The sequence below is a fragment of the Erythrolamprus reginae genome, chromosome 6, assembly GCF_031021105.1.
Source record: "Erythrolamprus reginae isolate rEryReg1 chromosome 6, rEryReg1.hap1, whole genome shotgun sequence".
In the NCBI taxonomy this organism is placed as follows: Eukaryota; Metazoa; Chordata; class Lepidosauria; order Squamata; family Dipsadidae; genus Erythrolamprus; species Erythrolamprus reginae.
The window spans coordinates 57,752,435-57,999,007 of NC_091955.1; the positions used below are offsets into that span (position 1 = coordinate 57,752,435).

General features: G+C 38.4%; 5 protein-coding genes across 11 annotated transcripts; 2 read left to right on the plus strand and 3 right to left on the minus strand.

Moving 5' to 3' along the window:
- Positions 1-1,720: 1,720 nt before the first annotated feature.
- Positions 1,721-71,593, minus strand: FGD6 (FYVE, RhoGEF and PH domain containing 6). The gene is made up of 21 exons (XM_070755851.1): positions 71,184-71,593; positions 52,797-55,158; positions 40,534-40,708; positions 38,843-38,910; positions 38,719-38,749; positions 30,537-30,688; positions 29,225-29,381; positions 27,580-27,667; positions 23,450-23,500; positions 21,170-21,228; positions 19,544-19,615; positions 18,558-18,626; positions 16,439-16,522; positions 13,699-13,778; positions 13,505-13,607; positions 12,467-12,610; positions 12,258-12,360; positions 11,253-11,380; positions 5,848-5,976; positions 4,034-4,182; positions 1,721-1,965 (listed from the first exon to the last, which is right to left on the minus strand). Exons 1-21 carry the CDS (start codon positions 71,194-71,196, stop codon positions 1,929-1,931), a joined length of 4,254 nt encoding a protein of 1,417 aa, XP_070611952.1. The 5' UTR covers positions 71,197-71,593; the 3' UTR covers positions 1,721-1,928.
- VEZT (vezatin, adherens junctions transmembrane protein) lies at positions 71,517-113,080 on the plus strand. Of its 4 annotated transcripts, none has more exons than XM_070755855.1 (12): positions 71,517-71,724; positions 83,338-83,454; positions 92,211-92,300; positions 93,205-93,380; positions 96,328-96,603; positions 98,372-98,521; positions 99,148-99,295; positions 100,824-101,155; positions 103,486-103,679; positions 104,770-104,870; positions 110,728-110,932; positions 111,917-113,080. In XM_070755855.1, exons 1-12 carry the CDS (start codon positions 71,689-71,691, stop codon positions 112,435-112,437), a joined length of 2,346 nt encoding a protein of 781 aa, XP_070611956.1. In that variant the 5' UTR covers positions 71,517-71,688; the 3' UTR covers positions 112,438-113,080. The 4 variants fall into 4 exon arrangements, with proteins under 4 accessions (XP_070611956.1, XP_070611954.1, XP_070611957.1 ...); XM_070755853.1 differs by having other exon boundaries at positions 71,550-71,724; positions 83,338-83,472; XM_070755856.1 differs by having other exon boundaries at positions 71,550-71,724; positions 98,384-98,521.
- Positions 113,081-137,451: 24,371 nt separating this feature from the next.
- On the plus strand, positions 137,452-150,502 carry METAP2 (methionyl aminopeptidase 2). The gene is made up of 11 exons (XM_070755882.1): positions 137,452-137,707; positions 138,839-138,943; positions 141,345-141,410; positions 142,619-142,721; positions 143,810-143,971; positions 144,405-144,586; positions 144,669-144,763; positions 144,915-145,011; positions 145,909-146,012; positions 147,338-147,453; positions 149,197-150,502. The coding sequence occupies exons 1-11, from the start codon at positions 137,545-137,547 to the stop codon at positions 149,447-149,449; spliced, it is 1,446 nt and encodes a 481-aa protein (XP_070611983.1). The 5' UTR covers positions 137,452-137,544; the 3' UTR covers positions 149,450-150,502.
- Positions 150,503-153,779: 3,277 nt separating this feature from the next.
- USP44 (ubiquitin specific peptidase 44) lies at positions 153,780-167,436 on the minus strand. 2 transcript variants are annotated; one of them, XM_070755880.1, is made up of 6 exons: positions 167,141-167,436; positions 164,451-165,941; positions 159,766-159,964; positions 159,224-159,332; positions 155,069-155,274; positions 153,780-154,353 (listed from the first exon to the last, which is right to left on the minus strand). In XM_070755880.1, exons 2-6 carry the CDS (start codon positions 165,864-165,866, stop codon positions 154,154-154,156), a joined length of 2,130 nt encoding a protein of 709 aa, XP_070611981.1. In that variant the 5' UTR covers positions 165,867-165,941; positions 167,141-167,436; the 3' UTR covers positions 153,780-154,153. The 2 variants fall into 2 exon arrangements, with proteins under 2 accessions (XP_070611981.1, XP_070611982.1); XM_070755881.1 differs by having other exon boundaries at positions 159,224-159,290; positions 167,141-167,282.
- Positions 167,437-180,522: 13,086 nt separating this feature from the next.
- On the minus strand, positions 180,523-221,133 carry NTN4 (netrin 4). Of its 3 annotated transcripts, none has more exons than XM_070754784.1 (10): positions 220,769-221,133; positions 214,024-214,553; positions 204,489-204,767; positions 196,147-196,273; positions 195,112-195,300; positions 193,517-193,730; positions 191,812-191,927; positions 189,614-189,682; positions 183,691-183,861; positions 180,523-182,402 (listed from the first exon to the last, which is right to left on the minus strand). In XM_070754784.1, the coding sequence occupies exons 1-10, from the start codon at positions 220,812-220,814 to the stop codon at positions 182,269-182,271; spliced, it is 1,875 nt and encodes a 624-aa protein (XP_070610885.1). In that variant the 5' UTR covers positions 220,815-221,133; the 3' UTR covers positions 180,523-182,268. The 3 variants fall into 3 exon arrangements, with proteins under 3 accessions (XP_070610885.1, XP_070610886.1, XP_070610887.1); XM_070754785.1 differs by lacking the exon at positions 220,769-221,133 and adding an exon at positions 215,283-215,310; XM_070754786.1 differs by lacking the exon at positions 180,523-182,402 and having other exon boundaries at positions 183,851-183,912; positions 220,769-220,905.
- Between the last annotated feature and the right edge of the window lie 25,440 nt (positions 221,134-246,573).

The following is a 246,573-nucleotide window of genomic DNA, read 5'->3' on the forward strand; positions in this document are numbered from 1 at the left end:
TGAAATATTATTAAATTTTTGTACAGTCTGGCTTCAACAAGATATATATAGCACAGAAAATCCATACCACTGTGCTCATATTCCTGTCTCTCTAGGAAATTTTTAACACTAACGAACTGATCTTGAGATATTGCTGGAATGGGTTGAGTATTTGCTAGAAAGTTGCTCCAGAAAGTTTTGTTCTTCCGGAACACAAAGTGGTGGCCTGTTGAAAATAATGATCCAGAAATGTAAAATTAAATGTCATAAGGAAAACAGATGTTTCAGTTTTGATGAAGATGTCTGACAGATATTTCAAGGTTATGATGAAGTGGATAACAACTAAAAATCTGAAGTTAGTGGTTAGACTATTGCCAAACTTGGTTTGTATTGGTAGCCAGTATTATACTACATAGCACTCCCATAATGCATAGCTTCAGGTACTCTTATTTTCTGTCCCTGGAAATTACAGTGTTCTTAGTGGTCAGGAAGGCCAGTGGTTACTTGTCTGCTAACTTCAGCCTTACTAACCTATTTTCTATGTATTATGTTCTAATAGTTTTTGAATTATTGAAATGTAGACTCTGAAGACAAAACAAAAATACAAAGAAAAGAATTGAACCCACATGAACTCCTGGAAAGGTCATGTGACAGTGAAGAAACTTCTGCCAACTTAAAAGGACCATCTTAAAAATAGTGCTTAGGAACAAAAAAAATTAATTTTTTTCTATTGATTCTAATCATACAAATTTCTATCTGATTTCTGGATAAAAATATTTATGCCTGATATAGATAAAAATACCTGGATAAAGAAATACACATAGATAAAAATACACATAGATAAAAATACCTGGATAAAGAAAAAAAATCATCCTCTTGTGGCTTATGTGAACACAAGAACAAGAGGACACAATCTGAGGTTAGTTGGGGGAAAGATCAGAAGTAACATGAGAAAATATTATTTTACTGAAAGAGTAGTAGATGCTTGGAACAAACTTCCGGTAAATCCACAGTAACTGAATTTAAACATGCTTGGGATAAACATATATCCATCCTAAGATATAATACAGGAAATAGTATAAGGGCAGACTAGATGTACCATGAGGTCTTTTTCTGCCATCAATCTTCTATGTTTCTAATTATCCAACTGAACAATTAATGTTGCTTGACTATCCAGAGAGAGTGTTCTAGATAGATTGGTATATTCCTACCCTTCCATTACAAATATTTGGTCTTTTTCTGCTAAGATGTTTCATTAATTTTCTGGGAAATAGTCTAGCTCAGGCATTAGTGGGAAAAAGTCCCACACAAAATCTTTCATATGTAGCACCAGAGAGTGATCAGCGAGTGATTAATATTATGGAATATTAAAAAGATAAATAACATTGTAAGACATTAATGTACAATTAATCATTATAAAATGACTTCTACATTGCCTCATGTAGGCCAGTTGATAAACTTAAACACAGTTGTTTCAAATATAAAATAGTTTCTATATGTTTGGTAGAATGCACAGTAGAGTTCAGTTGATTTACCAAAGATTTAAAAAGGAAATCTTAAAAACTTATTGAAACGTCTTGCATTTTGCGGATATGAAATTAAATAACAAATGGAAAATTGACCAGAGAAGTACAGTATTTTGTTGCACTTTTCCATTGAATGATACTATGGTTTATAATGTCTGTAAAAGAAACTTTCAAATTCAGTTTGAATTTTATAAATGATTCTGACCATTACCAAATGTAAAACAGTGGCAGAGTTTAATAAATAACATATTTTGTATGACAACAAGTATTCACATTTCTTTAAAAAACATTATGCTGAACCAGACACTAGGTTCAGACCACTCTTTTTAAAAAAAGGCTTTGCCCAGGCCAATTCATTGACTCTAACATACAGAACTGTAATATCATTTAGTTATCTGACATTGTCTTTAAACCCAGAATGTGCTACAATATTGTGGCTTCTTGAAAAGCTTCTATCCACCTATAGAAAAAGAGAAAACATTATTTTAATAACAAAACCACAACCGCATCACCATATACAGTCTCATTAATCTGCCCACCAGCCTCTTCATTGAGATGGCAAGCTGCTAGTTGAGGCATTTCTTTCTGTTGTAAAGAGAAGTAAATAGTTTTTTCAAAAATGAAACAAGCAGGTTTTTTTCAAATTTTTCCCTCCTGCTCATTAGAAATCTTTTTTTAAAAAAAATCACTCAGATTTTGCTAGGCAAAAGGCTGGAAACAAGTGGGATTTAAAATAACCCTTTAGATTTAAACTATAATTTGCAGGAAAAAAGCATTTGCTAAGAATAAGTACTGTATGAAAAAAGGGAGTAATCTGTTCTGAGGGTTAGCTATTCTATAGGGAAATAGGAATTTGTGTTTAATTTCTTTGCTGTATTTACTAGTTAATGCTTTCTTGTTTCTGATAATTACAGTAGGTTCTTTATTTCATGTTCTATACATTTCTCTATGGAAAAATGTTATCTGTAATGTTAGTTGCTCTATACAGTATTTTTATCTTCTCTGCTACTGAATATTTTATGTGTCTATTTAAAAATATAAGAAATTATTTTCATTTTTTTAAATAAAAGTTTTGATTCCATTTATATTCTACTGTTCTCTCTCTCCAAGGGAAGATTGTTTTTTTTTCTATTCAGCTAGCTCAATACAGAAGGCCAGCAGATATTACAACTTAATGTTACAACATTTATTTCCATTTGTCATTTTATTTGTCAGTAAGGCACATATAGGCAATGGGTACCATATTTTCTCATGTGCAAGGGTTGGAGAAAGATGCTAGATAGAGGGATTTCTTTTAAAGAGAGGTGAGAGCAGTAATTACTACTACTAATAATACTAAGTCAGGAAAGGGAGCTAAGATATGTACACCCAGACAACTTCTGGGAATATAAGATTTCTAAACTTAAAGCTGTTTTACTACATCAAGTATAATTTTTAGAATATATATATAATTAGAACTTTCACCAAATTGGAATATTTAAGTAATTGACTTTATCCTTATTTACCGTATTTTTCAGAGTATAAAACACACCTTTTTCTTCCTGAAAAGAGGCTGAAAATTTGGGTGCATCTTATACTCTGAATGTAGCTTTTTTTCAAAGGTTTTCTTTCCAGCCCTAATGAGGTCCTAACAATGTTCTCAGCCTTTACCAGCTTGGAAGATCTTTCATTGTTGCTGTCTGCGAAGAATGTTTTCCAAGCCCTAAGTCTTTACAGGCTTTTTTTCAATTGCTCTACTTGCTCCAAATATATTTCTTTCCAGCCCTAACCAGGTGCTAACAATGTTCTCAGGTCCTGCTGACTTGCAAGCTCTTTCATTGTTACTCTCTCCGAATAAGGTTTTTTTAAAGGGTATAAAATAATGTGCTGAAGCTTACCAGACTAAGGACACTAGCCAGATGAATAACTGGTAGGCAGAAATTTCCCCCTATTTTCCTCCCCCAAAACTAAAGTGTGTCTTATACTCTGAAAAATATGGTAATTACAATCAAAGCCACACTAGCAGATGTTAGTTAGTTACTGTGAGATAAGATGAGAGGCCTATAAATTTTATAAACTAATAAATAAGAAAACTTGCATAAATGAAAAATCGTTAAGACAACAGGTTTGAATCCAATTACTGTGTTTCCCTGTAAATAATACATGTCCCCATTATTTTCAGGGAAACTGTGTTAAACAGAACCTTACTCTTTGGAATTGGTTTTTGAAAAAAGAATGTTTTTCCCCCTGTATTTTTGCATTTAGTAGCAAATGCCTGCTTTTTCCCCTGCTAAAATCTAATGAAACAAGCTGCATTTACTCTAGTTTTTAGGTACTTCACTGAGAATATTAAAAACATATCTATATGTTGGCAAAATAATTTCTATACAATTGGAATAATCAATAGGATCACAGACATAGATACATATCCTGTACATGCATACATACATACATACATACATACATACATACATATAAACATACATACATACATACATACATACATACATACATACATACAAACAAAAACAAAATAACTGGCCACTTACCTCTGTGCTGACTGAGAATCATCTGATCTGAATATATAAAATAAAGTATTTTTGTGCAATAAATGGAAAACTTTAGATTCTAAGTGTTCATCTTTAACTTCAGCAACTGTAAAACCCAGTAAAGGTTGGCTCTCTAAAGCAGCAACATCCTAATATTAAAAAGAAACCCAGAATTAGACATGACTTTTCATTTTTGAAACTGTAAAAATGTCATACATGAATGTTTCTTGCAATTCTAGGCCAATACCAAATACTGAGTTTGATTCTAAATCTCCGAGTTGTGAGCAAACATGAATTATTTTGGTTCCGATCCTTCAATTATTTAGCTAATGGCTCAATACATAGCCTACACTTCCTCCCAAACTTATAAGCATAAATAGAAGGGTGATAACTCTTTTCCACTATTGTAGTTAGTCTGATATATATGCTACACTATCATTAACTTAGAATGTAATCACTCATCAAGACTAGTTGTCTATTTAGGCTTCATGAAGTCACCCAGTTCCCTTGAAATCTGTCAGAACTGCTGGCTGTTGCTATGTGTGAGAATAGTGAATTCCAACTGTATACTGTTCATTATTTTGTGCAAATTGTTTTACATATTAGATTATTTTTTCCAGTGATTTGTTTAAAGATAATACATTTGGTTCAGGTGCCTTTTATTTAATGGCAAATCAAAATTATGTCAGTGCTGATTGAAAGGACTTATGAGCCATGTCTAAAGGTATGGCACTGCAGTCAATTATGATCTGCAATATGTTTGCATTTACAGGTATCACAGGTTACCTAGTGTTCTCCATTCATATGTTCACCATTTGCCATCTTGCCTACTAGCTTTCCCAGAAAACCAACAGGGAATGACCCAAGCTACTGTCACTGCTGAGAGGACTCTCTGGTTTCTGAATGAAAAAGGTTCACCCAGAAATGATAGCTTGACAACATGATCACTTAAAATCACAACCAGGAGTGCTGATTGTGGTCATTGAGAGAAACAGTCATGTGACCTCGTTTAATGACCTCTTCGCTCAACGACTGAGGATTCTGGTGTCAATTGTGATCATAAGTCAAGAACTCTCTGTAAACGGAATGCATAGAAGTGCAATTCCAATATTGTGCCTATACAGTGTTGTGGTTAGCTCTGGCCCAGCTCCTGCCCCAAGGACTGTGGATTTGGGGGAGACATCCACATGCTGCAGGCCTGTTTTGCCCCAGGTGGAATCTGCTGATGAAGGCTCCTCTGACCAAGAAGAGATGAGTGACAGGGAGGAGGAGAGTGGGGCAGACAGCTCAGAAGGAGATCAATTATCTAGCTCCTCCTTGGATTCAGAACAAGAGTTAATGATACAGCCACACATGCGGAGAGCAATGCATAGGCAACAACAACTGAGAGATTATTATCAAAGAAAATGAGGCCACCTGTGGTTGGGTGGGGCTGTGGTAATTAGTGAGGCTGCTATAAATAGCAGCCTGTGGGTTTGGCCATTGTGGAGGATTATCTGATCTTTGTGTTTCGTGACTGCTTTATTGACTTGGACCTTTTGTGTGCTGAGTTTTCCCCGCTTTGAAACTAAACCAGGGCAAAGTGTGTTTCACTTTGTGAAAAAAGAAGGACTGTGAATTGCCTCACAGCTGCAAGCTAAGTATCACAGAACTGATAAGGGACTTGTACAAATTACCAGTTTGTTTGGAGACAAGTGCTCTTTGCAAACGTGTGTGTGTCTGAAATTGTATCTGTGCATTTTTGGGAGGATTCTACCAGAGGGCTCGACAGAACAATACAGTATGAAGTGTTTTCTCAGTTTTTCATTTCTTACCTCACTAGCAGCATATGTGTATAGCACTTTATTTTTTATCACAAACCACAAATGTTTCCATGGTTTCTTAGTGCCCTTTGATCTGTACAAGTAGCCACTTATTGAAGAATCTTCTGTATTAGCGGATACCTGTAATGAACACAAGTATGTAGTTTAATTACAAGAGAGTGTAATATAACTGCTTCTCTCCCTGGTGTACTGATCATTATCTTCATTATAATCCTGCTTAAAACAAACAGTTCCACTTAAGCATTAACTGCTTGCTACATTTATGTGCTACATTTATGTTATTTTACTGTACATATGCTCAAGTTCTGTCAGTAAACTGACTTTTCAGCAACTTTTATGCTCTATGACACTTTCAGCATTTCCAAAAAACCTAAGGACCAGTCTTTCTCCCTTGCTAATTAGTCCTCCTTCAGTCAAGTAGAGAAGGGGTCTCCAACCCCCAGGCCACTAGTGGGCTGCGACCCCTTCACACATAAAGCTGCATTTGTATGAGTGGCAGGGCTAATGCGCAAAGCTTCATATGCATGAGTGGAGAGCTCACGCCTGCAGCTCACATGGAACCATGCCCTTCCCCCCTCCGACTGCTGGTCCGCCAAGCTGAAAATGTTGAACTAGAAAACTTTTTAAAACAAACAAAATATTTTATAAATGCAACATGGAAAATAATGTTTGATTCAAATATACTATGATAAAGCTATGAAAAGTCTTAAAGAGTTTCTTGGACTCTTATTTCATATTATATTCCCAAGGGCTTTAGAATGAATGAACGAATAAAAACAATTTACCAGTAGGTCTCATATTAAAATCTGATTAAATAGATCAGGAGGGTCAAGCTCAAGGCCTGTGGGATAGATCCAGACCATGGGGTGCTTAGATCTGGCCTGTGAGGCCGCCCTGAAAACAGCAAAGGACTGACTTGCAGTGCCTCTGCCAGCGAAAACGGACTTTGGGAGGGCGCCATGTCTCTGGCAGAGGGTTGCAGGAGGCTATCACAGCCAAAAACAGAGCTCAAAAGGGCCATGGGTGATACTCTCAACCTCTGTTTTTGCTGGCAAAGGGTTGCAGGAAGCCGTCATAGCCAAAACGGAGCTCAGGAGCCCATTTTTGCTGGTAAAAGTGCTTGGGCCACTACAGGCACCTCTGATACAAGTGACCCCGAGCTCGTCACACCCACCCTGCCACACTGACCACAAGGTAAAACACAACTCTGACGCAGCCATCAATGAAATTGAGTTTAACATCCCTGAAATAGATCAATCAGATACACATTTTAGCTTCTACTCTGTCTATTCTCTTCTCTCTGAATCAGAAACTCAGTAAGAAACCCAGAGGAATTAAACTGAACAACAGTTGTCTGAGAACTTCAGAAAGCTAGCCTCTCTAAACATACCAGGTATTGTGTTACTTAATTTACTATACTCCACTTTCTGGTTAGTCTTCCTCTCATTACTATTTTTCCTCACAAGTAGGACAATATTTTTCTTCTTTATAGTTTAATCTGATGCTGTGCTTCTATATTCATCTAGGATCAAACCTATTTACACAATGGGACTTATCCTGGGTAAAAAGGAATGTGCATTTTGCTATCATTCCTAAAAATATATTCATTAAAATATATAATAAAAAGGAAGGACATTCCTTTTGCATCTGAGAATGCCCTGTGAGCAATTTGTTGTTTTTAAGATCCTTTTTTGAACAACATGTTTATTTTTAATTCTACATATATAGGCTGCATATAATGGTTATTGATGCTTTCTGGAAGTGTTGAGCTATAATCTTTCATCTCCATAGCCAGTATGAACATTTTAAGTATCTACAAATGAATCACATTATAATTAATTATTTTGATGCTATTGTTAAACGCAATTCAGCTTGAGCACAGAATACATACAATTCCTATTAAAACTAAAAAGAATACTAGCATTTATTTTTCTATAGAGGTATGTTTTAATGAAAACTCATATTAAGAATCCCAAAGAAAAGTTGAACACAGGCAAAACTCAAATCTCAACATTCTCTAAGTGGTATTTTATATTACACATAACATAACATTCTTCCCAAGATAAAAGCAAAAGCAACAGCAGATGTTAAAAGGTTTCTGACAACAGGGCTAGAATATAAATATACTTAAACTATATAAATAATTTGTGTTCAGTAAATACTCAGAGAGAGCCAGACTGGTGGAGCGATTAATGGCATCAGGCTAGAAACTGAGACACCATGAGGCACAAAGCACCTTGGGCCAGCTCCTCACTCTCAGCTCCCAGCCCAAAAGTGATCATCAACCAATCATCATCCATCTGTAAGGCAGATCTGATACTAGCTTATTCAAGCCCAATGATAACAGGTTCTTAGTTCATCTTGAAGTGAAGCAGAACAGAAAGCTTAATTGGATCAAGGTTGACATCAAGGCATTATCTAGCTCTCTGAACTCAGAGCAGGCCCAGCCTTGGAGAAACTTCATTTTATCTTCTACCCAAGATTCAGATAAAATCCTGACCCAACTTGCAGATCTGTGTCATTCATTGAGAAAAAATTTAATAGTCACATTTTCTATTAGAAACTGTCAGCAAATAAGTTCAAACTGGTTTGATTCTGTTTATGTAGCAAAAAGCTATTGAAGGCAGCAATGTGCCAGGCCTTGGACATCCTACCAAAAGAACCCCATGTTAAAATGCTAAAGCTTAGCATGACCACAAGAAATAGTTAAAAAAAAATTTTAAAGTTTCCTGCAGAGTTAAAATATGGTGAGATCTGGAAATGTCAACAAAAGGGAGAATTTTCTTCTGGAATGCTATATATATTTATTGAAGTTTATTGAATGCTATATCAGGTCAATTGCAATTTGATATTCCAACCTCAATTTGGGAAGATTTTGGGGGGTTTGCAAATCTTCTTTCTAATTCTAACCATGGTCTCCCAAACAAATCACTGATACTGTAGCCTTTGAAAACCTTCTTCCCTGACCTCCAGTGTATCAGAAATAAAATTTATGATTTGATTGCTAAAATCTAACAAGGCACCTGTAGAAGATTTTCTACTCCCAGAACCTCAACAAGGCCCTCAGTGGGTTTGGGCAGAAAGCCCTTCACGCTGGAATATTGTGAGCGACTCGACCAGCCAAGACGGAGCCATCGGCAATCAATTTTTAAATTCTCTTTTGGTTAGAAAGGAATTGAGTAACTTAAAACACATCTTGTCCAAGCTAAGACTGAGTCTAAAAGCTGGGGAAGCAAGCAGAGGAGGCATGTCATCACAACTTGCAGATTTAGTCCAATTAGTTGATAGACGAGGTTTAACCCACTCCATTCCTGGATGCTACCTGCACCACTATGGAGAATATATGGGTAGCCTATTGAACAAATGCAATTCTTTTATCTATGCAGGGATGGTTTTTACCAGAACTGGGTCATGGTTAAGTCATTTTAAAAGAAACTCAGCAAGGGCAGAGTTAAATATTAAAATATTATACAAATTTTAACTACAACTACTTGGGTATCTTGATCTTTATGCTGAAAGTATTCAAGGTAAAAGTAATCCAATGCTGACTTATGCCCAGAATTGTGGGGCTTAATAAAGCTACCCCACTTGAACAAATTCAGACCTGTGGGAACTGATAAGAACACATCTTCTCCTGTGGTTTGGTACGCATTCCTTGCACAGTCACTTAATAAATACAATATTCATATATTGGCAGAAGATCCATTCAATGAACCCTGACAGAAATTTCAAAATATGCCTAACAGAACAGGTAAGTATAGCCCAGCCCAATTCCTGGGTCAACCAACTTCCCAAAGTTATTTCACAACATGGCTTTTCTACCTAGCATCTATTCTTAATGACCTTCTAGACAGTGGAAATGTTTAAAGAGATAGTCCAGGATTTTAGCACTCAAATCAACATGGAATTTAAAAAATTGATCCCAGAATTGGATAACAATAACATGTTGGCTAACAGGGGGGGGAAATAACCTGAGAAATATCTGTCATTGAATCTGACACAATCTTTAAGAAGGACCTATTCTAGAGCAAGATTTGAGTTATTGGTCTCCATGGTTAAATATGGGCATTTCCTCAACTTGCCTTTAGAGAGCATGCCATTGAAAATATATCTCATATTTTGTTTAACTCTCAATTATATGCCCCAGTTAAATATGTATCATCTCTTTTTAAAAGAACAGCCCATTTGGATCCTAATCACAAATTGTCATATTTCCTTCTTGGCTCAAATGTACATAGAACTGCTACATTTATAACTAAGGGAATGGTTTTATGAACCACTGTATTCTGTAAGGGAGATTTATTTATTTGATTACTATCTCTTTATTAACACACATATACTTTATAACTTTATTTTTTCCTAGCTTATTGCAAAATTGGACTATGCACTATATTTTATTTTATTTGTAAGGTCATAAGACTAGTAAATCAAAAATCTAATAAATCAATAAACTACCACTATTACCACTCCCTCTCAACTCTAGGAAAGAGACAAAGACAGAAGAATTATGAAAAATTGACAAATTGGTTTCATTCTTTTGGTAGAGCTCTGAATTAGAGGGGAACAAAAGTGCTCTAAAGCTTACATACATTTGGAGCACATTTCAACTGAGTCTAATGTTTCCCAACTATGGTTCTCTGTTTTGTAACAAACACCAGGTACAAAATGTTTAGTGCAGTGTATAAAACTTTTAGCGCATTGTATAAAATCTTTAAGGCTGCCACTTCAAAGCTGTCTGTCTACCATTGTGGCTTCAAATTAAGACAAATAATGGTTTTTCAAGGTATAGATCTAGTCATTATTCCACTTTCACTAGCTGAGAATAAGGCAGGTAATATTGCCTGCAGTCCCCAAAAGAATATTGGGGGGGGGGTATCAGAAAGCAGAAAGAACAGAATAAAAATAAGCACTGTTATTCTACAGCTACTGTCTTTGAAAAGAGCAACAGTTAGGGGGAGTAGTACCTACTACTCCCCCTCTCTCCTTATTTCTTTTCTTTCTTTCTCTTTCTTTCTTTTTCTCTTTCTTTTCTTTTCCACCCCACTTCCAAACTACCTTCCCTTTCCACGTCATCCCTGGACTACTAAACACTACCGTCATAAGATTATCCAAATAAGAATATTGAATATAAAATAATTACCTATAGACAAATATTTGGAATGTATATACAACTATATAAGCTACTGTATAAAAATATTGTTTACCCCATCCCCCTCCTACTTCTCTTTTTGTACTCCCATCCCCCCTTCCCATTCTTTTTAATAAACTAATAAAATATATATATTTTTTAAAAGAAAAGAGCAACAGTTAGATATTAGTACATTTGGTCTCTAATTAAGCAACCGGTCTTTATAAGTAAATACAAAAAAAAACAGTGTTAAGAAGATCTGACATACTTCCTTCAGTGCAGCTGGAATTTTTTTCTGTTTCCTGCCAGATGGAATACTGTGCAATACAGTAGACAAAGCATTAGTTGGCGATCGGTGATTTAGTGGAGATCCATTTTTAGAAATGTGCATATTATCTGAAATCGAGGTAACAGTTACAATTAATTCTGATTCAGAGTACTAAGGGGTAAGTTTTTAGTTTATAATTTATTAACTTTATAAGCTATACATCCATCTCGGATTATATTTGTATACAATAATTCAAAAACAGCTTGTAGCTTTTAAAAATGTCTTAGTGTTCAAACAGTTGTACAGCTATTCTGAATGTTTTGCTTTCTCATTACTTTCTGATCATAGGTAGAATATTGGTGATCAAAGACTTGCAGGTAACAATTTTATCTCAGACAGTAGCAGGTATTATAAATCAAAATGGCTGACTGCAAATAATTTAAAAGAGTAAACAAGATAGGTTTAATCAAGAGATATATTTTAATGCTTGAAGAACTACAATACCATAAACTCAGCGGTGGGCTATGAGCCGGAACGCTAAATTGCGCTCGCCGCCGCGGCTTGTGGGTGCTTGCGGGACCAGCGCGATTTTGCTTCTGCACCTGTGGAGGTAGCAAAATTGCACATGGAGCCACAGGTGCACCCATGGTTCAGCATGTGTGGAAGCAAAAAAACCTTGCTGAAACACGGGCGCACCTGTGACTCCAAGTGCGATTTTGCTACCTCCACAGGTGCAGAAGCAAAATCGCGCTGGCCCCGCAAGCACTTACGAGCTGCAGTGGCGAGTACAATTTAGCGTTCCGGCTCGTAGCCCACCACTGCATAAACTAAAAATGTTGCTGAATAATGCATAGATTTTATATTTAAGATTTTTTTTGTATTCAATTCATGAAGTACCATTTTAAATAAAAGATTACTATTGGAATCCTAAAAATTCTAATCACTGAAAAATATCTAGAGTAAATATATGAGCAAAAGTGAAAAACAGCAAACATTAAATTTTACCCTGTTTCTGCAGTTCTTTAAAGCAATGATCACACACTCTTGCAGGGTGATTTTTCATGTAGTCTAATCCATGTTTATTTGATGAACAAGCTTGGCAGATAATCTGAAAAAAGAAACAGGTAAGATATGCACATAGATCTTTTTTCAAATGCATTTGTCTCCATTTATTTATTCCTTTTTAAAAGCTAGCAATATTAATTTTTTACAACCTTCCCACAAGCTCTGCAGTGGTGCCTTCTCCATGTCAGAGTGAATTCACTGGTACAAATCATACACATAGTAGCCCTGGTATCAGGAATCCAGATTGGAGCTTTGGATCCTACAGGTCTTTCTTCTTCTTTTTCTTGGTCTACCTAAGGAAGAGTGAAAAACATTGTATGCAGAAAAATATATTTACAGGATTTCCCCCCTATTTCTTACATAGGAAAATACATATTACAGGCTCATTATCAATATCGGCACAACTTCTTAGATTTCAATGTATTTTAGAAGGTGAAATTAAATTTATATTTGAAGGATAAACAGCTATAGCAAGGTAAAGAAGGTCTCATATCTCAGAGAGTTGGGCAAAGCCGGGGTGGCGCAGCAGGTAGAATGCTGTACTGCAGGCCACTGAAGCTGACTGTAGATCTGAAGGTCAGCGGTTCAAATCTCATCACCGGCTCAAGATTGACTCAGCCTTCCATCCTTCTGAGGTGGGTAAAATGAGGACCCAGATTGTGGGGGCAATAGGCTGGCTCTGTTAAAAAGCCAGCCTGCTATTGCTAACATGTTGTAAGCCGCCCTGAGTCTAAGAAGAAGGGCGGCATAAAAATCGAATGAATGAATGAATGAAGGAAGGAAGGAAGGAAGGAAGAAAGGAAGGAAGGAAGAAAGGAAGGAAGGAAGAAAGGAAGAAAGGAAGGAAGAAAGGAAGAAAGGAAGAAAGGAAGGAAGAAAGAAAGAAAGAAAGAAAGAAAGAAAGAAAGAAAGATAGATTTTATTTATTTATTATTTGGATTTGTATGCCGCCCCTCTCCGAAAACTCGATAGATAGATAGATAGATGTTTAGGCTATATAGACCATTTCCCTGTCCAGTACAGGAAATGCAAGTTAAAATATACCCATCCAACAATAGATTACTCAGCCTTCTCTTGGCTCCCAACTTACAGAAAGAATTATAAGGTCTCTTGAGTGTTGGGCATGACATGGTTTGACCATTTATAATTTCACATAAAAATGTATACCTTCTAGAAAGAAAGCCTACCTCTTCCAGGCTTTTAGTATGGTTAAAAGTGATTCTTTTTTTGGTGTAGTCTTCAATTGAGTGAGAGATGGTTTCTAACCATTCATCTCTCTCTGTAGCAGAACTGTTGGGATTAAATACACACACTAGTTAACATAAAGCAACTTCTTTCCTTTGACTTCATGAGGCTTTTTGTGGAGGAGGGGAACACTTACTTTGCTGAGAGGATAAAGGATCGTTCTACACTTTCTATGTTCAATTCATTTTGATAAGCTTCATGGGTTGGCTTCTTAACCTGTCAAGGTAGTATAATATAAAAAGAGAAATGTTCTATGACTTGTCATTTTGAAAGATCAAACAAATAAGAGAATGACATACTACCCCAGCCACAAAATTGGTTTGCATAGCAGGACTAGTCATGCTATGGTTCACTAATTAATTTGTGCCACTGTTCTGATTGTGTCTGCTGGCAAGATTTGCCAGCAAATTTGGAAAACTCAACAAGATTTGCCAGCAAATTTGGAAAACTCAACAGTGGCCATAGGATTGGAAAAGATCAGTTTACATTCCAATTCCAAAAAAAAGGCAATGCCAAAGAATGTTCAAACTATTGCACCATTATACTCATTTCACATGCTACTAAAGCTATGCTTAAAATTGTACAAGCTAGGCAAGCAGTATGTGGATTGAGAAGTACCACAAATACAGGCTGGATTTCAAAGAGGCAGAGGAAATAGAGATCAAATTGCCAACATATGCTGGATCATGGAGAAAGCTAGGGAGCTAGGGAGATCCAGAAAAATATCTACTTCTACTTTGTTAACTATGCTAAAGCCTTTGATTGTGTGAATTACAACAAATTCTTAAAGAGATGGGAGTACCAGAGCATTTTATTTGTCTCTTGAGAAAGCTATATGCAGGTTAAGAAGCCACAGTGAGAACTGGACATTGAACCACTATTTGGTTCAAAATTGGGAAAGGAGTCCAGCAAGGATGTATACTGTTGCCCTGCCTATTTAAGTTATATGCAGAGCACATCATGAGAAAGGCAGGGGTAGTTGAATCAAAAATTGGAATTAAGATTACCAGGAGAAATATCAACAACCTCGGATATGCAGATGATACCACTCTAATGGCAGAAAGTGAAGAGGTACTAAAAAACCTCTTGATGAAGGAGGAAAGTGCAAAGGTTGGCTTGAAACTCAACATTAAGAACATGGCATCTGGCCCTCTCAATTCCTGGCAAATAGATGGGGAAGAAATGGAGGTAGTGACAGATTTTATTTTTCTGGGCTCCAGGTTCAGCACAGATGGAGACTAAACTCAAGAAATTAAAAGACCCTTGCTCCTGGGGAGGAAAGCTGACAAATCTGGACAGCATACTAAGAAGCAGAGACATCACTCTGCCAACAAAAGTGCATATAGTCAAGGCTGTGGTTTTCCAAGTTGCAATGTATGGCTGTGAAAGTTGGATCATAAAAAGGGCTGACCGCCAAAGAATTGAGGCCTTTGAACTATGATGCTAGAGAAGACTCCTATGAGTCCCTTGGACTGCAAGGCGATCAAACTGGTCTGTCCTAGAGTGTTGTACATACTCCTGGTCAGTTGGAGGATGATGAAGAAATTGAGGACTCTGATACAGATAGTGTTTATGAATTAGTGGTGGGCCTGGGGTTACAGGTAGTAGAACTGGTGGGAGGCCAGCCACACGATGTGGCTATGAGTCCCAAATCTAGCGAGGAAGAATCAGATGTTTGATGGGTCAATCCTAAATTCAGAAGGGTCCAAAAACGCAAAGAACAGGTGTTGGGAAAAAGATATAAAGGGGAGGAATGGGTTAAATACTGTAGTGATGTATTTGGTACGTCAGTGAGGAAGAAGGGTGGAGTTTCAACGTTGCAAAAGAGAAATATGGAGGGTTTCCGTTCCGCTCCCAAGTAAGCAAAAGTATTCTGTGTTGATTAACAGTCAGTTCTGCTGTTTTAGAATCATACTGGGAGGACATAAATCTTGTTAACTGGAGAAGGCTAGAAGAAATGCAAGGAATACAATTAAGAAAGATAGCGGGCTGAGAGAAATGTGCTAGCATGAAATGTACAGTATATGGATATGCAAGAGAAGAGAATAAAATGGAGTTTCTTTGTTTATGAAATGCTGCATTTAGTAAGAGTTATTTGTAATTGCTAAAGTTCTATCAGAAATCAGAACACTAGAGGAGATCAATCTTGACTGCTCTTTAGAAGGCCAGATCCTAAAGATGAAAGCCACCTAATGCGAAGGAAGGACTCACTAGAGAAGAGCCTACTGCTGGGAAAGAATGAGGGCAAATGAAGAATGGGACGACAGGGAATGAGGGGGCTGGATGGAGTCACTGAAGCAGTCAGCATGAGCTTAAATGGACTCCAGAGGATGGTAGAGAAGGCCTGATGGAATGTTGTCCATGGGGTCATGATGGGTCGGACACAACTTCGCAACTAACAACAAGAACAAAGATGCTATGGAAATAAACCAGTGAACTAGAACTGACTTTAAAAAGAAAAAGGAAAGCCAATAAGTCATAGATAAGGTCAGTCATGGGACATGTCTATCTGTAGAACAGCTAGCAGATAAATTCTCCTGAAAAAAGCTGAAGACTGGTGCTTATTTGTTAGTGAGGTCCGATAAGGCTATATGATGTGAATTGGCTCAAATGATGGAACTGGGAACAGTCTAACATACAACCAGAAAATCTGACAAGCTTTGTAAAAACTTGCCTTTTTGGTGTTTCCCTGGACTTTTTTTTTATTACTACCAAGCTTTTCTGAAAATGAGATAGCTAATAGTTACCTACGTTTGGCAGAATGTTCAGAGCAACTGATTTCTCAAATAGCAATTTCAGACTATTAATATCGGTACACAAGTTCAAACTATGTTTTATAAGACAAGCTACTATACAAAAAAAAAATAATCACTCACTTTCATTCCAGCCAATGATAGCATGTTGTTGAGTTTATACATTCCAGACTGCAGAGGAGTTGTATACAACAGGGTGTCATTAAACTGCAAAGTAAATTATTTTTTTAATGTAGCTGATACGCTTACATATCAACGTATAACTGTACATGTCTGGTGTAGGAAATCTTCCTCATCCCCATCTTACTGGGCATATAGTCAAATATTTTGAATAGACATGAGATTTTTCTTCTTTTCCTATCCACTTTTTCAAAAGTAAAATTCAGATTTCAGTAATTTTTATATTTATGAATACAAAAATTGATAAAATCGCACTGATAAACATTAAAACATTCATATTAATTAACTGTCAATCCTTAAGAATAAACCCCAACAGTAAATACATACTCCACTAGAATTATATACTTTACTGAAATTGGTTATAACAATAGAATCTTGGAAATCCAAAATATGTGTTACCTCCCATCCTTCTTATACCTCACTGAACTAGGGAAGGCATTTGTCTATGTGGCTCCAAATATATTTGTACCTTAAAGACATACAGTATTCTGGATTTTTTTACAACAATATATTGGAGAAAGCAGTGAAAATAGCTAATCCTTAAAAATAGCTGTGCAAAATACACTTTCATTATTTGCTTTGTATGAAACAATGCAAATCTTACAACATATTCTTATTAATAAACATCACCTCCACTGGTATTTTCCCCCGCAACTGGGGAGGTATTTTGCCCCAAACTACTATGATCACAGTGAGCCTCAAAACTAATAGATTTACATCTACAAATGTATTTAATTGCTCTTTTAAAGCTATCCAAGCTAGACAGTCATCCCTACCTCTTATGGAAATGAATTGCCCAAGTTAATTATATGCTGTGCAAAGACATTATTTCTTCTGCCTGTCTTAAATCTTCTAATTAGCATCACTGGATGTCCTAGTGTTTTGAGAGAAAGAAAATTTTCCCTCTGTTTACTTTCTCCCTGTCATGCTGCCTTCCATACACCTCAATTATATTCCTCCTATTGATCATTTCCAGTTTAGTCTGCAACCAACAAACAGTCAATTCCTATTTCCAGATCCCAGCAAGCAGACAGAATACACAAAAGAGCTGGTAAATTCCAGTTGATGTTTATTTATTAAAAATTAGCAAAGATCAAAAACTTTTAGCTGGCAAAAAAGAGGATGAAAGGTAGACATAGCCAGGGAAAGAGACTCTTGAAGTCAGGCAAACATTTACATTACCTACATATGTGTATATTAAAAGGACATTTTTTAAAGAGTCATTGCAAACAGCATTGTTGGAAATTATCATGGGCAGTCCAAAGCGAATGGACTTCGGTTATTTTAGTCTTAAGCCTTTTTTTGTACATAACAGCAGCAGAACAGAGATAGAAAGCAGGTGACTTAAATGATCCTTCTATTCTGTGCCATATAAAAATTATATGAAATCCTACATTACTTGCTGGTCTTTAAGCTGGAATTGTTATATTGTATGGAATTTGTTGTATTGTAACTAGAATCTTACTTTTTTTGCAGATCAATATGATTCAGTAATTGGTTCATAAATCATAGCAAGCTATGATTTCATTTTGTTTGGTTTCGGCTAAGTCAGCTATGCACATTCAGTCAGTATTGTTTGTAAACAATGATTTATGGCTTAGTGAAATGTATGAACCTAATCAGGTCATTGTTGAAGCATATTTGAGCTTTCTGCATTCATTACATATGGCAATTTTTTTGCATCTTAAGTTGGAGACTGCATCTCAAAGTCAGATATTTAACATATTGTTTATTAAATACATATTTGAATTGTATTTAGCCATATGCCAAGTACAATTCAAATATATTATAAATTAAATGTAATTTTTACATTACAAGAAGTGAGTTGCTTGTTTGAACTTTGAAGAGAATCTTTCTCTAGAACAAAAGGACCATTTAGACCACCAACTATGGAGGAATGGTTACCGCAATTCACTTATGGAATATTAATGAAGCCACAATAAAAGAAAAACAGTAGTACAAACTGCAATGTAAATTATTCAAAACCATTAGCTGTAATTGCTAGCTGTTGGTATTTAGTTCTCCATTAAAAAATACTTTAGTATTAGGGTGTGCATCTTACCAAAAAAAACATTCTTGGCTGCATTACTTTCCGGGACAGTTTCATCAATGTTCCTTCTTTCAAAAATACCTGGTCAACAAATATACGCAGAAAGTCAGCCATTATCATATAAATGTCCTATCCAATACTGTATATAGTATACATATGCTATCTTTTCATAAACAAACAGTATTCTCTGATTCTCTGATTCTCTGCCTGAGTGTCAGAAGAACAGAGCACTAGTAGCTGCTGCAGGGGACAGGGGAGGAAGCACGTGGTATCTGTGTACCATTCCTGTACTGCTTAGTTAGGGGATTTTTTGGGCGCTGACCACTCTAAAGATCCAGACCCTGGCCTGACCTAAACACCCAGACCCACTCTACAGACCCCTAATTGTTTGCTTTGTGGCAACTCGGTGCACCACAGTCACTGAGCTGGAGGGTTTGCGTGGTTTCTGTGTTCGGCCCTCTTGGTAGGAGGTCGGGGTCCGCTCCAGTGCGAGGCTGAAAGAGCTCACCACATCTGCCAGGACTCCTCCGGTTCCTGCTTTCCTCATGATTCATCAGGAAAGCAGGAACCAGAGAAGTCCCGGCAGACACAGTGAGCTCTTTCAGCCTCGCACTGGAGCGGACCCCAACCTCCGCGGACTGGTCAAAGATAGCGGGCAGGCTGGTGACAGACAGTGGGTGGGCCGCCTCCAGCCCGCGGGCCGCCTCTTGCCCAGGTCTGTGCTAGAAAGAATAAGACAATGCTGGATAAGTCTATGTAGACCTCCATAGAGCACCAACAAGCACCATGGAAAAATGGACTGTGCTTTTGACATCATACTTTGCTTTGTTCTGTCTCTTGTAATGGCAGTATCTCTTGCATTTCAAAAGAAAAAAAAGTTAACATTCCAGCTAGAGATGAATGATTATTATTGTTCCTTTCAGAGCTGTTAATCTGCAAAGGGAATGAATGGAAAGACTTCAGTCTATAGTTTTCCTGTGCTATCTAAATGAACTTACCCTCCCAGGCTGCACAATCTCATGATGACCAGTTAAGCTGTATTGTATTTGCATAAGCTTCTGAAAATTATCCTGGAAGGTGAAAATAAAAATGTTACTGTCCAGTTTTTAACATATTTTATTGTTTTATTTTTGTTCACTATTATATTCTTTTGTTTATGAACTGCCCAAAGTTGTTTAGAATTGACCATTTAATACTAATCCAAAATAACCCATGATATCATAAAGAGATTACACATTATCATAAAGAGATTACACATTTGTAAATAAATGATACATACCTACACACATATTTGCCTTATATATATTTTATAATTACAAAATAAATCTTTTTTTAAACCTTTGTTGTGGCCATATGTATTAAAAATACAACACAACACAACATAGCATATTTTAAGAAAAAATAATTTAAACGTTCATAATTTATTTCAATTGTAATATGATATATATCTACACACACACACACACACACACACACACATACACACACATATATATATGTTTTTGTAGATATATATCTACATATATAGACATATATACACACACACCTGCACATATGTATCTATATATACTGCTCAAAAAAATAAAGGGAACACTTAAACAACACAATATAACTCCAAGTAAATCAAACTTCTGTGAAATCAAACTGTCCACTTTGGAAGCAACGCTGATTGACAATCAATTTCTTTTTGTTGTCAGCACATTCAACTTTGTTCAGAACAAAGTATTCAATGAGAATACAGTGGTACCTCTACTTAAGAACGCCTCTACTTATGAACTTTTCTAGATAGGAACAGGTGTTCAAGATTTTTTTGCCTCTTCTTAAGAACCATTTTCTACTTAAGAACCCGAGCCCGGAAAAATTTCCCAGGAAATTTGAGAGTGGCACGAAGGCCCGGCCAGTTTCCTGCCATTCCCCCTTTAATCCCAGCCATCTCGGGCTTTTCTGGGCTGCCGGAGGAGCCTTTCGGTAGCACTTACAGAGGCTTTGGCAGTCCAGAGCGAACAAAGCATTTTCCTTTCTCTGGGCACTTGGAGAGGGAATAAACCTTTGCCAGTGCCCAGAGAAAAGAAACACTCACTTTGTTCTGGGCAGCGACTGTACTCCTCCTCCTCCTCCTCTTCCTCCTCCTCCTCCCACCCAAATTCTGAGTTTTTATTTCTTTCCTAATGGGTTTGCACACATTATTTGCTTTTACATTGATTGATTCCTATGGGAAAATTGCTTCTACTTACTAACGTTTCTACTTAAGAACCTGGTCAGGGAATGAATTAAGTTCATAAGTAGAGGTACCACTGTATTTCATTCATTCAAATCTAGGATATGTTATTTGAGTGTTCCTTTTACTTTTTTGAGCAGTATATATTTTATGGTTTTATTTTAAGGTTGTAAGCTGCTTAGAGTTGCCTTGCAGTGAGTTAGTAGCAAACACATTTGATAAATAGCAAGCTTAAATATATTTAAACATATTTCAGTGGAAACAACAGCATGTAAAAATATGACATTCTATTTGTATACCTTTGAGCTTTGTGACAAATCAGTAATTCATATTTATTATATAGCAAAAAATGATGTCTTCTATTTTAAAACTTTGTCTAAGTTTTTACAATCGGAACACCACTTACCCCCTGTTTCATAATGTCATTTGCATGATTGGCCACTTCTATGACAACAGCAAGAGCATCTTAAAAAGAACATAGAGTTATTCTTATATATTTTATATTGCTTTATTCTGTATTCAATACTTACATTCAAATTCTCCTATATGGACACTGCTTGAAATATATTAGATATAGATTGTTCTAACTGGAAGAAATCAACTTGCAGAAAATTGGTATTCTTATCAATAAGATACTTTAAAAACAATCAAACTATAATAAACTTATTAAAGACTTATTACTTTGTATCTTTTGTATTTGTATTTTATTTGTAAGCTGCCCTGAGTCCTTCAGGATTGGGCATCATAGAAGTCAAATGAATGAATGAATGAATGAATGAATGAATGAATGAATGAATGAATGAATGAATGAATGAATGAACGACTAACTAACTAACTAACTAACTAACTAACTAACTAACTAACTAACTAACCAACTAAATAACTACCGGTAACTAACTTGATTACTGCAGCATGGTCTATCTGTGTCTGTCTATGAAGATGATTCAGAAGTTACAAATGGTACCAAATCAGTGACCAAACTGCTAGCAAGGGAAACCAGATAAGGCAGAATATCACCCATTTAGCATTGCTGCACCCATTACCAATAAACTTCTAGGCCCAATTAAAATACTGGGTTTTAAATCTGAATGCATATGGCAGTGCCTGATGCAGCTAGAGCCTGTCCATCGTGTAGGACCTCCAGAATGTACCTGCTCAAAATTTCATCCAGCCATGTTGTAAAAAGGAAACAGATCAGAAAAGGGGCTTTCTCTGCACCCACGGGTGCACTTTGCTGTCCTTTTAAAATAGGCTTTCTTTGCTCAAGCAGTGCTAGAAGGCAGTTTGTTCTTTTACTGTAATCTGGAGTTTAATTGTATTAAGTGTATTAAGTGAATCTCCTGGATTGCCTCATACTATTTATATAGTATTCTATATTTATCAAAAATCTTAGCACTGGACAGTATAATTTCACAGGGAATAAAATGAAATATTTAATAAATATATTTCGGCAAATGTTTTCAGCCTGGAGAACTATGAATTTCTCTAAGTAGCTGCAGTTGCAATTAGTATAAAGCTGTCTATATATTTAAGTTCAAACACTATGCGGAAACACTTAGGTGTTATCTTCCAGAAGGTATTTAAATTATTTAAACTCCTACATACATTGGATTTAAATATCTATTATTATGGATGGCTACTTGGAATTACGGGATTTAAAACTTAACACATCTGGCAGCATAGCATTTTAAAAAACTTAACACATTGAGCATAGCATTTCTCTGGTATTCATTATGAGAGCCCTTTCAAACATGAACATCTAGAAGGTCATGCTCCATGAAAAAATAGTGGAACCTGCTCCTAAGTGAAGTCTAAGACATTTCCTCAGAATACTTTTTGAACTGTGCAGTGATCTCTTCTCTCCTCGATGTCATATCACAATCTATAATAGCAACATGTTAGAAGGGGAAGTGAGAACTCTCACCACAGTTGCCCAAGGAGATACATAAATCTTCTCAATAGCTTGACTACAATTATTAAACCATCCAGAATGGTAACCTTTAGGATTCATTTAAGATTGATTTTTAGGCAATTACCAGAACACCTTTTTCAACTAAAAGCAAAGCTTGTTTATTTTTGGAAACTCTGCAGTGAGCTATACCCATTCCTGATCTCACATGATTTTAGATTCCTTGGTTCTGCAAATGTTTTTATTTCAATAACTAATATTCAATAAAATAATTGTTGGTTATAATAAGTGTTGGTTATGACCTTTAAAGCCCTTCATGGCACTGGACCAGAATATCTCCGAGACCGCCTTCTGTCGCACGAATCCCAGCGACCGATTAGGTCCCACAGAGTGGGCCTCCTCCGGGTCCCGTCAACTAAACAATGTCGGTTGGCGGGCCCCAGGGGGAGAGCCTTCTCTGTGGCGGCACCGACTCTCTGGAACCAACTCCCCCCGGAGATCAGAACTGCCCCTACTCTTCCTGCCTTCTGTAAACTCCTCAAAACCCACCTTTGCCGTCAGGCATGGGGAAACTAAACATCTTCCCCTGGGCACGTTGAATTTATATATGGTATGCTTGTGTGTGTGTATGTTAGTATAGGGGTTTTTCTTAAATTTATAATATTTTAATTAAATTGGATTATGTATTGGATTGTCTTTTCACTTGTTGTGAGCCGCCCCGAGTTTTCGGAGAGGGGCGGCATACAAATCCAAATAATAAATAAATAAATAAATTACCCTGAGTATCTTTGAAGTCAGCTGAATCTTCTAAAAGGTTCTTTAGATAATCTGCAAGCGGAACAGAGTGATGTGATTATCAAAAACAGCCATGAGTTCAGTAAAAATTAGTGACCTGAAGTTCAAAAATATGAAGTGAAAGTTTTATACAAGCTAAACCAGACAATATTAAGGATTTTTAAGTATTGAAGGGTTCTGACAAATTGAGATGCAAAATACTGGCATGTTATATACAAGGAACATTTATCTCTTTGCTATGAGGGAATCAGAAACTTTTAATTTCAAGGGAGAAAGAAATTATTGAAAATTCTAACTGCACTTTTACCACCATGTTTACTAATAAATTGAACTATGATCTTACTAACATTTTTGTTCTCCGCCACTAGGTGGCCAAGCTGACTACATAATAATTTTAGCAAATCAGATTCCTCAAATCTGTGAAAACCCAAAGCCCCTTAGAGAGAGACAGAGAGGCAGAGAACACGCCTGTTTCAGATTCTTGCGAAAACAAAATCAAAACAATTGATAATTGAGCTAAATGCTTAAAATGGCAACGTCTTATCTAAATGGTAAAACGCTCAAGGAGAGAAACAAGTGGAGCTGATACATTTTTCATTTATTAATAGATTTATGTCCAAACTTCCTTTACTCTTTTCTGCCTTAATGATGCAGTCCATCTTCTGAATCTACTTTAACATGATTCTTTTTTCCACATATTTTTTCTACATTCAAGTTTAGCATGACAAAGATGTTGGGGAGGGGGGAGAATCCACCTTTTTATTTTTACAGAAACACAGCATTTTTGGAATATTTACTTGAAATATTTGAACTAATTAATGCAAAGGTTAAGGAATGCACAGGAGTGCTACTCTGGCAAAGTAGCAGCATCAAAAAGAGGATGTTGTAAGTAATAATAGTCCACAGAAAGAAGAGGAAGACCAGAAGGATATGAGTAAACGGAAGGAAGGGAAATAAATGATCCTTTTGAGTCAGAAAAAACCCGGAGGAACATTTTACTCCTCTATCGAAGTAGTTCTACTGGAACTTTTCTATAGAACAAGGAGCCCTAGAATATATAAAGTTGGACAATTGCTTCCAAAATATATACTAGGAGAAACTTGCAATATAACCTAATCTGTTCATGGGAGATTAGAAGGGAAATTTGCTAATTTTAATGCTTAATTAGCCCATATGCCATGAACCTAAAACCATCTTAATTATTATGGCTCCAATAATACAACCCAAAGCTGTACTACATCTTGATTGATTTGAAATTCTACCAATTCTACCACTGCGCATGCAAAGGAGAACAAGTCATTAAGTTTTTCTTCAGCTGGAGGACACATAAAGGTAGAGGGGTTAATATAAGCTGATGCAGTCAAACAATTATACAATATGTAAATGGTAGATTGTGCAACTATTTTTTTCAGCTTGACTTTCTCTAGCATGTAGATACAATATCCCGATCTAAATAGAGGCTTCCTAATCCTTTCCTCCAGCCTCAGTTTACAAACAATTTGCTATACAACGAAGGTGCAGAAGATGGTGTCTGATGAAGTGAAAAATCACCTAATGATGGTTTTTAATGATGGCTAATAAAAATAATATATTTTATTATTAAATAAGAGCACTAAAGAGACAAATAAGGATGCTTTCCCACAGTACACAGAGTGATCCCTATCTGGGTCTTTTTAAAAACAGAGCCCCCGCTTTTTAAAATCATGTTACTAAGAATCTTGTTAAAGATTCAATACAATGACATCATATACTTAAATGATTAACATTTATATAGGTAGTCCTTGGCTTACAACAAAATTGGGTCTGGAATTTTGATCCTAAATTGTGGTCATTAAATGAAATGCCCATGAGATCATTTTGCTAACAACTGCAATCCCAGCTCTCCCAGTTATAGTTGTTAAGCAATCATGCACTTTGTTGAGCAGACAGAGTAAAAAAGCTGGGCAGACAGTTCCCCTCCATATGGGAAGGGAACTCCTTCCTGCATTGGATCAGAGAAAGGAAGCTCAGATCCCAAACAGTTTCCTATGGCCTATCCCAAATCTTCCCTTCCCCTGCACTTGCAAAATAGGCCTGCTGTGCTAGGCAGGAGAAAGGAAGCTTGAATCTTCAAGATCCAAGCTTCCTTTCCCTAGGCCAGCATGGCAGTTCCCATCCTGCCATGTGAAGAATGGAACTACACTATTGCACTGGGACAGAGAAGGAAAATTCTGGGTTCAAGCTTTTTTTCTCTGGTCCGTCTCTCCCCCTGTGCGCATAACTGTGCTGGAATGGAGAAAGGGGACTGGGATCTTCAAGATTCAAGCTCCCTTTCTTAGGTCTACCGCAGGTGTTCATTACTACTTCATTAACTACCTGCAATTAATTCTAAAAAAAATGTAATAAAAAGGAAAACACAATAGTCTCTATATTACAGATATAGAGCTATATCGGTCTATGGTGGCACAAAACCTGGCAGCACCTTTTCCAAATATCATGGTCATTTCCTTAAAAGAAAAAAAGACGTATCAATTTCATGACCCAAATCAAATGGATTGTTTTGTCTTACTCAGAGGCTACTCTACTACACTACCATTCTTTTTTAAATACCAAGACTCATTTTCTCTTGTTTTATAGTTTCAGCTAGGGGAAAGATATCTCTTTCTAATATCTTTCATTGAATTAGTAACCGGCCATAACAATGGTTGTGGGATTACTGAGCTTTTGAATGTAGGCCACAATAATTCATCCAGTTGAATCTATTAAGTTTCACTAACTTCACTCTCAAGGGAACTAAAATAACTGGAAGCAGTTCATGGTTCTGTTTTAAAGCGCCAGGCAAACAAAGGCTTTCCTTTTTATCTAGGAACTAGTCATATGGATTATGCATTGTCCACAACATGATACGACACTCATATCAAAGAATGGAAACAAAAACATGCGTATGTCTGCACATGTAGCTTGTATGTTTTCAGAGATTTATAGAAACAGCATTATTTCCTTAGAACAAGAATATTTCATATTTAGTAATTCAGGCACACAAATCCAAATATGTGGGCAAATCACTTATTTGTTCATATGTAAATGATTAAGTAGAGACCAATTAACAGAATTTTCATTTACACTGCACAGTCAGCTTGATAAACAGATTGGAAGAACTTTTGTCAATCAAGAAAGATCACTTGCTCAGTTACTTTCTTTCATATTTCACCCAGCAGTTTCAAACTTTTCCAAAAACCACAGTATGAACGAGACAAACTTGTCAACCACTTGCACTAACATACTATCAGAAAAAAAGTGAGGAAACCTGAATAGCATGAAATTCATTAACTCAGCAAAAAAACCATTTCCTGCACCTTTGGCAACAAAAGCAACATTTCTATAATCTGTAAAAATAAAACATATTTCATTTCATTAAGTGCAAATTTTGTTGCCCCTCATTGATCACAAAAGAGTTCAACTCATTCCTGTAATTCATTATGAATGCAGTCAAAATATTGATAACAAAATACCCCTCCCCCCAAAAAAAAATCTGTTTTCTGTGCCAGTAGAATATAAAAATAATATTCTGTTTACTGTTGAAGTTCTGCTTCATTTTTTTATTGAAAGCATCAACTCTGAACTTTTGGGTTAACCCTAAATACTTTTAAAACACAGTTATTAATTATAGTCACAGCTATTAGCCAGTGAAAGATTTACTGCATGTATAAAAATGGTTAGCCATTATATAGAAGTGGATGTCAAAGTAATCTATTAGGTGGACAGGAGGATTTTGAGCATCTTCAAAACTTGGGACATGAATGGTTCGGCCACTATAATCCTATAATTTCGTTCTGAAGGATCTGAAATAGCAGTAACTGTTATACAGAATAAAAACAAATCAAAATGACTTATGCAAAACAATGACCATACACTGGAAATTCCTAATTTTGTTACATAATTTTCTATTATTGCTTACCCAATTGTTAGACATGCAAAATTTACTCATTAAAATACAGAACAAAGTGATATTTTAAAACATTTAATTGGGGGGGAGGGGCATCAAATGCCCTATATAAAATATTGCTATTCCTTTATTATACACATGCACAAACACCCACACAAATATTTTAGCTTGTAAAGTTTAGCCTTACCGGTTAAAAGAAGTCTGTATTGAGGGATCCTTTGAACTGGCTTCAGCAAATAGTGTTTCAGTGCCAGATTAGCACAGCGGGAACTCATCTGAAAAATAAAATTATAGAATTTCCACACCAACTAACTTCATTTAAAGCAACCTACTTTAACATCTGTAGAATGAGTTGATTTGAACCAGATGAAGCAGTTATCAACCTCGTAATTGTACAGTGATATCTCATCTTACAAACCCCTCGTCATGCAAACTTTTCAAGATACAAACCCGGGGTTTAAGATTTTTTTGCCTCTTCTTCCAAACTATTTTCACCTTACAAACCCAAGCCGCCACCACTGGGATGCTCCGCCTCCGGACTTCTGTTGCCAGCGAAGCGCCCGTTTTTGCACTGCTGGGATTCAACTGAGGCTCCCCTCCATAGGAAACACCATCTCCGGACTTCCGTGTTTTTGCGATGCTGCAGGGGAATCCCAGCAGTGCAAACACGGGCGCTTCACTGGCAACGGAAGTCCGGAGGTGGGGTTTCCCAGTGAGGGGAGCCTCAGCGAAATAGCAGCATCACAAAAACACGGAAGTCCGGAGGTGGGGTTTCGAGGACTTCCGTGTTTTTGCGATGTTGCAATTTCGCTGAGGCCCTCCTCGCTGGGAAACCCCACCTCCGTACTTCCGTTGCCAGCGAAGCACCCATTTTTGCACTGCTGGGATTCCCCTGCAGCATCGCAAAAACACGGAAGTCCAGAGGTGGGGTTTCCCATGGAGGGGAGCCTCAGGGGAATCCCAGCAGCACAAAAACGGGCACTTCGGCTGGCAAAAGGGATGAGTTTTGGGCTTGCATGCATTAATCGCTTTTCCATTGATTCCTATGGGGAACATTGTTTCGTCTTACAAACTTTTCACATTACAAACCTCGTCCTGGAAGCAATTAAGTACTTAAGACGAGGTATCACTGTATTTTAATTTTTATACCACCAGAGGACTAATATGGACTGGCTACATTTTTTACAAATGACCTCTAACAATAAATACAATGTTATGTTGCTATGATTGTAAAAGCTTTACTGTTTTGTCTTTGCCCGTTCCTCAATGAGCTGAATATAATTCATCCATACTAGGCAGGTACTCAATAGTAAAACATTGAAGAAAATGGATATTTGTGTTCTTAGTGAAGCTGAGGCATCATTCCTTCATATAGATTCATGTTCAAATATAGAATGATTCATAGATTTACGTTCAAATATACAAAGAAACTAAACATGGCGGCATGGTACTTTAAATGTGAATTTTACCAAAAGATTTCATCTGAAGTGAAAAATGATTTTACCAAAAGCCTTGGCTAATGTTAACATTTAATATCAAAGTGGTGGTGTTTTCTGATCATATTATAAGAACCAAAAGCTATCATAATATTTTTAGGTCAATATTTTGAGAGCTATATAAAAATATTGATATAGTTATATTAAAATATAGTTAACCCTTTAACGTATGTGCAATCTAATCCTCACAAAGCCCTCATTCATATATGTACACTATATCTGAAAAAAAGATACAGTATATGCATTTTATATCCTGAACTTACAGTACATAAAACTATCCTTAAACTGAGGCTGTGGATGAGGTGGAAACCAATATATTTGAAAAGATTAAATTACCTCAAATTCTCGAACCACAGCTGCAAACCCAGGATTCTTTTTACAATGTTCATCAAGAAGGGTCACATTCCTATCAAATTCTTTTATGTAAGTTGAATACATCTTTAAATAAGGCCCCTTTTTCACAAATATATCAGCAATTCTCTGATGGTCAATCCTAGAATTCAACACAGTAAACAATTACACTTTGCCTGTCAGAAATTGGCTGGGAAGGTCGTAAATAACGATCAAATCATTACAGGATACTGCAGCCATTGTAAACACATGCCAACTGACAGGCGCCCACCTTTTGCTCACATGACTGTGAAGATGCTATGATGGTTGTAAGTGTGAGTACTGGTGTTGATGAGTAATTTTTTCAATATAGTTGTAACTTTGCATGGTTGTTAAACAAATGGTTGTAAGTTGAGGACTAAGTCTCTGTGGTGGGGAGGGTGTGTTTTTTCTTTCCACCCCTTTCTGTCCTTATATATTCTGCATCCAGAGGTCAAGGAATCTCAAGAGAGTTTACACTCAGATCTAGGTTATTCACAGTAAGATTTCTTTGAAAATTTAGTCCAGTCGCTGTAATAAGGTCAAAACCAAAGGGGCTTTACTTTCAACATATATTCCAAGTAGCTACCTTTACTCAAAGGGTTTCCAGTAGCTTGTGAACTAAATGTAGGCTTTGGACAATTATCTTATTCTCAATGAAGGACCGCAAAGTTTTTTACTACCACACTGTGGGCGTGGCTTATTTTGTGGGTGTGGCTTGCTGGCCATGTGACCAGGTGGGAGTGGCTTGATGATAATGTGACTGAGGGTGGCTTGAAGGTCATGTGACTGGCTTAAGGGTGGCCAACTTGACGTCACTCACATCAAGGGTTTGAGTTCCCGGCCTCTCCATGCCTCGAAGAGATACAATTTCCCTTACTATTACTGAACATCCAAAATATACTATTTAATTCTATGTATATATGCCATATGCGCATATACATATTACACAAAGGCACACAAAAATATACATTACAGTGTATATATTATATAAACTGTATGTGTCTGTACACACACACGCACACACAGCTCTTATATTATACACATTCAATTTCATTTATTGCGATAGGAAAAATATACCCAGAGCCCAGAAGGGAAAAAAAGAAAAACATTCAAATTTTTTTCTGCCTGTTCTGCGTACCTGACCGTACCTGTAGGAGCCCATCCCTGCTTATTCTCTACCGTAAACGTTATTGAAAGTCTGATACTCATCTAGATATTCTATCAATCTCCATGAAAAGCAAAAGGTACAGAAAGAATGAGAGAGAGAAAATGTTACCAATGAGAAAGGCGCTCTTCCAGTTCTCTCAGGAGATCCCGATTAAGCTCATATAGTTGAGGTAGATAGTACAAGATCTGATTCAGAATCTTATCTTCAATTATTGGCTTTCCAAATTGCCTAGAAGCATGTGCCACTGAATCCCGAAAATCCTATTACAGGACAAGTGAGAAACATATACACATACTCTGAGAAACTGACCACCAAACAACAATGCAGGTTACATTTCTTTCTTCTGTACGAACATTGATTATCCATTTCCCCAACTTTCGAGGAGCAGATAAGCAATCCAAGGTAAAATAAACTTTGGAAAGGAAGACAAATTCAAACAAGCCTGAACAAAATATAGATTCAATCTCTTGGAAAGTTTGCTTTGAAAAGACATGACTAAATATATAAACTATGTCTCCGACTTAGTTGACTTCTATCTTAATTTATATTGAAAATATACAAAATAATCTTATACCACTTTAACTCTCATTGTTTCCTGCAAAGAAAGTAAGAAATTGTAGCTTGGAAGGAAGGATTATTTATAAAAAATTATCCTATAGAACACTTTTTCCAAAAAGTTGTTAGTAAGAGGTTTTAATATACACTATGGATATACCCTTGAATTATTTAATTCGTTTATAAAATTAGAACACGACATTATATGTCTGATGTGATAAGTCATATATCCGTGATGGTGAACCTATGGCACGCGTGCCACCCATGGCACAGGTGGCATGTGGAGCCATATCGGAAGGCACGCAAGGTGTTGCCCTGTGTCAGCTCCAGCACGAATGCGCGCACTGGCCAGCTGATTTTCAGCCTTGAGAAAGGCTGTTTCACCTTCTGGACGCTTCAGGGAAGCTTCTCTGAAGCCCCGGAGGCAAAAAAACCCCTACCCAACGGACAAACCAGAAGTTTGGAAAAATGCACTTCTGGTTTGTGCATTGGGTGATTTTTTGCACCTCTGGGCAGTGGTGGGTTCCTACCGGTATGGTCCAGAGTGCCGCACCGGTAGGAACCCACTGATGATGCAATTTTCTGCATTTCCCCCCTCCCGGTGTTTTTGTGTTTGAAGAAGTCCTCCTGCCCGCCCTCGTCTTGCTGACCTTTATTCTTCATCCGAAGCACAACTGAGAAGCTCCGTCTCAGTAGATGCCAGAAAAAAGTAGCAGAATATTGCATCATCGGTGGGTTCCTACCGTTTTGGCTCTCTGAACCGCATCAGTAGTAACCCATCACTGCCTCTGGAGCTTCAGAGAGGCCTGGGTGCATGCATGGGGGCAGCGGTGTGTGTGTGTGTGCACATGTGGGGGAGAGGAAAGGGAGTTGGGCATGTGAACGCACACTAACATGCCCACATACACCCTTTTGGCACACAAACAAAAAAAAGTTTGCCATCACTGGCATATACTGTATGAATTATAGTACTGATTGTTGTGTCCCACTGGTGGATTACCTCTTCCAGGAATTTCTCAGGAAAGTATAGCTAAAGTGGGTTGAAATTTTGAAATATCTTCAGCTGTCCAAGATCGTAGCTTTCAGCAGATTTATAGAACAAGTAGTATCTGTAACATACATAACTCTTGGTGTTCCACATTAGGCTTGCGGAAAGACCATTCAGTTTAAGAACCAGGCTACTGGGTTTTTTTTTTTTTTAAATTAATCCTGTGTTTTGACAGTAACCAGTAATTTATGATCCTAGAGTATGTATCAGAAAATCTGACCTTCCATTCTACAACACCAGAACCATGACCAAAGAATTATGTCACTCATGCCCTGATCTTCTCCTAAGTGGATCACAGTAACATTGCTCTACATCAGTGATGGGCAACCTTTTGAGCTTGGTGTGTCAAAATTCGCCAAAAAACCAAGCATAACTCGGGTGGTGTGTCACCTTGAGAAAAAAACACACTCTCTCTCACTCACTCTCTTCCTTCCTCTCTCATCTCTCACTCTTTCTTTCTTGCTCTCTCTCTTCCTTTCTTTCCTTCTCTCTTCCTTCCACTTTTTTCTTTCTCTTTTCCTTCCTTCCCCTCTTCCCCTCCCTCTCCCTCTCTCCTACTCTTCTCCTACTTTTCCTCTCCTGCTTTTCTTTCTCCTCCTTCTCTTCCTCCTCCTCTCCTTTTTCTCCTCCTCTTCCTCTCCTCTTCCTCCTCTTCCTCCTCCTCTCATTTTTCCTCTTCCTCTTCTCCTTTTCTTTCTCCTCCTCCTCTTCCTCCTCCTCTTCCTCCTCCTCTCCTTTTTCTCCTCCTCTTCCTCTCCTGCTTTTCTTTCTCCTCCTCCTCCTCCTCCTCCTCTCCTTTTTCTCCTCCTCCTCCTCCTCCTCCTCCTCCTCTCCTTTTCCTCCTCCTCCTCCTCCTCCTCCTCTCCTTTTCCTCCTCCTCCTCCTCTCCTTTTTCTCCTCCTCTTCATCTCCTCCATTTCCTTCTGGTTCTTCTTCTCCTGCTCTTCCTTCTCCTTCTCCTCTTCCGCTTTCTCCTCCTCTCCTTTTCCTCCTCCTCTTCCTCTCCTTTTCCTCCTCTTCCTCCTCCTCTCATTTTTCCTCTTTCTCTTCCTCTTCTCCTTTATCTCTTCCTTCCTTCCTCTCTTCCTCCCTTTCTCTCTCCCTCTCGTTCACTTTTCTCTCCCTTCCCTCCCTCCCTCCTTCTTTCCTCTCCTCTTTCCCTCCCTCTTTTTCCCTTCTTTCTCTCCACGTCTCCGTCGGGCAAACGGCTTTGCTAACCGGCACAAGGCTCAAGCCAGCTGCCCGGGAAAGCCCTGTGCCAGCCAGGAAAGCCGGCTTTACAGGAAAGCAGCGCGCTTTTCAAATGTGCTGCTTTCCTGCTGCAACTCTTTCCTGGGCAGGGGGGGGGAGCCCGAACAGAGGCGGCGGCGGCGGTGGATTCAAGGGACCAACAGCCGGTCCTTTTCGGGGCTGCATTGTTGCAGCGTCTGAGGCCGCCGCTGCCTCCGCCTCCAGGCGAAGGGATCTCCTCGGTGGGCGGCCTCGGAGGCTGCAACAACGCAGCCCCGAAAAGGACCGGCTGTTGGTCCCTTGAACCCGCCCCCGCTGCCTCTGTTCGGGCGAAGGGATCTCCGCACTGGGCGTCAGCAGCTTGAAGAGACCAACAGCCGATCCTCATTGAGCTGAGTTTCCTTTGGCTTCCTTCGAGGCAGCAGGTGAGCTTTGCAGTTTTGCCTCGAAGGAAGCCAAAGGAAGCTCAGCTCGGGGGCGGGCCTAAAGCAGCCGCCGCCTACTCCACCCCACGCTTCGGCCACACCGGGGCCAAGTAAGCTGAGGCTAGGCCCGTCGCCCCGGCTCCAAGTGCGGGGCCTGGGCGGGCAAGCATTGGGAGGGCCTCGCTGTCGCTTGGCGGGAGAAGAGCTCCCCTCCCCGCGATCCGGGACGGCATGGCCGTCAACAAATTAGTGCGCGGGGGTCCTGATGGCTTGCTTACAGCCCCCTCCAGCCGCTCTTGCAGGGCTTCCAGGCTTCCCGCGGGGCGGCGAAGAAGCAAAAAAGCGGCACTGGAGGGACCAAGACGGTCTGCAGCTGAGCGTCTGGAGGAGGAGGAGGAGGAAAGCCAGGGGGCGGGGAGGAAAGCGGTCTTTCTCGCCTTCAGGGAGAGGAACTGCTGCCGCTCTGCCATAGGGTGCTTTCCTCCCCACCCCCTGGCTTTCTTCCTTGCCGCCACCAGACGCTAAGCAGCAGAGTGGAGGGGAGATTCGGGAGCTTATGGTAAAATCTCTACTGTAGTTTGGGGACCGCTGCCCTAAAGCTCCCCGTTTCTCCAGCCGCGTGTCACCGAAAATGGCTACGCGTGTCAGTGTTGACACGCGTGTCATGGGTTCGCCATCACTGCTCTACATGGAGCTACCCTTAAAAAGTATTTGGAAGCTACAGTGTAACTTACACTACAAATACTGTATATTGTAAAATGATGACATGTTGTGTGTTGAATATAAATGTGTCTAGTTATTTGAAACTTGGTGGTTATTCCTGTACCTGTGCTTCTGATATAATTATCAGACCAGGGTCAATTCGTTCTGCTACAAACTAGAACAGCCATATCATAGTTGAGAATCTTTTGTCACCTGGCTTGGAGTTGACTCCCACTTGAATAACATTTGGAATTTATTTATTCTATTCAATTTATTTTATTTATTCAATTTTTATGCCGCCCTTCACCTTAGACTCAGGGCGGCTTACAACATGTTAGCAATATCACTTTTTAACAGAGCCAGCATATTGCCCCCACATTAGGAATTAGATCATTTAAATTATTAAAAGACAGCTATTAATTTGAATACTGTATAAAGATGCTTTATTAGTACTATATATGTCATGGATTTATTTTATATCATGCTTATAATCTACTGTAATGTGATACAATATTGTTGTTTTATTATGTTGATATTTTTCCTATGAATGAAATTACCACTGTTGCTAGTTTATGGAGAAAAAAATCGATTTACATATATGATTATTTGGAGCTGAAAATGACTTCAAGGTACATAATCAATCAATCAATCCTACTATTATTATTTTTATGCAGATCTCCTTGCAAAATAGGTACATTACCATAGAGAGTAGATGTGACAAGAGTTAAGTTTTATAAAATGTTTAGTTCTGCTTTGTTTAAAATGCCTGATATGCTCTCCTGCAAAAGGTACAGTATATCTAACTAAATTACACACTCATCGATATTATTAAAATGTACATACAATATTCTATGACAATTAGTAAAATATATCACCTACAAACCAGCTGATTCTTGTGAAAATCTAAATGGACACTAAATAGAGAATTATTTTCCCCTACATCTGCTAACTTGAAATGGAATTTCAGTGCTTGTCTTTTTGCTTCCTTCTCTCATCAAGGCTTCCATATCCCCAAAACAATTCCAACATCCGTATGGATGTTGGAGACATTAGAATAATCAAATTAGAATTGATTTCTTCCATGTGTTCATTACTGCATGCTTTTCAATGCAAATAAGGTACAGCAATTATATACATAGATGCACAGCTGTTTGAAACATTGGCTTTTGCACAATTTTAAAAACAGTGCATCGGAGGAATGAATATTAGCAGGCTTTTCATTTTCTTTTTTTTTTTAGTTTACTGTAACCTCCTTTTAACATTGCATGACCTAAAATTGGAATGGGAAGAGATAGGGATGCCTTTTGGTATTAAAGCCTAAAGTATATTAAATTCCAAGGTAAATCAGATGGCTTTCTCCATATGGAAATAAAGTGTTTTCATGCAATGGGAGGCCAACTGGCAACATTTATCTAACTTCTTGCATCCTTGGGGTTTATGATTTTCACATACAAAGAAATAAGTAATTGCTATTGCTTAATAGAACCCACATAGAATTCAATAGCATAAGCAACATTTAATTTTCTTAATATTAATAGAAAACTTAAAGTTGCAAGAAGAACAATGCTGGGAATGTATGAACTTTCCATTTATTATGTCCCATTCTTGAATACACTTATGCTTCAGTCTTGAACACACTTATTCATGAACATGGATGAATTAAAAACAACACTGAGATGTAGCTATTTTTGGCTCAAATAACACAATAATTATTTCTCTTCTCAACTTAGCCCCCCAAAGAAAATAACTGATATATACTTCCATTAATGCTTCAGCAAAAGGGGGGGGGGGAACACCCTGAATGCCCAAAATTAAACCTGAGCATCTGTTGATTCACTGATACAAATATTAATGGATATATAATCTTGTTCTGTGCAAGATTAGAAAAAAATAGCTTTTCAAAAAGGAAGATAAAAAGCAATCATAAATTCTTCTGAGTATATGCAATCCACATTCATTGTCATACAAACAAAATGACACATGAAAAAATGCAAAAAGCTTATTTTACTATATTATGCTGAGCAGAATTATAATGCCTCTCAACTTTAAAATGCAGCTGTTACTGTAAATATATAATAACTCATTCATTAGAATATCCATCCTGTTGTGTTAAACAAATTATCCCTTTTTGAGTGTCATTTTTTTGCTAACATTATAATATTTATTGCTACCCTCAAATAAATTTATTCATATATTGAAGCTATATTTCTGCTATCCATCAGCATACACCCTTCTGCTCAATGTTCTAGACTGAGTTTGCAACAATTTCAAAAGTGACTTGTAATGCTCCTGATAAGTCCTCCTAAATTTAGTGCATATAGCATTCAGTAAACTCTATTTCTGTAACATTGAAACAACACTGAAAAATAATTACAATATTAAAATAGAAGATGTTTGTATTAGAGTACTTATGTGAAAGGAAATCTTAAATGTACTTGTTTGAAAGTACAAAGCATTCATGTTCACTGCCTAATCACACTAATTTCTAATATACAGATTATCACTTTAACATTATATGCAGATATCATTGGATTAAAGCATTCATGCCCATTTCCTAGATTTGTTGTATATAGCAGTGTTCCCAACCTTGGCATTCGCTGGCTGGGGAATTCTGGGACTTGAAGTCCAAATATCTTCAAGTTGCCAAGGTTGGGAAACACTGGTATATAGTATGCCATCCAGGATTTGAGCAGCTTTCTAAATTTGGTTCGAAAACTAATCTCTGAATTTATCTGACATTTATCATGTTCCGCACCCATATACTTGCCTCACCCATACACTTGCCTGCCCTAATGGCTAGATAATAGCCATTAGGACAGGCCTGTCAAAATGATGGCCTGCAGGCCAGATACATCACAGGCAGGCAATGCCCACCCTGGCTCCGCAAAGACCAGAAATATCATGATATGTCACAATCTGGCCCATGATACAATCAAATTTCACATCTGTGCATTAGGCGAATTAACAAGCACAAAGTGGTTCCCAAAGGAATCCTTTTTAAACTAGTGTCTATTTGCCCAAATTCTTAATTTTCATTTGTTAAATCGAACATGTGAAATCAAACATTTTGCCAGGTCTCCCAATGCAACTAAAATTATATATCTAAAAATGAATAGCAAGCAATTTATAGAATGACACAGTAAGAAAGATAAAGAATGAAAAAATCTGAAAATTGGAAAGCTTTTTTTATAAAAGACCTGTATAAAACTATCGATTTGGAATACTGTATAAACTTTTAATAGACTATTCTGTAAAGCTATACATTCCTATTCCATCACTTTTAATAGTGATCGTATAATGAAGCCAGATTTTCTGTACAAAGTTGGTTGAGCTCTTTAAATATGCATCCAACTTTATGCTTTTAGTCTTACATCTAAAAATATAAAGGAATATAGGAGGTAGAATCTTTGCTTTAAATTTTGTGGAGGTATTTTTGATGATAAGCTACAAAATTAAGAAATTCTGAACTGTCAAAGGAGCCTTGACCTTTGAACTTTGATTGCAAAAGGAAAAGAAAAATCCCAACAGTCAACTTTAAATGTAGATATCCAGTAAGTCAAGCTCACATACTTTTGGTAATACTCGAATACACTCAGGGAGGGGGCAGTTACTTAAAAGCTTAGTTAAACTAATACTACCAGATTGTTCAAATCCTATTGTATATTTCTCCATTTACATGTTTTTAACACATGTAAATAAAGCCTAAACATTCTAAGAGTGAAATAAATAACATCATTTTACTATTTTCCATAGTCGAATAACAATGTGCAACATTTTCTCCTAAAGCACCTTATAAGAGATGGTATTCCGCTCTCATTTAATTGCACAAATTATCATAAACTGAGTTCCACATTTTATAGGCTTATGGATCACAACTATGATTAGATTAAATGCATATAAATAACATTATACAATACAGTTTATATTTTCCTAATGTATGAAGGTTCACCTATGTACACGCAAATGAAGAATGTTGAGATGTCAAACACAAATCTCTGGTTCTACTACCTTTTGACCTTTCTGGGAATGTATATGAATTCCTTTCTGTCTATCATGTGCTTATTTTCAGCATTGTTAGTTCTGAATCTGAAGACTTAAGAACATCCTCATCTACAGTTCAAAACTTTTGCAGAATTTGGATCAAACATCATGATTACATTCCTTCTATTTTAACTTGTTAACAGAGTCCCATGAAATTTAGTTTTTTTACAAAGAGGAGCAATATATCAATCCTAGTTTTAAGACAATTTTTAAAATTAATTTCAGAAATGATTAAGCTGAGATGTTTATAAACAAACATATATTTATAAAAGTTAAATTAAATACTTACAATGTGCAGGAGCTTTAGAACATCTACAAACCTGTTGTCAAGAGAAGAACAAAAGCACCTCAGTGGAAAGGAAAAGGAAGGGAATGGGAAAGTAGATTTAATTAAATATCACACATATACTTACACTTTCTCTGAGCTCATGATTTCCTTAGCAATATGATAAACCTTTGTTTTCTTCCCAGATGCCCTAAACTAAAAATAAAAGCAAATGTTTAAAAAATCTACACAGGAAAGGTAAAAAAACAATATTACTGATTACAGTATGTGTATTTTAGACATTATTTTTTTACACCTAAAATTTCTCCTATAATTTATTGCATGCAAGCCTATTGTCTATATTCAATAGTATAATGTTCCATATACAGATGAATACGTCAGCTATGATTGATAATACTGTATATTGTAATCAGAATATAATAATGACAGATGGTTCCATTTCTCTCTCACACACACTCTCTCTCCCCAACAATAAGAATGGCAGAAAACTAATTTATAATAGAAAAAGGAAAATAGAAAGAATGAACAAAAAAATTAAAAGTGCTTAAGAAAATACAGGTAGTCCTCAACTCGTATACCATATTTTTCGGAGTATAAAACACACCTCAGTTTTGGGGGAGGAAAACAGGGGGAAAAATCTGCCTACCAGGTATTCATCTGGCTATCATCCTTAGTCTGGTCAGCTTCAGCACATTATTTTATCCACTGGTTAGAGCTTTAAAAAAAACCTTATTCAGAGAGAATAGCAATGAAAGAGCTTGCAAGCCGGTAAGAGCTGGGAAGATCATTAGCAGCTGGTTATGGTTGGAAATAAATTTATAGAGCAATAAAAGTAGAACAATTAAAAAAGATTGCAAAGACTTAGGACTGGGGAAACATTCTTCGCAGAGAGTAACAATGAAAGAGCCTGCAAGGTAAGAGCTGGGAAGATCATTAGCACCTAGTTAGGGCTGAAAAAAAGCTTCAAAAGAAGTTACATTCAGAGTATAAATTGCACCCAAATTTTCAGCCTCTTTTAGGCTGGGGAAAAAGGTGTGTCTTATATTCTAAAAATACGGTATTTGTTTAGTGACTGTTCAATGTTATAGTGACAGTATAAAAACAATTTATCATTGTTTTTCACACTTACATGTAGCAACATCCCCATGGTCAAATGATAAAAATTTAGATGCTTGGCAACTATCATGTATTTATGATGGTTACAATATCCTGAGGTCATATATCACCTATTGTGGTCTTTGACAAGTGAAGTCCATGGGGAGGCAAGAGTCACTTAACAACTGTTATTAACTTAACAACTGCAGTGATTCACTTAACAACTGCGGCAAGAAAGGTCATAAAATGGGGCAAAACTCACTTAACAACTGTCTTGCTTAGCAAATGGAAATTTTGGGCTCAATTGTGGTCATAAGTCAAGGACTACCTGTAGAAGATAAAGAAATATAAAGATAAAGAAAGATAAAGAAAGAGATAAAGGAAAAGTCATAAAGTGACCTCTGATGTTCTTTATAACAGTTAGGAATATACTTTGGCCTCACTCTTTAAAATTACTTCATGACTTCTTTCTAGTCTGTCTAATCATCAAAACCATAAATAACACATTCATTTTTTAATTAAAAATTTGATTAAAAAAAGTCATAAAAATTTGGGAAAAGAGGTTTCCAGTCATCCATAAATATAAATATTGTCTTTTTTTCGAATAAAGGAAGTCATGGCGTATCTTTTTTTCCTATTGCTTTTATTTTTTTCCAACTGTTAACAATATTCTCTAAAGATTCATGACAAAGTATATTATGTAAGTAAACATTACAGTCTTACTTGCTTGTTTTCTTGTGCATCAGATTCCCCTTTGCTGGAGTCTGAATTCGTATCATCATCATCATCATCATCATCATCATCATCATCAGAGCTGTTCACATCTCTTTGCATTATTTCATCATCTGAATGTATATCTTCTAACATTAATTCTGATCCATTACGTTCTGCTGATGACCTACAACATTGTGTAACATAAGCAGAGTCTAATTGTTGGCTGAAGCACGGAATGCTAGTCACTGCAGAATTCTGTTAACTATTAATACAATTTAAAATTGTGTAATGCAATCCTCAAAGAAAGAAATAACAGTTTCATAAAGAAACACAAATCTTATTCATTAAAATGGTTAATGTGATCATTCATGTCTTTGTAAATCCAAGTTTACAAATCACCTTATTTGGTAGATGTGTTTAAAAAATTACTGTACTAGTAAAAATGTAAACATTTGTCATGCTATGATTCATTTTTCTGTTCCACAGTGAAAGAGGTGGTTTTTTATTATTTTCTGATGTCTACAAAATCATTTTACAATATGCACTTTCAAACAAAAACATATTGATATTCAAAGGTTTCTGAAGGAACAGTTAAAATATACCATATGTTATACAAATATTAATGTTATCTGCTCTATTATATAAGTATTAGTCAGCTCAGAACTTGTCCACTAGGACTCCAAGATCCCTCTCAGTTACTACTGTTAACTTAAAATATACTTCCTTAATAAATAAAAATACCTCAAAATATCTTCGTTCATTAGCTGTACTTACCTTAATCATATTATTTTATATACTCATCTTCTATAATAATATCAAATAATAAAATGTTTTAAATGTTGCCTAATAAGAACCTTACCAAATATTGTGGAGTAGCACATCAATAGCACATTAAGATAGCATCAAAAATATGGCATGGCATTATATTCTGAGTTAAGAATAAGATTGTATGAACTAGTTTAAGCACATCAGCACCCCTAGGTGAAAGTGTTTACTTTTGCCTTGTGCAAAGAACAGCTATGCTGCTGAAAATAAAATTGCCTGAAGTTGTTTTAAAATTAAACAAGACTCTAATATTTCAAGTTCTAGAATATTCAGGTACAGAATATTACGTGGCATTATGATTCTTAAAACACTGTGGACCATAAGAGATTCTTGTTTAATTAAAATGTGGTTTCATTCTAATTTAGGATGTTGTGTGAATGGAAATAATTGTGAGTTATTTGCCTGAGAAGTGGCCTTCAGCCACAGCTCAAATGGCACAAATCACAGATTCTCAAACTGCGAGACATAACTATCACAATGTTTTTAAAAAGTGCCTTAGGTACTATAATTGAGCTTAGTCTTCTGAGAATTACTAAATTATGAATTAATTTTATACCTGGTTCCTGCATAAAGAAATTTAAATGATCAAAAATTTATACTTTTTTAGATTATTATTCATATTATAAAACAGTGGTTCTCAACCTTTCTAATGCTGCGATCCCTTAATACAGTTCCTCATTTTGGGGTGACCCCCAACCATAAGCCGAACACCAATTCTCCCAACAGAGCTTTAAGCTGATTGGCAGGAAGGTCAGAGAGAAACCCCCATTGTAAACGCCTGATTGGTTTGATTGTAAAAATATGTTCCAAGGAGCCAGAATAAAAGTTTTAGTTCTTAACACCAGGGGAAATTTGTCTTTTCCCCCATGGTCTTAGGTGACCCTTGTGAAACGGTCGTTCGACCCCCAAAGCGGTCCCAACCCCAAGGTTGAGACCCACTGCTATAAAAGATTATGCAATCCTTTGCATATCTTTTGGCATATGCGAATGCATAAATATAATCAAAGTAATATATTTCTCTAATAAAGCCATTAGTTTTATTCATAAAGGGTTGCAAAATTCATTTTAGAGATTTGTGATATCCCAAAGTCTGAGGACCCCGTCACAAAAGGTAAAGATATTGGACACATGCAGGTATATTGAAAAGCAAAGCAGAAGTTGCAAAGGTCAACCACCCACAAAGGTCAGATTCTATGGTTACTCAATTTCTCATGAACTGACTTCCAGAGGAGGACAAGAAGAAGAAGAATTCTGAATATCTATGTATTTCAATATGTAAGCTAAGCTAAAAATATAGCATACTAGGCTAATTAAAATAATCGCCCACACTGTTATGTTAACGATTACCACAAAGTAAGGGTTTGGGGTTGGTTGGGGGGTTTTTTTGGAAAGAGAAACTTCTGCATAAGCAGTCATGTGAAATAAATCACCACTGAGTCATTATACTGTTCTTTGATGAAAAATGGCTTGTCACAGCCTGTAAGCCAACACGTCTTCTCATATACCTAGAGGAAGCATTCTGTTTTGCTGAATGTAATTACTTGATTTTACTTTTAAAGCAAATTAACTCAATTAAATGAAAGAATACTGCATTAGATTTTTGCCAGGTTAACTTTATCAGACAGTTTCATTCCAGTGACTGTAGAGACAGATGCTCTTTGTCTTGAGCTGCTTCTACTAATAATGTATAGTTTTTCCGCAGACAACCCAATAATCTTTTTGATCCCATCTATCCAATTTATCTGTTGTATTCCCTTTCTTCTAATTAGTCAATCTGGCTCACATAATTTATTATCCAGCCAAGTGCTCCAAATATACAAGTTTTATCTTGCATATTCGGTTGTTAGTTCTTGCAGGGCATGATACAATTGATTCTATTTCAAAATCAATAATTCAAAGCAGATATTAAAGTATGTAGACCTGGCTTGAGTAGGAAGAAGGGAGTTATGAACCAATAAGGGAGGAGAAAGAGTCAGTCAATCCTGGGAAAAAGAAAAAAGCCTTGGAGAGAAACTCATAATAGCCCTGCCTTGATTTTGTTCCTCATAAAAAGTGGTAGAGTGAAACTGGTATCTTTGAAGGCTTTGTTATGCTACCTTCTTACAACAAAGAAGAGATTCTTGAAATTCTTGCTGTTCTATGTGTCCTTGCCTTCTTCAAAGGACTGACAATACAGGTACTGTAGTCCTCAACTTAGAACAATTAACTTAGTGACTGTTCAAAGTTACAATGGCACTGAAAAAAGTTCAACGTGACCATTTTTCACATTTACAACAGCATCCCCATGGTCCAGTGATCAAAATTCAAGTGCTTTGCAACTGACTCATATTTATGATAGTTGTAGTGTCCTGAGTTGCATATGATCACCTTTTGGGACTTTCTGACAAGCAAACTCAATGGGAAAGCCAGATTCACTTAACAACTGTGTTACTAATTTAACAACTGCAGTGAGTCACTTAATAACTGTGGCAAGAATGGTCATAAAATGGGGCAATATTCATTTAACAACTGCCTGATTTTAGCACTTTTTCTTAAATATGGCTAAAAAGAAGTAACAGCTTTATTCTAGCTGTATCTCACAAATGAACAGATTTCTGATTATATTTTGCACCATCTTGCACCATCTTTCGGCTGTGGCGAGGGGGGCGATTGCCCAGGTTCACCTGGTGCATCAGTTGCGGTCCTATTTGGACAGGGAGTCATTGCTCACAGTCGTTCATGCCCTTATCACCTCGAGGTTCGATTACTGTAACGCTCTCTACATGGAGCTACCTTTGGAAAGTGTTCGGAAACTTCAGATCGTGCAGAATGCGGCCGCGAGAGCTATCGTGGGGCTTCCTAGATTCGCCCATGTTTCTACAACACTCCGTGGCCTGCACTGGCTGCCGATCAGTTTCCGGTCACAATTTAAAGTGTTGGTAATGACCTTTAAAGCCCTTCATGGCATTGGACCAGAATACCTCCAGAACCGCCTTCTACCGCACGAATCCCAGCGGCTGATAAGGTCCCACAGAGTAGGCCTTCTCCAGGTCCCGTCGACCAAACAATGTCGTTTAGCGGGCCCCAGGGGAAGAGCCTTTTCTGTGGCGGCCCCGGCCCTCTGGAATCAACTCCCCCCGGAGATTAGAACAGCCCCCACCCTCCTTGTCTTTCGCAAGTTACTCAAGACCCACCTATATCGCCAGGCATGGGGGAACTAAGACATCTCCCCCAGGCTTTCTTATATTTTATGTTTGGTATGTATGTGTTGTATGGTTTTTTTAACAGTTGGGGTTTTTTATATAATTCTTATTATTAGATTTGTTCCATTGTTTATACTGTTTTTTATTGTTGTTGTGAGCCACCCCGAGTCTTCGGAGAGGGGCGGCATACAAATCTAATAAAATAAATAAATAAATAAAATAAAATAAATAAAAAGATTGAATAAATAAGTCCCATCCTATACAATAAAATTACAGGTGTGCTACATTTGTAAACCATAAATCAAATGTAAACTTCCAGAAATTAAACATTAAAACATATTTTATATCAATTCAGATACATATTTTGTAGTCTGCAAAACAAATTGCAATTTTAGAGATGAAAAACATAAATTACATTATTTTTGGCTTTCTTAAACAGTAATCTTATCAAGTTTAAACCATTAGCTCTTTATGTCCAAAAGAAGAACTATAATTTAATGTCAATTTATAAACATAAAAAACAAGCTACAGTTTGGACCATTCCATATTTTTGCATGCTGTCCTATCCTAATTTTAGTGCAATTTCTTAACATTTGTTCAAGTCTTATATGACATCATTTCTCAATTCAAATGCTGAAATGTCTTTATTTTATATGAGTTTGCTTCCTTTTTGGTCTATTGAGACAACCAGTGCTAAAAATGCATAAAATAGAAAATCCAAAGTTTCACCATCACAAAGTAAAAGTAATTTTTGTAATGCAGATAATACCCAATAAAAGTTCTGTATACTTTTTGTAGTGCATAATACCCAATGAAAGTTATGCATATTTATATTTACGTAGACCATAGAAGCAATTCTGAAGCAAACATGACAAAATTTCCACATTATCGTATTGTTCAAAACATGATAATTTTTTTTAAAAAATGGCACAATATCAAAACATAAGGAATGTATATGACTTCACGACAGGGCTTCTTGTCTTTTCAAATCCTGCCAATGTTTGGGTTTATACTATAGATACTATGCTATTCTTGCCAGAAGCCCATCTCTGACATTCACTCATGTTAATTAGCAATATACTGGCAACTTATGCTTTTCCTAGGAATCTATTCATCAGTACTACCCTGTTTCCCCCAAAATAAGACATCCCCTGATAATAAGCCCAATCCTGCATTTGAGTGCATGGCAATAAGGCCAAGTGCTTATTTCAGAGTTCAAAAAATATAAGAGAGGGTCTTATTTTCAGGGAAACACAGTAATGAGCTTCAAAGTATGAAGGAAAAAAATCTTTCTTTGCTCAAATATAGATAAGAATAACCCTGATTGATGCCATAAGGATCTTTAGAGAAATAACTTACTATAACACAGAATTGCTTTTAGGTTTTGTAACTTGAAGCTGCAAGAATAGAGTTGTATGAATACATAAGCTTGTCATGGAGAAAGCTGGCTATTTGAATTATTCTCTATATGTGCAGGGAATGTAGAGTGTTTTTCCTTTAGAGAAAGATTTAGATGTTGCAGTCTCTGACATTTAGTTTAACATACAGTATATAATTTTGAAACAGGTTTGTCTGCTCATCTAATAATGCTGCAATATAGACAAGTTCAACATTGACCAAATGAATACAGCAATTTCTGTTCTGAAACATATAAAAAACTAGATGATTTTATAATTCTAACAATAGGTTTCTATGTTGTGGATTTTTAATGTTGTAATTTACTGTTCATTGGTGCAGGGCATATAAATTTATAAATCAATCAGTCAGTCAATCAATTATATGTATGTCTATCATCTTCAAAATCTGATGAAGTCATCAATAAAATTTGTATACAAGTTTGTAATAATTTCATCAGATTTAGTTCAGTTTTGTAGTTATTCATATGGATGTCCAATTATCATATTTTCAGATTCAGCTGCTTAAGGACATCTGCTCGTAGATTAGGATAAAAGTTAACTATTGTTCAAAATGTCAAATTGCTTAAGCCATAAATTGCCTTCAGAAAAAATCAACCCAGTGATCCATCAAAAATGCCCAAAGAAAATAGGCGTTGATTGCTTACCTGAACGCCTCTTCTCGTACGGTGAGCGGGTACAGCAGTCACATGGGTTGCTCATGTCCAATCCGGTGGAACTGAGCCTAGTATTAAAAAAGCTTGCCGGATCCGCCCCTTCCCCAGAATTCGCGAATCCATAGACTAGGCTCAGTTGTGAAGCTCTGTAGTGTTCAACTCTTATTGTTAGAAGAAAAAAGAATTATAGGAAGGTGAAGAAGACACATACAAGGGCGGGAAGTGACTGCTGTACCCGCTCACCGTACGAGAAGAGGCGTTCAGGTAAGCAATCAACGCCTATTCTCCGTACTGAAGGAGCAGGTCCAGCAGTCACATGGGACATACCCAATAGATGGTCCCTAGGGTGGGATTAGCTTGCTATCGTGTGAGATAACGGATTGGAGTACCCTTCTGCCGAAGGCAGCGTCCGCTGAAGCGTAAGAATCAATCTTGTAGTGCCTGATGAAGGAATTTGGCGAGGCCCAAGTGGCTGCTTTGCAGACCTCCTCCAACGGGGCTTGAGTCGCCCAAGCGGCCGAGGTGGCTGCGCTCCTGGTGGAATGCGCTGTGATGTTCCTTGGAACTGAGAGGGAGGCCGACTCATAGGCCTTAGATATAGTCCCTCTGATCCAACGGCCTATTACTGTTGAAGACACTTTGGCCCCCATGACTCTGGGATGATAGGCTATGAAAAGTGCTTCTGACCTCCGAAAGGGTCCTGTGCGTTGGATATAGATTCTCAGCGCTCTGATGAGATCCAGGGTGTGCCATCTAATTGCCAAGGGATGGTCTCGTTGGAGGCAGAAGGAAGGTAGGACAATATCCTGAGATCTGTGGAACATGGAACTGACCTTGGGTAAGAAGGTGGGGTCCAGTCGCAAGACTACCTTGTCCTGATGGAATTGACAAAGGTCCTGCCTGATTGAGAGGGCAGCCAGCTCCGAAATGCGTCGGGCAGAGGTAATAGCCACCAGGAATGCTACCTTAAAGGATAGGTACCTGAGGGACGCCGATTTTAGGGGTTCGTATGGTGCCTGTGTGAGGGAATGGAGAACCCGTGGCAAATCCCAGGATGGATACCTGTGGACCTTGGAAGGTCTGAGGTTGGCTATGCCCTTGAGGAATTCCTGAACTTCAGGGAAGGATCGGAGAGGTTGTCTGCGGGGACCCCCTAGGACAGATGAAATGGCTGCCAGATGACGCCGGAGGGTGCTGGTGGAAAGTCCTTTATGGAAGCCTTGCATAAGGAAGGAAATAATTCTGTGTATGGGAATGCACAGAGGGGAGAGACCTTCCTGTAGACACCACTGGTGAAACTTGGACCACGTGTGGTCGTAGATTCGATTGGTCGAACCCCTTCTGGCCTTTAAAATGACCTCCACTGAATCGGGGTCATGACCACGCAGTTCTAAGTCTCTCCTGATAACAGCCAGGCGGTGAGGTGGAACAACTCCGGGTCTGGATGGAATGAGGCCCCCTGCCGCAGCATATCCCCCGAAACGGGGAGTCGCCAAGGGTCCTGGACGGACAGCTGTTGGAGATCCGCGAACCAGGGCCGGCGGGGCCAATGAGGGGCGATTAAGATTACTCGGGCCCTCTCGGTGAGAACCTTGTGAATCACGTCCGGGAGAATTGGAATTGGAGGAAATGCGTAGAGTAGGCCTGGAGGCCATGGACTCCGGAGGGCATTGATTGCTTCCGCTCCCGGGGATGGAAATCTGGAAAAGAAGCGAGGGAGTTGGGCGTTCGCATTGGTCGCGAAGAGATCCAGGACTGGTAGGCCGAATCTGAGGCTGATTTGATGGAACAGGTCCTGATGGAGGTTCCACTCTCCTGGGTCTATCGTTGCTCGAGATAGCCAGTCCGCCTGGACGTTGAGGCTCCCCGAGATGTGATCGGCTAGGAGCGACCGAAGATGTTTTTCCGCCCAAAGGCCTAGCTTGAGGGCCTCCCTCATGAGAGCTTTGGATCTCGTGCCCCCCTGTCTGCAGATATGGCTTTTTGTGGCAATGTTGTCGGTGAGAATGAGAACGTGCCGGTTGGGAATGCGAGGAGAGAAATGCTTCAGAGCCAGGGAAACGGCTCTTAACTCTAGCCAATTGATTGGCCTGGAAGCTTCCTCCGGGGACCACGTGCCCTGGGCTATCATCCCCTGGGCGTGGGCGCCCCATCCCGATAGACTGGCATCTGTGGTGATGACAAATTGATCCGGGCATCTGAACGGGGATCCTTTGTCCATGGCCGGAGACTTCCACCACTTGAAGGATCTGCGAACACTTGGTGGGATGACAATGCGCCGATTTGAGTTGCTGTGCCCCGATCTCTGAAAGGGTAATAGGAGCCACTGGAGTTCCCTAGCATGAAGGCGAGCCCAGGGAATGATGCCTATGCATGACACCATCTTCCCCAAAAGGGAAGACAGAGTTACTATGGATACTGAAGAATTAGATAAAATGTTAGAAATTAACTCCCCTATACTGAGTTTTCTCTCGGGAGAGAGAAAAACCTGGGAAGATTCTGAATTGATAATGGAACCCAGGTGAGAAATGGATGTGGAAGGTTGGAGGTGACTTTTTTCAAAGTTGATGGAAAAACCATGGTCCTGAAGGACTGACATGGTGACAGAAAGGTCTGTTTTCACTTTCTCTAGGGAGTTCCCATGAATCAAAATATCATCAAGATAACATAAAATGTGAATGGGAGACGCCCGGATATAGGCCGCCAGGGACCCCAAGAGCTTTGTAAAGACCCGAGGGGCTGAGGAAAGGCCAAATGGCATCGCCCTATACTGGAAATGCCTGCCTTGAAAGGAAAAACGTAAAAACTTCCTGTGGCATTTGGCTATAGGAATGTGAAGGTAGGCCTCAGTGAGGTCTAAGGAGACCATGAAATCTCCGGAGTGAATGGCGGCCAAAATAGAAGATAAGGAGTGCATTTTAAACTTCCTATATTTGATGAATAGGTTTAGTTTCTTTAAATCCAAAATAGCTCTCCAACCTCCGGAGGATTTTGGAACCATAAATAAAATGGAGTAAAAACCTAGGCCCTTCTGACCGGAAGGAACCGGTTGAATGGCTCTGATGGACAATAGATGAGAAATGGCCTCCTCCATACGGTTACAATCTGAGGAGGACCTGGGAGAAGGGCAGGAAATAAAACGTTTGGGGGGAGGAGAAATAAATTCTAAAAGAAGGCCAGTTTGAACAGTGTCAATGACCCAGGGGTCCTTGGAGGTGAGACGCCAATTTGAGGCGAAATGAGCTAGGCGACCCCCTATGGGAATAGAGGAAAAATTACCATCTAGGTTTTTTTGAGGCCCTGTTAGAAGAAGCTCCCCTTTGGAAGCGAAAACCTCTACCCCTGGAGTTCCTACTTTGGGAACGAAAGCGGGGGGAATACTGACCTGGAGATCTCTGATAGGAAGCCGCTTGATCTTGCTGGCGCCCCGGGCGACGAAAGGACTGCGTTTTGGTAGCCTTTTTTGTGGTTGGACCCAAAACTTTCTTCTTATCCGTGGTTTCCGTGAGGAGTGGATCCAGAAGATCACCGAAAAGAAGGTCGCGCTTTAAGGGTCCCTGGGATAACTGCCACTTCTGGCGTACTCCCGCTTGCCAAGGGCGAATCCATAGGAGTCTCCTTGCCGTTGTAGAAGCTGCAATAGACTTAGCAGAAAATCTGGTAGATTGCAAAGTGGCATCAGCCACGTACTGGGCAGCTGCAAAGACCTTGTTGAAGTCTTGTTGACCTCTCAAGTCATCGGGAGGAATATGCTGTTGAAGTTGGCGAAGCCACAGCAGCATGGCTCTGGAGAAAAAGGAGGCTGCTGCAGAACTTTTAATGGCCCAGGAATCTGCCGTGAATCCTCTTTTGAGCATTTGTTCAATGCGCTTGTCCTCTGGGCGGAGGACTTCCTCCGCCTCTCCCGGCACAGCCGCTGCCGAATGAAGGATCTTGACAGGTTCATCCGGTTTGGGAAAGGATAGAAGCTCTTCATAGGAAGAGGAAAGTTTGTACAACTTCCTGTCTTTAGTGGAAGGATTAAGACTAGAGGCTGGGAAATCCCACTGTTTGAGTAAGGCATCTTTAAACAATTTAGGCATAGGAATTACCTCGTTATCCTCCTGTTCCTCAGTGAAATAAGGTAAATTCTCCTCCGGGGGATCAGTGGAAGTGGAGGCTTGTTTCTCCTGGGCCGCTAATCCCGTAGAAATCCTAGCTTTGAGGAGGAGAGATTTGAATAATTGAGAAGGGAAAATGGTAATTGGAGAAGGAACCTTTATTTGGGATTCCTCATCATCTGATAGCCCTTGGAAAGGGTCCTCATCATCCTCCATATCCTCATATTCGTCCTGAGAGGAATCTGAATCATCCTGAATAGGAGCCCTAACCGCTGGGGAAGAACCCAAGGGGCGGGAGGGACGAGAAGGAGGAGGAGGTAAGGGAGGCTCATTGATGGAAGAGAGTTTGGCATCAATGGCCTTAGACAACACAGCAAAAATAGATTGGAACTCAGGAGGTAAATTAGAAATATCAGCAGGAATGGCAGAAGAATCCCTAAAGGCCTGGGAGGATCCTGGCTGGGAGGAATCTTCAATAATATCTGGTTCCTCTGGCCCTATGCCCCATAGGTTAGGTTGGGGTCTGTCTAGGTTAGGCTCATCCAGAGATAACACAGGGACCCCAGAAGGAGGTAGACTAGAAGCCTCTGGGGGGTCTTGACTACTGAGTACTTGGGCCTGCACTTTTAAACGTTTTGCTGATTTGTCATGGATTCTTTGTAGGGCTAGGTCCCTTCTCTTCTCGGCCCTGGTGACCTTAGTCGAGGGGCGGGCCCCAGGAGAAGAGGAGGAAGAGGCCTGGGGGATACTAGTAATCTCATCGCCTGTAGGCCTGGCCTCTCTGGGACCTTTAGTTGTGCCTCTCTTGGGAAAGGAAGCCATAGTCTGAAAATTAACAGAAGACAAGGCTGAGCCAATAACTGAATAGAAAAGGAGAAGAATTTTAAGGACTTCCCAAGAGGAATGGATCCTGCTTCGAGGCCTCGAAGCTGCTGAGACGTGAGGACAATCTGGGCAAACCCAGAGTTCGTGCCCCCAAATCCAGCGGGGCCAGCCTCCCTAAACTTATCAATTAAGTAAACCAAGGCACTCTGGTTGGAGGCTTAGCCGGTGGAGAATTTAGCCTGGGACCCCCAAGGCCCGCTCCGGGATCCACGCGGTGGACTGAGGCCTACGCGGCTGGCAGGAGGCCAACACGAGAGGCCTAGATTTAAAAAGGGCGCGAAGGCCTTCGCGCCGAAAACTCGCTCCGAATATGCCTTAAAGGGGAAGCGATCGACTAAGTCCAGGAGACTAGAAAGCCGTCTCACTCCGCCGGAGGTATTTTTTAAGCCCTTTAATATATATGCAATAAAGAATCAATAAGGCAATCAATTAGTACTTGCACTAGAACCTCCAGGCCAAAGGATTAAAAGAATCCACAAGCGGCCGCGGGGATCGTACACGGCAAAACCGCCGGGGGAAAACGAACCCGCAACTTCTCCAAGGGAAAAAAGCCGAGCCGCAAACGGCTGGCGCTATTAGTGCAAGTAAAACAAATAAGGATAAACAGTCTTACTATTTTTGAAGGAAAAGATCGAAGGGAAGGTGTTAGAATGTTGAACGAATGTTGAACGAGCTATCACAATACAACCGCAGGATATGCGAACTGAGCGAATTCTGGGGAAGGGGCGGATCCGGCAAGCTTTTTTAATACTAGGCTCAGTTCCACCGGATTGGACATGAGCAACCCATGTGACTGCTGGACCCGCTCCTTCAGTACGGAGAAATGTGTATTTAAACAAAATATAAAAATGGGAAAGTAGCCTGTTCTAAAACAGCAACCAATAAAAGTTATCTTGCTAATCATGCATCAGTAAAATAGCAAAAGTGATTATGATATATACACAGACCAAATGCATTATGCTTCTGGATAGGTTAAACACTATTTGGAGCATAGAGATGTCAGCAATAATAAAATGTTTCACACATCATGCTAATTGTAGTTTTGAAAAGTAGGCTTTCATGCATAATGCTATGCCATAAACAGTTTACAAACCATAATAAGTGAATATACATAGCCCATTAAAAGTAAAAACAACCCTACAGATTGATGCAATGGGAAAACCACACCCATACACACACCTATATAGAGTTTCTATTTTAGCACCTTACCTGCCAAGCTCTAAACAACTCCCTGTAGGTTCATACAGATCTTCCACCTCATACATATTAGCATCCTGGTTTTCAACACTGCTAGAATTTTGCCTATCAAAACATACGTTTTCGTCAGTAGCTGCAAAAGGCAAATTCTCATATTCCGGGATCTCTTCGTAATGGCTCACATTTTCATATTCAGGTGTATTGTCTTGAGTAACAGAACTCAAGTGTCTTTGTAATGAGAAAGTCTGTTCATCTAAAGACTTTGATCTTTGATTGATTTTAATTTCATTCTGAGTTCTGATTTTTTGTTTTCCCTTTTGTGAGAAAAAGCTGCCTATTTCTGCTGAATGTGCCTTTGCTGGTTTAACTTTCCTTCCAATTGCCGTAGCAGCTGCATTCCCATTTTTGCTGGGCCCTTCTCCGCTAGGAATATCCCCACTGGCATTATCTGTAGACTGCGTGCCCTTTGCTAGAAATTTCTGGAAGTCACTTTTCAACAGCCAAACAGACCATTTCATGTTTAGGAATTTTTTTAGTGAGCTTTTCTTTTGAGGTTCTTTTGGAGGCTTGTGTATTCTGTCCATATCTACGGAAGACAAGGATTTGGCTCGAGGTTTTGTTACAGTAGTGAGGTTTTCTGCTTTTTTTGCAATTTTTGTGTTTTTAAAGGTTTCTGGGTTTCCTGAAAATGGAAGAATAGGATGAGGTAATTTCCAAACTGGTTTTTCCAAAGATGATGTTGGAGTATCACACAATAGAGCTGCATTTTGTTCTCTGGCTGAGAAATGCCTTATTCGAGGTTTCCCCAATGGAGCCTCTAAAGTTTTATTTTCACCAGAAAAGTAAGCAGTTGTGTCTAATATTTCCTCTGATGCAGATTTTTTCAAAAGCCCAGCTATACCAATGCCATGTCTTTGTGGTTTCTTCGGAATGATTCGAGATGAACTTTCACCTTTTAAGTAAAGTTCTTTAGTTTCCTTCTTTTGTGCAGAGTCATCAAGGGTCACCAAGGCAGGTAAAGGTTGGTTGCATGATAATTTTATTTGTTTAGGCAAACTCATCGATAGGTTACTACACCTTACAAAGCCAGTTTCTTTAGCATCAGTTGCCAACATGCTGTTATCTTCCATTATGTTAGTGGAAGGTTTTATTGAATTAAGATCTGAAGAATGCCCAATATTTTCTAAGAACTGACAGTGTTCATGTACAATTTCAGACGAGTGACTTTCTGGAATCAGTTCTTTGGCATCAGTAGATTCTGATGTCGCATGTACTTTTTTTACAGAATTGGAAGCAGCTGCAGATTTATCCATTGCACTTAGATCTTGATTTTTATAGGAAACACTTTGAACTAGAACATTAATCTTTGCTGTATTCTTAATGGGAAATTCATGAATCCCAGAACTATCACATTCATTCTCTCCTGAAGCATCTATGCCATCTTGACGAACTAGACAGGGAGTGCGTAGCTTTCTTGGTTTTGGAACTGGAAAAAGTTTAGTTGATGCTATCGAGTTGGTTTCAAATGAAAGTCTGTCACTGTCTTTTGTGCAAGGTATCATAGGTGTATTATCCACATCCATTTTTTCCATATGTGTTGGGTTACTCAAAGAGAAACAATTGTTGTTGTTTTCAGTCGAAAGAGGAACTTCTAACATTTCAGATTCAACAGCATCATTACTTGAACTTTTAAGTTCTTCTATATTGGATATAGGTGGGGAAAATCCTATTTTAACATTTTTGTTAGAATTAACTGTATTAATTGCTTGAAGTTTACTTAAATGTTTTTGCCTCCAATGGCCATTATTAGGGGAAACATTTTGTATCATAACATCTTCAAGGTTTTCCTCTAGATTGTTAGCCTTTAAGACAACCTTGCAGTTATTTAAATTGTTTTCATTATTGCTTTCAAATATTGTCCCATGCTTTAGAGATGATGATGGCTGTTCATCTATATTAATGTTCTCTAAGTTTTCTAACTGTTCAAAAATGGTTGCATTTTTGTGGATATCCTCCTGATTTCCACATTTATGAATGCATTCAAAATTGCAAGAACAGAGAGATATAATATAAGCCGCATTATCTGCTGGAATTCCATTTTTATAATTCAAATGAACCAAGTACTCAGAAGAGTCTTTTTTGTGATCTTCTAAAGTCTTTAAATTTCTCCTTATGGAAGCGGGGACAGTTTTAACGTCAGGAACTGTCAAGCACTTAAGCACCTTTGGTTTTGGTGCTATCACTGGCTTTGTTTTTCTTGAGGACTGCAAAACATCCACCACCACAACTTCTGGCTTTGGTGCTACAGGAGGAGGCACTATTTTGTGTCCTATCATCAGTCTTGGTTTGGGGGCCACTGGTGGCTTCTTAGTTTCTAGGAGGGAAAAAGAGAAATATTAGGTTGGTCAGAATAATATTGTGGAAGTTATAAAATTCAAGCCTTTGTAGTTTATGGAAATATAATCTCTTTAATGAAAAGCTTCAACAACTGATGAGAAGGAAGATTAGTGCTAATGAGTCAAAATTTAACTATGTGTATATCTATTGAATAAATTGATACATCATCCATTTCACTATGCCGAGTGATGGTAAATGTTTGCCTGCCAAGAATGGCAATTCTGAACAACAGGAGACTGGAAACAGCCTGGATCTACCTCACTCCAGAGAGTGGGCACTGTTACAAAAAGGACATTTCATTGTCCTGATAGATGACATTGTTTAATTAAAAGAACTCAGAACGCGCCAACCCTTTAAAATCAAAGTGGATGGATAGAAGCTACGTCAAATAATTTGGCCCCATGCCATGTAGTGTTTTATAGGTAACAAAAAGCACCTTTAATTGCACACAAAAGCAAACTGGCAGCCAATCCAATTCATGAAGAAGAGCTATAACATGCACATATCAAGGCATCTTCATTACTGCTCATGCCATTGCATTCTGGACCACTGGAGTTTTTACGTTGTCTTCAAGGGCAGACTCTTATAAGGTGTGTTACAGTAGTCAAGCTGGGTAGTGACTACAGCATGGGTGACTGTTTGAAGGGTCAACAATTAAAAAAAACCAAACTTGGAACTTCAGATGAGGTTGTCCAAAGGCCTTCCTGGCCACAGCTGTCACCTGTTCTTCAAGTAGGAGCTGCCTGTCCAGGAAGACCCTTAGATTGTGTACCAGTCTTGAAGGGGAAGTGCTACCTCATCCAAGATCAAAGATAGAATATCAGTATGCCCAGATCTGGATGATCCAATCACCCACAACCACTTGGCCTTGGTAGGATTGAGTCAGAGATGGTTCCTCCCCATTGAAACCTACACAGCTTCCAGGCCCTGGGATAGAATCTTGCCATCTTCACTTAGCCAGTCCAGATTTGAAAGATATAATTGGGTATCATCAGCATACTGATGACACCAAAGCCAAATTGGTAGATGGCCTCCCCTAGTGATTTCATATAGAAGTTGTCGAGGGAGGAAAAACAAAGCATGACTTTATGGCACTCCACACAGGAGGGTGCTGGGCAGCAATCCTTTGGTGCATGCTCCCCTTCCAATCAAGCATTGACTGGAATTGATTGAGCATTGTACCCTGACTATATTTATTTCTTCCACTAAAACACTTGCCTAACTGTTCCTATCAAGGCAACAAAATCATGATTCCTAGCCCACAAACACTTGAAATTATCTACCCCACTTTGACCTGAAGAAAACCCCCTATCAGTTGAACAGCTGAATTAAAGCAAATCTAACTTTAGATTTTCTGATTTTAACCTCTTTGCCCTGAAAAGTAAGGAGCTGGTCAGGAGCATGCACCAACAAGAAAATGATTCTGATGCTCTGAGGAGTGAGACAAGATAAAGAAAACAAAACAGGAATGTAATAACTTCAAAGAGAACTCTGTGGGGTTTGTTTTATTTCTGAGGGAAACAGGAAGTGAAATGAATCTATTTTAGAATAATATTAAATTCTTTAGAAATCTATAAATAGTTTCAGTTTTGCCCCTCATTTGTTCGTAAATTCTCATCCATCATAGATGATCTGGCTATTTGGAAGCCTACTCTAAAAGATCCTATGCAAACTCAAAATCTATCATCTATCTATCTATCTATCTATCTATCTATCTATCTATCTATCTATCTATCTATCTATCTATCTCTTTATCTATCTCTTTATCTATCTATCTATCTATCTATCTATCTATCTATCTATCTATCTATCTATCTATCTATCTATCTATCTATCTATCTATTGGATTTGTATTATATGCTGGCCACCTACCGAAGGACTCTGGCCAGCTTCCAATGAATAAAAAACAATACATAAAAATAGTATAAAAGACATTAATAAAAAAAACCATCAACATTCATGCTCTCAATCATATTCCTAGGAATTTAGGATTCCATTCACCCCACAGTTCCAGGCCTGCTGGAAGAGCCAGGTCTTCACGGCTTTACAGAAAGCTGGTAAGGTGGGAAGAGTGTGAATCTCAGGAGCCAATTGGTTCCATAGAGTAGGGGCCCCCACAGAGAAGGCCCTTCCACGCAGGCCCGCCAGCCAACACTGTTTGGCTGATGGGACTCTGAGAAGGCCGACTCTATGGGCTCTTATCGGCCACTGGGAGGTACGCAGCAGAAGGCAGTCGTGAAGATAGTCTGGTCCTTAGCCAATAATAAATTCAGAACAGAAAACAACCTGTTTTCTATGCAACTTTGCCAATAGTTCTTGGCCACTTACACATTAGACAATTTAAGATAACTCCCTCTCCCCCATCCTTTAAAGAAAACCTGTCCCCCGACATTGATAGAGATTTTCAATGTAAGAAGACCTATGAAGATTTGTTATCAACCTATAATCCATTCACATACAATGACTGTGAAATCAGAGAATAGCATAACTAATGAGTGTATTAGAACTATTTGGAATGAGCTCATTTAAAACACAATGACCATCCTATATCCCAAATTTGATATTAAGAAAATCCCTGGACACCATTCTGAATACTGTATTTATATATTTTTGCAAAGAACATGTAAGCCTTCTCACCCGAAAGTGTTGACAATTTTCTTTTTTCACTAAAAGGGATACAAAATAGGTTGGAATAAGTTTTTAAAATACATTTTTTGACTTCAAAAGAATCCCCTTCCCTGTTCACAGCAGTTGCTTGTCCTGAACAACTGGAGACAAGTATAATTTTAAAAAATAAAGTGAGATTCTCTCCACACTGAGATGAAGTTGTCTACCCTCACTTTAACACTCAGGATACAAAAAAGTATAAAGACTAATGTATCTACAGGTGAAACTCAAAAAATTAGAATATCGTGCAAACATTTATTTCAGTAATGTAACTTAAAAGGTGAAACTTAATATATGAGATACTCATATCATGCAAGGCCACACCACATTAAGGCAGTGAAACTGCTTTAACTGCATTAAGGCATTAAATTGCTGCAAAAGGGTCAAACAAAGTACTGAGAACATATGCTTGCTTATACTTTTCAGAATTCCGATATTGTTCTATGTACAATTCTTTTTTTATTTCTTATTTATATTTTACCCTATCTAGGATGACAGGAGGAGGAATTCTGGGAATCCTTAAACCGGTCAAGTTTAAAGACCCCCGGGTTAGGCTCTTCAAACTTCGTAAGTTTAAGACTTGTGGACTTCAACTCCCATTTCTAAGCTAGCATGACTAGAGGAGGAATTCTGGGAGTTGATGTCCACAAGTCTTAAAGCTGTCATTTTCAAAGTTTATAACAAGTGTACATAGTTGTAAAAAGTATTCTGCTAAACTGATATTTTATTAAATAATATATTACTACGCCATTTGGTTCAGAATACTGTACTTTTTTCCTTGTTTTCCTCCTCTAAAATCTAGGTGTGTCTTATAATGTATATGGTAATACGGTAAGCCTTCTGCTGCACGAATCCCAGCGACCAGTTAGGTCCCACAGAGTGGGCCTTCTCCGGGTCCCGTCAACTAAACAATGTTGTTTGGCGGGACCCAGGGGAAGAGCCTTCTCTGTGGCGGCCCCGGCCCTTTGGAACCAACTCCCCCCTGAGATTAGAATTGCCCCCACCCTCCTCGCCTTTCGTAAACTTCTTAAAACCCACCTCTGCCATCAGGCATGGGGAACTGAGATATTCTTTCCCCCTAGGCCTTTACAATTTACGCATGGTATGTCTATATGTATGTTTGGTTTTTATAATAAGGGTTTTTTAGTTATTTTAGTATTGGATTGGATTGTTACATGCTGTTTTTATCATTGTTGTTAGCCGCCCCGAGTCTACGGAGAGGGGCGGCATACAAATCAAATCAAATCAAATCAAATAAATAAATAAATAAATAAAATCAGTTGGTGAGCAGATCAAAATATGTCAGAAATATACTCTACAATGTCTTATTATTCTCCAGAATTGGTCTCCTCTCTAATTATAAATTATACTTCTATTGAAGTTCCTCCACAATGGCCAAAGTTTATATTGTAGAAACTAGTTGTCAGAAGTTGTTAAGTCTCAACGCAATTTATGTTTGGCTGTGAATGGAGTTTTCAGGGTTTATATCTCTGATTAGTTTTCAAAAAATGCTTTGGAAGTCAAGGTTGAAACTCTTTCATGCTAGATTTTCATAATCCATAAATACCCACCAAATATTCAACATATCAAAACCTTCAAGGATATGGAAGATTTTCATATCTCCATGTGCCAGTATATTTTTCTTACACACTTGCAACAGATTTACTGGTATCATTTTTTTTCTAAAATAGACAGCCAAATCTGAGAAAATATGTCAATTTCAGAACATTTCAAACAATAAAATATTATCACATCCATTCCCACTTCTATTTTATGACTCCCTGATTTACATCATACTTACACATTACTTGTTTAATCATTATCTATTACTAAGCATATGTATCACAAGTGGCTAGTTCATACAATATGCCAAGTTCTCAAGAATACTGAAGAAACCAAATTGCTAAAAAATACATGAAACAGGCCATAGCATAAGTAATTGAGCTTGTTGAGCAGAAGGTCTGCAGTTCAGTGGTTCGAATCCCTAGTGCTGCATAACAGAGTGGGCTCCTGCTACTTGTCCCAGATTCTGCCAACCTAGCAGTTTGAAAGCATGTAAAATGCAAGAAGAAAAATAGGGACCACTTTGGTGGGAAGATAACAGTGCTCCATGTGCCTTTGGCATTTAGTCATGTTGACCACATGCCCACAGAGACATCTTCGGATAGTACTGGCTCTTCGGCTTAGAAACGTAGATGGGCACAACCCCTAAAGCCAGAAACAATTAGCATGCATTGTGTGGGGGAACCTTTATCTAATTTTATTTGACACTATTTACTCTCATATTTGATTTGTAATGCACTATGTCTAACAAGTGATTACAATTTGGCCATAATAAAAAAAGTTTCAAAAATGGTTGTTGGGCTTTCAATTTGTTAGAAATCAAAATTCCACCTTTCTATGGAAATCTGTATGCATAAACTGATATTATATCCTCCAGCTGGCAACTGAAGATTCCTTCTTTCTTCTGAAGACTAAAATATCTAGGTTACTGAGCAAACCTGAAGACAATGCGTCATCTCCAATTTTAAATATCAGTCTCATTATCCTTAATATTCAGGACAAACAAGTTCTGACATAATAATCACACACTATCTTTTAAACTTCCAAGCTTATTCTTTCCTAATCATAAAACACTGATATAAATAATGTAAACTTATAACAACTTAAGAAACAATCAACACTAATGGACCACAGACCTATTTGTACGCAGTTCTTTTAGAGAACTTTCTAATTTAGTCAATATGACAGTGTTGGGAAGAGTTGGATTCATTAATATTTGATAATGGAATGTTCATAAAATTACTTTTGAGTAATTACTACCTCTCAGTTCAAATTATCCCAGAAAATTGTAGTGAGGATCAGGACAGACCTTCATATATACCATCTCAAATTTTCAGAAGAAAGCTGGAATGTAACTGTAACAAGAAAATTATCTTACAGTGTTTATCCTTTTAGCCTCTGGTTTTACAGAAGGAATACATACCGGTACATTTAAAGTCTAAACAAACTCAAACCTCTTAGTAGATGAGAGCAAGACAGTATATTTAATTCAGAAGCTTTTATACTCTTCTTAGTATAAGTAACAACCACATATAACGTAACCCAGTACAGTGATGGCGAACCTATGGCACAGTTGCCACAGGTGGCATGCGGAGCCATATCTGCCGGCACATGAGCTGTTGTCCTAGTTTAGTTCCAGCATGCATGTGTGCACCAATCAGCTGGTTTTTGGCTCACGTGGAGGCTCTGGGAGGATGTTTTCGGCCTCTGGAGGGCAGCTGAGGGGGAAGAAGTCCTTTTCGCCCTCCCCATGCCCTAGGGAAGACTCTGAAGCCCAGGGAGGGTAACAAATGGACCTACCAGGCTCACATAAAGTTGGGAAATGGGGAAGCCGGGGGGATCGTGTGGACATGCATGGGAATGGGGCAGCATTGAATTATGGCTGTGGGCACTTGGGTGTGTGCAACAGTATGTGTGCATGTGCTTTCAACACCCAAGGAAAAAAAGGTTTGCCATCACTGCCCTAGTATACATAACGCCCATATACACTGCTCAAAAAAATAAAGGGAAAGCACTTAAACAACACAATATAACTCCAAGTAAATCAAACTTCCCTGAAATCAAACTGTCCACTTAGGAAGCAGCACTGATTGACAATCAATTTCACATGTTGTCAGCACATTCAACTTTGTACAGAACAAACTATTCAATAAGAATATTTTATTCATTTAGATCTAGGATGTATTGAGTGTTCCCTTTATTTTTTTGAGCAGTATATAACAAACCAACAAGACAGTGATGGTGAACCTTTTTTGGCTCGGGTGCCAAAAGGATGCGAGCATGCGAGCAATAACATGAACATGTGTCCCTACTCATAATGCAATGCCCTCCCCCCTTGCATACACACAACCCCCACACTGGTCCCCTGCACATTTATTCAGGCCTCACTGAAGCTTCCAGACTTCCAGTAGGCCTGTTGAGCTGTTTTTTGCTGTCCCCAGGGTTCAGGAAAGCTTCCTGAAACCTGGGGAAGGCGAAAAACGGCCCAACTAGAAGATAAATGAGCTTCTGGTTGGTCTGTTGGGCCACTTTTTGCCATCCTCAGGCTTCAGGAGGCTTTACTGAAGCCTGGGAGAGCAAAAACAGCCAAAAGTCAACTGGCCAGCATACGCATGCATGCTTGCACTGACATAGACCCACGCCTATGGCTTCATCTGTGGCACGCCTGCCATAGGTTTGCCATCACTGCTATAGGCTCTTTCATTCATGAGTTAAACATCACTTTATATTCAAAGGCAAATAAGTATTCTGGGATATATGGTACTTTTATTATAGCATCTGTCTACAATTCCTTACACCAGACACATATTTTTCTGCTATAACACGGTAACTGCAGAAAGTAGATTCTTGGGAAAAAAATAAGTTATTTATGAATAAACCTGTCATATACAAATAGTATCTTTGATTTTATATCTACTTTCAAGGATAAATAAACTCTCCTTTCTCTAGATTTGTCACATATTATATTATCTGGATTGTATACACTCTGATGCAAGATAAATTCTGTCCATTATCAGTGACCACCAGATATTATGTTCAATTGGTTTATCAATCCATATGTTAATTTAAAATTAAATTTAGATTATTTTTCTACACTATCTGAAACAGAAAGTCTGATAGCTTTTCTGTAAATAATCATAACTATTCTGAAGCTGATAACTAAACATTTCTTTCCCTCAAGCAATCCACCTTATTTAAAGCAACAATAGCCTTTTAACACTAATCCTAAATATACCTACTTTATTCTAACCATTTTTAATATGCATTCAAAAAGAAAATTTGCTTAGAAGTTATAGCTTAATGTTTCCATTGTCTCAAGTTGTATTTTCAATAAACATTTATTATCTCAATCTTACCCTACGTCATGACTCCCTGACACCAATTTGGGTTTTATAAATTAAGGTGAAGAGTTATCAGTGATCTCATAAAAGAATATTTTTCACAGGAAAGTCCCCAAATTGTTTAGCAGCCGCATAAATGTCTACATTAATGCAGGACTCCTTTATTGTTCAATTTATATCAGGTTGAAACTTGCCTTTTGATTTTCATAATAAAATATACATCCTACAAAAAGTTTTACCAAGTATGAATCACAGTCAGTGGCATTTAGCAATTCAATTGTCCTTCAAAATGCTTTAGACTTCTTTGTTCTATCATGATAGTAAATAATCTGTCAGTGGTATCTTTCAAATATAAAACTATCTGTAAAATCTCAAAATAAAGGCAGTTTCTTCTTAAGGGAATTTCAACAAATACTTTCTTAGAATTTTGCCAATGAAGCTTCAAGCTTCGTTATAAAATATTTCCTTTTATTCAGTTATACATTTATTTTCTTTATTAATTTCTTATTTAAATGTTTCCTTACCACTGCTCTCACATAGTAGCTATTAGCACCATGCACAACAAAAATACACAATTCCTTTTCCAGTTTGATGCAGACTTTAAAAAAATATACATATTGATACTCTTTGTTGGATGGCTGTGATATCATTCAGGTGGTTGAAGATGTAAACATAAAAGAAAATTATTCACAAAATCATGGAAAATGTTCTTTAGAACTTTAAGGGGGGGGGAGAAAGGGATAAAGGGTAAATAGTTACCATGTAATTTTTTAGAAAATGACCCAAATATTTATTGATTTGATTTGATTTGATTTGTATGCCGCCCCTCTGTGAGGACTCGGGCGGCTTACAACATAAACAGTGTACAAATCTAATTTTAAAATACAATTTAAAACCCTTATAATAAAATAAAATAATCACACAACCAATCAAACCATACACCAGCCTTGACAATTGGGGTGTGTGTTAGTTTCCCCCATGCCTGGCGGCAAAGATGAGTTTTTAATAACTTACGAAAGGCGAGGAGGGTGGGAGCAGTCCTAATCTCTGGGGGGAGTTGGTTCCAGAGGGCTGGGGCCGCCACAGAGAAGGCTCTCCCCCTGGGTCCAGCCAGATGACATTGTTTAGTCGATGGGACCCAGAGAAGGCCAACTCTGTGGGACCTAATTGGCCGCTGGGATTCGTATATTCAAAACCCAAAGGAATCGAAATTAAACAAATAATTTAAAAAGGACAAACAATCTTGAATGACTTTCTGAAAAGGAATTTAAATTAAACAAATGTTGAAACCAATCTCAATACTAGAATACTTCAGCACTATTTATTCTAAACCAGCGGTTCCCAGCATGGGTTGGGATGCCCATGTCCCACAGGAGGGACAATTTGATTTTAATGGGTGCAATTGGAACCTTGTTTAAACCAAGTTAATGAATGTTTTAGACTTCCTCCAAGTGAATAGGAGTTCACTTTTTAAATAATAAGAATTATGTGTCGGGGGGGGGCAGCATCAGGATTTGAGAGATGCTTAGGTGGGGCACGGCCAAAAGAAGGTTGGGAAACAATTTAAACAAAATATTTATTGAGTTTCAGATAGGAGAAAAATTTCCACCGGTTCATTCAAATTTGACCATTGCTAATACTACTAATTGCCATTTTCAAAAAATAAACAAATCCTTTCAGCTGATTCCGCAAATCCTAGAAATGTATAGTTAATCTAAAGCCAAAACTAACAGGAACTAACACTAACTTAACACAATCTGAAAAGAATTAGAAATAGAAAACTAAGTTTTCTTCCAATTTATTGTACCTGTAAACAGTCATATAAGTTATAGTACTTAACTAATAGTAGCTTCTTTAAAAAGGAAATTTGTATAGACTTTTAATGTTCTCTCTTCATAATCATGTCTTTTGCCTCTCAATAATCTAGAACAGTGATGGCTAACTTTTTTTAGTTCACATGCCAAAAGTGTGTCTGTGTGTGTGTGTGTGTTTGTGTGCTGGCATGTGTGCTGGCATGTGTGCACATGCCCACACTCCTTCCCCCCCCCCTTGCATGAGCACCCCCGCGCATGCACACAGGCCTTATTGAAACCTGGTAGGTGAAAAAAAATGTCCAAGCTGGCAAAACGGAAGTTCGGGAAAACACACTTCCGGTTTGCCCATTGTGCTGTTTTTTGCTGTTTCCATTGTCTCAAGTTGTATTTTCAATAAACATTTATTATCTCAATCTTACCGTATGTCATGACTCCCTGATACCAATTTGGGTTTTATAAATTAAGGTGAAGAGTTATCAGTGATCTCATAAAAGAATATTTTTCACAGGAAAGTCCCCAAATTGTTTAGCAGTCGCATAAATTTCTACATTAATGCAGGATTCCTTTATTGTTCAATTTATATCAGGTTGAAACTTGCCTTTTGATTTTCATAATAAAATATGAAGCCCCGGAGTGCTGTTTTTTGCACTCCGGGGCTTCAGAAAGCTTCCCTGAACCCTCCAGAGTGCAAAAAACAACACAATGGCAAACCGAAAGTGTATTTTTCTGAACTTCCGGCTTGTCTATGGGCAATTGTTTTGCCTCCAGTGCTTCAGGGAAGTTGAACATGTATAGCTGACACAGGGCAAAGTCTTGCATAACCTCCAATATGGCTCTGCGTGACACCTGTGGCATGCATGCCATAGGTTTGCCATCACGGGTCTAGACGTTGTCAACAATCTTCAAAAAGAATATTGAAAACAACTTTTCTTCAATTAATAAGAATTAAAAGTAGGAATAGAGGTTAACTCCTATGTTACCTATGCTCCTATGCTTCAATGTTACCTCTGCCTAGCTTTCAAACAACTTTAAAATCAAGACCTGAAGCTGATTTGCAAGCCCAGAAAAATGCTAGTTTTAACTTGATCAATTTCTCTACCTCTTCTACATGGTAGCACAGTGGTTAGAATGCATTCTGCAAGTATTTGATCCTGACCAGCTTCCATCTTTCCAAGATTTGTATCTGATTTTCCACATTGATTTTGCTTTTGGAAGATGGTTGGGAAAGTCGTAAATGGTGATCATATGATCTGGGATGCTGCAATTATCATAAATAAATTCCAAATATCAACCACATGAATTTTGATCATATGACCACAGGGATGCTGTGATGGTTATTAAGTGCAAGTATTGATTGTCAGTTTTCCAGTGCTATTGTAACTTCAAAAGGACAGTAAAACAGTTCTTGCAAATTTATGACTACCTGCATTTAGGTAGTTCTCAGAGAAGGAAGGCATATAAGTATAAACAAACAAACAAACAAACAAACAAACTTCTGTCTATCACCCAATATTGTTTTAGAAAATATATAACATTGCTGAAAGTAAAAATAACTTTCTATAATTTCTATGGCAGCTATGAATGTAAAAAATAATGGAAATGAAAAACCTTAACAATATTCTAAAACAGCAGTCACCAACTGGTAATTCGTGGACCAATGGTGGTCCGCAAAAAAATTTTGGTTGTCCGCAGAAAAATTATTTGCCTTTTTTATATAGCACTAAATCAGGGGTCCTCAAACTACAGCCCCTGGGCCGGGTAAGTGCAATGAACCTTTGTGTTACTGCAGAGAATTTCCCCTTTTGGGGTCTTTTTGTGCATGTTGGAGGGAGACAGATATTCCAACTTTGGGTCTGTGTCAGCCTCCTGGTGCAGGGCTTTGGGCGAAGGCTGGAGGGAAGCGCTACTGGTGGCGAAGAGCTAGAGGGCCTTGTTCTAGTGGGACTGCATCATATCCTGGAACTGTCTGACCATTTCAGTTCACTGAGCCTCCGGGCGTCAGTACTTGGCCTTGCACTGCCTCAGGTCTTTCCTCTGTTTGGAAAGCCTATGCTCGTAGTGAGGTGCTTCTACTGAGCCACCTTCTTGGTCAGAGCCAATTTGAATTGAGACAGCTCTTTTGCTAACTTTCTCATGGTAGCTGGGCAGGGAGGCAAGGAGTGGCTGGACAGGGAGGGATGAGGAAAGGCTGGCGAGTCACCCCTTGATGTGAGTGACATTGAGTTGGCCATGCCCATGCAGTCACATGACCACCTATCCATGCCCAAAGACCAGGTCATTAGGTAGATCATATTAGTGGTCTACGGAATTTAAAATTATGAATTTAATGGTCCCTGAGGTCCGAAAAGTTGGTGAACCTGTTCTACCTGCAACTATGAAACAACTATAAAGCAAGGAATAAAAGTAAGAGATATGGGCTTTATAATTATTCATTAGTCTTTTATAGTCATCCTTAACTATTTTAAAAGTCAGTTCCGTATTGTTTCTTCAAAGTCACATCAAGGAACTAAGCTATATATTTTATTACCATTACAACACTGACTTTCCTTTAGTTTCTAAATTGACAATTATCAAGGAAGCTAAATCACGAGTGTTGATCAGTTCAAAGTTTTATTCATGAATGTTTCGAGTCTGATTTTAACTTGATGGGGTATGTATTTGTAATTCATTTCCTGAAAATTCAAAGTCTAATAATTAAAGTCAATGGGCAGACATTACTAAGGAACTGAATGCTTTCAAATACAAGACTGAATCAAAATTTTATCAGAAACTGGATTGACCTATCAAGCTGCAGCAAACAAAAAGCCACTTCTGAAAATATCCAAATCAGTTTCATTAGTGCAGCCTATTTTAGCAGGAAGGGTAGTGATGTTTTTACCACACTTTTGAGATATCAAATGATTTGTAGTAAATTTATCAATTTATTGCAAATCATTATATAGCTTGAAAGAAATTGAGATCTAATGCCTGGGCCATTCTGATCTTGATTATGGTAGGTTACAAACTTAAAAAGTAAGAAATATCATAATGAAAGTTGCGTTAAATATTAAGGTACCTAAAGCAAAAAGTGTAGTACTCAAAAAAAAAAAAAGCAGCAACCAGACCTAATGAGAGTTTACAAAGTCCAGAGCTCACCCAGAATATAAACAAAGTGTCAGTGCCACCAAATGGTTAACAGATAAGAATTTGAGCTTTAGCGCTATACAGACTTAATCCTATAGACAACAATCATTATCAAAAATCTAGTGCTTTCAGTATGCATTTAAATTCCAAAGACCCATGAATTTCTAGACTACCATGTCTATATACTCCCCCCAAAGATTAGAATTGCCCCCACCCTCCTTGCCTTTCGTGAGCTGCTTAAAACCCACCTCTGCCGTCAGGCATGGGGGAGTTGAGACCCTCTTCCCCCTAGGCCTTTACAATTCTATGCATGGTATGTATGTATGTATGTATGTATGTATGTATGTATGTATGTATGTATGTTTGGTTTTTTATATTAATGGGCTTTTAATTATTTCTAACATCAGACTACTATTGTACACTGCTTTATTGTTGCTGTTAGCCACCCCTAGTCTCCGGAGAGGGGCGGCATACAAATCCAATAAATAAATAAATAATAAATATTGATTCTATAACATTTCCATGCCACTTTTCATGTCTGTCATTATCTAGTATGACTCTGCTCAAATATTAAAAGTATTTATTCCTCAGTAGGATAAACGAAAGCTGCATAGTCATGCAACTCTGGTTAGTTCATACAAAAATAAGTTCATAAATACTAATGTACAACTCACAAGAAGTGTATATACATGTTTACAAAAAAAAGACTAAAATCTGTGTCCAATAGTGATTAGACTTATATACTGCTGCACAGTGCTTTACAGCCCCCTCTAAGCGGTTTACAGAGTCAGCATATCGCCCCCAATAATCTGGGTCCTCATTTTACCCACCTTGGAAGGATAGAAGGCTGAGTCAACCTTGAGTCTGGTGAGATTTGAACTGGTGAACTGGTGAACTACAGCCAGCAATCAGCAGAAGCAGCTTGTAGTACTGCACTCTAACCACTGCGCTACTAAGATTCAGTGTATCCAGTGTTCCATTTCTTCATCATACTAGAACAGGGGTAGGCAAAGTTGGCTCTTCTATGACATGTGGACTTCAACTCCCAGAATTCTTGAGCTAGCATGATTGGCTCAGGAATTTTGGGAATTGAAGTCCACAAATCATAGAAGAGCTAACTTTGCCTACCCCTGCACTAGAACAACTTGGAGGTAATTATAGATATACACAGTATATATACATCTACATTGTATGATGAAGTTGCTTAACAATTATTTTTTAATCCGATTGTTTGCTTCACTGTCAGTGAAAATACAGTATATTTTCCAATAAAGCACTATTATTCAGAGCACTTTAGTACTGATAGTTCCTATGTCAAACCCAGAGAACAAAATATCACAATTACTACCATACCATATTTTTTATTAGGCCAATCTCCTCAATTCTATATACATTTATAAAAAAATAGTGAAATCCAAAAAGTTAACTTCAAGAAGAAAACTGTAAATTCAATTATTTGCAATTAAGTATGATGCAAAACAAGATTAGCCAAAAGTAATGTCTAAAATAAAACTTTCTATCATAATTATATATCTACCAGTGCCTGGTTTTCTGATTAAGTTAAATTTTACATGATCTCAAGAAATAGCTGTTTTCTCAACACAGTGATCATAAATAATTTAGCCGGTGGTGTTTGTTAAAATATGCTATTTAAATGTAATTAGGTAGTCTGCTACAATATTTAGTATGTGAAGAAAAGGTACCCTATAAGCTCCACTGATTCCCCTGGAATTTACTTTTGAATAAACATGTATATGGTTGGTCTATAAGGTAATTTTCAGGTCATCACCAGGTTTTGGGTTTTAAAAAAACAACTTTGATTTACTCTCAAAATACACTGTTTAAAAACACATTGCAGACCATTTAATGTGTGAATTCCCTCATTTGAAACATAAATAATGTTTTCTCTGACAAGAGCAATGGCATTCACATGAAAGTAAAACTATGCCAATGACTGAGGCAGAGATGAGAAAACAATTATAAACAATTATCTTTTTTGATTGGCACAGCAAAGTTTAGGTCAGAAAACTCTTATTACAGTATTTTCAAATCCTGAACTCCTATTTGCAATTAACAGCTGTAGAGTTACTTTCATATCCACTATTCAAAATGTCAACAAAAAGTATCAGTATCAAAATGCCACTAACCATACTTGTGCAACTTTTCAAACAAATGATCTTTAAAATCATTTCCCTTACAAATCTGCAGAAAATATAGCTACACACGTCTGATCTAAATTCCTAGGCATAAAACAAAATCCCATAAATGTTTTAATCCTTAAAGTCTTCTTGCCCCCCAAAAAGTGGAAAGACTTTTCTTCCCAGGTTTATTTAAGGTGATCTCCACACAGCCAGAAAAGCTGGGGAAAGAGAAAGAAAACACAGAGCAAAAATGGATTCTTTCCCAACTACAGAAAGCAGGAAATTGGGGGTTTGTTTATTCCAGCTTTCCTCCAGATGCGTTAGCCTGCAGGTCTCACCAATCCCGGCAACAACGAAGGAAAAGTGTGGGTCAACCGAAAAATCGTTCTCCCAATTGATAAGATAGAGATCGATAGAATTCTTTATTAATTCTATAGATCGCGAGGAAAAAAATAAATAAACTTTATTATTTAACAGTTCGGGAAGGGTTTACTTTTTCACTCTCAGGTGACGCTCAGAAAGAACAAGCGCTAGGAAAATTTAGTAACACCGATCTCAGAATCAGAAAAAAAACAAGGGCTGAGAAATAAAGTCGACGTAGAGGGCATTGCAAGTCCTGGAGACCTTTTCTTGCAGTTGATCTTCCCCGCTTCTCCCCTCACTCAGGGAAGATAGGAAAACAAAGGACTCCGGGGTCCTTGCCTACTCCCTGAGCTTGGTTGTTTTCCTGCAGGCGTTTCATTACTCAAAGTAGGTAACCTAACTAGGTAAGTAGCACCGATGAAGTTACGTACTGTAGTTTGGGTACTGAAACAAAGAATTCGGAACCGAAGACGAACGCCAGAAAAAAGTTGTCCTCGTCCGAGTTTTAGCAAGGGTTTTTAGTAATTAGATTCACTTTTTTGACTTCTTGTTATCTTTGTTGCAATTCTATTTTGTAACGTTATATTGCTGAGTCCTTCGGGATTGGGCGGCATAGACGTCTAACCAAATAACCAACCAACCAACCACATACATACATACATACATACATACATACATACATACATACATACATACATACATACATACATACATACATATATAATAAAAGAGTCGCACTTCCAACCCTGTGGAGTTTCTCATAAGTAGACCCTTTAAGCCACCTCCTATCTCTGCTGGAGCTTTAAGGAATTGGGGAAAGAAGCGGAGAGGGCTCTGAGGAGAAGGGGGGAGCCATTTCCTCCTATTTGTTATGTCCCTCTCGCTTCAGCTGGAATTTTTAAAATCTGCACTTTGACCCGCCAACATCTGTGGTGGCGGCGGCGGCCAGAAAAGTTTCCAACGCTTTTTGCTTCGCGCCCCGCAACTCACCCGCTGAACTCATGGTGCCTCCCTTCCATGCGCTTTGCCTCGCTCCGCTCCTTGGCCTTCTTCAAAGCATAACAAGCCCTCACGCTGGATGCGCAGAAGGGTAATGAAAGCCACCGAAAACCGCAGCCCGTCGCTCCGGTTCCTGTATAACATTCCCGCAGCGGAGAGAGGAAGACCGAGCGAGCTCTGACGGTCTTTGCAGTCTTGAGAGCGAAGTTCCCTGATTTACCCCCGCGCGAGTTGCAAAGCAGCGACCTCTGCAGGCCGCGTGCCGTCAATTGCAGGCGCCCCCTTCTGATTTCTCTAAGACCTCCTCGGCCTTGTTCAATCTGCGCAGCGACGCCACAGATTCTTCTCCTCCCCTTCTTCCCGCAGTGGCTATTGGGTAGCCATAGTTGGTGGGCCGCCGCGGAGGGGCTTTGTGGCGGGGCGGTTATAAACGCCGGGCTCGGCGGACTCGCTTTCCCATGGTGCCTGAGGAGAAGGGAACGGATGGCGGAGAAGGATGACACCGGAGTTTGACGACGAAGTGGTGTTTGAGGTGCGTAGCCTAGCGAAAGGGGGCCGGGGGGAGAGGTTTTGTGTTCCCGCTACTAGAGATGGAGAGGGTACTTTCCACACACACCCTTCAAGCTGCCGTTGGCGTAAGGAGGTGTCGTAGAACGGGCGTGTAGCTACGGCAGGTGGAGCTTTTTGCAGGGCCCGAGGAGGAGGAGGAAGATTTCCCAGGGCGGTTGAATCCAGCCGTGTGTCTGGTGGTGAAACTTCGCTTCCCAAGGGAAGGAACAGCAGTGCTGTCCATTAATGGAATTGGGAAAGTTTGGTGTGAACTAAAGTGTGACTAGCACATTATTCATGTCTAGTTCGAAGTAAGCCCCACGGAGTGCAGTGCGAACTTACATCGCACTCTAATAATAATTGGAGGAAAGGTTTCACTCCAGATCTCCCAGAAACAAAGCTATTTATTTTATTTATTTTTATTTATTTTATTTATTTATTTTGCCCAATACACAATACATATAGAAGAGAATAGACATGAGGTAATATATATAAAGAAAAATATAAAATAGAGAAGATATATGAAAGGAAGAAAATATATATGATATATGAGATAAAGGAAAGACAATTGGACAGGGGACGAAAGGCACACTAGTGTACTTATGTACACATATGTTATATTGTTATTATGTACACTTATGTTATATTGCAGAGAAGTAATACTGTATACTACTTGCGTTCAGCAAAACAATATTCATATATCTTTTCCTCTATTCTTCATTGACGTATTCTATTCTCGTATCTTTTCTTCTATCCTTTCCCTGATATTTACTACTACATGTTTTTATTCTCTTTAACTTTCAGTTTGTATTGGACAAAATAAATAAATAAAATAAAAATAAATAACTAAATAAATATCCTCTGCAAGCACAAGTGCTAAGCATTTGATTATGACACATTTTAGTGAACTGGTCTTTCTTCAAGCTGTATGAATTTCCACATTAATATCCCCTTTGTTTATTTGTATAAAGCTTTGTGTATTATCTACTTTCTGGGACTCAAGATGGTTTGTAAGCTGGAACCAAAATAACACAACAACTTGCAACTACATTAACAAAAACTAATGAGATATTAAGTGGTTTGCTAGAAAACATTAGGGGAATCTTTAGTCTGATCAATGGGATAGAAACCATAGAATTGATAAAAACAAAGATAATTATTTGAATTAAATTAGTTTATAAATTCTAATCTCTCTCTATAAAAGCTTCGCTATGATATGCCATATGAGGCTATTGATTTTGGAAAATGTTAGTAATAAGGCCAAATGTTTTTCTACTGTTGTCTCACACATTCCCTCTATAACTATAATAAAGGTCACTAGAAGAATATAACTGATTTCTTCTTTGGAAATACTACCAATTTTAAGTTGCATGTGAACAGAATAATCAGAAATTGAAACATCACCTCTGTATCAGTATTCATGCAACAAGTACTATATAAGTATGTGATCAGTTTTGATACTAATGGTGCAGAAGCCTAGATTGACTTTAAGTTATTAGTGTGAAGATCTCTTTCTTAACATTACAATTCAAAATACATAATGCAAAGAAAGGAGGGGGCAGCATTACAGTATATTGATCAGCTGCAATAAAAATAAAATAGTGTAACAGTGGCTGCTGGCTGGGCTACAGTTGGATGAAGCACAAGTCTGCAGCATATTAAAATGGCTGCTGTTAACTGGTTTATGATAATGAATGTAGCTTAAGGCATAAGTAATGCATTACGTACATTATTATATATTATTTTGATAGTGGTATTTATACTATTGATTAGAGACTATTAACCCTAATTTTTAGCTAACAGATCTTTAAGAAGAAAATATTTATATCAGTGTTAACTACATTGAAATGTGGATGTATGAGCACATTTAAATTTTGCATCCAAAGCTAAATGTAGTATTAATAAACAATTGCAAATCACATCAAATTATTGTTGTCCAACAAGGTTTCTATCTTAAACTGAATACAGTGGTACCTCTACTTAAGAACTTTTCTGATAAGAACCGGGTGTTCAAGATTTTTTTGCCTCTTCTTAAGAACCATTTTCTAGTTAAGAACCCAAGCCCGGAAAAATTTCCCAGGAAACTTGAGAGCAGCACAAAGGCTCAATTCCTGCCATTCCCCCTTTAATCCCAGCCATCTCGGGCTTTTCTGGACTGCCAGAAGAGCCTTTCGGTGGCGCTTAAGGAGGCTTTGGCAGTCCAGAGTGAAAGAAGCATTTTCCTTTCTCTGGGCGCTTGGAGAGGGAATAAACCTCTGCCAGCGCCCAGAGAAAAGAAACGCTCCCTTTGCTCTCGGCAGCCGAGAAGTCACCACAGCGAAAGAAAGGCGCCGGCTACAAAACGAGCGAGAGGAGAGGGGAGTCCTTCAGCATGGGAAGTAAGAGGCAGCAGCAGCAGCCAGTGCATGGGAGGCAGCCTTACGCCAGGTGTATGGGAGGCACATGCTCCTCCTCGCCACCTCAGAGTCCCTCTTTTTTTTTTAAGCCTTAAAGTTTTGGATTTTTTTGATTCCCCTCATCTCACCTTCTTCCTTCTGTAGCGATTCTCTTCCTCCTCCTCTTCCTCCTCCTCTTCCTCCTCCTCCTCCCACCCAAATTCCGAGCTTTTATTTCTTTCCTAATGGGTTTGCACGCATTATTTGCTTTTACATTGATTACTATGGGAAAAATTGCTTCTACTTAAGAACGTTTCTACTTAGGAACCTGGTCATGGAACGAATTAAGTTCTTAAGTAGAGGTACCACTGTACTTAATATCATGGTATCAATTGTACAGTATTGTTACTTGGCTTTTTGCTTTGCTCTTTTCATATTCATAAAAAAGTAGCAATAAGGAAAGCATTGAAAACTTCTAATGTCAGTTTAACAAGCTATCATTATGATTTTATACAGTACCATTTATTTATTTATTCATTCATTTATTTATTTGGTTTTTTTTTAATACCTCCCTACTTCTTAGACTCAGAGCAGCTTGTTAGCAATAGCACTTTTTAACAGAGCCAGCATATAGCCCCCACAATCCGGGTCCTCTTTTTACCCACCTCGGAAGGATGGAAGGCTGAGTCAACCTTGAGCCGCTGATGAGATTTCATATTCATATATTAAACTGATAGTAATCTAAACTATTGGGTTTTTTAAAAGTGCACTTTGTATTTGTGCAGCCCAAATATCCAGAGGATCTACTATGAGAACTTACATAGATCTGCATATCCATTTACAATTGCTAAGTTTCATTCTGGAAAAAACTTACCTGATAAGAATATCTCCCTCAGAAGATATGGTTTCAGTATCCAAACCAGAATATGAATGTAGATTATAGGTAACTAAAAAAATGGAAAAGGGAATTATTGAGGATGAGAGCAAAAAAGTGCAACCTTGGAATGGTCCCTATTGACATGTAGAACAAAAAGCAAAATACATTTGATGGTCTTTCAAACCATTCTCAGTGTTACAGGATTTTTCCTAACATGCATATTTCTTCTTTCTGAAGAATACCATTGCTAGGATTGTTGCTTACAACATTGGTAATGAACAGGTGTGTGTGTGGGTGTGTATACACACATACGCAGTCAAGATTCAGAGGTTATACATTTTATGCTGTGGTGTACGGTAATTTATTGGGTATTTTTCATGGTGTGTTTATTATCCCAATTATTATAATATTTTAACTGGGTTTTATGCTTCTGATTAGTGTTAACACAGAAAATTAAGTGTAAAATTAGCAAATTAGATTTATGCAAACTACCTGTCAAGCTTCACACCAGCTGATAATAAATCATAATTATCCAAATCTTACTCAGCTTCACTGCGGAAGACTCTCAGATAAAAATTGGCTAGGTTGGAATATTCTGATCCTTTCCTCCTGCCATTCTGAGTGAATGAATATTTTGAAAGGTTTGTTAATGGACTTGAGAAGCAACTGAGATAAGTGTATAATGGGTCTCTCTAGTCTAGTAACCAGTTGCACTTTGTGAGTTTCAATCCTAATACTTATCCTATTTTCTCTTTCCTTCCCTCTCTGAATCTGGATATATCACATTTCTAGTAATGGGTAATTATGCCACCTATTCCATTTTCATTTCTCCTTTGGCTGGAGCAGAAAAAAATTACCCCCACTTGCCATCTCTCCATTTTATGACATGGAAAGGGATGTTTCTATCTTTTAAGTCCTCAGAATTTTTTAAAAGAAAAAAACATCTGGCAGGTACAAAGACCATTGCCAGTCAGATAATTTGGATTTATAAAGATGTTACAAATGGAACTGTAAAGGAGATGAATGTCATCTGCCATATCTCAAGCATATACAGTTTCTGGGTAGTTTTTACAGTGGATCAAGTATTCAAATCCACCCAGCCTGTGTTGACAGTCAAAATGCCTTCTACACTGAATTATTTTCCCCTGGCCATTTGAATGGAAGATTGTGTTCCAGGACCAGGGGAACAGTGAACAGTATATTTTAATTTGTGCTGTTAGAGAGGGGTGTGTGTGTGCAATGAACTGAACATTGAGCTTCATAGCCAGTTGCGTAGAAAACTGAAATCCAGTACGAAGAGAGACATGATCCCCAACAATAATCAGGCAGAGTCTTTGATATGAAGTCAGAAGAATTGTAGAAATCCTTGGCATGTTTGGTTGATCTTTAAGGAGGCACAGAGAAACCTGATAATTCTTAGACAAAACAAATTATCTGAAAGAAGAGAAGGCTTGGAACTGTTTATCAAAAAGTGCAGGTGGCAATCATAATTGGCCTGAAATGACTTCATCCAAGTGGAGAATGAACTGATTTATTATATAACAAACCATAGAAAAACGATCATGCCCATTGTCTTGCTACTAGATTACAATGAAATAGTGAAAGTATTGAACTGAATTTGCATTTGTCCTCCTTGCTTCTACATTTGACAATGGGTGATGGGTAGAGGACAACTAAAGCTTTACATCCAGTCGTAGAAATACTATTTTTACTATCTTCCATGAAGTTTGGATTGACCAAACTGTGATTTTTGGAAAATTTGCTCGGTGACCAACAAGCTGTTTCAGAAGCATAGGAGAAAGCAGAACAAGCCATCTGCCAACAAAATAGCATTGTGAAGGTGAGACGTAATGTCCAAGAAAAACATCCCAAGAGGAAAGGATAGAGCAGTCCAGATAGCTTGCTGGTGAGAAATTGGCATGAAAAAAGCATGACAAGAAACAGATATAGCCTTGACAGCTCTAATGCAAGGCTGCCAAAAGTGCCCTTCTCCCAAAATGGGTCACTTTGATTTATCCCCAAGGCTGCAATTACAGATCTGATGGGTGAGCAAGGTCTCGGCTTTCTCCTTTCCAAATACGTCAGCCTCCTCTGTGTAGTCTGTAGGCAGGGTTGAAAGTTACGTTTGCAGACAAGTGGTATATGATAGAAATGTGAGCTCCAACAGACTTAATTTGCATTCCGGATGATCAGAAGTGATTTTGTTGTGGCATCAATGAATATGTGGACTCTGAAGCCTATGGCTCTCCAGGAACAAAACTGTAACATATGGAAACCCTTAAACTGTGCTACAGTTTGTCCAACTTGCCGGGGTATTGGAGAAATATCATAAATATTAATTTATATTTGATTTTATATGGCTTTCTCTCTTTTGATGACTAACTTCAAGTCTGCAACTTAGTTAAATTTTTGGTCTCTTGTGATGCTAGTGGAAGAAAATAATAGATACCATATTTTTGGAGTATAAGACGCAGTGGAATATAAGACACACCTTAGTTTGGGGGGAAGAAAATAGGGAAAATAATCTGCGTATTCATCTGGCTAGCATCCTTAGTCTGGTCATGTTCAGCACATTATTTTATCCCCTGGTTAAGGACTTTAAAAAAATTATTCTGAGAGAGTAACAAAGAAAGAGCTTGCAAGCCAGTAAGAGCTGCGAACATCATTAGCACCTGGAAAGAAACAGTCTGAGCAAGTAGAGCAATGGAAAAAACCCTGCAAAGACTTAGGGTTTGGAAAACATTCTTCTTTGCAGAGAGTAACAATGAAAGATCTTGCAAGTGGGTAAGTGCTGGGAACATTGTTAGCATCTGGCTAGGGCTGGAAAGAAACTTATTCGGAGCATGTTAGAGTAATGAAACAAACCCTGCAAAGACTTAGGGCTTGGAAAACATTCTTCACAGAGAAAAACAATAAAAGAGGCTGCAAAGTAAGAGCTGGGAAGATCGTTAGCAGCTAGTTAGGGCTGGGGGGAAAAGCTACATTCAGAGTATAAGACACAGCCTAATTATCAGCCTCTTTTAGGGAGAAAAACGGTGAGTCTTCTACACCGAAAAATACAGTACCTGAAAAGCTAGTTCCTATCTCAGTCCTTATCATCCCCATTTATGACTCCAGTCAGGACAATCACGTCATTGAAATGCTTAGCTCTTTAGAATAGAACATTATTTGTGACAATATTTATTATTCTTTGTGTATGTTTTCAACATCTGTATGATTTATTCATTTGTTGAGGATAGTTTTAAATACCAAGATAATTTCTTGGAGCAGTTTTTAAGCAGTTTTGAGGGGAGATAAGTGTTTTTTATTTTTGAAATCTTGTATTTAATTATTGTGTTGACTCTGAAAATGAGATTTTGAATGTTTTCTTCAGGTGAATCTTATGAGAAAGGCTCTTATATAAAAACAACAGAACTTGTAACATAGGTAAGAAAAGGTTGATATTTAGAGCTGCCTAGATCAGTGTTTCCCAACCTTGGCCACTTGAAGATAGCTGGACTTCAACTCCCAGAATTCCCCAGCCAGCATTCGCTGGCTGGGGAATTCTGGTAGTTGAAGTCCAAATATCTTCAAGTGGCCAAGGTTGGGAAACACTGGCCTAGATTATATATATCAGTGATGGCGATCCTTTTTGGCACTGAGTGCCCCAACTGGAACATTTGTGCCAGAAAACCGAAGACCAACTGGCTGGAGCATGCATGCATGCATACCTTTTGGCTGTTTTTAGGACTGTTCTCTGGTGCATGTGCTCACCAGAAACCAGAAGAGCAGCTTGCAATGGCGTGCATGCCCATAGAGAGTTTGCTGCTTGCCACAGGTTCACCATCATGTGTATATATATGTTTCTGGCAGTGTATGAAAAGCTGAAATTGTATAGAATGCTTAGGACCAAGATGGCAAACCTATGGCATGTGTGTCACAGGTGGCACATGGGGCCATTTCTGCGGGCACATGAACCAACATCCAGGTCACCTCCACAGTGCATGAATGCATGCCTCTTGCCCACCAGAGAGAGATGCACGGGTGGGGGTGAGGTCATGGGATTGGGTCAGTGCGCATGCACATGGGGGTTGCAGTGCCCCCCCTGTGGCACGTTTTTAGTTCCAGGAGGTTTCAGGGAGGCCTGCTAGCAAAAAAATGAAGCATGCTCCCCCTCTGCAGCCTTTTTAGTTCCAGGAAGCTTCAAGAATCCCTGCTAGCACCAAAATGGGGCATGGTGGGATGTGGCAATAAGGACGGGTGGGCGGGCCAGGGCTTCTCTTCCTCCCCGCACAAGTGGGCTTCTTGCACTGCCCCAGACCTCCGGCAGGAAGGGAAAGAAGCTTCTTAATAAGGGGGAGTCTTCCTTCAAGCAGCCTTGCCTCCCTCTTGTCCCCCTCTTTGTTTAAAGGACTGTGCACCACCAAGAGCAACTTTCCAAGCAGGGTGAGATGCTTTTCCAAGCCAGGGGTGACACCCTCCCCGCTGGAGGCTGGTGTGGATCTGCCTTAGCCACTGGCGCTTTGGCTTCACTTTTGGTCTGCTTCTGGGGCTGGGAAGTTTTGAGAATGAGAGGGGTGAGGGCCAGGACTCCTCCTTTCCCCTTGCCCTCCTGGAAGCTCTCCTTCTAGGCACAGCATCCTGCTCCTTTGCTAAGGATGATGGCGTTGGGATATTCCAGTCCAAAAGGGTCATGAGGAGAGGAGAGGAGCTCCGGCCCCTAATTTTGACCAGAGGGGGCAGTGTTTGAAGGGGAGTCAGATAGGACTTGCTTCAGGATTGATCCCAAAGTGATGGGAAGTTTTGGAGTCCTCCAGAACTCTTTATCATGCACAGAGTGGCAGAGAAGAGATGGGGGAAGGTTTAGTGAAGCAGCAGAAATGCCCCACATTAAACCAGGGATTCCTACCAAATTCATCTCCCCACCTGAGCGGGCTTCTTGCACAACCCCAGGTCTCCGGGCGGGGAAGAAAGGAAGTTTCTTCTTTAAAACAGGAGGGGGTTCTTCCTCTAAACAGCCTCACCTTCCCCTTTGCCCCAGCCAAGAACTTTTCTGGAGTTCGGGTATGCTGGGGAGGGGGCGGCAGAAGGAGGGTCCTTCTCTGGGGATTTTCCCAAGCCAGGGAAGACACCCTTGCCTTGGGGAGGGATGTGGGGGGGGGGGTTGCCCGCCTGTCCTTGCCACTGCCACCCCCTTGCCCCCACCGATGACAGCAGGAGCAGTGGGACAGGGCTTCCCTCCTTCTCCACCAGAGCAGCGGGATGGGGCTTCTCTCCCTCCCTGCCTGAGAAGCCAACAGCGGGGAAAGGGACTGTCCCAGGAGAACCATAGGAGAGCACAGCTCCTCACTCATGGAAACCCGCCGGCTGGGAAGTGGTTACAGTAAGAGGCCCGCCAGCTGCGAACCAGTAACAGGCAGGCCAGCTTGGTGCAGGAGGGTTTTGAGGCCCAACATGGGATATGGGGAGTGGGGCTCATGCGCAGGGGATGCGTGAATATGCAGTGTGAGGTGCTTGCACAGGGGAGTGTGAGGCGCATGTGCAGTGCGGGGCATACAATGCACACACACTTTTGGAAAGCAACAACCAAAAGATTTGCCATCACTGGCTTAGGAGATCTATAGAATGTTTGATGTTTTAGACAAAATATGACCGTGTTATTTTAATATGCTACATACTTTCCCTAAGCATTGTAGATAATACCTAGGCAAGATCTATTTAGGGAAAGTAATGAAAAGAGAGTCTTGAAAAGAGTTAGTTTCTAACCCTTTCTTGAAAAGACATATATGGAAATGAAAGAAGAAATGCAAAATAAAAGACTTTCTTACAAAAATAAACCAGGCTTGGCCTACTTAGTGCAACAGGAAAGGCTAGAGTGGGATTTTAGCTGGAGTATTTTACACTTTGCTAGTTTGCCTTTTGGTATTGCATAGAATGCCTAGGAAATGTGTGAAATATTAAGCAATTTTTACTTTGATACTTTTCGATTTTTGGAATTTTACAGTCTTTCTAGGCATTCTAGAAAATGCTTAATTTCATACTTGATGGTAACATGTAGATGTCCGGTGTTGTTCTCCCATACTTAAATGAGATTTGAGTAATTTGCTATTTGATAAGGAAACCAAGATGATTATGCTCCAAGAACGTATGACTAAGACTTAAATAGAATTGCTTGGCAAGATCTGCAAAAGTTTTTATTGACGTGCATCATTTCGTTTAAGCACCAGCTTTCTAAAAGCCTTTCATATCTTATCAGCTGATACTGCGTTCCTCCTATTGCACAGGAACAGAAGAAACATCTTAGTGAGCAGCTTCTGGCTGCTTCTGCTTCAGTGCCACAAAAATGTACTTGGATGAAAGTATAGATGCAGTATCTCTGATTTATACTTCAGCTTTTCTGCTCCAGTCACCCTGGAGAGGCAAGTAGAAAGAAATGGGGAGGTGGAAGAAATTCTCTCGGATGCCCTGGAAGTGTATTTAAGAGACAGGTGGGATCATATTTTCCAGGAGACAAGATTCATTTTGCCTGTAAGTCTTGTGGACATCTGTTTTAGCATAAACTTTCAGCTGCATTTATTTTACCAATTAAAATATGTCTCACAAGACTGGTGAAGGTAATTCTTGAAGCGTGTTCTTTAACTTCTAACTTTTGATCCATCTTTACTGCTGCTTTAAACAAGGGTATAATGGTCTTTTAATATGTAGCACTTTGTAAATTTATGTAATTAAACATTAATAAAAAGATTAGGTGTGTAGGAGATAAATTAGGGTGGAGTAGGGAGGATCTAATGGAGAAAGTCTTAGTCATTTCCTTTACCTTGCATCAGCAGAAATGTTTTTGGTATGCCTTCAATAATAGGCAGTTATGATAATGCATTTTGATCACTGTTCTTGTTTATATCTTAGTTTAGATTATTTCTTTTAAAAATAAGTGTATTCTTTTTTATGGAATGCATTCAGTATGTTAAATAAAGGGATGTTAATGTGAAAAAAGCAATATTAAACTGTAGGGTGTTTTTCTTTAAATGCCTTTTTCATAATCTATAGTGTGCTTATTCTTTCCTACCTGCTAACTTTTACTTTTGCATTGTAGTTGAATGATTATTTCAGTTTATTTAGGAAGCATTTAATCTTTATTCATGGTATTATAATATAGTATAAGAAACCCAAAACAAAAGAACAATTGGTTACAGCATCTTACTATAAAATATATTGTTACAGCTTTTTATCTCGTATATTTAATGACTATTCCATTGTTAAACTAATTCAATGAAGTATAATATGAAATGTTAACTGAAGGTTTTGGCAGTTATCCATTATCCTGTTGCCATGATGAAATATATGAAAGGCAGTAACTAGTATGAAAATTAAGTATATGTTGTATGGTGTGTGTACTTTTAATATCAACTAAATAGTAGCTAGAAACTGCTGGTATCTAGAAAAATGAAATATGGGAATGAACTCAGGAAAAAGAGAGAAAAGATGCTGCCTGGGAAACAGACACTGGTTTTAATGCTTAGAGAAAAACAATCAAGAAGGATCTGCCCTAATGGATCAAGCAATTACATAAATGTGGCAGTGGGAAATTTTGTACTTTCAGACTTGCAGGATTCGATTAATGTAGCTTTACAATAAAGTAGATTTAATTCATCTGGTCGTGTTTGGTTTACTTGGACAGGTTGACAAAGTCATAAATGTCCTGCTTATTTTTTTTTTACCTCTTTTTTGTACTTAAGAAAGCCTTTCCAAAGTTCTGTGCACTTCTCAATCTCATCAAAGGAATTTCTCCTTCCAGGAATAGGTCTACAGGTAAGTCCTCAACTTATGACCCTTCAAAAGTTATAACTGGTCCACTGCTGCATTCCCACAGTCACATCATCAAAATTCAGACACTTGGCAACCATACTATATTTACAACAGTTGCAACATCCCCAGGTCATGTGACTGCCATTTGAGATCTTTCCAGAGGCCTCTAACAAATAAAGTAATAGGGGAAACTGGATTCACTTAATATCCTTGTGGGTTGCCTAATGACTTTGGGGGGAAAGTCAGAAAATTGGGTGCAACTCACTTAACAATTACATTGCTTAGTGGTGGCTGTTCGGTCCTTATTGTGGTCATAAATTGTGGACTACCTGTAGTTCCAATAGTGAACAGGTTTCCTAATATTTAAGATGGATTCCCTTTATGTTTCTGCAATGCTACTGTTATATAGCAAAACATGCAGTTGGCTTTTAAAGTCGCCTCCCCAGTGTCATTTCTTGAGATTGTTTTCATCTAATGTTTTGTAATATTTCAGTAAAGTATAATCATTATTTTCAGCTCTTCTTTATAAACAAGCTACTTTTTTAAAATTTCATTTTAGAATTCACCACTCTATCAGTACTTACAGGATCTGGGACATACTGATTTTGAAATATGCTCACCATTGTTGCAGAAGTCAGAAGAATGCATATCCAAAGAGAGACAAAAAGATATGGATGTAAGTGTTATTCAGGAGGTAGGTGGTGTCATGCACTATATAATCTCTGAAAATTTTAATAACAGATATCTGTTTAGAAACCCATTGTCTTTACAAAACTTGCCTAATGTTTGTGTGTGAGTGATGCTGGTAACATTGTGTATTTGTTGGCTAACGCCATTGCTTTTGCATCTATTATGCCAATTGTTCAGAATTGTAGGTTTTAGACAGCTACTAAAGTCAAGTAATAGAGATTGTATCTTTGCCTGTTGTGTTTTGGGGTAGTTGTGATAATTGGGATATTTTTTATTGCCTTAACCACGTTATTAGACTTTAATATTGTGTTGCAATGTTTTCAGTTGTTCCAAAAGAGTTCAGTCTCATCTAGAAGATAGAGTTAAGGAATGTTTTCTTCTTTGGTAGCAGCCAAAGCAGAAGAGATCAGTGATTTGAACCCCAAAGGATGCATTTTGGGGACAAAAGAGAAATATGGACTATTATGAAATAATAAGCAATTCTACCAGTTTTCATAATTTTTGTTACAATTCAACTTTTACCAAAGTACTATTTTTATTGCCTTAAGGCCCATAGTCCAAAAATAAAGGAAAGAAAAGGATGGATGGATGGATGGATGGATGGAAAATAAGAAATTCCAGATCCTAAAGTCTTATTGAAATGACCATGATTAATTAGATTGGAATCATTAATTAAACTGGAATGTATGTGTGTAGAATGAGGAAAAGGAAATGTTTCTGGAAAAGAAAAAATGTAGAAATTCCAACTGAAAGTTCTAAAGAACTGTTGACTATTAGGCTTCTTTATGTACGGTAATTGCTTTTTTGAGAATGATCGCTGGTAATCTATTTATATTAGAATTCATGGATCCTAAGCTTTTTTTGTAATTTGTCTATTTAATCTCTGTTTGGTGATACAATACAATGTAGGCAGAACTGGCGTCTACATGGGTTTGCCATATACCTAAGGTATCTTCATGGTACAAAATTACTTTTTTAAAAAATATATATTTTTATTGGTTTTGCACATAAGAATTACATAAACAAACATAAAACAGTGCACAGTGCATGTGCCCATCACCTGACTGACAATACCACCACCTTCACCACCAATAGTGGGGGGTTCAAATATTTACTAATTTATATTCTTTATTTCCTTAGCTCTACTTTGCATTTGTTATTATTAAAAGAGTGGTTGGAGTTTATTTTTCACCTTTTCGTCACAAATTCTACTTAGCATATAATCTTTCACCTTATTCCATCGTACCATCAGCTTCTCCAATTTACTTTCGTCAAAGTTGCTTAGTCTCATTTCCATAATTTCAAAGTGAATATGATCTACCATGTACCAGTACCAATTCTGTAATGTCCATTTTATAGACTTTCCAACCCAATACCAATACCGCTTGTGCGCTTTCCAATACTGCAGTTTTTATTTCTTTGAAGTCTCTTAATTCTCTTTGTTTAATTAATATCGCTATTTCTTTTGTAATGATCCACTTAATATTTAACATTTTATTTATTTCATTCTGCACTTCCTTCCAAAATTTCTGAACTTCAACACACTCCCAGAACATATGCATGAAGATTCCTTTCTTTTGGGAACCATGCCAACAATTACCTTTCCCTTTCCTCTGGAAGTGTGAGAGTTGTGCTGGTGTATAATACCATTTATGTAAAATTTTCCTTCTCATCCCTTTAACTCTTGTATTCTTAGTCATATATATTTTCTACTATTTCTTTCATTTCTCTTTCATCTATTTGTAAATCATTTTGCCAGCATCTTGTTAAGCCTTTTATTACTCCCTCTTCCACTTGCGATAACATTCTGTATATATTACTTGCCTGTGCTTTGGTATCATTAATCTTTTCTTTTAATATTTTCTCTAAGCAATTTTCTTCTCTCGAGTCTTTATGTACGGTAATTGCTTTTTTGAGAATGATCGCTGGTAATCTATATTGGAATTCATGGATCCTAAGCTTTTTTTGTAATTTGTTTATTTAATCTCTGTTTGGTTATACAATACAATGTAGGCAGAACTGGCGTCTACATGGGTTTGCCATATAGCTAAAGTATCTTCATGGTACAAAATTACTGGTTCTTAATTTCAGGTATTTTTTCCTGGATTGCAGCATTACAGTTCCAAAATAGAAGTTCCCATAGATAATACAGCCCCTGCAGGTTGCTGTTTTTGTTTTAAGCAAAACAGAAACTATACTTACCTTGTGAGACGATAGATCAGAAATCTGGATTCTAATTCCCTGTTATTTTTCTGTAGTTAAAAATAAGCTTATTGTTTACATCAAGTTCAGTCTGAAGGCTTTCAATTTAAAATATATATTTGGAATAAAAACAAGATTTGTTCATTTTAGCAGAGTTAAGATGAAATGATGAAAACTCTGATGGGTTGTACGAAAAAGAAGAGAATTTCAGTTTATTGGTTAAGACAACAAGTTGAAACTGAGATCATATCCCATTTTAGGCTTGAAACGACTCTGGGTTAGTCACAATTGTCTCAGCCAAACTTGCCTCAGAAGGTGGTGGTTGGGAGGAAAATAGGAAGTGGAAGGAGTACAGTGGTACCTTTACTTACGAACCTAATCCGTTCCGTGACCTTGTTCTTAAGTAGAAAGGTTTGTAAGACGAAGCATTTTTTTCCCATAAAGTGTAAAAGCAAATAATGTGTGCGATTGGGGAAACCACAGGGATGGTGGAGGTCCAGTTTCCTCCCAGGAGATTCCTAGAGAGGCCCCACAGAGGTTTCTCCCCGCCTTTTGCAGCCCTGTTTCCTCCCAGGAGATTCCTAGAGAGCCCGCACAGAGGCTTCTCCCTGCCTTTTCCAGTTACAGTTTTGAAGGCTCGAGTTTGTAAGTGGAAAATGGTTCTTGAGAAGAGGCAAAAAAATCTTGAACACCTGGTTGTTATCTAGAAAAGTAAGTAGAGACGTTTGTAGGTACAGTAGAGGTACCACTGTATTGGGATTATGTTCCTTGAGTTATTTATAAAAATAATTAAAGCAGGGTTTTTAAAAAAATAAATCTAAAAAATACAGAAATAAGTTTTAAAAAAGAGTTGCAACTGTAGACATATCTTAAAAATGAAAGATTTTGCATAATTTTAAAATTCTTCTGTGGGGAACATAATATATTGACTAAAAATACCATATCATACCACTTTTGTATCTCCTTAATACAAGTATAGTCAAACTTATGCTTTCCCCCCCTTTATTGCTGAAAAATGAAACTGAAGTTCCCTTTCAATGATAGGCATAGAAACATAGAAACATAGAAGACTGACGGCAGAAAAAGACCTCATGGTCCATCTAGTCTGCCCTTATACTATTTCCTGTATTTTATCTTACAATGGATATATGTTTATCCCAGGCATGTTTAAATTCGGTTACTGTGGATTTACCGACCACGTCTGCTGGAAGTTTGTTCCAAGGATCTACTACTCTTTCAGTAAAATAATATTTTCTCATGTTGCCCTTGATCTTTCCCCCAACTAACCTCAGATTGTGTCCCCTTGTTCTTGTGTTCACTTTCCTATTAAAAACACTTCCCTCCTGAACCCTATTTAACCCTTTGACATATTTAAATGTTTCGATCATGTCCCCCCTTTTCCTTCTGTCTTCCAGACTATACAGATTGAGTTCATTAAGTCTTTCCTGATACGTTTTATGCTTAAGACCTTCCACCATTCTTGTAGCCCGTCTTTGGACCCGTTCAATTTTGTCAATATCTTTTTGTAGGTGAGGTCTCCAGAACTGAACACAGTACTCCAAATGTGGTCTCACCAGCGCTCTGTATAAGGGGATCACAATCTCCCTCTTCCTGCTTGTTATACCTCTAGCTATGCAGCCAAGCATCCTACTTGCCTTTCCTACCGCCCGACCACACTGCTCACCCATTTTGAGACTGTCAGAAATCACTACTCCTAAGTCCTTCTCTTCTGAAGTTTTTGCTAAAACAGAATTGCCAACAGAATTACAAACAAATGTGAAGGCTCTCATTTGTTTTTAATATACCAGAAAAACAAACATATTTTCTATTCAAATTCTGGAAATAAACCAATCTTTCTGGAAATTCTGAGTCTGTATATCTTGATATCTGTATATCATCACTTCAACTGCCACCCCATTCTTAAAAAGCAAAAATGGAAAGTATAGTGTGACAAATGTTGGCACCTACCAATTTGTCTGATTGACTGTTTTTATTTCTTTTCCTTGTTCTCCAAAAACATTTTTCAGTTATTTATAATTTTGAAGAGAAAGAAGAAATAATTACAAATACAAGTTTAAAAAGATATAGAATTGAAAATCCTGCTTGGATTTCAGCATGGATCATTTGCAGTCAGCGCCCCCCCACCCCCTTGAGAGGGAAGCCTCTTGATCTGGGGGCTAGTTGAAAACACCCCAGCCAAAACTCAGCTTGGATTTCAGGTAGCCTCAAGAGGCAAAAGGGAAATCCTCTCATCATGCAATAGGTTCCCCATTGACTATTTGGGGAAGCCAGCTGGGAAGATTGGAAATCGTGATTAAATGGTCATAGAGATCTTAGAGGCAGATGTCTTAGAAAAACTTGAGCGATTAAAGATAAATAAGGCAATGAGTCCAGATGACATCCACCCCAGAGTTCTTATTAAAGAACTCAGATCTGTGATTGCTACCCCACTGACTGATTTGTTTAACCAATCGTTGTTAACAGGAGAAGTTCTTGATGATTGGAGAATGGCTAGTGTTGTGCCTATCCACAAGAAGGGCAGTAGAGAAGAAGCTGGTAATTACAGGCCAGTTATCTTGACATCAGTTATAGTTAAAATGATGAAGACTCTAATCAAGAAGAGGATAAATCAGCATCTAAAAACCAATAACTTATTGGACCCAAACCAGCATGGCTTTAGTGAAGGCAAATCATGTCAGACTAATCTCATTGATTTCTTTGACTATGTCACAAAGGTGTTGGATGAAGGTGGTGTGGTGGATATTGCCTATCTGGACTTCAGCAAGGCCTTTGATACAGTTGCAGACAAAGAGCTGATAGATAAATTAGTGAAGATTGGACTTAATCCCTGCATAGTTCAGTGGATTTGCAGCTGGCTGAAGCGTAGACATCAGAGGGTTGTTGTTAATGGCAAGTATTCTGAGCAGAGACTGGTTACAAGTGGTGTGCCACAAGGGTCTGTTCTGGGTCCTATTCTTTTTAATATGTTTGTGAGTGACATAGGGGAAGGTTTGGTAGGGAAGGTTTGCCTATTTGCTGATGACTCTAAAGTGTGCAATAGGGTTGATATTCCTGGAGACGTCTGTAATATGGCAAATGATGTAGCTTTACTAGATAAATGGTCAAAGCAATGGAAACTGCAGTTTAATGTTTCCAAGTAAAATAATGCACTTGGGGAAAAGGAACCCTCAATCTGAGTATTGTATTGGCAGTTCTGTGTTAGCAAAAACTTCAGAAGAGAAGGATTTAGGGGTAGTGATTTCTGACAGTCTCAAAATGGGTGAACAGTGTGGTCACAGGAAAAGCAAGTAGGATGCTTGACTGCATAGCTAGAGGTATAACAAGCAGGAAGAGGGAAATTGTGATCCCGCTTTATAGAGCGCTGGTGAGACCACATTTGGAATACTGTACTGTGTTCAGTTCTGGAGACCTCACCTACAAAAAGATATTGACAAAATTGAACGGGTCCAAAGACAGGCTACAAAAATGGTGGAAGGTCTTAAGCATAAAACCTATCAGGAAAGACTTAATGAACTCAATCTGTATAGTCTGGAGGACAGAAGGAAACATTAAAATATGTTAAAGGATTAAATAAGGTTCAGGAGATAAGTGTTTTTAATAGAAAAGGGAACACAAGAACAAGGGGACACAATCTGAAGTTAGTTGGGGGAAAGATCAAAAGCAACATGAGAAAATATTTTACTGAAAGAGTAGTAGATGCTTGGAACAAACTTCCAGCAGACGTGGTTGGTAAATCCACAATAACTGAATTTAAACATGCCTGGGATAAACATATATCTATCCTAAGATAAAATACAGGAAATAGTATAAAGGCAGACTAGATGGACCATGAGGTCTTTTTCTGCCGTCAATCTTCTATGTTTCTATGGAGCATTTGGCAACGAATCCTAAGTGCCAAGCACCCAGTTGGTGACTGCAGGGGTATTGCAACAACTGTCACTTTAGGAACTGATAAACCCCTTCATTCAGCAACATCACAGCTTTGAAAGGTTGCTGAATGAATAATTGTAAATCAAGGATTACCTGTATCTCTTTGCTCCAAACTAGTTCAAATTAGTCAAAATTTCCAACAATTAATTATATTTTTAGATTTAATTTCCTGTCATTGTGTTCCTCAAGACAAATCTCCAATCTTAGCCATTTAACTCTCATTTATGATTAGGCCTGCTTATCAGAACATTTTCCAACATGGCTCAGCAAGATGAGTTCCTTTATTGAAAGCACTGTAAGCTCATATGCACATTGACGTGCGTGCTGTAGCATCCGTAAACAGAGCATTTATGTAGACCAGTGTTCTTAATTACACATAGTAGGCTTTTTCCTCCTACCTTAATAGGTGAAGAGTTGCCTCGGAAAAGATGTGCTCTATATTGACATAACAGTTCTCTTCAATTTGGGAACAACCAGTTCTTACAGGTCAGCTTCATTCCTTACATTTTCTCTCCCAATTTTCAGTTTCCTCTACCTTCATCAAGTTCTTTTCCCTCATTTTTCTTGGTGATTGCTAGATTTGCCCAGCTGTTCATTTTCTTCTTCTCTTATCTGGAACTATTATTACTGCTGTCCCCTCTTTTTTAAGGCTTCTTCTCCCTAAGTGATTTGTTACTTACAGAATTGTATGGCAAAAAAACCCAAACCAGGTGGTCTTGATATATGCTCTAATACAGTGTTTCATTTAAATAATTTAACCAAATACTAAATAATGCTAATGTTACATTCAGTTCCTAATTATAGATAAGAGGTTTAGTTAAGCTGATTGGCCTGTATTTTCAGGTGGAATTTTCTCCTCTGGGCCAGTCATATATGATCATTTCTTTTCTTTGGATTTTTACAAAGCTACCTGCATTGGGTAGATTTTTCCATGGCTGTACTTTTCTTCCTCTTCCCTGTCACAATTACTTAAAGAGACAGTCCCCTTAGAAACAGTAATCCTTCAACAGCTTTATTGGTATGCTAGTCATTACATCTCTTTTTCTGTTCTAGTTTCTTTAAATTACAAGTGACTTAATTTCCTATGGGAAGTTACTAAAATCTTTGTTATTGGTCTACTCTTGGAATTTATTTACAGTAGAAAGAACAATATTTATGGCTGTTTGGATAAGCGATGGGATAGCAAAGGTCAAGGGCAACTACATGTGACCACATCCCTTCTTGATAAAATGTGTTGGTTATGGTTAAAGTAGCAAAATTATTATTACCGTATTTTAATTGCCAAAGCCTCCCAATGGGAGATGGCTAAGGAGGAATGGATTCTACCTGCTGGACTAGCACCAGGGAGACCCAAGTTAAGTCCTTCTCGCAATCTGGCACAAATGCTTACTGCATGACTTTGGACCAGATACTATCTCTTAGCCCAACCTAACTAATTGGTTATGAGGAAAAAATAAATTAAGAATGATATGTACGCTGCCATGAGCTCTTGGGCAAAAGGCGGGATATAAACCTAATAAATCATACATTGCACATAAGCCTTCCTATTGATTGACCAAAAAGGAAAAAGCACTAGCAGAGGAAGTAGCGGGACAGATGAAAGTTTTCTGTAGTCTCGTTGATACATTCCTTTAAATGAATTAATTTTGTATCTGATATTGGGTAGTGCTATTTTGGGAATCTAGGCTCTAGGATTGATAGTGGAGTCACAGAATGTATGAGAGAGAGCAAGGGCTCTTCCCCCCTATTCAGTATGAATTTAGCAAGCAAAATTACACAGTGCACTCACTGGGAGATGATGATGAAGGTTTGAGGCCCTGCAGTTTTGCATCTTGGAGACTCTAAGATGTTACCTGGCCCCTGTAAGGGTAGAGATTGTGACTCTGCGGTCAAAGTTTTCTAAAGATCCATTACAAAATACAGAGATGCACAAACTTTTCATGATTTCTGATTATTTGCAAAGGTTTGGAATACTTTGTGATGGGTGTTGAAATAAGTCCTTCAGAAGTGTGATAGTGGTGATTCTTATTAGGATATTTGTGTACAATGTGGACAGGCTCTCCATAAAATAGACATACAATTTATGTTCATCAGTGCAACTTGTTTCAGGCAGAAGACAGGAGGTGTTCTTTTCCACAGGGAGTGATTGGGAGATATGAATCATGTATCTTTTTGTATGCATAAATGGAATACTTGTCATTATCCTTTCAATTTTAATTACATCTTAGGATGTCATTCCAAGATACATAAATAATTTAATAATGGGATAATCATTATTGGTATATATTGAGAGAATATTGCCTTGCTGGATTTTCTATGCTAACTAGTTGGTACACCATAGTTTTTTTAATGTAATAATTTATAAAAACCACTTTCAGTACTCTGTTTATGATTTTAAAACTATTCAACTTGGTATACATTAACTTGGTATGCTGCCAACAATCCATACACTGATCTCTAATATGTTATGGGCTGCTTGCTTTACTATATGGTTTCTTTGAACTTGGTTTGAATGCAAATAATGTTCAGATAAAAGCAATAAAGACTGTTTATATATTTAAGACTTCAGACAGTTTTTATTTTTTGCAGAAAGACATCCTGTCAAACCTAGCTGAGAAATTAAAAAGCTGGCTTCCTTTTTCCCTATGTAGGAAAAGGCACGATCTACTTCATCAATTGGTAAGCACCATTATTACCAGCTCACTTTCAAACAATTCATCGATTTTCCTTAATATTTTTATATTTAATTTCCTTGTTAAATATCTTTCCATTTTTAAGCATTTTTTGAGCATATTACATAGTTTTCAAAATGAAATATTTGGTTTTTAAATCTAAATAGAAGAGAATCTAAGTGTGAGGGAACTAAAACTGTCTTAACTGTATAAGAAGAATCATTTTTGTGTTAGCAACATAAGTACTCTTATGAATGAAGCTGGTTCTCAGTCCTATTTCAGATAATCACTTCTACACATAATGCTATCTCCTGTATGTTATTCTTTCCCACTCTGAAATATTACCAATTTGACAAGGTAAGCACTGTTAAGAAAAAATGCTATAGGGTTACTGCTGGGTGCATAGCCCTGTGCATCTCTTTTGAAGTCTAGATCCTTGAAAATAAGAATCTATTCGTTTCATCTGAACAAATGAAAACCCATCAGACAGGCTGAGTAGGTTCAGTGTTGCTATAATTTTTGGCACAAATATTTGTAACTCCTGATACAGCATTGCTACACTAGGGGCAGAGCCTGAAAGCAGGAGATGTATTAAGCTGGCATTTTTCTTTGTAGCACCCAGATTCTCTGTCTTTAACTAGTCAGTCAGAGACTTTAAATACAGTATTTCCTTTCAGGAACTCATAGTTCTTTCAATTTTCCTCAACACAGACAGCTGCATGTTGCTTACTTTTTTTTCTTTCCTTCCATTCTTCTGTGCAAATTTAAAATTATAAGCAGGAGAAGATTATGAGTATTGGTGGCACTGGTAGAATGTAATAAAAACAGAATTGCAAGTAATTAAAGTTTAATGCTTGCTTTTGTGCATGAACATGATCGTTGATATGTTTTTCTCTTCCCTCTGCTTTAAGGATGTTGGTTTTCGTTCAGAGGCGCTCTGCACCATCCTGCAACAGGAAGTTCTGCTACAGGAGGATGTTGAACTGATTGAACTATTTGATCCTAGTATCCTGTCTGCAGGACATCTCAAACAGCAGGAACATGGACATCTTCCAACACTAGGCTCCCTAGCAACTCCTAATATTTGGTATTCACTTGAGCTACATACTACATGTTATGTGAATATATATTTTGCACACATGGCCTCCCAGTAAAAAGAAATTTGCACACATGGCCTCCCAGTAAAAAGAAATATCTCATGACTTTGGTATTGGCTACATCTCTATATATTCCTTGCTAATTTGCAGGAGTATGTTTTGCTTTTCATATTTTCCCAACAGGCAAATGACCCTGAATGTATGACATCCTTCCCTGAAAAAGGATTAGAAGCATTAAAATTCCAATTACTACCTAACTTTTCTCTTTTTGTGATTCCTAATTTCTGGAGAACATTTTTCTCCCAGCAGCATGTGTATGACACATCTAAACATGTGGATGTGTCTTTATATTCTAACCAGAGGTTTCACTGCAAAGAAGAGTTAGGCAAAAAAAATATGCTATTAATTGAATAAAGATTCAATTACAAATTTCTCAACTAGTATTTTTTGCATATATAAGCAAAAAATGCATGCTTTTTAATAAGGCACATTGAGTTAAATAGCCTTTATTCCTTAGATAAAAGTGAATAAGTTGCTCATGTGTTGGTGAAGGATTGTTTAGCACCACTTACCAAGTGTATAATGAAGTGGAAACTTCGGTAAAAAGCCTTGCTGAACAGTTTTTAACTTTTGCTTATAAAATAGGTTGTAAGAGATACTTCTGCTGAACTGGAAACAAGGAAATCTATGGGTGCTTAGAAACATAGAAACATAGAAGATTGACGGCAGAAAAAGATCTCATGGTCCATCTAGTCTGCCCTTATACTATTTCCTGTATTTTATCTTAGGATGGATATATGTTTATCCCAGGCATATTTAAATTCAGTTACAGCTTAATATTTAAGTATATCTTACTCTCAAGTAAATTGGTCAGAATAAGTCCTTTTGCTCAGAATGCTGTTTCATCCTACTTTAGTTTCCCTCTGGGGGGGTGGGGGGGGGTAGTAAGTGGCTTGTATCTTTATGTGAACAGGGCAGAGGTGTCCCTAACAGTTCGGACCAGTTCTTTAGAACTGGTAGCAGGAATTTGCCCCCGCTTGCTGAATCAGCAGCAATGGCTGGGCTGGACTCACTCCCAAACCAGCCCTCCAGCTTGAAATCTGTCCATTGGAACCAAATTTATGTGAAAATAACTTTCTGTGCATGCACAGACAAATTTAACCCCGGAATGACAGGGTTAATGTGCGACCCTGAACCAGTAGCAAAGGTAAGTAGAATTACCCTGGTATGGGGACCCTGATTCCTCAGACCCCTCGTTTTTTAACAGAGTTTCTTCTATGGATGGAGAGGGAGGTGGGGCTATGTACTCTACCATATGTATGTATAGTATTATATGTACTAATATTATAGTAGTATATGTGCTATATGTATAATCCCACTTTTCTCCTATATATAGAACTTGGAAATCTGTACGTTTACTAGGTTTCTTTTCTGAATAATATATCTTTATATCATACATTTGAAGTATAGATTTGTCCAGTAAATGTATTTTAAACACATTTTAAATGGTCTGTATCTTATTGTTAACCTTCATTATTAGAAAAAGCTTTTCTTAATAAATTAAGACAATTTAAGAACAAGAAAATATACTGGAGATGGTTAATTAGTTGAAATGTTTACTGAAAAAAGAAATCCAGAACAAAGTATATTTCTCTGTATGAGAATGTTAGTAGAAATTTTCAGTTAATTTTTCAGTCTGTGCCAGTGATAAAAATGGCTAGGAGTAGTGCAAATGTACTGCAGTTCTGTAAGCCCAGACAAAATATTTCACATACGAGAATTAAAATTTAATCACCTAAATTCATCTTTTATTTTGCATTCTCATTTTTAATTATTAAAATTGAAATATATCTACTTGCAGATAAGCCCAGTTCATTTTGCTTCAATTTAAAACAAGAATTATATCTGCACTTGAAAAATACTCTGTGTGGAAATCTTAGACTGAAATCCAGAACCCATCAAAATTTTGAATCGAAAATGTCAAAACCAACTTTTAAGATAAAACATTAAGAAAAGCTTCTATTTCAAGGCTATTGTTAACTGTTCACGCTTAGTCAATAGTTCTACCAATCTGTCTGACTAATGGAATGGATTGGTATTCAGGAAACAATTTTCAAAGTTTTTGAAAAGGAATATGTGTTTATCCCAGGCATGTTTAAATTCAGACTAAGTAGAAACATTGAAGACAATTTAATAACTTCAGATCTATGTTTCTGTGTGTGAATTTGCTTTAAAAATATAATCTTGGATTATTATCTTATTTTTCAAAGTATAGGACACTCCGGACTATAAGACGCAACTACCTTTTGGGGGGAGGGGAAAAAATCTGCCTCTGCCTACCAACATCCATCAGTATTCATCTGGCTAGCATCCTTGTAGCAAACAGTCTGGTCAGCTTCAGTATGTTATCGCAGCCTGATTTAGCGCACACAGCTGGTTGGCGGTTGGATCGGTCTCCCAGAATACTATCAATTAGCTGTTCCAGGCTTCGGAGATGGCCAGAGCCCACTGCCATTGCACGCTTTGCATTATTGGCCTCCGAATGCTCTGTTTTAGACCCGTTCCTGGCTGTGGGGATTGCCACAGCACATAGCCACCGATCCCCACCACCTGGAACTGGCCAAAAATGCGATGCACGTAAGCCAAAAATGGGGTGTCCTGAAGCCGAAAATGTGACACATGGAGACCAAAAATACGATACGTAGAGGCAGCGATTGGGACAGTGTGCTGTGGTGGTCTCCTCAGCTTGGAACGGATCTAAAACAGAGCATTCAGAGAAAATGCAATGCATGGAGACTAAAAACGGTCTTTTTACCCACTTTTACAGTGAGCAAGTATGTCTTATATGCCGAAAAGTCCATTAATTGTAAAAATAAGCACCAGAACTTTGAAAAATCACGCCATACTTAGATATATCTTGTGTTGTTGTTTTTGCAGGGATATTTCATTATTGTTTCTCTTCATCAGCACACTGGTGACGATTCCTTCTTTATGGAGCGGATTGCTTGGATTAATTTTGGGAGTAGTTTTCTTGGTTTACCTAACTATGAGATGTTTGGATATAACACGGATTGCAAAGTTGCAAATATCTCTCAAGCAATGTCATCTCCAACTAGAAGATATAGTGGTTAATTGCCGCGCCTTCACTAACCTTGTGAGGAAAGCATTGCGACTCATTCAAGAAACTGAAGTCATTTCCAGGGGATTTACTCTGTGAGTCTGAATTGATTTGCACTCATTTTTCAAATCTTAAATTAATGAATGATGAAGAAAAAATTCCTTTCAAATTCAATGTCAGATTTTTAAAATTTATGCAGTTTTATCTGATACAACAAGTGAATTCCTGGCCCTCAAATCTAGCGTACTGTATGTGTAGAAAGATGATACAGTATTGTAACAAGGGTAAATGTATTGTTTGGCATCTAAACGTTTGACATAATTTCTAAATGGTGTAAACTTTTTAGTCAAGGAGACTTGAGTTTATTTATTTATTTATTGGATTTGTATGCCGCCCCTCTCCGTAGACTCAGGGCGGCTAACAACAATGATAAAAACAGCATGTAACAATCCAATCCAATACTAAAATAACTAAAAAAAACCTTTTTATAAAAACCAAACATACATACAGACATACCATGCGTAAATTGTAAAGGCCTAGGGGGAAAGAATATCTCAGTTCCCCCATGCCTGATGGCAGAGGTGGGTTTTAAGAAGTTTACGAAAGGCGAGGAGGGTGGGGGCAATTCTAATCTCTGGGGGGAGTTGGTTCCAAAGGGCCGCGGCCGCCACAGAGAAGGCTCTTCCCCTGGGTCCTGCCAAACGACATTGTTTAATTGACGGGACCCGGAGAAGGCCCATTCTGTGGGACCTAACTGGTCACTGGGATTCGTGCAGCACAAGGCGGTCCCTGATAATCTGGTCCGGTGCCATGAAGGGCTTTATAGGTCATAACCAACACTTTGAATTGTGACCGGAAACTGATCGGCAACCAATGCAGACTGCGGAGTGTTGGTGTAACATGGGCATATTTGGGGAAGCCCATGACTGCTCTCGCAGCTGCATTCTGCACAATCTTAAGTTTCTGAACACTTTTCAAAGGTAGCCCCATGTAGAGAGCATTGCAGTTGTCGAACCTCGAAGTGATGAGGGCATGAGTGACTGTGAGCAGTGAGCAGATAGGGCCGCAACTGGTGCACCAGGCGAACCTGGGCAAACGCCCCCCTCGCCACAGCTGAAAGATGTTTCTCTAATGTGAGCTGTGGATCGAGGAGGACGCCCAAGTTGCGGACCCTCTCTGAGGGGGTCAATGACTCCCCCTCCAGGGTGATGGATGGACAGATAGAATTGTCCTTAGGAGGCAAAATCCACAGCCACTCCGTCTTATCAGGGTTGAGTTTGAGTCTGTTGACACCCATCCAGACCCCAACAGCCTCCAGGCACCGGCACATCACTCCCACTGCTTCGCTTACTGGACAAGGGATTAGTATTTGATGGATCATATCTGAGAGAGACAAGGATGAATAAATTCTTTGACTACTGAAATGTGAATACCAAATGCAATAGGCACACAAGATTATATGTATGCCTCTTCCTAAAATTTATAGTAAAGCATCTAGCTACCTATTATCAACTTTTAATAGATTAGATTCTATTCACTGCAGATGTTTTCCATGTAATACTAATTTGTTTTTGTATTAGCACATAAATATGCTGTGTACAAGGGAAATGTACATTTTAAACTTTGTTTTCATTTCACAAATATGAGAACAATGATTTTCCAGTTCAATTGATTATTAATAGATTATTTGGAATTGATTTTTACAACAGATTTCTCACAAGTATGCATTCTAATTAAATGGAAAAATAACCTGTGAAAAAATATTCTATAAATTCAGAGAAAAGGCTATATTATTGTTTTATATTTATATTTGTATCATTCTTTAGGACATCTGTACAGTTGTATCACATTTTACTTTTCAAGTTTGCTTGACAGGGTTAGTGCTGCTTGCCCGTATAATAAAGGTGGACAACATCCTTGTCAGCATCTGATTGGTCTTCGAAAAGCCGTGTATCGATCAGTAAGAGCTAACCTCAGAGCTTCAAGACTTGCTACCTTATATATGCTTAAACAATATCCTTTTAAAAATAATAGATTATGGGGGTGGAAATTAGCATATTATACTATGCCAGTATAATTTGGTGAATTGCCAGGTTTTTTACTTAACATTTCTATATTCCACCCTTTCTCTATAGTTCCTTTCAATTTGATCATCTTGCTGTTTTACAATCCATCTGTTTTCATTGACAAACTTCATTCATACATCTTTTTCAAAAAGAAGATTCTTCTATCTTTGTTGAGTGGGCATTTTATATGCATATAATTTGACTTAAGTAACTAATAAACTTGTTCAGTTTTTGAATTAGAAATTCTGAGATCCTGATTTTTTGCTATTGATTTTTCAAACTGAAACCTCGGAGTTTGGTGTGACTATAACATGATTACATGATTTCTACTGTAATCATTCAAATGTTTACTTGATTAATCTATAGAATCACTTAATTTATCTTATTTCACAATTTTACACGCAGTTTGTTTTTGCTCCAGCAAGTTGTTTGAACTAAAGCTAAAATTGTTTAATCTGCAATTATATACTGTTTAAATTTTATAAAGTAGATAAATTATTTCTTTCCCCATAATATTTGTCAATGTTGCATGTGATGCAAAAGGTTCTTTAACAACCTTAACACTAAGTAAACTTACCCACTGAATTCTGAGAGTGACAATGTCACAAACTACATATGTGTGGTGCCTTTTAAGGAGCTTGGTTTGGGATTAAATGAAGAGCAAGTATCTGAAGAAGAAGCACACAACCTCACTGATGGCTTCAGCTTGCCTGCACTAAAGGTAATCTGGTATCATTTCACTGATCATACAAACTTTGAAATACATTAGTTATATATGACTTTTTGTAACTTCTTTTGTAACTTAGCATAAACAGTTTATGCTAAGACATACAGTATTATGTTTTAGATCTGAATAAGCCTAATCATGACTCATGATTATACTATGAGCAGGCCTTCATGGCTTTGTCATTATCATTTGGTAAGCTTAGTCTTTTGAATCAAACCATGGCATCAACCCATTCATTTCTTTCTTTAGCTTGTTACAAGTTCCTGATTTTCATAACATTCTGAATAAGTCATGCATGAGTGTTTATAATTTGTTGTCCATTCCAATTTACAAGAAAAACCATCAATGTACTCTGTTCACAATTAAGCATAATGCATTTTGGGTGGATGAGTATTATTTTGGATGGTTTTATTATGAAAGAGTACTTTAATTTTCAGTATAAGTTGATACAAAAAATGATTTTTCCCATGTTATTTGTATTATTGTACAAAAGAAACGCAGCATGTAAAGTGAATTACAAATATTTTATAATATATGTAATATTACCTCATTTTTATTATGTTTGTACATCTAGTCCTTAGGGTAGGTCTGTACATTCAGCAACCATTTAACATGACAGCACTGAACAAATGGTACTTATGACCGATCCCTGTAATTTCAGTTGTCATACCATCCCTGTGATCACACAATCACAGTCTGGGTACTTGGCAACCACTGTATGATTACATCACTGCAAATTGTGATCACATGATCATTATGTCTGACAATCGCTTCCAACTTTCCACAGGCAAGTTATTGGGGAAGACAGAAGGAATTAAGACGTCATAGTCAAGTGAGGTGCCTATTTACAAACCTACACTGTCCCTATTAAATGACAACAATCAGAACTGCCAGAATTACTCTCACTAAGTGACATGATCATTTGATGTGCTTTATGACCATATCATTTAGCAACAGCAGTTCTGAGCCCAATTGCTATCATAAGGAGAGGACTACCTGTATCTTCCCCAAAAGAATTAGGGGTTTTTTTTGGGGGGGGGTGAGGAATAGATCAATATTTAGTTCAGGATAATTTATAATTAAATAAAAATATTTATTTAAAATATTTAAATAAATCCTGAGGTTCACAAGCCAACAATCACCCTGCAAAGACTGGAGATGCCAAATTAAGCCACCGCTTGTCTTCACAACTAGCATGGAACACCAGGAGTGGGTGGAGTCACAGGGTGGGGTGCGTTACATGCTAAATAGGTGGAGGGAACACTGGGAAGCTGCTGACAAAGTTCTCCTTCATGTAATAATGGTTGATGAGTGCCAGGAGTTGGTGAATTAAAGGATTTCATGTGGCAGGATGAGAGTGTTTGAGCCTTTTTATTCCAATAGTTTTCTGGAACCTGACAATATTTTTAAATAATTTATATCTACCTCTTCCGACCATTCAAGATAATCAGACTGTCATTGCTTTGCTTAAATGTACTGTTCATGGAAAAATAGATAACAACTGATTCCTTTTGTTTCTTAGGTTTTATTTCAGCTTTGGGTCGGTCAAAGTTCTGAATTCTTTAGGCGACTACTTCTTCTGTTGTCTCCCTCCAACGCGTCTCTCAAGAGCCAGATTACACCAGAACGTTTGCCTCTTTGTATCTTTTCTGATACAATTCAAGGTCTGCCACATGCTCATGCTGCTTGTTTAGAAGAACTTAAAAGGAGTTATGAATTTTACCGGTACTTTGAAACACATCATCAATCTTACTTGGAACGTCCAGTCAAAGCTAAACCAAAATCAGGATCACTAGGCCATCTCCAGACTGCTGTGCGCAGTTTGCAACTCCATCTAAAAGCCTTACTGAATGAGTAAGTTAAGCATAGGAATAAGTTCTCACAGTCATAATTCTAGTTTTAGTTATTATACTTTTAAAAATAATTAAATATCAATTTTTTCCATGATTGGTGGAGATAATTATTACTTTTACCTACTTATCTTTCCAAATTAATTAATATTTTTCTTCTACGTGTGCGAGTTGTGTGTAAAATGCTTAAGCAATCTGCTACTACTGACAGTCAATTTCACCATAAATTGGAGTTCCATTTAAGAAATACAAATGTAGTACTATTTTTGTTCAATCACTTTCTGTGGCCAGATACATCAACAGTACAGTTCATATTACGCCTTCAGAGTTATTATGGCCAGCCAATTCATTCACTTGTTTAGCAGGTACTGACAGTGCAATTCCGTGTCGGCCTACTTATAGATCAGTTCACTGAATTTAATAAAACTTTTCTGAAATAATTCTATATCATGCATTTACACATATACTAAAAATTATTTATATATAACAACAGCCTATCAGACTAGGAACCCAGAGATCCAAGGGTTCTAGACCTGCTTTTTTTAGGTACAAAGCCAGTCACTCTTTCTCAGCCCTAAAGCATTGATAACTACTTTTAAAAAGTTGCCAAGAAAACTTTATAAACTTGTCCAGGCTGACATCATGAGGCAAGACTGATTCAAGGACACAAAAATCTATTTTGATTATATAGCTTTATTTTTTAGTTAGAGTTTAAAAATAAAAATATACTTTATGTATGGCAGATATTACATTGCTCACCACTTTGTTGAACCCTCTCATTCACACAAGATTGACCTAACAATTTAAAGAGATCAAAGGATGTGAGATAAACCCCTTATGTATAAAGAAAAATGTGTGTGTGCGTGCGCACGTGCATTTTGTTAAGAATCTAAGGATTTATCACTAAACTTTCTGGAAAACCTAGGTCATAATCGGTATGAGGAACAAAACTTGCTACTTTATTACTTCCAACCTTTGCATTAATTTTCACTTTTTTAGTCCTTCCAAGTACTTTTTTTATTGATTATGTTCCATCACATGGGTGTCAATTCTTAGCAGCCAGATAGATTTTATTCATGACAATCTAACCCCAAGTTTGCCTTTCATGTCTTCCAATAATGCACACACACTGCCACTATAACAAAGTCCATCTTGCTCCTGGTCATTCTACTTTTTCCTTCAACCTTTCCCACTATTAGAGCTTCTCTAGAGACCCAGGTGTTTGCTTAATAGAGTTGGATAATTTGAGCCTCATTATTTGTGCCAAGTGAAAACTCTGGGTTTATTTGTTTAATTATCCATTGTTTATTTTTCTTGGCTGTGCACAGTATTCTCAGGATCAGTATTCTCAGGTAAACAGTAAAGTTCAAAAAAGAACCTACATGTCCTGTTTCCTCAAAGTTACTTTTACTTTCATAGAGTGTCACAGGGAATACCATTGTTTGTACTGTTCAGATATTTGTCGGTATAGATCTAAATATTTTTTCCAAGGCCTTCATGGCTGCTCTACCAAGTGCCAGTATGTGTATTTCTTTATTGCCTGTTCTTTACTGTTCCTGATTTGTTTTTGTATATTAACATCTTATTTACCATAAAAGTTGATTTTGTGTTGACTATCTTACATATTCAATTTCCCATGGTATTCATGTACTCTCCCTCTCTCACACACACACAAATACATACATACATACATACATACATACATACATACAGTATTACTATATTTTAATAAAAGCATTTAAATCTATCAGGTCTAGCACAAAAAGAAGAAAGCATGTTATTCTAAGGCTTATAGTAATTCATTTTTACCACAATGAGCCACAGAAGGTTTTATTAGACCTGTTAGGAGATTTAAATGCTTTTATTAAAATTTGTCACACAATCTGCCACAAATGGATTGTGGGATAGGCAAATGATAGTGTTAGAGATATTGTAAGAGGATATAAATAGTTCCAAGTAACAGGCTTTTTAATTCCATGATATTCTTTACTAAGCAGGTATTTTTCCCCTTGAACAATATGTTATATAAACTGCTAAACCCACTAGTTATGATAGGATGTTTTCCCCTTCAGCCTTGCTATATTTGAATTTATCAGTGTAGGTTCTTCAATTCTATGTAAGGAAAGACTTTAAGCCATAAGATTCTATGTTCTTTGACGTTCTGGTTCTTTTTGCTGTGTTTGCATACCTTTTTAAAAAAATTAATAGGTTAATAACTATTGTTTACTGATCAAAACTATTAGGCATCTGCTGTTATATCCCAATACAGCCAAATTGTAATTTTCTCATTTTTTCTGAAATACCCATCTGAGATTTTCTTTTTTGTTTTTACAGAATGATAATTCTTGAGGATGAACTTGAGAAGGTTATGAATTCCAAGGAAAGCCCAGAATTAACTTGGGAAGCTTACCAAATTGCAGATCAAAAATTTAAATTGATTGAGCCTCACATGCATGCCAGCAATAGTTGTTGGGAAGAGGCTATTTCTCAGGTGGAAAAAATGATTCGAAGGAATTCAGATAAAAAAGGTATACCATTTTAAAAAGGCATGAAAATGCACATAACAAAAATTGAAGGATTAGAACAGAGGAATATGTAAAGCCACATTGGAAAGGTCCTCACTCCTGATGAATGGTGTGTGCATCTATAAGTGCACAGAATGTATCATCTGACATTAGGATATAATTTAAGGCATTCATAGTGAATTTTATATGCAGATAAAACTGTAAAATAATAGTAGTACTCTACTAATGATATAATCCTAGCTAAAATTTCTTTTGTTGCAATTGTGTTATAATTCGATAAGGCTTAATCTGAGGGAATACATTCAGTTCTGATTGCTTAATTGTGGTTCAGGGTGGAGAATTTGTAGTGGGTGGGACATTTTATTCTATTTTTTATTCTATTTTTTATTCCATTTTTAAATTTACCTATTCTGATTTTATGTATGGTGGGACTGGACTCTGGGTGTCACACGACTTTCGTTGCCAATGACAAATCGTTGTTTTGACAATGACAATAAATTTATTATTATTATTATTATTATTATTATTATTAATTTTTATTTTTTAATTCAGTTGAATATTTGTACTCGGGTCAGCTCAGATGATGAGGTTAAATTGCTACAGATGTCAATTTGAATTATTTTCCAAACCAATTTATTAATATTTCTGTATTGATAAATAAATAGTAATCTTGCATTTACCATACCCCTGCAGTAATAGATATGCTGAATTAGGCTGTTCTTAACTGAAAGTTATTATGACATAATATCCACAAGTTTTTGATCATGTATAGAGCCTGTTATTCTCTTCACTGAAATCACAATTCAGTCAGGAAGAGCAGTTTAAAAACAAACTGGCATCTTAAATGTAATAAAGCCTTTGGAAAGTGTTTTCCTGACTTTAGGTACAGCATCTGGGCCAAGTTTAATTAAAGGGTTCTAATTCTGATTTCATTGAAAAACTGGAATAAAACAGAAAGTATAGATTGTGTACTGTGATAAACAAAATTGATGAACCAATCTGAAACAAACTGTTCATAATATCTCCTTAAGAAAAACTTTCTACATCATTATCCCAAATATTCCAATCTTATGATATACCTTTCTACCTCCAGGTAAATCTGAACCTTCTTGTGAAAACAAGCATTGCACTGAGCTTCCTTTAAAGCAGCCGACTGTGCATATAGAAGACAAAGACCCAGTTCCTGAAGAACAGGTAATCATAGCATAGAACTCTAGAAAGGTTTTATTCCCAAAATAAAATGTAGAGATTATTCTTCATGCATATAGATAGGAAAATCACTATTAATAACTGCTACAGTTTTTGCAACAAATTTTTTGTTTTATTTAGGGGCGGAGGGATTAAGTGTGTATCAATGGAGTGCATATTTTACAGTTTGCATCGTGCCTTTCTATTCAATTCAGAAACAGTATTGTGTAATCTATCAACCCCCAGAATTTCCTATCTTTTGTGTAACAAACAACTTTCTATTTGGAGGGTAGAGCAGAGAAAATATCATATTTTGTTTGGAAAAGAGACAAATCTATCTGAATGCTTTATTTTGCACTAATTACGAATATGTTCAACAAGTACCGTATTTTCCGGCGTATAAGACGACTGGGCGTATAAGACGACCCCCTAACTTTTCCAGTTAAAATATAGAATTTGAGATATACTCGCCGTATAAGGCTACCCCTCTTCTGTACATCATAGACCTGACTGAGTCTAGGTCTATGATGTACTTGCATTGAGAAAAAAATCATTTCTGAACATGATAACACAATATTTTAATTACTAATGATGAAGATCTTATTGTTAAAATTATGAATGAATTATTTAGAGAGAGAGAGCCAAGTGGGAGCACTCTTCTGTCTATCTCTCCATATGTCTCTGTCTATCTGTCTTGTCTGCCTCTCATATTTCTCCTCACCACAATTAAGTTTATTATTATAACTCATCATAATTTGTCAACACAAAAAGGTGAACCTGGCTATTTTCCTTTCTCCTACCATCTATTCTGCAGGTATCTTTCAGTCTAACATGCAGCATGCTGACACCTATGTGAGAATCTATTATGGAATGAGAATCTGTATGTGATATCATGATATCGCAATCCAAACAGCCCATCCATTTTTTCCTCTTTCCGCACTTGTCTTTATCCTCTTGCAATGTCACTTAAACAGATTTTAACTTGTCGGGTTTACCATTAGTGACCCTGCCAATTTTCAGTACTGTGCAGTGTGCTATGATACAGAGCAGGGTGAATAATATGACCTCAGCTTTTAAAGTTATTTTAAAATGTTGCCTAAGAAATATGAAAAGATGATTCTTTTTGGAGGAAAAGTACATTTTCAATGGTTAAACATAAGAACAAATACAAACAGGCAGAAATAAATGCATCCAGTTTAACATTCAATCATTTCCCTGGCTCTTTTTATTGAAATGAACAAGTTCATACATTCAATTTTGCAACCACTAATAATGTTGGTCAAGTAGGTACAAAAATACCTGGGGAAAAGATCAAAGTCTTTCTCTCTCCCCCTCTCTCTCCCTCTCTTTCTTTCTTGCTATCTCTCTTTCTCTCTTTTTTTTTTTTGCTTTCTCTCTTTCTCTCCCCCCCTGTCTCCTTCTCTTACTATCTCTTTCTCTCTCTTTCTGTCTCCCCTCTCTCCCTCTCTCTCTCCCTCTCTTGCCATCTCTTTCTCTCCCTCTCTCTTTCTCTCTCCCCCTCTTTTGCTCTCTCTTTCTCTCTTTCTTTCCCCCCTCTCTCCCTCTCTCTTTCTCTCTCCCTCTGTTGCTATCTCCCCTCTATCTTTCTCTCCCTCTCTTGCCATCTCTTTCTCTCCCTCTCTCTTTCTCTCTCTCCCTCTCTTTCTCTCTCTCCCTCTCTTTCTTTCCCCCCTCTCTCCCTCTCTCTTTCTCTCTCTCCCTCTGTTGCTTTCCCCCCTCTATCTTTCTCCCTCTCCCTCTCTTGCTATCTCTTTCTTTCTCTTTCTGCCCCCTCTCCCTCTCTCTTTCTCCTTCTCTTTCTCCCTCTGTTGCTATCCCCCCTCTCTCTTTCTCTCTGTCCCTCTGTTGCTAACCCCCCCTCTCTCTCCCTCTCTTGCTATCTCTTTCTTTCTCTTTCTGCCCCCTCTCCCTCTCTCTTTCTCCTTCTCTTTCTCCCTCTGTTGCTATCCCCCCTCTCTCTTTCTCTCTGTCCCTCTGTTGCTAACCCCCCCCTCTCTCTCCCTCTCTTGCTATCTCTTTCTTTCTCTTTCTGCCCCCTCTCCCTCTCTCTTTCTCCTTCTCTTTCTCCCTCTGTTGCTATCCCCCCTCTCTCTTTCTCTCTGTCCCTCTGTTGCTAACCCCCCCCTCTCTCTCCCTCTCTTGCTATCTCTTTCTTTCTCTTTCTGCCCCCTCTCCCTCTCTCTTTCTCCTTCTCTTTCTCCCTCTGTTGCTATCCCCCCTCTCTCTTTCTCTCTGTCCCTCTGTTGCTAACCCCCCCTCTCTCTCCCTCTCTTGCTATCTCTTTCTCTCCCCCCCTCTCTCACGGAACTGAGGCACGGACGGCGGCGTGTGGGCGAGCCTGCGCTTTGCGCAGGCTCGCCCAGCTGGGAGGCGGTGTTCGCGCCCCCCCAGCTGAAACTGACGTCCGGCCGGAGCGATTCTTCCCCGGCCGGACAGGCAGCGTTTGAGCGAGCCTGCGCTCCGTTCAGGCTCGCCCAGCTGGGAGGCGGTGTTCGCGCCCCCCCCAGCTGAAACTGACGTCCGGCCGGGGCGATTCTTCCCCGGCCGGACAGGCAGCGTGTGAGCGAGCCTGCGCTCCGTTCAGGCTCGCCCAGCTGGGAGGCGGTGTTCGCGCCCCCCCAGCTGAAACTGACGTCCGGTCGGGGCGATTCTTCCCCGGCCGGACAGGCAGTGTGTGAGCGAGCCTGCGCTCCGTTCAGGCTCGCCCAGCTGGGAGGCGGTGTTCGCGCCCCCCCCAGCTGAAACTGACGTCCGGCCGGGGCGATTCTTCCCCGGCCGGACAGGCACGCTTGTGCTGCCAAAGGCAGCGTGTGGGCGAGTCTGAGCGGAGCGCAGGCTCGCCCAGCTGGGAGGCGGTGTTCTCGCCCCCCCCCAGCTGAAACTGACGTCCGGCCGGGGCGATTCTTCCCCGGCCGGACAGGCACGCTTGTGCTGCCAAAGGCAGCGTGTGGGCGAGCCTGAGCGCAGCGCAGGCTCGCCCAGCTGGGAGGCGGTGTTCTCGCCCCTCCCAGCGATCGCAAATATCGGCGCCACTGTCCTATATCCGGCGTACAAGACGACCCCCCCACTTTGGAAAAGATTTTCAGGGGTTAAAAAGTCGTCTTATACGCCGGAAAATACGGTATTGCTAGTTTTCTGCTGTGGAATTTAAATATAAATATTGCCCTTCAAATATGCAAAGTTGCATTCCTCAAATATGTATTTTAGTGCTGCCACTTCATACAGCACTCTACTTCACTGGCTGCTTTACTTAACAACAAAGTTGCCGGTTACATTTGTGATTGCTAATTAAACACTACCTCTATCTGCTAACAGAATAGAAATAGTAATCAAATCCATTTTATACCCTGCCATGTTTGCCAGAAACAAAAGAAATAATTGTTTCTGCTTATTGTGCTTTAAAAAAGAATTATAATGATATAATTTAAATTATAATATTAAGGCCAGTTAAATTTATTACTTATTCCCAGGTTTGAATATAAAAATTAAGACTGGCTATTTTTTTAAAAAAATGAATGTCAATTGTGATAATAATAGTAACATAATTTATTTAAATAATTTAAAATAATAAACATTTTTTAGTAGATTGTTTTATGACTTCAGTTATTAGAAGTCTGCATCTGTGTATCTGCATTATAGAAATGTAACCAGAAATAACTGAATTTAGTTTGGCTTGACTATCATCTTGCTTGGGTTGAGTAGTGTGCCAGTTTGGGATAAGGTATTATTAGTATACAGATGATTCTTAGGTATATATTTCACCCTGGGCTAAATAGGGTTTATGGCAGAAGTCTTTACCCAGTCCTTGGTGGCTTGAATGAATAAAGAGAATCAGGCTTATGATTGGACTCAACCCAAACCAGAAAGAGAGACGCTTAATGCAGAAGCCTTCTAATTTCAGATAAGATAATACAGTGGTACCTCTACTTACAAACTTAATTCGTACCATGACCAGGTTCATAAGTAGAAAAAAAAAAGGAATGAATGTAAAAGTAAATAATGCATGCAAATTCATCACAAAAGTCACCATTTGCCTTGCACCACTGGGAATCCCCACCTCTGGATTTCAGTTGCCACCTTGTTCCTGTGCTGCTGGGATTCCTCTAAGCCTTCCCTCGCTGGGAATCCCTGCCTCCAGACTTCCGTTGCCACCTGAAGCGCCACTTTTTGTGCTGCTGGGATTCCCCTGAACCTTCCCTCACTGGGAATCCCTGCCTCCAGACTTCTATTGCCACCCGAAGCACCTCTTTTTGTGCTGCTGGGATTTCCCTGAGCATTCCCTCGCTGGGAATCCCTGCCTCCAGACTTCCGTTGCCACCCGAAGCGCCCATTCCTGTGCTGCTGGGATTCCCCTGAGCATTCCCTCGCTGGGAATCCCTGCCTCCAGACTTCCGTTGCCACTCAAAGCGCCTATTCTTGTGCTACTGGGATTCCCCTGAGCATTCCCTCGCTGGGAATCCCTGCCTCCAGACTTCCGTTGTCACCCAAAGCACCTCTTCTTGTGCTGCTGGGATTTCCCTGAGCATTCCCTCGCTGGGAATCCTTGCCTCCAGACTTCCGTTGCCACCCGAAGCGCCTCTTTTTCTGCTGCTGGGATTCCCCTGAACCTTCCTTGGCTGGGAATCCCTGCCTCCAGACTTCCGTTGCCACCTGAAGCGCCCATTCTTGTGCTGCTGGGATTCCCCTGAGCATTCCCTCACTGGGAATCCCCACCTCCAGACTTCCGTTGCCACCTAAAGTGCCCCTTCTTGTGCTGCTGGGAGGGGTTTCCCAGTGAGGGAATGCTCGAGCGGGAATCCGAGCAGCACAAGAAGGGGAACTTCAGGTGGCAACGGAAGTCCGGTGACGGAGCATCCCGGCGCCAGCAGCTCAGGTTCATAAGGTGAAAATGGTTCGGAAGTAGAGGCAAAAAAATCTTAAACACTGGGTTCGTATCTCAAAAAGTTCATTAGTAGAGGCGTTCAAAAGTAGGAGTACTGTACTGCTGTATCTATTTTGACATCAAGATTGTGCTCCCCTGGGGAGAGAGGCCAGTAACTCTTGAGATCGGTCAACACTCAGATCCTGCTAGAGGAACTATGCCCAACTTCAATTGGTACACTAATTGCAGTCTTGTAGAGAACAGGATGCACTGAGGATAGACTTTCAATGCCCATGTCATCTTGCAACTGGACGGTTGTAACTTGCTCTACATAAGGTGTTCTTAAAGACAGTTTGGAAACTGCAGTTTGTTCAGAAATACAAAAGACAATCTTACCTGTCTATCAAGAGTCTCAGTCATCCAGGTCATGGTTATCCCAAAGATGCTTTTTTCAAAAGGCAATTGAACTTTCTGCTTTTTCTTTGAAGATGCTTTTCATCCAAGAAGCTTCTTCAGAAAGAAAAACCAGAAAATCCAATTGCCTCTTGAAAAAAGCACCTTTGGGGTAATGGCTTACCCGGCATTCTTATAAGTTCCATTGATTACTGATGTGTTTCTTAATAGAATTTAAAGTGCTGCTTATTTCTTATAAAACCTTATATGGTTATCTAAGTCGCTTGGCTTTTAAGGTCTTTAAAGATTGATCATTGTGGAGCCACTGATAACAGGATAATATATATTATATTAGCTATTTGCTTATATTTCTTTCATCACCCAAATTGTGTACAGTACATTGCCTAGACTCCTTGTAGAATAAGATGATAAATTCTAGAAATAAGTATTTCAGAAAATTCCTTTGAAATTTTAACTCCATTTGAAATCTGCTTCTTTAAAATATAAATTAATAGATCATCCAGAATGCTAATTTGCAGGATGTGTTAATATATAACTCAAACCAAGTATTTGTTGACTTTTCTTCAGGAACTTGAAGCATATGTTGATGATATAGATATGGACGAGTGTAAGAGAGATGATTTTTATTACTTTTCTCTGGAAGACAGACAGAAACAAAAACGTGAAAGAGAAGAATCTAAGAGAGTGCTGCAGGAACTGAAATCTGTGTTGGGATTTAAAGCTTCAGAGGCAGAAAGACAAAAGTGGAAACAACTGCTCTTTAGTGATCAAGGTAGATAATAATGATTGCAATTAACTATCTTTAACATAGATCAAGATAAATCAGTGTGTATTTGCAATCTTCATTTACATAGCAAATTATTCCAATGTATCTGAATTTGTATTTTGTAAACTAATTTCTGTTCATCATAAGATTTCTGAATGATATTATCTGATTACAATGGTCCCTTGACATACGCGGGTCCGACTTTCGCGGAAGGGCTATACCACGGGTTTTGAAAAAAATATTAATGGAAACACCACGGGTTTTCCCATGTACTGTGTGTTTTAACTCTCCCCCCCCCCAGCCGTCCTGCTTCTTTAAATAAAAGCTCTGCTTCCGACCCAGTCTCCTGATCCCTCCCCTTTAATTCTTGGAGCGTTGGTACGCTCCACTTGAAGCTGAGCCTTGCGGGCGGACAAGCTCACCCTAACACGCCCGAGGGGGGAGGAGCTGAGGGCATTGTTGGGTCAGGGGGACGCGCGCTAATCACGGGGATGGCTTGCGGTGGGCCCGTCACAACCCTCCGGTAGCCTCGGCCTGCAGCTCAGTGTTATCTCAAGCACCAAAGGGCGCGGCTGCCTCTTTTCCCACCGCTGTCGCTTACTGCCACCCGCCGCCTCTTCTTCCCCCACCCACCTAAGCCATCTTCCTTAGTGGTAGCGTCCGACCTCCCAGCTGACCAACCTGGAATCCTGGCTTTGAGTCCTGGCCTGGATCCCTGTTGCCTTGAGCTTCCCCTGTCCCGACCCTGAGCACCGGTGGTGCTGCTGCCGCCACGGAAGACACTAGCAGCGAGCGGAGAAAAAGCCCCCAGCTTGCCGCCCTGTTGCCCCTGCAGGTTCTGGGGGCAAGTAAAACCAGGAATGGAGGAGGAATGGGGGGAAGGAAGGAAGGGAGCATCTCCACTTCGCGGAATTTTTTTTTTTTAAATTAAAGCAAAAACTTTGTGTATTGGTTACTCAGAGTATTCCTTTTATTTTTCTCTTTACTAAGCTGCAATGAACACTTTTGCTTCAGAGAACTGTGAACCAAATTCAGAATTACCGGTACTTAAAAATTCAGACAGAGACAAGCAGGATTGTAGCAAAAATGAAAATCTAGAAGAAACAATTTCTGATCACAAAATGAAAGCTCCCAACAATGAAAAAGAAAAGATGGAATATCTATTTGATGACTTTGGAGTGAATGAACATGATGATGTTGCCATTGCTGCATTACCAGAAATTGAAAAGAGAACATGTTCCCAGTGCAATGGAGAAGGGGAGGAATCTAAACAAAGTGCTGCAGATGTAAGTATGATAGAGTCATCTGAAAACGAACAGTCTTCCATCAAACAAAGGTTGACTGAACTGCATATATCTACAGATTTTAATTTCACATCAGGTCTAGCAGCACAGGTTGCTGCCAAATCCCTCACATTTAGAGCCATGAACGAAGAGATGTTTGGGGAAGAAGAGGAAACAATGGAAATTCAGGAGAATGAGGACATTTTTGAAAAAACAGAAAATACATGACTGAAAATGACATTGTAAAGCTCACTTTAAATCTGCTTTGCTGACTTGAAAGCAAGACAAGGGGCACAAGAAAAACAGAATTTAGTAATGGATGATATGTATTGTTAAAAGTCATATTATTTAGTTGGCTTTTACTAGTCTTTTGAAATGTATACAAGTCCAAATACAAACCAGACTCAAGATGTACAGTACAATTCTTACTGCTGCCGGAGGTGACTGAGTGTTTTTATTAATATTTTATTTATTTATATTATGAGGGTTTTTTCTAATAGAAAATTATTTGTTGTTTCATTAATAGCAACATTAATTTAAATAAAAATACTTGAAATCATTATTTAGCAATTTCTTGTGGCTCTCATACCAGTTTTATTTCTTTAATTCTGCTTTATGTCACTAGCTTTTGTTGATCCATACTTCATCATGATTCTATACTAAGATGTATCCTATTTAAATTTTAAAAATCACATCCATTATTGATGTATGATAGCAAAGGATTAAATCATTTGCCTATGTTCACTTCTGATTGGAAAAATTTATCATGTATTAATAACATTTCTCTGTACTAAATTTCCAGCCTATCCCTTATGATAACTATTCACTTTCCTATTTGTACATGAGAAAAATTAAACAAATTTTGAACCAGTCCCTCTTTTCTTCTTCTGTTAATTTATTTGAATAAAAGCAATGTTGTTTCTTCTATAAACATACTGATACGTACTTGATTGTAACTAGTATACATATCTGATTTGTATCAGTTATTCTCTATTCAGGTAACTCAATTTCTTTTATTTTTAGTCTGAATATTTCAGATAATTAGTAATTACTCAACAGTATTGGTTGTCCTTAAAAAACATTGGATCATTTTGCTAAATGGGGCCTAACAATACATGCTTTATAATTAGATTGAATATGTTAAAAAGCAAGTGAGGATGGATTAGGCTTGTATCAGTAATGAGTAAAGTCAGCTACTGCCAAATACCACTTTTATTAAAGTAATAAATCAAATGGATTTATGATAAATGGTGCTTAGTTCTCATTTTTCCTTAGTAAAATTATTGAAGACTAAGTCCTATATTAAACTTGGAAACCTGCTGTGTAGTATACTACCTTTATATTTTCCAAAACACTCTTGAGTGCTTAAAAATCAGGAGAACCTATGCAATTTTGTTTCCTACCTGCTTTTGGTAATTGGATTGATGACTGATAACTGATATCAATTTATAATTAGAAATGGAAATGTATCATTCAGTATTTTTTTATATTTAGCTTAAAGTAGTTAATGTTACAATACAAAGCTATGAGCTTAGCAATATTAAATTCTAAAAACCTTAAATATTTTTTCTTTTTTCCTGAAATAAAAATTAAAATTTAGGACAAAAAAGAAATATATCCAATATTTTTTTTTAAATGTTGAAGATAAAAATATACTGTATGTGTAACAATATAGTAAATAGTTTGATATACAGTATTTGCAAAAATATATGCAAGCACTTTGACTTTATTTTTTATAAACATTACAGATATTTCCCGTGTTTCATTTTGTAATTGTTCACTAAGATATCTAAAATGCTAAACATGTTTTTCAGGGAGCAACTGAAAGTTTTGAATTGTGATATAAGTCCATTTTTCTACATTATAACAACAGAATAAATTTAAAAATGAAACCTTTTATTATAAGAATACTCCAGGGATACAAAAATTTCACCAGGGCTGAATTCATTCTGAATTTGAATTAGGAAGGAATCAGTATGGGGAAGAAGGATGGCCAGAGTGCATTTGATCCATTTTTCTACCTCATAAGTAGGCACACATAGCTAAAAAATCAGTATATGCTGCTACTTTTAACAGCATGACAAAATTAATTACCCTGATCACATTTTATATACAGTATATACAAATTCATTCTATAAAAACAGAAATGTAACATTAATTTACTAACTCATTTCATGTTTTTTGAAAAGTCTGCTTCAACTATATTTCAAGATCCTGGAATACTTTCCTTGAATATTTCAAAAAAAGAAGTTCTACCAAAATGCTTTAATATAACATTCAGATTGTAATACAAATATAATGTATGCTGCGATTTAGAATTTCTGATGTTTTTGCCTTATGGAAATGCACCTTGGATTATATTGTACTAGCTATCCTTTTCCCTATCTTTCTGGATATTCAAATTGACTCTATAGTATTTGTCTCAGTACCAATATTTATTATGTTCTGTGCGTCATACAACAGTCCAGTAGGTGCTGAACTCAAGATGATAATAATATATTACCTCAAGTACCTCCTTCCGAAAATGCCTCCTGTTCTTCACTGGATAAGATAATAAGAATCATTTTGTGAAAGGAAGGGGGAAAATTGTTGCTAAGTAACATTGTACAGTATATCTTTAAAATTTAACAGCTGCCAGGGCATTTTTGTTTTAGATAGGAGTTCATATGGGCAACTCGGCCTTATGGTCTCAAGAGATAGTGGTTAAACACAAGTCAAAGTGTTGAATTTTCCAAAAATAAGATCCAGTACTCTTGGGGTCCAAAGACAATTGGATAGCCATGAATAAAACTTGTTTTACTGTTAATCAAGTTTCAAGTTTTATTGGATTTATATGCCGCCCCTCTCCGAAAACTCGGGGCGGCTAACAACAATCATGAACAATATACAATAATAATCCAATACTAAAAGCAAATTAAAACCCCTTAATATATAAAACCGAACATACATACAAACATACCATGCATACAATTGTAACGGCCTAGGGGGAGAAGAGGTGGGTTTTAAGTAGCTTACGAAAGGCAAGGAGGGTAGGGGCAATTCTAATCTCTGGGGGGAGTTGGTTCCAGAGGGCCGGGGCCGCCACAGAGAAGGCTCTTCTGGGTCCCGCCAAGTGGCACTGTTTAGTTGATTTCACCCAGCGGTTTCATGTAGATGTTAAATAGCAGGGGGGAGAGGACCGACCCCTGAGGCACCCCACAAGGGAGAAACCTAGAGGTCGACCTCTGACCCCCCACCGACTGCGACTGACCGGAGAGGTAGGAGGAGAACCACTGAAGAACAGTGCCTCTCACTCCCAACCCCTCCAGCCGGCACAGAAGGATACCATGGTCGATGGTATCGAAAGCCGCTGAGCGGTCAAGAAGCACCAGGACAGAGGAAAAGCCCCTGTCCCGGGCCCGCTAGAGATCATCCATCAACGCAACCAAAGCAGTTTCCGTGCTGTAGCCGGGCCTGAATCCAGACTGCTGAGGACCTAGATAATCGGCTTCTTCCAAGGACCGCTGGAGTTGGAGCGCCACCACCTTCTCAACAACCTTCCCCATAAAGGGAAGGTTGGAGACTGGACGGTAGTTATTGAGCACGGCTGGGTCCAGGGAAGGCTTCTTGAGGAGGGGGCGCACAAGTGCCTCCTTATAAAGGGCCGGAAAGGACCCCCTCCCCAAGGAGGCGTTGACAATCTCCTGGGCCCAGCTCCGTGTCACCTCTCGACTGGCCGAAACCAACCAAGAGGGACACGGATCCAGTAAACAGGTGGCGGAACTCACAGCTCCAATGGCCTCTCATTAATCTCTTAATGTTGCTGCACTGCAATCTCTTATGAGATGAAAATTGTTCGGGGGGGGGCACACTCAAAATCAGGAATAATTGTTATTGATTTTGTGGATTAGAAAGGAAATGTAATTGTTTAAATGCCACTTTCCATTCTTCACTCCTTTGAGAACATCTAAATGAATATTCTGAAACATCTGAGTGTATATAAAATCTCATGTTATATTTAAAAATTAATATCAATGACAACTAAATAAAACATTTCAGTTTAGCCAGTCCTGAAAACATTGTTTTCCATGATAACAGCTATTGTCAAGTTTATTTCCCTACTAAACAATAGAAAAAGCAAATTTAAGACAGAGTGCCGAATCATTACAAGAATACTATACTATGTATATTATATATAAACCAATTATCATAAAATGGATGTTTGTTGAATTTTTAAAAAAAGACCTATCTCTAAAAATATGAATATTTGGGAATGCAATGAGAAGATGTACACTCATAAACATACAACTTAACCAATTTTTGAATTGGGATCTTAAAATATAATTTATGTAATGTATTCTAGAAGCTGAGAGGAAAATATTACTTTGTTTGGTAAAAGGCTAATTGCTTAATGTATCAGTTTTACCTTAATCTCGCTCCGAGTCCTTGGAGAGGGGTGGCGTACAAATCTAATAAATTATTATTATTATTATTATTATTATTATTATTATTATTATTATTATTATTATATTAATATAATAATAATAATATTAATAATTGGCTTTAAGACAACTAAAACTGCAGCATTTACACTGCTCTAAGCATCCATTTACATAGGTAGATTTGAACCTGAGCCTCCAGCATTTAACCTCTACACCTCACTGACCTTTACTTTAATCCAACTTCCTGGGTTTGAACAGCACAATTTATTGCTGACTAGTAATTTAGGGGTCAAGCAAACATGATTGTAGTAATGTGCATCTTGGATCAATAGGCAATACGAGACATGGAAAAGTAGAAAAATATTAAACCCCATAATTTAATTTTGTATTCCTTTAAATAGCCTGCCATTTTCATTTTATTATTTACTTTTCTCAGTGTCTTTCTTCCTGGCATCATCCTCTCTTCTTTCAGTGATGACTTTCATCTGTACTTTAGTTTATGCATTTTTTTCTTTCCAAATTTTTCTTCTTAAACGAATAGTATGGAATTCAAAATTCCCAGAGATTAATGTGAACAAATCTTATATACTTACTCTATTGTTTCTTCCAAAGCAAATGCTTTTGTTACCTGATAAGAAATCAACACTGCATTAAATAAAGTATTTTGTTTATAATTTATTCTGATGCTTAAGATCAGTATATTTAGTACAAATTGTAGGAAATGATGTTCATTCAGTCATAATAGATAAGGCCAGGAAAAATATGGAAAAGATAAGTTAGCCATATTTTGTGGAAATAACACTCCATTTACTTATTTTAATATTGAATTTCTTAATAAGTGCTTAAAAAATAATCTTAGTTGCCTCCTGTAAGGTTCATCTGTGTATTTCAGAAAAGCTTGGAACAGATTTAGGCAACTAATTCTTTGTCTGGCTCCCTGAGGAAAAGGCATCGGACCAGAATATCTCCGAGACCGCCTTCTGCCGCACGAATCCCAGTGACCGATTAGGTCCCACAGAGTGGGCCTTCTCCGGGTCCCGTCAACTAAACAATGTCGGGTGGCAGGCCCCAGGGGAAGAGCTTTCTCTGTGGCGGCCCCGACTCTCTGGAACCAGCTCCCCCCAGAGATTAGAACTGCCCCTACCCTCCTTGCCTTTCGTAAACTCCTTAAAACCCACCTTTGTCGTCAGGCATGGGGGAACTGAGATATCTCCCCCGGGCCTATTCAATTCAATTTATGTATGGTATGCTTGTATGTATGTTTGCTTAATAATGGTTTTTTTTAATATTTTAAATTGTAAATTATTAGATTTGTCATAAACTGTTTTATTGTGTTGTGAGCCGCCCCAAGTCTACGGAAAGGAGCGGCATACAAATCTAATAAATAATAATAATTTTTAAAAGGGGGAAATAAACAGATACAGGGGTTCAAGGTAAACAATTTCGAACATGTTTTGCCCTTTTATTGTACTGTTGTGGTTTCCATAATTACATGATAAGCATTAGGAAGCTTTTTTCTCTTGGCACAGATATTACTGTGAGCCGCCCCGAGTCTACAGAGAGGGGCGGCATACAAATTTAAATAATAATAATAATAATAATAATAATAATAATAATAATAATAATAATAATAATAATAAGGCAATTAAGGGAGCATCTTCTCCTGAACTGTTGCCTATTATAACATTGATGAAAATGCATATAATTTGTATAACAAAATAATATAAGTCTAATGATTGACTGTAAAAATACAGGTCTAAATTGTTATTTATTTGCTTCTAACAGTAATAGGTCAACTGCTAAAATCTTAGGTGTGTGGCAGCTGATCCAGAGAACAAACTCTTCTACTTTACTTTCTACTTTAGCCAATTCCCAATGTGGACTAGAATAGTTCACATCAGTCTCCAAATCTTTTCTGTTTTATTACCATGGGCAGTTGTAAAGCTAACACTGAGAGAACATTATACAGTGAACCTCAGGATGGATATTGGGGATATGCTGAATGAGGATTAAAAAAAAACCCAGATGGCAGCCACAAACTCCATGATCAAAGTCCTGTCCATTTTATACAAGCATGATACAATGGAAAGGAATTACGGAAACAACTTTGGTCATGAAAGGGTGTATGTGTGTGTGTAACCTACTTAGGAAATAATGGAGGGATAATTATGGGGAGAGAATATGTCAGGTAAGTATCTGAAGTATAGAGATTAGAGTCAATGAGAATGGAAGGAAGTGATGAAATCCCTGAGAATAGCTATCCAATCAGTAGGATACAATTTATATACAAACATGCAAAGACTAGTAGTGGAGTGCATGATCCTATTGCTAATAACATTTACAAGTAATCCTTGAGTTACGATGATTCACTTAGCAACCGTTGAAAATTATAATAGTGCTGAATGAGAGACTTGCAACTGGTACTTGAAGTTCCAGCTATCACACTATCCCCATGGTCATGTAATTCAAGTGGTGGGCAGTTGCATTGGACTTACAGTAGTTGCAGAGCCCCGTGTCACATGACTTCCATTCGTGAGCTGGATTGCTGGCTTGCCACAAGCAAAGCCAGTGGGGAAGCCAGCAGGAGATTGCAAATTGTTCTGGCAAGTCATTCCTGCTCTTGCCGTTTTATCTTCCACAAAATTCCTGGTTGGCTGGGGTGGGGGGTGGGTTCTGGATGATAGGGCAGTTGTCCACTCAGCCACATTCACACATGTTGCAGCATCCATACATGTATCCAGCTGTACTCATACTTTGACATAGCACCCACCAGTACACTTCCATACATTATTATTATTATTTATTAAATTTGTATGCCGCCCCTCTCCGCAGACTCGGGGCGGCTCACAACAGTAACGGAAAACAATATATAATACAAATTCAACAATTAGAAAGCTAAAAACCCATAGTTTAAAAACATGCACACAACATACCATACATAAACAGTATAGGCCTGGGGAAGATATTTCAGTTCCCCCATGCCTGACGGCACAGGTGAGTCTTAAGGAGTTTGCAGAAGGCAAGGAGGGGGGGCAGTTCCAGAGGGTCGGGGCCGCCACAGAGAAGGCTCTTCCTCTGAGACCCGCCAAACAACATTGTTTAGTTGACGGGACCTGGAGAAGGCCAACTCTGTGGGACCTAATCGGTCCCTGGGATTCGTGCGGCAGAAGGCGGTCCCGGAGATATTCTGGTCCGATGCCATGAAGGGCTTTATAGGTCAAGACCAACACTTTGAATTGTGACCGGAAATTGATCGGCAACCAATGCAGACTGCGGAGTGTTGGTGTAACATGGGCATACTTTGGGAAGCCCATGATTGCTCTTGCAGCTGCATTCTGCACGATCTGAAGTTTCGGAACACTTTTCAAAGGTAGCCCCATGTAGAGAGCATTACAGTAGTCGAGCCTCGAGGTGATGAGGGCATGAGTGACTGTGAGTACTGAGTCCCGATCCAGATAGGGCCGCAACTGGTGCACCAGGCGAACCTGGGCAAACGTCCCCCTCGCCACAGCTGAAAGATGGTTCTCTAATGTGAGCTGTGAATCGAGGAGGACGCCCAAGTTGCGAACCCTCTCTGAGGGGGTCAGTAATTCCCCCCCCCCAGGGTTATGGATGGACAGATGGAATTGTCCTTGGGAGGCAAAACCCACAGCCACTCCGTCTTATCCGGGTTGAGCTTGAGTCTGTTGACACCCATCCAGACCCCAACAGCCTCCAGACACCAGCACATCACTTCCCCTGCTTCGTTTATTGGACATGGGGTGGAGATGTACAACTGGGTATCATCTGCGTACTGATGATACCTCACCCCATGCCTCTGAATGATCTCACCCAGCGGTTTCATGTAGATATTAAATAGCAGTGGGGAGAGGACCGACCCCTGAAGCACCCCACAATACATACGCAGTAGAAACATAGAAACATAGAAAATTGACGGCAGAAAAAGAACTCATGATCCATCCAGTAGCGCCCATCCGCATGACTGGCTGCACTCATGTCATAGCAGCCCCCCACCTCCTCGGCCACAATCTGCAGCAATGTTCTCTCTATTCACTTGCACTTGCATATGGCTGGTCTGTTTGGAAGCTGCCTAAGGAAAGCCTTGTAACCAGGGCTTTCAGTTTCCTGCTAGTTTTGCCGTTTGCTTTGCTTATAAGAAGCTGGCAAGAGGTTGAAAATGACAGTGCCACTAAGTTCCACACTTAACAATTCTCATTTAATGATGGCAATGGAAGCTGCTGCGATTGCTATCACTAAATGATTCAATCATGTGACATCATGCTTTACAACGATATTAGTTAGCAGTGAAAATTCTGTCGTAACCCAAGGACAAATAAATATATTTCCCCAGCACTCAATAAGTTTAAAATAAATAGGTTCAACTTTGCCTTAAACAATGGGCCAACATGCCAAGTCAAATAAAACTATTATGTGCCTCTGCCAAATGAATCAGAAGTTATTGGTGGCCCAACTCCTGTATTATTGTAAAATGATAGGGTAGTGCCAGATACTGATCCCAAAGGAATAAGTAAAACAAATTATTTCTGACAATTGTTTGAACAATTACAAAATCTTTTATTTTGGAAAAAAAATATATTTCTCAGTCTCATGTTGATGTAAGGTTACCTGCCGGTAGGAACAAACAAGCAACTCAATTTTTAATAAATAATTGGACATCACCATGGAAGGTCTTGTTGGGATTGTTTTTTAATGCAGATCAGTGATGGGCTTCTACAGGTACTGTCAGGTGCGCAGAACGGGTAGAAAAAAATTGATTTTTTTTTCTTTTTCACCCTTCTGGGCTCTGGGTATGTGTTTCCTATCGCAGTAAATGAGGTTGAATGTGTATAATTTTAGAAGAGCTTTGCGTGTGTCTATGTGTGTGTACATACACATACAATTTATATAGTAGATAATGTATATGTCTGTGTGCCTGTGTGTAATATGTATGTACACATGCAGCATATACACATAGAATTAAATAGTACATTTTGGATATTCAGTAATAGTAAATAAACAGGGAAATTGTATCTCTTTGAGGCGAGGAGAGGCCAGGCACCCTAACCCAAACCCTTGACGTGAGTGATGTCAAGTTGGCCACCTTTAAGCCAGTCACATGACCTTTAAGCCACCCCCCTGTCACATGATCATCAAGCCACTCCCGCCTGGACACATGGCCGGCAAGCTACACCCACAAAATAAGCCATGCCCACAGCGTGGTAGTAAAAAATTTTTGCAGCCCTTCACTGATGCAGAAGTACAGTCCAACTGCAATAGCACTTTCACAACTATATAGTAGCATGAAGAACTTTTTACTTTCTTCTATGTGGATCAGGTAGCAAAATGTTCTGCTACTTAAATATTTGCTATGTGCAAGTAATATTTTACTATACTGTATAACAAAATCATGCCTCTGTAATCTTGTGCCATGTATCAGATACTGCAGTAATTGTACATTACTAGTTTTCTCTTACCTGACATGTCTGAATGAGTGTGGCTGCCATTTCATGGGGTAAAAATTATCTTCAGATCTTGCATGATAGGAATGTGGTTTTCACTGTCAAGCAAGTCTCAAAACTGTTAGCGTTTGACTCGAGGAGTCAATCATATGTGGTAGCACTTCTTTCATGAAAAGAGGAAGAAAACAAACTCTGTCTTTCAAGTTGTAAACTGTTATTTCAAAAGCAAGCCGACACGTCGGAACTTTGCTATTATTTTTCCCCAGAGAGAAAAAGAAAAAAGAGAAAAACTAATGTGACCTACGTATTAACTTAGTCATCAAGATTTCCTACTCCTTGCCTTTACACTGGTGAAGAAGGATGACTCCACTTTCATTAGTCACCATGTTTCCTGCCTGATTAAATAGTAATGCTGTAGTTGCAGGAAGCCAAAACCAGTTTTTCTTGGTACAATTCAGAAAAGCACAGTAATTCAGGAGTCAGTTTTGATCTTTTAATTAACATACTTACATTTGTATCATTTCATCATATTTTTCACACAGTATTCAGGACAGGTGTGCATGGCTGCACAATCTACTCAGATAAGCAAATAAATATGGAATCATTGAATTGTTTTATAGTGGGAACATATAACCATAAAATGTGCAATTGTCTGAAAAGTTCAAGGAGACTGATTTTGTAAGCCTTTATTCCAAGTACATTTCAATGATATGTATTATATATTTTGCTGTACCTTAATCCAAATCAAACTCCAAATTTCAGTTGCTTTGACTTTAATTCACAAACAATATTCATTGAAATGTTTACTTTTAATTTTTTTCATTGTAAATATATTATGTATACCCAGTTATACATCTCCACCCCATGTCCAGTCAACGAAGCAGTGGAAGTGATGTGCCGGTGCCTGGAGGCTGTTGGGGCCTGGATGGATGTCAACAAACTCAACCCAGACAAGACGGAGTGACTGTGGGTCTTGCCTCCCAAGGACAATTCCATCTGTCCGTCCATTACCCTGGGGGGGGGGAACTACTGTCCCCCTCAGAGAGGGTTCGCAACTTGGGCGTCCTCCTTGATCCACAGCTGACATTGGAACATCATCTTTCGGCTGTGGCGAGGAGGGCGTTTGCCCAGGTTCGCCTGGTGCACCAGTTGTGGCCCTATTTGGATAGGGAGTCATTGCTCACAGTCACTCATGCCCTCATCACCTCGAGGTTCGATTACTGCAACGCTCTCTACATGGGGCTACCTTTGAAAAGTGTTCAGAAACTTCAGATTGTGCAGAACGCAGCCACGACAGCCATTGTGGGGCTTCCAAGATTCGCCCACGTTTCTTCAACACTCCGTGGCTTGCACTGGCTGCTGATCAGTTTCCGGTCACAATTCAAAGTGTTGGTCATGACCTTTAAAGCCCTACATGGCATTGGACCAGATTACCTCTGGAACCGCCTGCTACCGCACGAATCCCAGCGACTGATAAGGTCCCACAGAGTTGGCCTTCTCCGGGTCCCGTCGACTAAACAATGTTGTTTGGCGGGCCCCAGGGGAAGAGCCTTCTCTGTGGCGGCCCCGTCCCTCTGGAACCAACTCCCCCCGGAGATTAGAACTGCCCCCACCCTCCCTGTCTTTCGTAAACTACTCAAGACTCACTTATGCCGCCAGGCATGGGGGAGTTGAGATATTCCTTTCCCCTATGCCATTACAAGTTATGCATGGCATGATTGTGTGTATGTTTGGTTTTATAATAAGGGTTTTTAGTTGTTTTATTATTGGATTGTTACATGCTGTTTTTATCATTGTTGTTAGCCGCCCCGAGTCTACGGAGAGGGGCGGCATACAAATCCAATAAATTATTATTATTATTATTATTATTATTATTATTATTATTATTATTATTTCATTCCATTTCATCTTCAGCCTCAATCTGGTGTTTTGCAGATTTAAAGGAACTAGTGTTACTTTGTAGGGAATAGAGGCATGCTTACTTAGAATTCACCTGCTTGAATAAAGTTATGCTATGCTATAGTGCATAATATTGCCAGAATTTTTAGTTAGCTAGGAAACTTTGAAAAATACTACCTGTTAGGAGAGCACATATTGTTATATCTAAAAGGAGAAAAATAGATGAAAAACTAAACTATTCACCAGGCTGACATTTTATTTCTTTTGTTGAAACTTTGCAGATTTTGGCCAAGATTCATGCAATATTTTATTGTGCCACAAAAATACAAAATAAATAGTAGTCAATTTTCACATAATCGGGGGAAACCGTTTTAAAAACAATATCGTTTTAAGGGGCATATATCAGTAAGATAACAGGCATATAAGCCAAAAGGTGTCTGTGATAACCATAGTTGTTTCACTGAGCAATAGCTAAACTATAATTCATCAAGATATTTAATCTTCTTACAGAATAAACAGAGGAAAATATGTTTTTACGACTACGATGTGTTCCGAGATCGCCCGCGAAAGTTGAATTTCCGCGAAGTAGAGATGCGGAAGTAAATACAATATTTTTGGCTATGAACAGTATCACAAGCCTTCCCTTAACACTTTAAACCCCTAAATTGCAATTTTTCCATTCTGTTAGCAAACATTTAGATTATTACTCACAATGTTTATTTATTAAAGTTTATTAAAAAAATATTTATTAAAGGCAGACGAAAGTTTGGCGATGACATATGATATCATCGGGTGGGAAAAACCGTAGTATAGGGAAAAAACCCGCAAAGTATTTTTTAATTAATATTTTTGAAAAACCGTGGTATAGACTTTCTGCGAAGTTCGAACCCGTGAAAATCGAGGGAACACTGTATGTCAAGCTTTAATAAATTCAATTCAGCAAAGACTGTGCCATTTACTGCTGTATGAAAAGGTGCTACCCAGATCATAATAATTTTTCATTTCATTTTTTTCTTGTCTAATCACTTTGTCATCATTCATATAAATTCTTATCTCACTATAATGCTTCCTGCATCTGATAAAAAAGGAGCATAACTAATTTGACTTGTATTGTCAGTGACTTATGCAATGATTGAATGATCTGCCAAAATTGCTTTGTTGAGATGATTCTTTTTCCAGTTTGAACCCTTTTAGCAATTTTTACCTTTACCCATATTCATAAGAATGTGTAACATAGTTTTTAAATTCAACACAAAACAAATCTGTACTTGTTTCTCCAAACAGCCTCAGATAAAAGTTTGTACGTATTTGTAAGTTATTTGGAAACTGCTTAAAGAGGCTATGCATTCTCTTTGGAAGCTTTTTTTGAAATGATCTGGAATTTAACTACTTGAGAAAGTAATGTTTATTCAAAAGCAAAGCCAATACAAATAGGCTTACTTGCTGATAAATGTATTTAAGATTTATAATTTTACTTATGTTAAAAGTATTTCCTATTATCTCACAATCAGACTCTTTTATTTGATGAGATCAAATGATATTAAATTAAACGTAATCTATTGATCAATTAATCAACCCACAGCAGAGATCTTAAAAGGCTAGCTGAGTCTGTTTGTTCCTCAGTAAATAAGAAGGCCTATAGAGATGGCTGACTACTGCACCTTTTAATGTTTATTGCAATTTCCATAGATTATTTCAAAATGTCACTTTAATGTGAGAGGATAACAGATTTGTCAAAATTCGAACATATCTCTTTTTTGTTTTGATGACTGTGAGAAACCGTTATGAAAAATGTGGCTAATTTACATTTTGTTGATTTTGGAGATGAAAAGCACGGAAATGAAAACATATAGCTATGACACCTCTGCTCCTCTGCATATTACTGTACAGCAATATATTTAACCATTTAATGAGTAATATCCCAGGATAACAAATAGTCAGGGCATTCACTTTTGTTCCATTTTTGAAATATTCTAAGTACAGGCATACTGTAATTAGCTTTTTTCCTCACCTGAGAAGTGAGTGTTCTTTAATGAATATTTTAAAAGTTTTATTTATTGGTATTTGAACCTGTATTATTTTTTACAAATAATGCAACACAACAAACATATCCATTTTGCCTAGTTTCTCAATTTAATTTTAGATGGTTATGCACTTTTGTCAAACTATGAATCTGTATGAATGATTTTAAAAAAGCTTTTTGCAAACAAATAACTGGTAACTTCATTAACTACTTATTTTTTCTGTAAATGTTTTCTTCAACCTGGTACCTTTCTGTTATTTCATCTCTCAGTAACTACATGAGGGCATTAAGTTATATAATACTATAGTTTTTCTGCAACAAATTCTTGTACATAGAAGTCTTAAGTACTGCCTCATTGCCTTTAAAAAAACATTAAAACACTGTAATTAGAACCAAGACGGTAATATTCTTCTATTTATCTGAGTCTAAAATAGTTTTACTGAAACCAGAGGTAGCTTCTAACTTACCTCACTGCCATTTTGCTTCATCCTGTGCTGCATAGTCACACCTCATGGGCACTTGTGTGCTTTGCAAGCATGTGCATTCGCGATGGTAAAAAAATATAAAAAATTAAAACAAGGCTGAAAACAAGATGACGATGCATGCGCAGTGCCAGGAACTCAGCTTCTGAGCATGTGCAGAAAGAAAAATCCCTGAAACCCATCCCCAATCCCAAAAAATAGTTCTAGGTTTGTTTTTTTTAAAGATTGTGGCGCCCATTGTCAGGCACCAACGAAACCAGTTCTGTGACATCACCAGCAGGTTGTTACTGGTCTGGGCAAACTGGACTGAACTGGGAGGAACCCACTTCTGACTGAAGCCCTATCTGTTTTATAATAATACTGTTAGGCAACTGATACATTTAAATAAATATTAGGTCAACAATTGATTTCTCCTTCCGAAAAGAATTCACCTATCATTGACAATGGAAGAGTGCTTAAGAATATGAGCCAGGATGATGCAGCAGGCTGAGTGCTGTACAGCAGGCCACTGAAGCTGACTGTAGATCTGTAGGTCAGCGGTTCAAATCTCATCACCGGCTCAAGGTTGACTCAGCCTTCCATCTTTCCGAGGTGGGTAAAATGAGGACCCGGATTGTGGGGTCAATATGCTGGCTCTGTTAAAAAAGTGCTATTGCTAACATGTTGTAAGCTGCCCTGGGCGGCATAAAAATTGAATGGCTGGCTGGCTGGCTGGCTGGCTGGCTAGATAGGTAGGTAGGTAGGTAGGTAGGTAGGTAGGTAGATAGAGAGATAGATGGATGGATGGATGGATAGATAGATAGATAGATAGATAGATAGATAGATAGATAGATAGATAGATAGATAGATAGTGTGACAATACAAAGAGCTTCCAGACAACTGAAAGGATAAAAGGGGGAAGGGAGTGCAGCAGTGGAATTAATTTTCTTCAAGGTCACAACTTTTCTCTAGTATCTATATAAGCCACTACTTGTGCCATTTCAAAGAGGTATACAGGCATGGTTCATTACAATTTGTAATTCACCATATTTCATGGAAAAAAATATGGCATATACAGTGGGGAACAAAAGTATTTAGTCAGCCACCAATTGTGCACGTTCTCCCACTTAAAAAGATGAGAGAGGCCTGTAATTGACATCATAGGTTGTGAAGACTTACAGAAAATGTTTGACCTCTGTCATTGCCAACAAAGGATATATAACAAAGTATTGAGATGAACTTTTGTTATTGATCAAATACTTATTTTCCACCATAATTTGCAAATAAATTCATTAAAAATCAGACAATGTGATTTTCTGCATTTGTTTTCTCATTTTGTCTCTCATAGTTGAGGTCTACCTATGATGTCAATTACAGCAGTGTTTCCCAACCTTTTTTGAGCCGCGGCACATTATTCATGTTTTCAAAATTCTGGGGAACACTGAAGCGGGGGCGGGGGGGCTAAAGAAAAGTTTGGACAAAAAAAAATTTCTTCCTCCATTTCACTCTATTTCTCCCTCCCTCTTTCTCTCTCTTCCTTCCTTCCCTTCTTTCTCTCCATCCCTCTTTCTTTCTTTCTTCCTCTCTTTTTTGCTCTCTTTCTCTCTCCCTCCTTCCCTCCCTCTATGTCTTTCCCTCTCCCTCCTTCCCCCTTTCTTTCTCTCTCTCTTGCTTTCTTTCCCTCTCTTTCTCTTGCTTTCTTTCTCTCATTCTCTCTCCCCTCCTTCTTCTCTCTCTCTCTTTCACTACTCGTTCACCACGCCAGCAACAGAGAGAAAAAGAAAGAGCGAGAGAGAGCCGGAGAGAGAGTGGAGTGCGCAGCAGCCATCAGCCTCCTCGCCCTCCCAGACGTCCCCAGCGCCCGGCCTCGCGCCGCCTCCCGTTAGCCCGGCTGAAAGCCACACAATCCCGGACTCCCGGATCGCTCGCTTCTCCGGCCAGCGCGGCGTTTCCTGGGCAGATGGCTTTGCTGACCGGAGAAGCGAGCGATCCGGGAGTCCGGGACTGTGTGGCTTTGCGCCATGAAGAGAAAACGGCAGCAGGGAAAAGTCGGCCGTTTTCTCTTCATGGCGCAAAGCCACACGGTCCCGGACTCCCGGATTGCTCGCCCCAAGGCAGGAGGCGGCGGAGGAGGAGAGTGGGCGGATCGGGCGGGCAATGGGGCAGGGCGGAGAAGCCAGGGGCGCATTTGGCCGGAAGCACCGTGGGGAGACAGGGGCAGGGAGGTGCGGCAGTAGGTGCCTCCAGCCAAACGCGCCCCTGGCTTCTCCGCCCTGCCCCATTGCCCGCCCGATCCGCCCACTCTCCTCCGCCGCCTCTCGCCGCGGCACACCTGACATTGTCTCGCGGCACACTAGTGTGCCGCGGCACACCGGTTGGGAAACGCTGAATTACAGGTCTCTCTCATCTTTTTAAGTGGGAGAACTTGCACAATTGGTGTCTGACTAAATACTTTTCCCCAGCAGTTTTATTTCAACGCATCTTGAATTTCTGTTCATCTATATTTATTTAAAAGACTAAAATGAGTGCTACGCACCTTAAAACAGAATTCAAGGCAGCTGTTAGACATTAAATAATAAAGTAAAACATGCAGGCTATTAACTATACACCACAACGTAGCAAGGAATCATTCTAGATGCGTAATAGTATTTAAGTGAAGAAAATTTAAGGAGTTAAGAAAGTTAAGGAAATTTGCTCTGATAGCAAGCTGTATGATTGAAGTATACAGGACACCTTTTTGCTGACCAAATTAAAACAGGATCTTAATAACACTGACTCAAGCTCAATAGAGTTGGCAAAGAAACTTGGCAATAATCAGTCAAATACATTACAAAATGAAGATGAAGATTTTAGTGCCAGGTATATGTGCCAACTGAGGTGATAAGTTCTAAAATAACTCCTTTTTCCCTTCGAACCCGAAGTACTTTACTCTCTTATTAGATGACTTAATAACAGAGTTGGGCACATTAAAATTAGCATAGTAGTGGCTGAAGTAAAATTTGCCCTTGGGAATCCTCAGTCAAGCATCTTCTTTCTCAGCCTTGGTTCTTCACCTTCCAGGATTACAGGCTGAGGCACTGGGTGCAAACTGTATCATTTTAAGAGTTTCCCAGCTCTAACAATTGGGAAACAAAAGTCCTGTTTACATTATGATGTGGAATAAGAAAGCAGCTCTTCATTTCCTTGGATGCATGCAGGTATCTCGTACAATTACAGCTAGTTTGGGAATATGATGTATATAATGCACAAACCTGCTATAAATAATAGCAAATAAAAAGTGCTTAATGGTTAACTATAGTTGATTATACAGTGATACCTCGTCTTACGAACTTAATTCGTTCCGTGACCAGGTTCGTAAGATGAAAAGTTCGTAAGATGAAGCAATTTTCCCCATAGGAATCAATGTAAAAGCAAATAATGCGTGCAACCCTATCCCAAAAGTCACCCCTTTTGCCTTGCCCTGCTGGGATGCCCCGCCTCAGAACTTCCATTGTCAGCCGAAGCGTTGGGATTCCCCTGAAGCTCCCTTCACTGGGATTCAAAGCAGCGCCGGCAAAAATGAAGGAATTCCCTTCATTTTTGCTGGCTCTGCTTTGAATCCCAGCGAGGGGAGCTTCAGGAGAATCCCAGCACTTCAGCTTGCAACGGAAGTCCAGAGGTGGGATTTCCCAGTGAGGGGAGGCTCAGAGAAATCCCAGCGCTTTGGCTGGCAACGGAAGTCTGGAGGTGGGGTTTCCCAGCGAGGGGAAGTTCAGGGAAATCCCAGCGCTTCGGCTGGCAACAGAAGTCCGGAGGTGGGGTTTCCCAGCGACGGGAGCCTCAGGCACATTCCACCACTTCGGCTGGCAATGGAAGTCTGGAGGCAGGGCATCCCAGTGGTGGCGGCTTGAGTTTGTAAGGTGAAAATAGTTCAGAAGAAGAGTCAAAAAAATCTTAAGCACCGGGTTCCTATCATGAAAAGTTTGTATGAAGAGGGGTTCGTAACATGAGGTATCACTGTAGTTGATAATCAAATTCAGATAATTTGACACAAATTTAACATATGTGCCTTTTGTATATGATGTGTGGGCCAATATACACACATTTACTGCCAAATATACTAGAAAGTTAATAAAATAACAGAGTTGGAAGGGACCTTGGAGGTCTTCTAGTTAAAACTCCCTGTTCAGGCAGGAAACCCTATACCGGTGATGGCGAATCCATAACACGCATGCAACAAGTGGCATATTGTTTATATTGTTTGTATGTTAGACGCCCAGAGTCCACTGGAGTTGGGTGGCATACAGATCTTGTTAAACATTAGTAAGATAAAACAGTATGTCCTAATAGATTGTACCATCATCAGATGGATCTGGGGTTGGCTGACCAATGGTACTCATTGCATATCGTCCTAAATGTGGAAGGAAGTATGCAAGGGCAACGGCTCATGTGCCAGCAGATATAGCTCCGCATGCCAACCAAGGCACACGTGCCATACGTTTGCCATCACTGCCCTAGAGAGAATACAAAGAAGAGCAACAAAAATAGTAAAGGAATCTCAAAGTTAAATCCTACAATGAAAGGCTATGGGAACTAGGTATATTTAGCCTAATGAAGAGAAGGTTTGGGGATAACATGATAGCACTTTTCCAATACTTCAAGGGTTGTTTTTATTATTTGGATTTCTAGGCCACCCTTCTCCATAGACTCAGGGCAGCTTACAAAATAGGATAAATACAATACGTGAGAAACCCAAGCATTAAAATTAATGTACGTCTAATCTAAACACCCCAATTTAAAAACAACAACAGTCATCCACATGCATTCCATTGCAATCATACATATGGCTGGAGCAAGAGGCCAATGCTCAACGGCCCCACACAAGGCTAGGAAGGTGAGGGCAGTATGAATCTCAGGGGGGGGATTGATTCCAAAGGGCCGAGCTGCCGCAGAGAAGGATCTACCCCTACGTCTCCCCAGACATTGTTACAGGGAAGAGGGTATCCATTTATTCTCCAACCTGTAAATAAGGAAGGATTTACTGACCCTTCCTCAATTTAGGCCCAAACTTCAAGTTTGTTGAGTCTCCTTCATCCCAGATAAGAATGTAATGGTCCCAGCACTGCTTGAACATTGGGCACTTTTTTTAGCCCTCTGATAGAAACATAGAAACATAGAAGACTGACGGCAGAAAAAGACCCCATGGTCCATCTAGTCTGCCCTTTTACTATTTCCTGTATTTTATCTTACAATGGATATATGTTTATCCCAGGCATGTTTAAATTCGGTTACTGTGGATTTACCAACCACGTCTGCTGGAAGTTTGTTCCAAGGATCTACTACTCTTTCAGTAAAATAATACTTTCTCATGTTGCCTTTGATCTTTCCCCCAACTAACTTCAGATTGTGTCCCCTTGTTCTTGTGTTCACTTTCCTGTTAAAAACACTTCCCTCCTGAACCCTATTTAACCCTTTAACATATTTAAATGTTTCGATCATGTCCCCCCTTTTCCTTCTGTCCTCCAGACTATACAGATTGAGTTCATTAAGTCTTTCCTGATACGTTTTATACTTCAGACCTTCCACCATTCTTGTAGCCCGTCTTTGGACCCGTTCAATTTTGTCAATATCTTTTTGTAGGTGAGGTCTCCAGAACTGAACACAGTACTCCAAATGTGGTCTCACCAGCGCTCTATATAAGGGGATCACAATCTCCCTCTTCCTGCTTGTTATACCTCTAGCTATGCAGCCAAGCATCCTACTTGCCTTTCCTACCGCCCGACCACACTGCTCACCCATTTTGAGACTGTCAGAAATCACTACCCCTAAATCCTTCTCTTCTGAAGTTTTTGCTAACACAGAACTGCCAATGCAATACTCAGATTTAGGATTCCTTTTCCCCAAGTGCATTATTTTACATTTGGAAACTGTAATCTTCCCACTACTTTACTTGCTTGATGAAGAATTCTTACATATTCTCCATCCATCCATCCATTGCCTAGTTCAACATTCACTTCAAGTTATCTGCTGGTAAATACCAAAAAAATTCCTCATAGAAACAACTTTGCCCCTGGACTCCCTGATGTTCAGCACATCCTGTTGTATTGAAATTTCTGTTTGAAACTGCACATATCAATTCAATTGCTCATAAAGGAATTCCACCACCCCCAGCCCCCAAAAATGGTACAGTCCGTCTTTTAGCAGAATATGAAAGCACTATTATCCATAACATTGCCAAATTTTACCTTGCTGCTAAAGAGCGAGGAAATGAATACTATCCATTAACATTGAATTTCTTTTTATTCCTTTCACTTTTGTTATTTCATTCATATAGCTTCTCTTGCAATGTAATCTATTTTATGTATGTGCGGGCATGTTGGTCAAAGACCCTAATAAAGATTGTGGCTGCTTTTATCTCTGAAACAGAAAATCTTTACTAAATTCAAGCACTCTATTAGTTTAGAAAACAATAATACTTGATTTATATATAAGTCCATTCAGATTAATAATTTTGAGCCACTAATAGAACTCCATCCTCATCACCCACATTAGAATTAGAATTCTGTATTGGCCAAGTGGAATTTATTTATTTATTTATTAGATTTGCATGCTGCCCCTCTCCGCAGACTCGGGGCGGGAATTTGTCTATAGTGCATAAGTTCTCAGTGTACACACAGCAATAACGATAGATCGTTATTATAGTTATTGTAAAAATGCATTCATGATAAAACATTAGATATAACTGATTGATAGATATTAAACAATATCTTTTCAATATGAAATTGAACTTCCTTTTGTCTGATTTTTTTTTTCATTTAATATTCTGAATAGAGGGGGAAAAGTAATATTCTGCTTCATTGTCCAAACCAAACTACATTTCTTGCCCAATTTGCTATGGTCACAGCACCTCCCTCTTTGCTCTATTTTTTTCGCTGGCTGAGAAGGCACTAATTACCTTGACTGCTGGGCACATGACATTTTCTTGGCTCGAGAAACGCTTGGTAGGTACTTGGCACATATATTTTACTTTTATTCAAATTAAATTACATTAAAATCATTTTGCAACTTAAGTCCTCTGATGCATCCTATATCTAACTAGTCACATCTCCATTCACAGAAAAAGATGTAAACATTGATTACATTAACTGCATATTAGATGTGAATCTATAGCTATGTCTTACTGGATGTGAAAATCAATGTATAAAATACATATTATTGCTTTTTGCGCAGACTTAATATATCCTCTCTTTTTTGCCTTCCTCCATATATTACTCATGATCATACATCACATTAAATGTTTTGCAGGGTTTTTTTTACAAACATTGAGTGCAAACCCAATTGATTTTAATTTACAAAATATATTTTGATTTTACATGTGCCAACTTACACTTTACAATTTATTCAACAGACCATGATCAAAACAGAATGTAACTTAGTCTTAGAACAATGAGGATCCAACTTAGCCACTTGTTTACATTTCTTCTTTCTATATACTTAGGTAGTGAAAAAATGAATCTAGGCTGCTTTTCAAGGCATTGTGAATTGTATACAGTATCAGGATTATGTTTAATTGTGACATTTATTTATAGGCATGATATACAAATTCTTGTTTCTTTTAAAAGTTTGAAACAAAGTCACAAAATTCTGTATCACCTTATAGAGCAGTACTGTAGGTGACTTTCTTCTTCCTTTCTATTGTGGCAAGGTTTTTCAGAAGTGGTTTGCCATTTTATTTATTTATTCAACTTCTATACTACCCGTTTTGCCAAGGCAATGCTAGATAGCTTAGTCATTCAATAAAGAATACCATATAAAGTATTAAAACAATAAAGGGCGTACATTTAAAATTCATTTAAAATTCAACTAACCAAGGTGGAGAGTAATAGAACAAAGTACACACAAGGGGGAGAAGTCTAACTAACCCAGGGGTGTCAAACTTGCATTGTCATGTGATGTACCGGGACTTTTTCCCCCCTTCGCTAAACCAGGTGTGGCCATGGCCGGTGCATGACTTATCTGGCCTGTGGACCACGAGTTTGACAGATCTGATCTTAGCCATTACACACCTCCAGGATGCTACTCCCTTATTGAGGCCCCAGGCCAGTTGGCAAGGACAAATCTTCAAGCCTTTTCAGAAACCCAAAAGGATGAGTAGTGACGTCATTTGTGGGAGGGTGTCTCAGAGGGTGAGTGCCATAGCAGAAAATACTCTTCTCCTGTAGTGCGTAAGGGACGTGCATAAGTGCACCAGAGTGCCTTCTGTCTCCTGTCCTAATGTTTCTCTTTTACTGATATAATGTATATAAATATTATTGTATCTTTGCATACCATCAATACGTACTTGACAAAACAAACAAATAAATAAATAAATAGTCTTCCAGCTGAAATTCCTTAACCAACAGGATGCTCAGGATGCCTCTTCTGCTGACATGGGTGGGGAATGGGCTAATCCTATTGGAGTGAGGTATTTCCTCAGATAACCTGGACTCCTGTCATAGAGCAGAGGTTCCCAAATCCACCTACATACCTTGTCTGTGGAACAGCACCAGGCCATGCAAATTTATTTATTTATTTTATTTATTAGATTTGTATGTCGCCCCTCTCCACAGACTCAGGGCGGCTCACAACAATAATAAAACAGTATACAATAAACAAATCTAATATTTAAAAAGTATCTAAAAACCCATTAATTTAAAACTATTCAACGCAAGTATACCATACAAATAAGCGAAGCCCCATCCCCTATCCCCATGATGCAGGCAGCACGTGTAATCATGCCTCCTCCGATCCTCAGAAAAATCTCTCTCCATGGAAAAATCTCTCTCCATCTCTCTCTGATGGTTGAGAGCCGCTGTTACAGAGGACCTTTGATAACCTACACCTTCAGTTAAATCCTAGAGGTAAACTTGTAAGCAGTGTAGCTCATGGAACAGCAGTGAATCCCCTCTCAAGAACTGCTGAGGGAGCCGTATTCTGTACCAATGCCTCCTTCTTAAGGCTGAAAGTGACTGTCCCAAGGTCACCCGACTGACTTTGTGTCTCAGGCAGGAAACTAGAAACTCCCTAGTTTCTAGCCTAACAGCTACATCACACTGGCTCTATACATCAGGGGCTCCAACCTTGGCAATTTCAAGACTTGTAGACTTCAACTCCCAGAGTTCCTCAGCCAGCAAAGGTGGGAGTTGAAGTCCACAAATCTTAGTTTCCAAAGTTGGGGACCCCAGCTATAGATAACTACACCAAAGAAAAACTCTTCGAATTGTCCAAATATTTTCTCCCCTATGTTATAATCGTAAACTTTTAAAATACACAAAGTGGCCAAAGTGTTCATGGAAGTTTTCATCTGAAGCAGACTCGGTACAAAAAGTTTGGCTGCAGTAACTAGCCCTTGTGATTCCATCGGTGCTTATCCGGAAAACTAATTTTCTTCAGTTCAGCGGGGCTTATTTCCAACTGTAGCTGCCCTCAATCGCTAGTTCGGTTCTTTTCTTGCAAGATAAAACCTGTAAATTGAAGACTTGTAATTAATAATAAACCTGCAAAATAAATCTTTAAATTTGAGATCTGTAAATCTCAAAACCCTGATTGTTTGGTGGGAAAGACAGACGCTAAATAAACTACCATTGAACTCCCACTAAGAGCCTCAGAGCAGTTCACAGCTCAACCCTCACGGAACATAATACAACAACAACAACAATAATAATAATAATAATAATAATAATAATAATAATAATAATAATCTTCATCATCTCCACGCATCATACGAAAATACATCACACAGTCCTAGATGCTTGGGAAGTGTTCAACTTGATGAGAAACAACAAGAAAAACTTAGCTGATATCAGGATCTTAAAATCAAACTACGACTCTGGCATAAACCAGTTCAGGTGGTCCCAGTAGAAATCAGGTCCCAGTAGAAATTGGATGCTGTGCCAAAAGACCTCTGAGGCATTTGAAAACAATAAACTTTGACAAAATTGCAATCTGTCTGTTGCAAAAGGCCACCATATTTGGATCTGCGCGCATCATACGAAAATACGTCACAGTTCTAGATGCTTGGGAAGTGTTCGACTTGTGATATTGTGATATGAAATCCAGCATATAAATCTTGTTTATTGTGTAGGTTTTTTTCTTATTGTTGTAATTATTATTATTATTATTAACAACAACACACCAGACATCCTGTTTGTGGACAAAAAGAAAGTACAGTATGGATCATCGACATCGCAATCCCAGCAGACAGCAGAATTGAGGAAAAACAGCTAGAGAAATTAGTGAAATATGAAGATCTAAAAATCGAGCTGCAACCACTATTAAGCCAGTGAAAGTGGTCCCAGTGGTCCTTGGCACGCTGGGCGCAGTGCCAAAGGATCTCAGTGGACATTTGAAAACCATTGGAATTGACAAAATCTCCATCTGTCAATTGCAAAAAGCCGCTTTAGTGGGATCGTCACACATAATTTGCTACTACATCATGCAGTCCTAGGTGCTTAGGAAGCGCCTGACTGGTGATGAAATATGAAATCCAGCATATTGATATCCTTTTCTGTGTTGTATTGACAATAACAACAACAATGGACGTGCATAAATGCACCAATGTCTCTGTCCCATCCTGTTTCTCTTACTATCATGTACTATCATGTATCTCTGTATCATGTATAAAAACATTACATGTTTCTATGTTTCTTTCCTCTTTATTTGTTTTTTGTTTCTATCTCTGTGTAAGATGTTTGTCCGTTTTAAGGCAATGCACAATATAAGATTAGCGTAAAGAAGTATGAAGCAGATTCTAAAGATTATGTACTGTCTTTTAAAATTGTATATATTTTCAATGAAACTTTTTTTCAACAACCCCCCCTCCCCCTTGTTATATCTTTGCATACTACCAATTCGTACTCGACAAAATAAATAAATAACACAACTTTCCGTGCCTAATAACAACCGCCTGGCCGCCAACTTCCCCGCTTTCCCAGCGTGCCTCGCTTTCGCACCATAGAGCGGCAGGGGCACGAGCGGCAGCCCTTTCGGAGGTCCCGCCCCTTCTGTGCCTCCGGGTTCAGTGGCAGTCTTGGGAACGTCGGCGAGCGCTCAACATGGCGGGCGTGGAGCAAGAGGCCGTCCCGGTGGAGGAGAAACACCTGAACGGGGAGCTGCTTTTGGAGCCCGAGGACAGAGAAAGCGCCGTCGGGGCCGCCGTCGAGGAAAACGCCAAGAAAAAACGCAAGAAGAAAAAGAAAAGCAAAGGAGGCGTAGCGGGTACGAGAGGACCTGGGCCGGGCAAGGCAAGCTAGGCAAGGGGAGGCCCGGCCGCCACGGGGAAGGGGAAAGGATTGGGGTGGCAGGAGAAGGAACTTTTCCCGAAAGCAAGGCGGAGTCGTCCCCTGAATATGTTTGCCCGTATTAAGTTTGCATTCGAGTGGAGCAACAGTGGTATGGTTGGCCAAGGACCATCCTCTCTTGGGGTTCCCCGTGGAAAGGCGTTTGGATGATACCGGACGATCTCCCTGGTTCGTTATTCCCCGCGGTGTCGTACCCACTGCTGCTGGAGGATTTAAAAAAAAAAATGTTTTCTAAAAGTGGTGGGCAACATAAATCAATTTGGTAATTAATAGAATCGAAACATAGAAGATTGACGGCAGAAAAAGACTTCATGGTCCATCTAGTCTGTCCTTAAACTATTTCCTGTATTTTATCTTATGATGGATATATGTTTATCCCAGGCATGTTTAAAGTCAGTTACTGTGGATTTAACAACCATGTCTGCTGGAAGTTTGTTCGAAGCATCTGCTACTCTTTCAGTAAAGTAATATTTCCTCATTAATGTTGGGAATGCTACGATATATGAAAGTTAAATTTACTAGCCCGGCATTAAGGAGGATTTCTTGCATAAGCAATTTTGTTTCGACAAATGGCACCTTTCTGCTTGTGAACTGCATTGAGGGAGAGAGATTTTGTTAAACAATGTTAAGCCCAGTCTTTACAGAGATGAGGAGAAATTATATTTAACAGAATCCACAATTGATACATTATTTAATAACGATGTTTTTCAAGAGGTGGCTGATCTTTTAGAGGGATGTCTAAATAAGTTGAGCAGTAGGGATGAAAAAAGTTAACTATTGCAAAATGGCATGAAACTCTGTTATTGTTATTGTTTAGAAAAATAAGAGGTAGGAATATAACCTGATTGTGAAGATAGAAAGTATAAGTGGGTTTAAATCATTCCAGTAGAAGAGTTTAACTTAACAGTGAAGAATAGATTTGAATGTATAGCTATGCTTTCTAAAATGTGTAGGTTTTTTTAATTTATTGTGAAGAATTATAGATCCGAGGAAAAGACATAAGATTATTGACTTCTGGAAGTTTGACATTTGTTTATTTGGAAAATAGGACAACAAGAGGCTGAAAAAGAGTTAGAGGCAGCACTTGATGAGGCAGTGAACCAACTAGATAAACAAACACTGGAAGAAAAGGAAAAAGATGATGATGATGAAGGTAAATATTCATGTGATTTTGTGCTAGAAGTATTTCTAAAATAAGGATTTACTAGAATGGAGAACTGAATTTCATGTTGAAACTGTTTTATATTTCATTATAGTAAACATGGTTTGGTTTCGCATAGTCTTTAGCCATAGTCTTTAACTATTTATTGAATAAATAATGTCGCCAAAGATCTTTCTATTGCAGTAGGTTAGAAATGCCAAAAATAAATAGGTTGATATGTCATGCTAACTCTTGATTTATAAACCTTGTAGATTGATAGAAGAGTATCAAAAGGAAATAAGACATGCTATATGCATATGGGAACTGTGCTATCTTTGATCAAAAGGCTATGATATATATATATATATATATATATATATATATATATATATATATATATATTCGTAAATTTTCAGAACAATCTACATATATATATATATATGTGTGTGTGTGTGTGTGTGTGTGTGTGTGTGTTTTCGTAAATTTTCACGGGTATATGTATGTAGATTGTTCTGAGTTCGGGTTTTGCCCTGTGTAATATTTTGCATGTTTATGCGACGTTTCGGTGGAATCACATCCACCATCATCAGGCTGAAGTTTCCAAGCTTCGTGCTGTTGTAAAATGGAAATTTCCATTTTACAACAGCACGAAGCTTGGAAACTTCAAATTGAAAAATAACATCAAAAGTTAACTTTTTACTTTTACTTAATAGTACAAACTAGCCATTTCTGTAACAACAAACCTGTGCAATCGGTAAAACGCAAAATCAAAATGTCATTTTTTCCGACTTCAAACACAAAGTCCAGAAGCGGCTTCCAAGTAGAAACAAAAGTAGTTGTACTTTTGTCTTTAAAGCTGTCAGTTTACCTATCTCAGCTAACTCCATTAGCTTCTGCAGCTGTTCATCCATTGTGGGAATCAAAATGTCCTTCCATTTTTGCGCATAATCTTGCTGCCAAAAACATATATACTGTGGCATCAAAGTTCCAGATTCCCCCCCCCCCAAAGTCTTTTCCCATTAAAACCAAAATAAAAGTTTCTGGTGTGATATATCTTTATTTTCACTTTGAGATTCGTCTGTATTAAGATATGAATACTACTCCAATATTTATTTGTTTTGTCACATGTCCACCATAAGTGATAAACTTTTACATTTCCAACATTCATTTGAAATACCTTTATATATTTCTGAGAATTTTGTGTTAATTACCAATGATGCATCATTTTATAAAATTTTTCTTTTAAGTTACAATTTAATGTAAAAAATTTAAATTCATATTCTCCCATTGTTCAACATGACATATCCAAAATTCCTTTCCCTCTGAATCATGCAGTGTATTCTATATTCATTCTCAACATTCAGTAATAATTTATAAATTTTAGCAATAATATGTTCATGACTACCACACAGTAGGATTTCCAACTTATTTTTCACAAAATCCAACCCATAACTTTTTGTCTGCTTTAAATCTTTCTTTCAATTGTAAATATGTAAACTAAAGGCAGACGTGCCATCCTGATTCTAACTCCTCCTTAGACCTAAGGATAGGATCACCAGAATTAAAATATATTATTTGGCCATGTCCACCAGTCATTTGATGATGCACAATTAAACTCTATGTTAACTAGTTTAAAGTACAATTTAAAAGTTGACCTGAAAGAGTGAATGACATGTAAGTTTAAACAGTTTCACAGATTCAAATACAGAATAAAAGCAATGGTTCATTGCTAAATTTGGTGGTTTGTGCATGTTTCATTATTCAACTAGCTGCCGAGAATCATTTAAGGGTAGTATAGAAATGCAATGAATAAGTAAATAAACTAGGTAACATAATCAATGCGACTAATTGGGATTTGCTGCCTGTTTATACAGTATATGCAGTATCTTGCTTGCATTGCCAATTTTGTCTGGAATGTGGTTTTCTCCTTGGTAGTTCCTTGATTAGAACATTGTTTTCTGCTTGATTGTTTTTCTGGTGTTGATCCCTTTTTATTGCAGTGTTGGCTGCTGGAGACGATGTGTTCTCTGTCTAATCTTAGACTAAGCCAAATCTAAAAATGCTAGGGAATTTCCGGAAGCTTGGCAATTAGCCAAATCTGCCATGGGTAGACACATGAGGGTAAATCACATTTGCATACCTTTCAAAGAAATGTTTTAAAAAATCTAGGAAGGCAACAAAATGTTTTAAATGGACATAATTAATCATAGTTTACAAATCATTTTTCTGGTGGGGAAAAAATAGGAAGTAGAAATTCAGGGTACCTTTTTTCCAGTTTCTTCAAAAATAGCTGGGAAATAATAAACTATGATTGTGATCACCAAATTAATCCTCTGAAAGAAAATAACTGAATGTCTAAATGTTATTTACTTAGGACATTTTCTGTATTTAATATTTTATCTGATTTGTGTAGAGGGTGAAGGAGACGGTGACAGTGCAGCAGGAAAGAAAAAGAAGAAAAAGAAGAAAAAGAAAGGACGTAGGTGTTGGTTAAACATTGAGCATAATTTTGTTTATCTTATTTCCATGAAATGTTTGTGAAATACTACTTTATTCTGAATAAAAGCAATGGTTCATTGCCTAGTTGGCTGCCATAAAGCATTGGCAAACTCTTGAGCAACATTCTTAAGTATTGGATTTGACCTTGTTGATCAATGAAAGAATACTGATCTTCTATTTTGATTAAAATATAGTACCAACACAATTTAATATCTTGATTTGGTCTTCTATGGATGCTTGCACAAATTTGAATTCTAAGATTAAACATATTATCATATTATTGTTTCTTTAAGATTTTCCTGGTAGCAGTAAAAGACTGTCAATATCTGTGAGACAATGCATCTGATAAGAGTCTTTAAATATTTATAAAGTATGTACAGACAGAAAATGACTACAGGTAGTCTTCATCTAGTGACCATGAAAAAGGGGATTTATAATTGTTTCTCATAGTTGTAGCTGTTGCAATGTCCTGTGATCACTTGACTACAGTTCAGGTGCTTGGCCACCAGTTCACAATGGTTGCAGTATCCCACCATCACATGATTTCCATTTGTAACCTTCACTTTGGCAAGCAAGTCAATGGGAAGCCAGCAGGAAGTTACAAAGGCTGATCATGTGACTATTCAGTGTTTAAGCTATGTGGGATTTGCGTAAGAGCAGCAACTAGAACTGCTGCAACTACTGTTACAAATCAGCGTGTTCATGTGATGTCACACTTTGACTTAACTCAGTGATGTCCCAAAGGTGCTTTTTCAAAAGGCAACTGGACTTTTCATTGTTTTGCTTAAAGACATTTTGCTTCTCATCCTAAAAACGTCTTCAGTTCTGACTAAATGGTGGAGAATAGGATTTATATTCCTTGCAGAAATCTTTCTATTCTCCACCATTTAGTTAGAACTGTAGAAGTGAAATGTGTTCAAACAAGATAAAGTCCAGTTACATTTCAAAAAGGCATGTTTGGGACAACTATGACCTGGATAACTGAGGATCTCTGTAGACATTCACTTCTCTAAATTACTGTTGTCAAGTGAGTTCTACCTGTATAGCATTATACAGCGTGCAAGTATTTTGTGGAAGAGGATTTTTGACTAAAACTCAGACAATAAGCAAGGATTATTTTAAAAAGAAATATCTGTTGGTAATGCTTTTTTAATTCTAAGATGGACTCAAAGTCTCTTTCTCCAACAGCAAAGCTGCAGACAGATCCACCATCTATTCCAATATATGACTTGTTTCCCAGTGGGATATTTCCAAAAGGCGAGGAATGCGAGTATCCAGCAACACAAGATGGGTATGTGGCTTGATGTGTCTTTTTCAATTTAGGGTTCATAGCATTGATAATGTACGTGATAGGATATTACTTTCAAAGACTCATCTACACTTTAAATATTTTATTTTGCACTTTATAATATAAAGTGGGCAAGGAATAGGTTTAGCATGCATTTATGTGATTTATAGAATATCAGCAAGTTTCTAATAATGGCAGCAGCAGGAATATATGTATGTGTATGCATGTATCTATTTATCACAATTGGCCTTGGAAACAATACATAACTAAAGAAAATCCATCCACAGGTCCTTAAGTTTTGCACTACTCCAATGATTGGGGAAATAACTAGATCTTTTAATAGTGTCCTGAGCATCCTGAGAAAATGGACTATAGCCATTGCAGGGTAAAGCTGATAATTAAGGATAATGTTTACTGGTTGTGAGCCGCCCCGAGTCTTTGGAGAGGCATACAAATCTAATAAATTATTATTATTATTATTATTATTATTATTATTATTATTATTATTATTATTATTACCCAAATCCCCTTTTTAAAATCTCAGCAGATAATGTGGCAGAGATGTGTACGTTCTCAAAGTCAAAAATTGGTAGACCATGCATTCTTCATAGAATATTTCAAATTCTTCATTTATACAAGTAAAATTTCCAAGATAAGATTCCAATATTTTTTCTTCTCTAAATAAGCATGGTTTACAAACTTTGCAAAGCATAGTTTGTTCAATTATACATAGGTTGTTTTATGAGTTTAAGAACTGTAAACACATGGCTTGGCCTATATGAATGTAGTCTAGTTATGTAATGAATAAATCATGATTCAGTATGTTCTATGAACCCAGTCAAAATGTTAATGCAGTATTTTCAAGAACTCTAATTACTTGACAGCTTAAAGAATGGGCATTTTTTGTAGAATCGTATGGCAAAAAAGTATCAATGTCAGTATTGAGTTGGATGAAAAGTTACATATTTTATCAGTGCACTCCACTACCAGCTTTTGTGCCCTCCCACCCCCAAATTGAAATTCATCTAATACTCAGTTTGGATTTCACATTATGGTGTCAAATATCTGACCTTTTTCTTTCAATATTAAAGGAGAACGGCTGCTTGGAGGACTACAAGTGATGAAAAGAGAGCACTAGATCAAGCAAGTGAAGAGATCTGGAATGATTTCAGAGAAGCTGCTGAAGCACATAGACAAGTGAGGAAATATGTTATGAGCTGGATCAAGCCTGGAATGACCATGATTGAAATTTGGTAATAATAAAATATATTAACATTTTTTAAAATAACGAAAAGCTAACATTTTAATGTAAAAGTAGATGACATAGTATTTGACATTTTTGTGGGTTTAACTTTTAATTATTTTCACTGTACAAGCTTTGCAGAAGTTTGGCACAACAATTCTATAAAGCAATAAAAACTGTTCTTCATTTGTTTTCAATAATTAAATCTAGAGATATAAGATCAGTATTCTAGTATTATGCAAAACTGTTTAAAATACTGAAATATCTCTAGGTTTGCATACCAAATCAAAGTTTACATCGAATTTATATTTGTGAAACAAAATGTTAAGTCTTAGGCAGTACTCTGTAATGTCAGTGGTATAGCTAGAGCATTACTAGCATAAAGCATTACTAACAATTGGAAACAAACTCTTTTATGTAATATAGATGTTTACTTTTCCTAGTGAAAAACTAGAAGATTGTTCACGGAAGTTGATACGAGAAAATGGCTTAAATGCTGGACTTGCATTTCCCACGGGCTGTTCTCTGAATAATTGTGCAGCCCACTATACCCCCAATGCTGGAGATCCAACTGTTTTGCAGTATGATGATATATGCAAGATAGATTTTGGAACACATATTAATGGTGAGTTCCTCTTGCTTAAAACTCAAATATATATATTTTAGTTGAAAGCAAGTTATTTTATCTCCTTTCTATCTAATTTCAGGTCGTATCATTGACTGTGCTTTTACTGTCACATTCAATCCAAAATATGACAAGCTCTTACAAGCTGTAAAAGATGCAACTAATACTGGAATAAAGGTATATTCAGAAATAGTACAATTCTGTCCTTATCTACCTATACTATAAAACAACTTAGTATGCGGAGAGGGGCGGCATACAAATTAAATAAATAAATTAATAATAATAATAATAATCTTCTTCTTCTTCATTTTCTCTTGTATATAAATAGTGTGCTGGAATAGATGTTCGCCTCTGTGATGTTGGTGAGGCTATCCAGGAAGTCATGGAATCTTACGAAGTTGAAATTGATGGCAAAACCTATCAAGGTGATTTATTTTCCAACTAATATACAGTATCTGGTTATCCTGATGAAAACTTGCTTATATATACACACCCTGTTTTCCCCAAAATAAGACAGGGTCTTATTTTCTTTTGACTCCCGAAATATGGCCTTGACCTTATCTGGGGGTGGGGGTTTCCTTATAATTTTTTTTTGGGGGGGGATAGGCAGCGTGTAGGGGACTGGATGTCCCTCGCCGCTGCCTCTCCTCCTTTTTCTTGGTGCCAGCCAAGCGGCTGGCCTGCTGCCACCGCCTTGTGCAGCAGCGCTCTACAAGTCCTGTTGTGTCGTTGCATGCATGAACTGCAGGACTGCCGTGAGCTTCATGCCAGCAGAGCTGGTGTCTTGCCACTTGCAGTTGTGCCAGTATGTTGAATCTCGCGGTAGTGTTGCCATTAGTGCATGCAACAGCACAACAAACTTTGCGGAGTCCTGCTCCATGAGGCAGTGACTGGCAGATGGGATGTGTTGGGCCACAAGAGACACGTTCTACCTGTAGCTCCACTGCATTCCACATCATTGTGTGCAGGAAAAACCATTGTAATAAAAAAAAATCTCGCAAGTTTGAGAAGTTTGATTGAAGTTGCCAGTTTTTTTTTATTACAATGGTTTTCCCTGAACACAATGATGAGGAATGCTGGAAAGGTAAGATGCGTGTCTGGTGGCTTATGACGTATTTCAGAAGGTGTAATTTGTAGTTATTAAATACTGTATATGTAAATGTATGCAAATCAGCTAAAATTAACTTAAGATTCAACTTGCATTTGTAAATCTAAAAACTTATGAAAATGCATTTAATATATTAAATCTCACATTTCCTGTGATGTTTTACACTGCCCTCTTGCATACATAAATTTATCTTAGAATTTTAAATTTTATGTAGTGAAACCTATTCGGAATCTGAATGGACACTCTATTGGGCCATACAGGATACACGCAGGCAAAACTGTTCCCATTGTGAAAGGAGGAGAAGCAACAAGAATGGAAGTAAGTATAGATACAGTTTGATCCTACTCATGCTTGCTTGGAGGTCCCATTCATTTCAATGTTTTAACTGCCACTAAATATTTTGATCAGCAGGAGCATTTTGGAATTTTGTAAAAATGTCACAGATGCGATTACAAAACATTGCTATTGGAATATAAACTGGACGTAAAGTGGTGTAATTAGTAATAACACCCATAGTGCAGAAAAACAAATTAAGGAAACCAAATATGGATGAACTGGGTGGAAAAAAAATTCTGGTCAGTGGGATGTCAAAAGAATTAATTATGTTCTTGTACCACTGATCTTTTGTTATCTGTACAATAATGGCTCTTTAAAAATAATTCCAAATTAACTGTTTATACAATTAAATGTTGTTGCTCATCAAAATTAACAGTTTAAATTGTTGTGAGGTGGATTAAAATCTAATAAATGTACAACACTATTTTAGTACTGTGCACTGATACTTGCCATTTTGCTGATGGATAGTCTTCACTGGTAGCTCCATGTAAATATTAAATAAAAAGGGTGCCTATGGTCTTAACAAGAAGGGACCTTTCACCTCTAAATGGATTGTTCCATTAGGAACTTTGTTAGAAGAAAAATATGCATTCCCTTTGAGAACTGCTAATTTTCAGGAAGTAAATAAGTTCACTCTAAATTTAAAATGCATTTTGAACATGTACTATTCTGCAGATAATATGTACAATTTTCAGAAATTCTATTATACTGTAGTTAAATAATAGCTTTTTGAAGAAAAAATAATGGTCCTGGTACAGACATAATGCTAAAGAGCCGAGGTGGCGCAGCAGATAGAGTGCAGAACTGCAGGCCACTAAAACTGAGTAGATCTGCAGGTCAGCGGTTCAAATCTCATCACCGTCTCAAGGTTGACTCAGCCTTCCATCCTTCCAAAGTGGGTAAAAGGAGGACCCGGATTGTGGCGGCAATGTGCTGGCTCTGTTAAAAAGTGCTATTGCTAACATGTTGTAAGCCGCCCTGAGTCTAAAGAGAAGGGCGGCATAAAAAAATTGAATAAATAAATTAGAATTGCTTAGAAATTAAAATCTTATAGCTGTGTATTTAAAACAAATAAGATTTAGATACAATGCTAAACAAACATGAACAAGACTTACTGGTTAATTCAGCTCCACTTCCTGACACAAGGAATAAAATGATTACATTTCTTGTTAATTAAAAAGAATGGTGTATATTATATGCAAACAGGATTATGGCCAGATTAATTTTGGAGAGGATACCCCAATTCAGAAGCATAATTTTTAGAGTATTATATACATTTATTACATTAATATATATATTTTTAATAGGAAGGAGAAGTATATGCTATAGAAACCTTTGGCAGCACAGGAAAGGGGGTTGTTCACGATGATATGGAATGTTCTCATTACATGAAGAACTTTGATGTCGGACATGTGCCAATAAGGTTAGTGCTGATTTTACTGCATTATATGAAAATGTAACTTTAAGTGTGTTTATGTGTAAGAAAGATTCAAGACTTGAAAAAGGTGGTAAGAACATAGTGCTTATATGAAACATAGTTTTAGTTTTCTTGTTAAGCATCCAAAAATATAAGTTGAGCAGATGGGAACATCTTTACTAATAAACAACAGAATAAGGTACTTTCAAATGAGTAATAAAAAATAGGAAAAACTATCACCAAAAAGTGTTTTACTGGCATTGGCATATTAAAAGCATATACCTCTGCCAAATTAAAAGTTCATGGGATAAGCAAAAAAAAGAAGAAGAAGGTATAAGCAGCCCTAGATGATGAATTTGAAGGTCATATTTCAAAGTTACACCTAGCTTCTTTGGCATGGTTTGGACCTTGCGAGATCTGAAAATGGTGAGTTCATCTGGCACATTACCATTTTGGGGCTTGGATCTATTGATGGATAAAGCAAGAGGAAAAATTAGATTTGGATAAATTAGAAATCGGTATACCAGTGTAATATTTGCACTTCAATTAAATTAGTGTCCTAATTTTGTGTCTTCAAGTTATTTTAATATCATGAATAGCTCCAGTAGTTTTATCTGGTAGCATTTTTATTGTGCTGATAGACTTTGGGTAGTTAATATTCATCTCATAAAGGAATCATGTCAACATATCATCACAGTAATAATAAAATATTACTAAAAAGTAAAAGAGCCAGGGTGGCATAGTGTTTAGAGTACAGCACTGCAGGCTATTTCAGCTAACTGCTAGCTATAGTTCAGCAGTTCAAATTTCACCGCTGACTCAAGGTTGACTCAGTCTTCCATCCTTCCGAGGTGGGTAAAATGAGGACCCAGATTGTTGAGGGCAATATGCTGATTCTGTAAACCGCTTAGAGAGGGCTGTAAAAGCATTATGAAGCGGTATATAAGTCTAAATGCTATTGCTAAATAGAACAATGGCAACAACACATATGAAGTAGTCGGGACTAGTCATGTTGCGGGCAATATGGATTTCAGCAGTTGCATATTAAGAATGGGATGGTTATTGAAAAGGCATCCCGAATCCTAAAAAATGTGTTCCATCAATAAAGAAATGTGTCTTATCATTAAAATTCACAATGATTAATTTTTTTTCCTGAATGGAAATAAAGCCAGTAAACCAAATAAAGCTGCACTTCTCTTCCTAAATTTGCTCATTACCATATTCTTTTATGACAATTCTATAAAATGCTTTCTCCAGCTAACCTTGTTGTAGTTTTGTGCATTAACTCTTACTAACTTTCACTTTGCATTCTATCCAGTTGTCCACACACAGAGAATTTGCCCAGTCACTCTAAAAGCAATCCACATCTATGTAATCTCATCTTAATTTTTTGCAGGAGTCCTTATATAATTTTTTTTAACTGCAAACTATGCTTCCCATTTTGTAGTTCCATATGATTCTGTAAAACAATTATTTTAATTATTCCAAGCATATTTTATGTCTTATTTCATTACATCTATTTCCATTCTATGGGGATATTTAATTATTTTTCATTCACTCTTGCTCTCATTTCTTTCAACATCCCACCCACCCCCAATGAATTGCTCTCTAACCCTGCTATAGTGATAGGCTGCCTAGAGTAATGGATGGGAATCAGATGTTGAATGTCTGACCTGATTCTATATAATTATTTCAATTTTCAATCATAGCCGCTTTAAACCTATACATTTATTATTCTTTTTCTTTTAGGCTTCCAAGAGCAAAACACTTGCTGAATGTTGTCAATGAGAATTTTGGTACTCTTGCCTTTTGCCGTAGATGGTTAGATCGTCTGGGAGAAAGTAAATACCTAATGGCACTGAAGAACCTATGTGACTTGGGTATAGTGGACCCATACCCTCCTTTATGTGATATTAAAGGCTCATACACAGCACAGTTTGAGCACACCATATTATTGCGTCCAATGTGCAAAGAAGTTGTCAGCAGAGGAGATGACTATTGAAATGTCAGCCATTACCTCACTTATGTACTCTGTTGGAACATGTTATGCCAGAATAAATTTGCAGTCTGTTTTAACAGTCAACTCAATGTGATAACTTTCCATGTTCAGAAGAAAAGAATTTAATCAAAGGCAAGTTATCTAATGTAACTAAGGAAAAAACACAGCTACTGGGGCTTCTAGAATATTTCAGATTACTTCTATATTTTTCTTTTGTGAGAAATATGCTACGAAGTGTTATTTTTAGTTTGGAATGAGTTATACACATTGCTTGAAATATTTCTGAAAATATGCTTTTCAGGTATTTATATTACCATATTCTTACTTGAATGTTTTGAATGATCACAAAGGATTTCTGCACCTAAGCTATCTTTGCTGTTGCCTTTTAAACTGCCTGGAATGCATTTTGTAAAATTAATAAATCAATAAATCACAAATTCAATTAGTTTTTAAAAGTGTCACAGTCCAAGGCAGTAACACACTGGGAAGTCTCCCATTAATCCACCTTCTGTTAAAAAAAGTGTCCAGTGTAAGCACAGCAAGCAAATACAAAGCATGGTTTAGTTTTCAGTTGCATTGTATACCTGTTTATTTTGCTTCCTTGTTTTATTTTGAATTAAATTACTGGCTTTTCTTTCTGATATGCTTTATAAGAGTGGGCTAAGACTGGCCAATTTTCTTGCATTGAAATGCTGCACTTTTTTAACCTTACAAGGGCTTTAAGAGAAGTAAATGGTGTATCATGATGGGCTGGCATAGAATTTGAGGGAATTTTGCAGCTGCTTAACCTGGTTGCAAAAATAATTAAGCAGCACTGAAGGTAAATATGGTAACATATGATAAATCCAAGGCTGTACTGTAGACTTAGAATTTTTTTAAAACCCCATGTAAATACAGTACTTCTATAGTATTTTTAGAAAATTGTAGCGGTGTGCAAGATAGAGATTTGCAACGGTGTATCCATGAAGCCACCTGGAATCAAACTCAAATGCCATTTTATTTCTTTTGGCTCTTATTGTTTATTAAAAAGTACAGTGTTGTTAAAACCCCCTCAAATTCCAAGTGTGGGATCTACTTACTTGGTGAATTCTGGAGGCTACGACTGAAATAGACTAGTACATTTATTCTCTGAGATTCCTATATGATAAACACTAGTGTTCATATAAGCCTGTTTTTATAACAGGCTATTTCTCCTAACTACAGTGTGAGCTTCTATATTTTTAATTTATTAGAATTTTTTACTTATAAAAACTTGATACAAGGAGTTCATCTCCTATGCAGCATAGCTGAAGCTAATCAAAATTACACAGAATCATTCTGTTCTTAACATACAAAAAGTTTGAAGCATAGTGTTGTTTATTCAAACCAGGAGTATTAAATCAACTATAATTTGCATATATGATTAATGGAACATTTAATAGATCCAAAGGTTAAAATTGTTAACTATTTTGGTGGAGCTACTGTATAGTAATTGCAGAGCTCATTAAGGTATTGTAAAAAATAAGGTTTCTTACTTGCGGTACTATTTAACTTGGGCAGTTTGAAGCTGATAAAATATATTATAGTTTTGCCAACCTATAATCTTGACTATTGCAATTAAAAATACATGATGCTGAATTCTTAAGAAGCCAAAAGGGATATTTCAGTTTTAATAACTTTCCATGTTTTTGTAGACACTAAAAGAATATTTTAAATATTGAGCTCTTATTATTTATGTTAGAAAAAGTATACATGTAAAAGACTGCAAGCAAGTTATAATCAGCAGGTTGCTGGGATATGGCTTTATTGTAGTGTAAATAGTTTCACAAACCTTGCAGAAAACTGATGAGAAATCAAGTATAATTCCTAGGGAAAAGGTGAAACAAGAGGAAAAGAAAAAAAAAGAGAAGAGGATGCCAGTATAAGAGAAATGTAGGAGTTTAGAATGGTCTGTTTAAAAGATTTGCATTCTCGAAGTTCCGTTTTGGCCTTCTGTATCCAGACGGAGTTTTAATATTTATATGTACTATTATTAGAAAAACAATTGAACTGGAAACAGCTGAACAATCAGCACTATGTTTAAGACTTTTTGAAAAACAAAGTATAAACAATAACATGCTGTTTTGACTAGGGTTTTATGTAATAAAGCTGAAGTCTTTCCTTCACACCATAGCAATTTTTGTTTGCAACAGAAACCAAGCGGGAGATTAAAATATCTATTGTCGCTAATGGTATTACTTAAGCTTAAAAGACAAGAGGATAGGTGAAACACTTTCCTGACAAGCACATTTGGGAATTTATGATAACCTAAATGTTAAACCACAGGCCAAAAAGTACTACCTGAGCTGAAAGACACTGGAGCTTCTTTTAAGAGATTAAATCTCTGTCACAGAATACAAATTCAACATGGAAGTGAAATCTGATGCATTGTAATTATATTTTAAGTTCATTGTATTCTATTATTTTCCTCAGTCCTTTTAATTTCTTACTGAATCCTTTTTTATATCTTCTATTTCAGTTTTGTTCCTCTTTCACATTGTTTTATTACAGATAATCCTGTGCATCTTTTAAAGTGGTAAAAACAGCTTGTATCCTCTAAATTTGTAATGTTATCTGCCTGCAAATAACTTGCTCTTTAGTGTGCTTGCAATCTACCATGTGTCTTTCAATTGAACCATTGTGTTCTCAAGCTAAGATTGAACTATTATATCTTTTGCTACCTCGTGGGATGCAGAAAATAATACATGGGGGGGGGGGGAGTGTATCTGTTGAGTAGGCTTGCCTTGCAAATAATAGCCATTAACATGAAACATGCAGAGGAAGGCAAGTTTTGTTGTAAATGAAAATCATAATTAACCACCATAAGATATCTGAAGCAAATATTTTAATCTCTTAATGAGATTCAATGTAATTATTATTGTAACTTGGACAAAGACCCTCTCTGTATTACAGTTCCTGGATTTGGCTTTCTGTGGATTCTATTCTGTGGCAAGAAATCAATTATTCAAGAGTGCTAACTTGATTCTTAAAAATTTCCTATGAAGAATTAAAATAGATTTCTATGTAAATTCAGCTATATCTAAAGTCATCTTTGCAAACCTGTTTTCAGAAGAACTGGTGAGAAGGCACGAGTGCTTATTTTCCACATGAATATTCCTCTATGCGAATGCATGATATTAACAGCTTTTGCCATTGAGAAACCTTTGCATAGGATACTTCACAGCAGATGATAATTGGTTTCTCCAAACAATGGAGACATTTTTTTGAATACCACAATTTGAGAGAACTGTAGTTTCCGATAACACTTCATATTTAGGAGATCAGTAGGGCAAAAAGTTAAAAGCAATTTTGGATGTTTGAGAATTTTAATTTGAGCCTCAATGTTGCAGTAGTAATTGAACAGTATTGCAATCTAGTCATAAACTAAATGTCTCTCCAATTTGCTCAGAATAACCCTCTTAATTTCCAAAGTTAGCTAAATGCTGCAGTTTTGCATTGGATAAATGAACATAAAAGGAGCAACTGAAACTGAAGCACTCAAAAGAAAAATTGAACACAAAGGCCTTTAAATTTAGATAGGAGGAAGTATGCTAAGGGAAAATTCATTAAGTATGTATAGAGCAATACTGTACTCCGAACCTTGTTTTCCAACAGAAACTAAACAGCATTTTGGAAAATTATGCTATAGTGATAACCTGACGGACACATCTTTGCTGTAAAACTTTACCAGATGTTAATAGCAAAAATGAGTTTTTATCTACAGGCCAGGGTAAAATTACTCAACTTATGATCATAACTGACCCTGAAATTAGTAAGTCATGCAGTTCATGTTGTGATAAACCTGATTTTATATTGTTTTGGCTGATTACACAAATTTCCATGGTCGTTAAGCAAATCCACTGTCCACAATGGATATTTTTAAGAACCAGAGGAAAATGCCTATTTCTGGCAACAAACATAATTGCAACCTTGTGACTGACACACTGCAAAGAATATAAATATAAATGCACACCGGTTGCTGGATTTCCCAAAAGCAATCATGCTGACTATTGGGGGGGAGGAGGTCCGTCATAACATCAGTCGCTAAGTGACCAGTTGTAAGTCAAGGAATACCCGTACAATAGATTAGATCTAGAACTTGTGGCAAAAAGCCCATGAGCTGTTTTTGCAAGTAGTTTTTGAAACCATTTCCATTTAGTTCAGCAGTATACTTTGGGTGAAGCAATAAATAGGGTATGCTGATCTTTCTAGTGATTTAGTGCTCTAATAATATGTGAAAAGCATTGCACTGCTTGAACTCTGATTACAGGAGAGAACATTTTAACATGGCCAAAAGAAAACTTAAATGCAGTTGTTACCATCACATCTTTTAATCATGGAAGCAAGACAGATTCCTGCAGGCAATATCCACAGTACTGCTAGTAGTAGTATATAACAGAGCTTTTAATTTAAAAATAGTCCAGAGTTTGCCCACCACATTCCTCATCTAAGTTTTCTACTTTAAAATATTAAAATGCTGAAAAACAGCTTGAGGTAAAATTTAAAGATTCAAATGGAAAATTTTCTCTTAACAATTGAGAAATATATGCTAATAACTTGGGGAAGTTACTGTCATGAATGAGTTTAAAAGGTACAAAAGATCTGAACGTGAAATAGGTTTGGCTCCAGAAGGCAGATTTAGTACATTTTTGCACAATTCAGGCAAATACAAAGCCATTTTGCTCTGAATTAACTTTCACTTTTCGCACTGGAGCCATTAATTTCCGTATTTGCCTGTTTTCCAGATGGTGAGTCGAGACCTGACGTTCTCCAATGTCCATCCATTAAAGTAACTCTCTGGGTATAAAACAAAATATATGCCTGGGCCTTGCATACTTCTTCCATAGTGCACATGGTGAGCTTGGAATCATTGCAGTGTACCCAGAACCCTAGAACAACAAAAATAAGACTAATAAAAATGGTAATATATCCAGATATCTTCTTTTAAAAGTACAGGATTGATATTTTTATAATTTAAGAATGTACAGATTATTATGTATACAGGTGAAACTTGAAATTAATATATTTGCACTATCTTGCTTTGCATGAGTCTCTCATATATTAGTTTCACCTTTAAGTTGCATTACTGAAATAACTTTTGCACAATATTCTAATTTTTCAAGTTTCACCTGTATAACCAACACTGAGCTGAACCAGATCAAAAATTTAACAAATACAGCACTGCGCTGCCATAGTAACAACCATTTCCATATGAAAGCCACAACCAAATTAAACCTTTCATTCACTGTAGTGATTTGTAATTAGAGGCAAACAATGGCAACATTCCTAGTGTAATCTCTCTCTCTCTCTCATACCCACACATCATCTTTCAAAGTTGTCCAATACAGAAACAGCTGTACCTGAAATAATTATACAAAACAGTTTCAAATATTCAGGGGGAAATGGGATTTCGTGCAAGGTAGTTCAGCTGAGAGACTTATCTTTAAATGTGATATGCTATAATTTCCAGATTTCCAGATTATGAATCTCAAGAATGTAAACATTTCTTATAAAATCTCCAAAAAGTATTGCCATTAAAAGATTATCTTATTAATTGCATTTCTCATATAAATCCAATAATCTGTGCCCTTCCGTATGAATTACCTCCATCTGAATTATAGCAATAGGCAGTGTAGTGTCCTGAACCAAATCCTTTCCCATGATGCATCACAACAGCAGACAAATCATAGATAAAATAATCTGCCATAAGGGTTTTTAGCGATTTTCTACAACAGTAGGGTTCCATGTTTAGAATCTCATCAAAGTTGACGTGCACACCAATCTTCTCACGATGATTGCGTCCTGACCATCTACAGGAGGAAAAATGAAATAGGGTTTTTCTTATTCATCTTCTGAAATAATATGTGATTTATTTCATTTTTATAAATGTTCTTACTACTAAATAACATAGTACTTCAATAGTTTAAAAACACTATGTACTACAGAAAGGAAAATAGCCCTCGTTCAGTATCATAGCAATGAATCCAAACTGGGTTCTCATCATATTGTCTGTTCAATACAGGAAAATCAGAATTAGACAGTTGTAACAGCTAATCAGCCTCTAACTGAAGATCTCCAACAACACACTCCACAATCTTGCAACTTAATTTAACTTCATCTTCAAAATGTTCTTCCTTTTAAGAAATTTCTTCTAATATTTAAAATACCTTGTAATTTAACCACAAAAGAACTACTCTTGCATGTCTTCCTTTTGTATTTAGAATCTAGAGTTCTTTTTATCTCCCGTCTATTAATACTATTTAATGCCTGCTATTGGAATTTGTCTCTCATGGTATTTTTGGTGATTGATTCAAACTCCTCTACATCTATCATACTTAAATCAATAATTCTGCAGTGTCATTGGTTCCACAGAGTTCCAGGCAAAGATTCTGTAAAGGCCTTATAGGTTTTAAGCATTTTATGAGAAAATCTCATCAGTTGTGTAGTTTTCAATCTATTTAGTTGTGGGAAAATATACTGGACTTTATTTTTAGTCAAATTTTCATATACAGTGGTGGTTGAGAACCGATTTGGTCGAGTACCGAATTTATTTATCCCATAGGAAATAATGGAAATGGATTTAATTGGTTCCCAGCTCCTGTTAATTCGCTGGGAACCAATTAAATCTATTTTCTTTATTTCCAATGGGATAAATAAATTCGGTACTCCAAGCTGCAGGAAGTGTGGGGGCTGCTGCAATCCCGGCAGCTTAAAGGGGCTGAGGAGCTCTATAAGAGCTCCAAGTTGCAGGAAGGGTGGGGGCTGCTGCAATCCCACTCCTTTCTGCTCCTTTCCTTTCCTCAATGCTTCCTCTTATTACCTGTAAGCAGCTGCAAAACTTTCTCCCTCCCGTCGGCTGCAACGGCTTCCCTTCGAGGAACAACAGCGCCGGGAACGTCACGTAATGAAGGGAAGCTGCTGGAGCGGCGGAAACTGCTGAGATGGCTCCGGCGGCTTCCCTTCATCACGTGACGTTCCCGGCGCTGTTGTTCCTCGAAGGGAAGCCATTGCAACCGCCGGGAGGGAGAAAGTTTTGCAGCTGCTTACAGGTAATAAGAGGAAGCATCGAGGAAAGGAAAGGAGCAGAAAGGAGTGGGATTGCAGCAGCCCCCACCCTTCCTGCAGCTTGGAGCTCTTATAGAGCTCCTCAGCCCCCCCCCCCCCCCCCCCAAGCTGCCGGATAATGATCAAAATTTTCTCTGGCTGTTCGGTATCTGAATTTTTGTTCAGATACCGAAGCAAATTTTTGCTGAAAATTTTGTTCGTTATCCGAAATGTACAAGAACCAAAGCGTTCGAGTACCGAGGTACCACTGTATTGTGTTTCTGATTCACTACTCTTACAGATAGCCCTTGTTTAATTACTGCTTCAATGAGTGATCCATTATAATAGCAATGAAAACATAACTTTACAACCAGTTCTTGTATTTGTAACACAAAGCTGAAATAAGTTAATAAGCACAGTTGTAATTTCAGTTAACTGCTTTGCTTAATGAAGGCCCCAATTCTAGCTGCTAAGCAAGAACTATCTACCGTATTTTTCGCTCCATAAGACGCAGTTTTTTTCCTCCCAAAGTAGGAAGAAAAATCAGCCTCATCTTATGGAGCGAAGATGCAGGCAGGGTGGGGGGGGGGAGGCTGCGAACTCCGAAGCGCCATCCCGCCGGCTGGCTGGCTAGCTGCTGCCTGGCCCCCTCCCTCCCGGAGGAGGGTCTCCCTCCTCACCACCAGCGGCGCTCCCCACGCCAGCCAACCAGCCAAGCCCCGCGTCCGCCGGAACCGGCTCCTCGCTCTCCCCCCGCCGCCCGCCGCGTTTGCAGGAGGTGGGGAGGGTCGGGCGGCCCGCCAAGGCCAGGAGGGACGCCGCTGCCCCCCCTTCCTTCTCTCCGCCCGCCGCTGCGCCGAGAGGAAATGCCGGCAAAGGCTTTTGTCAGCGGAGGCCGGCGAAGGCGATATTCAATGTCGGGGGCGCACGGGCGGTTGGCGCGTTCCCTATCTCCCTGCTAGCCCACTCGGAATATTCAAAATAAGAAAAGCCTTTGCCGGCGAAGGTTTTTCTTATTTTGAATATTCCGAGTGGGCTAGCAGGGAGATAGGGAGCGCCTGCAACCGCCCGTGCGCCCCCGACATTGAATATCACCTTTGCCGCCGGCCCCGCCTCTCCTACAACCCCCTTGCTGAGAGCTCTCGGCAAAGGTGAGGCGGGCAGGGCGTGCGCGCGTCACCGCTAAGAAGAACGGAGAACGACAGTGAGTGAGAGCAACAGACAGCAAGATAGTGAGAAAGAGAGAGGGAGAGAAAGGGGGGGAGAGAGAGAAAGAGAGAGGGGGAGAGAGAGGGAGAGGGAGAAAGAGAGTGGGAGAGGGGGGAGAGCTAGCAAGAGAGGGAGAGAGAGAAAGAGAGAGGGAAAGGGGGAGAGAAAGAGAGAGGGAGAGGGGGAGAGATAGCAAGAGAGGGAGAGAGAGAAAGAGAGAGGGAAAGGGGGAGAGAGGGGGGAGAGAAAGAGAGGGAGGGAGAGAGAGGAGATAAAGGAAGAGGAGAGAGAGAAAGGAAGAGAAAGAAAGAAAGAGGGATAGAAAGAGAGAGAGTGAGAGATGCTCAGTGAGCCTTTCTTTGAAGTTGCCTTTCTTTCTTTCTTTCTTTCTTTCTTTTTCTCTCTTGCTCTCTTGCTCTTTCATTCTTTTTTCTTTCTCTTGCTTTCTTTCTTTCTCTTGCTTTCTCTCCTTCCTTCCCTCCTTCCATTTCTTTCATTCCCCCTCTCTATTTTTATTTCTCTTTCATTTTCTTTCTCTCTTTCTTGCTTTCTTTCTTGCTCTTTTTCTTTCTCTCTTTTACCTTCCCTTCCTCTATTTCTTCTTTTCTTTCTCCTTCCTACCTTCTTCCCTCCCTCCCTCCCTTCAGTCCTTCCTCTCTTACTCTCCCCTTTCATAAGTTTCCTTGCTTCCTTCCTCTGTTCCTGTTCCTTCCCTCTTTCTTTCTTTCTTTCTTTCTTTCTTTCCTTCCTTCCTTTCCTCCCTCCATTTCTTGCTTTCCTTTTCCTTCCTCCCTTCTTTCCTCCCTCACTCCCTTTTTTCACTCCTTCCTCTCTTCCTCTCCCCTTTTTGGCTCAAAATATTTTTTTTCTATTTTCCTCCTCTAAAATCTAGGTGCGTCTTATCAGCAGGTGCGTCTTATAGAGCGAAAAATACGGTATATATGGACTCCATCCGCAGAGAGCTCCCAACAAGGGTCCCAGTGAGTTGCATAATATTCCTTTTGTCTTATTTCATGTTTTAACAGTTTTATTAGTTTGTAATATAAAATACAAAAATACAAAAGCAAATAGTAGGAAACAAAAGGAAGAAAAAAGAGAACAGAGAAGGGTAGAAAAGAAGGGGGGAAAGAAAAAAAAAGCATAGACTTCTATTTCTGGTGCAGTAGAATAAGGCATTAACATCAAACCTCAACTTTTTACTTTTCCATAATAGCATAAACTAGCTATCTAATCAGTAAAACTCAGTACATTTCTCATCTTTGAAGTTTATGGAAAGTCTTCATTCAATTGACAATTTTGCTTTCCCTCATAAATCTTGTTTTGGAATGGATAAAATGTTTAAATCACTTTATATCAGCCGTAATAATTATTACAAAATATCTCTTAATTACTTTTTTAAAGACATAATGGTGGGAATGCTACATAGAGAATGCAGCTTGATAATCATTAAATAAATAATTCATTGAAAAAAGAAAAAAAACCCTCACAGACTGTTTACTATGTTACCTGAATCGCTTAAGGTGTAACCGCAGAATCTGAGGTAGGTGGCACACCAGAAGCTGCTTCTGTGCCTCTGTGAGTAGAACAGGTTTAGAAGAAATTTTTCTTCGTTTTGCTGTAAGAAAAATAGCCTCCCTCTAATTTATAGCCAGTGACATTATAAAATTAGATTAATACCCTTTAATATGTGCGTTATATACAAGATAAAAATACAAATGAGGCATTCTAGAACTATTCCAAAATACAGTAACACAATTTTTGTACATATTAAGTGAAATCAGAAAGAAGTAATAACTTTAGAACTATCATAAAAATACATTTTGATTGGCAGAACAGTCAAGATACAATTTAGATTACAGTATCTATTCACAGGTAAGCATGCAAAATGTGAAGAGTAGCCATTTGTGGTAAGGATGTAAGCACAAAGTTTGTTTCACATTCTATTATCAAAATATCTCACATAGGTAACATTTTTTTAAAAAATAGCCCTATTAAATAGTTATCATATATAAAAATCAGATCCATGAGTACATACAGTCGTTACTCACTGTTGCACTGGTTACAGGCATATATCTTCCCTTCTAAAGCTTCCGTTTCTGTAAATTTGGCCAACATCTCGGTCAACAAGCATGGATACTGACAGGTTGTCTCCCTTCCATTGCAGTGGTATCTTTCAGGAAATTCCAATGACAAGTCCCAGAAAGGCTCTACAGTATTTGATTTGTTGTCACAAGCAAGGCATGTTACCTGTCATTATAAACCATCAGTTAATTTGAATTTCCAGCTCTTTGTTAAGAAGCTATTTACGAATAAACAATGCAAAGAGAAATTACTTGTTTTCTCTGCCGTCTTGTATGATCCTCATCTTTAATTTCAAGTGAATCCACTGCCATTTGAAGATTAAATCAAAATTTGAAAGCATAACTAGCTTTTCCCTCAAAATAGTTTATCTTTGAAAGGGAAGGGCTAGTAATATAAATACTGTATAATATAAAACTTTGTAGAAAAAGCCTAATCAGAACTGGGCAAAGTATACTTGGATCGGAACATTTCACTGAGTTCCCCATTCATACAAACCCAGAAAGAATAAAAGAACTGAAATTAAGATGACAAAGAATACAATACATTCTGAACTATTTGGATATTTGTACGGCGTAAATATTTGAATTTAAAGAGAACAAATCGCTTTATTCTACGTAATGGCAGTTACTTAACATTATTCTCTTCCTAAGCCTGCATGGTAGATTCATGGCTTAGGAAATACTGTATAAAGAATGTTGCTATAGTTTAAATATATTTATACTATAATATGCATTATGAATTATTTCTCTTCACCCTTAAAATAAAAAAATTAAGGCATGCAAAGTGAGGTTGAACAATCTAATGTTGAGTTCACATTGAAAAATCCTAGCTTTAACTACTGACTTCAGTAAGGATTTTGCTCAGCAATTTAGCCTAGGTAGATCAGCAACTAAACAGCAACTTTGCTTAACCCTTAGCCCAAAAACTATTAGTCTTTACAAATGTGAAGAGTTATAGTTGTGGTTTGGGAGTCTCTCCATCCATGGTTCCATGGTTCTTGTATAACAAAGCAACAGAGATGCGTGTCTCAGCATATGCTGTTACTTGGATATACTGTAACTGGAGGAATCTCTATACAAATGTCATCACCCTTGTTTCCAAATCTGTGTAAACCATACCACCAGCCTCCAGTGGACTACAGTAGTCCCTCGCTATACCGCGCTTCACCTACTGCGGCTTCACTTCATCGCGGGTTTCTGAGGAAGTCGATTGGCAGATTTAAACAGCCCGCCGAACTCGATCGGCAGGTTTTTCAAAAAATAAAATAAAAAAATCTAAAATTGTAAATACTGTATTTAAATACTGTATCTAAAATAAATACTGTGTGGGAAGGGTTTATAAACACTTAAAACAATGAAAACTTACCAAACAATTACAATATAAATACTTAAATAAGTACTATCAGTCGATAAATTCCCCATCGCGGATTTCACCTATCGCGGCCGGGTCTGGAACGTAACACCAGTGATAGGTGAGGGACTACTGTATACTATTTACAGTGGACTCTTATAAATATCTCAGAATTTGCATATCATGACAGAGATTGCTTGCTGATCAATAGTGAGAGATTCTTACAATTGTAGATCTCTGTTCTTGCATTCAAAAGAATGTGTAAATGAAGATTGGTGCTCACTTAAGTGATAATCTGTCGCCTGACTGTGAAATCAACCATTCTCGCATAAGGAGCAGACATAATGCAGATTCTTTAAAAGCTCTCTTTCCAAACACAAAACAATTATCCAATGATAGCTACCACAATAGGGCATTGCTCTCTCAGTCCAACTCACCTCACAGGGGTGTGTGGAGGATGGAGTACTATGTATATTTGTTGCTTGACTTATTTATAAAAAATAATAGCAATGGGATAATAATCTAATAAATAAATCTAATCAGATCTAACAATCTAATAAATAAATAAATAAATAAGGATAAATTGCTTGCATTGAACCCAAACAAAGCATTAATGACATTCAGGAGTAAAGTTTACTTGGATAACAGAAGATGTTCTAACAAACTCTGAATTGGAATCCAACCTCAAATTCCAGAGCAGTTCCATCAAAGAAAGTCAAGACCTTTTGGAGTAACTGAATTACGAATCAAAGTGCTGGGAGCTTGACCAGATGGATTTTAGAAATTGATTCAAAGCAGCACAGTTTAAATATACACTGTTACATTACATAAGAAGTAAGAAAAAATATAACATAGACCATTTTAAAAAAAATTCAGGCACACTCTATTGCAGTGATGGCGAACCTTTTTTCCCTCAGGTGCCGAAAGAGTGTGGGCGTGCGTTATCGCACATGCGCGAGTGCCCATATTTATAATTCAATGCCTGGGGAGGGCAAAAACACCTTCACAACTTCTGGTATGGGCCCAGTAGGCTCGAGTTTTGCCATCCACAGGCTCCAAAAGTTGCCCTGGAGCCAGGAGAGGGTAAAACACCATCCCACATTCCCCTCAAGACTCTCTGGAAGCCAAAAATGCCCCCCCCCCCAAGCATCTGTGCAAGCTAAAAATCAGCTTGCCAGTACATACATGCATGTTGGAGCTGAGCTAGGGCAACGGCTTGTGTGCCAACAGATATGGCTCCACATGCCACCTGTGGCACCCATGCCATAGGTTCACCATCCCAGCTCTATTAGAACATTTTCCATTAATACGTTTTTAATAAAATATGTAAATTTATCAACTGAAATTCACGTTATCAGATGTACGTGAGCTACAGTTCACAAAAACTTAAGCTAAGCTAAGCTAAAATTGTTTAGTTGGAAAAAGTGGCACTATCAATACAGCTCCAACAGGACTAAATACCCATTCTGCGTCTAAATGGATGTAATTTTTCATTTAACCAAACTATAAATTATGGAAATACTGTTGCTTATTTTTCCTTGCTCTACTTTATTTTACTTTATTTCACGTTTGAAATTACCCCAAGATCATTTTTTTAAATATTTGTTAAAATACAGGTAGTCCCTCACTTATAATTATTCATTTAGTATCCATTCAAAGTTACAGTGCTGAAAAAAATGATTTATTGTAGCATCTCCATAGTGGCGTGATCAAAATTCAGATGCTTGGCAACTGACTCACATAAATATGAGTCAGTTGCCAAGCATCTGAATTTTGATTTTTCGTAAGTCATGTGATCGATCACCTTTTCCAACTTTCTGCTAAGCAAAGACAATGGAAAAGCCAGATTTTTTAAACTATCATGTTAGTAAATATAACAACTACAGTGATTCACTTAATGATGGTGGCAAGAAAGGCTGTAGAATGGGATAAAATTCACTTAACAATCTCAGTAACAAATTTTGGGCTCAATTGTGGTCATAAGTTGAGCAATACTAGTACTTCTAAAGTTTCATCTACAGAGAATCCATGTACAGTGATCCCTCGAGTATCGCGAGGGTTACGTTCCAAGACCCCTCGCGATATCGATTTTTCGCAATATAGTGGTGCGGAAGTAAAAACACCATCTGCGCATGCGCGCCCTTTTTCCATGGCCGCGCATGCGCAGATGGTGTTTTTACTTCCGCACCTGGGAAGACCCAGGGAAGGTTCTTTCCGCCGCCCAGCAGCTGAGGAGCCGCCTGCCTGCTCGCCTCTTTTCAGCCCGCCGCTTGTCCGCCCACCGCTTGTCCGCTGCCCGCCCGCCGCCCGCCTGCCCGCCGCTCGGTGCACGATCGGGGTTTCCCCTTTGCGTGGGCGGCGGGGAATTCTGGGAGTTGAAGACCCAGGGAAGGTTCCTTCGACCGCCCAGCAGCTGATCTGCTCGGCAGCGCAGTAGCAGCGAGGAGCCGAAGATGGGGTTTCCCCGTTGCCCACGCAAAGGGGAAACCCCATCTTCGGCTCCTCGCTGCTACTGCGCTGCCGAGCAGATCAGCTGCTGGGCGGCCGAAGGAACCTTCCCTGGGTGCCGCCCGCCGCTCGAGAGCAAGAGGGGGAGAGATAGAGAAAGAGAGAGAAGGAAAGAAAGAGATGAGAGAGGGAGGAAGAGAGTGTGAGAGAGGAAGAAGCAAGATAGAGAAAGAGAGAGAGAAAGAAAGATGAGAAAGGAAGGGAGTGACGTCATCGGGTGGAAAAATCGCGATATAGCGTTTCGCAAAGATCGAGATCGCGAAACTCGAGGGATCACTGTACAATAAAAATAAAATCAATATCTAAGTTATTAAGTATAACAACTTTACAAGCAGAAAATCCTTCAAACAGGGAAGGACATAAAGATTGAAATAATTTAAAATCTTTGTCCTTGTACTAAGAGGAATACTGGGTTGATGCCAGTTATACAGTACTTTCTTGTGACTCAATGTAAGGGTATTGACACAAGTAATGTCTTCTCTTTACACACATTCTGCTTGTGTATTAATGGGAATCTGCGTAACTATGTCTTTACACAAACCTTTTTATATAATCATAATATGCTGACAGAACTGTAAGAAAGAAGACAATTCTTAATTTAAGAAAAAAAGTGATGTAGCAGGCAGGGACAGAAGCCTGCTTAAAAGAGTACAAAATATTTCTTACTCAAAATACAATACTAAGTTGGATTATTATTTAGCATAAATCAGTCAGGAAGTTTAGTCTGCAATCTTATACTAAACTGAATTCTCTATCATTCACTCACTGAATAATCTTATTCTAAAGTATTTACCTGACTTAAAAGCTGTCCATGAAAAATAGTGTTGACCACATTCAAAACGTTTTTAATGAGTTTCCTTTGAGAAGCAGGAATGAGGGCTGGGCTTTTTGCTTTAACTGTCTCCAATTCTTGTTGGACTTTATCCAAAAGTTCACAAAGAAATTCCTGAGCATCTTGTTGGGCATAACCATGGAAGGCTGGAATTAGTTTCCAAACAGAATGGAGCATGGCAAAAGGAGACACCAATGCCCACTTGCCAGACCACATAACTTGAAACAAAGTATGTAATTCATGACAAAGAGAAATGTACTCTGAACTTGGTTCCTTGGGCTGAATAAGTTCCATATTTCTGTTACTTGATCCACCACCACTTAAACCTGATGATGTGCTAAATCGCCTTGTGGAAATTGTCTGGTCCTTAACAAAGGTTTTCTGTTCTTGAACATCAAAGCTAGCAGATAGAGTCTGCTTTGCAGATGATCTTGTTTTGCCACTGGCGGCAACTGCTAACAACTCTTGTGTTTGGTTTAAATCAAGCTTTAAAAAACATTCCCGAAATATGAACAAATGACTCAATACCTGAAGAATTGAGTTCATATAGCAAGTATTTCCCAAGTTTCGTAATCCTGTCACACCAGGAGTCATAGTAGGTCTTCGTTTGGCTGGCGAGTCATTAATTTTTTTTAACTTTACATCATCTGAGGTAGCTGCTACTTTCAGCTCTATATCAGAGCTCAAATTTTGTGGCATTTTTAGTGCACAGACTGAAGATTCTTTGTTTTGTTTTTGCAAGCGAAAGCTTTTTCTTGGTGGTATTTTTTCCATTTCCTCCTTCAATTGGCGCTTTCGCTCTTCTCTTTTCTTCCTAGCATTGACTCGTCTTTCTTCTGCTTGTTCACACAGCTTATCTTCTTCTAAAATCCTTTTCCCAGTCGGTGTTAGTTCAAACCAACTTCTAAATACTTTGCCCATTAATGCATGCCTCCTGTGCCATAGGGCTGTGAACATACGGTCTTGACTTCGAAGCAAAGCCTGAGCATTATTATGTGAAAGATCATCACTTATGCCCATAGATCGCAAAATCCTACCACTCCGAGTTGTACAGTCATAATTCTGGCTCTTGATTGCACTTAGTATACTTCGTAAAAGTTTTACGTCACCAGTTGCGTTATCATTAAGAACATAATCATCACAAAGGTAGCAAAAAATATACAGCTCATTTACTTCCAATGCTACTGGATGATTGCTTTCCTGAAAGTGCTTTAGTGCATGTTCTTCGATGTATCTTCCACAAGCAACATGAGAGCAACTGAGACAGGCCCATACAGATTCTGTAGTATTGCATACCATACAATGCCATTTGTGAGGATTCAAAATTGAATGATCCTGGGCAAGCCGCAGTCGGCCTACATGCTTACATTTATCCATTGTCAATCTCACAATGTTGAGAATGTACTACAGAAATTCATCAGCCCAACAGTTTCCTGGGTTTTGCATTTTCACCTGAAAATGAGAGGGAAAAAGTGCTTTTAGTGTCACGCCACAAAAACGAAACCATTAGGACTCAATAGACAAAGGAAGTAAAATAAATGAATATATGTTCATAACCATCTGTAGGAAACACCGGTGAAATCTACTTACCTTGCCTACCAGCTTGGAAGTGTGCGCTTTTTACCAACAGTACAAATATACTGCTTTAAAAAATAAAGGGAACACTTAAACAACACAATATAACTCCAAGTAAATCAAACCTCTGTGAAATCAGACTGTCCCATTTAGGAAGCAACACTGATTGACAATAAATTCCACATGTTGTCAGCACATTCAACTTTGTACAGAACAAAGTATTCAATGAGAATATTTCATTCACTCAGATCTAGGATGTGTTCTTTGAGTGTTCCCTTTATTTTTTTGAGCAGTGCATATTTTAACTCCAGCAACCGTTTTTTTCCAGAATTTTATTTATATTCCTCTGCCACCAGAAATCTTAAATAGGTTCATCACTCTTCCTTCTTTCACTGTTTCTCTTTCCCGCAAGATATAAAAAGAAAGCAAAGAGTAACACCGTGATTTGGATTCATTCATCCTGTTATGCTATGGGTTGTTGAATAAACTCCATATTTGCTGGCTTTATGTATAAACGCACATGGGAAAGTTTTATACACTTCCTTGTTAGCCAACCATTTCAGTAGCCGAAAACGGCTTTGGCTTATAAGGCTCATCATTGTTTTTGTGGTTTTGTTTTAAAAATAGACATCCTCCGTATTGCTGTGAGGGGGGGGGGGAGCAAAGAGAAGAGAGTGAGAAAGAAAAAAGAGAATTAGGAGAGTGGCTTAGTAGAAGACAGGTAGAAAAATGGTCCCACTCCGGACTCCCCTCCCGTGTCAGTACTGGCGCCACCAGATTTCGCCTTGTTCCTCCACACCTCGGAGGCAAGACTGTAACACAGGCGACGGCGGCTTCCCGGGCCAGCGGGAGAGGGCTTCCTTGCCCAGCTTCTTCGCGGTGGTCAACATCAAGGACCGGGACTGGGATGCCCGAGAGATGAGGAGGGCCAAAGGGTCAGTGGGGAGTAACGGGCATCCCCTACTTCCTTCCCGCCCCCGGCTGCCTTCCCCTCCGACACCCCCCCCCCCCCCACTCCTGGGATCCCTCGCTACCGGCAGGAAAACGGAGACCCGCCAAAGTCCGTCAGCTCTCACCCGACCGGCCCGAGCCGGGTGGGTGGCCCGAAGCCACTCAGCTCCTCGGTCCCTCGCGCGCCAGCCGACCTGGGCAGAAAGCCTCGCCAGGAGCCGCCATCTTAAGCGCCTCGGGCTTCTGGGGTTCTCAAGCCCCGCCCCCTTCGGCGCGTCACGCCGCGGCTCCCTCGGGCAGCTCCTCTGCGGCGGGGATTCCTCGTGCGAGTGGGCGGCGGCCGCGCCTGAGGCGGAGGTGTGAGGGAACTGTGAACGTGTCACAATAGGGGCCTCCCGCGTCTCTCGAGTCGTGTTTCCTCTCTTGAGGTAGCCTTGGGTACTTGAAGTATGGTTTACTCATATATCGGTTACCAAGATTTTGGCGCGCTGAATCAGAGGGAAACCACAAGCCGGAATTGGAAAAACGAGCTGACTCGCAAACTAACCTGGCATTTTTTAGTTTTTTTAGCTGATAGGCACAGCGACGGTCTTTATTTGGGGGACGGGGGGAGCGTTAGGAATGATGGAGCAGTTTAATTTATGCATGGTATGTCTGTGTGTGTGTCTGTTAGCATATGGGGGTTTTAAATATTTAAATATTTTAAATTTGTCTGATTGCTTATGATTTGTTTCTACATGTTGTGAGCCGCCCCGAGTCTTCGGAGAGGGGCGGCATACAAATCTAAATAATAAATAAATAAACAAACAAACAAACAAATAAATAAATAAACTGGCGTCTGGTTTAACGAATTCGCCCAGCTAAACAAAGCGCAGTTAACGTTTGGATGGTGAGCACCAGACAATATCAGGCCGAGGAAAAATGAGAACAGGTTGGGACAGTGGGAGAAATCCACACAGTCTGAAAGACTTTCTCCCATGAAGGATTTGTCCGTCTATAGCAGTGTTTTTCAACCAGTGTGCCGTGGCACACTAGTGTGCCGCGAGACATGGTCAGGTGTGCCGCGAAGAAGGAAGCTCAGGTTCCGGTCTTGCAACTTTTTGTTGAGAGTGTGAGAGTGAGAAAGAGAGAGAGAAAGAAAGCAAGAGAGAGAGAGAGAGAAAAAAGGAGAGGAAGGGAGAGAGAGAAAGAAAGCAAGAGAGAGAGAGAAAAGGAGAGGGAGGGAGAGAGAGAGAGAGAGAAATGAGCAAAAAGGGGAGGAAAAAAGAGAAATGAGAAAATGATTGAGACAGAGAATGAGAGGAAAGAGAGACGAACAAAAGAGAGAGAGAAGTGACTCTTGATTTAAAGCATTTGATAAAAAGCACCCAAAGAATAAGAGAGAAAAAAACCTAGCCCTCACCTGTTTTTAGAAATGGTTCAAGAATGTGTATACACACACACAAGGGTGGGGAGGAGACAGGGATGGAAAAAGAGAGGAGAGTGTCTTAGGGTGTCATTTTGTGTCATTTTGGTTGGTGGTGTGTCCCAGGATTTTGTAAATGTAAAAAATGTGCCGCGGCTCAAAAAAGGTTGAAAATCACTGGTCTATAGAATCTCTAAGTTTACATGCCATATAATATAAAATATAATAATTTAATGTAATTAATTTGACTTCTATGCCGCCCAATCCCAATGGGACTCACAACAGCAAATAACACAATACAAATAGTAAAACCTCATTATGAAACTCTTAACAAACTATCCATTCAAACACACATACTGTACATATAAAATCAGTCCTAATTTGGCCGTGACAAGATGTTATGTTCACAGCCAGTGATGGGCTACCAAAATTTTTACTACCACACTGTGGGCGTGGCTTATGCATTTTCTTTCAACAACTTTCAGTACAAATTGGGTTCTCTGGGGTGGAGCTCCAAATTTTGTTATCCGAATTGCGTTCCTGACCGTTCCTGTAGGAGCCCAACACTGTTCACTGCCCCCAGAACTGCTGGCAAAGCCAGTTCTTCACAGCCTTTCGGAAGGCCAGAAGGGTGAGAGCAGTACGGACATGGGGGTTGGGGGTAGCTGGTTCCATAAGGCTGGGGCAGCCACAGAGAAGGCCCTCCCCTGTGGGCTCACCAACCTGCATTGCTTAGCCGAGGGACTCGGAGAAGGCCAACTCTGTGATCTATTTGGTCTCTGGGAGGTATGCGGCAGGAGATGGTCCCATAAATAGTCTGGTCCTAAGGCATGTAGGGCTTTATAGGTAATAACCAACACCCTGAATTGTGACAGGAGACTAATTGGCAGCCAGTGCAGTGCACAAGATGATGGTGTTATATGGGTCTATCGAGGTACATCCATAACAGCTCGCGCAGCTGCATTCTGGACTATCTGCAGTTTCCGAACACTCTTCAAGAATAGCCCCATGTAGATCACGTTGCAATAATCAAGATGGGAAGTGATGAGGGCCTGAGTGACCATGCGCAGAGCCTCCTGGTACATATAGGGCCACAACTAGTAAACCAGGTGAACTTGGGCAAAAGTCCCCCTGGCCAGAGCCAAGAGATGCTATCAAGGCTCAGCTGTGGATCCAGGAAGGCAACCAAGTTTCGACCTTTTCTGAAGGTGTTAAAGTAGGATAGGATAGAAGAGAAGAGAATTCTTTATTGGCCAAGTGTGATTGGACACACAAGGAATTTGTCTTTGGTGCGTATGCTCTCAGTGTACATAGAAAGACAAGATGCGTTTGTCAAGAATCATAAGGTACAACACTTAATGATAATCATAGAGTACAAGTAAGCAACCAAATCTTACTAGGAAACAATATACACTGCTTAAAAAATAAAGGGAACACTTAAAAAACAGAATATAACTTCAAGTAAATCATACTTCTGTGAAATCAAACTGTTCACTTAGGAAGCAACACTGATTGACAGTCAATTTCACATGCTGTTGTGCAAATGGAATAGTTGTGCAAATGAAATATTCAATGAGAATATTTCATTCATTCAGGTCTAGGATGTGTTATTTGAGTGTTCCCTTTATTTTTTTTGAACAGTATAAATCGTAAGGATTCAAACAATAAAGTTACAATCATGCAGTCATAATTCGTAAGTGGGAGCAGATGGGTGTTAGAAACAATGAGAACGCTGCCCCGCCGCCCAGGCCCGGCCACTGGCCTGCCCACTGCCCAGGCCCAGCCAGTTCCCATGCCAGGGGAAGGAAGGAAGGAAGGAAGAGAGAAAGAAAGAAAGAAAGAGGGAGAGAGAGAGAAATAGAAAGGAAAGGAGGAAAAGAAATAGATGGAAATAGTGAGAGGGAAGGAGGGAGAGAGAAAGAAGAGAGGGGGGAAAGAGGGAGGGAAGAAGAGAAGAAGAAGAGAGAAACAGATAGAAAAAAGAGAGAGGGAGTCTGCGGGGCGGCATACAAATCTAATAAATAATAATAATAATAATAATAATAATAATAATAATAATAATAAAAAGAGAGAAAGAAAGGAAAGAAGGAAAAAGAATGGGAGTAAGGAAGAGAGAAAGAGAGAAAGAAAATCAAAATCTAGTTTGAAACTAGCTGAACTATTTAAGTGGCATTTTGATATAGAGTTGCCCCATTCCGAGGTCACTGTTATAGACACACAGTATTTTATTTTGAAATTGTCTGAGGCAAAATATGGTGGGTTTTTTAAAAACCAAAATTTCTTTACTGCAGAGTAAGATCAGCAAGACAATATCAATCATCCAATTTCTTAATATGCTTTAATTTTCATGTCTCTCAGCTGCGTAAAAACCTTTAGTAGCTTATAATTAAAAAGAAAAATAACAAATATCAAAAGAAAAATGCAGGCTACTGAAAAACAACATAGTTTCTTCCCTTTGGCAAGAGTGGTACAAATTTTAGGAGGGATGATTGATTATTAAATATGGATTGACTATGGAATGATGGTAAAAGATATATTTAGATGTTTAATATTAGGATGTATTAATTCGTAAAATTGGATTAGAATTTTAGAACTATATAGATTTACATAGGTATAATTAATGGAAGATACATAAGATAAATAAGGGGTTTATGATATGTACTATATGATTTTATGACCGCATTATGAATTTAAAATATACTTGGAAATGTAGAAGATTGGTGAAAGTAATAGTAAATGCTAAGTGCCTGAAAATTAATTGAGCTTGGAGATATTGAATGAAATTATAGAAAAGTAAATATGGAAATATATTAATTGATGCATTGGTGTTCAGATAGATTTTCATACTATTATTAGATTACTATAATACTATGATAAATATTTAAGAAATGAAGATTTTAAAGCATGGATTTATTAATAGTTATGTTTTTGGTTTTGCTGGTTGTTTTACTTTTAATAGTAATAGATTTTGGTTTTGTTTTATTATTAATTTCTTTTAATAAAAAAGAATGGAAATTTTACCCTTATCTATCTATCTATCTATCTATCTATCTATCTATCTATCTATCTATCTATCTATCTATCTATCTATCTATGTATTTATCTATTTATTTATTTATCTATTTATTTATTTATTTACTTGCTTGCTTACTTACTCACTTATTTATTTATTTATTCATTCATTCATTCATTCATTCATTCATTCATTCATTTATTTATTTATTTATTTATTTATTTATTTATTTATTTATTTATTTATTTATTTATTTATTTTGACTTCTATGCTGCCCAGTTCTGAAGGAACTGCCGCTCAGACACTATACTTTTCCGCCCACACCGAAAAAAAATTAGAGGGAACACTGCATGGCATCGGACCAGATTACTTACAGGGCCACCTTCTGCCGCATGAATCCCAGCGATTGGTTAGGTCTCACAGAGTTGATCTTCTCTGGGTCCCGTCGGTTAGACAATGTCGTCTGGTGGGGCCCAGAGGAAGAGCCTTCTCTGTGATGGCCCCAGCCCTGTGGAATCAGCTCCCTCCAGAGATTCGCACTGCCCCCACCCTCCTCGCCTTTCACAAGCGCCTCAAAACTCATTTATGTCGCCAGGCATGGGGCAATTAGATCAAGCCCCCTTCCTCTGTTTATGGGGTGCAATGTGTGGTTGTGAATGAATTGGCTGACTGATTTTAATATATAAGGGGTTTTAGTAGTAATTTTTAACTAATTAGATTTGTTGTTGTGTTGTTTTTGTATCCTGTGAGCCGCCCCGAGTCTTCGGAGAAGGGTGGCATACAAATCTAATAAATAATAATACTGTAATGATAATATACATTTTTGAAATCAGAACAAAAAATGATTCAGAAAAAACAAGGTCAACTGCAATGATTACAACATTTTTTTTGTAGACCTGTGTTACTATTTTCTTAATGTCACCAGTATATTTCATATACCTTACAATACTGACGCTGCTCTGTGGAAACTATACGTGCTACAGAAAAACTATATACATTTTTGAAATCAGAACAAAAAATGACTCAGAAAAGTACAGGGTCAACTGCAATGATTACAAAAAACTTTTTAAAATAGACCTGTGTTATAGTCTCCTGTGTTATAGTAGGAATGGTAGGATATGGTAGCATGCTTGCGTCTGTTAATTTCTTTGCTTTAAAAAAAAGTTTAGTTAAACAAGGCAGCACATAACAATATTTAAGTAAACAAATAATAAATATGCAAGGACTAAATAGTTACCAATAATGGTAGAATAACTGGAGTAAGTATCTTCCTGCAAAATTGACATTATATTGGCTAGATATTTCCCTAAGAAATCTTTATAGCTTTTGACCAGACGATGGCACTCCATGATAACTTTTGCTTACATAAATCATTTCCCCTACACACACACACACACACACACACACACACACACACACACACACCACAAATGAAGGGAAATATTTGTCCCAGGATAATGTTGTAGGTTCCAATCTGGATGCGTCACTAGTCTTCTGAACAAAATATACATGCACAGATGAAAATGGAGTAAATTTTTGATAGCTTAATTGACAGTCAATTTTACAAACTATATTAATGTATAATTTCAGCATTATAGTTAAAAGTAATTTATTTCAGACAATTCACTATTGGAGAATTATTGTAAAACGTTATTTTCATCTTCAACTAGATTTTTAAAATGATTAATTACTGTGCAGCTACTATACGTTTTCATTAGCTAGATCTTTCTACCTCTTAAACATGATATTACTTGCAATTGTATGATAAATATAAATAACCTTAAGGCATCATATTTGAGGAGAAATTCCAGTCCCTTACCCGAATATATTACATTGCTAACATATTTTTTTAAAAATGGGGGACTATTTTCAAGATTACCTTTTCAGATTCTTAGATAATCAAAAAAATGGCACAAATGAAAAATAAATGATATTAGTTAAATGTGGTTTATTAGTGAAATAGTTATTTTTTTAAAAGAAATTAAGATAAACTGAGCTAGAATCAATGGCATGTTTTTGTTAGTAGAACTGAATTCTCCTAAAAGATAGAAAAGAAAACAGCTTCCATGTAGTTTGAACATCATCTGTATCGGAAAGGGGAGGTTTTGAAGATATACGGAGTTATAACAGACAGGAGGAGAATTACAATTTCACTCCAACTGGAAGATAACATATAAATTATTCTTACATATCTGTTTTTCAGTGTCACATTTTTCTTTCTAAAGTTATAAGCAACCATTTAGATTTTAGATTTATTATTAGAATTGGAAGAGACCTTGTAGGTCATAGAGTCCAACCCTCTCTAAAGCGGGAGCTCCTAAACCACTTGAGACAGATGGTAGTCCAATCCCCCTTGAAGATCACAAGTGTTGGGGTTCTCACAAACTCCGCTGGCAAGCTGTTCCACTGGTTGATTGCTCTCACCATCAGACAGTTTCTCCTTACTTCCAAGTTGAATCTCTCCTCGGTCAGCTTCCATCCATTGTTCCTTGTTTGGCTGTCTGGTGCCATAGAGAACAGCCTCACCGCCTCCTCTCCGTGGCATCTCCTCAAGTCCTGGAACACTGCTATCATGTCACCCCTGGTTTATTTAAAGCAGCAATCTTTTGGGCACCAGAGACTGGTTCCATGGAGAAAGGGTTTTCTACTAACCAAAAGGGGCGTAGTTTCATATGCTGCCTGCTTCACTTGTTTGAGCGGCCCAGTTTCTGGAATGCTGAGGACCATCCATGGAATGGAAGTTGGGGACTCTTGATTTAAGAAATAGCTCTTACAAGATAGTTACAGTATAATAGAAATACAAAAGCTGCAATCTTATCGAAAAATACAGTACATTGAATAAGCCTAAGAAGACAAGGTTTTCCCAAGTTTCAACTTAAGATTCAATGAATGCAAAGCTGCAACCTTTTTTTAAGCTGAACTTTAGATAAAGCAGCTCACTCCAAACATGGAGACAAAATGGAAAAGTGTAAAATTGATTTAGTTTACTTGAAAACTTTTCTTACTATTCTATTCTTTTTTCTAGCCTCTTTCGCATAATATAGCTGTTCAACTCTCTCTACATAGAAAACAGATTCACTGATTATTTGTGAAATTCTTTCCATTTGCTTTTGCTTTTTTTTTGAGGATTTCCCCCTACCCCAGAAATCATATGTATTACAAAGCATTGAAAAGTTGTTGGCTTTATGGTTTCATTTTAAATAGGAAAATGGTATACACCTTCTTTGCATCATGTTTAAAGATAAAACTCCAGTTTTGTAATTAATCATATATAATGGCTCTGTTTACCCACATGGAAGAAAAAATGGAAAAAAACCCCTGGCATTATGTAGAATTGCTGGAAATAAGACATTCAGCAATTTGAGACTAGTAATAAAAGATACAGAGCCTTTTTTATTTTCTTCTTGGAAAAACTCTGTAATACTATTTCTTGAATTTCCTTTTTCAGACCCTAAAACCAAGTCCAAATATAATTTTCACTTCTTTTAGATCATTTTTAGATGACATTCAGATACTTGGTTTACATCTATTCTATGTAATAATTTTAATGAAAAACATTTACAGTATGTAAATTGTTGACTCAAAGCAATTATACCATTCACATGAACGGTCCTTATAAGCTTCTCTGCTCTTTCTGCCTTCTTGTTGAATAAAATAATAAAAGATCCTATTTTTGTGTGTGTGCATGTGTGTTTGTGAAGTCTAACTTAAAAGTATTTGCTGAGCCATGAGAATTAAGTAACTTACTGTTGCTTAAGTAGTTTAGTACAATATCTATACATAACCAATTGAAAGAGCAGTACTGTACAGTGGTATCTCTACCTAAGAATGCCTCTAATTACGAACTTTCCTAGATAAGAACCAGGTGTTTAAGATTTTTTTGCCTCTTCTCAAGGACCATTTTCCACTTACAAACCTGAGCCTCCGAAACTGTAACCAGAAAAGGCGGTGAGAAGCCTCTGTGGGGCCTCTCTAGGAATCTCCTGGGAGGAGACAGGGCCGGAAAAGGTGGTGAGAAGCCTCTGTGGAGCCTCTCTAGGAATCTCCTGGGAGGAAACAGAGCTGGAAAAGATGGGGCCTTTCTAGGAATCTCCTGGGAGGAAACAGGGCCGGAAAAGATGGGGAGAAGCCTCCGTGGGGCCTCTCTAGGAATCTGCAGAGGGGAAACAGGGCCTCCACCTTCCCTGTGGTTTCCCCAATCGCACACATATAGAAAGAATGATGGTATAAAAATATGTTTAGGATTATTTTAATTTAGGGAATAAATGGAGTGGAGAACACTGATGAAAAATTACTTAAGACTGCATTTTTGAACAAATAAATCTTCCTAGTTTGAATGCCAAGTGAATGCATCCAAACCTTTCTTTTCCCATAATAATTTAAAAGCAGCTAAGAAGGTATTCTTGTTTAACATTCATAGAAATGACGACACCCAGACTGAAACCTTCAATAAAAATGTGTCTCACTAGGCTGTCATTCACTGGCTTGGCTTCAGAATGGAGAATGTCATGCTAATTTAGCTGGATATTTGGGGGGTTTAGTTGTGATTTGCTATATTACTGTTACCCTGTTTCCCCGATAGTAAGACACCCCCGATTGTAAGACGTATCGGGGGTTTCAGGGGGGTCGGCTAATATAAGCCGTACCCCGAAAGTAAAACATATGTCTTACTTTCGGGGAAACATGGTACTAAAAGCGAGGGAGCTGCGCGCCCAGGAGAGTCTCCCTTATGCAGCCTGGTGCCAGCTGGCGGTGGCGGCTGCGCCCAGAGCTTGGGCCACCCGGCGGGCGAGGCGGCGGCCCTGACCGAAGCGGCGCGGCTCTGGCTGCGGCACGAGCGGGAGCTCCGACTGCGGCAAGGCAGCTAGATGAGAGGGTATTGCCGCTTCCCTCTCATCTAGCTGCCTTGCTGCAGTCGGAGCTCCCGCTCGTGTCGCAGCCAGAGCCGCGCCGCTTAGGCCAGGGCCGCTGCCTCGCCCGCCGGGTGGCCCAAGCTCTGGGCGCAGCGCGCCACCGCCAGCTGGCACCAGGCTGCGTAAGGGAGACTCTCCTGGGCGCGCAGCTCCCTCGCCAGCGCCGCGAACTGCTCCGACGCCTCCGACACATTGGGCTTGCGCAGGAAGCACTTGCGAGCTTAGACGACACCAGCCGGTAGCATGTCAGGAAGTTGCCGCCGGCTCCAGCACCCGAAGAGGCCTCGCCCGAGCCGAAGCCCGAAGACGAGCCGGCCCCGGTGCCCGGGACAATATAAGACATACCCCGAAAGTAAGACATAGTGGGGCTTTTGGGGATAAAAAGAAAGTAAGACACTGTCTTACTTTCGGGGAAACACAGTATTTGCCTGGGGACTAACTGAATAAAACTTAGTAATCCTCAATATGCTATTTCTTAAAACCATCAGCATACTCTTTTCTCAAGAGAGAATTATTTTGCTTTGTATGATGGTCCTTAGAAAATTTAACAAAATGTTGAAATGAAAACAGGCTTGAAGCAGTAAAGGAGACAAACATCACAGTTAAAGAAAGCAATGGTGTTTGTATAGTTTGGGAAAAATGTGTTGGTTCTGTTGTTTAACTGCAGAGACACACATAAAGAGGTGGTAAAAATGTCAAGGTCATAATGCTCATGAAAGTCTTTTGACCAGTTAGGAATTTTTATGAATTCTTTAAATGCAAATACCATGGCACCGTGGACAAGTTCCATACCTCCTGCAGAGCAAAAGGTGGAAAATTACAATTAGCTTTTCAGAAGGGAATGTTGCATATGATGCACAAGAAGCCAAATTCTTTCTTTTAAAAAATTTAAATAGAAATGTATCCCTTAAATTGAGAACTCTCAGATTATCAATACTAGAATAATCTCATTTTTACAGTGAAATTAGGAGACTTTTGGGGCCAATAGGATTTGCTCTTGTTTCCCAGATGCTAAATACACTTGTTCACTTTTCATATATCAAAAGAGAAGAATACCTATTTGGCTGCTTTGACAATTTAATGTTATCTGTATTCATGTAATACTTATTGAGAAATACAGTAGTACCTCGTGATATGAACCCCTCGTCATACGAACTTTTCGAGATACGAACCTGGGGTTCGGAATTTTTTTGCCTCTTCTTATGAACTTTTTTTGCCTTACGAACCCGCTGCCGCGAACGCTGAACCCGAAGGTTTGGCCAAAGTTTGGGTTCGGGTTCGGGAGGCAGCCAAGAAGCGCCATTGCCCAGCTGCCCCCTTTTGAAACAGCCGGGGGGCTTCTCAGCATTCTCCCATACGCCAAACCCGGAAGTTTGGCAAAAGTTCGGCTTTGGCGTTCGTGTTCGGAAGAACGCCGAGAAGCGCCACCACCCGGCTGTCACCTTTGCAGAAGAGCCATGGAGCTGTCGACCAGTCGGGAGGCTCAAACGGAGGTGGGGAATCCCAATAGGGAATTCCAGGGGCGGAGCTTTGACATCACGAAGAGGTCCTTCCTGGAGTCCACGTGGATAATAGGGTATACAAAATTCTTTTTCAAGATATTTGTTTCTGCCCATTTTTTTCCAGTTATGTGAATAATAATCCTTTAAAGCAAATTCCCTGGCATGAGTCATACTGTCTTAAGAGTTAAATTGCAATTTTCAAGGGCTTGAACTTTCAACTGGATTGAGAAGCCCTTAGAACTTCAGATTCGGGTTTCTCCCAGATGTGCCAACATGGCTCTGCTAATAAATTGGAACTTTGAGGAATACTATGCCTTGGATTCTGATTTAGCTTTCGATGCTAACCCTGACACTTGTTTTGTTTTTGCACATTTCTCCAAAAGGAATCAAGATGAAAATTATTGCAATAAAATATTGGTAACTGATTGGTGCAAGGGTGGTCAGCAGCCAGTGCGCTCAGGTGCTCCATCCCAGGAGAAAATCCTGGGATGCGTGTGCATCTGTGCACCCCTGATGTGTCCCCACACACCCCTATGTGAAATTTGGTCTCTTTGCATGTGCAGGAAGTTAAATCTTGTGTGAGGATGCTCGTGCGAGATTTTGGTGATTTTCACTGATTCTTCTGCGCATGTGCGGAAGCAAAAATATTGACAAAAATTGCTGAAATCTCATTTGTGTGTGTGTGTCCTTATGTGCAGAAGCAAAATCTCACGCCAAAGAGTGCACCGGTAGGAGGTAAGTTGAGCGGCCCTTCACTGGATTGGTGTACAGTATATACAGTAATCGCTCGCTACTTTGAGATTCATCTTTTGCAGATTCGCTACTTCACGGGTTTTAAAAGGGGGCTTAAATCCATTCAATCCATTGAAAATTTTAAATCCATTAAAAATTCATAAAATTCTTTTACAGCACTACTGTACTCTATTAAAAAAACTGGTAGGATATCACATGTAGTTCCAGCTGAGAAACATTATAGAATGACTGTTTAATGCAAAGGGTGGGTTTTAAAAGTCCAAATACTCATTAAATACATAAAAAAATATCTTTCCTCTACTTCACAGAAATTCATTTTTCACAGGTGGTCTTGGAATGCATCCCCCCCGAAAAACAAGGGATCACTGTACCTCCTTAACCTTTGACACAGGACAAAGCTGATAAATAGGAAGCAAAGTAGGCAGGAGATGGTATTTTTTCTTGTTTGACATTGCAACAAAAGCATAGCCAATAATGGGCAGCCAAAATATTTACTGCCACACTTTGTGGTTATTTTGTGGGTGTGGCTTAATGGTCATGTGACTGGGTAGGCTTGCCTGCCATGTGATCAAGTGGGAGTGGCTTGAATGATCATCATCGTCAAAGTGAACTGTTAAGTTCTCGACTTACAACCTTACCAGTGTCGCTCGCTGGGGTGACAATTTGTTTCGTGTTTCCCGCGCTCTCCTTCTTGGGTCACCCCCCCCGCCTCAGGCTGGGTAGCTAGGTGAAAGGGTGCTGCCAGAAGCATAAATGCTACCAGCGCCGCTTCCACCCATGACTTCTGCTTGCACCTCAGGCAGGAGGTGGCCATGTGAGGCTGGAGGGGAGTCGAGCAGGAGAGAGGGAAGCTCGTCCGAGGCCAGGAAGGAGGAAAGAGGAAAAAAGCAAGGCGCACAGATGCAGCAGCGGCAGCAGGGGGAAAAAAGGAGTGCCGAGCCAAGAACAGTAATCCAAGAAGTGACAGCCGCCGATCAGCTGGAGCTGCGTACACATCTTCATTTCCACCGGTGGAACTGTGTTTCACCCCATCTTTCCTGCTGCCCACCCCTGAGCATAGTATTTCTGTCACAATTAGTAGCATACTTACTTTCAAAATCATGGCATGCTAAATATTTTAATTTCTAACTTTTTGCTTGGTGCAGTAGATTATAGTGTATTAATATTTCAGATGTTTTTCCATATATAGAATATTTCCAGAATTTATGCCTACTTGTTTTTCTTTCTGTGGCTCCCCATCCCTCTCTCATTAATGTGGAACAGTTATAAATATTTTCTTACTCATTTGTGGGAAAGAACTTGACCTTTCTGCAAGGTTAGATTTCAGAACCGAAGAAAACCAATAAGAAAATATAGAAACTTTTGAGTAGTGGCAAATATGGTTGCTCATCTCTTCATGTGATCTTTAAAGTAGCGAGTAGTTCTAAAAAAAAAATCACTTGACTGTACAGTATTTGATTGAATATCTAAAAATATAGGCTGCAGATTTGTTCCAAAACTATTGGTTATTTATGGCAATCCTAGTTCTCCATTTAGACACTGTAGTAAAAGTAGATTTTCCATCAATTTTAGTAACAGGAAGATATAGTTCTCTGAAGTAATTATATTAAAATTTAATCTTCTTCATGTAATTCTCCACTGAAAACCACCTAGACATTTACATACTTGCAAGACCAATATAAGTAGCCAAATATAGTCATTCAAATGAGAGGTGATAATTGTGTATCATGTATCTTGTGGCAAACTGTGTGAGTCTCAGCAGGACTAATTTTCCTGTTAATGGATACAGTATATATTTGCATGTAATTCATGTGAAAACAATCTCATTTGTCTTAGTCCTAAGGACCAATATTTACAACTTGAATTATTTTACATTTAAGATTTTGACAGGTTATAATATTGCAAAAATGTATCATGACAATTTTTAGAATTGTAACACATTTATTATACATATAAAATAGAAAAACAACATCTAAAACAGTATCATTTTTAAGAATCCATAGGATCACAATAAAAAAATTACAGATGAGCCATGGATGACTGTTTTATTTACTTTGTATAGTGCCTTTGCCTTTATTTTTGAATGTTCATATAAATAGTGCTTAATGTTTGTGTTTGCGTTAACAGAACAATGTAGATACCAGTCATGAAGTTCTTGATATATAAAATATATGCAAGAGTATGTACACCAAATGTAGAAGCAGAAGATGACAATTTAAGAAAACAATTTACAGTATATCTAAATATTACAAAACTAAAAACTAAAGCCAGGCAAATTCACACTTTTTATAAACTTCCATTAATTTTTAAGTTTACTGATATCAAATAAATCAAATTATTATTTTGAAGTTGGGGTTCCACTGTAAATATATTCTTTTTCATAAGTTATCTTTAATTTTTCTGAATGGCTTTTGCCATTTTATAAGGAAAGAAATTATCCTAATAGTTTTAGCAAGATCCTGTGCTGTCCCTGTTCCCCAATATTAGATTGCTCACACTGGAAGGGGGCAGGTAATAAAGTGCTTTATACATAAAATACTTGAAGTCAAAATTCTAGTAAAGGTATAGGAGTTTCATTAATGGTTTTAAGTGCTCATGGCTGCAACTTCCTGCACAACCCCCAAAAGCCATTGATTTAACCAACTTGAGTTAGCATTCTTTTGTACTTCAGTGGAGATCCTATGTACTGCTTTTATAAATGACCATTAATATATTGTCATTTCCATTATATCTACAGAAACCTGAATACAAACCTAACCAAATTCCCCTTTAAGATTGCAATTCACTAATGTAGCATTCAGTTAATCTCTTACATTACAACAGTACAAATAACATCAATTACTTCATCCATCACAAATGTATATACATATTTCCAAAGAATAAAATGAAAGCTTCAGCTTTTAAATTATCCATACCTTTCTGCACGGTTTAAATAAAACATTTAAATTGGACATTAAATCTATATTGATTATGAGAAGTTTAAGGAAGTAATGACAAGGCAAATTCTGCCAAATTAATAGGTTTTACTCAGCGGTGAAATCCAGCAGGTTCTGACAGGTTGTGGAGAACCTGTGACAGAAAGTTTGAGTAATTCAGAGAACCTGTAGTGGAAATATTGAGGAGTTCGGAGAATTGGCAAATACTAACTCTGGCTGGCCCCAGAGTGAGGTGGGAATGGGGATTTTAAGTATCCTTCTCCTGCCATGACCACCAAGCCACGCGCACCAAATCACATTACGCCCACCAAACCACGCCCACAGAACCAGTAGTAAAAAAAAAATGATTTCACTACTGGTTTTACTTTTAAGTATCTTGGTCCAGTCCAGAAAAAAAATCTGAGGAAATTATGTTTACAAAATGCTTTGACAACATCAAACTGATGATCATTGATAAAATTGAAATGCTGTATCCCTTATTACCTCACTTGTGGATTGTTACATTTAGTTCATATTTCTCATCCTATGGCCTAGAAAAAGGGGGTTGTGTAAGAAAGCTTCAACTATTATTGCAATCTGAAATGAGGTGTTTTGAGTCAAGCTGAATGGGCTATGAATTAAAGTTCTTTTTTATACTACATTTAGCACTGTTCCCTCACATTCCAGTTTTAATCTCAGAGGTTGTTCTTGAAGTTTACACATATGTTTTTATGCATAAACAAATGCCATTTTCAGACACATTTTTTAAAAACCCGTAAGATTTTTTTCCCCAGAGCTGATTTCCACTGGTGAACAAAACTTTTCATATTGACTATCAGTCTGTTTGATTGAACATCTTCATATCCAGCCACAAGATACTTCAGTCCTGCAGATAAAATGGACATATGGTATATCTTAATTATTTGTGCTTAACATATATTGGAAAAATATTATTTATTATGAAAAAAAAACATTTAATTACAAGAAAAGGAGAAATAATGTATATGAGATGACTGCTATAAATTGTCCAGTCACTTCAGTGAAATAGGTTGTGTAGAAATTTAATAAACAAAATTAAAATAAAGTACGGTAATTTTAAATAAAATTTTCATCATAGTTATTGTAACAAATGCAATCCTTAATTGCCAGTTAGTCAATATATTTTTGTTATTGCTGTGTGAATGATATTGTGAAAAAGATATCAATATTATTATAGCAACTATCATTTACAAGAGATTGTATTTATATTTCCTTTAAATAAAATCTGTTTGCTTCATTAATTGTACAGCCTCAGCAAAATTACATGAGAAAAGGCACAACACTTTGTTAATTAAAGTAGCTATAGGACAATTTTTGTTTCCCTACAAAATTAAGTTACTTGCACTATTTTACATATTTAAGTAGAATTTTGCTGGGAAAATAATTGTGTAGAAGTTCCACATTAATAAAAGTACTTAGTACACATTATAATGAGTAAGCAATGAAGGAATTGCTTAGCATTATATTAAACTGATTTTAACAGTATAGGCCAGTGATGGCAACCTTTTTTTCGTTGGGTGCTGAAAGAGCGTGGGTGTGCGCTGTCGCACATGTGCAAGAGCCTACACCTATAATTCAATGTCTGACGAAGTGAAAACAGCTTCCCCATCCCCCACAGGCCCTCTGGAGGCTGGAAACAACCTGTTTCCCAACTTTTGGTGGGCCCAGTAGGCTCCTGTTTTGTCCTCCCCAAGCTCCAAAGGCTTCCCTTGAGCCGGGGGAGGGTAAAAATGCCCTCTCTCATCCCCCTGGAGGCTCTCTGGAAGCCAAAAATGCTCTCTCTCATCCCCCTGGGGGCTCTCTGGAAGCCAAAAATGCCCTCCCAGAGTTTCTGTGTGAGCCAAAAATCAGCTGGTCGGTACACACATGCATGTTGGAACTGAGCTAGGGCAACGGCTCACGTGCCAGCAGATATGGCTCTGCATGCCACCTGTGGCACCTGTGCCATAGGTTCGCCATCACTGGTATAGGCAGCATGACAGTTTTATTTTCAGAAGCATCAAGCTTTTTTTTAGCACATGAAACAAAATGAAATTTATATAATATACAAATAGTGCAATATCGACTTGTATGATTTTTTACAATCAATTATATATAATTAAGGTTTTATGAAATAAATATATATAAAAACCTACCAGGATTAAGAATTGGGCAGGTACAACCTCGATTAGTCCATGATTCTGGATAAAGAATCCGTTTTCCTTGGACAATCTTCAGTTTTGTAGATTTCAATACTTTCTGGATCATCACATTGACCTCAGCATGAGACCCTTTATCATGAGCAGATAAAATCTTTGCCTTTACCACTGTGGGAAGACAATTTCAGAAGGAAGAATATATCTTCTCTTTTCATTCCACTGGAACGGAATGAAATATATTGCTCAAAAAGATAAAAGGAATGCTCAAATAACACATCCTAGATCTGAATGAATGAAATATTCTCATTGAATACTTTGTTCTGTACAAGTTGAGTATGCACAACAGCATGTGAAATTGATTATCAATCAGTAGTGCTTCCTAAGTGGACAATTTGATTTCACAGAAGTTTGATTTATTTGAAGTTATATTGTGTTGTTTAATTGTTCCCTTTATTTTTTGAGCAGTGTATAAATAATGACTAAAAGCAATGTGCGGTATAAATCTTTAACACAAGAGTTACAACTATAATAGAGTCTGCCCATCATGAATTATGTTGCTTGCATAATTAGTACATCATTTCACATTAATAATTAGTTCTGCTAATATTAGGAATAGTCCCTTTCATTCACGTTATTTTGTGCATTTTTTTCTGGTATTTTAACATATTTACTGCTGATATCAGCACCAATATGGGGACATGAACAAGATTTATACTGAAGATAGGATCTGCTGGTAGGAGCAGAGGGAAATCTGAAATCTGTTATTTTTTTAAATTGTCAAAATATCTTCTTTATCGCAATAGGATTTGCTGATGATGATATATTTTGTGCACCTAACACATCATAAGATTCTTCTCTATTCCATTTTAACAATGCAGCAGAGAAAAGCTTGCAGTTTTTTTTAACATGACCACAATACATTTGCCTTCCCCCTTATTCTGAGCATCCAGTAAAAAAGAAAATACAGTGTTCCCTCGCTTTTCGCGGGGAATGCGTTCCGAGACCGCCCGCGAAAATCAAATTTCCGCGAAGTAGAGATCCGGAAGTAAATACACTATTTTTGGCTATGAACAGTATCACAAACCTTCCCTTAACACTTTAAACCCCTAAATTGCAATTTTCCATCCCCCTAGCAACCATTTAGATTATTACTCACCATGTTTATTTATTAAAGTTTATTAAAAAATATATATATATTAAAAGCAGACGAAGGTTTGGCGATGACATATGACGTCATCGGGTGGGAAAAAACGTGGTATAGGGAAAACCCCCGCAAAGTATTTTTTAATTAATATTTTTGAAAAACCGTGGTATAGACTTTTTGCGAAGTTCGAACCCGCGAAAATCGAGGGAACACTGTATTGTGAAATCAATCATAGATTATTTTTATTGCTGTTGCATTTGTTCAGAATGCTGCGTTGGTAACTATAATTAGATGCGTGTTATTTGCTTTGGAGCAATTTACAATAAAAATTTGGGACTGTAGAGCTTATTCTTATTGATTTCTCCACAGGCTACTTTTCAATTTACTTCAGACTAAGAGAAGAAGAAATCCATGTATTGCTTCCTTAAAGTAAGAAACATCTACTCTAGTTGGAACAAATGCAGTTTCCTATCTGAAAGAAGCAAATTCTTTCTGCAAGCAAAGTCCAACCCTACCCTGCAAAGGTTCACAATAAAGATACTTAAAATCATGGTAGAAGTCAAGATACCTTCTTACCTATCCAGTATTAAATTGTTTCTATTTATTTTTGTGAATCATGTTTGTGGGATTAAAGGATTTAAAATGAATAAATATCTGCTAAGGAATCTTTTGCAATAGGAAAAAATGTACTTGAACCCTGCTACAGTTGCCAACTGATTTCTTGTAATATCTCTGTCTGATTTCATTTCCATATCAGGAAATTTTTTGTCCAATTAAGTGCTGGGCCTGATGCAACAGTTAAAAGCACTGGAAACCTGCCAAGAAAAACCTGATAATTTGTGCACTTTCCGGTCTGGTCCATAGAACAATCAAAATGGTACATTAATAACTTCTTAATATTAGAATTTACCACCTGTACAACTATAAATCAAAAAAGTAGAAATTAGACATTGAAAAGTGTTTATAATTTCTCTAATTTGTTTATTAGAAATGAGTACAAACTGTCTAGTCACTAGTGTTTAGAAACAACATGAGATGGTAAAGTTACATTATATTGCTTCAGATTCAGGTAATTAAATCTGCACCATATTTTTTCATATTTTTAAATTAATTTCTGTAACTGTTCGCCATACATAAGTGTTGGTTATGACCTATAAATCCCTACATGGCATAGGACCAAACTATCTCCAAGACCGCCTTCTGCCACACAAATTCCAGAGGTCGGTGAGGTCCCACAGAGTTGGTCTCCTTGGGGTCCTGTTGATCAAACAATGTCGGCTGGCGGGACCTAGGGGAAGAGCCTTCTCTGTGGTGGCCCCGACCCTCTGGAATCAGCTCCCCCTGGAGATTCGCACTGCTCTCACCCTCCTTGCCTTCCGAAAGAGTCTAAAAACACATCTTTGCCATCAGGCCTGGGGACATTAGATCTTCCCCTGTCCAATGAATGTCGTTAGCGTGATTATTGTGTGACTGTGAATGAATGTTTTAAAACCAGAATTTTAAGAATCCTTTTTTTAGCATATTAATTGGACAAACTATTGTACTTTGGTATATGTTGTGAGCCGCCCCGAGTCCACAGAGAGGGGCAACATACAAGTCCAAACAAACAAACAAACAAACAAACAAATACAGTAGACATGAATTTGAAAGTTTCATTTTGTCTCATCAAAGTGCAGCATTGAATCTAAGTGCAAAAGAATTGTTAGTTCTGTGAAAAAGAAACCTGCAGTATACAGTCCAGAAGCTGTATGTGTATTCTGCTTAGAAAATAAAATTATAAGCATAAAATCAGCTGCAAAGTGAGGATGCATTGGTGTTAAAAGAAAAAAAACATGAGCCACTTTTGCAAACATGCTTCTTGGTGCTAGACCACCAAACAAACACTGAGGGGAAAAGAGCATAACTGATTGACTTGTCAGATATATTGCTCACTAAAGATAGAGAAGTAGCGCCATGTGAATTATGCTGGTTCTAAACTAAATGTTAAGCACATTAGAGTGTTTGTATCTAAAGTAGATGTTCAGGTTCCCAAAATAAAGAACACCAACTATTTTGGATAATTAAAATGACCACATAATAACTAGCCAAAGAATGAGTTGAACTGCAAAGAGTAAGGAACCATTGCTGTATTAAATTATATAATATGGAAAGATAAAAACCAAATACAGTGGTACCTCGGTTCTCAAACGCCTCAGTTTTCATACATTTCGGATTTCAAACAAAAGTTTCTGCAAAAATTTGCTTCGGTATCCAAACAAAAATTCGGATACTGAACAGAAAATTTTGTTTACTATCCGAAATGTAAGATCTGAGGGGACGAGGTCAGAGGGAATGGGAGTCAGAATCCCGACACACCCCTCCTGGCTGCCCTCTTAACAGCCTCCCAGTCTCTACCTTGTAACTGCTCCAAGCTGCAGGAAGGGTAGGGCTGGCTGCAATACCGGCAGCTTCGGGGGGCTCCTTTCCTCAGCGGTTCAGTTCGGTACCTCCAGGCAGCTGCACCAACTTTTTCCTTCCCGGCGGCGGCGGCTCCGGCGGCTTCCCTACGAGGAGGAGCAGCGTCAGGAACGTCATGTGATGAAGGTAAGCCGCCGTCGCCGGGAAGGAAAAAGTTGGTGCAGCTGCCTGGAGGTACCGAACTGAGCTTGGAGCAGTTACAAGGTAGAGACTGGGAGGCTGTTAAGAGGGCGGCCAGGAGGGGCGTGTCGGGATTCCGACTCCCATTCCCTCTCACCCCGTCCCCTCAGATCCTTATCCCATAGAAAATAGAGGAAATACTGTAGATTTAATTGGTTCCCAGCAAGTCAATGGGCTGGGAACCAATTAAATCCATTTCCATTATTTCCTATGGGATAAATTAATTCGGTTCTCAACCAAATCGGTTCTCAACCACACTTCTGGAACGGATTGTGGTCGAGAATCAAGGTACCACTGTACTAATCTGTTGGATGTCATGAATTAATTAACACATCTCACTAGACGGAAAAATGCAGAACCGCAATAACTAGTGTTACATGCAGCTGCTTCCCCAAAAGCAGTAGTGGGATTCAAATAATTTAACAACTGGTTTGCCCAGTAACAGATTGGCCATTGTGGAAGGCGTGGCCTATCCCCATCCTCCATCTCCACCCCACATGTGGGACGAGCTTCCCGCAACAGCCAGACTGCCCCTCTGCAAACCGGTTGTTAAATTACAACCACTCCTGCTATCTAAGTGGATCCTGGGCTCTGCACTGCAATGGAGAAAAAGGAAATGGAGTGACCAGCATGAAGGAAGGAGAAAGAGCTGGGAGAAGAAAGAGGGAAAGCTGCCTCCTTCCCTTGCGCTGGCTGCTCTGTTTCCTCTTTCTCCATTGCAGCGCAGCACAGTGACACACAGCTTGCCCGACCCACCAGCACCCAGATACCCTCGCTTCCCCCAAGCATTTCTTTGCCTATCTGATTTCCAGCTCGGTCATGTTTCTCCACCACATTTTTCACCGATGTGTGCAGGGAACAGGTTTGTGGGACTAAAAAAAAAAAGTTCAATCAATTCCAACTTCACAAGATCTTTTTTTTTTCACGAGAAATTGGAATTGATTAATTGAACTTTTTTTTTAGTCCCAGAAACTTTTTTTTCCTTGCACACAATGGCGAGAAATGCAACAGAAAAAACCAATGGATCTGGAAATCAGGTAGAAAAAGAAATGCTTGGATGAAACAAGGGCATCTGGGTGCTAGGCGCTGAAATGGGTCAACCCTCCCCAGCAGTTGCCCAGGCCCACTGTAGGGAAGGCACTTAAAGGTGGCAGCATTCTAGCTTTGACTTGGAAGGGGCATCCGGCATTAGTGCTGCAGGCAGGATGCCCGCTCACTTCACCTCCTTTCCCAACCCTCTGGTGCTCTGCTGACACTTTGGACCTGGGCACAGGCCCTGCCCCGCTGCCTGCTGTAAAGTAAGGCGGTTTTCACCTGAGTGATGTGATCAAAGGTTTCTGGTGCTCCTCTCTTGGACTTCCGGGGAGGGGTTTTCCCCCTGCTGCCTGGAAGAAAGTTGAATGAAAACAAGATGTGTTCAGGAAAACACAGATTTTTCTGGAACACATCTAACTGGTTTGCTGAACTCAGGAAAAAATTAGCTGCCAATTCTACTGAACCGGTGTGAACCGGCTGAATCACATCACTGTCTAGACCAGTGTTTCCCAACCTTGGCAACTTGAAGATATTTGGACTTCAACTCCCAGAATTCCCCAGGCAGCATTTGCTGGCTGGGGAATTCTGGGAGTTGAAGTCCAAATGTCTTCAAGTTGTCAAGGTTGGGAAACACTGGTGTAGAATATTATGATTTTTTTATTTTTGCAGAAAGCAAAAGACAGGAAACTTTATGGCAGAACACTTGCAGAGTGCTAGATGCTGAAGCAGAAAATGAGTACAAGGCAAGAAGAGTTAGCACAAGAGAGAAAGAGCGTTAGACAAATTATCCCATTAGGTTGGCTCCTTTCCTTTTAATCTTCTTGGAATCCCGCAAGACCTATTTATACCATCAATCCTGAAGATTGATGTAGATGGCTGCACTATTGAGATTGAGTTATTTTGCAAATGGATTAGTTTGTGATGTAGGCTGGGCAGCCCGTGAATATCCTACCACTGTGTGGAAGTTTCCAGTGTTGAAACTCAAGGGTTTTGGACTACATCTTCACAACAGTCTTTATTTTCTGACAGTAAATGTGTGTTTGTGTGTGTGTGTGTTTATAAAGTGTGAAATGTATGGGTATATATGTATGTATTTTGACTCACCATATGTATATTTCATGGCACAAAAGATCTTAAAATTTTGCAGAACTTGATCTTTACATTCACACTTGCCTGTGGAAACACCAAAACACCTGTTACCACGAATCACCAACACTTCTAAATGCTATTACATCATATTACAAACACCAAATGAATGGTATGGTTGCCCATATTTGGTGAAGTGAACTTGGAAGGACCATATTATGTATATATAAGAATATGCAATACTTAATGTATTGTAATTTTCAAGGATACATTTCTTTCAAGAAATTGATTATTTTTGCATGAAATACTGTTTGTCTATCCTGGCGAGACTGCAAGACCTGAATTGCTCAGAATATTTGAAGAAGCCCTTGAAATCTTAATAGGCTATGAATGAGGAACATTTTGAAAGAGGTTAATTTTGTGATTCATATTTCTGAAATTCTAGCTATGCACTGGATCAAATTGCCCAGAAATACTAAGTGCAGTGGAAAGACTATGGGAGGGGATAGGTCCCCATATCCTGCTATGTGAGACCAGGGGTGGATTCTGGCTAACCTCGCTGCCGGTGTGCTTCTCAATGTACTGCCCGGGCGCGCGCACATATGCAGTGCTAAAAAAACCCCCAGGGCATGGCAGGCCTGGGTCGCTACTGATTCTAGTAACCAAGGCTACTACCAGTTCCATAGAACTGGTCCAAACCAAGAGGAACCCACCTCTCTGTGAGAGGCTTCTGGATGACTCCTATGAGAAACATAGAAACATAGAAACATAGAAGTCTGACGGCAGAAAAAGACCTCATGGTCCATCTAGTCTGCCCTGATATTATTTTCTGTATTTTATCTTAGGATGGATATATGTTTATCCCAGGCATGTTTAAATTCAGTTACTGTGGATTTATCTACCACGTCTGCTGGAAGTTTGTTCCAAGGATCTACTACTCTTTCAGTAAAATAATATTTTCTCATGTTGCTTTTGATCTTTCCCCCAACTAACTTCAGATTGTGTCCCCTTGTTCTTGTGTTCACTTTCCTATTAAAAACACTTCCCTCCTGGACCTTATTTAACCCTTTAATATATTTAAATGTTTCGATCATGTCCCCCCCTTTTCCTTCTGTCCCCCAGACTATACAGATTGAGTTCATTTAGTGTTTCCTGATACGTTTTATGCTTAAGACCTTCCACCATTCTTGTAGCCCGTCTTTGGACCCGTTCAATTTTGTCAATATCTTTTTGTAGGTGAGGTCTCCAGAACTGAACACAGTATTCCAAATGTGGTCTCACCAGCATTCTATCATAATCATAATCTCCCAAAATACTGAAATAAGAATAACTCTTGACCTAGTCTAACAGGACTTTTATTGAGTTCTTGGGTCTTTCTGCCCAGGTTTCCAAGTGTTCCTTGTTTGTTTTATAAAAGAAATGGAAAAAGAATATATTCTACTACTACCAATACTTCTTCTAAAATTTCTTCAGGAAAAAAACCTTATGATACGCTAATTCAAATTAAATCTTCTGACACTACATAGTTTCTCTGTGTGGCGTTCTTAATCATTCTAACAATAATGTTTCTCTTCAGGTAGATGCAATAGAAAGAATATGAAAAGGAAAGAACTTTATATTTTTGCCCAATCCAGCAATATAAATAGTAATAAATATTTTGTCAATATGAAATCATAAGGGGTGACTTACACAATCCTGCCAGTGATGGTTTTAATGAGACACTCTTTCTTTTAATATACCAAGCTAAAACTTTAGAAAGAATTAATTTAGACAAAAGAAGCTAACATTGATACACTTAAAGGATGAAAATCAATAATGTAAACCTAACAACATTATTTATTTGCATAAAAAACTGGGTTCCAGCACACAGTTAATGTTCATTCCAAAAACAATGATTGGAGACAGTTCATTGGGGCCAGGAAAGGGAATGTGTTCCTCAGAAAAGCAGCATCTTGCCTACCGATGCTCCAGTTCTTGCTCAGATTATTCTTAATTTTCTGGCTTTTTGAAACATAGGCTAGAAATCTTGGTACTGAAAATCACTTCATCAGAATAAAAACAGAACAATTGTTTTTATATGATTGAAGAAGAGATCTTGTTTCATTTACTGAAGATTTTGTATTTTATTTGTGACCTTCTGATCATAAATCAATGTCTCTCACTGATTATTAATCCGTAAGATTACCTTCCCAGCTGGCCCGCCAACACAATCTTACCTGAATGTCTAAGAGCAGAGTATCCTTGTTCTTCTTCCCACTCCCAAGCTACTTCACTCCTGTTATGTACAGAATAGAGACCAGGGGTTTCATGGTACCAGTCTATGTCTGCATTGCTAAAAAAGAAATATTGGGAAATATTTCTTATGAAATAAGTTCAGTTCAGTTCAAGTATTATAAAGAACTGTCTTCATAAAATGATGTCAGGGTTTTTAAAAAATAATCATGTTAAGAATGCATATGTGTGAAATTCAGCAGGTTCTAGAGAACCGGTAGGCGAAATATTGAATAGTTCAGACAGAGAACTGACAAATACCACTTATGACTGGCCCCAGAGTGGCGCGGGAATGGAGATTTTGCGGTATCCTTCCCCAGCACTGCCCACCCAGCCATTCCATGTCCACCAAGCTACGCCCAGATAATCGGTAGTAAAAAAAATGTGGGTTTCACCACCGTGTCATACTCGTAGTCAGCATTGTTGTTTTCTATTTGTTTATTTTAAAACCAGCTAGAGACCTGGACTCATTTAATTTCCTCATCAAATATTCTAAGGGTTTTTTTTGCAGACATTAACCAAATCATTAACCTCCGGAACCGCCTGCTACCGCACGAATCCCAGCAACCAATAAGGTCCCACAGAGTTGGCCTTCTCCAGGTCCTGTCGACTAAACAATGTCGTTTGGCGGGCCCCAGGGGAGGAGCCTTCTCTGTGGCGGCCCCGACCTTCTGGAACCAACTCCCCCCGGAGATTAGAACTGCCCCCACCCTCCCTGTCTTTCGTAAACTACTCAAGACTCATTTATACCGCCAGGCATGGGGGAATTGAGATAGCTCTTCCCCCTAGGCCATTACAAGTTATGCATGGTATGTTTGTGTGTATGTTTGGTTTTATAATAGGGGTTTTTAGTTGTTTTTTATTATTGGATTGTACATGTTGTGTTTATTATTGTTGTTAGCTGCCCCGAGTCTGCGGAGAGGGGCGGCATACAAATCCAATAAATTATTATTATTATTAATTATTAAAAGCCCTTAGTTTATAACCTTCCTTCTTAATATTTATACCACTTATTTTTCTATCTTGTCTGATATCTCTATTCAAAACTTTGATCACCAAGATAAATAGCAGATTTCACATGCTAGTTAAGTCACCATTAATAACAATTTTTGCTTGCTGTGATATCTAAACAGCTTTGACCCACTTGAATAAAATTCCCACCAAGATTCATTTCTTCTAGGACTTTAAACATAAAAACCCAATTTAAGTTGTCAAAGGACTTAAATATAATCTTGAAAAAAACATTAATTGTCCTTAAAAATTGTTCAGATGACAATTCTTCCAAGCATAACCTCAAACGTCACAACTTTCTTTAATCCAACATATACGGAACAATACAGTATACGCTTGGAGAACATGCCACGTATTCACCAATGATTTGGGCCAATAATTTAATAAGGTTTAATACATTCAGCTACTTTCAAATCTTAATGGTTCAAGCTGAGTACCAGAAAGAAAAGTCATGATGTTGATTTTGTATATCTTGCAGTCAAGTACTACTAAGCTTTTTAAATTTTTGTTCATAAAATAGTATGAATTTATTTGTAAATTTGTGCTTTTTATGGTGATCTCTACTTCAGACACAGGATTATTAAAGATAAATTGTTGTTCCTATTATGATAAGCCGACAACATAATTTTTTCTACTCACCTGTTGATGCAGTCTCCATTGATTGAATCACAATTTCCTGCACAATCACATGGTCGACAGCCATAATGTCCAAATCCCCAGTATCCTACCATACACCGGTCACACTGAGGACCAGACACTCCAGGTTTGCAGGGACAATCACCATTGCTGGGGTCACAGAAAGTGCTGTTGCTAAAAGGAAGCATGGCTGATCCAATGGGGTTGCAAGAGCACACTGCAATATCAAAACATGCATATGAGGGACTGGTCTTCATATTCAATAGAGTATGAAACTTCAGTTCGATTCAGATTCATTCAATTCAATAACAGTGATTCCCAACCTTTTTTCACTATGCCCCGCCTAAGCATCTCTAAAATTCTGATTCCCCACCTTCATGACATATTATTCTTACTATTGAAAAAGTGAACTCCTACTCACATGGAGGAAGCCTAGAAGACCATTCACTTGGTTTAAACAAGATTCCAAATGCCCGCATTAAAAATCAAATTTCCCCCTTGTGGGGCATTGACCCCACGTGAGGAACCACTCCTCTAGATTCTTCCAAATTTTCCTCTAAAGTTTCTCCTGAAAATTATGCCTATGTCTATTTCTTCTCAAATATATGAGTTTGCAGCTAAACACGAAGCAAAAAAGATTAACTAAATGAGTACATTTCAATGCCAACAATATAGAGAGACGGGGCATTGGGTTCAAGAAAACATGTATAAATTAGGTGTATGAAATAATGCACAGATTATACAGCAAGGGCTTTAGAATAGAATTTTTGATTGGCCAGGTGTGATTGGCCAAACAAGGAATTTGCCTTGGTACATATGCTCTCACTATATATAAAATAAAAGATACGTTCGTCTAGAATCATAAGGTACAATGCTTAATAATAGTCCTTTATTGTCATATGAGCTCATGTAATAGAATTCAGTTTATCTGTAACACTAGAAATAAACATTTCAGGAAATGGCCAGTGTATAGATAAACATTTCACTTCCCATTCCTCTAATAATATCTCTGCTCATGACATTGGTTTCTCTCTTTCCGTTAACTAGAACTTCCTGCTTTAAAGGTATCTGATTCCACCATTTCTGATATGACTATAACATTACATATAATTATTTAGACTTCCTCTTCTTAACTGAATCCAAAGCACTGCACTGTTAATCATCATCACCTTTATGCATACTACATAATCCTTCTAAATGGAAGCTCTAAATTATATAAATAATTCTGACCACTCTATTTGCCTAGACTGAGGCTGATAAAATTCATGGTTGAGCAAAAATGTAGTTGAGATTGAATTAAAACTCGTGTTCCCTTATTCCAACTTTATGTTGTATCGATATTGTGTTGCACTATTTATTTAGAAAACCTAAAATATTCGTATTCAATCATTTGTGAAATAAGTATATTTTAAGTTCTCTCCTAAGCTGTAGCAAGAAATGAACTGTTTCCTAGTTGTACTCAAAAAAAATTATCCAAGTATACTGGAATACATCTACCAGGTATGCATACATAAAAAGAAGCCCAAGGTAAAACCCCTAATATATTATTTTTTTAAAACATCCAATGTTGGAAGCTTGAAAAATTAGGATTGGCTTACATTTGCAGGTGTCATGAGCAGAAAAAGGCTTTCTAAGATCTCGATAAAAGCCTGGTTTGCAACGTTCACAGTGCTGTCCTTCAGTATTATGTTGACAGTTGTCACAAATGCCCCCACTTTGGTTCCCTGATGCCAGCCATGTGTCCATTTCAAAGTGACAAGTGTCAGAGTGTCCATTGCATTTACAAGCTGAAACATACCCAAGATTAAAGGAGGGTGGAGGAGAAAAAAGATCAGGATTTTGCTGTTTTGTAAAAAAAAAAAAAAGGTTCACAACATGGAAACTGTAAATAGTGAAAGCAAATAATGTGTGAATATATGTGTAAATTGAGCAGATTGTATTCCTGTCTAGTGTATTTAGCTTGTCAAATGTGAAATGTCTAAAATTATCATGGATGAATAGATGGGTATAATGTTTAATTAAATAATATTTCCAATAAAATACTGTAAAAGAAAATACAATAAAAAATCATGGTTATTTCAAAATGTTATATTTAATCAAATTTCAAACAAGTTTTTCTTGGCATACATTTAGGATAGCTGTAAACTGTTTATTTCTAGGTACTTTATATATTTTAAATGAAAGCTGCAAACCTTCTGATTTTAATTCAGAACATTTCATTTAAATGCCACGGTAAAATATAAGTGACAGTTACTTGACTTTTCAGTAGACCAAACAATGTGACTTTCTTCACTCTGATGCTCTTCATAAAATATGTACTAAATAATCTGGAATGCTTTTTAAACCAACCGGCTTTCTTTCAAGATTTTCAAACCGGATCCCATCACTGAAAAGTGAAATTAGATGACTTAATTCTTTTTCCAAATAATATATTCTACAACATGATGATTTTCAAACAGCACCTACTCAGTAAGTGTCTGTTCTTATTTTTGTAAGCAGAGAAATTCTTTAAAAGGATGCAGATGGTAGTTTTAGTTTTGTCTTGAACTGTTTTATCTCATCATTTGCAGAAAAAAACTTTGTTATTACACAATAGCCTATGAATGATTTCATTACTTTGATCTCACACTTACGTTTGCATCCATTTGGAGCTCCTGTTTGGCCATTTGCAGCAAGCCAGGGTTGGTCATTGTAAAGAGGGGCGCAATGCTGACAATGAGTTCCTGCAGTATTATGTTTACATATGCATCTCCCATGGACCTAACAATTGAAAACAACCATGTCTGCAATGGCATGTAGACAGATTTCAACATTCAGATATTGCCATTACACAATTTCACAAGGTATGTGCTACTCTTGGGCAATAGAAAAGCCTTTTGTAATGAAAATAATAAAGGAAAATAATTCCTTTTTGAAGACTGATGACTGAGAGATTATCCAATTAATAATCAGAGCACTTTCCTACCATAAATTTAATTGCATGTAACACTTTCCAGTTATAAGAGAATTTGATATTCTTAATGCTGTTCCCTACACAAGCAATGGGTTGTATGGTTTTTTTATAGAATTAAGCAAATGCATAGATGCTGGAAAAATGAGAATAGGGAGAGGCTGCTACAGCTCACACGGTAAGTAAGTTGTAAGAAATGGGAAAACATGTAATTGGAGAAGGGAGATAAGGTTGCAGTGATACTAATATTCATATTCCAATCTTCCATTACATACTTATTATACTGCACAACTTTCTCAACATAGAAATAATACTTAAAAAATGCTACCAAAAATGAATTTTTTTTTCTGAAATAAAGTACCACTTGAGCATCACAAACACACCCTGTAGAAAATAAATGATACTGTTGCATTTAATAATGATAATAATAATAATAATAATTTATTAGATATGTATGCCACCCAGCTCCGCAGACTCCGGGCAGCTCACAACAATAATAACAATATGACAATGTAACAAATCTAATATTTAAAAAACATTTACAAAACCTGTCATTAAAACCATACAAGACAAGCATACCATACATAAAACTATATAAGCCTGGGGGAGGTATCTCAATTCCCCCATGCCTGGCGATATAGATGGGTCTTAAGCAATTTATGAAAGACAAGATTTGTTGAATAATCTTGGAATGACTGGTTCCTATTTAATATTTTTGGATGAAAAGCGAAATGTCTTCAAAGAAAAACCAGAAAGTCCAGTTGCCTCTTGAAAAAGCACCTTTGGGACAACCATGATCTGGGTGACTCAGAACCTCCATAGACATTGACTTTGGTAAATACAAAAAAATCACAGTATTCCTGCTTAGTGATATTGAAAAGCAGGGGTGGGTTCTAATTTTTTTTTACTACTGGTTCTGTGGGTTTGGCTTATTTTGCGAGTGTGGCCTGATGGTCATGTGATGGTGCACGTGGCTTGATGGTCATGTGACTGGACAGGCCAAGCAACAGCAGGAAGAGCATGGACCTTCTGATGCAGGAAGGGACTGCCAGCGATGTCCTCAGATGAAGATGTTGTGAGCAGGGAGGCTCGACCCCCCTTTAGGATCCTCAGTTTGCTCATGAGCACCATTGGCCTTTCTCCTTGCTTCTCTCGGTCAATGCCACTCACTAGTAAACTGCAGCTAGGGTCTCCCTTCCAAGCCAGGCCACCTGGGGGCAGTGTTCCCTCTAATTTTTTGGGGGGTGGGCGGAAAAGTATAGTGTCTGAGCGGCAGTCCCTTCGGGACTGGGTGGCACTCTTTCCCTCTCACTCTTTCCCTCTCGGCTTCTGGGCAGGTTTGAAAAACTCTGAGTTGATGATGATTTTTAAGTGAGCCATTGCTCACTGCTCAGCTTAGAGGGAACTATGGCTGGGGGAAACACATGGGAAGAGTTCCGGTGCCGCTATCTCCTGGGTACTTCCCTCACAGGCCAAGCATCTGGAGGAAATGCGAAAGGCAACCTCCAAGCGGTGGCCAGTGGTGGTGGTGGTGGTGGTGGCAGTAGGTAAAAGGGGAGCTCCAGGCAGGGGTTGGGGAGTGGCAGTGGGTGAAAGGGGAGTTCCAGGCAGCAGCGGGTGGGGGGCTGTCCTTGGGACCCTGGGAAAGCACAGGCTTTCCAGGTGGGACTTACACAAAATGCTGTGCTCCTAGGCAAAAGCAGCAGGAGGGAGAAGCAGCCACCGCTGACCTGGAGAGTACATGATGGAGCCCTCCATGTGTTCTCTTTGCACTTTGGGTCCTGGTAAGTCCGGAAAGCACTGCACCAGAGAGAAACAGGATTCAACCTGTTTCTCTCTGCCTGACCTTTTGGATGGGAGTTACACTTACAGACTTTGTGCTGTGGAAGACTCTCTTGCTCTCCCAGCAAGAGAGCAGGGCAGAGAAAAGAAATCACCGGAGAACAATGCTCCATGTGATCAGCTTCTTCTCTCCACTAGTCTCTTGCTGGGAGAGCGTCTATCATAGCACAGCTATGTGCTCGAAGGCCGATATTTTCAGGCCAATATTTTCAGCACCCATGAGGTCGTTAAGGAGGAAGAAAATGCCATGCATTTTGAAGCCTAGGTTGCTTGGAATGAAAAGCTATTGCAATAGCCCAGGCTTGAAAACACATGGCTGGGACCAAGGAGTGAAACTGCTCCAAGCGTCGGTTCTTCATGGGCGCTGGCATGCCTTCTCCTTTGTCATCAGTTGTAGGAGGAAGGTAAAGTTGTGAGCTCAGTGGGGATGGTGGGGCCCCCGCAACAAGCTAGGCTTCAGGCAGGGTGGACAGGAATGGAACTGTGCCAGGCCTTGGCAGCTTAGCCAGCCACACGAGCTTGGTGGGGATGGTGGTAGTGGCCACAGCAATTTCCAGGAATGGGGCAGGGGGCCTAGCTCGACTGTGACTTACTTATAGGCAGGAGAGGCAGCTCAATTGGGGCACAAGGCAGGCACCACATGGGAACTGGAAAGGCAGCTTAAGTGGTGAGGAGTGAGCGATTGACCGGCGTGAGCGGGCAGGGGTGAGAGTGGCGACTGGGCGGGCAGGGCAAGGGGACAAATGGAGACTGGAGGACTGCTTCAGGGTGTGGCCAGCCAGGCAACTTTGGCTACCCCGGCCAAATTTCCCCTAATGGTTCTAGCGAACTGGTCCATTACTGTAAAAAAGGCCATCAGTGGTGGCGAACCTATGGCACGGGTGCCACAGGTGGCACGCGCAGCTATATTTTCTGGCACGCGAGCCGTTGCCCTAATTCATCTCTAGCACGCATGAGTGCACGGCCAGCTGATTTTCGGCTCACACAGGGGCTCTGGGAGGGTGTTTTCAGCTTCCAGAGGGGTGAAGGGGGGGTGTTTTTGTCCTCCCCAGGCTCCAGGGAAGCATCTGGAGCCTGGTAGGGGTGAAATACGGGCGTACCAGGTCCATCAGAAGCTGGAAAATGGGCTGTTTCTGGCCTCCAGAGGCCTCCAGGGAGTGGAGGAGGCCATTTTCACCCTCCCCAAGCATTGAATTATGGGTATGGACATCACACATCCACAATTGCGCGCACACACATGCTTTTGGCACCTGAGGAAAAAAAAGGTTCACCATCACTGTCCTGTATGGTGCGTCATAAGTGATGCCATATTCATAAAAAGCACATCAGTTACGAGTTGCATCCCAATGTTTCTAGAAAATACTAGATTAATCCTGATCTAAATATCTCCATTCGAAAACATTATAAAGGATTGCTAGACACATTTCCCAGGCTGTTTCATTATTTTGTGAATCAACACATGCAAGTTCATTTAACCAGAATCCTTTTACACACAGCCTATTTTTCATTCTGTCACTGGGCCTTTCCATTTCACTTCACTCACAGACTGCTTTTCTTCTTAGCTTGACAGCTCTCTCGTAATGTCATTTATTATGCTATACAAGGCAAACAGTGTTACAAAAGTTGACCTATGTAAGATAAACGAGTGACTGATTTTCACACATCAAGACAGTTGCTAGGGCATGTTTCCTTCCTTTGCCTTTTTGTTCTTGAATTAATATATTCAATTAGTTCTTTTCAAATTGTCTGTTGTTTTTTTTAAGAAATCCCTCATGACTTATGTTTCTCCATATACTGCATCAAGAAAGGAGTGACTAATCAGCTGTAGACTAAGTTGCTTTCTCTATATCGCCTTTGATTATTCTTAATTGTATTGAAAGATGTCTTGGGTTTTCATTTACAAATGCAGGGAGGTTTGTTTTCAATAGATATCATAGGAATGCATGCCGAAAAAGTAAAAGCCTTCGAAACAATATCAAAAGAATAACAGAAAACCATCTTTAGGAAATGGTTTTAAACTATCAATCTTGCACTACATTTTTTTCAAGAGAATGAAAGGCGAAATGCCACAGCAATAAATATCTTCTGTTAGGAAACTACAGAAAATAAAGGGGGGGTTTGCACTGTATGACCTGTCTTGTAGCCAAATTGAAACTGTTTAATTAACTACTTCTTTATTTTTATTTTGAGTACAGTGATTGTGAGAATGCTTAAATGGAAATATATTTTCTAAATAAAAAAGCTTTTCCTAGTTTTGATATTAGCTTTTCTACTATTTCTACTATTTGATATTATCTTTTCTACTGTTGAACAAATAATCCTACATTCTATTAAAATTACAAGTGAAAGATTTCATTTGATAAATAATTCATTAACAATAACATTTTAATAACATGTTATATACCCAATTACCAATGAAATGTTAAATAAACTGTGAACATGTTATTTGTCTATATCCACCAACTGACAATTGTAGTATTTTAAAAAAACCTTTAAAATATTTAAAATTAATTATCTGAAAGATTACTAAAAAGGTACAATAATTTCAATAATCCTGTGACATAAAAACTCCCTTCTGAAGGATTAAGAATTCTGAGACTGAACTTTTAATGAATTATAAAAAAGGCCCAAAAAGATTTATTAGATATGTGTGGGACTTGAAGAAAAACAAGGAAATTATCAAAGTACTAGTAGGAAAAGATGCCAAGAGTAAGATATAATAGGGAGAAGACTGAATGGATTAATTCCTTCTTTGCATCTTCCTTTAACCAAAAGAAAAAAAGTAGTCTAATCTATAAGAAAATGCATCTTGGGGGATAGAAGACAAACACCAGTCAAATTGGCGGGACCCAGGGGAAGAGCCTTCTCTGTGGCAGCCCCGGCCCTCTGGAACCAACTCCCCCCAGAGATTAGAATAGCCCCCACCCTTCTTGCCTTTCATAAGCTTCTTAAAACCCACCTCTGTCGTCAGGCATGGGGGAATTAAGATATTCTTTCCCCCTAGGCTTCTACAATTTATGTATGGTACGTTTGTATGTATGATTGGTTTTAAAATAAGGGTTTTTAGCTACTTTAGTATTGGATTGTCGCATGTTGTTTTTACCACTGTTGTTAGCCGCCCCGAGTCTACGGAGAGGGGCGGCATACAAATCCAATAAAATGAAATGAAATGAAATTAGCAAAGATGTTACGAGATAACATGGTGCTTTTAATGAAGTTGCTGGGGCTAGAAGGATTACATTCCAAGATACTAAAGGAATGGCAAATGTGATTTCAGAACCACTAACTGTAATTTTTGAGAACTTCTGGAGCACAGGGGAAACGCCAGAAGACTAAAAAAAACCCAACATTATCCCTATTTTTTAAAAAAGGAACAAAGAAAATCCATGAAACTACAGATCAATCAGCCTGACCTTAATATTTTGAAAAATTGTAAAAATGATAATCTGTAAGTTTACCCATGCTTAGAAGAAACAAGGCAATTACTAGAAGTCCACATGGGTTTGTAACAAAATAAACTGTTCTTTTTTTTGACAGCTTAGATTAAAAAATGCTTTGAATGTGGTGTACCAAGACTTCAGTAAAGCATTTGATAAAGTTGACCATAACCTCCCTCCCTAATAAACAATGAAGTATGGATAGTTGCACTAGCAGGCGGCATTATAGTGTTTGAACAACCAAACCCAGTGCCTGGACCTAAATCTATGTTTACACAGAGAGAAATATCTCAGGGTTCTCTCCTAGACCTATGTTCTTCGACATTTATATTATTTATTATATTAATAATACTGAAGATATTATAGTCCTTGATTTATGACTGTAATTGAATCTGGAATTATAGTTGTAACTCATTGTAGTAGTAATTCTCTGATTATTCCACATTTTTTTGTCGTTGTCATTAAACAAATCAATTTTCTCCAACACATGATTTTTCTGGAAACTAGAAATAAATGCTGGAAATTGGCAAAAATGTTGCAAATGTTATGTGACCACAGAATATTGCAAATGGCCATAACGGGGAGAAGGAAACGAGGGTCAGCAATCAAAAACCATATTATACTAGACAGTGGTCTAAAGAGTTTCAATCCAGTACAACAAAAAAGAGAGAAAATCTTTGGCATCTGACAAATGGAATGAACTAGTTGCCTTCAGCAGCTCAGGCAGGGAAGTTGCTTCCCAGCAGGCAACTTTTTAGGATAATCATAAATTGTACACATGCATAGATAAAGGGGAAAGAACATTTATAATTCAAGCAACTGGAAAAAGATTGCAGGAAAAAGATCACAGGTATACTAAAACCTCCAGAAGTCAGGAGTTGCATAACCAGTTTCAACAAAGCAATCAATCTAGAGAAAAGTTCCATCTGAAACAAGGAATGAGGTCCCAGGGCTAAATGCATGCAATGGCAGCCCATATAGTTTTTCAAGAACTTTTAATGCCATTTCAAAATATTTGGATATCTTGGTCTCAACATTTTGGATATTCCATAAATTTAGCAGAATGGGAAAAAATTTGGAACACAAACTACAAACTAACTCTGGCAACATCATACAAGGAAAATCTATATAAAATGTTTTACCATTGGCACCTCCCCCCGGCACGACTCAACAAAATGTACCCAAATGTTTCCCCACTTTTTTGAAATGCAAAAGGGAAACAGAAACCTACTACCATTTATGGTGGACCTGCACAGTTGCTAAAAAAAACTGGCGCAAAATCCAAAGCTATCTACAGCAAATTGTGGCACAGACTATTCTTTTAAAACCTGAACTTTTCCTTCTTGGTACCGCAAGGCAGAAATTTAAAAATGAAGATAATAATAAATTTTATTTATGGTCAAAGACCATCAATATAATATTAATAATAGTTAAAAGGAAAAAGAACAGGAAACAGGACTTTTGGCTGAGCAACCAATATTGACCCATCGTAACTATATAAGAGATGTACATATTTCGGAGGACAGAGGCTCAATGAAGAAAAAAGAGGAGAAAAGTATGTAGGAATAATGGAGAGTAGGGTGTGGAGAATTGAAGAAAAAAGATGAGCATCTGCCCTCTGTTCCCCTCCACACCACTCTCTGTCATTCCTACATACTTTTCTCCTCTTTTTTCTTCAATGAGCATCTGCCCTCCGTTCTCCCCACCCCACTCTCCATATTCCTACGTACTTTTCTCCTCTTTTTTCTTCAATGAGCATCTGCCCTCCTTTTTCGTAAAAATAATTTTTTTTATTTTTATGTGAAAGGACCGCCCTTTGCTTGCAGCGCTGCTGCAGTGTCCTTTTTCGTAAAAATAACAGTGTTTATTTTTACGTGAAAACCTCCCTTTGAAGGAGCTGGGGAATCCCTCCCACGAAGAGATTCTGGGGCGGAGCTTTAACGTCACCGGCAGGTTGCTAAGGACACCAAGGTGATTACTTCCTGGATTCCATGGAATCCAGGAAGTGATCACCTTGGCGTCCTTAGCAACCTGCCGGTGACGTCAAAGCTCCGAACGCCGAACGTGACCCCGAACTTTGCCCGAAGTTTCAAAAAATTTCGGGTTCGTGTTCAGCATACCGAACACCGCAAAATTCAGTACGGACCTGAATTGTGCGAGTTCGGTTCACCCATCACTAGTTGTTAATTGTAGTCTGTTTTGATATTATTGTCTTTCGCTGTAACATTTTAAAGTGTCCCAATTTAGTATAGATTCCTAATAAGGAATCACTTATCTAGGGATTATTATTCTAGGGCTGTGATGGAGAACCTATGGCAGGCGTGCCAGAAGTGGCATGCAGAGCCTTCTCTTCCGGCACATGCGTCATTGTCCCAGATCAGATCTCTGTGGCGTTTCTTTTGTGAGATTCTGTTTCCCTGCAAACAATAAAACAGAAGCTCACGAAAGAAAAAGATGTTACCTTTTGCCATGCTGCCAGCTGGTCTTTGGGTCTCTGCTGAATCTTCATGTTCATGCATGGATGCATTAGCGCATGCATGCTTTCACTCGCATTTGTGCATCTTTCGGTTTGGGCATGCATGTGTGCGCACTTTGGGCACGCGGTGTCTAAAATGTTTGCCATCACTGTTCTAGGCCATCTAATATTTCAGAGAAATTCTAATGTTCCATCAAAATGGCATCTAGTTGAACACAAGATTTTCAAACAATTATCTGCCTTTCCAAGATTTGAGCAATACAAACTTACCACATGGAAGACTCCTGCTGCTTTGACGGGCTTAAAACCTTTAAGAGGCACACAGCGATCTGCATGGCCATTGCAAAAACAGCTCCCCTTCACAATAAAATCATAGATTGCATAGTAGGTTAGCTGTGGTGGGTTTGCATTCAGATCATTGCTATGACATCGGCAGGATTGTCGCTTTAGCAATTGCACTCGAAGGTTTGTAATTTTCAACTGTGCCTGAATTTTAGGACTGTAAGGATCGTCAGCAGAGTTTGAAGGTGATAGAGATCGATATATAACCTGGAAATAATGAATAAATTGAAATGAATCAGTGAAATGAAACAAGTACGCTGAGTAGAAAGTTAAAAATGCTTGTGTAGAAACTGATCAGGTTGAGCCTGAGGGAGGGGTTACATGCATGATCAGTTTCAAGTGACCTTTGTACCCACAAGAAATCTAAACCTTTTTTAATTTTTTAAATTGTTTTTGAATAAGTACACACAAAACAAGACAGACATCCAACAAACATTGGGGGCATTTATAGCCCCTTTTCTGTCAGATATCAGATATCTGTGTATTATACACTGCTTTGTTGATGTTATGATTCCATAATCTTTATATTTATATCTATATTTATCTCTATAAATAAATTTACCTTCCTTTTAGCTAGTTATAAAAATTATTCCATATTTTGTACTAATCGGTTTCTTCTTTTCAGAAGACATCTAAATCTATCCTACCTTGAATTCCGTTGACTCTTCAACAGTCAATTTGCTTTGACCATTAATACTTCAGATTCTTAGCATCTATTCATTTGAATTGCCTTGGCTCTTTATTTCTTGTTCCTGACAGCTTGCAAAGACAACTGTTAGCACCTCAAACATAGTTAGAGCAAGATATAGTTTCTTGCAGATTTTACTTATTGAAAGCTTGTGACCTCTAGACTTTATTTACAATGATTTTAGATTTTAAGATTGTTATTGCATGAGGATTTTTAAGTGTTGGTATAATGCCTTTGAATGATAATAAAGCTGTTACCTTTGTCCTGTCCTTGAGGCTGTAGAATATTTCACCAATGAACAAGATTTTTTTTGTTTATGAAACCGAATTCCTGGCTTGGCTTTCTTATATTAAACTGCAGCAGAAGAAACATGTCACGTGTCCTGTCTATTGAAGGTTTTCATCTGGTGGAACCCAGGAAGAAAGACTTCTCTGTTGTACCACTTTTTCTAGTGGTATTTCCATACCCACCACCCCAAGGGTGCAGTTTAATATAAGAAAGCCAAGCCAGGAATTCTGTTTCATAAACAAAAAAAATCTTGTTCATTGGTGAAATATTCTACAGCCTCAAGGACAGGACAAAGGTAACAGCTTTATTATCATTCAAAGGCATTTTTCCAACACTTACAAATCCTCAATGAAGTCTAGAGGTCACAGACTTTCAATAAGTAAAATCTGAAAAATTATTATCATTCAAGAGATAAACTGGCTCTGACATTGTAGGCTGTTTACAAGGCTATGAAAATGTGGTTATGTTTGAGGTATGGGATTCCATTGGAGCCTGTAACTGTATTGAAATGGTTGTATTGATGATTCTCTCCTCTCTCTCTCTCTCTTTCCCTCCATCCCTCCCCTTCAGTTTTTTAAAATCACAGTAGTTGATTGACATTTTGAATTTTGTTTGTGTGTGTTTATACTGGGTTTTTGTTGTTGTTGTTGTTTTTGCTAGCTACCCAGAGCTGCTTGTTTGAGGCAGGTGGCCTTATGAATTGAATAAACCAAACCACATAAATAAGTTATACAACCAAACATATTTCAAAAGTTCAAAAGATTTAAGTCAAGCCATTATGTTTTTATGAATTTGGTTGCAACTTCTGTCTTAGGCGTTCCAGTATTTTTCACAGGTGATAAATACAAATTGAGCCTAACCACTGCCTTCAATTCTATAGTATACAATAAATTGTAATCAGTATTGTAAGTCACCAAAAACAGCTATGGATTTCAGACACAAAAGACCAGGACCACATATGAAGTTCTAATTAAATTAATGTATTGTTTATGCCTATGCACAGAAATGTATTCAATGACCGTTTAGCACTATTTTGGCACTGGATAAGGATTAACAGAATACAAGGAAAGGTTGGATTTAGTTCATCTATGGCAGTGTTTCCCAACCTTGGCAACTTGAAGATATCTAGACTTCAACTCCCAGAATTCCCCAGCCAGCATTCGCTGGCTGGGGAATTCTGGGAGTTGAAGTGCAGATATCTTCAAGTTGCCAAGGTTGGGAAACACTGATCTATGGCTATATAGAGATTCAGGTTGATTCCTCTCTTGACTCCACTCTAACATTCTACCACAACTTAGCCTATAATGGAAGGAGTAATCACAAGGGTTCTATGGAAAAGATCTTTTAGGTTAGATAATGTGATTCCAGGAAACTCCAAAGAAATAAATAAATAAATAAATATAAATGTCTAAGTATAGAAATATAAATAAATAAATAAACAATGCAGCACATCTTATTTTAAAAACCATATATTAGTTTATTTTCATTACCCATGACCAATATGTATTTGGTGGAGCAAGTGAGGGAACCCTCTTGTGTTATTTAAAACCTCTTTTTAAAATAATAAAGTGATGTACAAATTGACATACAAAATTGATGCAACTTGTCCAAAGCCTTTCTAATGGAATGACTTAGTTGGCTTTCTGATTTTACTAGCACACTGAATTGTCAGATTGTTTTATCTAATAACTGGTGTAGAAATACAGTGTTGATTCCAAGATGTCATATCTAATTGTCATATCATATTGTTTTAATTGTATTCTATTTTTATTGTGTCTATTTTTACCCTTTTAAGCCGCCTTGAGTCCGCGAGGAGAAGGGCGGCTTATAAATCTAATAAATAAATAAACAAATAAATAAATAATTTTTTTTAAAAAAAATCAAGATTCTTTGCTGACCAAACATTGACTTCCTTTTTGAACTATCAAACTTCCCTTAGAGATTGGGGCCAATTAGGGTGGGGAGGGGTTGAAAGAGGGGGGGAAAAAGGATTTAGATAATTTACATGTCTGAACAGAATGAATGCAGTGTGCTTGTGTCTATTTTGTCTATCCTGTCAGCCTGCCAAATTTGGTAGTAGCCAATGTGACAAAAACAAACCCAACTGAATATTTGAATGACAGCAGGTATCTAAGGGTTATTATCACATAAAATAATAATAATAATAATAATAATAATAATAATAATAATAATAATAATAGTCTGTTGGGTACATGTAAGTGTACATATTTGTAAATCAAATATTTTATTTTTTATTTTGAAATGAGATATGCTGCATGTTGTAAAGAATAATAATGCTACAAGAGTGAGAAATGCACTAGAAAACCGATGCTCATGGGTTGCGTTATACCTAGATAAAAATTCTGAGTCAGTGACTGATAATTGAATAAGTGGTAACAAATTTCAAAGTCTGCCCCCTCATACACATTTTTCTATACTTAACCAAATAAAAATTGAATTAAACTGGTGTGAAAAATCCCAGCTCCTGAACCTGTATATAAGCCTGAATTCTTCTATTTCAGTGACATACATTCTCAACTATAATGAATTTTTAGCAACTATGGGACACATAAGATGTCTTGACTTAACATATGAAAGAAATTAGTTATATCAAACTGCAAGATAGTGGCAAATAAATTCAACAAATAAATAAACAAGCAAATAAATAAAAAAATAGTCTGGAACAAAATAGAATTTTAGACAAATTATTGTGGAAAATCCAGGTTGATATTTTTTAAGAAAAAGACCACTCATGTTTCCTTTAATTAAAAATAATCTCCATTTTGTTTCTTTGTTCTTTCTGCATAGTTTATTTTTAAAAAGCAGATTTTAAGGGGAAAAACAACATTGGTATGTACAATAATTCATATTGGTCCTAGTTTAATTAATCTCTATTATCTGCACTTTATAAATGAAAGGATAGTGGGCAATCACCATTTATAGTGTAGGTATAGGTAGGCAAAAGAGCACTTATTACTTTGTGGCTTCATTTTAGTAATGAAAATAATTTGTAACATTTGGCAGAATTCTGTACAGATTTTTCTAAGATTGCCATGCTAACTAAACCCTAGAAAATACATAAAAGCCCACAATTAAGATTACTAGAAGTAGGGCATCATATCTAGTATAAAAAAGGGAATGGAAGTACCTTGACGTTCGTGCTTGGGAAGAATATATAGTTTCTTACTGCATAGCTCCTCCTTTCCACAGACCCCACAAAATAACAATTCAGGATCAGGCAGCCTGTCTCTATCACCAACACTGCCTGCCTAATTTCCACATTTTTTGCCTGGAGCTCCAAAATAGGATATCTGGCTGGGTGTTAAAAAGCTATCAATTTATTATTGCCTTTTCTGAAAAGTCCACTATTGCTCCCTTTTATCCTCACTACTTGGGTGTTTTGCTAAGCAGTTGTCTATTGGTTTTTTTACTTTCAGCAATGGGATTGCTGTTATTTTTGGCAATGAAAAAAACAGCCTCCTGAGTGTGTGTCACTACACTGCCAATACCTCCTACTAAGTGAGATGCAGACAATAAATCAGTGCCTTGCAAATTAGTCTCAAATTTGTACCTTATATACATAGAATAGCATGAACATTGTTGTGGTAAATCTGGCTTTTCTTTTAGCTGTGCTTGTCACACACAAGCCAAAATATGCCTGAACTGACCAATATTTTCTCTACTAACAGCAGGAAATGATAAAACAAAAATTAAAATCCACCCATCTTTAATACATAAAACTTAGTTAATTTATTTAAAGTAATTTTAAAGATAAGAGAGCAGTTCTTTTTAATGGCTGCACAAAAACTTAAATATATATTACTATTAAACATACTTAACTATTTTCTAGGCATTATTTCTGTTCTGGTCTGAATACATATACTGTATAAAGTTTTCTTTCTACTACCAGTGCTGTCATTTTAAAGACCAGCTACTTGTTTCAACCTCGTGCTTTTTAATACACAAACAGCTTCTCCCAATAAATGCTGTCCTGTAGAATGTACATTTAAAGGCAATGTCCCTGTACATTTTATAAAATGAAAATCACAAATGGAAAATTGTATCGGGCCAAATGAGCTCTATTTATAAAATGATATAAAACTTCAAAGCAATCTCTCCTTGGTGAAAGAGAGATGGGTGTAGGATATCTGGAGCTTGCTCCTGGATATAGTTATAGGAACACTTATTGGGAAAGGAAAAATTATTGGAGAAGTTATCGAGGAAGGAGAAAGAAGGAAAAAAGGAAGACTTTCCAAAGTAAATGTCCAGAAGAGGTTATTGCTTTTAATTTTAATTTAAAAAAATAATTGATTACAATAAAATATATACGTATTGGAAGCAAGACAGACTAAGTGTTTAAAGTTAAATGTAAAATGTGGCAAAACCCTACTTCAAAGGTGAATCTTCCATATGCAGTAGATCAAGAATCATGTACTTCTGTTCATATAGTGTTAGCCCATTAATTTGATTTTTCCTAATTTTTTTGCATTAGTTCTAAGCAGAGTACACCTGCTTAGAACATGGCTTAAAAAATGGATCTTTCAAGTCTATAGTGGCATAAACTAATCTTAGCCCTCCATCATATAATCAGGAAACTCCTAAAACAGAAAGTCCCAAATATCCCTGATGCCTTCCAGATGTTTTGAATTATAAACCTCACACTTCTCAAAGGCTTGCAATATTCAATGGTTATTTGACACATACATCATATCTGCACTTCTTGTTTTAAACTGCTTTTTTTGTGCTTATAACTACTTACGGTAAGTCTAAAATGCTTTTTGTTTAAACAAAATTTTGTTTCCAATTTGCAAGTTATTTAGTCTGGATTGCAAGCTACCACAGTCTTTTATTGGATAATTCTTGTATTGATGTGGTCTACCACCCTTCTCTTCCAGGAAAAGAACTTTCAATCACTCTCCTTCTTATGGCTGAGTCTTAATGGGCATATACTGTACTTGTGTGTATGTATGTATACACAATGTTCACAGAGAGAGAGAGAGTAGGAAAGAAGGAGACAGAGAAAGATTAAATGTACCGGCATGTATACAAAATTAAATAAAGCATCAAAATGCATACATACACAAGCTTACAGAACGAGAACGTTTAAAGTATTTTTTTTCTTTGTCAGAGTTTTTGAACTCTAACAATTTTTAGATATTCTCTTTTCCATATATAAATTGTATTCATCATACAATTTACAATACTAAATGCACTTTCAAGAACATTTCAGACACACTCATACTGTCTTAGAAAAAGCTTCATAAAAAAGGATAATTAAGATGTAGAAATTTAAGACTCATAAAATTATACTGAAGGAACTGGGAATGTTTAGCCATGAGAAAAGGAGATGACGTGGTTTTGAGGTTATTATACCATTCTAAATAGTAGAACAATAATATACAGAAGGTTAAATCTGATTCTCCATTATTCTGCAGTCCAGAACAAGAACCAATGATTATATAAAAGATTCCAGCTGAATCTACTTCAAATGGCAAGACCACTTTGATTAATCTGCTTTAATTTGGATCCTTGCACTAAGCAGAGGATGAAACTTAATGGCTTACTTACTGTAGTCACATCTAGATTTCATGAAATTTGTTTTAAATATTTGCATGATTCAATTTCCAAAAGAAGAATATACTGTATAGAAGTCTATACAGTATTGCTAAAGAACATAAGAATATAAGAAGAGCCATGCTGAATCAGGCTAAAGCCCATCGAGTCCAGCATTCTGTGTCATACAGTGGCCCACCAATTGTACATGGGGATCTTGAGCAGAAAAAGAAGGTAAAACCCTCCCTTTCCCTTGACCCCCAACAAATGGTACTCAAGGGAATCCTGCCTGCCTCAACCAACATAGAGGCGGCACATGGACATCCGTTTCAATAATCACTGATACACTTAGCATCCATCAATCTGTCTCATTCTGCCTTGAAGCTATCATGGCTGACAGCTGTCATGACCTCTTCTGGAAGTGAATTCCATAAACCAACGATCCTCTGGGTGAAGAAATATTTCCTTTTATTTGTCCTTGCTTTCTGCCCTATGAGCTTTAGAGAGTGCCCCCTCATCCTAATATTATGTGATGGAGAAAATAATTTTTCTCTATCCACCTTTTCTATCCCATGCATGATTTTATACACTTCGATCAAGTCACCCCTTAAAGGCCGTCTTTCAAGGCTGAAGAGACCAAGGCGTTGCAATCTGGTTTCCTAAGGGAGGTGCTCCATTTCTTTGATTATACTTGTTACCCTTTTTTACACCTTTTCCAGTTCCATTATATCCTTCTTGAGGTGAGGTGACCAGAACTGTACACAGTATTCCAAGTGTGGTCTCACCATCGATTTGTACAGAGGCAATACAACACTTACTGACTTATTTTCGATTCCCTTCCTAATCATGCCAAGCATGGAATTTGCTTTTTTTTACTGCTGCTGCGCATTGGGTTGATATCCTCATTGAGCTAAACTAAAGGTTTAATTAGAATCCATTTAATCTCTTTAGTTGACCTAGGATATTTGACTGCTAGTGCTAATAAATTGTTCTTGTTCTTCCTCTAAGTGCTTGTCAGTATTATAGAAATACATCCTATTTCTTACATTCACATTTTTATTTTATAGGTTTATAAACTTCTTTAGTGCTGTTTATAATCCCATTATGCATAAACTAGCTTAAAACTGCTAAGAAAAATTTATAAATAAACTACATTACAAGATAAACTGTTTCTATGCTAAGGAACTATAAAAACCCATATAGGTTATTTGTTCTTATATTCTATCTCTACCAGCACATTTCCAGTTTCCCAGTTGCATGAACAAATGCCAGATTTCTTGTAAAAGCATTTACCGTATTTCAGAGTTACTGGGTCTGGATGTTATGCTATTGGAAATTTTTCTCTTGACAAATCTGATAAAAAATTCACCATTAGTTCTTTAATCTTGCAATTATTTTCTATGAATACAGTATTTCAATGTATAAAGAGGTTTTCTATCCTGAATGGGAAAAATAAAAATCACTCATTCTACCTTGAACTTTGAAGGTTTTTGACCTTTAATGGAGACATATAAATATTCCTCAGACAAGTTTCCTCCTTTATCCAAAGATTTATGTTCTTAGAGTCATCATGCCATCATTATGTGTGGATATTTGTCAATTTTAAAAAATGAATTTCATCCCAAAAGTAACCCTGTAAGGAACTGAATGAATAACTTTCTAATTAGGATACAAAATCATCAGAAGACTCACAGAGCAATCTCCTGTCACTGACTATTACATATGTACAAAAGGAAAGGCCTGCAAAATCATCATCAATATTATGCTTGTAGGTTAGCAATGTGAGAACAGAAAGTAGCATTGTGAATACAGAAATATTTTTGTATTAGTATCTTCCATATGCAATGGAATAAATTAATATACAGTGATACCTCGTCTTATGAACTTAATTGGTTCCGGGACGAGGTTTGTAAGGTGAAAAGTTTGTAAGACGAAACAATGTTTCCCATAGGAATCAATGGAAAAGTGATTAATGCGTGCAAGCCCAAAACTCACCCCTTTTGCCAGCCGAAGCGCCCGTTTTTGCGCTGCTGGGATTTCCCTGAGGCTCCCCTCCATGGGAAACCCCACCTCCATACTTCTGTGTTTTTGTGATGCTGCAGGGGAATCCCAGCAGGGGAATCCCAGCAGCGCAAAAACGGGTGCTTCGCATGCGACCTTGACATGTGTGGCATTGGTTCGCCATCAAGGCTCTAGAACAATAAAAAAAACTTCAGATCAAATATAGCAGCACATAATTAGCACAGTAAGGATATCTTCATTAACTGGACTGAGTGGCAAACAAATTTAATAAATAAAATAAACTTACATCTACCAACCTATTTTTGTCAGTTTTGCTACTGAGAGTGAGCCATACTTCTTTAGATAAAGGAGGAATAAAATGGTAGAAAATCCCAGAAGGATGTGTCAGAAGCTGGCTGATATCAGGCATTCAGGGTGTGAGATGAAGAATTTGATAAGTACACTCTGCATACCAATAATAGTTTGTTTTCTATTATAGCAACTTTCTCAACATTTAAAGAGAATGAGTGTCACTTGCCAAGAATGATAATAAAATACCCAGGTATAGACAGAGAAAACAAAGTTCACAAGGCTTCAAGCAAGCAACATTATGCCTAGAAATATAAATGGACAATCTTTATCTTTTATTTGTCCTTTTATTATGATAAAAACTGATGTTCCTTTTAAACATAGTACTTAAAAATAAGGTTTCAGATGTAGGTGGCAGCAGATGGCCAACTTTATCCAACATTTGGAACTTCACCAGAATTGGACTTCCTTAATAATTGGATGGGACACTTCCTGGCAATATTAATATTGTAAGCTAGACTGGGAACTTCTTTACCTTTTACTGAGAAATAGAAAGTGGAGGACTTTACAGTTTTCGTACAACACTGAAATTGTTTATTGTCATGGATATTTTAATGAACTCACCTCTCCACCAGTGCAGGGGAAATGGCTGGAGTATCTTGAAGTGCAAAGTGCCTCTTTCTTAGTTACATCATCATCCAATCCAAAGGATGCTGAGCAATTGATGGAAAAATACTTATAAGGCTTCCATGTTTTCCCAAAATCCTGAGATCGCTCTAGGAGCATGGCTGCTGGTCTTGGTGACTTGAATATCATGATCAAATGAGTGAAATAAAATTCAGTTTCCAAATTGAGCTGGATCATCTCCTTCTGTACGCCTTGTGTTGATTGCCACCATGTGTGTGGTAATCTAAAAGATGAATCAACCATAGCAGAAGCTGGATGAGCCAGATGTGTATTCATAAAGTTGCATTTGCTATACTTAGGCCGCTTGCACAGGAGGTCTGTATTTTCACTGTAAGAACAGTATATTTCTGTGGAGTTGTATCCACATGTTGTATCTGTCCACAATTTACGTCCGTGACCGAGGTTTCCCATTTGAGGATTGCATGCCTTCTCACAGCGAGACCCAGTTCCAAGAATTCTGCTCAATACTAAATAAGAGGAGGAAAAAAGCCTAAATATAACTCCTAATATGTATCCAACTCACAGTGAGATTGTGAGTTTATTTTCTTGCAAAATAAGGAAGCATAGTTAAATAAACAATGGATCCATTATATTCCCAATCTCAGAACAGCTACATTGCTTATCTAGATAAATAATAATACTTAGCTATTTTATAGGTCTGTTTTAGGACATAAGGAATATTGTGATATTGTTTTTGTTAAAAACATTGACCATTTATATCAAATACTTTTACTAAGAAATAAATTTATCCAAAACTATAGAAATACTCAATTTCATTGTAACTATATTAATTCCAGGCAGGTCTTTATTTACAGGAATATTATTGCTCATTTGTACAGCATATACTTTTTATGTTCAAATATTAATATCACCAAGTACAAATCTCTCCTGCCAGAAGCCTTGAAGAACCCATGCCTGTCAGTGACAATTATTTGGGAAAGAATGGGTGACTGGCTCAGTATAAACCAACTACTGTACTTGGGTTCTCGCGCAAGTTGAAACATTGCAAAATGATATACTGCACATTACCAAGAAATTACTACAAATTATTAAGTGGAAGATCATTATTAAACAAATGTGAAGAATAGCAATAGCATTTAGATTTATATACTATTTCATGATGTTTTAAGCCCTCTCTAAGCGGTTTACAGAATCAGCATATAACCCCCAACAATCTGGATCCTCATTTTACCCACCTCAGAAAGATAGAAGGCTGAGTCAATCTTGAGCCGGTGGTGAGATCTGAACTGTTGAACTACAGCTAGAAGTTAGCTGAAGTAGCCTACAGTGCTGCACTCTAACCACTGCACCACCCCTTAGCTGGGGGTTAAGAATACATAGACAATAATAGTATTGTCTGTTTTATGCCCAAGGCATCCCTTTTTCTTTTCTTTTTGACTTATGAAGTGTATTTCAAACTTTCTGTTTAAAACAAATTTAAAATAGGAGTAAGATCAATAGTCAACAGCGAATGTATCTATTTTGTATATGTGTACTATTTTCAGAGGCTGTCTATTCCAGAAATTTCTTCTTCTGCTCTATTCATTCTTTCACTCTTTGCTCAGACAATGGAATGTTTATTTGCAATAAATGGTTCTTATTTCCCAGGGGGAAAAACATGTTTAGAATGAAAGCTGATTTTCACTTTGAAAAGAAAAGTTGTGCTATCTTAGATGCAGTCAGTACGCTTATGCCCACAAAAGTAAATAAGTACACTGGTAAAGGTCACATTATAATTTCCAACTCTTTTCAAAGTGCTGTAAAAACATTAACTAATCTATATAGGTCTCCTGAGAAGTAAGGAAATGTTTTCAGGTATGTTATCAGTTACAATTGCCATAAACTGCCTCTGTTAACATGCTGTTAACATGCTAAATTCTTCATTTTCATTATGCTACGTAGGTCCTTTACCTGCTATATAAGCACGTTTACTGTAATAATTTGATATCTATGGAGATTTTCAGTTATCCTAAAGGCAATTGGACTTTCTTTGTTTTTTTCTGTGAAGTTGTTTTGCTTCTCATCCAAGAAGAGAAGTGAAAAGTCTTCAAGGGGAAAAAACACGAAGTCCAGTTGCTTTTTGGGTAGCAACCTGATGTATTCCATTTTTTGCAAACTAGCAAAGGAAAAATCTGAAGCATAAAAAAATTATCTTAGAGAAAATAAGTAATGTTATGTATATCCTGTGAGTTAAAATATATCTGCAATGCAATTTGATACGCATGCAATCTTTTTTTGAAAAAACTTGCCTTGCCCTTTAAACTCGAATGACTTATCCACAAAGGATTAGATAAAATACTGAAAACATGCAAAATTAAGGCTTATGGTTCATGTGTCTTGGTCAACACTTTTTAGAAAAATAGGCAGCAGGGAGTTTGCAACCAAGGGAAGGAATTAGGAGAGCAAACAGGAATAAGGGAGCTTTGTTAAATAATTTAGAAAGAGAGAAAGAAGCTGGCTTGAGATACTGTAAAAAGGCTGGTATCAGTGGCATCAGTGGAGCAATGGGAACTTGGAAGCTGTATGCTATGTTTACCAGAAAATTATGCTAATTACCTCTGTGGCAAACACTAGCATTTCTCCTTGCAGAAGAAAAGGGCGAAAGAACTGGAGGCTAACCATTCTTCTTTAAGTACATCAGGGATCTTGACAATCACATCAGTACTGCACAAACAGCTTTCCATAAAAGCTGACAGAATGAGGCCTTTGAGGAGCAGGGCCCAGGAAGTCATCTAGAGATGGGGTCAATGAGGGAGCATGAAGGAAGAAAGCACTTCAGTGGAGGGATGAGTATTTGGAGGATTGTGACAAGAACAACAGGTTGAACATGGTGGTGCTCCACATCGAGGAGTTGATCAAAGAAGGCAAACATGGAAGCCAAGCACCATCTACCTGAGAAAGTTCTATTATTTCAACCTCTCCAGATCTGGTCAACAAAACCAAGAAACCCAACTGAAGCCTCCATTGAAAAGGAAAAGAAGAGCATTGGTGGTGGTGGTGAAAAAAGTCACTATTATGCTAGATATAAGGAGTCATAAAAAGGAGAACTTCTTGTTAGTGCACAAATTCAGAATATGAAGGAAAGATCACCAAGACTCAACAATCTGATCACTATCCATTCCTGTTTATCCATGTGCAGTTAACCAATGTTGCTACAAGAGGGTTGTAATAAATTATAAAACTAGGGTAAAAGGATAAAGCTATATGAATTGTAGCAAGTATTTTCATCACCCTTCCATACATAGTCAAGGAACAATAAAGGAAAGAATATCTTGCAAGGTGAACAAAAGGCCATGAAAATTGTGTTGTCAAGAAAGAATTGGATCCCTAAACCGTGGTCTTCTTCAACAGTAAAATATACTCTTAGATGGGGTGAAGAACACCTCATAAAACAGGAGGCAATTATTACCGTGTGAATTTTATGCCAATAAGGTTGTGTCTCCTGATAAGGCTCTCACAGGACCATAGTGTTAAAAAAGGAAACAAAAGCCAGTTGTTCTATCCCTTAATTCAGAAGATTCTTAAAACAAACATAAAATTGAAACCTTTTCTTTCAAGACTTTGGATAAATAACTTGAAAAAAAGTGGAATTTTGTTGCTACATATGTTGACTGTGATGAGAATTCTATATGCGCAAAAATGGAAATACTGTACACATTAATTTCCAAAATGGAAGATGTGATGGAAAAAGCGATGGAACTGGCAGAGATGGGAAAATTGCTTTTATCTTTGCTTTTATCTGTATTTTATATAACAAACTTCAATTAAAAAAGAAAAATCTAATCTAATCAGCTAATCACAACATTATGAAAAACATTTTAACACCAGTTCCTCTTTTTTAAATCTACTACTTTTCTATTTCTCCTTTTTTTCCCTTTCCTCTCTCAGTCCAAAGTTTATTGTTAAGCTGCACTTTATTTGTTATATTTCTATCCTGTGTTCAATGCACGAATTTGAGGAAGTGTACGTATATTCCTTTGTCTTATTTTTCTCACAACGGTCCTGTGAGGCTGGACACTATACAGGATAATAAACTGAAATCTGAAGTATCAGACAAGACCCTGCATGAGGTAAGGGGATTTATAGCTGATCTTGGGGAAGATATAAAGGAGCCATTAAGCATGGAAGAAAGGAGTAAGCCATTAAGCCATTATTTGACAAGAGATTATGCAGTCCAGAGATAGAAAGTAGCATGAAAAAGAAACTCAGAATAATACCACCTTAGTTTAGTATAAACAAAAAGATAATAGAGAGGAATTTGGACAGGACAGTTTGAAGCCAACTCTTTGAAGTAGGCCAGGGGAAGAAACACCTTATTGTTGTAAGGTATATTAACAGAATCTTGAAAACCTGTCCAAATTTTTTCCCAAAGGAAAATCCAAGATGGGATTAGTTTGTTTCTTTTTCATGTTTTCTTCCGTTTCAGGACAGTGTCGTCCTGCTGGGGTCCTCAAACTTTAAGACTTGTGGACTTCAATTTCCAGAATTGAAGTCCACAAACCATGCTGGCTGGAGCATTCTAGGAACTGAAGTCTTCAAGTCTTAAAGTTGCCAAGTTTGAAGACCTCTGGTATAGTCCAAGTCCCTTAATTAATCCTTGCTGCACTTTTTAAAAATTTTGTTGCCTGGTCTGAATATAAATAACATAGCTTCATTAACAGCTTTCTTATTTTTTTTTATTCCTCAAATTTATGAGTTGTTTTCCACTATTTAAAGTAAAAATGCCAGCATGTGGCATTCCTGGAATAGTCCTCAGGTATAAATATTTAGAAGAAAATCAATATGAAAAGAATGCCATTAGATCACAAATAATCTCTAAATTGTTTATTACAACTAATGATAATGAGAGAAAACAATTGTCACATACATTCCAAGGAGTAATTCTCTGTAATCTTTTGAAATCATGCCACTGGAATTACTGTAAGTATCTTTTTTCTGCTTCTGTTTAAACAATTGTACTATTTACTTAACGTGTAAAGAATGAAGTGTTTGTAATAAGTAAATTCTGTCATCTTACATTGCCACATAGTTATGCTAGTTAGTCTTTCTTTAATTCCACTTAAATGACACATTACACATTACTTGTTGATTCAGTGGAACTAATAAGGGCCATTTAGGATCCAGGGCTATATATTTAGTTTGGTGTACAGTATACCTTCTATTGTTTATTACTGAGTGCATAAACTGTTGCACTCTGCCAGTGAATGAACTAATAAGATCAACAGTTCTGCACACCTTTTTTGGACAAGGCTTGTGCCTTGAGTAAATGTTGAACTGATTAGGTTCTTGCAATTTTCTTGGCATGGGTTTTCAGAAGTGATTTGCCATTGCTTTCTTCCTAGGGTTGAGAGAGAGAGACTGGCCCAAGGTCACTCAGATGGCTTTGTGCCTAAGAGAGGACTAGAATTAATAGTCTCAATTTCTAGCCTGGTACCTTCATCCCTGTATCAAGCTGGTTCCTTCTAAACACCCATTAAAACAGAAAACCCATTTTCCCACTATTTTTTCAAATGAGGAAGGAAAGCTGCAATATTATAACAAAATGCTCTTATATTTGGAGATTTTAACATTCCATTTTTAAAAGGTTACACTAAGTCATAGGCAAAAACACGGTATATTGGCTGAGGAATAGTTTTAAGAAATAATTTTAAGAAATAGAAAGAAAGAATGCAGAGTAGAGAAACAAAGATGATTACGGGACTGGAGGATAAAACATATGAAGAACAGTTGCAGGAACTGAGTATTTCTAGTTTAATGAAAAGAAGGACTAGAGGAGACATGATAGCAGTGTTCCAATATCTCAGGGGTTGCCAGAAAGAAGAAGGAGTCAAACTACAGTATTCTCAAAGTACCTAAGGTTAGAACAAGAAGCAATGAGTGGAAAGTAATCAAGGAGAGAAGCAACTTAGAACTAAGGAGAAAATTCCTGACAGCTAGAACAATTGATCCAGAAGTTGTGAATGCTTGAACCATGGAAGTTTTAAATAAGATGTTGGCTAACCATTTGTCTGAAATAGTGTAAGATCTCCTCCTGCCTAAGCAGGGGGTTGGACTAAATTCTTCTTCTTCTTCTTCTTCTTCTTCTTCTTCTTCTTCTTCTTCTTCTTCTTCTTCTTCTTCTTCTTCTTCTCCTCCTCCTCCTCCTCCTCCTCCTCCTCCTCCTTCTCCTTCTTCCTCTTCTCCTCCTCCTCCTCCTCCTCCTCCTCCTCCTCCTCTTGTTATTATTATTGTTGTTGTTGTTATTGTTTATTATTATTATTATTATTATTATTATTATTATTATTATTATTATTATTATTATTATTATTATTATTATTATTATTATTATTATTATTATTATTATTATTTCGTCTTTCTCTCTTGCGCGGCTCAAGCCTTTTAATGATTTTCTTCTAAGCTCAGGGACCGCTACCATCGTTTTATTAGCATTTGATCTCCTTTACTTACAATCCGAGCACCTCCGCTCTGGGTTCGGGCGAAGGAGGAACTCTGCGAGTGACAGGGGACCTTTTTCAGCTTCTGTCCCAAGCAGAGTGAGGGAACCGCGCGGGAGGAGCAGCCCAGAGTCAACCGCGTCCCGGCGTTAACGTCCCCCACTCGTTTCTAAAAGCACCTCTTCTCCCGCCAGCAGCAGCCGACCAGCGAGGGGCAGAGCTGCACCCGGCACTCCCGAGACACCCACCTGCAGAGCAGCCCAGCAAGACGAGGCGCCAGAAGGGACTCCTCATGGCGGAGCGCGGGGCACCGAGCAGGCATCCAGTCCTCCGGGCGCGAACCCTCGACCCGGGCGCCGCTAAGGACGACGGCCGGGCTCCCTCGTCGCAGGCCCCCGCAGGGCGACGGCCGGGGGATCGATGGAACCGACCCGAACTGCGTGCGCTGCCGCGGGCATCTTCGGCGCTCCTAGCCTTAGCCGATCCCCGCCGGCCCGGTCCCCTCGCCGCCGCCTAGGATTTCTCCCGGCTGGGGGATCCCCGGCCAGGTGCATGAAGAAGAGGCGCCGGTCCTCCTCTTCCCGCCCCTCCGGCTCGTCTCCCCGTCCCCAGTGACAGACTGAGGGGGGAGTGGCGGCGGCGGCGGCGGCGGCTCATACTACAAGCGGCGGTGGCGGAGCTCCAGGAGGAGGAGGAGAAGGGCCGGCTCCAGCTGCTCCCACCCCTCCCGTCTGTCAGAGTAGAGGGGAGCAGAGGCCGCCTTTCGCGTCTCCCGCTCGCCTGCGCTGTCTGCCTTCCCTCGCTACCCAGGCCCGCCTCAGCCCTCCAGGGGGCCTGAGACTGCAGTGTGGGTGTGAGGAAAGACCGAGCTGTCCCCGTCCCAGCGCCGCCGCCCCCCCTGCTCCCTCTTCGGGGCATTTATTCCTCAGACCCGCTGACATTTGTCCGCCGTCACTCCGCGGCAAGCCAAGATGTTTTAGCCGGGCGGACGGGAAGGGAGGCGATTGGGTCACTTCTTGCCTCGCTTTCCCCCCGTCCCCCCGCTTTAGCCTTTCACCCCGCTGCCTTCTTCCCTCCGAGAGCGATTGACCTCCTTACTCCCGCAGTCCCCGCGGCCATCTTCCCTAGAGGGACTCTCGCCTTGACTTGACACAAGCGGGGGAAAAAGAAGGCCAACTGGGTCGCTTTATTTTATTTTATTTTATATTTTATTTCATTTTATATTTTATTTCATTTTATTTTAATATTTTGTTTTATTTATTTGTTTATTTATTTATTTTGTCAAGCACATACTGGAGGTATGTAAAGATGTAATAATATTCACATACATGACACTAATAATACTAGTTTTCTTTCTCTGATAGCTTCCCACACCATCTCCCTAACCCACTTCCACTTTAAAAATAATTCAAGAATGTAAGCTAGTGTTTCCAGTTTAGATATTAAAGATGGGGGTGTGCAGAGTCCATTGGCCATGAATGCCATCCAGTGCTGATTTTACACTTATTAAGTCTTGGAAAACATTTTTTTAATTTTTATTAATTAATAAAATTTTTATACTTGCGCATCTCACCAAAAGCAATTTTGGTGGCACAAAATAATTAGCAATAGCAATAGTATTTAGACTTTTATATTGCTTCACAGTGCTTTACAGCACTCTCTAAGCTGTTTACAGAATCATCATATTGCCCCCAACAATCTGTGTCCTCATTTTATCCACCTCAGAAGGATGGAAGGCTGAGTCAACCTTGAGCCGGTGGTGACATTTGAACTGCTGAACTACAGCTAGCAGTTAGCTGAAGTAGCCTGCAGTGCTGCACTGCTCTTACAATTAAACAGCTCTTAAAATTAAAAGACAAAAAGATTCCCCACCTGTTGTGTCTCGTTCTAGGGGCCGTGCTCATCTGTTTCCTAGCCAAGGAATCCAGTGTTATCCAAAGATGCTTCTGTGGTCATGTGGATGGCGTGACTATGCCATTGTTACCAAGTAACATTGTCACTTTTCCACTGAAGCGTGCCTATTTATCTACTTGTGTTTCCATGCTTTCAAAGTGCTATATTGGCAGGAGTTTGGGCAGGATGGGAACCCACTCTATCAGGCTTGAGTCTTGAACTGGCAACCTTCTGGTTGACAAGTCCAGCATCTTAATTGCTAAGCTACTGTGTCCCTACACAACAATTCAATTCCACTAAAAGAAGGTTTTAAAAAACTTTTGCTTTTATTCTAAAAACATTTTATTCACTGACTTTTTCTGCAACGGAAGTTCACAAGCTGTGAACTGCAGTAGTCTCATAAGGAATCCATTAAAAAAAATCTGATCAGGCTTGTCCAATCACAGCTGGAGTATTGCAGAAACTTGTTCCAGCTTTGCCTGAGTCTCAAGCAGGCCTGTGTTTGCTTAGGACCAAGGGTTGATAGCCAATAGCTGCAAAAATAATCTGCCAAAGGCATGCTGTGACTGCTGAATGTTCTCCACCCATTGGCAACTTCTAGCATGGCATGTAATAGTAGACCTATTCTCTTAGGATTATCTGTAGTGTACAGTGCTTGTTAATAAAGTTCAGAATTTTCTCCACTTATTTTAAATGTCCAGTCTTTTGAAATATGAAACACAGGGCCAGTTGGATTTAGACTGCTAGCTAAGTAGGATGATCAGGCTTGATCAGTACTTGCTGATGTGCCAAAGTACTCCCGTAGTAAACATACAGATTACTTTTGCCCTATTATAGCTTTTGGGCCCTTTTAATACCCTTTGCAAATTACAGATATTTTTATCTGCTTTTATTCATATATCTACAGTTTGCAGACAGAATCTTTATGAGATTACTAGTCAAATTGAATTTCCTGATAACGTAACATAGAGCAGTGATTTTCAACCTTTTTTGAGCCACGGCACATTTTTTACATTTACGAAACCCTGGGGCATATGGAGTGGAGGGGGGGGGGGCTAAAAAAAGTTTGGACAAAAAAATTCTCTCTCCCTCTTCCTCCCCTTCGCTCTATTTCTTTCTCCCTTCCTCTTTCTCTCCCTTCCTTCCTCTTTCTTTCTCTCTCTCTCCATCTCTCTTTCTTTCTCTTCCTTCCTTCCTCTCTTTTTTGCTCTTTCCCTCTCCCTCCCTACGTCCCTCTATGTCTTTCTCTCTCTCTCTCCTTCCCTCCCTCTCTCTCTCTCTCTCTCTCTCGCTTTTTCTCTTGTTCTCTCTCTTGCTTGCTTTCTCTCTTGTTCTCTTTCCCTCTCTCTCGCTCTTTCTCTCTCTTGCTTCCTTTCTCTCTCTCTCTTGCTTTCTCTCTCTCTTGCTTTCTTTCTCTCTGAGCTTCGCAGCACACCTGACCATGTCTCGCAGCATACTAGTGTGCCACGGCACACTGGTTGAAAAACACTGACATAGAGAACAGCAGCTCAACCCACCTGAAATGGGTAGATTATTTGGGAAATCATGGCATCATTTCATGATTGCAGGTCAGGGTTTCTACTGAGTGAAGGGTTTGTATCTCTTACCACTCTTTTGCATCCTGAAATTTAAAACTGGCAGAAGGAAGTAAAACTGTAGATGCAGACTACTTTTTCAAATGGTCCTTTTTAGTGGTGGTGAGAAGGTGTGTATTACGCTCTTTTGTTGTTGCTGTTTTTGGATGATTTATTTATTTATTTTATTTGTCATACAAATATAGTATTGTATTGTAGTATGTTTAGCATAATATAAGTATATGTTTAGCATAATATAAGTATAAGTATTATTAGATTTGTTATAAACTATTTTTATTGTGTTGTGAGCCGCCCCGAGTCTATGGAGAGGGGCGGCATACAAACCTAATAAATAAATAAATAAATAAAGTAGAGATAGAAAAGATAAAAAAGATATTTGGACAGGAACGGTAGGCACAAAGGTGCACTTATGCACGCCCCTTATGATGTTATCGTGGGCAGAGAAAAATCTGATTGCAGAAGAACCTGATGCTGAAATGATTAAATTCTTATGGAAATGAAATGCTACAACCCAGCAGAAATGTTGGAAGTAGGGGCCATAATGAGAAATCCCCCCATGGAAAACAAGCTCAATCATAAAAATGTTAGCTACCATCCCTTTTTCAAGAAAAGAACTGGGCATCATATTCGAAAGCTAAGGAAAAAAAGGACTGCATTTCATGTCCAAAGTTATTTCACAATGCAGAGGAGGAACAACCAATCAGGACCTATAATGATCATTGTCTGGACTCAGCACCTTCCCTGTCCCTTGGCAAACTGGTGCAATCCAGATAGGATTATTTAAAGTGGTCTTCCATCACAGAGCTCTCGGCTGTTTCTGAAGCAACTTTTTAAAAATCCTGTCTGGATTCTACTAATTTGTTAAGGGGCAGAGTGGATCTGAGTCCAGACAAGAACCATTGCAGGCCCTGATTGGTTGTGCCCCTGCTTTTTGCCCTTAACGGCCAGGAGAGGAAGGAAAGCCTCATTGTATATTAGTGCAGGTGTCTCTGTATGTGCTTTGTCCTGCAAAATGTCTTCCTTTCTTGCTGTTCTACCATTTTTTTCATTCACTTTCCCAGATATTTGACCACTTCACACTCCCTCCCCATAATCTCTCCTTTGATACTAATGCACTATTTACCCTCATTGTATTATTGTTTCTTTGGCATTATAATGATTAAAACAAAGGAAAAATGCTTGTCTCTTGGTCTCTTTATCCTGGAACAATGGAAACATTGTAGTAAGCAAGAACTGATAGTTCAGGTAAGAACAAAGAGCATTTAGGGGTACTTTATAACTTGATTTCAACATGCACATGTTGCAACTTAAAGATAAGGGAAAGGGGAGGGGAGGATTAGATGGAGCACAAAAAAAAGTACACTTTGCCCAGCTTAGCTAACTGAAATAATGCCTGTTAGGAGATGCCAGGGTGGAATGAAGGTGTGCTGGGTGAAGAGGTGGACAAAACATGGTAGCCATAAGATGTACTGCCCTCCATGGTCCTTATGGGTCATCACTGGGTTAACTGGAATATATACAAATAAAGGAAGCTGCTGACCAATTGAGAATATTCTCAACTGTTCAGTTCAACAAACGGAGACGAAATAGCCATACAATGATCAGCTGCTGGGAGTATGGGTATGCCAGGCATTGTTGCCAGTTGAAATTGAGGATAATCCCAGACTGGAATGAAGCTTGAGACAGTAGGCCTTAAAACAGCTCAGATTGGGAAATAGTGAAGCAAAGCAAAGTTTTAAAAACAGGCAGGAGTGCATGTATTGTGGCCTAGAAATGGGTGGAAGCAGTGAAGGGCTACCAAAAATTTTACTACCACACTGTGGGCGTGGCTTATGCAGGACGCCCTGCATTTTCTTTCAACATCTTTCAGTGCAAATTGGGTGCTCTGGGGTGGAGCTCCATTTTTGCTACTCCATTGCGTCCCCGTCCCCCCGTCCGGGCAGTAGCCTATCCCTGGGTGGAAGACAATGATGTCTATTCCTGCTTTCAAGAAATGATGGTTAGTTCGTTCTGGCAACTGGGCAAGCAGAAGGTGTGGCCCATTCTAGATATTGAAAAACTTCTGATTTGGCTATAAATAGAATGTTTTATTGGTGGACAAAGGGAACAACAGTTGGTGCTCTGAAGTGTTTAAGAAAGGTTTTTTTTTTTTAAAAAAAACCAAGTGTATACTTATTTTGATTTCTAGATTTAAATGACTAAACATTTTATTATAACAATTATAAGTGAATAATGGGGTTTATTTTTTAACTACAAGCCTGACCAAAGTTCACCATTTAATACATTGGTGTCTGTGTAAGTATGTAGCATTCTTGTTATAATTTAACAGGATGTCTTTGCATGGGGTGCAATTATTCAGATTCTTTCAGCCATCTGAATCTGTGTCAGGTGTTTAGTTTGGTCTGGTCAATTTTTGAGGTGAGGTGTCAATTTTCTTCCCATTTTTTTTCCAGTGAAGTTCCACTCAGTGATGAACTTCAAAAAATTTCCCTCCCGGTTCTGTGGGTGTGGCTTGGCGGGCGTGGCTTGGTGAGGGGTCATGTGACTGGGTGGGCATGGCCAACTCGTCACCACTTATGTCGAGGGGCCCCTCCCCTGGCCCCTCCCCTCCCCGCCACTCTTTGCTGTGAATGGCAGGAAAACGGGGACTGGAATTTTCCTGCCTACCATCCTTCCCTCTCAGTCTGTGCTGAGCTTCAGGAATGGATGACAGGTAGGGAAATCCCCTTCCCCATTTTCCTGCCTTTCATGAAAATGGCTTCATTCTGAGCCTTCAGCTTTGCAATCCTGCCTCTCCTTCAGCACAGAATGACTTTCGCTCGTCTCTTTTTGGGTGTGGTGCTTCTTCCTGTTGGGCCAGTTCCCAAAGCTGGCAGCTCTGCAGTCAGCCGCCTTGCTTTTTCCTTCTTTTTCCTCATGGGGGGCTTGCGTAGTAGCACTAGCAGAACGCATGGGGGAGGCAGATGTGATCCCGATGCACCAGCCCCCTTGTCTCATTGTCTCTTGGCTTGCCTGCAGTGGCACCGAACAAGCATCAGCATGGGGGGGGTCTGGATTGCTTGCCTCCCCCATGTTGGTACTGGTGCTGCTGTGCAAGCCTCCCCAAAAGAGGGAAAAAGCAAACCATGTGCAGCCCCAGGACATCCACCTACCTTCTCGGAGCGCTGCCACTGCCACTCCTCTCGGCCCCAGCACTGCGGTGGCGTCTCCCCAAGGGTCATTCGTCCATCCACTGACCAGCCTGACCCAGAAGTGGTGCATCTCCCATCACAGGCTGGATGTGGAACTGGACCTCAGAAGGCAAGCAGGCATGGGTGACCAATGGGAAGGTCACGTGGAAAGCAGGCAAGCATGGTAGGGTCACATGGATTGCTAGCTCCCTCTATGCGGCCCACAGCCATTGTCTTTGCTGATGATGTTAAACTATTTAACACCACTGACAATTCTGCTACCCTTCAAAAAGACCTTGACCATGTATCAGAGTGGTCAGACATCTGGCAACTTAAAATTTCAGCCAATTAATGCTCTGTCTTACATATCACCAAAAAGAATCAGAACACAAAATACAAGCTTGGAGGACACGACCTTGCAGGTGACCCTCACTCTTGGAGTATTCATATTTAATGACCTAAGTTCCAGAGCCCACTGTAACAACATTGCCCAAAAGGCACAAAGAGTTGTTAATCTAATCTTGCATAGCTTCTTCTCTGGCAATATTACAGTACTAACCAGAGCATACAAAACATTTGCTAGACCAATTCTTGAATACAGCTGACCTGTATAGAACCTGCATTGCACATAAGACATCAATACAATCAAGAGAGTCCAAAAATATTTCACAAGATGCGTCCTCCACTCCTCTGCTTGCAATAGAATACCTTATTCTATCAGCCTTGCAATTTTGGGCTTAGATAGCCTAAAACCTCGTCACCTTCGATCTGACCTAAATGTAGTTCATAAAATCATCTACCACAATGTCCTACTAGTCAACCGCAACAATACACGAGCACACAATCGATTCAAACATAATGTAAACCGCTCCAAACTCCACTGCAGAAAATACGACTTTAGCAACAGAGTGATCAATGTCTGGAATGCACTATCTGACTCTGGGGTTTCTTCCCCAAATCCCCAAAACTTTAACCTTAGACTAGCTACAGTTGACCTCACCCCATTCCTAAGAGGTTTGTAAGGGGCGTGCATAAGCGCACCATTGTGCCTACTGTCCCTGTCCTGCTGTCCCATTGCCTAATTTACCTGTACCCACTTTACTAATGTTTATATTTATACCAATGCATACTATAAGACAGAGACTGAAAAATAGGTTCCTACTTGGGCATCTCATACTCAATCAAAATTTCTTTATGATCTTTTATGGAAAAGTTAACTTCTGTCTCCACGTCTCTTTCAGTTTTTGCTTCATGAAGAGAAAAATGAAACACCATACCATCATTGAATCTTCAAAGTTTTCCCTTTACTGACAATACCCAGTGTATCCCTCAATATACACAATGTATACAATATTATACAATTATATGGGTTGGCAACATTTTCTGAATTCAGTTAAATGAATAACAAAATAAAGGACTAATATATAAGTGGTTCATGACTAATGAACTGAAAAGTGCAGAAATCATTGTGTTTCTCAATTTTATAATTCTCCCCCTGAAACGTTATGAATTTCACCAGTGAAATCAGAACATTTACCTAGCTGAATTTGTTTAGTTCAAATTTAGAAAAAATAATGTAGAATCGGTATTAAAGCTCAATCATAGGGGAGATGTGCATATCAAAAAATACAAGAAATAACAAGAAACAGTGGGATCCAATATAAATAATGTGGAAAAATCCTAATTAAAAGTAAAAGAATTATTCATGATTGAATAATGATGGTGACATCTAGTGTCAGCTACAAGAATAAACAGGCCGAAATTCAGATAATACCATACTTTAAAAAAATAAAATGATATACAGTACAGTATTAGAAGTTAATTTCTGAATCCAGTTTATATGAGTCATTGAATCACTTTGTATAAAATATTTAATTACTGTTCATATCTGTCACCTTCTGTATATTATTACTAACTTACAAATTATACTTTATAATATCTTTCCACTGATCTCTGGATAGCCACTGAAAATGACATGGTGAATTATTGATATATAATAATTTCTCCTAAAGCTCTCCACTAAATTTGATAGGTAAATGTAAAGAAAGCCTCAACAATGGACAGTTTATTTTAGAGCCATATGGAATTCTTCCCAAATCTTTATTTTGGAAAAGGTGGACAATTTCTATAATGGATTCTAACTTGTATAAATTAAAATTAAGGCAATATATTTATTAGAATAGTTCATGATAATTTAGAAACTTTCTAAACAAAAAATACCTAGAAATAAAATATGAAATTCCACTACAGGGGAATGTAAAAACTTCCATATTTTTGAGAATGAAAACTATTTATCAGCCTTTCTCTCTCCCTCCCTCCTTCTCTCTCCTTCCCCCCTCTCCCTCTGTGTGTGTGTGTCTTTTGATTCAGCATTAACTCCTGGCAACACCCTGAAAATGTTCTTGCAGTTTTCTGGGCAATATTTTGGGAAGTGTTTGCCATTGTTTTCTGCTGCCTTAACTACTATGCAAGACTGACTCTTGTTCATTCATCAGGCTAGATCAGGGGTATCAAGCTCATGTCATCATGTCATCATTATTTATTTATTTATTTGTGTGTTTGTTTATTTGTTTATTTATTTGTCAAAACATGTACAAGATAATAGGTATGGTATAAACATAAACAAAAGCACAGTAGCTATAAGGACAGTAGGACAAGGACGGTAGGCACGATGGTGCACTTATGCATGTCCCTTACAGATCTCTTAGGAATCGGGTGAGGTCAACTGTAGACAATCTACTCTAAGGTTAAAGTCTTTGGGGTTAGGAGAAGAAATCAGAGTCAGGTAGTGCATTCCATGCATTGATCACTCTGTTGCTGAAGTCAGATTTTCTGTAGTTGAGTTTGAATCTATTTTGTGTGTGTGTGTGTTGCTGCAGTTGCAGCTGAAGTATTCATTGAATACATGTAATATTCAATATACCTACATATAATGCTCTATTTTAAACTACTGTCATGGTGGATTTCATTACAAAATATATAAATAGCTCCATCTATTGCTATTTTGTTATTTGTTTCAAGCACTCAGATTTGTTTTAACTGACAATACTGTATATTCCAGTTCTAGAGCCGTTTAGGAAGACAAATGTGGTTTGTTTCAAATTTGAGCTTGCATTATAATTTAATTGGAAAGTTCAGCAAATTGTAATTAGTTTGCATTGGAACTGCTGGAATAACTTAATTTGCCTTTTCTGATATGTGCCTAAATCAGAGTTCCAGCCTTCCAGGGAAAAGCAGTAGAGAATTGATCAAAGAAACATATAATGGATATCATGCCTGTTACATTATATTATTGTCCAATTGAGAATTACTACTACAATATTTGCTGTTGCTTGTGACAAATGAGCTAGATCAGCTTTTTCCAACCTGTTGTCTTTTTTTGCATTTTCATATTCAGAAAGGAGCATTTGGGAAAATCTAAGAATATGTTTGCTTGCAGTGCTGTTATTTTCAATTGAAAAAACTAGAAGCAATATATTACTATTATTGCACCTAGTAGACAGGTTTTGTTACTCATTACCTGCCCAATGCATGTGAATTTTCTGACCAAAATAGCTGTTTGGTAATTTTAAATAGTACTTCAGAGGAAAGAATTTCTATTGGCATATAACCTTTAAATGAAAAAATGCTAAGAATTCCTTTGCTTTCACTTATGGCTGCAAGCCACTTGGTTCCTTGCCAGTTTCTTTGGCAAGGTAAAAGGTAGGATACAGCACAAAATACAGGCAAACTAGACCTGTTACCCTGGAGAAGGGGAGTCTTGCAGTAGATTCCTTTAAGTATGGGTGTACTGTATATAGAAGAGGTTTGATTTATGGAACTTTTAGAGACAGTTACTTGGCTTTTTGTCTTTCTATGTATTCTCAGTTATTGAAGTTTTAATACTCAGAAGAAAAAAAGAAAAATATCCTATTGGTACATAGCATTTTGTTAGGAGAAAAAAAGAAAAAAAGTGTAAATGCTGCACAGCCAGCCCAGAGTTTCCTAAACTGCTTCACTTACTCCAACTCTTAAAGAGAGGGTAAGCTACTTACAGCCCCAAAACCCTGTCCAAAAACAACTGCCCCAAATTGCATGGTGGTTTCCGGTCATTTGAATTAACATAAAATAAAAAAGAGTGAACAAAAAACCCATCTAACTCCATTTATTAAACCCTTTATGATGGACAATTGGATTCTGCCCATTTCAGTTGTAGAAGCTTCTATGCTCTTCTCAGCATTCAGTTAGAATTCAATCCAGCCATTTCCTCTTCGATGGAATTTGGGGTCAATGAAATATCTTGGGCTGGCCATATCATAAAACCATGTAGGACTATAGTCAGGTGGAAGTTGCAGTCGCCGCTGCTATTGGTGCGCTGCATGTGCAGCTCCAGGTGTCTGGGGGGAAATTTTGAAATTTTGGGGCTAGATAATTTAGAACCATGCCACTTTTGCTCTGACCTAAGTGTAGCATACAACATTTTCTACACTAATGTCCTACCTGTCAATGACTACTTCAGCTTCAACCACAAAATACATGAGCTCACAATAGATACAAACTTAATATAAACCGCTCCAAATTTGCTTGCAAAAAATTTGACTTCAGTAACAGAGTGGTCAATGTCTGGAATAATTTACCTAAATCTGTAGTTTCTTCCCCAAACCCCCAAAACTTTAACCTTAGACTGTCTACTATTGACCTCGCCCCATTCCTAAGAGGTCTGTAAGGTGCGTGCATACCATCCCTGTCCTAATGTACCCATGTATTATTCATATAATTTCTTGTACTCATAACCATGCGTGTACTTATATATTCAAAATCATGTTTATATTTTGTCTATACTTTGTTTGCAATCATATACATGCTTGACAAAAGAAACAAACAAACAAACAAACAAAACAAACAAACAAACAAACAGAAAAACTGACCACCACCCCCAACTCACTATCTCTGCCTCTACCCTTCAAGTTTCTTGCCATTTTTCGACCTTTTTCACCACAGTCAATTGTAAGGCTGTCTGGGGGAAATTATCTCAAATGAATATAAAACAATTAAACGCAATATAGACACCAGTGCCTGTTAAAGCATTTCAAAGCTATTTTAGTATGTGTTTCTTTGTGCTTTAAGGTATGGATTCGAGTGTCAAATAATTTTAGCTGCTCAGGAATGTGTAGCAATTAGATTCACTTCATATATTGGAGACTAAATTTAGCTCACTTGGTTAGTTGATACCATATTCATACATCAGTAAGGATAACAATTATAGATCACCCTATACTGGCTCTTCACTCTTAAAGCAAGTTCTATCATGCATTTTAAAAATAAATATTTAATTATCAAGTCTGAGTTAATCAGATTAATGTTGGCCTAAAAAAGAAATTGGGAGATGTCTACTTAATTATCTTGACTGAAAGGACAGATCCAAATATGTTTAATAACATTATGATCAAACATATTGTATTCATAGGAAGCAATGTGAGTCAGTGTTTTTTTGATTCTCCAGAGAAGAAAAGGCAACATGCAGCTGTTCTATAATACATTTCAAATGACTTTATTGCATGACAATTAGTTGACAAAAAATTTCTAATTAGTTAATTTTCTGGAACAGAAAGGAAAGCAATGTTTGCCAATATCTGAAGGAAATATGAAGTGTAGCTGAAAACACCTGATAAGATAGCTGTAATACTGTGCAGTAGTCCACTTTAGAAAACAATACTTCATTTCATCTATGTCTAGGTGTTAATTGTTAAAACAGTCTAATAGCTGGATAATTTATATTATGATAATATATCATGCAGATAAATAAATAAAAAAGAATTTTGTTCTCTAGATCAGTGATTTTCAACCTTTTTTGAGCCGCAGCACATTTTTTACATTTACGAAACCTTGGGGCACATTGAGGGGGGGCGGGGGGGCTAAAAAAAATTGAACAAAAAAATTATCTCACTTCCTCCCTTTCGCTCTATTTCTCTCTCCCTCTTTCTCTTCCTTCCTTCCTTCCTTTCTCTCTCTCCATCCCTCTTTCTTTCTCTTCCTTCCTCTCTTTTTTGCTCTCCCTCCCTCCCTCCCTCCCTCCCTCTATGTCTTTCTCTCTCTCTCCTTCCCTCCCTCTCTCTCTCTTGCTTTCTTTTTCTCTCTCTTGCTTTATTTCTCTCTCTCTTGTTCTCTTTCTCTCTCTCTCCCTCTTCCTCTCTCTTGCTTTCTTTCTCTCTCTCTCTTGCTTTCTTTCTCTTTCTCTCTCTCTCTCTTGCTTTCTTTCTCTCTCTGAGCTTCGCGGCACACCTGACCATGTCTCACGGCACACTAGTGTGCCGCGGCACACTGGTTGAAAAACACTGCTCTAGATGCATTAACTGAAGCCCTAAATGGCATTGGACCAGATTACTTGTGGGATTGCCTCCTGCTGCATGAGTCCCAGCGACCGGTTAGGTCCCGCAGAGTCGGGTTTTTCCAGGTCCCATCAACTAGACTATGTCGCTTGATGGGACCTAGGGGAAGAGCCTTCTCTGTGGGGGCCCCGGCCCTCTGGAATCAGTTCCCCCCAGAGATCCGCACTGCCCCCACCTCTTCACCTTCCACAAGAGTCTCAAGACTCATTTATGCCATCAGGCTTGGGGCCATTACACCCTAGCACCCTGGCCAAACAAATGTAGTGTATGTTTGTTATGTGAATGGTAATGACTGATTTTAATACTAAAGGGGTTTTAGATTAACTGTTTTAAATTAATTGGATTATGATGCTGCATTGTCCTCGGAGAGGGGCGGCATATAAATCCAAATACATAAATAAATAAACTTCCTGAGTAATTTTAATTTTATTACATCAACTAGTTTCTTTTGTATGTCCAAGGAAACAAATAATCTGGAAGCAAATAAAGACATAATACAGATTAAATATGATCATGCCACCTAGATCCAGCCTTTCAACTGCTAGAAAGCTGATCGTAGGTTCTCTTCAATAATATTTTATTTTACAACAGCATTGCAGTTATCTTGATGGATGTGATGGCCTCATTCACTGGGGTCAGTTAGTCTAGGACTCTAAGCCAACCAACTTGTGCTAGTGCAAGTATCATCAGCTGGCCCTTATTTAAAGGCAGGATTGTACAATTTATGATAATCCACCAGCAAGGCAATTCCTACCTGTCTTGTCTTGCCATAAATTAAAAATAATGTTTTTTGGTTTCTAGTGCAAGTGTGCTGTCTGGTTTACCTGCCATACTATGTTTCATTTCATTTTCATTTCATTTTATTGGATTTGTATGCCGCCCCTCTCCGTAGACTCGGGGTGGCTAACAATAGTGGTAAAAACAACATGCGACAATCCAATACTAAAGCAGCTAAAACCCCTTATTTTAAAACCAATCATACATACAAACGTACCATACATAAATTGTCGAAGCCTAGGGGGAAAGAATATCTTAATTCCCCCATGCCTGAAGACAGAGGTGGGTTTTAAGGAGCTTACGAAAGGCAAGAAGGGTGGGGGCTATTCTAATCTCTGGGGGGAGTTGGTTCCAGAGGGCCGGGGCCGCCACAGAGAAGGCTCTTCCCTTGGGTCCCGCCAAATGACATTGTTTAGTTGACGGGACCCGGAGAAGGCCCACTCTGTGGGACCTAATTGGTCACTGGGATTTGTGCAGCAGAAGGCGGTCCCGGAGATAACCTGGCCCAGTGCCATGTTCCTTCAAATAGGATATCTACCCGTCCACTAAAATGTCTTCTCCAAAAAATGAGCTGTTGACAATTATATGGACAGATTTTGAGACAGATGGGTAATGTATCCTTTTGTCGGCACCTGTTCAATTTGTTTCTCTCTGTGTGTAATTTTATTATATATTTGTGTATGTGTGTGCGTATGTATTTGCATACCTAAATTGCATATACAAGACAAAAATATAGAAAATACGTAATTGCATTTTCAATTTGAAAATACCAACTCAGTTTTAAATGACCATCAGAATGCTTTTTTTCTTTCCAGAAGCCTATTGGAAAGATTATTCAAATGCTAAGAAGATCACAATGGTCTTTATACAGTATTGATTTCAGCAGGACAATGATGTAATTATGTAGCATTGCTTTTTTTTCCTTAAAAAGGAAAAAAATGTAGCATTTGAAACAATAAAAGTTTGAGGCTTATGAGACCCTGTGTTTTTTTTGTTGCTTTGCTTTGTTTTCATCTTTTGACATAGTGGCTGTGGACGCTTTAGTGTAACAAGCAAATTAAAGTTCACATTACTTATGCAAGGAAACTGACAGCTTCACACAAACTGCTTGCAGTATCATTAGAATTAGGTTTCTTTGATGAATTTTTAAGCTTCTAAGGAACAGGAATGTCCTATAGATATAATTATATCAGGCCAGGCAGAGACCTTGCTTGTGTAATCCATCTGAGCACAAATAGCACATTATGGTGTTAGCATTATTTCCATGTGAAAGTGGCTACATTTGGCTAAGCCTACGAAGTTATCCTGATTGACACATTTATAAATGGGTCACTTGGAATGTGCATTATAGATTCAAAGAAGAGAGCAATCCACCTGGTATTTAAGAAGGGAGGTCCTGGGAATCCGCCCATCAAAGGAGCCCTTTCCACCTCTATTACCCTTGCCTCCATAGAAACAAAGACAGGTTTTAGAGGAACCACACTGTACTTTACAGATTCTTGTCAGCTGCCTTCATCCTTTCTGTCATATTATACTTTTGTTTGGGCAAGCTCAAGATTCCCTCTTTTCAGTCTTATTAAGCAGGGAAGGAGCTGTAGCTCTGTTGTTATCCTACTGCTTTGCAGTCAATCCTGTAGAATATGTGATCAGCCCTCTTCCTGCAAGGTTGCGTATATACTTGCAGATACATATTTAGTTACAACATTTTGGATTGCAGTCTACATTTCTGGATGAATACCTCTTTTTGCAGCTCCTGGGTCAAAAAGGATATGAATACAATTTTGTTGGTGTTCTACATTTGACTTAGTGGAAAATTACAAATTGTGCAAATTTGCATGGGATGAAACAGTTGTCAGCTATGCAACAAGACTGCATTGCAACATGTAATATACCAGACTGCATTCTCTCTCCACGTTTACCACAGAGCATAATATCTCCTTCCTTGTGTATTTTATATCTATGATATTTCTGAGTGCATCTCTTTTCAAATCATCCCACTAACTTAATCTACTATGCTTAATGCATACTAATATATTATCTACAGTCAGAGTCCAATACATCAATTTTGTACTTTTTATTTTTTTAAAAAAATGTGGGACTGGTATACATTTTCACCAGAGAGGTCAAATTTGTTGTACTTTAAAATCAAGCATGGGAAATTACAGTCTTAGTATTGAGGAACAAGTGAATTGTACCACTGACCTACATCTGTGCAAATCTTTAGTTGGTACATTAATATAAAGTGTATTTTGCTATAGCTATTTTCCATATAATCAGAATTAGACTTTATTAGAATAGAAGTTTTTTTCCGAACGCCATCACTCTACTAAACAAATAATTCCCTCAACACTGTCAGACTTTCTACTAAATCTGCACTTCTATTCTACTAGTTTTTCTCATCATTCCTATCACCCATTTCCTCCCATGTTGACTGTGAAGGAAGAATCCATTGTGTATAAAATAATTTAAGTTTTATTTTAAGAATATCAGTATTTGCTGTCTGTCTGTAGTTAACAAGATTAGGATTTCCTGTTTTTCCTTATCTTGTGACTGTCACTTTGGGATCTGTTTTTAACAAGATAAATGTTTGCTGTTTAATAAGATAAATGTTTGCTGTTTACCCAATAAACTATTCATCTCCGGGAGAGGGAGGCAGGATGTAGACCATATTTGGGCAAGGAATTCTGTGTACCCCTATGATAAGTTGAGGAATTCTATGTACCTTTGTGATTTGTAAAAACCTATATAACCTGCTCTTTAGCTTCTGTACAAGTGTCTCTTCCCTTGGGAAGAGTACCCGCTTTGCAAACCGTTTTTGATATACCCAGAGAGAATAAACATTTCTGTTCTCTTTGTCCAAACGTCTCGTGTGAACTTTTTCATAAAATTTCAGCGCACAACTTGGGGGCTCGTCCGGGATTCCATCCTGTTGACTGTCCAGGGAGGAACGTCTTTAGGTGCACCCTGTCCCATTTGGACAGAAGACGAACCTCCATGGATAGGCAATTGGCTCTGGTAGACCCGTAAAATTGGCTAAACGAGATCACTAGGACAAGGAGACAGAAAGAGGAAGAGACAAAGAGATAAAGAGAAATAATAGAAGGCCCCTCGAGGACCGGGCAACCCTGTGCACAGGTCTGGTAAGTACCTGTAATTTGCTATGGCATTTTACAACTAAGGGACTACTTACTCAGACGGTTATTGGGCGGGTAGGCTAGGTTGTTTGGAGACTATTGAGTGTGTGTGGTGAGACGTCCTTTTGAGGGGTCCTATTAGAGGATCTGCAGGACGATGTGAGAGTTGACTCCTGATTTGCGGTTCCATCCTCCCGCGAGGGAATTGGCCAGAAAAGGAGGCACGAAAGTTGGTGAAGTGTGAATTGAAAGTCTCAATAGTGCAAAACTCCAACAGGGAAATCCTAGTGGGAAAACTACCATTAACGTCCAAGGGCGAGATAATTCTTGGAAAGGTGGGCTAGGTAGCTTGGAGACTAAAAGTACTCCAATCTCCTAGTGGTAAAACTGCCTCGGGTGGGCTAGGTAGCTTGGAGACTAAAAGAGACTTCAATCTCCTAGTGGGAAAACTGCCTTAAAAATCCAAGATCAAGAAGTAAAGAAAATAATGGGAAATAAAGAGTCTGCAGACATAAAGAGAAAAAGAGAGAGAGAGAGAGAAAAGAGCCTGGTTCAGACTCTGAACCTGAAGAGAAAGAGTTGTTAAAACTTTTATTTAAGGAAGTAAAAGAGTTAAAGGGGCAGATAGCCCAGAGTTAAAGAGTTAAAGAGCTGTGTAGTAACAAAAGGAGGAAAGTTAGATTTTGAAAATGCCTGGAAATTGATTTAGACCCTCCAACTACTATGCAGATTTCAGGAGAATGGAAATTCCCCAAAACATGAAGTTTACTCCAAGTAAGAAAAGAGGCTGAGTGATTAATAGGGGATTTAACATAATAAGGATGTGTAGAATTGGATTGATTGTGATATGTTTGACTGGCCGGCAAATGAATGATGTGTGTGTTTGTGTGTAGAATGGAACTCATTAGCTTATGAAAAAGCTCCCTGGAATAATTGTAGATTTATTTGTATGAAATGGAATTTTGATATGAAAATGATGTATACAAGCAGTAAGAAAAAGTTGGTGTGAATGCATTTTTGATTATTTAAAACAGTAAGCTGTAACTAAATGTACCGGTATGTTATTTTCTAAAGCTAGAAGGAGGGGAAAAAAATTGTTGAGAGAATGATGAGTGGAGAAAAGTATTACATTTCTGTGTAAATATATATATATGTAACATTTTCCTTGTCAAGGATTCTTTTGCCTTGAAGGAGTAAGAGAGAGAAAGGATAGCCCCCCATTTCAGTGTACAGTAGCTGCTCGCTTTTAACAGTTTCCCCCCCTCACTCCCCCTTCTCCTTGCTTGAGAAAGGAGGGGTCAATGGGCAGGTTATTCATAAAGCCTTTCACTGTTTGGATTTGATTCTTTTTTTAAAGATAATTTGAGGTTTTTAAAAGAATTTTAATTAAACAAACACACACACACACACACACACACACACACACACATATAAATATGGAAAAGATTTTGAAAAGATTTTGATGTTTTAATCTATGAGAATTTGCTTCCATTTGAATGGAAGTTGAATCTGATTCATTTTACTAAAAGCAAAGCATTGATTCTAAAGTTTGCCCCAAATATATTTCAGAGCATTTATGTCTCTGTGTGGGACACATTGATTAATAATAATAATAATAATAATAATAATAATAATAATAATAATAATAATAATAATAATAAATTAGAAGACAGGGTGCTCCACTTTAGGGCTTGCTTTTTTTTTTGTTAACAGCACAAGTTGTTGCCCTTCAGAAATTGTTACAGAACTGATTTAAATATTTTCAGTGTTACTGAAAGAAAGCATAAAATTAATTGTTGGAGGAGCTGTGGTAGTTAGCACCTCTCTTTTTGGTCTTGAACCAAAAAGCCAGTAGAGGGATTGAAAGAGTTTGAAATATGGATTGAAAGAGTTTGAAATATGAGAGAATACTTATGGAGCAAATGATTAGTGTTAGCAACTGATGTTAACTTGAATCCAGCTTAGTTTTTAAGAGGAGATTTAGAAGAAGAAGCAAATAAAATTAATGAGATGAAGTAATTAAATTACAGACCAGAGTTAGATCTGACTTGATGGATGTGTCCTTGAGAAAAGGAAGAGAAGGAGAGGTTTTGTTTAAGCCAATTAGAAAGATGTTGGAATGTAAGAGACGGGGCAGAGGATGATTTAAACAGTAAAGAAGGATTCTGAAGTTTAGTGGAAGAGAAAGGAGAGGTTTTGCTTCCCGAGGCAGGGACAGAGGCAGAGGCAGGGACCAAGATAGAAGATGGGGATTTGGAAGTGGACAAGGAGAAAGGATGCTTGGAATGTGATAGATGGATCTTCAAGATTAGTGGAAGGACATTGTTGCAATGGATATGCCATTATTAGGATAATAGGATAATATGAGAGAAGAACAGGGATGGTAGGCACAATAGTGTGCTTTTGCATGCCCCTTACAGATCTCTTAGAAAAGGGGAGATATCAACAGTAGATAATTTAAGGTTGAAGATTTTGGGGTTAGGGGAAGAAACAACAGAGTCAGGTAGTGAGCTCCAGGCATTGATCACTCTGTTGCTGAAGTCATATTTTCTGCAATCAAGTTTGGAGTGATTTACATTTAGTTTGTATCTATTATTGTGTTGTTGTTGTTGAAGGTGAAGTCACTAATAGGAAGGACGTTATGGTGTATGATCTTATGAACAACAGTTAAATCAGTTGTTCGGAGGAGACGTAGTTGTAGATTGTCTAAGCGTAGTATTTGAAGTTTGGAGGAGTAAGGTAGTTTGTTTCGAGAGGAGGAGTGAAGGACTCTTCTTGTGAAGTACTGTATTTCTGGACTGTCTCAATTGTGTCAATATCAGTTATGCAATGTGGATTCCATACAGGTGAGCTATATTCGTGTATTGGTCTGATGAATGTTTTGTAAGCTCTGGTTAATAGTTCAGTGTTTCTGGAGAAGAAGCTATGTAAAGTTAGGTTTGTAACTCTTAATGCCTTTTTTTTAAGCAATGTTGTTACAGTGAGCTCTGGCAGATAGGTCATTGGATATGAGTACTCCAAGGTCTTTGACAGGGTGAGGGTTAGCTATGAGTTCATTATTTCCAAGTATGTATTTAGTATTTTGATTCTGTAAGACAGAGCATTTGTTGGTTGAGATTTGAAGTTGCCAGTTGTTACACCATTCAGCTAAATGATCAAAGTCATTTATTAGAGGAAAACTTGGTCAGTGATTAAAAGAAGAAGAAGAAGAAGAAGTTACCCAATCACTGATCTGCACAAGTGACCGAATTATATGTTTTATTGAGAGCTCTAGAATTAAGTAGAGAAAGGATAGTAAATATTTTTACATTGATTCAAAATATGTTTTTGGAGTTGTACTCACCTTTGGAAAAATTTAGAAGGAAAGGGGATATGTGACAAGTCAAGAAAAAAATAATAATACATTTTGAGTTAATACATCAGGTTTTAGAAGCCTTAAAAGGGCCACAAGAAATTGCTGTGATTCATATTCAAGCACATCAAAAGGGGGAAGAAGAAGATAAGAAAGGAAACAGATTAGCGGATAGAGAAGCTCAAGCAGTGGGCCAGAAGGAGGAGGAAGGAGTGTTTGTTCTGATTCCTCAAGTATTAGATCCTGAAGAAATTCTATTTAGTGAAGGTAAACAGGAAAAACTAAAGCAGATAGGAGGGCAGGAGGGGAAGGATGAGAAATGATTCCTCCCAGATGGAAGACAAGTATTAAACCAACCTTATTTTAGGAGAAAAATGGAAAGATTACATGAAGGGAATCATTGGGGAACTCAAGGATTGATAGACACAGTATTGAAAACATTTACTGGGATAAAAATATATACTACAGCACAATAGGTGGTGAATAAATGTGTAAGCCAAAAGGTAAACAAGAACTATGTAAGACAATGACAATGAGAAGGAAGATCACTTGTATTACTGTATATCCCTTTCAGAATGTACAAATAGATTTTATAGAAATGTCACAAGTGGGAAGATTTAAATGTTTACTGGTAATAGTGGGTCAGTTGATAGGATGGGTGGAGACTTTTCCATGTGTAGATGAAACAGAACAAGATTACTGCTAGAACAAGTTATACCTAGGTACGGGTCAGCACAATAAATTGTTTCAGATTAAGGTAGACACTTTATTGGGAGAATTGTGCAGGGAACTATGAAACGGTTTGGGAATTTATTGGGATTTACACAGCCCTTGCACCTTTCTGGGAAGGCTGAAAATATGAATGGTAAAATAAAGCATTGTTTAACTAAGTTATACATGGAGACTGGGCTAATTTGGATCAAAGGATTATCTATAGCTCTGTTGAGAATTAGAATTCAGCCTCAAAGAGACACTGGGTTAACGTTTTATGAAATGTTGTTTGGAATGTCTTTAAGGGGGGAGTGGATTAAAAACAGGAGATTTCCATATAAAGATCTGAAACAATATTTGCAATCATTGTCCTAGTCTTTTGAATATTCCAGATTAACTAGCCTGTTGTTGCAAACATCTGTCCTGAGTTTTAAAGTAAAGAAATTGGTGATTGGATTCTGATAAAACGGTGGAAGCTCAAGAAACTCCAACCTATGTGGGAAGGCCCGTTCCAGGTGCTGCTGACTGCTGACTACAGATACCACTGTTAGAACTGCAGAACGAGGCTGGACTCATTATACTCATGTGAAGAAAAGCAGTGCTCCCAATACATGGACAAGTCAACCTGTCGGACCCTTGAAGCTGCGGATAACCAGAAAATAAAATGCTTATTTTTCCCTTTCAGCCTGGATGCCTGTACACCCACAAGAAGAGAAATGAAGGATGGGTAATGCTATTATGGCTAGGGTTGATAATGAGAAAAGCAGAGGGTTATCGGATTTGTATAAGTGCAAAAGGTGGACAGGGGAGAGAAATGGGATGGGAGCCCTGAGAGAAATGTACTTATGTGTTTAATGAAATGGTAACTGAATGGCCCAAAGATGAGACACATCCTTGCCATTGGGGTGGTCTCTGGGAGGAATTTCAGGAATTTCAGTGTTATGTTATAATTGGAGCTGAGGATCCATTATGTAAGGTGAATGCAGTATTACAAAAATGGGCAATGTGTGGATGGTGGAATAAGACTATCCCATTCACCTTTATTCACAAGATTCCAGTCAATATAAAATGTGGAAATCAGTTGTATTCAGATTTACCTATGGGATGGACAGGCCGGTGTGCCTTGGACACTAAAATAACAAAATCAACCAGAATATTAAAAACAGGGAGTTTTTGGATGACTGATGAAAAGAAGGTGCAAAATAATAATAAGAGGGAAAATAGACATAAGGGAGAAGGGAAATGATTGCTAGAAGTGCATAAAAGAGTACAAGCAGGGAGCAAGATAGGGCAAACTTTGGTTTACCAAAGCAAATATGAGTGTACAGGAAAAGCTTTGCAGTGTCAGTTTAGGGTTATAGCATATCATGTACGAAAGCAACAAGGCAAAATGACATGTTATGATCCAAAGGAAAACCCAGTTCAATATTGGTTAGAAGTAAAGGAGGGAAATGATCAGGGAAAGCTTCATTCTAAAGTGTGAATAAGAAATCCTACTAATAAAACTTTTAGAAGCTTGCCAGTTGGCCAAGGTACCCACTGGATATGGGAATATGGATTGGCAAAGAACATATATATATATAATGACAAATATATCTGTCCTCAAAAATGGGAGGAGACTAAAGAACAGTGTTTTAATACTGATGAAAAATACTGTCCTTATTGGAATTGTGTAGGTTGGGCCACATGGAATACTAACCCTGGAGCCAGTGGATACCTTACCAAAGTAAATGTGCAAAGTAATTGTGAGAACAATAAGTGTAATTTTGTTAATTTTGCCATAAATAATCCACAAGAGTTTATAAGTAAATGGGGAAGCCAACATGGAATAAGAATATATGGATCTGGGATTGACACTGGAGGTTTATTTTATTTAAAAATTAGTAAGTTAGTAGAAGAAGGAAACCCATTAAGTAAGACCTTCTTCTCAGACTTTTGGGAAAAGATTGAGAAACCTTTTAAGTACCAGAGGGAGCCAGAAATTTGCCAAAATTATTGCTCAGACATTAAATGTGTCCAATTGTTATGTGTGTGGGGGAACAAATGTAGGGGACCAATGGCCCTTAGAAGCAGTAGAATGGAATATAAGCATAGCATATGAGCAGAAAGTTAATGGATGCTACAAAATCCGATTGTGATTAGATGGTGTGTAAATAGAATAAATCTCCATGCCCCTAATATTGGATATGTCCCTTGTGAAATAATGATAGTTTTAAATATTACTGCTCGAACCAATAAGACTGTGCCTGAGAATATTACCATGCCTGAGAATAATCTATGGACTAATGATGTTACCATGTCTTATTTCCTTAATTAGAAGTTTTGTCCAGAGTTCCATTGAAAGTATTGTATCCGGTAAATAATCAATTAAAACTATAATGGTAATGAAAAAGATTGGGGACAAGTTGAAATTACTGGAGAATGAACAGCAAACTATTCAGGAAGAGAAAATGAATAATGAAGAAAAAAGCAAGTTGTTAGAAATAAAACAAAATCTTAAAAAGCTTTGTATTAAAACAAAGAAGAGAAATGAAGGAATTGAAGGAAGAATCCATTGTGTATAAAATAATTTAAGTTTTATTTTAAGAATATCAGTATTTGCTGTCTGTCTGTAGTTAACAAGATTAGGATTTCCTGTTTTTCCTTATCTTGTGACTGTCACTTTGGGATCTGTTTTTAACAAGATAAATGTTTGCTGTTTAATAAGATAAATGTTTGCTGTTTACCCAATAAACTATTCATCTCCGGGAGAGGGAGGCAGGATGTAGACCATATTTGGGCAAGGAATTCTGTGTACCCCTATGATAAGTTGAGGAATTCTATGTACCTTTGTGATTTGTAAAAACCTATATAACCTGCTCTTTAGCTTCTGTACAAGTGTCTCTTCCCTTGGGAAGAGTACCCGCTTTGCAAACCGTTTTTGATATACCCAGAGAGAATAAACATTTCTGTTCTCTTTGTCCAAACGTCTCGTGTGAACTTTTTCATAAAATTTCAGCGCACAACTGTAACTTGTTGCTTATATCCTAAGATTTTTATTAATATTGCTTCTTCATTGCTTATTTGACCCCTATGACAATCATTAAGTGTTGGATCACATGATTCTTGACAAATGTATATTTTATTTTATGTACGCTGAGAGCATATGCACCAAGACAAATTCCTTGTGTGTCCAATCACACTTGGTCAATAAAATTCTATTCTATTCTAGACTTTATTAGCAAAATTGTAGAGTTTCACAGTCTACAATGAGTAAATCAAATGTCTTTTTTCATTCATGTCTGATAGTGTGCTAAACAGTTAAAAATTGGAAAGCCCACAATGCCATATACTTATACACATTGCTGAAGTGGTTTTTATGTTGAGACAATAAGTTGATGAATATTTTATCTAATTTTGATAATTAAGTTCCGTCTTCTGAAATGGCCCTGAATTGAAATGAGCCTAGATAGATCATCATATCACAGACGGATCCAAACTTTTTCATATTAGATATTTGTTCTGAAAAGGTTCATGAAAAAAACCTTTAGAGTTTTGTTATCCATAAAAATAGCACAATGCATAGTTTTGAAGATTTAACAATAGCCTATGTGTTTTTAAATTTCATCTTTTTGTGGAGGGATGAAATAATGTTTGTCTACATGTAACAGGTTGTGGGTTGTCCACAATGTGTCCGCAGGTGGCTAATAAGGTCTATAGGGCACAAAATGTTCTGTCACATTTTGAGCAGACATGTGTGGACAATATTTATTTATTTGTTTGTTTACTTATTTATTTATTTGGATTTGTATGCTGCCCCTCTCTGAGGATTCAGGGCAGCTCACAGCATATACAAAAAACAATAATAAACAATCCAATTAATTAAAAACAATCCTAAAATTTTTACTTTAAAAAGCTTCCATTAACCATTCATTCGACAATCATACTAAAAAACATTCATTGGTCAGGGAGAAGATCTAGAAACCCCAGGCCTGACGGCAAAGATGAGTTTTTAAGCTCTTTCAGAAGGCAAGAAGGGTGGGGGCTGTACGAATCTCTGGGGGGAGCTGATTCCAGAGGGCCAGGGCCCCCACAGGGAAGGTTCTTCCCCTAGGTCCTGCCAGCCGACATTGTTTGGTCGACAGGATCTTAAGGAGACCAACTTCTGCTGCACGAATCCCAGTGACCAGTTAGGTCCCACAGAATTGGCCTTCTCCGGGTCCCATCAACTAAACAATGTCGTTTGGCGGGACCCAGGGAAAGAGCCTTCTCTGTGGCGGCCCCGACCTTCTGGAACCAGCTCCCCCCGGAGATTAGAATTGCCTCCACCCTCCTTGCCTTTTGTAAACTCCTTAAAAGCCACCTTTGCCGTCAGGCATGGGGGAATTGAGACATCTCCCCCGGGCCTATAATAATAATAAAAAAAATAACTCTGTGGGACCTCACCGGTCACTGGGATTCATGCGGCAGAAGGCGGTCTCGGAGAAAGTCTGGTCCTATTCCATGCAGGGCTTTATAGGTCACAACCAACACTTTGAATTCTGTCCAGAAACAGATTGGCAGCCAATGCAGTCCATGGAGTGATGATGAGATATGGGCATGTCTTAGAAGGCCCAATACCGCTCGCGCAGCTGCATTTTGGACCATGTGAAGTTTTCAAACACTCTTCAAAGGTAGCCCCATGTAGAGAGCATTGCAGTAGTCAAACCTTGAGATGATAAGGGCATGAGTGACCGTGAGCAAAGACTCACTGTCCAAATAGGGCTGCAACTGGTGCACCTAGCGGACCGGGGCAAACGTCCCCCTTGCCAGAGTCGAAAGATGGTGTTCTAAAGTTAGCTGTGGATCGAGAAGGACACCCAAGTTGCGAACCCTCTCTGAGGTGGTCAATAATCCCCCCCCCAGGGTAATGGACACACAGATGGATGTGTCCTTAGGAGGCAGTACCCACAACCACTCTGTCTTGTCTGGATTGAGTCTGTTGGCACCCATCCAGGCCCTGACAGTCTCCAGACACTGGCACATTACTTCCACTGCTTCACTGAGTGGATATGGACATATTGTCGCATTATTT

Bases quoted from the DNA above. Each gene is read 5' to 3' on its own strand.
- NTN4 (XM_070754784.1), bottom strand. From the start codon at position 220,814: ATGAGGAGTCCCTTCTGGCGCCTCGTCTTGCTGGGCTGCTCTGCAG. The intron at 193,731-195,111 runs GTAAGCCAATCC...TTGATATTGCAG, and splicing joins TGCTCATGACACCTGCAAAT to TGTGCTCTTGCAACCCCATT. The intron at 191,928-193,516 runs GTGAGTAGAAAA...TTTCTTTTTTAG, and splicing joins AATGGAGACTGCATCAACAG to CAATGCAGACATAGACTGGT.
- USP44 (XM_070755880.1), bottom strand. From the start codon at position 165,866: ATGGATAAATGTAAGCATGTAGGCCGACTGCGGCTTGCCCAGGATCAT. The intron at 159,333-159,765 runs GTGAGTAACGAC...TTTTTCTTACAG, and splicing joins TGCCTGTAACCAGTGCAACA to CAAAACGAAGAAAAATTTCT. The intron at 154,354-155,068 runs GTAATTCATACG...TTGTTGTTCTAG, and splicing joins TTGCTATAATTCAGATGGAG to GGTTCTGGGTACACTGCAAT.
- FGD6 (XM_070755851.1), bottom strand. The intron at 29,382-30,536 runs GTAACATTTTCT...GTTGAATTCTAG, and splicing joins GAAGAGCGCCTTTCTCATTG to GATTGACCATCAGAGAATTG. The intron at 27,668-29,224 runs GTAATTTAATCT...TTTATTTTTCAG, and splicing joins CTGTGGTTCGAGAATTTGAG to ATGAGTTCCCGCTGTGCTAA.
- VEZT (XM_070755853.1), top strand. From the start codon at position 71,689: ATGACACCGGAGTTTGACGACGAAGTGGTGTTTGAG. The intron at 104,871-110,727 runs GTAATCATAGCA...ACTTTTCTTCAG, and splicing joins ACCCAGTTCCTGAAGAACAG to GAACTTGAAGCATATGTTGA. The intron at 110,933-111,916 runs GTAGATAATAAT...CTCTTTACTAAG, and splicing joins ACTGCTCTTTAGTGATCAAG to CTGCAATGAACACTTTTGCT.
- METAP2 (XM_070755882.1), top strand. From the start codon at position 137,545: ATGGCGGGCGTGGAGCAAGAGGCCGTCCCGGTGGAGGAGAAACACCTG. The intron at 146,013-147,337 runs GTAAGTATAGAT...TATTTTTAATAG, and splicing joins GAGAAGCAACAAGAATGGAA to GAAGGAGAAGTATATGCTAT. The intron at 147,454-149,196 runs GTTAGTGCTGAT...TTTTTCTTTTAG, and splicing joins GTCGGACATGTGCCAATAAG to GCTTCCAAGAGCAAAACACT.